This window comes from Pelodiscus sinensis, chromosome 27, assembly GCF_052426305.1.
Source record: "Pelodiscus sinensis isolate ZL-2025 chromosome 27, ASM5242630v1, whole genome shotgun sequence".
NCBI lineage: Eukaryota > Metazoa > Chordata > Testudines > Trionychidae > Pelodiscus > Pelodiscus sinensis.
Genome location: NC_143078.1, coordinates 7,348,472 through 7,562,367, shown reverse-complemented (window position 1 = coordinate 7,562,367; position 213,896 = coordinate 7,348,472). Strand labels below are relative to the sequence as shown.

The following is a 213,896-nucleotide window of genomic DNA, read 5'->3' as shown; positions in this document are numbered from 1 at the left end:
GATGCTCAAACATATTAAACGACCTAAGTCTCTTTTGAGGATCTAGCCCTAGTTCCCAGTTTAAATCGGAGATGTTAGATTCTGTTTATTTTCGTAATCATGAGCTGCAGCAATTTTTAACAATTACACGGTTACTAAAATGCTCTCTTGGGGTGGGGGGGCGGCAGCTGGAGTACTCCCAGCCCCGCTGCTGGGGAGACCCCCTGCCTCCCTGCACAGACCAGGTCCTGCCTGCCCCGTCTGCAGGAGGCAGCAGGGGGACGAGGCAGATGGCTCTGCAGGAACTGGCACATGTGGGGAGCCATCTTAAAAGCTGTCTCCCCACAGGCCTCCTACCTCCTCCCCCATTTGCTGCCTCTAATACAGAGGCAGCCAGGGGGGGGGTCATTATTCAGATTCACCAATAAGCCCAGACTTGTCAGTGAATCGTTTAAACGACTAAACGCCAATACCCCGAGTTTAAATCAAGACCCAGGCCCCGATTCTGCAGTCAGGTCTGCACAGCCTTCCAATCGGCAGGATTCCCCACCTGTTTAAGGCTCCAGCCACCTGGCACCAGCTATTGGATCCAGGCCCATGTGTGTAAGGCCTGAAAGATGTGGTGCTCAGAGAGTGGGTCACTGAAGGACCTTATCAGGAGTTGGCAGGGAAGAGGTTAACACTTTGGTGGACAAGGAGAGCTGAGGGCCAGGCCAGCTGAGGGCAATTGGTTCATTTTCCTGCACTGTGCTGCCTGGAGCGGAGGAGATCCATGGGAGCTCAGCAGAAAACCCAGGTGAGCCATTTTGCTGTCCAGTTTCTAGGTGATCATTGTTTTACTTTTGGGGTTTTCACACTGTGGGTTGGGGTCACCGCCTCGTTTTAATGGGGTCACCCTGGCTGCTGTTAAACTCGCTGGGGCCCAGCTTGGAAACCTGAGTCCACTGCCTGGGGGCTTCGGCCTTGAACTCTGGCCTTTCTCCTCAGCTCCGGGAGGAAAATCTTCCGATGATGAGCCCCCCCACTTAGGGCTGAAACCCTTTGTTTTCGGTGCCCACCCCCACCCCAGGCAGAGGGGCTCAGGCTTCAGCCTCAGGCCCTGCTCCCCCTGGGGTCCTGTTGTAATTTTGGGGGTCAGAAGAGGGTTGTGGTGCAAGAGGTTTGAGAACCAGTTTTACTTGTATGTGTTTGGTGTGTAGGGGGGCAGGGCAATTTATTTGCAGGAATTCTGCCCCACAATCTCATTTTCTAGGGTCTCCGGGCCTGGAATGAAGGATGGGAAAATGCGATTCTCTGGCTCATCGGACAGTCGATACTATTTGTATCGACTACACGATTAGTCGATAAGCGCCCCTGCCGCGCCGCAGCGGGGGTAGCTCCGGGAGCTGACTCGAGCCGGGACTGAGCAGTCCTGGCTCGTGCTGGCTCCAGAGCCACCCGCGCTGTGGTGCTGCATGTTACATTTAAACTGCAGAGGCGCAGCGATCCGGGACTGCTCGGTCCCAGCTCGTGCTGAGTCCCGCAGCCCCTGTTCGCGGCGGACAGCCCTGGCCATTGTGAACAGAGACTGCACCAGCCCCTGTTCATGGCAGCCAGGGCTGGCTGCAGACAGGGACTGCTGCCCTGGCTGCCACAAATGGGATGCTTGGCAGCAACAGCCCCTGTCCACAGGGAGTCCCAGCTCCCCGCAGGGACCCCTGTGAACAGGGGCTACTTGGCAGCAGTATCCCCTATTCCCCGCTCGCTGCCACTGAGAGAGGCAGCAGAGGGGCAGGCGGCTTTTAAGCCAGCTCCCCCCAGCACTGGCTTCTGCCCCCCCTTGCTGCCTCACACAGAGGCAACAAGGGTGTGCACTGCAGAGAGCATGGGGGGAGCAGGGACTGCTTCAGCCCCCACTTGCACCAGTTCCCACTGCGAGCGCTTCTGCTTTTGAAATGCACAAGACCCCTACTGCTCGGGCTGTTTCCCGCTGTGCCTCTGCCTCCCCTACCCCCCTGCAGAGATGGTGCTGGGGGGACCAGCTTTACTGGTTCCCGTCAACTATCTGATAACACCCCTGCCTGGAACCTTCTATTTTTTCAGCTTTCTCATGCTCCATAATCTTATGCCACTTGGCAATATCACATTTCTCTAGACTTCAAACTAAACCAGCAGGCATTGTGTCTGTTAGCTAGGCGCACCGGTTTCATCAGCAGAGAAATTGGCTGTTTGGTCAGGTTGCTAGACAGACTAGTGGAGTCCTGCTGCATGGATACAACATTTCGTATCCACATCTGCATTTGTGTCTGCAAAAATGAGCCACAGATCTCTACACTGGTGGATGAGGATACCCGCGGATATCTGCAGATTTGCAGGGCTCTCTCTGAGGTTCCCCAATCTTCTGCTCTACTCTGCACTAATTAGGCCTCATTTGGATGATAGTGTCCAGTTCTGGGCACCAAATTACAGGAAAGATGTGCAGAAATTGGAGACGGTCCAGAGAAGAGCAACAAAAATGGTTAAAGGTCTAGAGAACATGAACTATGAGGGAAGACTGAAAGAACTGAGCTTGTTAAGTCTGGAAAAGAGAGGGGATATGATGACAACTTTCAAGTACTGACAAGGGTGTTACAAGGAGTAGGGAAAAAATTATTCTCCTTGGCCTCTGACAATAGGACAAGAAGCAATGGGCTTAAACTGCAACAAGGTTTCAGTGGGACATTGAGAAAAACTTCCTACCTGTCAGGGTGGTGAAACACTGCAGTAAATTACCTAGGGAGGTTGTGGAATCTCCATCCCTGGAGATATTTAAGAGCAGGTTGGACAGACACCTGTCAGGGATGGTCTAGCTGGTGCTTGGTCCTGCCGTGAGTGCACCTCTTGAGGTCCCTTCCAGTTCTATATTCTATGATTCTGTCTGCAAATGGACACAATGATACATCATTGAGGGGTTGTGTGGAAATTAATGAGACCAAATGCTCCACCGGTGTAAATGGATGCAGCAATGCTAGTTCACGCCGTGGAGAATTTGGTCCCTTGTGTCTACAAAGCAGAGCTCCCCTGATTGGAGGTGCTGGAGCAGGGTCCCACTGTGCACATGCACGGATTTGGCACTAGCTCACACCCAGAGCAAAGCTGTCCTACCTGGAGGTGTGAGACCTTAATTAGCATCTAAGCCGTGGGCCTGGGCAGGCAGGTAGCGTGGTGCTTTCACTGCTGGTGTGTTCCTCGTCATCTCCGGATCGGACATTTGGAGAGCGCAGGTGATGCTGACTGGTTCGGCCAAGAGATTATCAAGCCCAGAACTTCCGCTGCCCCCAGACTGCTGCAAACCTCCTGCCCTTCACCTTGGAGCTGTCCCCTCGGGAGCCTCTGCTTTCTGTGTAGGGAAAGGGAGACAGAGGAGGGGCGCTGATGTCAAGGTGCCTCCTCTCCCACCTTTTATCCCATCTCCACAGAGCAGAGAGGGGACACAGCAGGACTTGGGATGGAGTTTGCTGGCTGGTTTAGAGAGTGGTGCAGGGTTAGGGCAGGGGTGAGCCTGCCTTAGCCCCGCTGCACCACCACCCAGGAGCCACCTGAGGTAAGCAGTGCCCAGCTGGAGCCCACATCCCAAACCCCTACCCCAGTCATGAACCCCCTCCTGCACCCTAAGCCCCTGCCCTACCCCTGAGCACCCCTACATCCAAACACCCTCCCAGAGCCTGCACCTAGAACCCCTTCCCACATCCCAACGGCCTGCCCCAAGCTCAGCTCAGAGCCCCTCTCACACTCCAGATCCCTTAATCCAAGACCAGAGCCTGCACCCCAACCCTCTGCCCCAGCCTGGTGAAAGTGAGGAAGGATGGAGGAGGGAGGGAGGATGGAGTGAGCAGGGGCGGGGCTTCAGAGAAGGGGCACAAAGGAGGCGGGACCAGGATATTTGGGTGTGAGGTAGATCTTGGATTGCACTTACATTCAAAAAGGGATCTCGTGCTTAAAAAGGTTGGAGACCACCGTTGTAGGGTGAGACTTCTGCTTCCTTTACCCAGCCTGGGCTGAGACACAAGGACAGAGGGACTTGCCCACAATAGAAATCAAAAGCAATTCCAGAGCCCCTGGTATCGGAGGATCTCAAGGCACTTTCCAGGCAGCCCAAAGGTGATTATTGGACAGGTCGTTTGACTGAGGCAAAACACTGACATGGCTCACCCATGGCTACCCCGCAAGTAAAGGGCAGGGCTGTGAATAGAGCCCGGGTATCCTGGGAGCCCTAACCACTAAGCAATGCTTCCTCCTGGATTGATTTGTGGCCAGTAGCATGCTGCTGAAAAGAAATCCCAGTCCACACTGCAGTGCTGAGGAATCCCATGCTGGACTCCAGCCAGCTTCACTCATGTTCAAACAAGGCGGCAGCTGACATGGGTGTGATGCCTAGGCTGGGTCGGATTGTGTAGGATGATGTGTGACTTGTCAAACTGGTTCCCTCCTCACTCCAGTCACACTGCTGGGGTTGGGCTGGGGCTGGCAGTGCATGTACTGCTGGAATGTGGTCCTGTACATGGATCATTCCCTAGGGAACTAAAGGCAGCTGTGATGTGCAAGTTACCCAAGCAACTCTGACCTCTTTTAATAAGCTGAACTTCATTAGCGGATCTATTTTTGTTTTCTTTTCTGACTGATCCCTTTTCCCTTGTGTGAGGTCTCCTGCTGCCCTCCCCCAGATAATGCACCAGTCAGACGCACTGGAATTTTTCTGACAAAAGAGGGGATTTAGTTTTCAAGGGGAAATGTTTAATTTTGACTCAATGCTCTGATTTTTTTTTCTCTCACTGGGAAAATTCCAGATAAAATGTTTAGTCTTGGTTGGAAAGCTTCACTTAGTTGTTTCTGAACTGGAATTTTCCCAAGCTTTTTATACCATGAAAAATCTGTGTTTTGGCAGTGGTGATGCAAACAAACGGTGAAACAGTGGACTTTCCTGTGGGATATAAATGCCATTTTCCAAGCAGCTCTGCCTGCCAGTGATTGCACGCAGCCCCACACGGAGCTGGAGCAAACCACTTCCTTCTCTGTGTCTCAGTTTATCCATCTGTAAAATGGGAATAATATTTACCTTCTGGAATGAAATAGTGAGACTATTTGCCACCCATTAAAATGCAGCCACCTTTGAGAAGGAATGTGGTAACCCTTTAACAACACAATGCAGTAATGCACAACAGTTACAAGATAGTAAGCGAGGAAGAACTTGGAGACCAGATGACATTGCAGAGGAGTTTAGATTGGAGGAATTATTCAATTTGAATGTCTGGGAGACAAGAGTCTTGGGATCTTTTATGCGCAGGCCAGAATTGCAGTGTTACATTTAACCTGGAAGATGCAATGTAGGGCTAGACATTAAAATACTCAACCCTCACCATCGGGGCTGGGTTTCTGTCGCATCTAGCACCCAATGTGCTGAGCTCTTCTGAAAATCTGGTTGCTAATGTCTCCAGAACACTGGAGCTGGTAACGTGCAGCAGGACAAGCTGCCCAGGACCATTCAGGCCGGAGACGCTGGTAACAGGACATGCTCTTTCTCTGGGTGCGTGCCTTCTGGCGTCACTCAGCCCATTGTTTGAGTTCCATTGTATCGTGGGTAAAGAAACACAAAGTCTTTCCTCATTAAGTTTCAATGACTCCGTTTCCGCACCCACTCCCTTAAAGGTTCTCCGCTTGGCCACCGCCGTTAAAAGGGCTTTGAAGTTTGCACCAAACCGGCCTGGTGCAAGCACACACGTCTCGGGCTGTGCCCGCTGTCTTGCTGGAGCTGGCGGCAGGCACGGTGCAGCCCTGGAGAAGTATTTGCAAGGCTATTGAGCCTGGATCGGTGGATCCCGGGAAAGGGCAAGAGAAGGGCAGTAGAGCTGGGGAGGGTGCATGCTGTACCTTGCTCGTGTGCCTGTGCAGAGGTGAAAGTAACTTACAATTTCTTTGGTCCTGTCCTATTGCAACCTGGGTCTCTGAGCTCTTGAAAGAGCCCCCTGCTGGCTTTTGCTGCAGCTCAGCCAGCTCTTGTGGGAGCTGCGCACCACGGCGCGCCCGCTTGCTGTCACCTGCGAATTCGTAAAGAGCGATTGCTCGGCCAGGAGCATCAAGTAGGGAGTGGAACGCCCAAGGGGTTAGCACCTTGGTCCTACTCCAAAGCCTTGCAACCCTCACCCCTAAAGGTATGTAGGCCCCTCGCTCCCATTGAGTTCAATAGCAATTCGGCCTCTAACTACCTTTTCTGAGCTGGGCTTTACCCCAGGCTGCCAAGCCAGCCCAGAAGCCGATAGGGACTCAGATGAACAAGCACCCTCCCTTGTAGACCCACCTATGTTACAGCTGGTCCTCTGGCTGGAGAGAGATGGGACCTGCTGCTTGGAGGGGCCAGAAAATTCAGAAGTGGCCAGCGACTCGGGCAGGTTCCAGTCTGGGTGCTGAGAAGCCACCACTCCAAGTGACAGTGAGTCACTCAGCAATTCGGGGGGGAAACCCATGAGCCAGGCATCCAGCACCACTGCCCATTTCAGAATGGTTTGGCCAGCAGAGCCTCTAATGCACTATGGGGACACTAGCCAGCCCTGCCGCTGGCCCCTGTGTCCTGTCCCACCAGCAGCATCCCTCCCTCCTCCCGTGCTCTGTCCCTACAGAGGCAGGCTGTCCTATCCCATTGCTGCTGGCTTTGTGAACAAGAGACCAACCAGTCCTGCCCCTGGGCCTGGGAGGAGAGTCCAGCCACCTCGGCTGTTGGTTTTCACTATTTGCCCTGGTGTCTTCCCAAAAGAAAAGCTAAACCAGACTGCCCCACTGGGACTCGCCTTAGTCAGCCTGTTACTTGGGCAATGATTCCCCACTCCTCCATGGGTCAGGCTGAGGGAAGCAGCACCCGCACCATAACAATGTGCCCTTGATTGGCTATGTCTACACTCGCAGCTTCTTGCACGAGAAATATGCAAATGAGGCTACGCGTGGAACATTTGCATACCTAATGAGCCGCCATTTTGGCAGAAGAGGCTCTTGCGCCAGAAGGAGCTGTCTACACTGCCCCTTCTTGCGCAAGAAAAACCCTCTTCTGCAATGCCGGTATTCCTGAAAATAATCAGTGTAGCAGCATTGTAGCTCCTTCTGGCGCAAGAGCCTCTTCTGCAAAATGGCGGCGCATTAGGTATGCAAATGAGGCTCAGCGATATTCCACATGAATCCTCATTTGCATATTTCTCACACAAGAAGCTGCGAATGTAGACCTAGAATGAGGCCAGCCACTTTCCTGCTTAGAGCGCTATTAAACCAGTCATCACAAACCCCGGCCCATTACATTAAGCAGGCAGCCCCTCCATCCGCCACAAAGGGGAACACGTCTTTAGAAGGGTAGCCGTGTGAGTCTGTAACTGAAAAAACTTAAAAACCAGCAAATGGTCCTGCAGCACCTTAGAGACTAGCCAAAGATGTAGATGGTATCACGAGCTTTCGTGGACACAGCCACGTCCATCCTAAGTGGGTTGTGCCCACGAAAGCTCATGATACCAGCTACGTTTTCTGTTGATCTCTAAGGTGCTGCAGGAGACCAAGTGTCTTTAGATCGTGGGAGACCGAAACGGGTTTTTCTGCTTCCCCAACAGGAGGGGCCCAGGGCAACAGGAGGGGAATAGAAGGTCTTGCTTAAATACTCGGATCTCTTTGATCCAGAACTCTGGTTATCTAAAGAAGTGGGCTGTGCCCATGAAAGCCCATGATACCATCTCCATGTTTTGTTAGTCTATAAAGTGCTACCAGAACATTTGTTGTTTTTTTCTGTACAAACTAACTCGGCTCCCCCCTGAAGCTTCAAATATTGTGCTTGACTTAGTTCAGCTGCTAATGAGCCTTCACTCTGGGTTTTACCTTGCCATTTGCAGCAGGCACAGAAATGTGGCTGGTCATTCACCGTGAGTCCAAAACAAATCCCAGGATTTGAAAATCAACTACGAGGTCACTTTGCAAAACTAGTTTGGCTGTTAGATGCAGGCCACACGGCTACCCTTCTATGTATTATTCGTTCCTCCATACGTGGGCTCAGCCCTCTGGGGACGCTAAAAGGTCTGTGTGTTCTTAGGCAGTCAACCCTTCTAAAATGTCAGCTTTTATTTACAAACATATCTTCTGTCACCTGCCTTATCAGTACTGCTAAAATGGTCTGAGATTCCCATAAGCAGATTTCAATCCTTACTTGCTAAGGCGAGGTCAGATGTAGCTGGAATATGAAATGCACTCACAGTTACAACAAGCTTAGATGTTGCTTTACATACATAGCGCCAAAGGATTGTTAACTCCATTTTTCATATGGGAAACTGAGGCACGGAGTTGCTTACGGCAGTTAGTTTTCAAACTAGGGGTCACGAACCAGTACTGAGTGGTGGAGTGTCAGGCACTGGGTCTCATTGCTGCAGGGGGATCAGGTGAGCAGTGGGGGTGCTAAGGCAGCTCCCCTTCTGTCCTGGACCACAGACTACGCTACACCCAAGAAGCAGCCAGCTGCAGGCCCAGCTCCTAGGTGTGCCAACTCTCCCAGGCCAGACCAACTGGATGCCATTCGCAGCAATGGCATCTGGTTCTTACAGGTCTGGGAGAGTTGGCAACCCTAGCCCCTTGCTGGAGCTGCAGCTGGAGGTAGGACCCCAGGCAGCAGCAGATCCTCCAGGGACGGTAGCCTGGACCCCAGAACTGGCAGGCTGTGGAGCCCACAGGGGCAGAGCCAGCGGGAACCCAAGGGTGGGCAGAGCCTACAAAGCGAGTGGATGGCGATGAAGCCAGTGGGATCTCGCGGGGGCCGCCCAGTGCTGGTGAAGTCAGCAGTGGGGCCAGCCCCCAGGCACAGGGAAGCTGAGTGCTGCAGCTCCTCCCCCCACCCCGCCATCCCAACTTCCTCTGGGCAAAGCGCAAAGAGGCTTGTTTGAACATGTAACCGATGGCGGGTGGCATCCTCGGCCAACCGGAGGCAGGAGTTGAGCTCCTGCTAATGGAGGAGAGAGGCTGGGCAGGGTGGAGACGGGCCGTGAAGGCCTGGAGGACAAGGAGCTTACGTCTGATGTCAGAGAAGGGGTGCTGTAGCCCCATGAGGCAGGCCAGAGACCAGCTGCTGAGCCAGGAGATAACGAGCGTCTCACTGTCCCTTCTGGCTTTACAGTCGGTAACTCTGCCATGGGGGAGCGGGCTGGGGGAGCTTCCCCAAACAGGCAGGTGTGGCCCCCTCATGGTGTTCCCAGGCCCCCTCCTGCTTCTCACTCTGCAGGCAGCCACCAGAGCTGGCTCCCTCGTGCCACCATGGCCCCCCGTGCTGCCTGGCCATGTGGTGTGCTGGGACCGTGCTGCCTGGCCTTCCAGCACCCAGGGGGAAGAGCAGGCTGGGGCTGCACTACCAGGCCTCACAGAGTGACATGCTGGAGCCGCACTGGCCTCCTGGCTCTCGGGGGAGAGAAGCTAGAGACAGAAGCCTGGGTAGGAGCCAGCAGCCACAGTGGTGGAGGGACTGGGGGGCTGGGCACGGGCCAGCAACTACAGCAGAAGCTGGGCTTCAGCAGGCATGGAAAGGGCAGGGCCTCAAGAGAAGGGGGTGGGGCTGGGGTGAGGCTCCCCGAGTCAAGAGTTCATGCACCGCCCATGTGCTCTTCTCAGCCTTTTTCAAACCAGGGTCTTGATGATTTCCCGCCATGCTGTCAGTAAGGTTCATTAGCCCCATTTTACAGATGGGGAAACTAAGCAAGAGAAAGGAACATTTTGACTAAAGTTATTGTATGGCTGAATCAAGACCTGAACCCAGAGTTTCTGATCACACCTCCTCTGCTGTCTTCTGTGTATTACCTGACCTGCCTAGTAAAAAACGTGGGTGCCGGCTAGATCATTAGGATGAGAATCCATCTCTGGCCCCAGCCCTGACTCACTGAGTAAACCTTGAGGAAGTAACCTTCACCGCTCTGAGCCCCAGTTTCTCCAGCTGTAAAATGGGTTGATAACATTGACCTATCTCTGAGGGAAGTTATGAGGTTTCCACTCACTTAACAAGGGAGTTCTCGCCGTGGCCCATGCCTGTTCATTAAAGTTTCCTTTCCTTAGCAGCTTTTGTTTATGAACTCAAAGCCTTTTGGAAACCAATTTGTCTGAGAAAGGAGATGGAAAACGAGGGCCTGATCCTGAATTTCTCAGTCAGGCCCAACTCCTATTGCTGCCGGGACGTACCACACACTAGCAAATGAGGAGCCAAGGGCAGGTGCTGTTTGGATACACCAAGCTCTAAAACAGTTGTCACCAACAGGTAGATCGGGATCTACTGGTAGATCTTGCAGCCTGTGACAAGTGATCCTGACCGGTTTGGCCAGGAGGCTGTCAAGTGCAGCACTTCATCTGCCCCTCTAAGCTCTGCCATGTGGCTCCTTCCCTTTGCCTTGGAGTTGCCCCCCTCCCTGCCCCGAGAGCCTCCTGCTTGCTGTACAGGGTGTGGGAGGGAGAAAGGGGGGCGCTGATGTCAGGATGTCCCCCCACTCCTGTACCCCATGTCCACTCAGAAGGGGAAGGATGGAGCTTGGCAATGCAAATATCTCTCTCTCTGTGTGTCACAAACACCAACTGTCCTGCCCTCTCAACCAGCACATACCTGGGGGGTGACTGTTACTTCTTTTACTGCTTACAAAGTGGGTTAGTTTTGGTTTTTGACTGTCCCAGCCCTGAACCTTCTCCTGCACCCAACCTCCTACCTCAGACATGAGTCCCCCTGTGCCCCTCCTGGACCCCAATTCCCCACCCTGGGCTATGCCTGGGGCCCTTCCAACACTCCAAGCCCCCTGGCTCAAAACCAGAGCCTGCACCCCAACCTCCTACTCCAGCTTGGTGCAAGTGAGTGAGGATGGGGGAGGAAAGGGGATGGAGTGAGCAGGGGGAGGCCTTGGGGTAGGGATGGAGCAGGGGCAGGGCCTCAAAGAAGGGGCAGGAAGTGGGGCAGGGGTATTTGGGTTTCAGGTAGATCTTACATTGCACTTCCATTGAAAAAGTGACCGTGTGGTTAAAAAGGTGGGAGGCCAGTGCTCTGAAATAACCACCCCGTGTGCAAAGAAGCACCTGCCGCAGCATTCCTAAGCCATGTTGTGATGCTCCCACATCCCACACTCGGTGTGAAGCCAGGTACCACTCAGAGCCAGAACTGCCCTAGCCAGCACAGCTCAGTTCTGGGGCACTGCTTCCCCCGGGCAGAGTGTGCTGAAAATTACTGGTGGCAAGTCTCAAGGGTCACCATGGTGTTTGTAACTGCAAAAACAACCAGGAGCCCTTTGGCACCTTAGAGACTCACCGGCTGATTTGGCCAAACGCTGATGCCCAAATCAATCGGTATCTCTAAGGTGCCACTGGACACCTGGTGGTTTCTGGAAATGACTGGTCAGTGCCTGGCCAGGAGCAGGGCTTCCCCCGCCTCCCCAGAGCCTTTTGAGCAGCACCCAGGGAAGAACTCATGACAAAAGTGGCTTTTGAAGGCCTCCGGGCAGGCCGTTTACAGGGCTCTGAGCAGAGCTGGAAGGGCCTAGAAACTAATCCCAGAACCAACACCTTCCCAGGCCATCCTCTTACACACTCCCGCAATCCAGAGTCCCTCCCATACAATCGGGAGTTGCTCCTGTGCAATCCGGAGTCACTCTGCTCCCTGGCAGCAGGATGTGCTGGGCCAGTGTGTGCAGGTGGCGATGCTGGGCTTGTGCACTGGCCCTGGGGAGCATCAGCCACTGCGTCCTGGCAGCCTCCCTTCTCAGCCTGAGCTCTGATCTCGGGGATCATGCTGCCTCCTTGCATCTACCTGCAGCCCGGCAGGGGGGGAGGCTGGTACAATTTGTACAGTGTATGGGGGGAGGCAGCTAGAATTGGGGGGGGGGGGCTGAGAGCCCCCGAACCGGCCTGTGAGCCCCGTGCACGGGGGGAAGCTGCGAGCCGGGGGCGCCGCCCTGTGCCTGGCTCCCGGCCGCTGTGCCTAGCCCGGCCCGATCCCCGCTCCCCGGGCTGCAGCGGGCACAGACCCAGCACAGACCCAGCGCCCGGCGGGGCCAGCCCTGCTCCCTCCCCCGCCCCCCAAGTCCTGGTCTCCGCCCCGGCCCGGCCGCTCACCTTGGCAGAGCCCGCCCCGAGCCCCGGGGCGGGGCCAGCGCCCAAGCCGCGGCCAGGCACATCCTGCTGCCCGGGGCGCGGAGCGACTCCGGATCGCGGGGCGCATGAGAGCCGGGCGCCGCCCAGCCGCGCGCAGCCGAGCCTGCCGGAGGCCGGGAGCCGCGCTCCGCACCGGGGATGGGGTGGGACGCGCGGGTGGCCGGGCTGTTCCGCAGGAACCTGCAGCCCACCCTCACCTACTGGAGCGTCTTCTTCAGCTTCGGCCTCTGCATCGCCTTCCTGGGGCCCACCCTGCTGGACCTGCGCTGCCAGACCCAGAGCTCGCTCTCGCACATCACCTGGGTCTTCTTCTCGCAGCAGTTCTGCCTCCTGCTCGGCAGCTGCCTCGGCGGAGCCTTCAAGCGAACGTAAGGCGGCCGGCGAGCTCCGGGCTCCCCGGCACCCAGCGCCGGCCGCTCCCGCTCCCGCTCCCGGGGACAGGGAACTTTCTCCACGTGGCTTGGCCAGCGCTGGAAAGGCGCCTGGTGGGGACCGCTTGGCTGGGAGCGAAGGTGGCGCTGGCGCTGGACCAGCCTCCCCCCCGTATCTTTCATTTTCCTCCAGCGCTTCCCCTGCTGCCTTGAAACGCTGCGCTGCCCCGTCCCGGTCTGGCTCCCCTTCCGTCTGGAATCGGGGCTTTTCATTCTCCTCCGGCCCCTCTCCCCCCTGCGTCTCTCCTCTGGTGCTCATGCTGCGCTCTGGGGCTCAAAGCGTAGAGCCCTAGGGCTGGAAGAGACCTCAGGAGGTCACCGAGTCCAGCCCCGTGCCCAAGGCAGGACCAATCCCAACTAAATCAACCCAGCCAGGGCTTTGTCAAGCCGGGACTTGAAACCCTCTAGGGATGGAGATTCTGGGAGACAGGCTGTCCGAAAAGTCCTGCGCCAACTAACAGCTTTGTAACCTGGACCGGCAGCCCCCATTCACATCCTTAGCTCTATTGAAATTCGCCGGAGAATAAAGGCTGCAGGTTTCATTCTGCAGGGTCCATCCAGCTAGTGCATTGCGCAGTGTGGCGGGCCATTGATTTTTACTAGGGCTCATTGCAGAGATGGGGCGTGCAGGGGGGAGATTGTAGATCTTACTCGGGACTCCCCAGTAAGTGTGTTTATTTAACCTGATCATTTAAAAACATTGTGGAGAGCCTGTTTTAATAACCCCAGGGCCAGCCAGCAAGCTGTTCGCTTACGCTCCGGGAGTTTGGGCAAACAAGATTCAACCTCAGATAATAATGCTCTAAACATGAAGTTGCTACGGGGTTGAAGAGAATAGAGTCTGTTTCACATAAGGCATGTGGGTGAGTGACCAGCAGTCACAAATCCGTGAGGCCGCCAAGTGCAGCCAGGCAGGGAGTTGTAGCAAATCTTGCGCTAAGATCTCTCCAAACTAGAAAATGTGCAGCAACACAGTTAAAGGTTTCCAAACAGGTGTCAGCTTAGAGTAGATGACAGCTATTGCATATGAAAATCAATTGCTTGTTGTCCTGTGGCACCTTAGAGACTCACAAAAATATATAAAGTATCATCAGCTTTCCTGGGTAAAACCCACTTCTGCAGATGAGTTGGAGGGGAAGTAACAGAAACCAAGAGAGAGAGAGATCAGCAAAAAAAAGTGCCTGTCAATTTGTAGGACCAGCGCTAATGAGGCTAAGTAAGTGGGTTGGAAGTGTCCCATTCTTAGCTTTGGTTGTAAAAATGCAGTTGTTAAAGGCAGGGGAGCCTGGCTTTATAATGCAACGTCCAATTAATGTCTTTGTTCAAGATCAGGGAAATAGTGTCAAATCAGTAGATGAATATCAATTCTGCACTCTCCCTCTCTCTCTCTCTCTCTCTCTCTGTCATTGGCTGATGACATTCCTTTGTAGAAGAATGGCTACATTAAAATCCATGACAGAGTGACCAGGCAGGTTAAAATGTTCCCTTACAGGTTTATGTGTGTCACCATAATCAATGGGTTATTTAAGAAGTTATTCATCCGTGTAGCTGAATTTTGTAGAAGTGGGGGTGTTCATGTGTGTGTCTCTGTCATTACTTGCATGATTCTCTTAGGAGTAGAAAGTGTTTATTAGAAAGTGGTTTAAAACTGTTCTCTTGACTTGTGAAGGAGGCATTCTGGGGAGAACTCTGATTAGTACCTGTCAAGGGACTTGGAATTGACTGGAGGTGAAATTGCCAGCCTCATTGAGCTGCACTGATATCATTTTGAGTAGAGGAGCCCCAGGCTGTGTGCTTGGAGGGGAAATAGCCCTAGAGGAGATCAGCAGAAGTATCTTGACCAGGAGGCTGCACTGCTTGTCAGGTCAGGGTGGGACATATTGGAATGGGACAGTGTATGGGAAGCTTGCCCTGCCTGTGAAATGGATAGTGGATTTCAGACTCAGCTCAGTATCTTTTGCCAGCACTACTTCTACTAGCCTGTGCATTCGAAGGTGAGATTAGGTAAATGCGGACCTATGATTACTCAGTCGGGAGTGCCATATTCATGTTGATTCTTCCTGGTGTCCAGCCTGTGCAACATGGACCTCTTAAGATTTCCCTAAGAATGGATTTTTGCTGTCTTGGATTTTTAATCCTGCGTGGAGCAAAATACTGCCTTAATAACCCAAGACACCTATGTGTGGCTCTTCACAGCCCAGGCAACATGCTTAAAACAGTTGCTGAAATTCCTAATGGGAAGTGGTGGGTATTTGGGGCAGGAGGGGTATTTCCCACATGTCCAGGGCACACTGAGCAGCATTACAGAGCTAACTTTGAAATGAGCAATGGCACTCCATTTTACATATATTAAACATTAGCTATTTAAATCCCACAGAGTCCTGATGCAGTTTGTATTATGCCCATTTTACAGATAGGAAAACTGACGCACATGGTGGTAAAATGACTCTAGAAGTCATGGTCTGCTAGAGTGGGGTAGGATTGTAAAGGCTAGAACTCAGGAACACCTGTCTCCCAGCCTGCTGGTCAGAGCACTAGGCCATACTGCCTAGACTGAAACAACTGACAGCTTCTGCTAAAGCTTGCTAAGGCCCCATTGACATGACTGTCACAATCAAGACAGGAGACCTGGTTCTAATTTGTAGTATAGATGGCATCTGTGCTTTGTTCTTATCTGGGCTAAATCTTTGGACGTGGATCTGGTTTTCCCTGCTCTACAGAATTGAATGCTATAATTAACTCAAGGCATAACTATGCTGTTAACTTGGCCACTGGCTGTAACTGCAGTGTAGATGGGGTTCCAGATGTCCTTTGGTTCCTCTAACCAGAGAGCTTAATAACATAGGGCCCAACTCTGCTGTTGTGTAAGCTCCTGAAATCTAGGAGTGTGCAGGCATGTAACGTGACCTAGATTGGTATGGAAGGATCCGTGTCTCGTACACCCTTGGAGTAATCTTACTGAACCTGGGAGCTGCTGGTTCAGCCAACTGCTGGCATCCTCTGTGCTGAAAATGTAGGAGGAGACATGCCTTATATAACTGCAAGGAACCAAATTCAGCTAAAAGTGTGAGCCTATTCATAGAGTTGGCATGTCCCTGTCTTATGATTCAGGGTGCTTATAGTTTTTGTAGGGCACCGTGGTTAGGGAGTGCAGAAGAAGATAGCTTTTTACAAGAGGAACAGGAATGCGTGGATGGTGACAGGTTTTGAGGATACCACATGGCCTGGATCGCACCTTAACACTCCCTTAGCTTAGTTAGATGCTAAATGCTGCCACATCCCTTAGGGCACATTAGGTTTAGGTGCCTCTTCCGCTTGGCTGCTTGGCTTTGTGTGAGCAGCCCTGGAAAAGCATTAAAGAAGCCCATTTTATTGTGTTCTCTGGGCCAGATTTTCAGATGAGCGGGTTCCCGCTGTGAACTGAGCATGTGCAAAAATCTGGCCAGAAGGGTAACCCTGGGAGCTGCAGAGTATGGAGCCTTCCTGCCAATCTGGCCCTGATCTAGATACTTCAATAAGACCTGTGCTCTTTGGAAAATCCGGCTCTGACAGTGGGTGGCGCGGGAGGCTAGGAAACCTGGCCCACAGCTCTTTTGAGAAGCTGTCGCCCTCCCTCTCTGCTTCCCCCACCTTCCTCGCTTGCTGTAACTTCTGATGGCTGGATTTTAAGACTCGGCCCTGCCACTGTGAAAACTGATTTTATTTTCTCCTCCACCTGGCACTCCTCTGCATGGCTCTTCTGGGGCTGTCTAGTCTCCGCTCTGCTGCCGCTCCCATTGTAGGGTATCCGGGCTCCTGCCCCTTGTTCGCTTTTTCAGGGGCTGCATCTGTCCTGAGTGTGGACCCAGCACCCAGCTAGCCCCACTGTCGCTACCAAAACTGGGGGGTGGGAATGTGGAGATTTGGTGCTGTGTTGTGTAACCCTTCCCAGGCTTCACCTAAAGGGACGCTCCCCAGGGTGGCCCTATGACGGGTGGAGAAAAGATTCTTCCCCTTTCCTCCTCATAAACTCTTTCCCCTCTTGGGGCCTGATCCTGCCTCGCCAAGGCCTGTGTCTGGCCACTAGGGAAGGCAACTAAGGTGCCACAGGACCACTCGTTTTTAAAGTCACAACCTAACGCAGCTCCCTCCTCTGAGACTGGCTTGAAGTTCCACATTCCTTCTCTCAGTTCCAGGGCAATGCAGCCTCCTCCTGTCTCAGTCTGTGTTAGTCTGAAGCAGCAAACGCAACCAGGAGTCCTGCCGCACGGTAGGGACTAATAGATTTCTGAGGGCATCAGCGTATGTGGGTAAAACCCACTTCATCAGAGGAGGCTAATCAAGGCAACCACTTCCACCCTCTTTCTTTGGTGGGCTTTATACACACCCCTGCCTCTGTCAACTCCACGCCTGTGGCGAGGGAGCTGGCAGGTATTTATGTCCAGCAGAGCCCCCCACCAGCTTAGCATAGGTCACCACTGTATCCCATTGCAGCCAGAGGTAGGCGAGCCAGCAGGAACTGCTGATGTTGCACTTTGGTTGTGATGCTCCAGACAGTCCCCTTTTAAAAAGCCCGCTGAGGCGTGCATGGATTTTTCATCCTCAAGGCCTATCTCTCCATCCCCCGTCTTGCAAAGATACAGGGAAAGAGCTGAGGTTTTCAAAGGAACTTGGTGGGTTAGACAACCCGCTCACGCTGCCTTTCAGTGGGAGGCCAAGTCCCACGATCCGTGGAGAGCTGTGTGCTCCTCACACATACCTGACAGCAAATGACTTCATTTGGAAGTCAGTGGCTGGAAGTGAGCAATTCCTCCATACTCACTAATGCCAGAGATAGCTAGGGTGGGGGAGAGGGCATGGGGAAGTCGGCGGGGCGGAATGCAAAGTGGATTTCCTCTGCTGGCCACAGGGGCTGTGTAAAGAAGCGATTGTACAATTAGTGATACATTGCTGGAGGCTATTTTTTCAAAAATAGAATCTATGTTTTAGCTCTTTTTAAGGACATGAAATAATTAGCGATTAATGTTTAACTCTGGTAATGAATGCACTCGCTAACCAAGTCCGGCAGCGGGAGTTGTTTTGCTAACACTGCAGAACATAAAAGACATTTCTGGGATCTCTTGATGCACGTTTCTACCATCTCATATTGACTGGCTGCTAATACTTACAGATCTTTTCCCCGGGGGGGTGTCATCCCATACCCTAGGGAGGGCTGCCTTGTTCCTCTGTGACGCCTTTCTCTTACTTGCCTCTTGTTTTATTCCATGACCATATGTCTTTGCGGTTTCTTGTTTGTGTCTTGTGAACTTGATTGTGGGGACCGGGGCTCTTAAAAGAACCAAACTGCATGAGAGGCTGGGTGAGCACCCTGTGAAATGTTGAACCCTCAAAAACAATTAATTTTTAAAATTTGAATGCTTGAGGCAAGACTCAAAATGGATCTGTGAGTCCGGCGGAGTAAGAATGTACATTTGCCCTTAGGCCTGCTTTGCCCCAGGGTATCAAAGTGCCTGGTGAGCTATGAAGCCTCTTGCGCTGTGAGGCTGGAGTTGCCCTCATTGTGCAGGTGGGGGAGCAGGGGCGCAGAGAGGGGTACGTTCAAGGCCAGCAAGCCAATAGCAGTCAGGACTCCACAGCAGATGCCCTGGCTCCGACATGGCTGCTCTGACCAGTAAGCCACCTGCTTTGGAGAATGGATTTTGCCATAAAACCCGTTTCAGACTCTCAACTTCCTTGGCGAAACAGGGAGATGGCTACAGACTCAGCGTGCCAACGAGCGTGGCAACTGGCCCCTGCCCAGCTGTGGCTCTTGCCTGTTGAGGGACAGGATGCAGCACGTTGGCTAGGACGCATGAGCTATTCCCGTCTCCCAAACACTCGCCGACCCCCCGAAATGGGCCACGGGTCCCTTGCACTCAAGTCTCCTCTCTGCAGCTGCGGCCTCTCCAATGGCTGCATGGCAGTGTCAACGCTGGGGGCCTGTAGAAGCTAGGGCTGCAAAGGGTTAACCGGTTACCAGGGTAACCAGTTAACCAGTGCCCAGGCCCGGTTGGAGCATCCCCTGCCTGTGGTATGCCAGGGTCAGGGGGCTGCTCCAGCCCAGGTGGGCCAGTGCTGCAGCAGGGGCCTAACTGATTAAACCGATCATGTAACCGGTTAACACATTACCCAGGATTTTGCATCCCTACTAGAAGCCAGGATTTGTGGGCTGAGGGCTGCTGCCTCCACGCCGCGCTGCTCCGTAATGAGATGCGGTAGTGGGTTTCCTCCATGCTGCGCCTCCTGCCGGCGCGAGGGGAATGGGTTCTGCCGGCAGAGGGTATCGTTTGCATGCTTGTGCTAGGGGGCTTTGCTGTTCCTGCTGATCCCTCTCTGTGTCTCCTGCCAGAACCGGTGTCTCTTGCATCACCCGGCACCGCCCCCCTCTGGTCGGCTAGGGAGTGATACTTGCGTGTCCCAAAGGGACCAGCCCTGCTCCATCAGAGAGCTGCAGATGCCTAAAGGCACTGCAAGGTGCTAACGGGGAAGCAGTCTCCCTGCGGGAGCTATCTGAGCAAGCCATTCTCTGCTGAGGCTCTACAGAGTCTCACGTTTTGCTAGTCTTGGTCTTTTCAGTGCTTTGCTGTCTGGTCTCTCTTTCCTTCCTTCCTTCCTGCCTTCAGACTTGGCAGCTTCGCAGCGGATCAGTGCCAAGCTGGGCTCGGTCCCCTTATGCGGCGAGCTGTTACAGCAGACTTATTACTCACTTGTTACAGACTTCTCCACCTTACGCTAGGGTCCTTTAAGTTTTTCTGAAGCACTTGCCTGTGAGCGTGGCTAGGTAGGTAGGAGCTCTGGGCCCTTGCAGCCGGATGCAGGGGAAAACTAAGCTGATTTCACTGTGGTACTGTAGAGGTTTTCCACACTGGGGATGTAGCTAGACAGTGACGGGAGAAGGGAGCCATTGGGAAAGCGGGAGCTTCTGGTACCTTGGGTGGGTTGCAGCTGGGGATTGTAGAAGAACCAAATATTTGTTGTGGTAGCACCCAGAGATCCCACTCTGTTAGGGCTATACAAGCAGAAAAAATAAGCGATGCCGACTTTTCCAGTCTAAACGGAGGTTAGGTGCATTGTATTCTGATGTTAAAATGAACAGCAATGGACACAGTTGTTTGTGAGTGTGGTATCAGTAGGTTTCAGAGTTAACATGTGTTGACCAGCATGCAGCAGCTCTCATTTCAGGCCGGTACAATTTGTACAGTGGGGTGGGAGGAGCTGATAGAGGCTGTCACTGCTGCACCATTTACCCTCAGGTTACATTTGTAAGGCTCGCTCTGCATGCATCAGGTCTGGACACTTTGCATTTTGAAAGAAACCTGAGAGTCTGCAGCAAATAATGGCTTCTCAGCGAGTCAGATACACCCAGGGCTGGGTATAGCGTGACTCCTTCTCACGGCCACAGTGTGCTGCCCCTCTCCGCTATAACGCAAAACCTTCCTGAACAGAGGGCACGTCCTACCTGGCTTGCAGCCTCTCCTCTAGCCAACACGTGCCTGAGTAAATTCCACCTGATTACAGAGGTCTCAGCCCTCAATTTGGTGATCAAGGTTATTGCTTCCCCCCCCCCTCCCTATGAGATCATGGGATGTGGGCATGGAGACCTTTGGCGTGCTGCCTGGGGCCGTGTGCTCAGGGCGCAGCTTGGAAGAAAGCCTTAGCCAGACTCCTCACTCTCTGGTGCTGCAGCCCGGGAAGAGGAGGAGGAAGGAGGGAGCTCCCAGAAGACAGGTCTGGCAGAGGCCCAGCGTGAGGGCGGGAGACAAGCCCAAAGGGCAGACGGCTAAAGCAATACATGTGCTCATGGTGGGCCCTCGTCAGGTCACACGTGTTCCTGCCCAGGCAGAAGCAAAGGGGTTTAAATAAAAACGGACGGGATTTCGCTTTTCCTACTGTGACAGCCGAGGTGGATGGACGGCCCTGGCAGGGGCAGGTGCCATATTCTCCTTGCCAGTGTGCCCCCCTGTGGCCTCTCCACGTCTCCAGGGGAGCCAGGTGTTAAGTGTCCAGGAGGCATTCAGTCCACAGCGCCCCTGAGAGCAGCAAGGGGCCATTGGGAAGTGACCTGCTACTCGTTGGTTCCCAAGCTGTCCTCAACCTGGCTGGGAGCCACACAGGTGCTTCCCGCCCGGTTCCACGGCCCCGACTCTGGCCCTCCTCCGTCCCGCTCCCCCACCACTGAGCCCATAACTAAGGGTCCCGTTTCGGTGGCCACTGTCGCACCGGCCTGACTAGGTGATCGTCGTGGTCCCGTCTGGGCTGGGAACCGTGCGAAGGGCCAGATCCTGCCTCCCTGCAGCGCAGCCGGAGCTAACGTCATCGTCTGATGTAGGAATATGCCCCGGGATCCTTTCCCCACCAGGAGCTGAATGGTAACATAGCCAGGGTGGTGCCTGCCTTGTGCGCTGCTCTGCCGTGCTCCAGGGGCTCTGAGTGCCGTGGGGACAGGACGGGCCTGTTACCAGACCAAGGACACTACTGCCAGGGGAGCTGCGGGCGTGTCCCTCGACAGCCGGTAGACGCCATGGTTGGGCAGGGCTCTCCTGGGGTAACGCTGTCCCTTTGTGTCCTCTCTCCCGCCTCAGGTTGGCTCAGTCCCTAGTGGCCCTCTTTGTGTCGTCCCTCGCTATCTCCGTGGTCTTCGCCTTCATCCCCCTCTGCCACAATGTGGTGGTGCTGGCGGTGGTCATGGCCGTGGCCGGGCTGGCCATGGGATGCATCGACACCATCTCCAACATGCAGCTGGTGAAGATCTACCAGAAGGACTCGGCTGTCTTCCTGCAGGTGAGGCAAAGGCGTTGGCTTGTCCCTGGGGGCAGTTCCGTTGAGCTGCGCTCTCTGTGCGTCTGGAGCCGGTCTTGTGCTGTCAGGAGGAGGCTCCGGCGGCTTCTCTGCAGACCAGAGCAGAAAATGAACCTCTCGGCCTTTGTCCTCCCTTCCAGGTCCTTCACTTCTTTGTGGGGTTTGGGGCCCTGCTCAGCCCGCTGATCGCTGACCCTTTCCTCTCGGACTCCAACTGCATCCAGTCAAATGCCACACTCAACGCCACCAGCAACCTCCCTCATCTCCGCAAGTCGCTGGTCCCCCACCACCCTGGCAACCTGTCGCAATACGAGCTGCCAATGAAAGGGATGGTGACGACGCGTGTGTCCTACGCCTTCTGGATCATGGCCCTGATCAATGTGAGTGTCGCGACTGGGTGCCCCAGTGGGAGCCTAGTGTCTCTTGCCTTGGCTCTTCCTCCGCATGGCACCCAGGGCCGGCCCACAACATTTTGGCATGTGAGACGGGGAGCTCAAATGACGCCCTCATGCCCCATCGCTGGGGCCAAAACTTTTGAACGGTCAACTCCACGCCTGTGGGGAGGGAGCTGGCAGGTATTTATGTCCAGCAGAGCCCCCCACCAGCTTAGCATAGGTCACCACTGTATCCCATTGCCGCCAGAGGTAGGCGAGCCAGCAGGAACTGCCTCGCTGCTGCATTTCAGCCCAGTTCCCAGCTCTCCCCTCCCTCCCCTCCGCAGACGGGGCCCCCCGGTTGGGGGTGGAGGTCGCTGCAAAGGTCGCCCTGGCAGCTCAGCCAGCCGGCACGGGTGACTGCGGCTGGTGAATATTCAGACAGGGACGTCAAATGGCTGCCGGGCCCCTCCACGCTTCCCAGGGTGCACCGGACCTTGGAACCGCAGCGCAAGGCCCCCCCCCACCCCGGTCACCCACCCCTCCCCCCTCCCTGCTCACACCGTGCAACCTTTGATTCGTCTGGGGCTTGGCGCGGGGATTCCCGGCAGCTCTCTGGGAACCCCGGGGAGGGGGAGGGGGATGCTGGGCCCTTCCATGCCCTCAACGCTCTTCTGAGGTGACCCTCCCACACGCCCAGGCTGGGCCTGTCCCCCCGGAGGCAGGCGGCGAGGACCGCGCTGTGAGCCCAGCACCACTTCTCTTGTGCGTGTTGCGGCTCCGGCCCTCGTGCGCCTGGCTTTCCCCTGCAGCCCATTCCCGGGGCTGCCCAGAGCACAGGCTGGTCAGCAGGCTCTGATGCATCCAGGCTTCCCATTAAGCATTGATGTGCTGCCAGGAGGAGGGAGCGGCGCTTTCGCCCAGAAGGCACGCATGGTGCGGAGGGTGAAACAAGGAACCCTGTGATTCCCACCTGATGCCAAGCCCCTGCCAGCACTTAGCAGGGCTAGGGAGGAGCAGGGTTTGGATGGATGACCTGGAAGGCACAGGGAGGGTGCAGTGGGAAGCGGCATTAATAGTTCCCTAGGTGGCATTTTTCCATCTTGCACCGTCTTCACGAGGAGAGGTGTTAGCCCCTTGGTAGCCGCGCTGCATTCCTGCACACGCCCCTTCTGGGTTTAACAATCGTCACTTCCTGTCCCCAGCTCTCCTGCGGCCTGGGGTTGGGGATAGTCACCCCCCAAACTGGTTCCAGGGGATGGTTGCTAGAGACCAGCGGAAAGATTAGCAGGTCTGGTGTCTTGCACAGGGAGGCCAGTGGTGTGAGTTGCAAAGGAGCTGAGAACCCAGCTCTCCATCAGGGTGTGTCACACAGGGATGTGAATGATTAACCAGTGGGGGCTGCTGTGGACAGGGGGCTGCTCCAGCTCTGCGGGGTCTGCCTCACACAGTGACTACTCTGGCTGTCTGGAACAGCCCCTGCCCACTGTGGGCCCAGCTTGTGGCTGGAGCAGCTTCCCTCTGCCAGCCCCAACTAGAACTGGTTAAGCATCACATTAACCAGTTATACAAGATTTTGCATCCCTAATGTTGCATTATTCTGGCCTTGACTAGGCGCATGATCTCTGACCTGGACTCGCGCTTTCTGCCTGCTGGAGAGCTTCCTCCCCTCCTGCAATCCTAGAATCCTAGCACACTAGAACTGGAAGGGACCTTGAGAGGTCAACGAGTCCAGTCCCCTGCCCCCACGGCAGGACCAAGCACGGTCTATATTGATTCTAATTGATAGTCAGGAGTCACATCTGGAGAAACAGAACAGTCAGTGTCCACTGCGCTCGGCTTGCCAGTGGCATAAAGCAGTCGTGTCCAGTTGGTTGATGATCAGCTGCTGAAAACAGCACTGGAACTGAAACAAGAGTGAGAAGAGGGGGTCTAGAAGGACTCAGCTTTGCCTTGTCACCTATTGGGGCGGGAAACAACCTGACATTCGGATTCTTTTATAGCAGCACCCCAGCCCCTTGCTGAGATCAGGCTGTGCCAGGTGCTGAGGTGAAAGTAACTTACATTTCTTACAGGTCCTGTCCTATCACCAACCTGCTCCCCTTGTGGGGGGGGGGGGGGTGCTCAGGGCAGAGTGTGAGGGTGTTGCAATACAACAGTACCTGTAAGAAATGTAAGTGGGAGTGAGAGTGCCGGGGGGGGGGGGGGTTGAGATGTGTGGGAGGGGTACAGGAGTCCGGGCAGGGGGTTGGGGTGTGTGGGAGGGTGCAGGAGTCAGGGTTGGGATGGGGGGGCTCAGGACTAGAGGTGTGTGGGATGGGGTGGGATGCAGGAGTCAGGGCAGGGGGCTGGGGTGTGTGTGTGGAGTGTGGGACAGGAGACTAACCCCTATTGGTGACCCTGCCCTGTGCTGCTCCTGTTCCCAGCCAAATGGGAGCTGTGGGGGCAGGGATCCAAGGCATGGGAAGGGAGCTAAGGGTGAGCGGGGTCCTGGCTGCCTGTGCCACGCACCCGGAACGCTTCTGACAGGCCTGTGTGTTGAGGTCCTGGCTGCTGGGGATGGAAGGGTAGGACAGAGGGCAGGATTAAGGCCCCATCCCCAGCTGGCCACTTTCTTACCAGTGCACCACCCAGGTGTGCCCCCGTTACTTGTGAATATGCATTCTGAGAGACTGTCCCTGCCTAGTAGCTCGCAGTCTATGTGGACAAGCACAGGTAAGAGATCGGGAGCTGTGGGATCCCTGTGTTCCAGAGGAAGAACTGAAATGCAGAGTGTTTAAGTGACTTGGCTGAGGTCCCACAGAGAGTCTGTGGCAGAGCTCAGACCCAGCGCTCCTGACTTGCAAGTCCAGTGCCTTGACTCCCTCCCCAGGCCACCTTTCAGTACGTCAGTATAAGGGGTCAGCATACTGTTTCCAAGTAGTAATCAGAGAGAGAATGTTGAGTAGCAGTGAACCTCAGCCACGAATCTGTCTGTTCTGTCTGGATCTTAGTCATTCTCGGGCAGTGAGCAGCACTAGAGCCACAGCTGAAACACACTTGCAGTGGTAGCTCTTGGTTTACTAATCCCATGTTGCAAGGAGCTTTTGCTGGTGGGGCAAAGGAGCATCTTGTACTCTTCTCAGCGGGCCCCCAGGGGCTACCTCTCCAGCGCAGTTGGCTCATGTTTCCCTCCACCCCACACTCTGTTCTGAGACCCCCTCTGAAGTTCCATCTTTTTGTAGATGACCAGCGCTGATGGCCTCATCCTCCCGCTGGAGGTGAGCGCCCTCCCTGGATGCTGATAAATCGAGTGAGCACTCCCTTTCTGCCTCTTCCGCCCCTGATGTCTGGAGTGTTACTCCCGGCACCCGTCTGAACTCAGCTGTCCATGGCAGGATCCTAACCCAGGTCTCCGAGTAGTGAGCAAGGCAGGCCATCCATAGGGCTGGGTGTCGGGGTGCCGAAAGAGGAGAGACCGTGTGGTTACAGCACTTGACTGGGACTCAGGTGGTCTGGGTTGATCCTGCGTGACCTCGGACGAGTTGTATCAGCCTCAGGTTCCCCCGTCTGAAACAAGGGAAACAGCCCCACCTGTGCGGAGATGTTGTGAGGATGTGTTAACTGATGGAGCTTGGATACCGCGGTGATGGGGGCTGAGAAGTCCCTGAAGAGAGAGAATGAGGCTAATTCTCTGCATCCCTCCAAAGATCTCAAAGTACAGTCACGAGTCCATTTTATTTATTGCTGTTCTTTCCATACGCTTGCCAGGGCAGCCCTGCCCTCCAGAGCCCTCTCCTTTATTCATGACAAAGAGAGAGTTGGGTTTGTTTAGTCTGCAGAAGAGAAGAGTGAGGGGGGATTTGATAGCAGCCTTCAACTTCCTGAAGGGAGGTTCCAAAGAGGATGAGAGAGGCTGTTCTCAGTAGTGACGGATGCAGAACAAGGAGCAATAGTCTTAAGTTACAGTGGGAGAGGTCTAGGTTGGATATTAGGAAAAACTATTTCCCTAGAAGGGTGGGGAAGCACTGGGCTGGGTTCCCTAGGGAGGGGGTGGAATCTCCATCCCTAGAGGTGTTTAAGTCTCAGCTTAACAGGTCTCTGGTTGGGTTGATCTAGTTGGGATTTGTCCTGCTTTGGGCAGGGTGCTGGACTTGATGACTCCTGAGGTCTCTTCCAGCTCTGTGGTTCTATGGTTCTCTCCCAACATGCAGCTGGGTAAAGTCAGAGGGTTGACTATGGTTGACCACATTGGCAGCTGCCTGGGCACAAGGAATATTCCTTGCCTGGGGGCCCTGCTCTGTCAAAGTTTGGGGCTGGGTTTCTGCCCTGGCCCCACCTGCCATCTCTCCCAGAGTCTGCACCCAAACTCCCTCCCAGAGCCTTTTGGCTCTGAGCACCAGCAAAATCCCTGCAAACCTGCGTTAAACAGCAGAGCTGAGGTGCCATGGCGAAGCTCGGCAGTAGAGTTTTTTGGTCGGGGTCCGATCCTGTTCTCAGTGACGTCAATGGGAGCTTTGCAGTTAATGCATTAGGAGCAGGATTGGGCCCCAAACGACAGCTCACTCCAGATGGTCAAAAATGGCCTCTAGAATGGTAATCCCTGTTTTCTTAGCATCCTGGCTTTTGTGGGTGCAGACTCAGGGAGTGTCCCCACTGCAACCCCAGTGTGTGACCGCTGCTCATAGACCTGCCAGAGCTGGCTCTAATCGATGTAACAAAGCTACAGCAGTGCACACTTCAGTGTAAGCTGTGTAAACCCCTCTGGAGTCCTGGGTAATTAATCCCAGGGCTAGCCCATGCCTCATTACTATGGTCCTAGCTAGGGATCTGACTATCTGGACTGTAGTCCTATCCGGTGAGTACAGTATTGGAATACCTGCAGAGACCACACTTGTGCATCCAGATGAAATAGTGCGGTGGGTTACTAGCTGTCTCGCAATCACCACTGAAGTTTGTACATCTATCAGGGCAGCGGGGGAGAAGCGGTTCAAATCTGCCAATTTGGGTTTGAAATATTGTGAATGCAAAAACAGAGCAAGGTAAACTGGAGGCTGGTTTAGTGCAGCCCTTTACGTGGCATGAGACATTGGTAACAAATGTAAAGGGAAGCCAGGAAGTAGAACACACCTTTGGTAAACTTCTTGGTGTGTTTGTCTCAGGCCAAAGTAACATCCCTGTTCTCTTTCCCAAGTTGCCTTCTGGCTCAGGGACTAAATTTGGCCTTCCTGCTGCATTATATAATCCAAACCAGTAATTCAAGTTTAACAAGAGCAGTGTGAGATTGGGATTGGCACCGTCTCTGCCACGTGTCAGAGACGATGCGGGCAAAACTAACCAAACATCTGGAAAGGTTCTGGTTTAATGGAAGGCAGAAGATGGGACAGAAGTTAGCCTTGATTAGGGAAAGTTTATAGTTTCCAATTTTCTCCCCCATGACGTTTTTATTCGTGACAAAGGGAGATAAATCCACATCTCAAATATCCAAGGAATGTTGCAAGCTGGGGTTCTCAAAGTGAGTTAATCTTTTATGCTTTCCCCACCCTTACCAGCTACACTGTTTAGATGGAAACAATCCAACTTTAACCAATATTAATATAAGTAGCTTGGAAGAGGGGTGAGTGCACCCTCCATGTCTGAAAGGTGTAAACATCAACAAGGCTGTGTCTAAACTACATCCTTTTTCTTGAAAAAGGGATGTAAATTAGACACTTCGAAATTGCAAATGAAGCTGGGATTTAAATTTCATTTGCATAATGGCAACCGCTGGGGTTTTTTCCGAAAAGGGGTTTTTTGAAAGAAAAATGGCTGTTGAGATGGGGATTGTTCAAAAAAAAAAACCAACCCCTTTTCCGAAAGATCCTGTACTTCTCATTTTTTCAGGAGTACAGGATCTTTTGAAAAAGGGTTTTATTTTCGAACGAACCCCATCTAAACAGCCGTTTTTCTTTTGAAAAGTCCCTTTTTGAAAAAAAAACTGCAGCTGCCATTATGCAAATGAAGTGCAGGAAATTTAAATCCCAGCTTCATTTGCAATTTCCAAGTGTCTAATTTTCATCCCTTTTTTGAAAAAGGGATGTAGTTTAGACACAGCCCAAGGAAAGAGAAGCTAATTAGTACAATGACGTTAGGAACAAAGGGGATGAAATGAAGTAGGTTGTAGTGTTTTTGGGAACGTGTCTAATTTGACACCATTGTTAACAGGAAAAAATCAAAATGTTGTGACTTTCTTGTTACAACTTCTGTATTATATTAAAACACTTAATATTGTTGTTTCTTCTCTTACCCAATCTTCTGTGTTATACCTTGAAACCAAAACAAAACCTTTGAATCTTATCAAAGCAAAATGATTTGGCATTACCAAAGTGTTTTGATGATTTTCAATCATGAATTTTCCAAACATTGACATTTCAGCTACTCGTTTTGATTAGGAACAAATGCAAGATTCCACGTGTCAGAGTTCTCCCGTGGAATGGACACTCCGTTCATGCTCTGGCAAGTTAGACATCCGTGTAAGTTCCTGAGAGTTGGATCTGTTTGTCTGTGGGGTAATTGTCCCCACAGGGACTGGTGGAAGTTGCTTTGCTTGGGTTCTTTAGAAGTAGGCTAGGGTAAACCCTGCCCCAGCAGGGAGATGGGCCAAAACAGAATCTAGAGATGGATGAGTGCTGTGGTTATAACTGTGTTTGTTGCCTTGATGCACCAGTGAATTGCATTTAGTGCCAAGGGCAATCTGGAGACCAACCGAGAGGACGCTGGTCTGATGATAGGAGTGCCCTGAAGGTTTGGCCCTGCTACAGTGTGGGGAGGCAGGCGCATTTCTAAATGTAGACAGGGCCTTGAAGAGGTTTATCTTTTGAATGGGTGTTGCCCAAACAAGGGGAGTACATCAGGTTTGGGGAACCTAAGGCCTGAGGGCTGGATACAGCCCCTGGCTTGCCTGGATCTGGCTCCTGAGGCTTGGGACTCCCCGCCTGTTGCTCCAGCCCCCTCTGCTGTCCCGCCAAGCACACAAAATCTACTAGCCTGGGCCCCCCTAGACCCTGGTGTGGGGATGTGGGGAGCGTCTTTCTGCTTCTCAGTCAGGGGCCATGTCAGTGAGGGCTTGGTTTTTTGTTTTTTGCTTCATTCTTGTGTGCGGCCCCGGACTGATATTTCTGTGGGTGAGCAGCCCCTGCTCCGAAAAAAGTTCCCCAGTGCTGGAATACATCTTCACCCCCATGTGTGGGGTAGGTCGCCGTGTCCCACCTGTGTCTGCTGTCTGTTCCTTTCTAGTTCTGTTTAGCATCCCCGGGGGCACGTGAATCCTTGTGCCAAGCGGCTCAGGTGCGGTCGGCGTGTTAGTCTAAGCACCCAGGCCTCTCCAAGGAGCCAGTTCCTATAATAAACACATCGGCCCTGCCCCGATATCTCTTGGCAAACAAACCACAGCCATGAGCCAACAGAGCTTGTTGCAGTTTGCCCTTTTCTGGTGGAAATATCAAAGGGGGACGGGGCAGCCGGCTCGGTAATACATGTGGCCACACTCAGGCAGCTAGTAACTCGTGAGAGATCGCAGGGGAAAGCCTCAGGGATCAATTTGTCCCCTGACTCCGCTAACATCAGCGTGCCGTGTGCCCGAGGTGAGTCTGGCTCCTTGCCTAAGGAAACCTTTCCCTGCAAAAAGCTAGTGCTGTGTTTGCTGATCTGTGAGCTGCTTTGACAGGCTGACTTCCCATCCCACGCACTCACCCCGTGCTGCTTTGAGTAACAACAGCCTCTCCCATAGCCGCTGTGGTCGTAAGGGGATGGGGCCCAGACTTTCATCCCGCCACAGGCTCAGAGTTAGCAGCTTTAAGATCAGAGCCACCTCTGGGGATTGGGAACCTGCTTTTTTGGTTTCCCCCTTGTCTGCACAGAGCCCTTTTCAGATTGCTCTTTCCACCCAGTCTCAGCCACGGCCATGGATACCAGTGTTGCCACTAATCTACTCCATCCATGTGCGGAATTTTCCATCTGTGTGCGGAACAATTTTTTATGTGCACCAAGACATGTGGGAATGTGCACCACCAGTAGAAACAAAACCGAGGCATGGGTGCTCTGCTAATCAGTTGGGTGGAATTTGAATCCCTCCTGACTGGCCGCCCAGGCGCTCAGCTTACAGGGAACACTAGTGGATACCAGTGTCCTCCCTTCCGGCACCAGGCTAGAATTCAATCTACACTTCAGCAGGGCCTTTCCCAGCAGTGGCTGGTTGCTGTGGTGGGAGTAATCCTGACCCCATTGAAGTGAATGGCAGAATTCCCATGGATTTCAGTGAGACCAGGATTTCACCCTGTTTCCTAATCTGTGGGAGGGAATAGTGCACCCAATGGCCACAGGGGGAGACTGAGAATCAAGACGTCTGGTTGCTATTCTTCTCCCAGGCACTGACTTGTTGTGTGATCTTGGATGAGTCACTTAGTCTCACTGTGCCTCAATTTCCCCTCCCATGTAAAACAAACATGATCTTTCCGTTCCTCATATAAGGGTCATAATAACAACCCTATAAGGCACTTAGGATGTGCTTTTCATCCGGAGAGCTCATGGTGCTTTGAGCTCAAGGCACAGAGAGAGGAAGTGACTTACCCAAGGTCAGCTGATTAGTCATTGGCCGAGCTGGGGCTGGAATCTGATTCCCAGGCCTGAGTCCTGTCCATTCATGTGGGAACAGTTCATGCCTGGAAAGCTCTTTGAGCAACTCGGGTCAAAGGTGCTACAGAAAGGCAAAGAATGAATACGTGCTGTGCATTAAACCAAGTATAGGTAGAGACTATGACCTTCTCTTAGAGGAATTAATCTCCTGATACTTCGCTGTGGGAACATTGGATTGCTTGACTGACAGAATGGGAAGGATGTATAACTATGTCCTTGGTCAACTCTAGAATTAGTCTAGTTCATTTCAGGATTTGCATCTCAGGACGATGGTTGCCTTCTAGGGAAGCAGCCGGTCTTGGCCACTGCTGGGATCACCATAGCAGGTTTGAATGGCCTGACAATCTGGCAACCCCTCTGTTCCATACAGAAATTCCATCCATCTTAATGAACACAACAGCTCACTGAGGAGCAGCTGGTGTGCCATTCCGATGCGCTTTGTTGCATGTATTTGGCTGCCACATTTCACTCCAGAGGTGGCCACGCTAGGTTGGTGGTTGAAAAGCTGACAGTGTGTGATTTCGGGGGAGGGGGTCTGGATGTTTGTTGCCCAGTTCTAGGGTTTGGTTCAGACCCATGGCTAATTCTGGAGTGGGAGAGTGAAGCACATTATCTATTATTTGTAGTAAGGCAATGCCCACAGGCCTTAAACAAGATCATTTTGCTAGGGGTGGACATACACACAATGAGACAGTCCCTGCTCTGAAAAGAGAGGAAGATTATTATTCCTGTTTCACAGACGGGACCTAAGTTATGGCCCATGGAGAGTTCCACACCTCAACCATGTTTTTGCGCAAATAAATTTACAGTAAACCAAAAGAACAGAGGGGTATTTGCAGTGTAGGTATTCCTCTTTCTACGAGGAATAACTCCTTTTTGCACAAGAGTTCTTGCGCAAAAAGGTGTGTGTGGATGGACAATAGGGTTTTTTTGCGCAAAAAGAGCCTATTGAAAAAAAGCACAGGTGCTCTGGTGGCTATTCTGTGAATAGCAATCAGGAGCTTTCTTTCACGAGAGCGTCCATGCAGTCTGGATGCTCTCCTGCGCAAGACGTTTTTGCAGAAGATCTCTTCCGCAAAAAGCTTCTTGCACAAGAAGCCTGCAGTGTAGACATAGCCTAATTCCTGGAGAAATCAAGTGACTTGGTCAAGCTCATTGGAGAAGATCACAAAGGCAGTCTTTGCATCCTGGATTCATGGGTCTGAGTCTAGTGTCTTATCCACAGTGGCCTCTCTTTTATTCATAATCCTCAGAGGGGTCACTGTGTTAGTCTGTATCTGCAAAAACAATGAGGAGTCCTGTGGCACCCAGCAGACTAACAGATTGATTTGGGCGTGAGTTCTCATGGGTAACAACCACTGCATCTGCATCTACTGACAGGTTTTTTACCCATGAAAGCTGGTGCCCGAATCAATCTGTTAGTCTTAAGGTGCCATAGGACTCCTTGTTTTATTCCTAGACACTTTGGGATCCTTTAGGATGAAAGGTGTTTGGGAGATGCATGGTGCAAGAGTCTGCAAGGGCTGCAAAGCTGGCGTTTTATTATTGTTGCAAATCCACAATTAAAACACGGTCCTGACCTCCGGAAGGATTAGAACTATCAATGAATACATTTTTCTTCCATGGGACCGAACTAATTGTTCCCATTCCCATTGTTCCCAGAACAATGGTGCCCTCGTAAATGAATTCAGTAGAGACAGGGGAAGGGGGGGAAAAATCCTCCATACTCTTAAATAATACCCCGAGCCAACAAAAACCAGGAAATTCAGGGCTAGCACTCACACTTGCTCGCAGATGTGTAGAAAACAAAACTAAGTGGCCAGCACTGGGGCAGAGCGTGAGCTGTAACTTATGGATTTCCTGGCTTTCTCCCTCCGTTTGTCACAGAATAAACAGGGCTTCAATTAAAGGGAGAGGGGGCGGATCGGACTTAATTCCCTTAATTTTCCCTTCAAACAAACAAACAAAAAGTAATAAATCCCTGTGGGTCTGAAGGCACCACTGAGTCGTGTGTGTGAGACGCCTGGCCTAACCTGTGTCCTTGGACTGGTGCAGCAGGGAAGCACCAGGAGGCATTGCCCTACTGTGCCCTACTGTGCCCTGAAGTCTCCTAGAGCAAATCAAGCAGAGCGTCCTGGCTACTTCACCAGTGAACTGCCACTCTGTCTGGGAAGGGCAAGAGCTCTCTGGAGCAGTGCCCTTCACCAGCCCTGGCACAAGGGAGACCCTGAGCTCACTGGCAGCCTCTAGGTGATATTGCAGTACAAATAGGCTGAGGTGGCCAAAGAGATGTCCAGTGCAAGCTTTTTGAGGCAGTGCCATGACCCTTGTGATGTAGTCATGATGGGGTGGAGACTCACAAATTCATCTAATGCCAGCTAGGGTTGCCAGGTGTCCGGCTTTGAACCGGGCAGTCCGGTATTTGAGCTTTCTGTTCGGGAAACAAATTAAGAAAATAGAAATGTCGGGTATTTTCTAATCAAGTAAGTTTTATTATTATCATGAGTATCAGTACGTAGTTGTGTACTGCCTGGCTTGTAGACACGTTCACGCTGCATGAGCATGTCTACCAGCCAGGCAGTACGCAACTACACAGTGAGGGGGAGGCAGGACCAGGGCAGGATGGAATCCCCGGGGCCAGAGTCGCCCGTGCGCCCCGCTGGGACCGTGCACGGGACAGGCAGCACTCCGGGATCTGTGTGCACCCGGGCCAGGCCCTCCCTCTCCCCCCCGGCCAGCCGCACTCCTCCCAACTCCCTCCTGGCCAGCCCTGCTTTCCGTCGGCCGGTTCCCCAACACATTTCTCCCAGCCAGCCCCGCTCCCCTCCTGGCTTGTCCCCCCCCGCCATCCTTTTCTGAGATCACATGAGTTCGGTATTTTTTTGAAACCCATCTGATTTCAAAAGCCAGACACTGGTTAGCCACTGAGCACTAACAATGAAGGCTGGCTGGAGAGGCCCCGTGCAAACTGGTTCTTGGACCATTTTTTGTGCCATGCAAACTGTCCGCGTTCCACAGGAAAACTGGGATATTTTTCACTGAAACGATAACTCCCAGGAATTAAAGCATTTCAGTTGGGAAATGCTGCCATGGTGCTTCATGGGATTTATAGTCCAAGAGCTTTCATGTTCTCATTCCCTTCTACGAGCTGGGCTCCTCAGCTGGACTACACCTCCCATAATGCACCACAGCCGCACCCCCCCCCCCACTAAGAAGTAAGACCATGGTGCCCCCTGGTAATGAAGTCCTCTCTAACCTGGACTCCCTGGGAGGAAAACGAGAGCGTGAGGCACCGCGGCAGCATTTTGGAACAGAATGACTTCAACTTTCTAATTGCTGTTGAAAATCTGTCACTTGTGAGCCAGTTCTGCATTCAGCCCCTCTGTGCCAAGCAGCAAGTGATGGCCTCTTTCTCTCACCGTCAGCCTCCCGAGCCCCCCAGCCCCCTTTCATTCCTCACTTGGTTGGGACAGAGGGAAGGCTGGGTGCATGATAGCCAAGGGTCTTTGCTCTGCTACCTGCAGCTTCATGGAGGCCTGCGCTCACTGGGATGGATTCAGACACACAAGCTCACGCCTGTTGGAAGTTGAGTCCAACGCTGTAACCACCCAGCCATTCCGGTGAGAATCCCCCTCAGCGGGAGCCACGCTTACCACTGCAGGAACAAATCTGGGGATTGGGCATTGGACGGAGGGAGAATAAATCCACACTGACTGACCTGCCTTTTCCCATGGCTCCCCAGCTCCCGGTCCCCATCGCCGTGTTCTTCCTGCTCTACAAGGAAAGGCTGGTGCCCTGCTTCACCCACGGGCGCCGCCCGCTGCTTTCCGCAGATGAACTGGCGATGGAAACACAGCCGGCGGACAAGGACAATCGTCCCAACACGTTGCAGTCGGCCCAGCCAGACGGAGGTGAGATGGGGACACAGGAGAGGCTCAAACAGAACCCCCGGGAGTGGGGAGGTGCCATGGAAGAGTCAAGCCAGGGTAACATCTGCAAAGGGGCACCCATCCCCCAAAGCTCCCGTTCATATCAGCTGGCATCCAGTGAGCAGTGATGGGCCCTGTTGCTGGGCTGTGCAGAACAGCTGGGCGCCCAGCCTACGGACGTTAACTCCACCAGTCGATAGGCATTTCCGCATTCCTCTTTTGAAGTGTACAAGAGCCCCAGCGGAGGAATGCGGAGCTCTGTGTGCAGCCCGGGGCCAGCGGGAAGTCCCGCTGACTCCGGGCTGCACGAGAGTGCTCGCTTTGAAATATGCAAGAGTCTTCAGTGGGGGCTTTTGTGCATTTCAAAGCGGCAGCATAGCATGGAGCCCAGGATCAGTGGGGATCTCAGAGTCCCCCGCTGACCCCAGGCACCATGCTGCGCTGCGGCTTTGAAATGCCACGCTGGAGCCCAGGGTCAGCAGGGGGCTGCGCTGCGGCTTTGAAATGCCATTCTGGAGCCGGGGTCAGCTGGGGACTCCCCAGCTGATCCTGGGCTCCAGCATGGCATTTCATCAGAACCTGGGAACGCACGACATCTCCCTAGAACCCGGGGTCAGCTGGAAACTCCACAGCTGAGCCCAGGTTCCATGGAAATGCCGTGCTGGAGCCTGGAATCGGCTGGGAAGTCCCCAGCTGACCCTGGGCTCCACGCACAGCCTGCTGCACAGCTGAGCGCAAGCTCAGCTGTGCAGTGTTGCCACTTTCAAGCACCCCCTCTTCCCGACCCTTAGTTGCCTCTATCTGATAGAGGCAGCGGGGGGGGGGGGGCGGGGAGGAATCAACTAGTTGACTAGTCTTTAACATCCTTAGCTCAGCCCTGTGAACCTTTGTGGATTTCTTTTGTGGTGTTCTATGCTGACAGCTTGCTCTGCTTTTTGGGTCACAGATCCAGAGTGCAGGGGATTGGGGTTCACTGGGGACTGACTGACTTTCCTTTTAAATTGTCTGGCTTGGCCAGCAGGTCCATCGGGCGTGGAATTACAGCAGGATGCGCCTCTTCCTGCAAATGTTAGCTTTGCTCAAAACAGGACTGGAGGGTTTATTATTGATTGTTTTATGGTATCACCTGAAAGCCCAACTGGGATCATCACCAGTCAGTGGCTGCCTGACACAGACGAGACAGACAGTGGGTGGGAGTGGAAGCCGAGGCACTGAAAAGGCCTGAGGTGACACAGACAGTCGGTGGCAGAGCTGTGAATAATTTCCTGGCTCCTCGGTTCACTGCCTGAGCCTGGGGAACGCACTGCCAGCTCTGAAGGCAGAGCACTGGACTAGTGGGTAAAATATCTGAGAGCCAAAGTACCTTAGGCCCGACACTGCGGCCTAGAAGTCAAGGCCATTGAATTGAAGGCAAGGGCCCTCGTGACTAAAGGCACAACTTCAGTAGCAACCGAGTGATTTTGGAGAACCAGCTATTTTCAATAAGACTGTTCTGCTGTCTAAGCTTTCATACCATGCCTAAATGATAGTACCTGTCATTAAGTGTCTCTCTCGCTTCTGGAAAGAGGACTTGGGCTGCTAAGTCACGTACATCCTTCTGGAAGTTGATAGAGATGCAGCCGTGTTAGTCTGGTCTAGCTGAAACAAAAGACAGGACTTTTGCATAGTCCTGTCTTTTGTTTCTTCTGAAAGTTGGACTCTGTTTCTTTTGTTGTTTGTTGAGTTTGAAACAAACTCCCGTCGGCTGGTTTCGGTTTCCTTCTGTGCCATCCTCACAAGGCAAAGGAATTTCACATGCTAGGTCCTAAATTCTGGCCTGCAGAAAGAAAGCTTGTACAAAACCCAAGACCCAAAGACACGATTCCCCTGGTTTTGTTTAAACTCAGCCGTTCTTAAAGGAATGAGGCTCCTTTGCATTGTGGGCTGTCCAAAGGCAGCTGTAGCAAACCACATTCATTGCCAGGCGGAGAGAAACAAATGCCAAGTGTATTTAACCACTGGAATAAATAGTGGTAAGTGAATGGAAATTTTAAAATGCTTTTAATTTCAGTATCTACGTTAAAGCTGGGCCATGTCTACGCTAGGTGCACTTTATGCTTTAGAAATACTGGTATGCTAAGCCAACAAAGCACTCCTGGTTGTGTGCGTAGCTTTACTGGCAAGCAGCCACTTATAGGTGCAGTAAAACCATCGTCTCCAAGTGGAATGGTGCGGTATCCATAAGAATCCAGCTTTGCCCATATAACTCCATTTATACTGGGGACTAGAGTTGCCATAGCTACATGGTCAGGGGTCATTACCAAACACACATTGACTGACAGCCTGACAGAGATCTACAGGGCAGACCTGCCCTGTGTATTGCAGGGAAAGACACTTCTTTTCTTTACAGTGAAGTAAAAGGCTTGAGGCAGAGAGAATTGAGGGCAGGGAGAGAGGAGGTACTGCAGGGAGTGGAGTAGATGCTTAACCCCATCTAGGCTACAGATATCTGCTGTCAGTTGCGGGTAACTCCTGACCAACAGAGCAGCCTTGGTCAAAACCCTAGTGTAGACTAATCAAGTACACTGGAAAAAGCTCAGTTGTTTGTATAATCTGTGTCCTGCTTTGCCAGTGTAGCATGTTGCTATCATTGCACCAGCAAAGCTCGTGCAAGGATCCAAAGCTGTGCACGCCTTAAACCTACTCTTTATACTAAGGAGCTCTGTGGTCGAAGCACAGGATGGATAGCCAGGGATGCCTAGAGGCTAATGACAGATGATTTTTGAGGCCACTGTTGGGAGCTGTTAATTTATTCAAAAGTAGAGACCTATATTGTCTTGTCCTCCCCAGTGTGATGGTCTGTGGGGCACGGACTGTCTTGGTGGCATTTTCTGTGCAGTTCTCAGCACAAAGGAGCCCTCCTCGTTGCCTAGGGTATTTAGACACAGTGGAAAGAATGGGCCTGGTTCTCTATTGCCCTGCAGCTGATCTTGCCATTGACACCAGCGCAAAAGCGCGCGTGAAGCATGACTTACCAGGGGTGGCTGAAATCTTGTGAAGCAAAAGGTTTTCTTGTTGAAAAATGTCCTATTTAAACATTTTTTTTTTTGCTTTGAAAATTATTATTTTGTTGTTGCAACGTGTAACCCCAAATGGCTGTCATTTAATATTCATGTAACCAACAGCTGGTTTTTGGCAACTCTCTGGTTAGGACATTTGCCAAAAACCTTCTTTTGAGCAACTCTGCCTCGGGCTTCCTGTAGTCAGCACTGGTCAGTTTCAGTCAGATTCCCCCCTCTGGTATTTTTTAAGGGAAGAGGGCAGAAAGCCTAAGACGTATGTCTTGAAATGAAAGCCGCATTGATCTTAATTATTGGTAAAACCAGGTTTTATTGTTCACCCTGCTCGTGTGCTGACTCAGCAATCACATATAACACACCTGCCCTCTAGGCAGAAGTAAATGACGCAGGGCAAGAGAGAATCGAGCCCCATAAATAATGATATTCCTTCTGTGGCCTCAGGCAGATCCGTCACTTCCTCCATCCTGCCATGCCCCTACGATAATGCAGGACGCTTACTACCTTGTAAAATGCATTGCAGACAAAAAGCAAACTCTGTGTGCCAAGCACTTTATTCACAACATATTGAAAGCTAGCAGGGGGTTTCACTCAACCCCCTGGCTTTTATTCTTGGTGCAACATTAGCCCCATCCAAGATCAGGGTCCCACTGTGCAGATACATGGGAAGAGGCAGATTCTGCCCCTAAAGAATTTATACTCTGCATTGACCAGGGGCAGGGGGGAGAAAGGGTTGTTATCCCTACTCCAGATCACATTCAGAAGCATCATGGAATGGGGTGCAGGGCTGTTCAGCTTTTGGGTACGTCTGCACTGCAGTCAGAGGGGCGATGGCAGACAAAGCAAAGCTTTCATCTCACAACAGCAGCGACGCTGCATCAGCATGGGCTGCACGAGCCAGCCAAGGCCCCTGGGTTTGTACTCCTACAGATTGCAGTGTGGACCCGCCCTGGGGCAGGGATCGTCTCTCACTGTGTGTGTGTGTACAGTGCCCCACCCCAAGGAGCCCTGATTTCTGGCAGGGCTTCCAGGAGCTACCTCAATGCAAATACCCATAAATCTGGGGCTGAGGCTGGAATGGAATGCAGATCTTGGAATCGTCATGCTCCACAGACGCCTCCTCTCCCTCTAACCGAAGGCATCTGGGAGCAAGGTGTTGACCCCACCTGCTTCCCCAGTCACCTGTTCCACACTAGGGAAAGATTTCCCACTGGCAGAGGCTCTCAGGGTTCCAGAACGGCGCTGTGGCTTTGCTTTCCATTTGTCCTGGGGCCGGTGACGACAAATCCCCATTGTGAGTAGTAGAGGGAGCAGTTAGCTGGAAGTTCCACTTTGCATTGTCTGTGTGGTGTTTTTTTTAACCCAGGCCATGACGACCTGTTTAGCTGCTGCCAAAGCAAAAACTTCAGAGGCGCGTCATACTCCTACTTCGCAGTGCACGTGGCCGGGGCGCTGGTCCTCTTCATGAGCGACGGGATCATTGTAAGTACAGCTACGTGGCACTCACTCCACCCTGACTCCAGCACACCCCAGCTAAGCCTCAGGCAAAATACACGCACGCTGTTCATGGCTGGATCTCCTGGCACCGGGCATTCCCTCCTCCGCCCTGACTGGTGGAATCACATTAGTTGTGTATGCATCTGGACTCCTTTTTATTTGTGAGGGAGGTGGGGAGGATTCCCCCAGCTCGCCCCCTACCCTCTTGGTGTAGCCAAGAACTGAGGTGGGGCTGCTATTCCTACCTTAGTCATTTTAGGCCTTATTGTGTGGGGACAAGTGCAAAACTCACCAAGTCTTCCCGGGGCGTGAAGTAGACCAGCAAGTGTGACTCGCTGTGCAAAGCAACTGCTGCTGGGACACATCTGACCCTCCATTTTCAGATGTGGCCGATGCACGGCTTGTGTCTGAGCTTCTAGGGTTAGTGCATCTTTGAGGGTATGTCTACACTGCATTCCTCTTTCGAGAGAGGAATGCAAATGCAGCTGAGCGAAATTGCAAATGAAGCACGGAGTTTAATTTCTCGTGCTTCATTCGCATAATCGCGTGTGGGCGCTATTTTGAAATACCCTATTTTGAAAAAAGAAACGCAGTCTAGAAATTACCCTTAAACTCATTTTATATTTCATTTGCCGTTTCGCTCAGCTGCATTTGCATTCCTCTCTCGAAAGAGGAATGCAGTGTAGACATACCCTTAGGAACTGCTAGCCCCCTTTGGCCAGCACTTGTTCCCAGCCCCTCTGCAGATGCAGGCCCCTTCCCTCCCCTCACCCGGGCACCATCCATCTTGCTAAGGCAGCAGCCTACTTGCCTGCTTTTGCAGTCCCTATAACTATGACAAATGACTATTCATATAGAGTCAGAAGAGATCTCAGGAGTCACCAAGTCCAACCCCTGCTAAAAGCAGAACCAATCAATCCCAACTGAATCATCCCAGGCAGGGCTTTGTCAAGCTAGGACTTAAAAACTTCTAGGGATGGAGATTCCACCCCCTCCCTAGGGAATGGGGTGCAGTGCTTCACCACTGTCATAGCATCCCCATGGTAATAAAGCAGTAAGGAGACAGGCTTGCATTGATTCCCTAAGTCCCAAGCAACTGCAATTCAGTAGCTAGAGAATGAAGGGCTAAGGTCTGCTCTGAGGTGTGAGCAACCATAACAAGGCCTAGGGCATATACAGCACGGCTCATTAGTAGCCATCAAAGTGCTTTCCAAAGGAGGCCAGAAGCATCATGCCTACTCCAGCGGAAGCGCTTCCCCTGTAAGTCATTACCAGTTGAGCCAGGACAAGGCTCAGACTTGCTCTCCAGGCCAGTAGCCAAGCTGCTGACCTCCAAGTGGGGAACCTGCGTCCAGCCCCTTCTACTGCCTGTTCAGAACAGGCTTGGCAAAGGGGGTTTCTTGCCACCTCAGGCTGTTGCACTTTAATTAAAAGGCCCAAATAAGAGGTGGACTGATGGTTCAGGCATGAGGTGTGGGTGTTGGAGAGCCTGGTTCAAGCCAGCTGTGTGGCAGGTGAAAGGTTTAGTGCAGCAAAGTGCTTTCTTGTTGGGAGTTGTTCTATTTTAACTACTATTAAATGGTCCAATGCAAGGCTTAGTCCTAAGCAGCCCTGTATGGCCTAGTGGTCAGGGCCCTCCCCTAGGGTGTTGGAGTGCTTGGTTCGAGTCCCCCTCCCGCCTACTTGAGCAGGTCATTGGCTTTGAAGCCTGTGGTGTTTTCCTCTTGATGCCGTGCCCTGTGACTTAACTGTGAACGGGGTGAGCTCGGGGGCTATGGTCACTCTATAGCCCAGCGGTCGGGCTGCTTGCCGTTGGAGGTGAGCGGCTCTGGTTCGAATCCTTCCTCTGCCCAGTTAAGAAGGATTTGGAGAAGGCTGTCCTGCCTCCCAGGGGGAAGTGGGAGGTTCCTGTTTAGGTCCCCATTCACAGGAGGCCATTGTCTTTCTGAAATGGAAGGGGCTCTGAACAGAGATCGCTCACTTCACAGGTAAGTGGTGGATGGGGGCAAGGTTGGAGTGGGTGGGGGGTGGGCCTGGGAGGGGGGAGGGGGGAGGGGTGGTGGCTAGGGGGCCAGGTTGGGGGTGGGGTGGGTGGATAGACGTGGGAGGAGGGAGGAGGGAGGACCCCTGGGAGGTAGGAGAGCCTTGGTCCAACCCCCCTGCAGAGGGGGGGTTGGACCTGGGGTCTCCTACCACCTAGGCGGTAGCCTGGCAGCAGGGGGCAAAAGAGAGACCTGTTTTATTAAACAGCCCAATGAATATTTTAATAAAATGGCCCCCCTGTAGCAGCCACCTGCTGTAAAGCACTTCCCCATAACAGGGATTGAACCAGGGTCCCCAGCATCTCAGGGGAGCACCCAACCCATTACACCACAGAGGGCATCTCTGTAGGCAGGCTCCGTTTGGCCCTATTCACAGTTAATTAATTAAAGTAGCAGCAACAGGAAAGGTAGGAGCCACTCCCTCATAAGAGGGCTAGTAGAGGGGAATAGATCCAGGGTCTTCAGCATCCCAGCACAGACCACTAACCACTGAGCTACAGCAGGCTGCTGGATAATAGCCCTTCCTTTGGCCCCATTCATAGTTAATTGAAGTAGCAGCAACAGGAAAGGTAGAAGCCACTCTCTGTTCGAAAGGGAACAGATCCAGGATCTTCAGCATCCCAGCACAGATAACTAACCTCTGAGCTACAGCAGGCTGCTTGGTAACAGGCCTTCCTTTGGCCCCATTCATAGTTAATTAATGTGGAACAGCTTAAACTGGCAAGGCTGAGGACGCTCTCCCTGCCCTTCACCAGCCAGTGAACATAACTGCACCAGTGTCTTCAGCATCTCACAAGGAAACCCCACACGCCCGCTGAGCTCCAGAGGGCTTCTGACTAGAATAGCTTGCTACAGGCCACTCCTAGTTAAAGTAGTTCAGAGGAAATGCTGGGGTAAGGGGCACCTCCAACTACCGTCTAGCCCAACAGGTGGGCACCAGAGTGCAGCTCGGGCTGTCAGTGGCCCCATTACTGAAGTGGGGCAGTTTCAGCCAGCGACAAAGAGCAGCCCACCTGGGAATCTCTCGGCGCCTAGGGCACTCACCTGAGATGGCAGATCCCTCTTCCTCATGACCTCTACTGGGGCGGGCGTGTGGACATAAAACAACATCTACTTGTGCCCTTTTCTCTGAGTCGCGGGGAAATCAGACGCACGGCTCCTGATTGCTCCCAACAATTGACTACCCTTCTGTTCTGAACCTGGCTGAGCATTAGGTTAGCCAGCCATGCTGCCCCAGAGGCATATCTCCCTGTGGCACATGAGCAAGTAATACAAGGTGAGGAGGACAGCTGCAGCTGCCGAAGGCTGAGGTTCAAAGCCCACCTAGCATTGGTTACAAGGGGAAAAGTGTGTATGCTCACCTGTGGGGGACAGCGCTCTAGAGGTGTGCTGTGGCTGCCTGCAGGCACTTTACCTGGTTGTGATCATCCCTCCCAGGCAGGGAATTTTGCCTCCTTTTTCACTAGGGCTGAGTCCTGCAAGCTCTCCTCCTCGGTGGTTGAGGGACGATTCCTTAGGCCACACTTATGGTGCTAGAGATTGATCTTCTGGCATTCCATTTAGCGGGTGTAGTGCAGGCCTGTTAAATCAAACACTGAGGGCAGCGCCGGCCAGCTGCAGTACTCCGGGCAGTCACGAGAGTTAAGGGAAGCCAATGCTGTGAAGATGGCGCTAAGCTCGGAGGTAGAGGATGTAGCTGGAGTTGCATAACTTAACCCAACCTTACAGGTCTAGTGTAGATCTGGCCTTAGACTGTAAGCTCTTCAAAGCACAGGGCATCTCTGCTCTGTGCCCAGCACCTGCCCCAATAGTGCTGACTCATGCCTGGACACGTGCAACATTCCCGGCGGAGAGCATGTTAGAGCAGCCCTAGACGGAGGAGATGTAAAATTAATGCAAAGGGCTGCTTGCTTTCCCTGCAGGGTGAGTACTCTGGCTTTGTCTACAGCTACGCCGTGGAGGAACCTCTTTCTGTGGGTCATAAGGTGGCTGGCTACCTGCCAAGCCTGTTCTGGGGGTTCATCACACTGGGCCGGCTCATCTCCATCCCTGTGTCCTACCGCATGAATCCTGCAACCATGGTGTCCATCAATGTGGTAAGTCGTCTATCCCCTGCCCCTGCTGCAGAGTGGGAGGGGAGTGCTTCTGAGTGGGAGGGGAAAGGGTTCCCCTCCCCACACACAGTGGACAGAGGTATCCTTGCATCAGTGTAGCTACAGCTCCCTTTTGGGGATATTCTGCACCAATGCAAGGAGTGATTTGCACCCCCTCCTCCATTTTGGGTAGCTAGCACAGGCACAAATAACCATACCCACTGTGGTTGCATTGAGGGAGCTACCCTAGCACAAAGAACCCAAAACTAGACAAAGGACTTGGCCTGAAAACATTTTTGTTTTATTTTTATTGCTTTGGTGGTTTCTCTCATAGGCTGAAATCTGACTCAGTGGAAGTGCTGAGAGATGTGGATGTCTTTTACTCTTATGGCTTCCGTGGCATAACAGTTAAGAGTCTGGGAAGATCATAGGCAAATGGGATTGGATGTTTATGGGTCTAAATTTTCTAAAAAACCAAGTGCTTGACATCTCTCAAATGGGGAATTCACACACTGAGGCACCAGGTCACAAATCACTTTAGAAATATTGGGTCGCAGAGAAACAGCTACATTAAATTGTTTTTAACGATTAAGAATAGCAGAAGCCTGAGGATGTCAGACCATAAAGGAGTCACTTACTGTGTGAATTAGGGAGAAACTGCCAGCGATCGCCAGGTTATTGTTTTTTTCCCCACAGTTAGGACACTGTTTGCGCTTTCCTCTGAAATGTGTCATCAGACTGCATGGATCCAGCATAACTAAAGATCAGAGGAACTTTGGGTTCTACCATTAGCTAGAACTAATTTGGGGGCTCCTTCTAGTCCTACCACATTTATTGGAAGTTTTGCCTTTTACTTCACAGGCAACAATTCTGCATTACACAAGTTTACCAACAGATGGAAAATTACCTGTTTTTAACTGTTTGAGATCACAGAATAAAATCTGCTCTAGAATTGCAATTAATACTTTTTATACACACTTTTGACCATCATTTAGGATTAAAATTTGACTTAATATTAAGTTAACTGTAAAAGGAACTGCCTTTAATTTCCAGATGGCTCTGTGCATCTGTATGCTTGCACACATTTTTTTAAATCCACCTATCACTCAATCCTGACTGAATTAAGGGGAAAAAACAGCGCCTTTATTTTTTGGCTGCGATTACATTTGGCAAGGGCTCCCCCTGCTGAGTTGTCACCAGCAATTCGGCAAAACAGCAGAGTTGTGACTTTAGTAACAATTGCAAGCAAAGGAGAGGGGAAAAAAACGCAAAAAACTGCACCTAAGGCTCAGTAGAAACACCAAAATGCAACATTTAGCTAGTTAGAAGGGGCTTGATTTCAATTCTTTGTCTAATGAAATTGGGATGGATGGTTTTCCTGGGCTTCTTAACCAAAATCAAATGCAGTTGGCCCTCTAGTGAGAATATTGAGCACTGCATTTAAAGGTAAATAGACTGATCTCTCTCTCTAGCTGCAAGTCACGTCAGTGACTAGGGTGATTACTGGGGAACATGCAGATCATGCCTGTAACTTGACACTCAAGAGACAAAACTTTCTTTTCCATTCCCTTACCTATTCTTTTTAAAGCCCACTAGTGCCCCGTACTCTCTCAGCATTTCTCTTCTTCCCCAAAAGTGACCCTGGGCTTGTGTGGTTGCAGGTTGGAGTGCTCCTAACGTTCCTCCTGCTCCTGATGTTCTCCTACAGCGTGGTCTTCCTGTTTGTGGGCACAGCCTGCCTAGGTCTGTTCCTCAGTAGCACCTTCCCCAGCATGCTGGCTTACACTGAAGACATCCTCCAGTACAAAGGTGAGCATCTCCACTCTCCCATCAGAGTCTGAGCAGAGAAAGGAAATACCAGCAGCAAGGAGCAAGCCCCTTTCACCTCTCCAAGGTCATGCTTTGCTGCTTACCCAGGAATAACTCTGTCTAAACTGGAATGTTGCTTCCCACTACCACTTACCACCCCGTGAACCATCCACATGCACCAAGCTGGTAGGGTAAAATGGGGGGACATGAATGAATGGCTAATAGGGGGGCACAGATGCTTCTGCACACAGTATTGAGTGGGAGGAACAAGAACTTTTGACTGGTACCCGAGCTGGCTGCAACCATTACTTTAAAATTCGGTGCTGTACATAAAGAAGTGGAGGGCTTAGTTATGGAGCAAGCCGGAGGGCAGCACAATAAACAAATCTTTGATGTATCAGAATGCCAAAGGGCCGTGCCAATGCAGGTTCACAACTGAAGAGCAGGTGTGGCTCAGTTCATAGACCCTCCATCCTGGGGATACTCTTAGCTCTCTAAAGCTTTTCACTTTAGCAGTTTCCAGAACATGTTCCCTTTGTTTTCAGGCTGTGCCACCACAGTGTTAGTGACTGGAGCTGGAATCGGAGAGATGGTGCTACAGTTACTGGTGGGGTCGGTAAGTGCAGAAAAAAAAAAGAGGAAAAAACCAGGATATGTTTGAATTGACTGGGGTTTTATTTCTAGCCCAGAGGTTTATTTGAGTGAATGGAAGTCCCAAAGCTTGCCAGCACAAGGTGGGGTGTAAGTCTTCCCTGCACCAGCCTGCCACCATGCACTAAAAGTCCCCTACTGCACTTCTGTCTACCCCACTTAGAAGTGGGAGTGGATTTAGGCACAAGAAGAGAGGTGTATTGCATGGCAACAGGGTTTATGTGGACACGTGGTGCTCGCCGACAGTTCTGAAAGCTAGAGAATCATTCTGCAAGGAAAGAGGGCTCAGGCTTCTGTAGAGAAAATGGGCAATACCTACCAGTGGAAGCTGCTAAGCTACCACCAGCCACTGAAGAATGCTAGAGATAATTATAGCTAGAAGTGCCCGCTGCTGTAGCAGTGCATCTACACACTAAAGCTGGAGGTGCAGTTTCCATCTTGGGTCAATCTAGCCAAAAGAGCAGCATAGCCGTGGTGGGATGTGCTAGCTGCCGCACTCCCTACCTTATCACCAAGCAATGCCACCGCAGCGAGAGGCTGTTTTGCATTACCGCTGCTGTTGGGAGTTAAGTTTGGAGAAGCGCAGAGGCAGCATATTCCCTGTGTGATGTTCCTTAGAGCAGAAATGCCCATAAACATCCATCTGCCTGGCTCTGGGGCTTGCAGAAGCTCCACTTCCCACTGCTCTTTGCCCCCCCCCCCAAAGTCATAGAAACTCCTGACAGAGATGGGGATAACTAGAGCTTGTCAGGTGATGAAAGGCATATTCTTTCACTGGGCATGTGATTCAGGTAGGTCTTGGTTAGGCCATTTAACGGGCAGAGTTTATTTGCAGAACACGTCTCTCATACATGTGCATAAAGCTGTCCGTCTGCACAGAGAGATCGCATGAGACTCCAGAGAACCAACACAACCTGGGAAAACAGATGGGGTTTGGCACTTAGCTCCCAGGTCAACAGATGAGCTTTGCTGGACCAGCAGGGGAAATGGATTCTCTGAGTTGAAGGTTCAAACAAAGGAACACTGCTGACCCCTGACAGGAGTTATGTAAACACCCTGCTGCTCCCTGGGGCTCGCCCTGATACGAAGCACCTCTCTCCCTGTACTTAAGACCCTTATTTTTCTTTACGGCAGATTATCCACGATCAGGGCAGCTACAATTTCCTGGTTTGTGGGACGATCTTTGGAGGTTTGGCCTTCACATTCTACGCTTTCCTCTTGTTTTTCCACAGGATGTACCCCAAGCCCTCGTCAGGTAAGAAAACGCCGGTAGCTCGGCCTACTTTAAAATGACAGGAAAAATGACATGTACCACGCCATGCAGCCAGCATGCAGCCTGTTCCAAGTAAAATGCAAGGAAATGTTTATTTTCCCACTGCTTCCTGTTCCCTCTTCCTGCTCCGACTTGCCCACAAAACCCTGGCAGACATAAGTCTGAGTCGGCTTTCTTTGCTGAAAACACTAAGCAGGTTTTTGGCACAGGGGAGGAGCCACAAATGGAGTGGGATGACTCCAGCAGAGCGATTGGGTTTCTCAGCTATGGAACTAGTAGAAGCAAGTCCTAACAGTTGCAGTCCCTGGCCTGCTTCCCGGCTGAGGCCAGGAATCATGCCGCCTTTCCCCTGGAAGACAAAAAGCCAGGGCTTGTAATGGCGCTGGTACAACGGCCTTAGATTTCTAGAGGTGCCACATGACGTTTTGCACAACAATCAGAGTGAAACAAGATTAAGATGGCACCCATCAAATGCAGGAACTGATTGGTCTCAAAATGTAATGGTAGACGGGGAATCGGCACTGATCAGGTGTTTCAGTGGAGTACTGCAGGGAGTGATTCCCAGCCCTCTGATATTTAACATTATCATCGGTGATCTGGCAGAACACACACACAAACTGCTTGCAGGTAGCACAAAAAATGGGGGGAGCAATAAATAAGAGGAAAGGTCACTCATTCAGAGCAGTCATGAGCAGCTGGTGAACTAGGTGCAATCAAAAATGTGTGTATTGTGCGATTCTGGAGTGCATAAAGAGGGGACTATCAAGTGGGACTGGGTGACTGCTGTCCCCAAAATTGTCTCCATAATTCAGAAAGGATGTTGGGATTGGCCCTGTCTGGGGCAGGGGACTGGACTTGATGACCTCCTGAGGTCTCTTCCAGCTCTGTGATTCTATGATGTTGATAACTTGGAATGAGTTCAAAGAGCCATGAGACAGAACACATGCCTTATAATGACAGATGCGAAGTGCTCAATCTATTTAGCGTAACAAACAGGAGAAAGGATGGCATGATTAAGTCTAAGCATCTATAATGGGGATAAATATTAATAAAGGGCTCTCCAGCCTGGCAGAGGAAGAAACAGAACACAATGAAATGGCTGGAAGCTAAGGTTAGCTAAATTCAGCCTAGAATAAAGTGTACATTTTTAGCAGGGGCTGTGTCTAGACTGGCCACTTTTTCTGGAAAAGCAGCCGCTTTTCCGGAAAAACTTGCCAGCTGTCTACACTGGCCGCTTGAATTTCCGCAAAAGCACTGATGATCTCATGTAAGATTGTCAGTGCTTTTGCGGAAATACAATGCTGCTCCTGTTCGGGTAAAAGTCTTTTTCCTAAAAACTTTTGTGCAAAAGGGCCAGTGTAGACAGCAGAGATTTGTTTTCCACAAAAAAGCCCCGATCGCGAAAATGGCGATCGGGGCTCTCTTGCGGAAAAGTGCGTCTAGATTGGCCACGGACACTTTTCCGCAAAAAGTGCTTTTGGCAGGACACTTTTCCTACCAATCTAGACGCGCTTTTCTGAAAATGCTTTTAACAGAAAACTTTTCCGTTAAAAGCATTTCCGGAAAATCATGCCAGTCTAGACGTAGCCAGGGAGAGTACTTAATCATCAGAACAATTTACCAAAGATTGTGGTGGGTTCTCCATCACTGACCATTTTAAAATCACAATTGTTTTTTGTTTTGTTTTTTTTAAGTTCTGTCTAGGAATTATTTCAGGAAATTCTATGGTTCTGCAAGAGGTCAGACTAGATAGATGGTCACAGTGGTCAGCCCTGGAATTCATGAAATGCCATAGCTGCAAACCCTACCTTCCAAAGAAAACAGCTGCCCATCTCTGTAGTAAAAGACAGCATTGACAAATTCTGTGTGTGAGAGGTGAGAGACAGGACATTTCCTATGTTGTTTCTGAGCAGTGGCTGTTTCAGCATCCTTTGCACCAAGATCACTGTTTCCCCTAAAGGAATAGGACAAGAAGCAACGGGCTTAAATTGCAGCAAGGGGAGGTTTAGGTTGGACATTAGGAAAAACTTCCGAACTGTCAGGATGATTAAGCACTGGAATAAATTGCCTAGAGAGGTTGTGGAATCTCCATCACTGGAGAGATTTAAGAGCAGGTTAGACAGACGCCTGTCAGGGAGGATCTAGACAATGCTTGCTCCTGCTGTGAAGGCAGGGAACTAGACTCGACCTCTTGAGTTCTATGATTCTATGAATTACGCTTCACAACAATCCTATGAAGTAAACCCACTTTGAAAACAAGTGAGGAGAGGTCCTGCAAAGTTAAGAACATAAGAATAGCCATCGTGAGACAGACCAAAGGTCAATCTAGCCCAGTGTCCTGTCTTCTGACAGCAGCCAGTACCAGGTGTCCTAGAGGGAATGAACAGAGCAGGCAATCATCAAGTGATCCACTACCCCACCCCCGTCGCCCATTCCCAGCTTCTGACAAACAGCCAGGATGGGCAGGAATGGAGTCCATAGCCTCTAATAGCCATTGGTGGGCCTAACCTCCATCAATTTATCTAGTTCTTTTTTGAACCTTGTTGAAGTCCTGGTCTTCACAACATCCTCTGGCAAGGAGTTCCACAGGTTGATTATGCACTGACCAAAATAAGTCAGGCAGTAACAATGTTGGAAACAGATTCAACTCCTGTCTAACCTTCCCCTTCACTTTTCATTGATTGGCATGAGGGATGCCTCCAAAAATTAGATGCCACTACTCTCTCACAGGCAGAGACAACCACCTCTGCATCAACAGCTTCAAGAAATACGGCAGGTAGGTATCCAACAGAGCAGAGCGACTCAGTTTATGCATTTTCTTGTATACCATGTTAGAATGAACACACATCGATTCTGCACAGTATGATACTGACAGGTGAACTAATCATATTTTGCAGAGGTGGATGCCTCCTCACCTGACAAGCCAGCAATGACGGGCGACTCTGGACTTTATCAGGGCTAGAAAGGCCTAGCCCTGGACAAGGAGTTGTATGTATTTACAATAAACACAAATCATCAAGTGTTCCTAGTAAGGATGATTTCACACTAATTATGTGGCTAAATTACTGGAGTTTTTTGCAATCAAAAGTGTTAAATTTGAGTAAGTCAGAACCAAACATCCTAAGTCACCTTGGGAGGCCAAGTACGTGAGCAGAAGTTGCTTGTGTCTGTTATTTCATTAAGAAGAATCTCAAACAATGCAGAATCCTGTATCCTGGACATCTGCAATTTATGGCAGCTTGGTGGGGAAAAATTCCTCTTGTAAGCAGCTTCCCTTCAGAGGATCGGCTGGAAGCTGCAAGTCTATTACCACGCCATGTGCCATATTTTAGGTATTGCCTGGTTTAGAGTTACTATAATCCATACGTTTTTCTGTGGGTATGTGAGCACAGGACCCGTTTGTAGCCACGGTCCTGACAACCTACAGCACCAATTCTAGCTTTTAATTAATACAGAGCAACCCTCTGCATAATGCTGTGCTGCAAGAGAGGTTCAGAATTAGTTTTCCAGCAGCTGTAGGTATAGCCAAGTTTCAAATGTGTTCCCAAAGGGGAAATCACAATATTTGCGGAGACTACCAGGTGCACATTGATAACAAGCTCCATCTATAGTACACAGCATCAGAGATGCTCATTGCAGCACAGCCGTAAATCAATGGATTCCAGCATAGGAAGTATTTCAAATTAGAGGACACAAAGGAAAGAATGAGTTTTCCTGGTTTATGTTTGCCTAAGTCACTGGTAAGCTGCAAAAGTGTCCGTTTCAAGTAGCAGTATTCTAGGGAGGTTTGCGGTCTAGCTTCTATCCGAAACCTTAAGCAGGTGCATCCAAGCACCGCCTCCACCCGTTTAATCTGTGCAATACCACCTACAAGAGGTGCCTTACATGAGATGAACTCTAGAGGTACTGAATACCCCAAGAAAGATCCGTTACAATCCTAGCAAATGCAATGATGCTAGCTTTCTGGAGATACCTTGGGAAAGTCTGAAGAGATGTAGGTTTTAGTGCAATTGTATGCGGATGTACATATGTATGTGTGTATATAAAGCAATGTTAATTAAAAGTGATTATGATATTCTCATTAGGCTCTGAGTGTAACTGTTGCAGGACTGGAATAATTTAAACCAAACCCCTCCTGGCCAGACATCTCCAAGACTGAGATTAGTACTGGCTCTCAAATGAAACAATTTCAAGTATTATCTAGAGCAATTTGACTGAAGCCCTTATTTATTCTGTACACTATGCAGCATTCACTTTCACATTTCAAACTGCAGTACCCTCCATAAATCCAGAAGGTGGTTGCACGAGCCTTTGGAATTAGTAACCCATCTACCATTTTTCCCATACTTAGCAATTAGGGCGGTCAAGCAATTAAAAAATTTAATCGTGATTGTGTGATTACTAAATTTAATCACGATTAATCGCATGTGCTTCCCCTTGGAAAGGCCACCCTGGGCTGATCCCCGGTTCTGCGTTCCGCTGCCCCTTTGAAGTGCCGCTCCAGGGCTTCAAAGGGGCAGTGCAGCATTAATGTCTGTGATTAACACGTTAATTTTTTTAATGTGTTAATCCTGCCCTGCGTTAATCGCAGGCGTTAACGCAGATAAACTGACAGCCCTAGTAGCAATTGAAAATCTCTTCCCAGAAAGTTCCCTTAGGAAGCATAGGTTGAACTTCTCTAGTCTGGCATGCTCTGATCCAACAACATGCGTAGTCCGGCATGACATTAGTCAAATGTTCACTTATCAAAGTTGCGGCCAAGTTTCCCACAGTCCCCTAAAGTTTGTTTACAGCCACTAGCCCTGGCTCTCAGTGTTCTGTGCTGTTATTTAGCTCTAATTTACCCCTAAACATCTTCTAAGAGCCCAGGAAGCAGTGGGAGTGTTGGTAATGCTGCCAGACAATGCTGACCTCCTGTGGTCCATCAAATTCTCTGGTTCAGCACCGGTCAGGTCCCCGAGGTGCCTGACTAGAGAGGTTCAACCTGTAATACTTTTGGAAACTAGCTCATGGTCATACAAAGGTCAGGCTGAGTACACACGAACCCTCACAAAAGAGAGGCAATGAAACTGAGGTGGTATGTTCAGTATGAAAGAAATAGTTACTCACAGTGTCCTCCGGAAGAACAGCTTTTAGTTAATGACTTATTCCTTCACGTGAAATTGGAAATGCACTGTAATTCCTTTGTATCCCCAGCTGACGCCACTGTGACGCTGCACTAGGGATGTAAGAAAGACTTTAACCACTTATCGGTTAGCCATTTAAACACCATCTTAACCGTCGCCACTATGCCAGCTCCCGGCCCTGCTCCCAGGTAGATGGCTGCTGCCCCACCAGCTCTGCAATATAAAGCTTATACTGCAGAGCCCGCAGAATGCGTAACCGGTAGGATTTTTAATGGTTATACAATTATTTTTAATCAATTTTTACATTCCTACCCTGCACATGGTTCAGTGAGGCAGGACAACAGGTCTTAGTACTATAACTGATTATTCAGCAAATGCTCCCTATTACATCCAGTAGCTAGTATTGCATTTCAAACTCCCTCTTAGGGAAAACCTTCCTTTAACAGAGGGGAAGAGTAAACCACCCATCTCTTCGGGTACAACTGGACTAATTTCGATTATGTGCCAACATAATCTAGGATTAAGATAGCAAACGACTGGATTTTTAATGTTCTCTTCAAAGGAATCTACTTCAAATAAGACATTCCCTATTCTAGAGATCATAGTATTTCATCCTTAAAAAACAGAGCTGGGTCTTTGCGGGGTGATGGCAGCAGGCTAAATACTGTAGCCAGGAAGCAATGTTTCCCATTCCCTGGCTCTATAAATCCAGCTTTTTGCCATCTCCAAACTCTGGAGAAGGGTACAGTCATAGGCAGAGATCTCACCAGGCGGAGAACAGCACTGAGCTCTCCCAAAAGGACTGTGCAACAAGCTCTTTACCTCTTCTAGACAAGATGCAAGTGAACCTGTAAATACTTGAAGGTAATGAATATTCTTCATTGACAGGGAGTTCATTACACCCCTACAGCAGCTGTGACTCTTTCCTCTAAAGGATAGAAGATCAAAGGCTTTGTTAAAAATATTTATTTAAAAAAATACAATTGTTTTCCATATCTGGCTGCACGTATCTATTAACATATAATTGACTTGAATAGTTTGCTACAATGCTTTTTTAAAAAGCCAGCTTGCATTATTATACAAAGCGAATCCCTCTGACAATTCTTACACAAAATAGTTTCCTCAACCATTCCCCACCCCTTTTTTATTTTATTTTTTTAATCGCCATACACTGGATTTTCTTCTACACAAAACATGAAGCAATAGACAAGTCACCCCATTCCTCAGGGAAGACCTTCATTATGTCTGAATGTTCTTAACCAATGCACCAACCTTTTAAAGCAAAGTTGTCGCAGTGCTGCAATCCCCTCAATGATTAGCACTGCACCTTCGAATTTTTGCCCCTATAATTTCTCTCAAAACTGAAACATGTTGAACCACAAATCAGCTGTAATCAGTAGCTCAAATTCCATCAGGTTAGCTTTGATCACACACATTAATATGCTGAAGGTCTCCCTAATCTCTTATGCAAGGAGGTTAAATAAAAGCAGATTTAGTAACACTGAACAGTTTTTCAGAACTTTGGCTATTTATGCACTTGCATTACATACCAGCAGTTTTTTTTAACAGCAACAATGGCATTAAGATACTGGATTTTATAAAGGTACAATTTTCAAAAGAACAAAGTTACACTGAAAGAAAGCTACTTTATTCCCAGTTAAGTTTCCCCTGGTAGAATCAGAACACCAGGACTGTCCAAGATTACAATATTTATCCAAAAATATGAGATCATTGGTAGAATACATAGGAGGGTAGCAGATGTATATAACTCTGCCCCAGAGCAGAAATGTGCTTTATCTGCCAGATTAAAGTACTGGCAGATACTAGATTAAAGTGCAATTCTACTCTGGAACGAGTAAGTGAGGATGCCATCTACTGCCCCCTGTGTAGTCAGGCAGAGCTGTTGGTTTTAGTGATTAAGGTTAGATTTGACCATTGTGGGCTCTGCAGAATCAGGATTGCAGGGAGGTAAGATGGGTTCTTTTCGGCTTAAAAAAAATACAGGGTGATAATTCCGTCCTCTGCTCCACGTGTCCACCTCAGTGAAAACAATGCGGTTGCATCCATGAAAATGACTGCAGAGTTCAGAGCCCCGGGTGATGATACACAAAGAGGAAAAGAACACAGTTCAACTTTCAGATCCTACTTTGAGTTTGCAGGTGTTTCCCCCCAACACCTCCCCCGCAACTTGTAAACAAAGCAAATTTAAATCTGAAGTTACTGACACACACTGAACCTTTAATATTTGATTCATGTTTTTAAAAAGTTTCCATGCCGTATTACCATAACTGACCGTGTGGCTTAAATTCTCCCCAAATTAATTCATGTCCCCGTGCTCTGAACCCTTCAGATAAGAAGCTACTGAGCCAGATTCTCGGCTGATGTACATCAGCTCACATCTATTGGAGTAAATTATTTCAAGTTACACCCGCTGTAGATCTGGCCCACAATTCAAACTTTCCACTAAGAAAGCATCAACTCGCACAAAATACCCCAACCCAGTTACCTGCTCATTAACTCCCTTTACAGTTTTCTATCAGTGTTTCCTGCTGTCTTAATACAATTCAAAGGAGATAACCAGAGCTCAGACCAGGCCTCCCACTTCAAGTTGAGAGTTTTCTTGTATGTTTATCTCAATCACCAAGACAATCACCAAGGCAGGGAAATATTAAATATGCAATTGTACCTATCACAAACACTGTGACATATATAAGGCCATCTGGTAATACTGCAATAAAAATACAAAATTTTGAAAGGGAACTTTAGAATATGACTTTTTTTTTTAAACTATAACAAATAACCACAACTCTGGTTACAAAGATTTAATAATAGAATTTAGCACATCATATAGAAAACTGTGCAACTGAACAATAGCAGAATAAAGTCAACACAATTGTATAAAGCCTATATTTAAGACATACTAGCCACACACACACACAAACCCACCACACGACCAAAAACAAAAACCCCACAACAGATCAAGGAAGCTACTAGCAAAACTGGGTATTCTAATCCTTTGTCTTACACACACACACACATACGAGCGTGCGCACGCACGCGCACACACCCCCAGTACAGGTTTTAGAAACCATGCAAAGGCCTTCCAGAAAGCCTTCTTGTGTGAAACTGTTGACAATAAGCGCTTCCAGTTATCAATATAGTGCTCCTTTAAGTATTGCTTAAGGACTGAATGGGGCTACAACAGAATTGCCAATTTTTTTTCTCCTCCATTAACACCATGCCACTTAAAGTCATGTGAGCAATGCGTATCTGCTAAAAGAACTGTGCTTTCAGGAGGTTTCGGAGTTCTGTTGTTAAGAAATGTTCTTTAAGATGACTTCTAATGCAAGGTCTCTATGGAGAAGCAAATATTTATCTCCGAGTTTTAAAAATCAAATCTGTGTCCAAATTTAAGTTCTATGAGCATAAAGCTAATCAAAGACCAATTTGAGACACTTTTTGGGATAAGTACATCATGTCAAAGACAGATTTACAAAAATAAAATTTGGCAAGCTATTAGCCCATAATATGGCACAATGGATTTAGTGCTTATTTCTATTTTAAAAAATAATTGAAATGTGCAAGACATTAAAAAGTGGCAACTGTCAAGTGCAGTATTTATTTTTAAACATCTTAAGCATTATTTGTATCATACAAGTCTGGAACGTAGGCCAGGTCTACATTAGGGGAGAAAGTCAATCTGAAGATATGCAACTCTCAGCTACGTGAGTAATGTAGCTGGAGTCAACATACCTTAGATCAAATTTCTGTGGCATCCCCACTGTGGGAGGTTGATGGGAGAAACTCTCCCATTGATTTCCCTTACTCATCGTGACCCGTTGGAATACCAGAGTCAACGGAGGTGCCCATCAGCAATTGATTTAGAAGGTCTTTGCTAGACCCGTTAAATCAAACCCTGGAAGATTGATCTCCACAGCATCAATACTGCTGTAAGCGGAGACAAGCCCTTAGACTAAAAAGTGAATATATGTCCCTCAAAAATATGTATAAATATGCATATTCATGACATTAGAGTTGTTCCAGTAAATTAAATAACATGTACAAAAACAAACCTTCAACTGTCAAAAAAAATGTGCATTTACGTAGGTGACTGGAATAACTTCAAAGTCAGTTAACGTGTTCTCCAGCATTCTTTTAGTTGGGGAGGAAGGAAATTAAGTTTAATATTAAATCTAGTTATGTGGGCTTTTGTAGACCCATCTAAATCAACAGTGACATAAAGAAAGAAGATGTACAATGTTGTGCATGTTCATGAATGAACGAACATCAGATTTTGCTTGGTTTTCTTAACTGATGTCGCTTCTTTAAAAACATCGTGATTGTCAGCATAGCTGTATTTCACACTGACTCTGTTCTCTTTTATCAATATATTCATTTCACAAACCAAAGCCATGTCATTTCTAACTTCAAGCTCCATCAGTAACCTGAAGATAAAATTCTGTTCTTTCCGCTTCATGAACTATCAGAGACAGAGCCAAAAAAATTAAACAGCAAACCTGCTGATGCACAAGACCTGATGCCAGGTTGCTTTCTTTCCTGCAATTGCTCAGTAGTGACAAAAGCATTACGTTCTTGATGCCGATAGCAGTGTAGGAGACAAGTGCACAAACAACATGCCATCTGGAAAGATCTTCCTCGGTCCTGAACCGCCTTTAAAAGAGGCCTATCAAGAATGACTAGCTCAAAGTATAGCCATTTTACTACCTAACAGAATTCTCTCACAAGGCAGCTCACTACCATGACCCAACAATTTCAATTAAGGGAAGAGACCTTTAAAAACAATAGCCTTGAAGAACTGCATAAAACACTAAAAGAATAAAAGCAACTGTCACTGCATTCCATCTCCACATCTTCATTTGGGCAGCATCTGTATTGAAAGGACCAAAATTTCGCATTTTACATACTAACCACCACATCAGTCATTGGCACTAGCCAAATGCTTCCACATTAAGTGAAAGTTTTGCTAATACTGTCCAGAATAAGCAGCAGTCACTGCTATCCACTATCATTAAGTTAAAATCAGTTTCTCAAGAGACTTCCTATTTAAGCAGCTCACTCTGTACCTTTTTTTATTTTTAGGGTACCTCAAATCAGCTAATTACCAGGATTGTAACAGCGATGGCATTTTCAACTTTGCTGGTGGATCCTGGATTTTCCTTACAATGGACATACTATAGTCTGTGCTCAATAGTCTTAAAACAGAGTACAAATATACATAGCTGTAGGTTTCAAAGACCAGAACTTAAAAAGTAAATTTCTTGGATATGAGAACTAAGATAAGATGCCGAGCAAAGTCCTTGCAGACACCCACAAACCCAAACATTGAGTTTTAATGTCTATCAATCTTGACAGTGTCCCTTAACTACTGAACAAGTTTATTTTCTGATTGACACATACCAAGATAGACTCTTGATTCAACATTGAGATGTGTCTTGTAAACACATAGGCATCAGTGGAAACATTTGTGAAATTGTGTAGCGAAATAGGATTACATATAAAAATACTATAAACGGGGTAGCAAAAAGGTAACTAAAAAGCAGTTATGATGATGATGATACAGATATACAATAAGACCTGAAGAAAAGCTCCACAGAGCTCTAAAGCTTAACTCTTTCACCAACAGAAGCTGATCCAATAAAAGACCAACCTTGCCTCTCTTCATACCCTGGGATCAACATGGATAAGAAAACACTGCAAATATACAACCAATTGTCAGAACTGTAGATTGTTCAGTGCAGCATTGGAAAACCATTCCATAGATCAGAATTACAAATCTGTGTTCACCTGGTGAGTAGAATGATACAAATAGTACAATCAAGTTCTCGTATGTATAATTTGGATTTGCTGTAGAAGAGCTTGGATGAAAGATGATTGCATGAAAGATTCTTCCCACGTTAAGTAATGGTTTTTATGCAACACATTAACTTTTCAAAGGAGGCTATACATACCACAGAACTGGATACAAATGGCCTTCATTGTGGTTCAACTCAACATGCACACACATGCAGGCGCACACACACAAAGAACATATTTGCTAGATAATTTGGAGGTTGTGAAATCATAGCAGAGATATAAATTCTCCCAAGCGAAGTCACTGAATGTCAAGGCTGTCCAGCCTGCACGGTTTAGGGTACAAACAAGAGTTTTTTAATTTAAGGAATCCGTCTTTCATTATTTCCTAAACTTTTGTAAAACATAACCTGAACTAACTGAAGATGACACACAGCAGCTGGGGCTGTCGGGATTGTGCCAACTGGAAAAGCTGGCAATTGTGTACTTGCTGGTAAATAGCAATTACAGGATACGGTATTTCCCTACAAAGCACCATATGCACATGGACACTTTTTTAAAGTGACCTGAAAAGTTATGAAGGGCCAAGACAAAAAGCTATGTAATCTCATAGCAAGTCTCTTCTGACCCATCTCAGCCTGCTTCCCTTCTTTGAATCACTGCTTTCCAAACATACCTCCTGACAGTATGTAACCCTAATTGGGAATTCCCCCCTCCCCTCTCACTGTCATTAAGGGACAACAATAATAGCACTCAACAGTATCTGTCATTAAGGGACAACAATAATAGCACTCAACAGTATTGTAGGCAGTTAAAGTCACACTGACATATGCACACATGCTGCGTTTGCAACATAGGTTGTCTGGTTAGCTACTAGGGATGTGAAAGGTTAACTGGTAAGCATCACCCATACTGCGTCCGGTTAATTGGTGGGGGCCAGAGCAGCTCTCCACCCACCACACGCAGGGGTTACCCACAATGCTGCAGGCAGGGAGGCTGCTCCAACCCAGCCATGATGGGCCTCACCCCCGTCCCTGGTTTAACTCGTTAACCAATAAAACAGGATTTTACATCCCTATCCGCTATCGCCACAGAAGGTATTCTTCTGTAAGGTGAGTTCAACTCCCCATCCATGTGCAGGTGAATGTATATTATTACAGGGGGTGCATGTTACTAGTCAACCTGCTATGGCAGTGCGTCCCTTTGAAGAAGCTGAGCTGGAGACATGAAACTGGACCAAGAGAAATGATGCCTGCCCGACATGCATGTTCACTTGGTTCTCTTGCATATGTGTCCTCAGAGATATGCCACACAAATATGAAACACACACACACACACACACAAAATGTGCAATCTTTACATAAAAAGAACCTGGCTTTTCTCCATGGGGGAAAGGGAAGCAATCAAATTGCAATTCTTTAGTGCTCAGGACATTTTTAAAAAATATAAATCCTCATTCTTCAATACTACCCTCCAGTCTGCACGCTTGCTGGGCACAAAGCTAGTTAGCCTAATACAACCATCACAAAGTGCTACTAAATATATATCGGTATACATATATATATTTTTTTAAGTAAGCAATAAGCCATCCTGCAAACCAAAGAATCCCAGATGCCTGCTCTTAATTACTACCTGCAGCTTTCTTGCTGCAGCACTGCCTTAAAAACTAGTAAATATTGCACATTGTCATTTTAAGAGCTAAGGTCAAGGGTATTCCTAACCATTATCTGCTGATGTTCCAAAAACTGAAGCAGTAACATGCCTTTGACTTGATCTGGCAAGGAGGCAGCAAATTCCCTTCTGCCAGATATTCGCTTTCTCTGAATTCACTTGGGGCAGGAGATTTTCTGGCTGAAAAGTGACTAACATCCATTTCTCCAGGGTGAAAAATTAAAAAGACGTGGGATATACTGAATTATATATTTCAGTGCTGGAACAGAACAGGCTACTTTCATCTCTACATTCAGTGTGGGGTGGTCTCAAACACATACGCTTTAAAGTGAATTTAGAGCTTGCAAAAATGGTCAGGACAGCTGCACTGAAAGGAACAGCACTGAAAGCCAATAAGACTCATCTCTGTTACGAAGGTACCGCCTCTCTAGGCTCATCCCATCTTTAGCATCTCTTCTGAAACAGCTAGTAAAGGTAAGGTGACCAGACAGCAAGAGTGAAAAAAATCAGGACGGGGGTAGAGGTTACGAGGCGCTTAAACAAGACAAAGCCCCAAATATCGGGACTGTCCCTTTAAAATCAGGACATCTGGTCGCCCTAAATAAGAGTGACCGAGTGAAGTGCAGTCTTGGTCCACTCTCTAGAGGACAGGTTATCCAAGTGCATCCTCACTGCATATACATTGGTAGCAAGAGGAAATTGTTGCCTGATTGACAGTGGATGACAGAAACCCAACTGCAAAAACCTGAGACATCTCCCTAGTCTTAGGTGCCTCTTTCATATCTCAGCTCTCCCACAAAAGACTGCTTGAGGTGCATGTCCTAGCTGCTGATCTTCCCTCAGCAGTGTGAAATGGCTTTCAAGAGCACTCGGATTAGCCCCCCAACGCACAGGTGTCTTTACCTGGAACATGCATGATTTTACCATACTGTGGATGCTACACGAGTCTCTGTTTTAGCCACACACATCAAACCCATATTTTCATGAATTCCAACACTTCCTCCACTTACAAAGCAATGTTTTTAAAGCAGAACTTGAGACAACAAGCGCTGGGAGGAGGGGCTCCTCCTCCTTGGATGCTTCATTTCTGGGAAAAGCAGAGAACGTGAGTGTTCTTTCCCCTTGAGCTGCAGACCGGAACGTCAAGCAGCACCAGCCCCAAATACACAGACAACTCTCAGTCTCATGGACACAGTCCAATTCCAGGGACAGAGGTGAGGAGACTCCTACGTTCACAAAATCTGTTAATCTTTTAGAGCCAATTTGCTGGCTTTACTCAGATACCAGGCATCAGAGGTGTGTGTGTATATAACCCTTGAGAAATACCAAAGAATTTGAAACAGTTCAAGAACCCCAAAAGGATTCACGCCATCATCCATTTGTCTCCAAGCCCTGCCTGTTCACAATATGACAAGTGGCTTCTAGGATCTGAGCAGCCCACTTGTCAAAGAGTGAATTACTGTACATAGGTGCAACCCCCTCCAAACAATGGTCTGCTTTTCACCTATGCCACCATAAGTATTCCTTGAAAATTTCTCGCTGCAAAAAGGTTAGATGTTTTTACAGCATGGAACATTTGCTGTTTTGTTGAGAAGAGATGTTATCATTAGCTCCACAGCAAAGCTGCACTCAAACCCTTCTCTTGGAACTCCAGTTTCAATCATGCTTCATTTTCTTCATGCCTAGCACAGGAAGCAGAAGAACGGAGGTGTCAGAGAGGAGAGACATCGTAAAGATTGTGTTGCTGCAATCAAAATCAGTCACAAATTCAGATACAAATTCAGTCACTGCATCCCACCAGGAACTCCCTTTTAAAAGACTCCTTACCCAAGGGGGCAAAGAAAAGATTGTGGAGCCTGGACTCCAATTAAGGCATTTCCATAGGCATTCCCAATTTAGTCTTCGAGAAAAGGGAATTTTGCCAAAAGGCATTTGAACTGGGAATGGCAAAAATTACAACTGTTCACGATCTGGGTGAAAGTATGGATTGCTCATTTTAAAATGGATCACATTTACTATTATCTCTTTCCGTTGTTTCCCGATTTGTCCTTTCCAGGAGTTTGCGTGCTATGTCTTCTGCAGGTCTGGGGAAAACGGCCCAGGGGTGGAGGGTCCATCCAGTCCAGACAAAGTAAATTGCCCATGGCTGTTCAGTACTGATGGAAACTAAGAAACAAAACAGAGTTTGGTTTGTTTGTATTTCTAATTATTATTATTTTAGATTCTTTGTTCTCATGTCTCAGAATCTCTCCACAAGAAATTCTACAAAGGGCCCAACAGACTTTGGAAAAACCCATGTGGCTCCCCCCCCACTATCCAGGGCTTTTACAGATCATCATCTGGCAATGGAAACTTTTAATTTCCAGTGCATCCAGGTCTCCCGGAAGCCAAGCATTGCTATTGGCATAGCTACAGCAGACACAGTGATCAACTTTGTAGGTTACACTCAGACTTTAAGGCCAGGAGGGACCATCATGATTATCTAGCTGACTTCCTACAAACTGCAGGCCACAAAACCTCACCCACCCATTCCCATGACAGACACAAAACTGCTAGCTGAAATACTGGGGTTCTCATATCAGAATTTAAAAACTTCAAGTTACAGTTTATCCACCCTTTATGAGGATTTAAATGTGCCAGTGACTCATGTCTCATGCTGCAGAGGAAGATGGAAAACCCCCAGCGTCTCTGCCAATCTGATCTGGGAGGAAATCCCTTCCCAACCCCAAACATGGCAAGACCTAGCAGCCAGACAACTCAGGCAGGATTTTCTGTAGCAACTCAGAGCTCTGGCTATCTATGGGCTCATCACCAGCTGCTGGAGAAATTTGCTGCTACCAGTCGCAGATCAGTTACAGGCCATTTCAGGTAGTCTCATCATACCCTTCATAAAGTTATCAACATCAGTCTAGGAGGTTTTTTTTTTTTTTTGCTGGACTACTCCCCTTAGAAGGCTGTCCCAGAACTTCCTCTCCTCCCATGGTTAGAAACCATCCAATGTCAATCCTGAACTTGTTGATGGCCAGTTTTTATCTAGAATGAACAGAGCCTTTATCCCGACTAACAAAATAATCACAGTTCTATGACTCTTTATTGCAAGTACCTGCACAGCAGAACACACACCCCATATTGTGCCTCAATATTTATCAATAGCAATTTAGGCCGTGGGGAGTCCAACTGTTCTGCAGACACACTAACTAAACAAAAAGGTACTTGGACCATGTCATGCAAGCTGCTCCCCTCATAGTTCAAACACACAAACATGGCCAATAAAATGTCATCATTCATTTTTTGCAGAATCAAGCAGCAGGCCCAGTGCCAAAATGTGAAGCAAAAAGGACCCACTGTATAATGTGTTTTCATATTCAGTTCATGATTTTTTTTTAAACACACTGATGTGGACAGAATTGCCAGCCCAATGCAATGAAGTGGTGCAGAACCAAGGGGGTCCACACAGAAAAATTCTGGTCCAAGTTGCCCTAAGATACACAGGTTTACCCAATAAAACACTCTCCCTCTCCCAATACTATGAAGATTGCATTAGCATATTTCAAGACAGAAAGAAGTAATAGTCAAAGTGTTCCATCATTGTTACTGACATTGTAACATTGTTACTTATACTGACATACAATTAGGGTTAGAGAGGAACAAACTGCCACTTCTGGGGACCTCTCAACCAATGAATCTACCAGTTTGATAGTCACTGGCTATTGATGATCTTTGGGCAATGTTAAGCATTAAGTTACATCCACATTTAAATAGCTGCAGTTAACTGCAGGTTGAACTTCTGCAGTTAATTAAATGGCAAATATTTTGACATTAACACCTTGCAATAAAAATGTTAGATCAATCCAGCCCCTTTCCCCCCCCCCCCCCCCCCCCACACACACATTTCCACACAAATTGGCTGAGCAGACTGTCATATGCGGAGCTCCACCGGACTAGCACTGCTTGCCTTGTTGGTGCTTACCTGAAAAAGAGTGTTAGCACCTTGCAATCTTGCTGGACTGAGAGGAGCGACTGGACTGAGCGTACTCCAGAAATGAATGCTCGAGAGCAAGGGGCTTGGGGTCAGCAATATGGGAGTCTGAGAGGGATACAAAACACAGTCATTTATCCTGGAGGTTATTACACATAGTAATATTTAGTCATTCTTAGCACTTGTACACTTTGGCCAAACCCTAGATGCCAGCAGTTAGAGGTCTAATTCCAGATGAAAGAAACAAACAAGGAAAGGCCCGATTTTCAAACGCGTTGAGCATTTGCATCTCCCATGGTCTTCAAATTTGGATTTGTGGATACACTACACCGCTGACAAATCAGGTCATTTATTTCAGTCCCTGCTTCTATACCTAAGTGTAGGCACCTCAGTCAGAAAACGTTCTTAGCGCGGAGCTCTCTGTGAAAAATCAAGTTGCTCATGGGAGGCAGGACTTATCCTCATTTTACGGGTGAAAAGAGCGGAGGTACAAAGGAAACATGACTGGTTCCCAGCTGCTGGCTCTACTTGGGATTCGGGGCACAGCATCTAAAGCTGCAATTTCCCAAGCCATCAAAAAGATGAAAGAGAATTTGGACATCCAAATGACCCAGGTTGCCCTGAAAACCTCAGCTGCAGACCAGAAATAACGAGCATCCTACTTAGCGGACATTCCACAACTACTGTGGCAAGTCCAAGCAAGAATGGCTAAGTAACACTGCAATGGTTTCTGTCCCACATCTTCAGCAATTTTGCTTCCAATACAGTGAATTTAGGGAAGCACCTAATTTCAATTTACTGATAGGAAAGAAATTAAAACCAACCAGAACAGTGCAAGAATCAAATTCAGAGCTCGTTGGATATTCTGAACCTTTTTCCTACGAGATGTTAAACTCTTGTCTTCCACAGCAGAGTAATACCCTTATTATGCTGCCTCCTTTTTGGCTTCCTACTGGCCAGCCTGAAAGAACAGTGAGGCTGCGGTTTCAACATTTCTCTGTTTAATCATCTAACACAAAAATGTTTTTCAGTCTGCTTGAAGGACACGTGCATGACATGGTCCTGGAGCAAGAACACTGGGTCACATCGACATATTTTTATCACACCTCCTATGGAAAGATTTAACAACAGAGGCAGCTGGGTCCCACAGTTTGTCTTCCTCCCGTATACCAATATTGTACATCCACAGTCAAAGAGCTGCTGGGCACTTTCCAAAGAGCATCCCAGTAACACTGGTCACGTGTGTTTCAGAACAGATTTTGGTTTTAAAGAGGCAGACACACCTCATTCCAGGAATTCAAACACAACCACTCCCACTTGCTACTGGTTTTGCAACCTGCCCTCCCTTATGATTCTCAAATACAACAGATGTTGTTCATAGAAACAAAAGAAGCGAATCAGGTTACCTGGGAAAAAAATGCTGGAGTAAGAGATGCAGTAGGGAGAGAAGGACTTAGTATCCCCAGGGGGCTCGGATCGCTGCCTGTAATGACCAAAGTAGGAGCTAGCTCCAGCCCTTTGGGTTTTTTAGCTCTGGAAAGGTGATTGGCAAGGTCCTTCTCCAGCACAGATGAATCATGCTCTCTTGGCTCTGGGGATAGGTGCTGAGGGTTCTGAGACTGCTCCAACTGCTGAGAAGCCACCGATTCAATGTCCGTATCAATGTCCAGGTCATGGTTAGAACTCAAGGGCGGCGAAGGGGGTGTGGAAGGAACCTCCAGAGCAGGCGACATGGAAGATACAGGTGGTGGCGGGGTAAAGGTGGCGGTTAAGTTTGGCAAAGAGGCAGGAGCTTCCGTGGGAGTTAATTTTGGAGGCACTAGAGTCTCCAAGGTTTGGAGAGCTTCTTCCGATTCCACAGGAAGAGTTGAGACAATGGAAGTGGCTGAGGCAGGGGCTGCCAGAGCAGGCCTTTTGGGGGAAATGGTCACAAACTTTATGACCGAGGGCGTCTTCTCCTGATCAGGCTTTTTCTCTGCCAGTTTCTCAGCTGGATTCTCTATCTTGACCGACCTGAAGAGCTTCACGTTGGAGGAGTTCAGAGAGTTCAGAGTAAAAGAAGAATACAGGCCCGAATGGATGTAGTCATTACGGCTGGATGATTTAACACAGGTCTGGGCCTTCTCTTTTACACAGCTTTCTAGATCCTTTGGTGCACTGCTGATTTCTGCCAAGCCAGCCATCATCGGGTCTCCCTCCACCCTGCTCATCACCAGTGGGGCAATATTCAAAACCTCCGGATAAGAAACAAACTTGTACACAAACTTCTGACCATTCACCTTTTTGATGATGTTCTGTGGGTAGAGAAAATAATTTTTCCATCATTTCCCCTGCTAACTTTCTTGCTACAGAGGCGCCCCAAAACTGACTGAAGTGTAGATGGCACCTTTTCTTCGGTAGGAAAAAAGTGTTCACTTCTATGAGCATTAGGATGCCAACAACCTAAAAAGTATTCAAAACTATTCTTTCTATAAAACAAGGTGCCCTATAGCACCTTAAAGACTAACAGATTTATCTGGGCATAAACTTTTGTGGGTCAAAACCATGTAGATACAACTGACAAAGTGGTTTTGACCCATGAAAGCTTTTGCCCAGATAAATCTGTTAGCCTTTAAGGTGCCATAGGATTCCTTGTTGTTTTTAGAGATTCAGATGAACACAGCAACCCCTCAGACTTATTTCTAAAACATCCCAACCACACCACAAAGATAACTTCACTTGAAATGCATTACTAGCAATGATCGTAAAGCTACTAGGCATTTTTTTTAGACTTATATTTTTAAAAAAACCCACAACCAGCAACAACAAATTGACGCTGATACTGTCACCAGCATCAAGGTCAAAAGCAATAAGCCAAGTACACAACAGGTAATCACTAACTCAGGCTCCAATCCTACAAATGTGCATCTTAACTGATGGCAGTAAACCTAGTCACATGCAGAAATGTTTGCAAGATCAAGGCCTGAGTATTCCAAACAGACCATGCTCATGTTAACAAGATGTTATAATAATAGGGGGGGAAAAAAAAGAGGCAAGATGAAGTATTCAGCAGCAAAACCATGCATCTAAGCAGCGCCTGTTAATGCTTATTTTTGTATGCACTGAGAAAAATATACAAACATTTTTGGTCTAAATTGATTCTTATTTATCATACAGCTACCTACTTAGATTTTGTTAATAGAAGAAAAGATTAAGGAAGTTGTACAGTTCTGACAACAATAAACTCTAAGGAACTAACAACTCAGAAACTATATGTCATTTTCTTATCTTCAACACCCACATAACAACAGTTGTGGGATAAACCACTTATTGAGAGGTTATTGAAATGAAGGTCACTGTCCCTGTTTCTGATTGTAATTGAGCTCCTTCAAGTCTTGTGATATGGGTGGCATCAAAGCATCTGCAACTTTCAAAAGGTAACAAATAAAATCACAAGTTAAACAAGAGACACTTCTCTGAATTTTACTCATTCTCCACGGTAGAGGTGCGGATTTATACTTTGAGTACAAGAAGAAGAAGAAGAAAAAAAAAAGATTTTGGGCTACTCTGGAAACCTGTTTTTCTACCAGCCACTCTATAGAAACAGTTGCAGGAAAGGTCTGAAGTAAATACAGGGACACGAAATTCTCACCGTTATTAGCAAGATTTAAATTTGTTTTGAAGAATTCAAGACTTTAAACCTTTGCAAAGTATACACCTGCTTTTGTGGACTCTGAATAAGGGAGTACGTGAGACGAGACAAGCCAGCTGAAGAGGTGACATTTTGCAGGAAGCTCTCTGGAATCTCTGAACAATTAAAACAGTAATACGGTTGGGGAAGGGGCATTATTTGTGTCTCTGGCATAGGTGAGGTGCGACAAACTGACATCTATCTCCTTGAAGAGAATGAAAAAGGAAACAAAGCTCATGGGGCAGAAGCTGAGTGCAAGACACATAAGATTGGAGGTGGATTCCTGGGTGTTGTTACCTTCACATAGTAGTATCTGAGAGCTCGACTGAGTTTGTCATAGTTCATGCTGGGCTTGTTCTTGCGGATTCCCCACAGCCGGGCCACCTCCTCTGCCTGCAGCAATTTGAACTCCCCGTCGTTGGAGGTCCAACAGATGATATTCTTGTTCTGGGGCTCCTGGAGAAGTTGAAGGAGGAACTGCCACAAGGTGATCGTACTGTCCATAGCAGTGAGCTGAAATGCAAAAGAGTAGAAATCCGATTGACAAGGGGCTGTGAATGGTACCATTTCCTGCATCTCACCAGGACAGAGAGAGGGTGGGATGTTATTTCCACAAGCAGCAGGAGTCAAAAATGATCAGTCACCAGATGTGGAAGACATTCCCTGCGGAAGGACAGCCTAGCAGCCATCTGCACTGTCTCCTCCCACAACCCAGCCTTTCCTACAAGATCTATATTTAGCCCTGTTTAACTAAATCAGCTCACTTTGGGAAAGTCACGCTGAGTCATTAGCAAAAACGGATTTCTCAGATACTCAGTGCTCACCCACTTCTGGCCTGGGTCACCTCATGAAAACCTGTGCGGGTGCAGCAGTACAAAGGAGCTCCTTCTCCCCTCTCCAGATCTTTCTTCCAAAGGAAAGAGATGGCTGACCAAGTCCCTCCAAAGCAATTAGGAATTAGACACACAATCACTATGGGGTAGTTCATGTTACCTTGAGCATTCAGAGCCTCTGTTACCTCCCATGCATGGAAAAGTCTCTCCATTAGGGATGTTAGGAGCATGTAATTTGGTAATCGTGTAGCTGACCGAAAAACTGTCGGTTACACGATTAACCGATAAACGACGCTGCATTTAAAGGAGCTTGAGAGCCGGCTGGCAGGCTTGTGCTGGGACTGGCAGCTACCTCTGCTGTGGCTTTGCATTTAAAGGATTTAAAGAATTTAAATGCAGAGCTGCAGCGGGGGTAGCTGCCGGGATCCGACGAGAGCCGGGACTAAGCCAGCGTGCCCATGCGTCATCTCCCAAAACACTTTAAACAAAGAGCCTTTGGGGAGAGGGGGCAGGGAGGGAAGGGTTGTGTGGGTCCAATAGCATTAGCAAGCTATGCTATTACATCCCTACTCTCCATGCCCATGCACTGGTCCCTATTCTCGCCTCACTCAAATCCCACAAATTAGCTCTTCCCCAACTTTTAGAGGGAGGAAGAAAACAGGGAAAAAATAAACATGCAACTAACACCTTCCTCAAGGCCCCCACTGCATCTGGTCCTATCTGTGCCTTTTACAGTGCAAACTCTTAGGACTAGAGTTGTCAGTTACGTCTAGTGTGGCTCTGAACAGATCACTTCAGCCATGATTGTAGAAGCATACGGTCAATAGATGATACAACAGCTATTTGACAGACACTTTCCTGGTATATTTGTTTATACAAGGTAATATAAATAGAGGTTGAATGTCTCTAGTCCGGCACTCCCTGGTCCGACAACATCTGTGGCCCAGCATGATTTTAGTTAGCCGGATGTTCACTTAGCATGATAAGGACAAGTTTCCCACAGTCCCATAAAGTTTGTTTACAGCCACCAATCCTGGCTCTCAGTGTTCTGTGCTGTTATTTAGCTCTAATTTACCCCTAAATGTCTTCTCAGGGCCCAGTAAGCAGTGGAAGTGTTGGTAATGCTGCTAGACAATATTGACCTCCCCGGTTCAGCAAATTCTCTGGTTCAGCACTGGTCAGATTCCGAGGGTGCCAGACTAGAGAGTTTCAACCTGTACAAGGTAATACAAGAGATGAGTTGCCCTGTAGCTGCAGTTAATCCATCTCCTTAGGAGGTGGTAGTTATCTCGATGGATGAATGCTTCCAAGCAATGTCTACACTGGGATTAGCTCACCTTAACTTCATTTCTCAGGGATGTGGTAAAATTAATCTTCCTTTTTTCTATGTATAGATGTGAATTTAAGCCGACACAGTTACAGAGGTATAACGCCCTGAGTAAAGTCTCTTATTCCAGCATAGGAGAGGATTTTTTTTCCTGCTTCTCACACGCTGCTTTGGAAGAAGTTTAAATAAACCAAAAAAAGATATGCCCTAATAAATCTGTTAGTCTCTAAAGTGCCAGAGGACTCATTGGTTTTTTGGCAGAGACGGACACAGCTATCTCTCTGCGACGTGTCAAAAAGATATTCTTATTCCAGAATAGAGAGTCATAGTTATACTGGGATATCAGGAGTAACTGCTAGTATTTTCCCATGTAGACAACCCATTGTACAGGCAAACTTAGGGGTACAGCTGTGTATCCAAGCAAATGAATCAGACAACTGATAAATTATCATTCATGTGTTGGCATTGTTTTCCAAGTGGTTTTCGAGCAAGGTGAAACTGTGCGTGGATTCTCCAAGGTGCAGGTTTATGAGCACTGATGGGTAAGTTTATTATTCGGTTGGGACTGCCAGTTGAATAAAAGGCTTTGGTAATGATTTATCACCTAGCACATGCCCACCAACAGGCCAGAAGACAGCTCCTTCCTACTGAAGAGAGCAGGCAGTCTACAAGTCAAGTCAGTCTTGTAACTGGATTACTGCTGACAGTTTACACAGGGCAAAACATTCCTACTTAAATTAGGTGCCTCAGGGCAGGTACTTCTTTGGGCAGGTCCTAATTCAGTTAATCTATTTTTGAAACGTACCTGCGGAAAGAAATACTTTCTCGTCCTCTCCCAGAATGACTAAAAGAGAGAGCGTGCAAATCGAGTACTGAGAAAAGAAAGTTAATTTCTAACACTCAAAGAAAAAAAATAATACAGGGAGACAAAACAGAAAGTGAGAAAGCACTGCAGAAATGAATGAAGATAAAGGAGATGTGTTAGCCAGATGTTGTACCCCTTTGGACAATACACTGGAAAGAGAAGCAGGAGTTACTGGCTTATCAACATGTAATTAGGTGAATCAGGCAGATATTTGATTTGCACAGTTCTTTAAAAATAATATCCAATTATCCCTAATCCTTACATATAAATACTTCAGGGAAATTGATTCTCCTTCATTACTGCTCTTCATGTTTTATCTCATGTACAAGTTTATTCATTTTATATAGAACAAAGGACAGACCCCGGTGCCTATTCTATGTGGGACTATCTCCATGCTAGTCCTTAAGGCCAGTGTCTAGCTACTCTCACCTCCGTCTCCATATTATTATAGTAGCTGAGCATCTCCAAATATCTATTATTATGATTCATTATTTGAATCACTAACATCTAGGAGTTCTAGTTGTAGACAAGGACCTCATTATGCCAGGTATTGTACAGATACAGAACAAAAAGACAGTCCCTTGCTCACTAGATTTACAACCTAAGTAAAGTATCAGAGGCGTAGCCGTGTTAGTCTGGATCTGCAAAAGCGGCAAGGAGTCCTGTGGCACCTTCTAGACTAACCAATATATTGGCGCATAAGCTTTCGTGGGCAAAGACCCACTTCGTCAGAAGCATGTAGTGGAAATATTTCCACTACATGCATCTGACAAAGTGGGTCTTTGCCCACGAAAGCTTATAACCTAAGTAAACTTTATTGAAATGCAAAATGTACCAGAGAAACAACTAGACTTCTTCTGCCCGCATCAGCTAAGTGCTCTGATGGCCAGCCACGACTCAACATTTTACATTTGCCAGTAAAAGCCTGTTTACAATAAAAAGTGAGGTAAGCAATTCACTGTAGATATTAACTTAAACTGGAGACCTGGATTCCCACACTCCCAATGAATACCCTGAACAAAACAAAACACCTTGTTAGTTCCCAGGGAAAAACCATCACGTAACTATTTCACTCCGTAAATGTTGAAATCCAGAAGCCAAAAAAAGAATTCAAAAATCCAGCCTTATTAGCTCTCCAGCTTCCACTGAACCCTGGGTTTCATACCAGACAGAACATCATGCCTGTTCTGACAGAGAAACTATGGCCAGCAAGGCCAGAAGCATCTCTGAAGGCACAGCTGGAAATCTTCTTATGATAAGAGCTTGCATATAAATTTCCACCTTTCATGTTTTATTATTTGACAATTACGTCTGCTTCAAATTCACATCGGTCATGTGCCTCCCAGTCCATGTCTCAAAATTAAGGTGCAATTTTACACCACAGGTTTTTAGAAGTAGAGGTGAAATATGCACACCCTCCCCAGGAGCTAGTACATTCGCAATCAGCTAAATAAATATTTTACTGCCTTTTATGCCTTATGTATGTCCATGGGAAAGTCTTTTGTTTCTTATCTGTAGGAACATGAGCCATTGGTAACAATTTCAAAAATGGGTTTGCCTAGCCACCCAGAAATTGAAAACTAAGAGGCTGCTACAGCAGATGGACCAACATTCTCTTAGTCACACTTCATGTAATGATGTTGGAAAAAAGATCTTCCATGCTTCTTGCAAGGTTGTGTCAAGCAGTTTTGTCCTGTCTACACTAGCATTTGAAACATTTCAGTTCTTGTTCAGAGGTCACAAGCAGGGAGGACTCCTGTGATCAAAAATCATTTTCCATGCATTTCCTCCAGTTGTTGCGATCATTATGATCAGCCAGTTTTCTTGGCTGGAGATGTCATCATTCCCCCATGAAATGAGTTGTGTGGTCATGGGACCCAACCTTCATAGCTTGTTTCACCATGATTGCAACCCTGAATTTCCATAATTACCCTCAGCCCCCAAGGATATGCTAGACTTAAAGGGAGACATCCCAGGAGTCATTCAAAGTAGAAAACATTAGGAACTAAATGCTTTTATCTGGTTTTCCTAATTTTTTTGTTTCCAGGATGCATTATAAAGCCTCTCAGTCTCAGGACACTCCGCTGTCAGTAAGCTATACTTGTTTTCTTCTGGTCTGCGGGCCCAAAGAGGGAAAAGTGTTTATTACCTGCATATGAAATGAGCTGTGATACACACATCTGTTGAAAATAAAAACATCCTTTGCATATGACTGAATGGGCAATTCTCTGTAGCATGCTGTTGAATAATCCCCAAACAAAAAAGTTAAATGTTTGTCTGTTGACCCTAACTTTATTATGAAAAAGAAGTCTCATTTAGGGTGGAAAAGGGTTCCTTTAATAATGATTATAGTACACTTAGCATGGTTGCTACGGCAACAGGACAACTATTCTCTACAAACAGGAGCTAAGACCCTAAAAATAAACAGGCTGACAAAAATCGTGAACTCACAGTTCAGTCAGGGAGTGTCAACTTGTTATATGGATCGCATTTGTTTTGAATGTATTAGAAAGATAAGTAACTTGTAATCACTAAAATCTGTACATAGTGAATGGGGCATTGTCTTATGATTCTATCCCTTGACTTTTCAAAAGCAGCCATTTAACACCAAGATCTTGTACCCACACTCCAGTAGGAAGAGACAGAAAATAAAATTCAGGGATTAGTTCATTGGACACCAAAAATGCAGACTGTGGATGTAGTATGTACACACATACTACACAAAAATAACCAATAGTTCACATGCTAATCAAACATATCATCTTGCACTTACAAAACGTTTTCATCCAGGGCCTTCAAACTAATTTATTAAGAAGGGTATCTGCTTCATTATACAGATGAAAAGAACTGGGAAGAGAAGCATTCAGAAAACTTGCCTATGATCAGAAACAGACCACGGGCAAACTTCAGAACAGAAACCATGGTCCTGTGTTAACTCACATCATCACACTGAGCCAAATAAGTAATAAGTACCAAATGGCAAGAGTGCAAAATAAAGAGGGCTTAGCTCTTTTAATTATAATACTTCATCAGAAAGGAAACAGTCCCAGTTTTAGAGGAAAGTGTTCCACTAAAAGTGCCACGATAAAAAAGCTGGAGGGAAGACTACCATACAGCTGTAAATCTGAGACTACGTGTTCAGACAGTCGCTACGGTATAAGTGTGTGTAAATTATGTATATTCTCATTTTCAATAACTGAAGACCCTAACAAAATATTATAAGCACTTCAAACAAGAAGAGAGAGAAAGGAAACTTCACGCCAGATAAAGGAAGAACTTCCACCAATAGTAGAACATCTGTGATAGTGTGACACAGATCAAAGTCCTGGGGGGGAGCTACACCATTTCAAAGCTTTTAACAGAGTTGCTTTCATTTTCCAACTTCCTGGCAAACACACAGATATCTCCCCCTCCCCCCACACACAATCAAACCCTAACCCAATGCAAACGCCCACTCACAAAGAACAGTAACTTACTTGCCATTTAAAATGTGGTTTGTTGTGTTTCAAGTGTGCTAAAATGAAGCGTGAGGGTGTTAAAAGACAAACACAGTGTATATGGATTTTGTTACTGTAAATCCTTAGGTTTCTTTTCAGAGTGACAAACAAAATAAGCCACTTAACTGCTTCCTTGTGTGAGAGGATTCAGACCAGTCCCCAAGATATCCTGTCCCCATACTTATTCAGTGGCACCAGCACCTACATTTGTTTATTTTTCCACCAATCTCTTCCAACTATAAAAACATCCTGTTATGTCTGGCTCCTTCCTCCTGCAGCCGCCCACTGCTGCTGCCCCATGTCACAGCCAGGGTGGAAAGCTGGCGGGGGACAGGCCAGGAGGAGGAAGAAAAGGGGGGGAATGAGCAGCAATAGGAGACAAAATGAGGGCAAATCAGGGGGGCCAAAACTGTTAGGAAAGGGGGCTGGGATGCACAGGATGACTGGTGGGGTAGGAGCAAGCAAGCACTGGGCCAGAAAAGGGGGCTAGAGAAGATCAAGGAGGGGCTAGAGTGACTTGGGGGAAGAGGGCCCATAGAAGAGGACAAATGGGGTCCAAGAAGGGCAGGATATGAAGGGACACTGTTGGGGCCATAGGGTGACTCAGGGAAAGGGACCACTGAGGGGAAGGCTAGAATCCGTGGGGTGACTTCAGAGGGGAGAAGGCAGAACTGGCAGAAACAAGGGGGTAGGGTGCACAGGGTGACAGAGGAGTGACAGGACTGGAGGGACACAGGACAACTCGGAGTAGGGGCAGGACTGCAGAGCATGTTCGGGGTGCACAGAAGTGACTAAGAGGAGGGGCAGAATTGAGGGTGCATAGAAAAAAGGGACTCTGGGTAAGGGGGCAGGACTGGGGAGACGCAATGGGCTCAGGGTGCAAAGGATAACTGGAGGAAGGGGCAGGAGGGGGGATCAAGGGGTGACTTGGGGGGGAAGAAGAGAAGACAGGACTGGAGGGATTCAGGCTGACAGGGAGGAACCAGGACTGGGGGTGGGGGTGGCCCCGGGAGGATCGGTGGGGCAGGACTAAGGGAGACACAGGGGAACTTAGGAGAAGAGAAAGGACTGGAGAGAATACGGGGGGTTGGGGTGATGGGGCAGGACTGGGGTAACTCAGCAGAGGAAGCAGGAATGGGGAGGACACGGGGGGGGGAAATCGGGTGACTGGGGAGAATACAAGGTGAGTGGGGTGACGGGGCAGGGGCGGAACACGAGGGAGGGACACGCAGGGATACGGGTGACAGGGCAGGACTGGGGAGAATATGGGAGGATCAGGGTGCTGGGGCAGGGACAGTGCTTGGAGGCATTGGGAGGGTCGGGCGATGGGGCAGGGCTGGGACAGGACTGAGGGGGACACAGCGGAACTAGGGGCCGGGGCAGCCCGTGGGACACGCGTGGGGGGTCCGGCGGGGCAGCCCCGGGGGGGACACGCGTGGGGGGTCCGGGGATTCCCGGGGGACACGCGTGGGGGGGTCCGGGGGGCAGCCCCGGGGGGACACGCGTGGGGGGGTCCGGGGGATTCCCGGGGGGGGACACGCGTGGGGGGGTCCGGGGGGCAGCCCCGGGGGGGGACACGCGTGGGGGGTCCGGGGGGCAGCCCCGGGGGGGGACACGCGTGGGGGGTCCGGGGGGCAGCCCCGGGGGGGGACACGCGTGGGGGGTCCGGGGGGCAGCCCCCAGCCCGCACTCACCGGGGCGGAGCCCGCGCTCCCCGAGCGGCGCGGTCGCTGGCAGCGGCAGGTCCCGGGCTCCCCTCATGGCCGGGGGCCCCCGCGCGGGGCCGGGACCCGGGCCCCCATCCCAGGCGCCGGAACCAACCAGAGCGGAGGCGGCGGCAGCGCGCTACATGGCGGGACCCAGGACACATTCGCGCACACGCGACACGGGCCCGCCCGGCCGCCGTAAGCCACACTTCCGCCCCGCAGGGCGGGGCAAGAGCCAGGCTTGGACTTGACCAATCAGGGCTCGCCGCTGGGAGAGTGACTGACCAATTAAAAGCCTCGCTCCGCCCAGTCGCTGCACAGCATGATGGGCGATGTAGTTTGGAAGTAGTTAGCTCCCGCAGAAGCCAGCCAGACCACGTGCCTAAGAGTGAAGACAGCGGGCTGATACTGAGGGCGCACTACTGGCTTTTCAGCCCAGCTGGGGGGTTGTACATAAGGCTCAGCCTCAGGAGTGCTGCATCCAAACTTGCCAGCTGTCTACACTGGCCACTTGAATTTCTGCAAGAACGCTGACTTCCTCTTGTCTGAAATCAGTGCTTCTTGTGGAAATGCTTTGCTGCTCCCGTTCGGGCAAAAGTCCTTTTGGGCAAAGCTTTGTGCAAGAGGGCACCTGTACACAGCTCAGATTTGTTTTGCGCAAAAAAGCCCCGATCGCGAAAATGGCGATCGGGGCCTTTTTACACAAAAGCGTGTCTAGGTCGGCACGGATGCTTTTCTGCAAAAAGTGCTTTTACGGAAAAGCATCTGTGCCAATCTAGACGCTCTTTTCCGCAAATGCTTTTAACTGAAAAGTTTTCCATTAAAAGCATTTGTGGAAAATCATGCCAGTCTAGATGTAGCCGAGGAGTCCTAGGCTCCCACCTTGCCCCACACATCAATGACTTGCAGGAGCCATAGCATCCATCCCTGGTATTGCCCCAGGATCCTTATGTAAGGGGTTGCTAAGACACCGCTTTGCTTACCCCCTACAGTTGCAACAGGAGCTGCACCCCCTTTCTGAAAGCCCAGCAGAAGGCCTGCGCTGTTTGGCTTCCAAGCATCTCTGGCATAAGAAAGTTGACTTTGAGCTGCCTGGACGCACTGTTACCATTTGCAAAATGCACAGAGTGACACTGATTAATATCAAAAGGAAAGAGGGTACAGCCCTCGCTTTGCTCATTAACAGGGGTAGGTGACTCGGCATCCTCCAGGGAAAGAGCAGAGCTTTGGTGGGTTCCAAAGTCGCCTACCCCTGCTGACGGCCACTGACCTCAGACTGATGGTGCAAATGTTTTAATACTGTCAAACTTACTTGACAGCAGCAAATACAGCATGCAGTGTAGTTGGATACCTCAAGGAAACTGCTACACAGCTAGAGAAAAACATAAGGAGAAAGGCAAGACTGGTACAGTCACCTTTGATCAAGAGAATTTTTGAGACAGAGGTATAGAGAAGCTAAGGGAGATGACACAGGCTGAACAAATGGTTCACCCCACATGGGGGGGAGGGAACAGAGGCAGGGAATGAAAGACCAATTGAGGAAAGGAAGAAGTGAAGGTCTGTGAAGTAGACATGAACTCCAATGAAAATATTTTAAATCCTCATTGACTTTTGAAGCACATCATTAAATGAGCATCAAGCAGAGCTCTTCAAAGAAAGGGATGATGAACAAATAGGAGGTTGTATTCTGCCCCTGCCAGAACAGAGAAATTCAAGGCCATAAAGGAGGCAAGCTCAATAAACAAGGTGAAAAGAGAGTCACACATGGATCTACCAGGGAGGGAGGGAGCAGGCCAGAATGTGTAAACAGAAGAGATCCAGGAGAAGCAGCATTCTGCAAGATGAACGCAACAGTCCCTGGACCAGAATGGAGGAACAAGCAAGGAGACCGCATGCTGTGATTGAGAATGAGGATCTTGCACAAGAGAATTGCTTCCACTACTGAGGCCTTTAATTTGAAGAAAGCAGAAGTGAAATCATAAGTCTGCCATCAAAAGAAATGGAAGAGGCAGAGAAAGAGAATCCTATCAAGGTGGCAATAAATTAGTGGCATATCAGCATGAAAACCTTAGTGACGTTGAAAAGATAAGAGCAATAGAAGAGATACAGCAAAGTGATTAAAAAACAGAAGGTCAGGCACTGAGCTGAAAGGAATCCACAGCACAGAGTCTTGCTAAAGCTAGGCACTCCCATCTGACCATCACTTTTCTCACCTGGCTGCTATTATCAACAGGGCACTCTGCTTTTGAAACTCACTGTGCTCCTGGGAGAGGTTTGTAAGCAAAACATTTCCTCAAGACACCACATTTCTTTTTGGTTTTTAGGGAACCCAATAGACCTCAGCCACTATATTACTTTTTTATATCCCCCCAGAAATGTATTCCTTATGCAAAACTATCAGGTTCCCATCCCTCTCTGGACCATTTTCTGTCCCTTTATATGGTTCAGGGCAGCCTATCGTGCTAGGACACACACGGCTGCTTTTAGCTACCCTGACACTATTTTTATTAGCAGACCCTGGCTTTAAAATGGAAGTTAGGAGACTCTGCTGTGTGGAGAGCCATAATTCATGGGAAAGCTCATTATAACAGCCCACCCACACAGTCGGGATGCAGAGCAATTGAGTTTCTCAGGTCAGGCATCGCAGAATTTGCTGCTGATTTGCCTTGGCTGAAACACCCCTCTCAATCAGCAGCCTGATACTTTACTACCCCTCCTCAGTGGGGTAGTCCCATTTGGACAACAAAGGCAGAAGCTATGAAGAGAGGGGTTTACACTCTTCCTTCCTCAGACAGCAACAACATCTGTCCCAGCCTTTCATTCTATTCCCACCCTTGCCCACCTGCACGGACAAGTTTGAGCATCACCTGCCATTGTTAAGAAAAGGACTAATACTATCTATGCCATAACGGGCAGCTTTCAATTTCCTGGATGCCATTGGACAGGGACTGTTGTGCCTCTTTCAGTTTTTAAATCCAATATTTCACCTTCATTGTGCCCATTTGCGACTCAATCCTCCAAACCCAACTGCATCTAGGGACAGTGTCAAGAGAGCTCAGCACCCAAAAGATACAAGATGTGGCCCAGGATTAGTTTCACTGAGGCATTATCTTCACATTGCCAATATGCTAAACGCCTTTGCCCTGCTCCTCATTAAAAAGGAACACTGGATTGTTTTTTCCCCACAGAGGTGAGCTATATGCCACTGTCAGGCCCCCTTCGTTGTTGGATCCATTTCATTTGTTGCAAGGGCTCTATAATCAAGGGCATGAAGACTCGTGTCTAGTTGACAGGTGAAAGAGGAGGAGAAATCACAATGCAAGCCAAATGATCTCTTTTGGCTCATGTAAAACAACAGCTGAGTAGGTGCAGTGCAGCCTAGCAGATGAGACATTTAGCTGTGAATCAACATACCTGGATTGGGGTTCCAGCTATGTCCCTTACTTCACCTCTCAGCGCTTCGGATTCTCCACCCTCCTTTGTTTTGTCTATTTTTTTTACTATGAACTCCTTGGAGCAGGAACTTAGTACAGCCCTTAGCACAATGGTGTCCTGCTCTGTGCTAGAGCCTTTATCCCAGTGTTTCTCAACTTTTTTTTTATAAAGTACCCCTTTAAAAAAATAAGAACCCCCCAGTACCTACAGTTTTCAGACAAATTTTTCTCTACCACTGCCACACATTTGTTTAAACAACTTAATCGTAGCCAGGCAGGCGATGACATTTTTGGGTGTAAAAAGTACAAAAATAATAAACCACTGTAAAACAAACAAAAAAATTCAGTTTTCTCCAAGTTTCAGTTGTGTCGACGTCTCCTTCCGCCCCAACTTCTCTCGAATACCCCTAAGGGTACTTGTATCACTGGTTGAGAAACACTGCTCTAGCCTTTCTTTCTATCCTCCTGGACTCAGTTCTGCAGTTTGTTCTTTACTTCCAGAACCATCCCAGCCATAAGATGGTTCAGGGCAACCACTCCACTCCCCCCGCTTTTGCAATGGCCATCTCAACCATCCTTTGGATGGGCCCATTGGGCTATCTGGCATGGAGTGGTAGCTAGGGTCATCCCTTCACACTCACTGTGGTGTCAAGAACTGGAGCGACCCACTGGCCGGCTCCGCTCCAACCCACTGCCCTCTCCCAGCCCGCTGCGCTTGGCTTCACCGTGCCTGGACACTGCTTACTTCAGTGGAGTTATTCTTGATTGATATCGATGAAATTGACACTGTCCTTAAGTCAGTGCATTAGTTTGTACTGCAGTAGCACCCTTATCAAGGATTGGAGATATGTCTGGCCCTGAACTCCCATGAACAAGACTGCACAGGAAAAAATCAAAACAGGACTGGTGCTCATTCCTCCCTAGTCTATGCAATTCAGTTGACTTCCCTCAAAGGTAACAGGATGAGGGTTCATTAGCAGAATCCACTTACTTAGAGAACCAATAATGTTAGAACCCTGGAGGAAGGTGCGTAAGTCACATTTAAAAGAAGTCACTGATAGTTCAGTGCCTGGTTTCTATTACTGGGTTAGTGTCTTCCTTACAAGAGACAGGGGGCAGGGGAGGAAGTGTGGGAGAAGGAAGACAAAATACAGAGGACCAGGGAACAAGGCAGAGCTTTATAAAATTACATGCAATGAAGCTTCAAAGGAGCAGGAAAAAAGTTTGTTAAAGACTTGTACTGGCGTATTACGCCTAAATGTCTATCAGGTTGGCTCCCCTTTGTGGAAGGCTTTGTATAGAGTAAATAGCCGTTCCTGTCCCACAGAGCAACTCTCAGGAGACAACAGCCCATAAAATCACTGCAAGATAAAATACTTGAAATAAAACCCTGACGGAGGAGAGGAAGCAGTTTCATGGCAAGTTCCTACCTTCACAAACTTGCCTGGGTGGATTGAGGGAGATTGTGAGAGGCTGGGGATGCCAACATTATGCAACAGCAGGTTTAGCCCCAGCCTGTTCCATAATTCAACAGTGCCCTTTTGAAAAACAGCTTTTAACCCAGCAGCTGACCCCGACAAGCAAGCTGAAAATCTGCCTAAGAGGGTTTCTTGCCTCACTAGCAAATGCCACATTCCCAAGCAAAGGGGAAAGAGTGGTCTCATTAACACAGTAAGGTTTTTTTTATTTTATGATGCATTTTACAATGCCCTGGTTTCTCTCAAAATAGTAGCACCCATTTAGGCCACCTTAACTTTAAGTACATGCTTAAGTTGCTCCCTTGGATCTAGGCCTTAAAGATTTTCTAAGGTACAAAGGCTACTCACTGAAGCACAGAGCCACAGACGCCATCTTCGCTATGCTGTACTTTGCAAGATATCGCAGCCTCCCTGGCTCACCTCTACCGTTCCCCTCCTGCACACGTGTTATTGCGGGTTAGTGAGCCGACGTGTTGAGTTCTGTGTAAATCTCTCAAGAGCGCCGAGAGCATGACATGGCACTTTCAGTTCCACCAGAGCAGAGGGGTGACTCTGCATAGGAAGTTTCAGTTGATTTGTGGGTTTCTTCTAAGGATCACAATGACAGGTGCTCATTTGTGCATCAGGACGAGAGCGTGCATCTCGGCAAGTTGCCCACATTTCTAGCAGGAAAACCAATCCTAGCTGGATTCAGATCATTTTCTACCCTGGCTTGCGCCACAAAGTGGCCAAGATGCCTTGCGACACTATTAACTACATTTAAGGATCAAAGTCCTACGGCAGGTGCACTTCAGACTTGGAGAGGCAGCCTTCATAAAACTCCATCCTCCCAGTTGCATGTGATAGCATCTTGCCCTCCCAGGGTGATGCAACAGGATATCATTTTGTAAACCTGCCCCCCAAAGGTATTTCAGGGTGTGTCTTAAGTGCCCCCGAAACCTCTGGACTGCAGGGCAGAGAACAGAAGAGTCAACTGCAGGTTACTCCCCTAAATATCTGAAGACATAGCAGCCTGACTCATTGCTGAAGAGATGACACCTGCAGCCCTGGCTATTTTCAGGACTTACAGTGGTTTTGCCATTTGGCCCCAAAATAACTTTTATTGAAAACTAAAACAACCCCCCCCCTTTTTTTTTTTAAACCAGAAGCCATTAGGATCACAACAAACAGCACCAAAGCAGACAAAGATTATCTCTGCAAGGATAGCTTAACGAGACCAAATTTTTACAGCTGTTAGCATAAAAAAGCTACTCTCCCAGGTGCCCATTTGTTGGCAGTTTCAGCAGAAGCTAATGAAGCGTCACTCTTCTCTCACTGACGTTATTGTATTACACTTGTGCCCAGAGACTTTGAAGAGATCAGGACCCCTCTGTGAAGGGTGCCGTATGTTCATGCAGCAAGAGACCTTTCCCCCAAAGATCTTACAGTCTAAGTAGAATGAGGGTTGAAGTGACTGACCCAAGATCACACAGCAAGTCAGTGGCAGAGTCAGGAATAGCACCCAAGTCTCTGCACTCTGCCTCTACAAAAGGCACCCAACCGGGGCAGGGTTGAGGCCTTTGAAACAGGGATATGGGGGGCAGGCAGGCAAACACATGAAGCTTACACTGCTGCTGCTATGTGGTTCCTGCTCTATGACTAGAGCATTTAGTGCTGCACTAAGATCATACCACATTTTCATGCAGAATTAATTCTACATATTAATAAAAATCACTCTCCCTGACAGGGTTAGATGGATCTCTCTTTTTCTAGGAGCACTAGATACTTGAGTCCCATCGAACCCCAGCCGGACCGTGCCATGTTAACTCAACCTACACATACACCCTCACTGTGAGCTCAGCTGGGAGATGGGAGAGCAAGTGCATGGAATGTCCCCGTCACCCATAGCAACAAAGGATGGAAAAAGGCACAAAAGCAAGACAGACTGAATTACTCCATAAAGGGCCACTGATACAGCCCCAGGACGTTGTTCAGACCTTTCTTGGGAGGAACTGGAAAATCAGCAAGCCCAAACTAGTGTCAAAGGAGGCCTACCTGGTGAATAAAGCAACCAAAGCAATAGGCCCTCCCACCCATCGTGCCCCTTGGAGGCTTGTGAACACTTGGGGGAGAAAAATTCGCTCCTGGAGTGAGTTTCCTCATCATGGCTGCAACCCCCTGCCATCTCCTCCGACCTCAGGCTCCCTCCCTCCTCATCTGGAGAAACATCCTGGCCAGACTGGCCCAGAGAAGGTGCCAGCTCCACTGAATATCCCCTGGGATGGGAACACCAAGCAGGTCCACACAACCAGCATAGAACAGCAGAGATGGGGCGCTGCCGCTATGCTGTTGTGGCATGGGCGGTGGGTGAGGCAACCCTCTTCCACTGGAGGACCTGCCCTCTGCAGGGTCCAAGCCTCCCCCATCGCAGGGGCATGGCTCTAGCTCCCTCCTCCCCCCACAAACTACCCCTCACTACAGAGGCAGGTCTCCAGCTCCCTTCCTGAGCCTCCCTAGTCCTAGGGCACAGGAAAGCTGCACGGTTCCAGCCTCGGAGCATGGGGAGGGTGAATGGCAGCCCTGTAGCCATTTTGAAGCAGGGGACAGAGAGTGGGTGGGTAGTGCCTCCTCCCCGCTTCGTACCCGCTGCCCACGTGATGCTACAGCGACGGCACACTGCTGTGGTAATACCACCTCCTTGAGAGGCAGTAGCTAGGCCAACAGAATTCTTCTGTCAACCTAGTGAGGCCTACACAAGGGCTCAGGTCAGCTTAGCTGTGTGTCTGAGAGGTGTTAATTTTTCACCCCCCTGAGCAACACAGCTAGATCAGCCTAAGTTTTAGGTGCAGAGCAGACCTGTATCTCTCTCCAGTCCAGACCTCCTTTTCCTTCCCTCCCTTATTTCTTCTCTTCCCACTTACTTCCAAAGCACAACCAGTTAGTTGGCCCCCATCTCAAGCTAGATTTACACTGGGATGCTTTGGCCACAAAAGTCGCCAAAAGTGAAAACTGGTCAAACCAGTTTTTCTGCCTCCCACGATCCACATTTCATGGCCACATTGCTAGCTCCCAGCCTTTGTTAACCCCTACTACACTCGATGGGTTGTTCTTTGCACACACACCACCTCAGTAGTGTTTTACCTACAAAAACACAGCATCACTCAGAGGTGATGCCTGGTAGCAGTCAAAGTGCACCGTCCCCTGGTACCCCTGCTAAAATTTTAATTGCTAAATGGGGTGCCCCTCATGTCCCCTCCTTGTTCCTCTGGGTGGTCCCCCCTGAACCTTCTCCCCTGCAGACACCAGTCACTTATGGTATCACTCAGGGAGGTCACAGATCCACATAAAATTCCTACTCTTGCTTCCGTCGTTGCTTCTACTCCTAGTTAAATGAAGCAGCGCTCTGGAGCTCACATCACTGCTTGAAGAGGAGACAAGACCAGCACTCAGAACTGGCCACTTGACACATACCAATGAACTTTCAGAGCCTCTGGGTGCATGAAACTCAGCACTTAAAATAGAAAGGGGGAAATCCACTGTGGTAGGGTCAGGTCTCCAGGACAGGAAGCCCTGAAGCTGCAGCTGGTGCAAATTCAGAGTGTATCTCCAGCTAGAGAGAAAGGCGAAGCTTTCAGAAATGAGGAGCGCCTTTGGATGGCCTACTCAGAATATTTTAAAAGTGGCCTGGTTTTCCATCCTGAGCATCTACCCTCCTGCAATTCAGGCCCCTTTAAGGTGTCACAATTCCCCCCTAAATCACCAGTTACTCCTGAAAGTCTTGAGAACGAAGGCAGAGCCCAGCTAGTCCATGTCCTGGCTACTGCACCATTACTTCCTACAGTCTGTTTCCCAGCCTTTTGCCTAGACTGGAGAGAGGGAGAGCACACGCATCTGTGAACAAGCCTGCCAACTGCCGGAGGACGGGACAGTCATGCAGACAACATGGTCCCTACACAACTGGGTGCACCAAGGCTCATGGTACTTTTGCAGCCAGTTGAACATTTGCTTTGGGGTCTTAGCAAGTGGCAACAGCCCAGGACAGTGGAGCAAATAATAGTCAGAGACGACCGCTCCCTGTGCTTCAGTAGATGGAACACTGCTCTGTCCCTTAAGGGAGTCCAATTCCGGGCGGACACACTTCTACCTGGGAATTGGTTCTGTTGAAGGAAGTCATCTCAGGACACTGCGACTGAGTGAGATCAAGCCAGATGTTTTAGTCCAGCTGTGTTCTCCCATCTTGCCCTGGGCTTCACCTCTCTCCAAGCAAAGGTTTCCTGGAGCTCCATTAGAAACCCACCAGCCCGCCACCAAGAGGCTGACAGTGACTGCAGTGGGATGGGAACAGGCCCATCAGCAGAGATGCCCCATGGGCTGCAGCGAGAGGCTACCATACCCCAGGATGCTTTAGGAAGCAACAGGGTTTAATACATTATGGGGTTGACTCACGTGGCCTGTTGCTACTGGGACACAGAGATCTTGGCTGCTACTGCAACATCAGCAACCCTGCTCAAGTGATCCTTGCCCTAGCTTGCTCCAACAAACAGCAGTGGAGCTGCTCAAGTGCATAGCCAGGGCCCTCAGCAGGCTTGTACTCCCCCAATCTAGCCTTAGTGCGTCCACACATGGGCTGCAGAGCTACAGCGATTGCAGTGTAGACACATTCCCCAGGCTCATAGGCCCCAGCAAGCGCGCTGAGGCACGGGAGGGTTCAAGTCTCGCAGAGATAGCTGGCAATGTTCTCTTCTGCCTGCTTCATGTTAACCCTTCTGTCCTCTCTCTCATGGGCTTCTCAGGGAGGCAGGGCAGAGAAAGGAGCTGGCCCAGGCGACTGCAAAACCTAAGAACACAGCTGCTAAGCTACCACAGCAACAGCGATTTCCTGTCTTCCAGCTGGGCCCAGTACACTAGGCCCTGTCAGCCCCATGTGTCCCTGCTCCCCTTCCAGAGCTCAGACGCCAGCTGGCTCGTAGTTGCAAGCTACCTCCAATTGCCTGCCCAGGACTGTAGATGGAGGAGCAAATAGGTGGGGAGCCCCCTGAATGACACAGGAGGGTGTTGATAGGACACAACAGACACATGCACTTTAATCAACAGGCAGGCGAACGAGCGTCTCATGGCTAGAGCCAGGATTTCTAGGGATCTAGTCCAACCAGTGGCACCTCAATGTATCCTTTAAGAGGAACATCGACTTTCCCACCTGATGCGGTCCTGTGAGGCGCACCAAATGCGAGTCCTTTCTAGGATCAAATGCACCATAGAAGAGGAATCTCCATTAAACACCCTGCTCCATCAATTGCCTACGACACCACCATCAACATCACCAGCAAGTTACATGGGCCCATGGTGCTCCGGAATCAGGAATATTCCTGGCCCAGGGCTGGGCACCAGAAAAACTCATCTGCTGGTGCCCCTTGCTCTCCCTGCCCACCTGCCACCTCTGAGTGACTTAAAATGCCCCGGGGTCCCACCACACCTGGTAGTGCAGCAGGGCTAGCACGGCTCCCTGCCACACGCACCCCTGTAGCCCAGCTGCTAGGAGCAGTGCACAGAGATGCCACTTGCCCCAGAGCCACAGGGACTTGTAGCAGCGGTGGGGAACAAGTGACAGGGAGCTACTCTAGCCCTGCTGGGTTACGGGGCAGAGGGAGGGGAGGAGGAGGCAGGGCATTTAAGTCTCCTGGGTGGCAAGCAAGGCCAAGGGGGCCTGCAGGGGCAGCAGGCTGTCAGCAGTGCCCAGAGACCCTGCCCCCTTGGAGCCACTGCCAGAGGGGGCTGCCCCAAGTATGACACCCACCACTCCCTCCCCTCACACCCTCTCATGCACCCCACTCCCTCCCAGAGCCTGCCCTCCCCACGTCAAATTCCCTCCCAGAGCCTTTGGCAGTTGAGAGAAGAGAGTTTGAGTGGGGGGAGGGTGTGGGCTCTGGGCACTGTGAACACCACAAATTTCTGCAAACCTGTTGCCTCTGTCAGGCCTGGATGCCAAAAACGTACCTGAGTCCACTTTTTCCATAAAGCCGGACTCACAATTCACACCCACAGAGGTTCGCTTCCTCTCAGATGGGGGGAGGGGAGGGGAAAGACGCAGCCACCCCCAGTCAACTCTCCGTGCACCACCAGCAAGGGCCATGTGGACCCCAGGAAAGCAGCTTCGTCGGTTGCCTGCAGAGTCAGGGCTTTGCACACAAACACTGCTGGGGCCATGAGCCAAGGCACAGCCTGAACAGCATTTCATAAAATTCTGCACATGTACACACACGCAATTATCCCAAGTCTCATTACCTGTGCCCTTGCGGCTCCCACAGCCGCTTCTTCGCCTAGAAAAATGCTTACCATTCTCATCTCCCCTGCACTATACTAATACAATCCCCACAATACAAACAGGGAAACTGAGGTACCGTTGTTCCCTCACTCGCCTAACAGAGATTAAGTCTCAATATCAGAGCCAGGACTGGAACCCAGGAATCTCAACTCCCAGAACCGTGCTTATACTGGGATAAAAAGAAACGATGCAAAGATAGGGCCTTTTTCCTGCAGCCGTGCCGGAAGGCCTAAAGCCTAATCCACAGCCAGATTGAAAGAGTGGTAGCCATTATGAAGTCACATCCTCACATGCCATCTACTCTGCATTAAAATAACGTGATAGCAGGCTGGTAAGGAGACCCTGTCCCACTGGCACACACTATCACCAGCGAAACAGGGGTAGGGAACTTAAGGCACAGGGGCTGGATTTGGCCCCTAGTTTGCCTGGATCCGGCCCCGAGGCTCAGGGCTCCCCCCACCATTGGGGAACCCACGCTGGTGCTCCACCCCTGCAGCAACCCTGTGGAGCTGGAGCCCACAAAATCAACTGGCCTGGGCCCCCCAGGCTCTGGTGCGTGAGGGGAATGTGGGGAGTGTCTTCCCTCCCTCTCAGTCAAGGGCCATGTCAGTCAGGGTTGTTTTTTTTTTTTATTGGCGGGGGCGGGGGGTTGCTTCTCACTTGTGTGCAGCCCCCAACTGATTTTTCTGTGGGTCAGCAGCCCCCCGACCCAAAAGAGGTTCTCCACCTCAAGAAACAGAGCAAGAGGATAACCTACGGTGTGTGAATGACAGAACTGCGTGGCTAACAAAGCTAGCTCTTGGGGACACCAGTATACTTCAACCAAGAGAAAGCAGAGACCCACCCCTCCTCCCCCACGGCGGCAGGGATACGCTTTGTTCACTGAGGCGCTCTGCAGCATGAAATTTAAACACATTCTAGGAGCAGCAAAGCAATCACAGAAGCTCCACCAAATCTTCAAAGCCACCCCTGAGGAGGCAGAGATGACAATCAATATTGCACAACAAATTTGCGCCCAAGGCATGCGATTAAATGAACTGCCTTCCCTTCCCACCCTATTCAAGTTCTCTTTGGGAGGAGCCACATGGCAGAGCAGTCCCTCTGAAAGTCACTGTTGCTTGCTCTTCCTAACCCCACCCCCTTCCCGGGGTACTCTGCAAATAAGAGACTGGAGAACTTGAATCATGGCCCAGAATAACCACCCAGCCACTACTGCCGACTAGCCTCTCTTAGCCCACAGTCCCAAAGCAAAAAAAACTGTTAGCTGGCCTTTGTATTCGAAAGGCTGAGGGGGGGAAACAGGGTGGGAGCAATTCAAAAGGAGCAGGCTGTGGTGTACAGTGGTTTGGGACTAACAGGTGGAACAGCACAGAGGAGGGAAAGAAAAAAAAAAGGCATGAGTCACACTGGCAAGCAGCCTGAAAAAAGGGCCCTGCAGTAAAGAAGGCATGAACAACCATCCTGCTGGCCAAAAAACCCCACAAGACCAAACAAAAATAGCTTCCCACATACCTGTGTCTGGCTGGGAATTAAAGCTTCGTTACGGCATGCTTTGAACTCGGGAGTGCTCACTAGCTTCGGGTCACAGCAGCCCAGGGCAGGGCGGAGGAGCACTGGGAAAGTTACACCAAGAAGAACACTCCCTTCCCCAAGCATATCATGAGGCACAGGCTTCTAGCCAAGCACTGCTGCACAGACAGCTTCCCCCAGGGGAGAACCCTCGTTAGAACCTGCATCAGATTGCAGCTTTACATTTTCCTCCTTAGGCACTCTGGACAGGAACCCACAGCTGAGGCAGAGTTTACTCCTTGATTATCCCACACCCCTCCCTACTATCCAGTTAACTAGGGATAAGCCTGAAGTAGAGCTACAAAACCAGATCTCCTGCAACTTTGAAGAAAGGATGGCTCCGGGTTCCAGTACTGCAGCTCTACCCCATTTCTGTCAGCATCCCCTCCCCCAATGAATTAAAAAAACAAAACAAGCAATGCAGGTGTTGCAAACTTTGTATGTTTCATGCACGTCAGCTCTCTGGAAAGCCACCTGAAGACCCATTAGCCTCCCACAGTTAGTTCAAGCTGCGGCCCTTGCATATACAAGTCCATTTGCCAGGAGGCATTCAGCTACCGAGAGTATAGACACACACACCCCGAGTCCTTGTTGAGTGATGTACCTTCTTTGGGGAAGCATTACCGCTCCTTCCAGTTGTCACACTTGAACACTTTTCTGCTTAAAGGAAACAACTCCCTCGTTATGTAATTACTTGTATTGCAAACTCTTCGGGGCCAGGACTGCCTCTTTGGGCTGTGTTGGGACAAGGTGGCCCTGGTGCAGGACAGGGGTTGCTAGCTGCTCTCGCAGCACAAGCCAGAGGTTGAAAGTAGTAAGTGACCATCACGGGACCCTTGAGAGTACAGAGGGCCATGTTGTTCGGGAATGCACCTCCAGCACTTACAACACATTTAGCCCCCTTAGCTGCACAAGCACCATAGGGATATAAAAAATATGGGCCCCCTCCCAACCAAGCCAGATCTTCCATCTTCTGTAGCTACCCTGGGTAATTCTAGCCATGAAGCTGGTCCCAACAGCAATCACTATCACCAGGAAGGAGTAACCTCCAACAGCAAAACATTCCTAAACTGAGGATCACCCCACCTCCCACTTGCTTTCAAGTGGCTCTATGAACACGTCTCACACCACGTGATCCTCATCCCCACTCCATTGATGCAACAGACGGAGGAGACTTAGCCCAAGGCCACTGAGCAAGCATGTCAGAGCCGTGATTAATTAGTTCCTCTGTGGTTCCAGACTCGCAGTCCAGAGCTCACTTCTCCCTGCACTACGCCACCTTGCCTTTCACAGGAACGTTGGTGTCTGCCTTGCAATGGCAAGGATGGGAGGACAAAACCTAGGAGGATGCAGAAGGGAATTTTCAGTGCCCATATTTTCCCGTCAAAAATATAGTCAAAGCAGCAGCATGTAGCAGAGGATGAGAAAGCATGTCACATTTCCCTATGGGTTTGGTATAGATGCCAATTTTCGCAGGAAATTGACAGCGAAAGAGGAAACCCACAAGTTCTCCCTATTTTTTGGAGGGGAACCAAAAAAATAAAAGTTTCAGTTTGAAATATTTACAAAAGAAACAACAACCACCACCAAAAAAGGGAGAGAGGTTTTTTGGTCCCATTCTATTTTGTGTTGGGGCAGGGAAGCAAAATCAGAACCTTTCAACCCAAAGAGAAGTTTTCTACAACAGCGCGGGTTTTCATTGAGAAACCATTTTTCATGGGGAGGGGGAGGGGGGGAGGAATTGAGAAAGAGAAGCAGCTTTTCCAGCTGTACTTGTGTGTTCTAATGACTGGAATACTCCAACAGGTCACACGGCCTTATAGCAGAGATGGGCAACCGAGGCTAGTGACTGGGCTACATAAAGGGCCCTTCATCTCAGGGGGCTGCAAGATTGTCCTAAACCAAAATGCTCTCTCGGGATAGGGCCATGTTGCTCACTGCGCTTGCGTACCCAGAATTTGCAGGGGGTGCCGATTGCACCATAGCAGCGCTGTGACTGGATGCAGAGGGAGCACACGGCTCTCAGTCAGCGTGTGTGTGCATTCAGCACACACCTCCCTCCCGGTGTCCTAATTTTAAGCACATTTCACTTTGGCAACCCTGGTAGGAAAAAAAACGACACTGGTGGACTATGGCAACCCTGCACATGGGCAATGGTAAACAAAACATCTTGTGGGCCACAGGCTGACCACCACTGCCTTATAGGGACAAGCTAATCGCGGGCCCCAAAACAATCCCCCAAAATCCACCTCAGTCAGGTAGCACCAGGTAAAGGTATTTTTCCTTTCTGTGGAACAGGCACACTCTCCTTCGCCTTCCCCTCTCCCCGCAGTACTGTTCACTTCCGAATTGGTTTCCCCTCCCACAGTTCTCCCTCTCCCGCCCATGACATGCTCAGTTTGCCCCTCATCTTCTCCTAGGCAATCTGATCTGCCCCACACTTCTCAACAGCTCTGCCACACTCTGCACAGTTTGTCACATCAGACTAGAGTGGCAGCGACATACTGAACACCAATAGGGTTGCCAGATGGTTTCTGAAAAAATACTTAAAAAAAAAAAGGACCCCGAAAATTGGGGTTTTTTTTTTTTTAAAAAAAATTTCCCTTAACAGCATGGCCCCTTTAAGAAACACTTTTGAGGCTTTTTGGACCTAACAGGCTGTCGGCGGTTGTCTGCCATCTTATCTTCCTGCTCCGGGACAGACAGCACCACTGCAGAACCCAATAAGCACCCTGGATTTTCACCTTCTGGCCCGGGAAGAAATCAGAAAATACTGGACAATTTTTTATTTTTTTAACTGGACAGGAGGCAAAAATACCAGACTGTCCAGTTCACTATCGGACACCTGGCAACCCTAAACACCAATATGGCAGTAGAGAGGCCTACTGCTTCCGTGACTACGGGATGATCCAACGGGATTCTACAGTCCCATGAACGTGCTAGTCCTGATGCTGACAGGTACTTTAATACAAAAAAGGGGCTATTGTAACAGATTCTGACAAAGGTCCTTGTGTTGCTTGGACAGCAGAGTTGTAGCCACACCACAGATTTTACCAACAAACAACAGACAAACCCTTCCGTTCAGGTGCTGTGCCCGAGTCAGCACAGACCTGATTTTGGACTCGGGGGCAGGCCACAGAGTGAAGGTGCCAGCATGCCATGCTCCAGCCCCACAGCAGAGCATAGGTGGGGGGTAGGTGGCGCTTTGGGACCCCACAAGCAGCTAGCCGGCTCCTTGCCTGTTTGTTAGTGGCCACCAACAAAGCAAGGGCAGGTGGTACCCAGCGAAGCATTTGCCACGTACAACCAAACACACAGCAAGAGCAACAGCGTCACCTCCCTAGCTCCGAACAGGATGAATGAAGAATATTGAGCAGAGAAGGGCGTCAGCCTGGTCAGTCCTGCGGATGTCAGTGAAGAGCAGCACACGTGGGAAGGCCGGAGGAGGAATCGGAAACAGAGACATGTCAATTGAAGCAGTCAGTTTCCACACCCACTGTACAATCTGTAAGGGAGGGCATCTCTCCCACCAAGACTCCTAGCACAGGTCCGCACTGGTTCAGCCAGGAAGAAGGATGCCTTTTGGCTCTCCCCAGTAGGACTGCTGCCCACAGGCAGCTGGGACTCTGGTCTGCCTTGTAGCCCCTGCCGCACAGAGAATATTCAAGCAGCAAGCTAGGAGGCTGGTTGAAAAAGTGCTATTAACCCCTTTGCCACTGCAGCTCATACTGGGCAGATATTACAGTGACAGGACCACAAGAACAGATACTACCCATCAACTCCACAAAGCCCTCTGATGAAGCCAATGTCTGTCCCATCCCTGCCCCTAATGAGGTCAGGTTCCCATCATACATATTCACAAATGGCACAGCAGCCTTAGAGAAAAGGCCTGGCCATAAGGCAGCCGTTGGTAGAGGTAGACTTTGGATTTTGCCCAGTCTGTACCACAAGAAAAGTATTTTCCACTCCTCTAATGAAAACAAACAAGAAGTCAGGGTTCCGTTTACTATCCGGCTCTGCTGGACAGGACCCCAGTTGTGCAAGGCAGGGAAGAAAGGGTTAACTGGTGCCACTGCCCGGAGCGGTCCGACTCCCTGTGCTGTGCTGGCCCCGGTGGATCTTCATGTGTTTGGATAAGTGGTCACTGCGGGCAAACCTCTTCTCGCAGGTCACACACGGGTAGGGCTTGACGCCAGAGTGGGAGCGCTTGTGGCGCGAGAGCTCGTCCGACCGGGAGAACCTGCCGGGAGAAGGGAACATAGGAATGATGACCACACGGGGCCAGACGGAAGGTCCATCTAACCCTGTATCCTGTCCAACGGTGGCCAATGCCAGATGCCCCAGAGGGAACGAACAGAACAGAGAATCATCAAGTGATCCATCCCGTCACCGAATCCCAGCTTCTGCCAAACAGAGATTAGGGACATCATCCCTGCCCATCCTGGCTGGTAGCCACTGCTGGACCTATCCTCCAGGAAACTAGCTCTTTTGGGGGGGGGGGGGGGGGGAAGAGCACGTTGGATTCTTTTGGCTGCACATTTACGGCCAGCGAACCTAGGAGAGGACTGTCATCCCCCGAGGCCACCACGGCCAAGCCAGGGAGGAGAGCAGAAGAGGATTGTGGGCACTAGGAAGGGATAAGAAGGAAGGCCTAGTAACTAGGGCACCAGACCCATGAGACCTTGGGGGGGGAGGCGGGTCAATTGCAACCGCTGCTAGACTCCCTCAGCTCCCTTGTGACATACAGCCCCCCCGAGGCAGAGAGGGGAGTGCAGTTTGCTTCAAGTCCATATGGAACCGGCCTCCCAGTTCCTCTTTCCACAACCACAGCAGAGATCCTGGCAGTTCCCCTTTTTGCTACAAACACACACCAGGCCACATTAATCCCTGGTGCAACTTCAATCCCCGATGTGGGCAGAGAGGAATTTATACAGTTGTTCCCAGCTGCAAAATGGCCACAAGGCCACAGCAGCAGCAAGGCTGTCCTAGTCAGGATGGGCTTGCTCCCGCCTCTGTTCTCTCCCCAGACCACTGGGGATAACCCCAGACTCTACACAGTTGCCTCCGAGTGCCCTATAAACCATGGCATGAGCTTGCTTTTTCAATTGATTAACAGCCAGCAGGAGCAGCAGCTTTCCCTGAGTATCAGCCTGTGCCATGTTCCAGCCCGAGGGCAGGGACCCCATCCTCAAACCAGTTTAAAGAGTGAACGCCAAGGGTGAAGACTGCATGCTACGTTTTGCAGTCCAACACTAAAATCTCCATCTGGAGGCATGTTAGTGAAAGAGCCACATATTCCCATGGCCCTCATCCACTGTGGTACCTGGATACATCCCTCAAGTCAGCTCCTCAATTCTACAGATCAAGTTGATCTTAACCTCTCAAAAAAAAAAAAAAAAAAAAAACTCTTTACTGCATTCAAATCCCCACCCAATTTCTCCTCTTTCCTCCGTGCTACACTGGGCACACAGAAATCCAAATCCTACAGGAAGGAATGCGCTGTGACTAGGCTGTCACACACTTGGGTTTGGCAGCATCCTCGTCACAAAGCCTCAGGACCGGTGGGCTATCCCCCCCCTGTGAGGCTTCACATTTGCAAACATAACCGGAGAACACCAAACAAGGAGTGGACTGACTCCGTGTTCCAGCCCTGCGAAGCTCACGCATATGGCAGAAGCATTAGACAGAAGGGTTTTTCCAGATGGCTGAAACATATGAAAAGAATGTGAAGCCAGACGTTTCAGTTACACACAAAGCTTGCTACGATAGTATTTCAGTTTGCACCTGGTACTGTAAAATGCTGTGCCTATGGGTCTGCTCACGAACAGCACTGCAGAAATTAATCGCATCCCAGGGCGGTCTCCAGACCTTCCATGAGCAGCACTGGTTTATTTTCTAGCTTGCCCCGAGCAGCAAATGACAACATCCCAGCTCTCTAGGATAAGCAGGTCTGGGAGGGGAAGATCCAATCAGCAGCAGCTCGGACTAGGTCTACACTGCTAAGTTTGAACACAGGAGCAAAGTTCTGTTCCCACAAGGAGACACTGGACAGCAAGGTAGATAGCAGATTGCAATGCCGCACATGGTAAAATACCAATACAGTTTCTTGCAGTGCACACCAAAGCACTGCATAAGATCAGGAATGCTATTAGCTCCCCCCTCAATAGCTCTGCTGAGGCAGTATTGCCTGCAGCCTGCGCCACATGAATCTGAAGAAGAGGTCAGCACACTGGAAGAGACTAAGAGAACAGCACAAACGGTTGAGAGGCTGGCTGGGCTGACTTACAGAGCAGAGGATTCTACATACAACCTGATCCCAAGAGAACGTGGAGATAAAACTGCCTACAAGCATCTGAAGGGTTTAAGTGTCCAGAGTGGGAACACAGACAGGGTGGTTCAGGAAGTTCTTAACCAGGAAGAAAGGGAGGATATAAAGCAAAGTAAAACTTAGGATAAACAGGAACAATGTAAGTGATTTGATTGACAAGTTCCTATGGGAAGCAATGGGAGATGCACTAGATGAAACATTCTTAAGTGGACAATGTACAGACAGAACCAATAAGAAACAGACAAGGGGCAACATTATCAAACACTCCTGAGTGACTACCTAAAAATCACTTCCAATGGGACTTAGGTGTGTTCCGGAAAATTTCATCTAAATGTCCTGTCAAAGCTTTGAGGAGGGCTGGGATGGAACGACATTTTCTCTAATTCACTGTAAAAAACTGAATCCCAGAACAAAGGCAGGTCACTTGGGCTATGTCTACACTGGCACGATCTTGCACCAGAAATATGCAAAAGAGGCTAAGCATGGAATATCCCTGAGCCTCATTTGCATATCTAATGAGCCGCCATTTTGCAGAAGAGGCTCTTGTGCAAGAAGGAGCATCTACACTGCCCCTTCTTGCGCAAGAAAAACCCTCTTGCTCAATGCCGTTACGCTGATTATTTTCAGGACTAATAGCATTGCGCAAGAGGGTTTTTCTTGCGCCAGATGGGGCAGTGTAGATGCTCCTTCTGGCGCAAGACCCTCTTCCGCAAAAATGGTGGCTCATTAGATATGCAAATGAGACTTGGCAATATTACACGCTTAACCTCATTTGCATATTTCAGGTGCAAGATCACGTCAGTGTAGAAAAAGCTTTGTAGCTAAAACTCCCCTCCTGCATTAAAAGTTACAATCTCAGCCAAACCAGTCAGCATAGGAGATAACCCAGGAATCAGATGACTTGGGGGAAGCCAAGGAGTGAAAATTAACCGTTGGGAGTCTAGGAGCTAAGATACATTTAGTCCAGGATTCAGTGCAAAAAATAGTAATTGCTAGACTGAAAGGACAGTGATAGCAGAGAATCAGCTCTCTCAAGAGCTTTAGGGTTAACAGAGGACGCTGCGTACCTTTGAAGAGCAGACAAAGCCAGCTAAGTAACAGGACAAGACAACCGCAGAGTCAAAAATCTTGCAGACAGGGAAGCAGCAAGGCAGGACCGTGGGATTTTAAAGAGGTCACAATCTGCAGGGCCAGGTTTCTAAGAGCTCAGCACCCCCTGCAAGCGCTCCTGAAAACCTGGCCCCCACTGCGGGGGACGAGCACTTGAGAAAAGCAGGACCTGCCAGGCGGCCGCTAGTTCTTTTAAGCGCAGGCAGGGGCCAGACCCTGCAGCAGGAGCCGCAAGCACCAGGCGGCTCCGTGCGCCCACCCACCTCCAGCCGCAGTCAGGCCAGCTGCAGGTGTACGGCTTCTCTCCAGTGTGGCGTCGGAAGTGGGCTTTGAGGTGGGAGCTCTTGGTGTACATCTTGCCGCAGCCAGGGTGCAAGCACTTGTGGAGGCGGACGATGGACGGGGAGACCTTCTGGAACTTGGGGACAGCCTCCAGCCCTTTAGCGCTGCCCAGCGCCCCGGGCCTCTGAGCAATGGGCAGGGGGGCTATTTTGACGTACTTCTGGTCCGAGAGAGTCATGGGGGGCTGGGCAATCTGAGGGACAAAGGTCAGGCTTTGGCCCTGCACGCTGACCACCAGCTGGGCCACCTTGATGCCATCCCCAGCACTTGGCGGCGGGGGACTCCCACTGTTCACTTGGACGGGCTGGATCTGGAGGAGAACAGGGATGCTCCCAATACCCAACGTCAGGCCCGCAGCACCGGCTATTCCCTCAACCTCGGTGGAGCTCAACGCCCCCCCTTCCAGACCCATCCTGGGCACAGGCGGCTCTCCGGGGTTGGCCAAGCTGATCTCCAGCTTCCCTCTGATGGGCTGTTTCTCACTCCGCTCATCCTTGAGGAGCTCCATCTTCTCTTTCAGGAACTCCTCGATCTCCTCCAGAGTGGGGATGAAGTCTCTAGAGAGGTCAGGGCAGAAGTCGGGCAGCTTCAGATGAGCTTCATAGAGGGTGGCCTGGGATTTCTCGCCTTCTTGCTTCCCCGTGGCCATTCGGAGGCAGGCACCTGGCGAAGGGCAGCTGCCACAGCGATGACTGGAGCCATCCAGAGGGTCTGACGTGTCTGTGCCACAGTCTTCCGGCAGAATGCAGGACGGCATCTTGGTCTTCTGAGCCAGAGCGTCACTGTCCAGCCAAGAGGCACCAGCTGGTGGGGTCACGGGGTCCAAAGCAGGGAGCTGCTCGCTGCAAATCACAGAGACCATTTGTTGACCAGCCTCCCTTCTGCGTGCAAGGATGTCCAAGGGTCCAGGCAGGATGCCTGTGCAACATACAGCAGGTAATCCTGATGTAGCAAAAGCATTAGCTCACCTGCAAAGAAGTGACACAGAGATTATTTACCAGTGCACACCTCTAGGAACAACTAGATGACACACAAGCCTCTGCTGAGGTTTTTAAATTGCTCTGGTACTCCCAAATAACTGGGAGGTGTAGTGGTCTGCAAAAATCCGCATTGTCATGGGATGGAAGCTTTCTTCCTTGCTTCCATTATTTGCATTAGCAGCTGCCTTGCCATGCATGAAATACTTTCCTGATACCGCTCTTCTGTTTCAACAATCACTGCAGCCATTGCCAGACAGACGGTGTGCAATTGTAAATGGGGGGGAGGGGGAGAGATTGGTTTTGCAAAGTCCTGACTAGTCGTGGGAGGGGATTCAGAAGATAAAATCGGAGATATCATTAAAAAGTAGCAAGGAGCAAGAGGAGAGAGAAAGGAAGCCCATATTAGAGCCACTTGTGAGCCGGTAACTTCCTGTGTGTAAGCAAATACATACATGGATTCCTTCAGAGCTGTGCAAACCAGTTGGGCCAGTCCTTGCTCGCACCATCTGCCCAGGTCCGCTACCATGGGGAAGGACAGAGTCTGAGGAGCATTCCAGTTTTAGCAAGCCCTGCCTTGAAAATAAAAAAACCCAACCACCTGACTTCGTTGATGATGTGCCAAGGGCAAAATGTAGGACAAAGACCCTAAAATTGCTCAAGGCCTTTCGCAACCGCGTCCGTAACATGCCTTTGCATCTCTCACCAAGGTACAACGAACAGGAGCCAACACTGAGTGTATGTGAGACAAGAGATGACCTGGGGGGAGGCTGAACTGGCCCAAACTTCAGATCCCAAGGCTGGGTTTCCAGCTTTAAGTCCAAATGCCTCATCGTTACCTTCAAGGCTCTCCACAGGCCAGGTCTATTCTTCTGCTCCCATTTCATTCTCCACTCCTGCTTCTCAATCCCGATACTTCCCTCTCCACCCTTCCGCAGAGCGACTCCTTTCAGGCTACGTTTACAACAGCTTCCCACCCTCTGCACACCATGCACCTTCCTTATCCTCCTCCAACTCCTCCCTTAGGAGTCAGTTCTTTTGTGAAACCTTCCAGCACGCCTCTCCTCCAGGAGGCTGCAGGGCCCAGGTTGCAAAGTCCAAGTGAGCTGACACCTCTTACAACAAGGAGGACAGCGGAAGAAGCATTCTCAGAGGACAGCAAGGGTTTTCCAGCAATTAGCACAATCATCTGGAATTCACGAGGCATGAGTTCAATTCCCTACTCTGCCAGTCCCTATGACATCTCAGGAAAGTCATTCCATCTCTCGGTGCCCATTTCCCCTTAGCAGGGCCCCACTTCACAAGGACATGGTGAGAACAATCATTAAAAAGATTGCATAAAATGCTCAGATCAATGAGGCCAACGACAAACACGCTCAGGTGTCACTGACAGCATCTCAGCCACCTGTTCTCTCACCAATAGACGCGATCCAGTAAAAGTCATTACCTATCCCACCTTGTCTCCTCTACAGCATCTTAAGCTATGGGAAGATCTAAAAGCACTTCAAGCCTCCCAAAGACCTTGCAAAGCAGGCCAATACACTGCAATCACAGATAGGCACAAAGTAGTAAGCGATTTGCCAGCGGTCACAATGGGCAAGAGCTGGAAACAGAACCCAAAGGCCCCTACTTCCAACTTCCTTAGCTAATCAGTGCGGTACGTTCCCTCCCCTTTTTAAAAACACCCCAAATGGCAAAATTACTATCAATCCTTTGGGGGCAGATTGATACAAGGCCTAGCACAATAGGACCTCTACATTAATGCAAAATAAGTAAATGATGATACACACATTTTAACATCTCTACTTAGTAACTGAATGTGTATAGCCGCTGAAAATGTCAGCGATTACACACATGGTGGCAGTCAGCTCCCCGGGAGCTGGTTTTTAAGCTGGCTCCCCATGCATACCAGCTCCTGGTACACACTGGTCCCCACCTGTAGCCCCACTCCCATGGAGCCGGCTGGCACCCCTACACTGCTGCCTCTGATACAGATGCAGCAGTGCATGGTGGCAGTGGGGTCCCCAGGAGCAGGGCAGGAGCCTGGGTGTAACTGAACGTTAACTGATAAGCCCAGGTTTATTGGTTAACTGTTTGCATGGTTCCACTTTCACATCACTAATTGTAAGGCACTGACAGCACTATCAGTGACCAGTGAAAACATACAGAAATGCCCACACTAGTCAAGGACTAGTGAGCACACATGGACATTAGTGCACAAACACTGCTCTGCAAAAATGAGAGCAAGGAGAGAGCTGCACCCCAGGTAAAATAGATCCACAAAACAGATTAGTTACTTGAGACAAACGAGAAGGATGCTCGAAATATGGGACCAGGAATCAAGTCTGGATTTTATCCCTGGCTCAGCCAGACACTTCCTGAGTTATCTTGCAAGTGACTTTTCCTCTCTGTGCAAATTATTTCTCTCTGTATCTCAGTCTGGCCATCTGCACAAAACCCGCTCTACCTCAGGAGAAGCAGCAAGGCAAAAGAGGGGTTTGTAGACCCTGGGACGAGAGAGACAGAGAATTAGCATTAAAGCACTAGCAAAGACAGAGCAACCCTGTGCCACATGGCTCTCTGGTGATTCCGGTTAGTAAAAGCCACAGTTGCAAGCGACCATAGGCATTCGGTCCGCCTGGGGAAGGGACCGCAAATGAAGCGTGCACCAGCTTAAGCTGCCTTGCCTACCATGCAACTTCCCTGCTCACTCCGGCCACCTCCATTCATGGCTAGGGGCGGGCCACCCTCCGGCCACCGCTGAACGGCCAGATCTAGTGTCAACCATGCGGTCTGGGAGTTTGCGAGAGGCCTGCTAGACCCGACTGAGTTTCACTCCGGAGTGACTCCCCACGGGACGGCAAGTCGCCCTCCCCACACAGATCCCGAGTTTGGCTGAAGCCGGTCGAGCCTGGGGGGGGGGCCCTTTAAACGCCGGGGGGAGGGGGGAGAGTGTGCACCAAAGCCCCCCCGCACTGCATTCCGGCCCCTCTGCGCGCTGCCCCCCCCCCCCACCGCGGGAAGCGCCCCTCTGCAGATCTTCACCCACACACGTGGCGACTGCGTCCCCCCCCCCGCACAGCTGACGGCGCCGCTGCTGCTTTTCCCCCCTGCACGGGGAAGGGGGGGTGCAGCTCTGGCCATAGGGGCCAAGGGCCGCCCCCTGCAGCGCAGAACCAGCCCCCCCCCCCCCCCCCCCCCCCGACCCAGCGCGGCCCCGCTCCCCTTACCAGCCGGCTGCGCCCTTCCATGCGGGCCCGCTCGCTCACATGACCCGCGGGACGCTCCAGCCCGGGCCGCCCCGCCCCGCGGAGGGCTCGGCTGGCTCCCCGCAGCCCCATTGGTGCGCGGCCGCCGGGGCTCGCCTGAGCCGGGAGGAGCCGGGACCTGCCTCTCGCCGGAGCCGCACTCCCGAGAACTGGGGGAGGAGGGAGCATGCTGCTACTCGGGGGTAATTCATCAGATAGGGTCATTAAGGGCTCCCCGTGGGAATTAATGAGGGGCTAATAACTAAATCCGCCTGGTTTAACTAGCCCAGCAACCCATGCCGATTAATTAACAACAATTAATTAATTAAGCGATCCGAGTGAACACCTAGCCGCTGGTTGTAATTAGAGGCCGAAGCAATGCCGCTGTAACTCAAGGACAATAAGGAAGTGGTCCATGAAGGCATACTGGATAATTCAGGGTCCAGGATAACACTGACGCACTTTATCGGCCACTAGGGACCAGGGGGAATAGCAAAAGACCAGCTTTGCCAAGGCGTGTAGGCACCTAAAGGTGCTGGTCAGCAGGTGGTGCGATTTTCTAAAGCATCTATGGTGCCTAACCCCCACTTCAAATGCTACTCCGCCCTTTTTAAGCATTTTTAGGCAACTGAAATACCTTTACAAATCTGGCCCCAAGTGCATGGGACAGAGGCTGTTCCAGGGAGTCACAATCCCTTAGTACCCTGGTCCACTCCATAACCCCCGTAGCATGGTTGTTTTATTGTCTGAACACAGGTAAGGATGGGCTGTAGCTCTAGGAACACTGGGATCCAGGCCCCACCAGGCCAGAATAATGATAAAATACAATACTGGGTTAATACATTCTTTATGCAGGGGGGGTTCACAGATTTCACCATAGCTGACATTTCTATAACATCTTCCCTTCAAAGCACTGACCATAGGGTGCTCTGCACAGGATCAGTTTTGTACACCTGCTTGACTTGTGTGAGAAATTTCTCCTGACTCACATGCCAAAGAGGCCTTAAATCAGAGACATTGGTGCTGGGCAAAGCCAGGAAGTTAAGCTAAGGAGGAAAAATACTAGGGCCCAATTTTGGGCGAACTATTCAAAGGTCCAAGGTGCTGTGACTTTCCATGCCAGCATGGCACTTAACTACCATGTGCGCCCAGGAGTGAAGCCACTTCTTAAAGTAACAGAATGAATTAGACACAGACTAGGGCATAGGCCAAATCTGGGCAATAATTTTGGATTGGGGGGAGCTATTCCAATATTTTAGCAAGTGCTCAAGGGCCACCCTTTTCTATGCGGGGCAGGGTTTGGGACAGGGATTGGGTGCAGAAAGGAGCTCGGGGTAGGGGACTGAGATGCAGGAGAGGGTGTGGTGTCTGAGAGAAAGTTTGGGTGAAGAGATTGTGATCTGGGGCAGGGAATTAGGGTGCAGGGTCTGGGACAGGTATAGGTGCAGGAGAGGATTATGACCTGGGAAGGGGGTGCAGGGTCTGGGAGGGAGTTGTGACCCGAGGGAAATGGGGAGGGGGATGCATCAGGTTTTGGTAGTGACCTGGGGCTGGGAGTTGGGGTACAGGGAGGTGGTGGGTTGCTAGGGGCATACTTTGGCTGGGAAGTGCTTACCTAGGCAGCTCCTGGCCAGCAGCCCTTCAGAACCCTGAGGCAGGCCCCCTGCCTGTCAACAGCTCCACACCGCTCAAAGCGGCGGCTGCTCTCTGCTCTGGGATGGGAGGCGGCTTCATGCAGTGGTCCCACCTCCAATACAATTTCTCAGCTCTGTTGGCCAGAAACCCACCAATGGGAGCTAAGAGATTTTGCTGGGGATGGGAACTGCACACAAAGCCTTCCCTCACCTCATGCCTAGAGTGGAGAGCAACAGGGAGCAGACAGCTGCTTAAAAGGGTGTGGGGCTGCTCTGTGTTTGAGGGTCCCAGCAGGGCAGCCCATGGGCCAGATCCTGTGGCTTGCTCACCCCAGCATAGACCCAAGTAGTCCAGATTGCTCCTCCCTTCTAGTTACATTGCCTGTAGACTGCATGGCTGGGCTTCTTTCATAGGCTAATGTTTCCCTCAGTCCCTTCTCATAGGACTCCTTGTATTGTCACTTATTTTCATTGGGTGAGACACTCTCAGGCCCAGATCCGCAAAGATCATTGATTTTGATGGAAGTTAAGAATGTAAATACCTTTGGTGCTGTGGACGTTTCTTCTAAAACATCTGCATATGACACAATGCCATTCCCCATGTCTACAAAGCTGGCACGGTGGACTTCTGACTGGTCTCCTGCTAGTGTTTTCTGTGCCATCCAAAAGCATGTTTCTCAGCTCAACCTTGTGTAACCTTTATCATTTCTTCTCCCAGTGGCATGACCCCACATGTTCTTTCCTGGAAGCTTAAGCCCTGTATTGGCATGGATCCTGGTTTATCCACATGGTCTGCCTGCAATTTACCAAATTCCATTTCCTCCTTAATTTATGCTGGGAACAGCCCAGATGTCTCCAAAAGTGAAAGATCATGTTCTAGCAGGTAGAAACAATTAATTGGTTCTGATGATATGGATTTTGAAACAGCTTTTCATTTCAATAGGACTTTGCTGGCAGGACAAGCTGCACAAAGGCTGTCAGTGTGTAAAAGAGACAGATTCTGCAGGTCTCTGGCAGAGGTAGGTATGGTTTTCTCAAAAACGGTGTTTTGAATTTGAGCCTGTGCCCATTCCAGCCACTGGGAAGCACTTTTCTGCCTCACCACATGAATTCCACACCTGCTTTTCTCCTAGGTTCCTTCCGCGTGCTTTGTGCTTCCTGTTTTCCACAGTTAGTTTATGGCAATTGGTTCTGGATTTGTTGAAGACTTAGTACATTTCACCGTAGTGAGATAACTTACTAGCATGATCGGTCTGTGCTAGGAACTATAGTCATCTAGATTGTTACTTCAGATTTGTGGTTCCCAGTGGCCTGTACCATTGTGTTGTAAATGTTATTCTAATTCTGAGCTTTGCTTGCTTGCTTGCTCTGCCACTCGTGCTGTGAGATTTGTCAACACATGGGGGCGATCATATACATGAAAATAAAGTTTTCATTTTGATTTAGGGTTTTTTTTCCCTTTGGTGTTTTGATTTTGGCTGAATCATTGTGACTGTTTCCTGACAGATCCAGGCCCTGTACTTCACTTATTCGCAATGATATTGTCAGATGATTTAATTAGATAGTTGTATCCATCTAAATTGAGGGTTTCAAAAGAGCCCAAAGATAGGCTCCTCCTATTTGATTTTAAATGACCTTCAGCGCCTTTGAAAATGAAGTCGTTTCTTTACAGCACCAAGGTCACAGAGCTGTTTCTTGTAATAGATTATGCTGGTGCCAGTCAGACATTGCAATATTATTGTACTGAGGATGCTACAGAATAGTTGCTGATGTTGTTTTGAGGTCATCACCACTTCTGTGTATTGGCCTCATGCGTCCAGCTAGTCATACTCCAGCAAAGCAGCCAGTAGGTTAAGCTAAATAATTTCAGAAGGGCTTTCTGCATGTGTTCAGTGCTGCTTTTCAGCCCTGAAGTGGTGCCCAACCAGGGATACGTATTCCCCTGGAGGTATGCAGCGGTTTTCCAGGGCGTAAATCAACTCATCTAGATACTTGCTTACTTTACAACTTAAAAAGCACCAGCAAAGTCGATACAAGCTAAAATGTCATACATTTCTACTGCTGTAGCTACTATACACTGAAATGTAAGTGCAACATATTCCAAATTGGTTTAGTTTATAATTCTATAGTAAAAATGAGAAAGGATGCATTTTTTCAGGAACAGTGAGCTGTGACACTTTTGTATTTGTGGGTCTGATTTTGTAAGGAAGTAGTTTTTAAGTGAGGTGAAACTTGGGGGTACACAAGGCAAATCAAGCTCCTGAGAAGGGTACAGTAGTCTACAAAAAGACTAAGAGCTGCTGGTTTAATATATTATCTGGGCTCCATGTTTCCCTGGTCATTTTTAAAGTGTCTTCTAGTCTCATTGATTTTTAAGAGTCTGTCTTGTTCTTGAGTGAATTCCCCATGGTAATAGATTCCTTTGTCTATGCTTCAGAAATGTTTTATTCTATCATTGGGGGTGGTTTGGCTAACAAAGCCAATCTTTGTATTGGTTTTGAATGTTGCCCTGAGGCGCTACAAGGAACTGCACAAGAGCCTGCCTTCAGTCTGTGCTAATTTCTGCTTCCTCTCCAGCTCTTTTCTGAGGCTGGAGGTGGGGAGGGATGGAGGGAGATGGGTGCTTGGATGGGGGTGTGTGTGTGTTTCTCTGCCCATGTACCAGAAGGTGCCACAAGATTCCATCAATAGCCAGGCTGCTAAGCCAATCATTCAAGGATAGCCCAAGGTTTCATTACACTTTATGAATCCATCTTCACAGCACAAAGGGAGCAAAACAATTCTGTCAGCTCTGGAGGAGAAAATCCCATCCCTACCCCCTCCAGAAAGCACTCCACTGTCCCGTGCTCCCCCGGATGTCAGCACCCTGGCAGGGCTGTCCTTAGGATTTAAGCAATACAGATTGAAACACATTCAGGACTCTCTGGTCTGGCAGCATCCGTGGTCCAGCCCTGGACCAGACAGCCCTAGGAGACCAGTGGCCGGAACAGAGCCAGGAGACCAGCTATCTGAGGCAGCAACTGAGAAGTGGAGCCATTGAAGGCTGCCACAAGCTGCCTCCTTACATCCTATACACCCTAGGTTGGCAGGTTCAAGCCCTGTGTTTAGGGGCCTGCCAAATTCCCCATCCATTGTGGTCATTTTCATGGATATGGGATTTTTAAAATGGTAAATGTCGTGATTTCAGCTATTTAAATCGGAAACTTTGGGTGGTGATAACTACTGAAGGAGTCCCAACCCAAAAAGGAATTGTGGGGGAGTCAAAAAGTTGGGGGGGGGGGGGAGTTACAGTACTGCTACCCTTACTTCTGTACTGCTGCTGGCAGTGGCGGTGCCTTCAGAGCTGGGTGGGGGTTGCTGGTGGGCATCCCAGTTCCCAGCTCAGAAGGCAGACCCACGCCAGCAGCAGCGCAGGAATCAGGATGGCATGCTGGGATTTTGCCACCCTTACGTCTGTGCTGCTGCCTGCAGAGCTGAGCCCTCCATCAGCAGCTGCCACTCCCCAGCCTCCCAGCTCTGAAGGCAACAGCACAGAAGTAGGAATGGCATGGTATGGTATTGCCACCCTTACTACTGTGCTGCGGGCAGACTGCTGCTGTCAGAGCTGAGCACTTGGCCAACAGCTCCCTCTGGCCACCCAGCCCTGAAGGTAATGCAGATATTAGGGTGGCAATAGCGTGACCTGTCCCCCACCCCTGCAACTCCATTTTGGGTCAGAACCCTCAATTTCAGAAACACCGGTCTCCCTTATGAAATCTGTAAGAGTATAGACTAAAAGCACCTAACAGACCCAATTTCATGGTGACTTTTGCAGATACAAATTTTGTATCAGTGCAGGGCTCTAGTGACCTGATCACTTATCAGCAAGGGATGGAGGTTGCAGATGAGAAAAGAGTCAGGAGCCGGGCTGCAGCTAGAGGGAAATATTCTTGCACTAGAACTCAGAGCACCATCTGCTGGTGCAGATAGAGAGTGCACACAAGCCAACGCTCCGCAATTCTAACCGCCTCATTGCACACGGGTATCGCTAGCACAGAGAGCAACGTGGGAACCAGAGCCAGTGTTTCCAAGGCAGGGAGCAGGACAGGCCCCTGTGAGGTGGGAGGCAAAGACCAGAAATTATTAGAGGGTCTGATAAATTTCCAAGCGTGGGCCAGCTTGAATGAACTCTGCCCCAAAGCCAGGGAAAAGTCTGCCAGGAAGGGAGGCGGTGGGGACACGGATTGATGGCAGCCTCCTCTGTTGGAAACACCGGGGGTGGAACCCAGCTTGGAAACGCAGCCCTCCAAGTCGTGGGTGGCCGAGGAATCGTCAGCTTGTCCTGCCTGGAGTTTTGAACACTATCAGTGCTGCTGTATGATTATTAACAGTCGTCTAGTTTGCTCCACCGGAGAGAGGATGCTCGCTTTGCCAGTGCGCTGTTGTGAGATTGGCTTGTGGTACATGCCACATTCCCAGCCACCACAGATAGATGGGCAGTAGGTCCGGAGCTCCTCCTCCTGAAATGAACTTACCCTTTGCACTGTCTTCCTGGGGCTGGTGGATCCTCTTGATAATTCAGCACAGAGGAAAAGAGGGACTTTTGCATGGGAGGGTAGGAAAGTGCAGTCTTCCTTTGTCTGATCTCCTCCTTCCCTGCCAGTTCCCCCCACTGTCCCACGCAATCAGGCCACTCCCAGAAGGACAGAAATAGGTTCGGAGTGAGATGTGGGTTCCTGTTTTATCCAGTCCCTCAGTGTTCAGGGCGGGGAATGGGAGGCAAGTTTCTGGCCCGTTTCTCACGCAAAACTGTTTACAGCAGAGCAGTTCACTTGAGTGACACACAGTGATCTAACTTAAAAGCTTTTTATTTCCCTCCTTAATAAACTTTATCATACCCTGCCCGTACATCATACAAAATATTTACTCCACTAAAATAAATAAGACAGGAACACACTGCATATCGTGGGTCTTCCTGAAAGAAAACAGCAATGTAATATCCTTCCCTAGACAAGCGATTCACCATGATGCATTCTTATGCATTAGAAAAGAAAGTCCCGCCCCATCCTTTACTCCCTGGACCCAAGAGCATTTGAGTGTTGCCTTTAAACACCGTTGGGGAAACCAGGGAGAGGCAGAATATGATTTCTCAATGGAGCGGGGGTGGCCCTACCTCCCAAACCTAGAAACAACCTGCCCTGTTCTTTAAGGGCCTTGCGCCAGTGACTGAGTTGTGTGGTTTTGGTCCTAGAGAGATTTACACACGTTCCTTCAGCAGCAGGTAGAAGCCCCAAGAGTTCCGGCTCCATTCTGAATCTGTTTTTATCCCTGTGTAGACGTACAGCATTTGTGCCGATTTCCCAGGCAACGCCGTGGCCTCTCCATTCCCTCAGAATCAGCAGGTTTTCCTAGCGGAGATGGGCCTCGACTCACAGAAGGGCCAGGAACCTCATGGTTTCAGCTCCAAACTAGCTCCTTCTCTCCTCCCTCCGCACACAGCTCAGCAGGGAAAGTGAGAAAAGGGGAGCTGCTCAGCTCAGTGCTCCACAGGGGGAGATCTGGAGTGTCTTGCTGGCAAGCTGGGCATGAAATAGCTTCTCCCTCTCCGATCCCCACTGGGCTGGAGAGGGAGAGGGCAATTTCTTAGCTTGTGTACTACCAACTGCCCCCCCTGTAGTGCCACTCCCAGCATCCCTCCTTTGCCACTAGTGGTGGGAAAGCCTCCATCCAGCGGAGACAGATAACACCCCCGCCAATGCCGGCAAGTCTCTGAGCCTGCTGCATCTCCCCACAGACAGCTGAGGAAATCAGGGTCTGCAACTGCTCAGGGCAGAACTGGGGCAAGTGGAGCCCCCTTCTAGAACCTGGTGGGGCAGATACAAGTGAAAGTGAACCGGGGATTCGGAAGTTCAGCTGCTCGACTGTCTCTTTGCAAACTCAAAGGAGGAAACGCAGCCACCGCCCCGGACAGCAAGTCTTGGCTAGAAGCAAACCTGTTCCTTTTGCCTACAGGATCTGCCCGTCACTGGGACTGGCCAGATCAGGGCAGGACAGCAGAACAAAGGCTAGGATTTAAACGGGTATTTGGGTGTTTACCAGGGTTTTAGGGAGGCACTGGTCTAAGATCTGCCAGGTTGATTGTTTTAGGCGGTGCCTGCCTGAGACCCGGACACATTACAAGCCTTCCCTGATCCTCCACCCATTGCTTTGCCAGGCATCTTTCAGATGAGTACTCAAGAGGTCCCCAGTGCTCACAGCCTGCTATTTTCGAACCTGTGCTCCACATTTAGCATTGAAATTCATACTTAGTATTCAAGTAAGTGGTTTGCAGAAGTGCTGATCCCCCAGTGACTTTACAGGGCATTTAGCACTTTCCAAAAAAAAAAAAAACAAAAAACAAAACCCAGGCCACTTTTGTAGGTACCCAAGAGAGGAAACGTTTGTTAGTGGTTATTACAGAGTTTGGTCATTTGGCCCAGCATCCTGAACCAAAGTCACCTTAGGTAATACATTGTGCCTCCTTAAGATTTGCCCCATCCCTTCGGTTACATAGTGTAAAGGGGTTTTCCTTCCATAGTAAATAGCTTCCCATCTGCTACCCACATGCTCATTAGAAGGGCGGGTTGCTTCAGTCTCTAATATGGGATAAAAAAAAAAAAACACGTTATTTTTAGCATGATGACAGACCAGTCTGACTGGGACTGGACACGGCACCTACGTCCATCTGAAAAATGGTGGCTAGGATTTTGCATTGGGTGGGGACAGAAGGAAATTAAAAGGCTGCTTTGCAGCCTCTTTCCCTGCCCCCCAAAAATTCTATCTATGGAATCAGAAGCCGCAGCCCTTTGGACCCAGATCACATTTCGACTCAGCGAGCTGGAGATTTACTTCCAGGAGCCTGGCCAGGGAGGGGTGCTCTGACACACACATCTGGAGCGGTTTGTTCCAGACACGTGCATGGGCGGAGACTCCAAACTGCCTACGGGCTCCTTGGGAGGGTCCTCCCTAGAGCTGGAAAACAGAGTAGCTTGGTACAGGGCCAAGGCAGCAAAGGCTCTAGGTTAGAGAGATTGGGAGTACTGGAAGCTAAAATCCTCCACTGGCACACGAGAACCCATCTCCCACCCCATTACCCACGGGGTTCTGCTGTGATAGGTCCAAGTTCCACACTAGGTCTGGCCTGGCTGCTGGACCCTGTGACTGCCCTTCCCTTTTCTCCCCTTCCTTTGGGACAGGGGGGCATGGACCCCTTGCTTGGCAGGTGGCTTATTGGGATGACTCTTTGGGCCAGGGTTAGAGAATCCAGCTTGAATCCCATTTAAAAGTTAGGGAGTGGGGCATTTGTATGGGGCTCCCCGCAGTAAGAAAGATCCGCAGGGGCAGGGGAAAAGAGCCACACTGTCAACAAAGAAGCAGAAGAACCAAGGATTTTAAAAACAAACAATGAGGGAGATTCTCAGAGGCCCAGATAGTTTGGTTTTCAATAGAGATTAGGCCCAAACTGGCATTTCTGGGCAGGATCCTTTCCCCGAGGACTCGTGACGTTAACATGGCAAGGAGCAGCAGGTGCAGTTTAACCAACGGAAGACTTTGTTGGCATGTCTACCATGCGGTGTAAGCCCGGGGTTTGAACTCAGGCTCAAACCTAACTAGGGATGTTAAGGTGAAGTGGTTAACTAGTTACCCGGGAAGCATTAGCCTTACCAGCTTGCTTACCAGGTCACCAGAGGGGCCAGCCAGCAGGAGTAGCACACTCCAGCCCCCACGGCTGGACCCTGAGCAGGGCCAGAGCAGCCCCCGCCATGCTATGGCCTGAGGTTAGCCGGCCATATTGTTCCCATTCGTAAGGGTTATTTACATGAGGGATGTAATAGGGTTGTCGATTAACCGATAAGCAAAAGCGTATCGCTTAATGCTATAGCCGACGCATTTCCCCCTCCCCTCCAGTAGATTTTTTGGCAGGCTGGCCAGCAGCCTGGCTCAGTCTTGCCTCGTGCCAGGTTTTACCCCGGGTAGCCTGTCTCAGTTCCGGGTCTGGGAGCTCAGCTCCTCCCCACCACAGACAGGGGTTGCTGCCACCCCGCACTGCTGCCTCGCGGGGAGCCGGTTTTTAAACTGGCTCCCCTCGCAGATCAGCTCCTGCCTGGCACCCCGCGCTGCTGCCTCTGATACAGAGTGGCAGGAGGGGGTCCTCTGCCCCCATCCTGGGGGACTACAGAATAGTCGAGTAACCGAGAAGAAATCATGAGGTTAATCGACTATTCAATTAACCGATATTTAACATCCCTAATTTACATCCCTAACTAAGAGCACTCCGCCTTCAGGATGTCACCGCCTCTCGCCCTTCCTCCCTCGAGGGGACCGCGCAGAAATTTAACTTTGGGGTTGAAGGGAAACTCTTCTCTTTTCACCTCATTGGTCCTCTTTGATACTCTCCTTGTCTAAGAGCAGTGTTGCACAGGCAGGCAGGAAGACCTGAGGGTGGGAGATACGGCAGCCCGGAGCCCTTTGCAATACACCCACGCTGAGCCCAACAGCCTTTCCACAGGCACAACAGGAGACACAGGAAAGGAGGTGTGTCCCACGTGCAGCCTGCTGTAGGACACAGGGGCAGCACACGCGTGCGTACCGGGTGGCCGCGCACCCCGTGCGCACGTACCTCATGTTACACCGAATACTTGGCCATGTCACTTTTATCAAAGACGACTTTGGTTGCAAAGTAAATCGCCACCACGCCCAGGCCGGTGGCGAATACCATGTAGGCTGTCACCGACTGGGTCAGCTGGACAATTGACCCCATGATGAGAGACGGGACAACCTGAGAAAGGAGGAAGGCGCTGTCTAAAATGGCCAGGTCCAGGCAGATCCCTCGGCCGGGCGCTGCTGGGTCCGAGTCTCCCGCCCTCATCAGGAGCGAGACCTCGCAGGGGGAGCCCACGCACAGGGCCGAGCTGGCGGCTGCAGGGGAAGAGGAGAAGAGGCCCCCAGCATGGCCGTTCTGGTAGGTTGGCTTCTGGCTGGAGAGGGGGCCTTTGGGGAAACCTGATTTCTTGTCCTGCTGAGCAGCATCTTCCTCCTCTTTGCTTTTGTACTTATGCAAAAATACCTGAGAGACAAAACAGAGAGAGAGAAGCTAAGAAACTGCAGGGGGTGGTGAAGCCCTAAGAAACCAGAGAAGGTGCCATTAGCTAGGGCGGGGAGAGCTGGAGCAATGCTTTCCTAGGCTGGGCAAAACTTCCCCTGGCTTCATATTGTTCCAGTCCAATGAAAATTCCCAGGCCAGGTGTGGCTCCTGACCAGGGACCTTTGCAGCACGTGGTGGATGGTTTCCAGCAACTGGCAGGAACTTCTTTGTTAGACTTCAGATTCAAGGTGGACCTGACCTGCCACAGTAGCTGGGCTCCAAGTGGCACCTTTGTGTGTTCACGTCACGCATCACCAGTGCCTGGGAGTGTTTCAGACCAAGGCCAAACCGGGTTCTGCCATTCGGGTCTGAGCTTCCAGAGTTGCTGGACTCCCCGAGAAGCAGGTGGGGCAAACCAAACAGCACGACGGGCCCGATTCTGCTCTCACGCACAGCAGCACAGCTCTGTGGACGTCACTGGCCCAATTTCCAGCATACACTACTGGGGGAGGAGAACCCAGTCCCAAATACCTCCCCCTGAATCCTGCTGAACAGGAAGTGCTCTGTTACTAAGGGAGAATGGCCCAAAACTCTCCCCACACTCATGTCAATCCAGCCAAGCCTAGTGTGAGCTTGGTCCCGCAAGTGACTGACACCATCGCCCAGGGCTACAGGGATCCCATATCTGAAAAGCGCCTGGGGTGGGTGGAGTGTGTTAAAAATACAAGGAGCAATGCTGCAGAAGCCGCTGTTCTAAGGGACTCACCACCCTCCTGCTGCAAGAAGGCAACTGGTGAGAATGTGAGTTGCTCACAGCCAATCCTTGCCATGCTCCCGTGGACTGACAGGCATGTGTCGGACGACGGATTGGGCACTATATTCTTTTTCCCAAAGCAGCTATATAGTCTCAAGACTGGCGCACAGGCCGACAAACAGAGAACTGTGCGTTCAAAGGTGCACTGCTGCCAGTAAGAGTAGCTGCACAATTGAAATGCTCAGATTTTCAAGCAAGGGCCATTGAAGCTGCTCTACACATGCAGAGATTCAGGACTAGCTCCTGCACTTCAGATTCACACTTGATCATAATCTGAATTAACGTTGCTTGTCTGCGCTACAAAATTAGGCCAACTTAAGGTAGGTCAACTTACAGCCACTTACAGCAATTAAACTGGCTGCTGGTATCTACACTGCCCTCCTTCTGCTGGTTCGTGTCATGACCACTCGCACTGATTGAAGTGGAACCCCCTACCACAGGACTGAGAGCCAGAGATACAATATGAAATCATAGCAGCCATGGAACTGACAAGAATGTCAATTTCACTGCTAGTAGATTCCCGGCTGTGAAACTGAACACCTGCTGGGTTCCAGTTGTCAACCCTGGCAGTAGGAGGGGGGGACTCCAGCGGTGAGCCCAGCACCCAGCTGACAGCTCAGGCTGACAGGGTGGAGGGCCAGGATGTGGGAGGCAGCTGTCAGCACTGCGCAAGGCTAACAGCCTAAAGGTGATGCAATAGCGCAGTATCGACCTGGATACTGCATTGCCCTTACTACACTAACCTAAGCAGAGGTAGCTTTATTAGGTTAGTATAGGATAGAATTACATCATCAGGAGCAATGCTGTAGTGTAGACACTAAGGCCAGGTCTAAGCTGAGGGGGGAAGGTCAGCTTAAGATACGCAACTCCAGCTCTGTAAGTAATGTAGTTGGAGTTGATGGACCTTAAACCGAGCTTGGCACCATCTCCACAGTGGAAGGTTTATGGGAGAAATGTTCCTGTCAACTACCCTTATAAGGAGTACCGGCGCACTTAGCATTTGATTTAGTGGGTCTTTACTAGACCCGCTAAATCAAACCCCAGAGTATTGAGTGCCAGAGCATCAGTCCTCTGGTCAGTGGAGACGTGGCCTGACAGAGTTACCTGGTAGTATACTATTGCAACTTCAATTTCTGAGACACTATCCAGGGTTAACTGCTTGTGACATCGCTCTGTGCAGGCTAAGGTGACAGAGGTTCTTATGCAACTGGGCAGTGGAGCCGTCTCCCAAGACGGTCGGCCAAGGCTCCTATGCTAGAGAAATTTCCGCAGCTGCTTAGTTAAGCTCTTAGTGAGAGTTACACAGGGAGTAAAATGCAAGAGAGTCACCACTCTGAGAAACCAAAGCAGCCTCTTTCAGCCAAGTTCCTTCCACCGCTGCCTAGAATTTTACCTAGCTAGGTTAAAGCACTGCCCCAAGACTTAGGGACTGGGGCTCAGTTCCTAGCCCTGCCACAGACACTCTGAATCACCCTGGGCAAGTCATTTAGTCTCTCTGTGCCTCACATCTCTATTTCTAAGATGGGGGAGAATAATCCTGCCTTTTGTCCCACCCTTAGTCCACCTGTCTGTCTTTGGGGCAGGGCGTGTCTCTTGCAGAATGCATGTACAGCACCCAGCTGTGACCTCAGCTGGAACGGCTACAGGCTACTGTAATAAAAAAAAAAATCACTTTTACATGCAGCAAGTGACACTGCTGTGAAAGTCCTGTCTTGAAATTTAAGGATTTCTGTGCTTAGGCATTGTAGCTAGCCAAGGATAAATTAACCCATTCTCCATGTGATGGGATAAAACCAGAGGAGAAGAGAGTGCGGAGGGTCAGAGTTGCATTATCCCAGGTACCAAGAATCCCGTCCTTCTACTCACAAAGGAAAGAAGGGGAGACACTGGAGAATTATACAAGCACGCTCCAGGTTTGTAGGCATCTCTGCTGCTTCTGAGCCTGAGCCACATCACAGCAATTAGGAGCATCTGGACACACAGATCCTCTTATGATACAGCATCACTGCCTATTTGTTGCTCCAGCTCTGCTGTGCACGCATTTCATATTCAAGCAAAAAGTCACAGGAGATTTTTGGTCTCCAAGAACCTTTTGTTAAGACTCAAAAGCGAGCAGCTTTACATGGACTCTGCCTAGCCAAGAGTTTTCTCAAGACAGAGTTTTGTAATAAAGTTTGTCGCTTGACTAGTTTTATGAATATAAGCCAAGCCACCTGAATCCCACATACAATGGCCAGAGCATAAGGAAACTCTCCATGTACACCTACCACATCAAGGTTAGAGGGACTCCGAACGGAAGCAGTGGAAAACCCAGCACAGAAGAGAATCGGGTCAAAAACTGAGAGCCCCAAACATGGCCAACTCCTCAGAGCTACAGATCCATCATACTTGAGGCAGGATGGTCCAAGAGGCCTTCCCACATACCTGATGGTACATGCTACATTTTAGGTGCATCTAGACTGCAGGAGGTTTTTTTGAAAAATGGCTGTTTTTAAAAAAAAACTTCACTTACATCCACACTGCTATTGCGTTCTTTTGAAAGAAAAAGCGAAAGAATGAAGGTTAACATTGGTTAACCTCATTCTATGAGGAAGACCATCTTTTCCGAAAGAGCTCTTTCAGGAAAAGGCGTGTATGGACTGGGAAGAGGGAGTTTTTTCAAAAGAAGAGGCCTCCAGGAAAAAGCACAGGTGCCCTGGTGGCCATACCGCCCATAGTAATCGCAGCTTAAATGCAAGATAGCATCCATTCAGTGTGCATCACTTTTTCGATGCACTTTGGCAGTGTGGATCCTCTCTTTCGGAAGAGGTTTTTTCAGAAGATCTCTTCCGAAAAAGCTTATTTCGAAAGAAGCCTGCAGTCTAGACATACCCTTTCTTCCATTCTCTGACCTGGTCTAACTTAGAACTGTAAAGGGTTACTTGTTCTAACACACACACAAAACCTAGTTTAGGCTTATACAAAAGCTACACTACAAAATTAGGCCAACTTATGTTTGGTCAACCTAGAGCCGCTGTAGTCATTATATTAGTTCTTTGTGTCCGCACCACGCGCCTTCTCTCGACAGTGAGCACTTTCACCAGAAGCACTTGCACGGAGGTAAGCAAAGCATTTTGGGGCACGACAGCCAAACCCCCCACTCCGCAGAGGGCGGACAGCCGGCCCTGTCGCAATGCAAGTTAGTGGAGTTGAAGGTAGTTTAGGTTTTAACTCGACTAACTTAGTACGTGTTAAATGCATTCGGCCTCATCCAGGACAGACAGTCAAAGGCATTCCTTAGAATATTTTATCCTACTCTAGACAAGGCCTCTGTGGTCTCATGAGCACAGAGAGAATTGAGGGCATGCACAAAAAGAGACCAACTTACACTGTCCGTGTGAGCGGCATCAGATGGGGTTAGTCTTGCGGGCGCTCACTAAGATTCCGCCTGAGGCTGGAGGGGCAGCTGTTACGCAGCACCCTTTCACTGACTCACTTCAGGAGGAGAGGGAGAGAAAGAGGAAAAAAGGAAGCAGGAGAAAAGGAACGACAAAAGGCAACAAAGAAAAAGAATTAAAACAGTAAAAAAGAAAACACAAAAAGGAAATGGATCCAAGAAGACTGATACTTTTCTACAGAAGGGTTTTTAGGGACCTGTCTTCTCTAGGGTCTCACTGTAACCCATTAGGAAGACAACAGAACCAGGAAGATGGGATCTCACAGCTGGACACAGATGGCTTTAAGTCTAGCACCCATCTCTTTGTCACCAGTAGTGTTTCCCCATCAGCCCTGTGAGGAAACAGACGCCTCCCTTCAGTGATCCCTGCTTGACAAGAAAACATCCTGGTGGGTTTCATGTTTTGCTGGTGGTAGTAGACCCCAAGACTAGGACTTTGAAAGAAACAATAGTGGAATAGGCCCTCCACACACATCCCTAGTTTGATGGGCATCCCAGTGCCTAGTGGGATGGACTGCCTGGAAATGATAGTTCAATGCGAGCACCTGCCCATGTATCATTCTTGTATGTGAAGTTAGAAATAGGAAGTGGAAACCTGTTTATTGACCTAGGTGTGCTAGGGAAAGCCATTAGTGGTACTTATGGGACTTAATGGCCTGGTAATCAAGACAATGATCTGTGAGTAGTCTGGTTTTTCCTGTAAGCTTGGACTATGGTTGATCCTGTCAGGACATGTGGCCAGATCACCTGACACTAGAACCCATTTTGCATGTGAGTACTTTTCAATGGAGGTGTGAAAGGATTGAAGCTGAACACAAAGAATTCCCATCTTGGGTGATATCTATTTATCCTGCTTACCACCAAGATACCTGAACAGAGAGAAGGATCGAGCCCAAGTTAGGAGGCTGCCTAGCTTGTGAGAAAAGATCATTAAAATTACTGTTGGGGTAAGAAATTGCATGTAACAAGTTTCACAGAGTAATCAGCTTAGCTGACATGTTTTGCTTTATTTTAGCTTAGTAACTAATATGTCTGTCATCACTTGCAACCAACTAAGTCCTACTTTTTTATACTTAATAAAATCACTTGTGTTTATTATTAAACCTAGTGTAAATTGTTACAGGGAGTGGAGCAGACAACAGCTGTGCCCCTCTCTCTTTTATTGATAAAGGGGAGAACCTATGAGCTTTCTCTGTGTACAATTCTTAGACAGGGTCAGATGGATTTATTTGGAGTTTTGATCACATTGGAGCTGTGCTTCTGGGTGTTGTCAAGTGCCTGTAACCGAACACTCCCAGAGCTGAGCTGTTCTTAGTGTCTGTGTTGCTCTGCTGGAGGCTGTTACCCAAACTCTGTGCCTTTCATGGGGCAGATCAGAACTTCTGGCCCAGCAGGGCAGGGTGGAGTGACACCTGAAAAGACAGGTTCAATGGTATGATCCAACCATCAGGTGACAGTCTCAAGGGGATCTCTGTGACCTAACCTGTCTCTTCAAGCCATGCTCTGTTTTCGTTTCAGACCCCCTTGTGGTTGTGGACCAACACTTGAAAGTGTGACTCCTAAACACTCAACAACCAGAAGGCAAACAGAGAACTCAACATCTGTAATGTATTACTCGCTATCTCATGGCTTTTGCTGGGACCTGACTCATGATTTTTGGTGCTGCAAAGGAAATTGGGGGCAAGAAGCCCAGAGACCTCTTGGGAACCTGGAATGATTTCCACTCCAGCATTCAGAACGTGGAGAATATGGAGTGCTGCCTGGCTCCCCCTTTCGTTCAAAACATGTTGGATAGCCAGGGGCTGGCTGTGGCAAGCAGGGAGGGACGAGGGAATTGGATTTTTGGTTTTTCAAAACCAGTACTGGCTCAGATCCAGATCCTGGTTTCATTCAAGTCCTCCAAAATCAAGGGGGTTTGGGTGAGAGGCCCCATTTGTGTTGTGAGGCTCATGTACTTGCATGTGTGTGTTTCTTTCCAGCCACTGGCCAAGCTGTGCTACGACCCCATGGCATGATCTCAACCATATTGTGCATCATTCTCCCTGTTTTCCTCCCTTTCCCTTCCCCGGAAGCAGCCCCCACCTGCTTGTCATGGTGGTACAGCGACGCCAGCGTGTACGGCAGGATCTGGAGCGCAGAGAAAGTGAAGCCCGTCAGGGCGGCCGAGATGGTGACAATGAGGACACTCTGGGAGAAGCACATGACAAAGGCAGCCAGGGGGAAGAAGGCCACGCTGGCCAGGTAGACTGCCCGGGTCCCAAACTGCTTCACCAGCCGGTCCATGACTGTCGAGAAGAAGATGGAGATGACGCATTGTAGGAATAGGCCCAGGCTGCCCATGCGAACGCCTGGGGAAAAAAGAAAACAAACAAAAAAACCAGACACACTGGTGGTGCGCAGAATACCCTCTGCTTTCCAAAAGGCAAGCAACTCTGGGGACTTGGTAGGGTCATTCTGCATTACTCCACAGATATCAGCACAGCTCGACATAAGCCTTGCTCAGAGAAAAGGTACAGGGTGGGCACCCCCACCCTGTCCATCTCCAAAACCTATTAATTCCTGGGATCCTCTGCTGAGCCCCCAGACCGTGCTGGTGAGGCCACCACCCACACGTAGGGGAAGAACCAAAGAGACCATTTTCCAGGGCACAAAGGATTGTTGGGCATCTGTGCAGCCCCACCCCGACGCCCTCCGCAGAGCCCATCTCTTCTCTGCCCACCAGTCAGGGTGCGCGATCAGATGCCAAAGCACCAACATGACAAAACGGTACAAAGCAGCTTTTAGCTGCTCTAGGGTTTGGCTTAGAGTGAAAGATCCATGGCAGGACCATCTAGACCATCCCTGACAGGTGTCTGTCTAATCTGTACTTAAATATCTGCAGTGATGGAGAGTCCACGATCTCCCGAGGCAAATTATTCCAGTGCTTAACCACCCTGACAGTGAGGAAGTTTTTTCTAATGTCCAACCTAAACCTCCCTTGCTGCAATTTAAGCCCATTGTTTCTTGTCCTATCCTCAGAGGTCTAGGAGAACAATTCCCCTCCCCCACTTCCTTGTAACACCCTTTTAGGTACTTGAAAGCTGCTCTCATGTCTCCTCTCAGTCTTCTCTTTATCACTTACCCATGCCTCGGTTTTCCCATCTGTAAAATGGAGCAAGTTCCATTTACCCAGCTTTCAGATTTGGGGGTGGAATATGATCAATAGTCATTGAGAATAGGAAGGGTCAGGCAAGTGGATCTGGTGCTGGCAGATTCTCATCCCAGCCTATGAGCAAAGCCACACAGAACCCAGGTAGAACCCCGCATGCTGCCAGACAAGTGTACCTGCCAGCTAGAGAGGTTACCCAGCACAGATACATTTACACTTCCCAGCTATGCTGGAGGGCCTCACACGGGCGTGTGGACATTGTGCGCCCACTGAGACCCAATCTACGCACCTGAGCTCAGACCCTGGGGGGAGAGCTGACCCCTAGAGGGACAGCCCATCTCTCATCCCATCTCAGCCTTTCTAACCCCCTGCAACCGGAGGCACATTCTGCTCATTTGTTACCTTCATCGTAGTGACGTCGGGCTTCTGTGCCCGGCTCGGCCCTGGGAACCCCCTGGTACAGCCCCTCGCCCACAAAGTCCGTGTAGAACAGCATGAAAGTCATGAGGGCCATCCAACTGCACAACTCGGCCACGAAGAGCCGCCGGATCACCTTGGGGATGCGGCAGCAGAGGCCGTGGAGCCGCGGGAGCAAGGCGCAGAGGTTCCTCAAGGCCTGGATCATGTGCCTGGCTCGCCAGAGGCTCCTGGAGATGGGGCACAGGCAGCAGGTGGGGGGCGAGGGCTTGGGGGAAGAGTCCTTCAGCGCAGGGCCCGCCAGCGCATCCGCCTGCGCCACGGCTTCCTCCGTCACAAAGAGGGTGGCCAGGACGCAGCCCAGGAAGATGACGGCGAGGAGGCTGAAAAGGCACTTCTCCTGCCCGCCCAGGTAAGGGGCCAGGAAGCTGCTGGCCCAGTCGATGGCGGGGAGCAGGTAGCCGATGCAGCCGCCCAGGCTGATCATGAAGGCGTACATGGAGAAAGCCTGCCGGCAGCTGTCGGGCTCCTGGAAGAGGTCCGAGAGCAAGGCCTCCAGGGGCGTGAAGCAGACCTGGCCGCAGAAGTCCAGCAAGCCGATGCCCAGGATGAGGAAGGCGATCTCCAGGGGGTGGGTGCTGAGGGCGAAGAGGCCGGCCAGCCGGCCGGCATGGGGGATGATGAAAAGGCTCAGCAGGACGCCCAGGCACAAAAGCCAGATGAAGGGCCGCCGGCGGCCATAGCTGCTGTGCCAGTGGTCGCTGGCGGAGCCGATCAGCGGTACAAAGACCAGGCCCAGGACGGGCCCGATCCCTGGAATGGAGACAGAGATGCAGCGTTAGGGGCGGCATCCTAGCACGGCAGGTGATCTCTGTGCCCAGCAATAAGGGTTAGGGCCACGGCTTTCACAAGTGACTAGTGGGTGCCCATCTGAGCCTCAGGGCTGAGCACCCCCGCGCCCCGACAATTGGACCCCTTTAAGCATCGCAGGTTGGACACCATTATCCTTGTGAACACCTCGGCTTTGCTCATCCCAGAAAAAGACAGACCCCCCCCCCCCCATCACCTATCCCCTTGCCACTTGGAGCTTTGAGGCTTCTGGGCAACTTGGTAAGAGCACCCTGAAGCAGCCCTCCACCCTGCAGGTCAGAGTCCTGGATTGGCATTAAACCCTCACTGAAGTAGCCCTATCTTAGAGAAGGGGAAACTGAGGCAGGGACCGGCCAGAGCCACACAGGCAATTCAGTGGCAGAAACAGAACCCAGGAGCCCCTGCTCTAAGCCAATTGGCTGCACATTCTCTCTGGAATAGAGTCGTCACAGCTGATCAGGTGCTGGAACTTCGGGTGCTGCAGCATCCCCTGGCTGAAAGTGATTTCCATTCTATCCAGTTGGGTCCAGTGCCCCCACTCTAAAAACTCTTCCCAGCCCCCTGCTCAGAGGCCGGGGATACAAATCTGCCTGCCCCAATTCCCCGCTGCTCTCTAAGCCCCCAGAGGGGGTAAGCCTCTCAATCCGAGAAAGAAAGAAGCCACCTACCCAAAACCATGGTCATGAACTTCTCTTCCACCCCCACTTCCAGCAGGAGCGGTGGCACGTACGTGATCCCCGCAGCCAGGCAGACTTCCAGGCCAAACGTCAGGGAGTTGACCAGCAGGAGCTGGGCGCGGCGATTGTGGAAGAGCATGCTGACCCACACTTTCGGAGCCATGCTGCCCGCGCGCCGCTTTCACATTAGATGGTTGCGCCCCCCAGACAGCCGAAGTCCAGGGCGCCCACGAGCCAGACGCTCTGAAGTCTCCTCTCACGGTCCAACGGAGAAGTGCTGGCTGCCATTTTTAATCGGCGGCGCACGCCTTGTCCCCACGTGGCGAGGCGAAGTCACTGAGATGCAGAATCCATGCACAGGGCAACCGGCTCCATGCTCCAGGGCTCTCCCCCCGCTTCACGTGCCCTACTATGGAGGAGGGAGCTCATTAGAAAGGAGACATCCACACACCAGGGGAAGTCCTTCTTAAAAGGACTCCTCTGTTACATCAAAGCCAACGGCATCTGGAGTGGGAGGCAAAGTTACGGCCACGAGGTTCCCCAACATAAACCGTGGGTCAGAGAGGCTTGGCTCTCGCGCTGTCCGTCACCCCAGACCCTCGTCCCTTTCTTATTGGCATCACAGTCGTGCTAGGCCGTCGATGTGATCAAGGCCCTGCTGTGCTAGATCAGGGAGTGGGGACAATACAGTCGTTTGATCCGGCCCACAACCCGCCCTGCCACTCCTCTGCCTCCAGGCCAATCGAGATGTGGGAGTGGGAGAATGCGCAAAGTCATTCGCTGTTCAAAGCGGCTTGTGGCTCTCCCCTCCCCAGTCAGGAGCACATGGTGCCTAGAGGGAACCGCCCCTTTTTATCTCAGGCCATGCCCCTTCCTCCTGAGGCCCCGCCCCTTCCAGGCAGAGCTGGCCTGGGACCACGAACCAAAATTCGTAAAGTTGCCCCCTGCAAAAATTATTGCCCACCCCATGCTAGATGCCATGCAAACACAATGCAAGAAAAGGACCCGTGTCCAGAACTTACAAGCTAACCAGACCAAACAGGAAAAAGGAAGAATGATCTTCGTTTTACGGATGGGCAACGGAGACAGAGGGAGATTAAATGACTTGTCCAAGTCACTTATGTAATTTGGGGCAGGACCAGGAGTCAAGGCCTCAGCTCACAAGGCCAGCTGTCACACACTGTTCCTCCCCACCGCCTGGATGCGTAAAGCTTTCAGGTCAGTATTTTTTACCTGGACTCTGTACCCATCAGCTTGGCGGGAACGTGAAATTCAGCTGCACAGATGGTGCCTTGCAAATAAACCTGACCTAGTTCAGTCTCCTCTGCCAGTGAATGGCAATCATTGGAAGCATTCGTCTGTCATCAGAGCTAGCTGTGCCAGCGGAGTCATCTGTTCTCCTTGCAACGTCTGCCATCTCCCGCCTCGCTCATGCGGCTCCTCACAGGCACCGCATGAGGCTGGGCCCAGAGCAAGGGGGAGGGAGTTTACCAGGAGTCCTCTTCCATGAGTCTGTAGAGCAGTGAGGGGCAACCTAGGCGTGTGAGGGGGTCACAGGAGTGCTCTCTCATCTCAGTGGGCTGCAAGATTGTCGTCACCAAACTGCTCTCCCGGTACAGGGTAGTTTCGCTCATTTCGCTTGTGTACCTAGAATTTGTGGGCTGTGCCGATTGCACCGTAGCAGTGCCGGGATTGGCTGCAGAGGGAGCGCACGGCTCTCTCAGTCAGTGTTGTGTGCAATCAGCACGCACCTCCCTTCCCATGCCCTGGCTTTACGTGCGGGTCAGTAGGAAAAATACTCTGCAGAGGGAAACCAGTGGAATCTGGCAACCCGGCACGTGGGCAACAGGAAATAAAAATGTCTCGTGGGCCACACATAGAACCCCGACGGGCCACATGTGGCCCTCAGGCTGCAGATTGCCCACCACTGCTGTGGAAATACCAATTCCATTGCGGACTCTGTATGCAAGCAGCAGGAGTGAGCTTGGCCGGTCATAGGATGGGAGAGTGAACGGCAGGTCCAGGCAGTTGCACTTCAGTAGATGAGAATCGTAGGCCAGGGCCATACTGAACCAGTGCCTTTTGAGGGGGATGGGAGAGGGAGAAATCAGATCACTTTTGCTCCTTGACGACCTTGGGGCAGGTTTTCCATCTAGGTTGCTTATTGCGACCCACATTTCACATCAGGGGAGCATCTGCCCACGTACTGATGGGGTCATCACAACACCCTGGGGAAGTCAGCCTCATTGCTCCCCACATCATAGATGGAGCTCTGAGGGCAACTGGGAAATAGATTGGGATTAAGATAGGGTGTGGGAAAGTGGATATCCTGAATCATTCCATATGTGGCTGTTTCTTTTCCAGAATAAGAGTGCCTTACTCTGAATTTGCTTTAATCCAGATTGGAAGTGGATGACGGTAATTCAGAATAAAGACAGCCAATGCATGGAGTTATTCAGAGATAAGTAATCAGGACTAGTTGTGCTGGAAAAACTCCCCATGTCCACAACAAACCCTGAAGCCTAGAGAGATTAAGGGTTTGCCCCATAGACTACAGAGGGGTGAAGTACAGTAACTAAGTGTATGCTGTGAGGATGAACTATAGGACACCTTAGGTGAGATCTACGCTAGACCCAGCAGCTCGGCTTAAGGTATGCAACTCCAGTGACATGTAATATGTCACTGGAGTCAGTATACTGTAAACCAAACTTGGCAGCGTCCCCCACAGTGGAAGGGCAATGGGAACAAACCCTCCCCTCAGCTTCCCTTACTCTTTGCATGAGCAGGAGTACCAGATGCCAATGGGGGCGCCCACTGAGTTCAATTTAGCGAGTCTTAACTAGACTCTCTAAATCAAACTCTGGAAGATCAATCTCCCCCGCAGAACGAAGACAAGGCCTTAATTTGAATTAACACTGCTATCTTTAGAGGATTCATTTAACACCACTGAGGTACCTTTTAGTTTGTGCCTGTAGCATCCACATGGGGCAGTTAAAGTACAGCACACTGGCTGCAGATCACACCCCCATCCTCTGAACTGGGGAAGGCCATGTAGACGTAGCCTAAAGCATGGTCTGCACTTCTAAATGTAAAGCACAGTGCTTCAAAGCAGCAGTGTGGTCACAGCACTAGCACTGGGAGATCTCCCTGCACTGTGGGCAAACCACCCTGCTGGGAGCTTGCTTACACTGGCGCTTTACAGCACTAGAACTTGCTGAGCTTGGGGTGTGTTTTTTTCACACCCCTGAGGGAGAAAGTTACAGTGTAGACAGGCCCTAAGTGACCTGTCCCGGGTCACACCTGCCCTGTGTTTGGCTTGGTTTGGCTGCATACTGACACTCAAGCAAGTTAGGATAAACGTATTTAAAGAGGGAAGTTAAAGCACATTAACCCCCCCACACACACCCACCCACGGACAGTCTCATTCAGAAGTGAAGTAGCCTAAAGGCTTGTCTACATGAACAATTAGTTTGCAGCAAGGTGAAGCGAGAATCTAGCCTACCAGGGACTGTTACGTGTCCCCTGCTGACATGCACATCAACAGTTTGTTACAGTGCTTTGAGTCAGTCCATGTGAGGACTAGATCAAAGTGCTCTAACAAACCAATAGGAGAAATTTTTGCAGGAACAATTAATCCGTGGCAGGCTTCACTATGGGGTAGATTCACACCCAAGCTTGTCACCAAGTAGATTAATCCTCACTAAAGCAAACTAAGGCCCCTTTACTTCTGAATACACTTTACTTCTGAGGCCTGGGAAGATCTGCTAAGCCCCCAGAGCGAGGCCCGGGATTACATTTAGCCAAATTTGGATTCCTGCTGCGGCCCTGGACCAGAGACCAATCTGCTTTTTACCTCTGGGACAGAACTGCCATGAGATTGCAAGTTTGCTAACTCAACAGGGCAAACATGATCTATCTAGGGCAGGGATGGGCAATAATTTTCACAGGGGAGCCACTTAATGAATTTTGGTATGTGGGCAGAAGGGGCAGGGCTGGAGCACTAATATCCTCCCAGAGTTATATGGGGCCAGAAGCTTTGAAGTAAAAAACACAGCAAAGGGCTCGCGGATCCCAGCCCTGCCATTACCACGTTGCCTGGCAGCTGTCCAGGATTGCTGCGGCTATTTATAAAGGCTTGTGGTTCCAGCCCCTGCCAGGGTAGAGACGCGATCATGAGCCATCTAAATAGGATCCTACTGCCTGAGCCACCGCCTGGAAATCTGGTGGCACAGCAGCAGGATATAAATAGAAAGCGGCCAGATGCAGCCTTGCGGGCCAGATGAAAGCATTAGGCAGGCTGGATCCGGCTCCCGGGCCACATCTTGTCCAGCCCTGAGCACATAGGGAAGAGTTGGGGATTTTTCCACCAGCCAACCAGCCCAGCCCGGACTTGGAGCAATCCGTCTTTGGCTTCCCACAGCCTCATTCCCAACCTTTCCCTCCAGTTGCAATCTTGATCATTGAAAGAGGAGCCTCTCCGCAGAGTTGAGGAGTTTACAGGCAGTCATTAACTTATTACATATAATTACTGCCCATGGATTCACGCCTAATGTTTCTCCCCCTCCCACTCAATTCTTCGTGAGTCATTCTCTTGCCCGCAACTTCCCAAGGGTTAAGGATTTCATGGTGCATCATTTTTGGCTTCATCTTCTTTGGAAGATTAAGTGAGAGAGAGAGAGAGAGAGAGAGAGAGCGCTGCAGGGTGGCATGGGGAAAAGGATAGAAAGATCCATCTCAGGAGATGTAAGCAGATCAATTGTGGATGCATGCAGCCGCTTCTGGGATGGAGTGGAAAGCATCAATTTTGCAAGCTCAGCCCCATGGGTGGACCCCAGTGTCCAAGTGACTAAATGGGACTCCCAAATATTTGCAACCATGTAGGGCCAACTGCAGTAACTGAGAATTGCTCTGGGAGTTTTCATACAGCAAGCTGCTCGAAAAACAAGATGAAACCTCATCCAGATCCACAGGCCCTCTCACGGAGCAGAAACACCACAGGTATTTTGCACCCCCAAACCAGCCAGGCTGTACTAGCCAGGAAGACTCCCCGCCCCTCCCTTGGAAGGTTTATCCTCCTTTCCCAGCAGGAGAAAGAGAAACATCCCGTGAGGTTTTCAACAACTTACCCCATGTCAAATAGCAAGTTAGTGGCAGAGATGGGGATGGACTCCAGGAGTTCTGTCCCCTAAGATAATCGGGGAAATTTGAAGGCCGCTCTGGGATTGGCCCAGATATTGGGAATCCATGAAATACACTAACATCTACTGGGAAATGGCTGAGGGGCAGAAATACCCCTTTGTAGGCTAGACCCCGAACAGTGCAACTAGGCCACACATCATGTAGGTGACAGCCACCATCCCGGCCAGCACACAAGAGACTGAAGCAGGGCCCTCGTAGACAGCACGAGCTTTGATACTCTGAGCCAGAGAGCCACACCGAGAGCGTAACAACCCTGACCCTGTGCTCATCAGGCACAGAACGGACAACAGAACACCCACCCACCAGCTGACTCCCAGATGCCTGGGTGGTTTTTGGCAGCAGTGGGCAACTTGCGGCCCGAGGGCCACTCGCGGCCTATTGGGGTTCTGTGTGTGACCCTCCAGACAGTCTGGTTACTGTTGCTCCTGCAGGGTTGCTAGGTACCATTGGTTTCTGTCCATGATGGCTTTTTCCTAGGGCTATTGCTAAAGTGACACACACATATAGCCAGGGCACGTGAAGTGCAGTGCATGCTGACTGTTCAGCCAAAGCGCAGTCGGCACACCCCTCAAATTCTAGGTAGGCCCCCACAGTGAGCAAAATACCCTCTCCCGGGAGACTGTCTTGGAAACAACGCTTTTGCAGCCCACTGAGAGGAAAGAGGCCACTCCTGTGGCCACTCACTAGCCTCGGTTGCCCATCGCTGGTTCATGGACAGGGGCTCAAAAACCTCAGATGTAAAACCCCGATCCCACTTCATCACATAGTGGAATTTCTAGCATTAATTAAGAAATAGGGGGAGCAGGCGGCTGCCCAAAAATTTCAGACAAAGGCCGAAGCGCTCAGTGGCTCTTATATCAGGACACAAGGCCGAGGTGTCTCTCTGCCGCACAGCCAGCCCCTGCTACATTTTAATCAGAAGGTTAATCCCATTGTACTGATCAGCAACAGCAGGTGTATAGTACGGATCAAGCCGATTGCAAGAGATATTGCAGCTGCCACAAACCCTTTCGGTATAAATTGCACCTGGCTCAAAAAATCCCTTTTCTTCCTCTCACAGCATAAGCACGTACTAGTTCAATGCCAGTTTGGAGAGACAAGATGGGAGAGGTCATCTCTTTTACTGGACCTCCTTCTTTAAGGGGAGAGACAAGGTTTCCAGTTTACAGGGACCTCGTCTTTCTGACCAAATAGGTCCACTATATACACATCACCTCTCCCACCATATCTCCCTCACATCCCAAGACCGAGCTGGCTACAAGAACACTGTGTCCCATGCTGTTTGGGTCCCACAACTGGGGCTGGGTGGATGAACCACAAGAGGAAGACTCGCTTAACTGGACAGGGGTTTCCTCTAAGACTGGTAAAGACACGGAGCAAATAAAGTGTCCGGATCAAGCCACCGAGTTGGCCAGAGAGCGACTAAAAAGCCTCAGAGAGCCAGTGCCTCTTGAAACTGAAGCCGGTAATACCAGACTCACCTCCCTCCCTGCAGAGCCAACAGAGGATTCAGGTCAACTCCCATCTTTGCCCTGCAGGAACCACAGTGAATAAAGCCACCCTGGCAGGGATGCAGAGAGCTCCAGGCTCCTGGCACAGATAAGTAGTTTGCAGAAAGGGGGAGGTGGAGCTACGCTGCTCCTCCCCCCCCCCCCCACCTGCCTAGCACATTTACGGGGTTTGGTTGCAGGGCCCGCTCTGCCTCGGATCTTTTTAAACACGGCAGCACAGTGTATTAATATTACAGCATCGCAGCACCTAGGGGCATCGCCATGACGGGCCAGGTGTGGTGCAAAGACACAGTCCAGGCCCCAAAGAGCTTACAGCCCTCACGTTACCAAGGAGACTGCTCTGCTCCACGTTCTACCCAGAAGGGTCTGAAAGCAGGTGGGAATCCCCCAGTTCTGATCCAGATCCGTACTGTCTGGCTCAAGCCCCGTCCCCACACAACACTGCTACAACTGCTGCTTCTTAAGCCCTGCTCTCAAATGAGGTGCTGCCCAAACGTCCCAATCCTGCATATTTTTCTATGCCAGCAGATTGCTGCGTCTCCATGGGGCACCACTGGGCTTTGTCCCGAAGGGCTTGCAGGACGGGGACTACTGCCTATGCCCCCCCCCCCACCCCGGACTCCTTCCTTGTGGCAGGGAAGACTTCCATAGACTTAGCTCAGATCTGCAAACCTCGCCCACAAGTGGGCTTTTAATGTAGCAGGGAAGCATGGGGAGAGTGGAGGGCCATGTGCATTTCGTTTTTAATGGATCTTCCCTGCCTACCCTCCCCGTGCCCTCCACAATTTGAATCCGAGATTTCTGTACAATGATTTGTATGCCCTACTGACTGATCTGGGAATCGCTGCTCACTCAGAGAAACAGCAGATCAACTTGTAAAGACTTCCTCACCTGGCAACCAGGTAAGGAGGGCGGGACTTGATGTGATTTGCAAGGAGCAAGCCAGAAGGAAAGGCATGTGCTGACCAGACAAAGGGAAGTTAAACTCCCAGGCACAGAAGTGGACAGGGGGATCCATTTCAACAACAAAAGGCTAACTCTGGATGCCTGACATTTTTGCTGTTCCAGCCTCTCCAATAAAGCAAGAGGGGCCTTTAAGCATTCTGGGACAGAAGGGTTGACTGAGTCCAGCTAAATATAACTGACCAAAAAAACAGGTCATTTATTATTCAAACAGCCAGAGCAAGGGGATCAGTTAAAAGAAACCACGATAGCTGGGGAACACAATGTTCCCTCTAACTTTTTCCATCCATGTGCGGAATAAATTTTGTTATGTGCACCAAGGCATGTGCAGATGTGCACCCCCAATAGAAACACATGCTGCCAGCTACAGGCACTCTGCTAATCAACTGGGCAGCATTTGAATCTCTTCTGACTGGCTTACAGGGAACACTGGATATAGTCCCTGAAAGCTAACTCATGTTAGCTAACAGCCCTGGGGCTTCTTTAGATTCTTGCAATTCCTTTGTTAATGTTCCTTCCCAGACCAAAGGCTGCCAAGCACCAAGGAACCGGGCTGTGGAGCAGGACCCCACAGTGGTAGGCGCAGTATAAACCGAAAAGAAAGGCACTCCCTGCCTCAAAGAGCTCACACTTGAAACACAAAGCCCAGAGGTCTAACACAGCAGTTTTCAAATGTTGGGCACCGGGTCTCGTTGCTGCAGTGGGGGTGCTAAGGCAGCTCCCTGCCTGTCCTAGCACTGCAGACTGAGCTGCGCCTCAGAAGCGGCCGGCAACAAGCCCAGCTCCTAGGTGTGTGTGCAGAGGGGGAAGAAGAGCGCCCAGGGCTCTGTGCATTGCCCCTGCCCTCAGCACTAGCTCCGCACTCCCAGTGGCTGAGAACCCGTTGCTGGCTGCTTCTGGGGGCAGCATGGTCTGCAGTACCAGGAGAGGCAGGAAGCTGCCTTAGCCCCCACGTTGCACCTCTGTCTGGGAGCTGCTCAAGATAAGCCCCTCCTGCCCCAGCCCTGACGCTCCCCAAAGCCAGAGCCCCCTCCTACAGCCCGAAGCTCTCATCTTCAGCCCCACCCCGGAGCCCACACTCCAGTCAAACGATGTGGGGTTGCGGTGTCAACCATTTTCTTCCACTGGGTCATGAGAAAAATAAAAGTGTGAAACCCACTGCTCTAACAGACCCAGGGGAACACAAGGGAAAAATACAGCGTTTAAAACGGGTGAAAGACACTAGCAAGTCAGCCATGGAGACTAGAGTTGACAGGGCTGTACCGGATAGAAGTGAGCTCTATGCCCCCCTCTGTCAGCTAATATGTTCGAATAGGATTTGCCCCAGCTACACTCGGGTATATTAGAGCATTTTAGCCAACAGACTCTAAGGAACAGCTTTTATTTTAGTCTCAGCGAAGCCTCCCCACAGACACAGGGAAACGGCCTAGGCACACCATGCTGTGGCCAAACCAGCTGAAGAAAGGATTCTCTTTTTACCCTGATCTCTTCAACGCCAGGTTGCTGCGCGTAACAACACCGCTGCCCAGAGGGGAGACGATTTTTAACATGGAGTGGAGAGCTTTCAAAGTCTGGCTTGAGCTATGTGATCCACTGGCTGAGAAAATTCCTACCTTTGGGATGAATTCTTACAGTGGTAGTTTTCTTAGGCGGGGGGGGGGCAGGGGGGAATATCACAATTGCTGATGATTTTTTCTAAAAACTAAGTCATTGGAGAATAGTGATAGAGATGTAGCCGTGTTAGTCTGGTGTAGCTGAAACAAAATACAGGTCTATGTAGCACTTTAAAGACTAACAAGATGGTTTATTAGATGATGAGCTTTCGTGGGCCAGACCCACTTCCTCGAAAGCTCATCATCTAATAAACCATTTTGTTAGTCTTTAAAGTGCTACATAGACCTGTATTTTGTTTAAGTCATTGGAGTTAGCTACCCTGACTAGCACCTCCATACTCTCTAGCTTGTCTGAATTGCAAGATTACATAGCGTTTCCTCTATCAAGAAATCTGAGTCCTTTCAGGAATGAGTCACCATCAGAGACAAGAGGTTGAGGTGTTTGCCCTGCCTCAGTCTGTCACTTCTTTACCTCTCTCCCTGTTACAATACACATTTCCCATGGACCCAGAGCCTGATTCTCCCCAGCTTTGCACCTCCCCCAGTCAGCACCACAGAATCAAAGACCTTTCCAAATCAAAATGGCAGCCACTCAGGTCTGTCCATCCTTTCACCTGCATTGCAATGGGAGCCACCGACTATCCCAACTGCAGGGCAACAGGGAATCAGGCCCAGCGAATGGCTGTGATTGCTACCAAGGGTATGTATGAATGGCTAAGAATCATCTTAAAGGGGAAATAGCAGGGCAACAGGACAGAGCTTCTCCTGAGATCCTGAATATTCACTGCCAGTGCAGAACAGTTTTACTGTGCAAACAAACCAAATCAGTACTCCCAGGGGGAGCAGACAGCGCGAACCCAGTGTCCAGCTCAGCCTAGCACACTCAGCCTCATCAGCTCTGTCTTTTCAAGCCCACATGCCCTCTTTTTAAGCTCAGCCGAGATCAGGTGACCAGTCACCAATTCACTGGCCCCGCCCTCTTAAAGGGCTAGGGCAGTAGTTCCCAACCTTTTTCAAATGGGGACCCATTCTGACAATTCAGGAAGACTTGCTGACCCAGGGCAATTAAAAAAATGTGTGACTGGCTTCTTAAGAGCCACCTGGGGAGACACCTGGTGTCCCTTTTGAAATGTAATGGCGACCCATATTTGGGTCCTGACCCATAGGATGGGAAACCCTGGGCTAGGGTCACCCTGTACCAGGGGGCATTACTCGGGTTTTGTAATGGATACGCTCTGGGTATTGCACTTTATCTCCAAGCACATTGCAGAATAGGTCAGTGGGATCATTTCACATTGAGGAAAACTGAGGCACCAGATTCCCAAGCCTTGCCTAAGGTCGAGCAGTGAGTCAGCCGTGCAGCTGTCAGTACATTGCCAGTCTCGAGTCGGGGACTTCGGCGCGGTGACACGGAGTGTTGTGAAGTTTCACTTTTAGGCACCTAGAAGAAGAAGAAGAAGAAGAAGAAGAAGAAGAAGAAAAATTATCACAGGAATAACAGTGCAAGCCATGAAACCTGAGCGGGCTGTCTAGGCTCCCCTTCGGATGGGTGGCGGGGAGAGAGGACAGGAATCTTGGGTCATGATCCGTAAAGCCAGCCCAGGGGAGCCAATGACTGGAGGCCAGAGGGGTGCCGAGCCCTGCTCTTCTTGCCTAAGTCAGGGCTGCAGGGAACTCTGCTGTTGATCCTCAAACTAGAAGACAGGTGCTCATAGGAGCCGTGCGGGCTCAGGAGGAAAGCAGCTGGGGGGAGGAGGAGAGGGAACAAGCCCTCCCTTCCCATTGTTAGCCTAGTGGGCAGGATGTCAGAGACCACCCCTGGTTCCAGTTCCCCACCTAGAGAGGGAGAAGGGATTCGAACACACAGCAGCTGAGTCCCCTAACCACGAGGCTAGGGCAGGCCATGGGGGGGCGGGTGGGGGGTGGGCAATGCTAAAGACTGCCTAGACCAGCCCCATCCTTTCTGGGGGTGCAGAGCAGGGTCTCCCGCCTTGCCCAGGGGCCCAATGAGGCTGTCTGCCCCACTGTTTACCCTGGTGATCCCTTCCAACTTTCCATGATTAGGGTCAGAGCCTCAGGGAAGGGGGGGGACGGAATACTCCACACCTCCCTGCTGCATGGTTCCTGCACCTTTCTCGGAGACAGCTAGAAACTCAGGTCTAATCCAGCAGGTATAGGAACGCTTCAGCCAGCATAATTCTGCCTGCTGCTTTGCCTCCCCACAAACGTGACAGAGAAAGTCCTTCCCAGCAGGAGGCAGAGAGAGGGGAGCGTACGCTGCTGCGTTGACAGCAATGGGCTTTCCATTTACAAGGACAAAAATGACATTTCTGATCTTCGAGGGACACCGCTAGGATGAGCATTAATTCCCCGTTTTCTCGAAGCCCTCTGGAATAAAGGCGGTGTGGGAGAGAGGGGGGGACGTTTAAGGAGGGCCGTTCATACAGTGCCAGATCCCTTCACAGCTATCAGAGTCTATTCACTGCTGCTGAATATGAAAGACCCCATGGAGAATAGCGCTGTCAGGCTTGTGTGGAATGAAATGGAAAACTCACCTGACCTTCTCTGGCTCCCCCCCTCAATCTCCTTGACCCCTCTTCAAGCCGGGGAAGAGGGAGTGCACGTTAAAGAGGGGATGTAGAGCAGTGTCATTTATTTAGTCTCTCTGAATTAACACTGTTTCCTTTCAACCCAGGACTCCATTATCTCAATCTCACTGGTTCAGCCACTACATCAGGGAAAGACTCGAAACCAAAGGCTGGAAATCCCTTCCCTTCCGTACCAAACATGGGAGGCTGCAAGTTCCTAAAGCCACCTGCAATTCCATTGCTTTTCCGAATTCTTCCAAGGGCAAAGCGTGGCACAAAGACTGTTGTGTACAATTTGGGCATCACATCTGTGCTGCAGGTTGGGGGGACCAATTCCCTTTGATTTGTAGGGAGACCATAAAATCATAGAACACTAAAACTGGAAGGGACCTCAGGAGGCCAGCAAGTCCAGCCCCCTGCCCTCACGGCAGGACCAAGCCCCATCTAGAGCAATGTTTCTTAAACTGTGTTCTATGGCTCAATAACTCAATAGCTTTCTCCCGACGTTTTTCCCCCCCGCCCGTCAACAAAAAAATCCTTGGTATGCCGCATTAAAAAAAAATATTGTTTGGTGTTCCTCGGTCTTAAAAAGTTTAAGACACACTGATCCAGATCATCCCTGATCGATGTCTATCCAACCTGCTCTTAGAATCTCCATCATTGGAGATATCGACAACCTCCCTAGGCAATTTATTCCAGTGTTTAACCACCCTCACCTTCAGGAATTTTTTCCTAATGTTCAAACTAAAGCTCCCCCTTGCTGCAATTTAAGCCCGTTGCTTCTTGTCCTAACATCAGAGGCCAAGGAGAACAATTCCCCCCGCCCCCGTGACACCCTTTTAGATATCTGAAAACCACTATCATGTCCCCTCTCAGTCTTCTCTTTTCCAATCTAAACAAGCCCAGTTCTTTCAGTCTTCCCTCACAGATCTCGTCTTCTATTCCTTTAATCAATTTTATGACTCTTCTCTGGACCCTCTCCAATTTCTCCACATCTTTCTTGAAATGTGGTGCCCAGAACTGGACACAATACTCCAACTGAGGCCTAATCAGCGCAGAGTAGAGCGGAAGAATGATTTCTCCTGTCTTGCAACACTCCTGTTAATGCATCCCAGAATCATGTTTGCTTTTTTTGCAACAGTGTCACACTAGTGACTCATCTTTAGCTTGTGGTCCACTATGACCCCTAGATCCCTTTCTGCAGAACTCTTTCCTGGATAGTCACTTCCTGTTCTGTATGTGTGAAACCGATTGTTCCTTCCTACATGGAACGCTTTGCATTTGTCCTTGTTAGACTTCATCCTATTTACCTCAGATCATTTCTCCAGATCATTTTGAATTTTGCCTTATTCTCCAAATGTTAGACCATCAAGAGGACATTTAATATCATATATATAGTAGCCCAATGTCTGTGAGTCTGTAATGCTGATGTACACGGCCACACCCCCGGCCATGTATGTCAGCGCCCCGTCTCCCCTTCCCCTCCCGCCGTGGCGCTCCGCTGAGTGCTGCGCAGCTCAGCTGGGTCACCGCGGGCGAGCAAGCAGCAGCAAGCAGCCCTTTGGGGTCGGCGCTCCCCATGCATTTCGGCTCCCCTGCGGCGGCCCGGCTGAGCAGGCAGCACTCAGCCGAGCGCCACGGCGGGAATGGAAGGGGAGGGAGAGGCAGGAGGAGGAGGAGAAGAGAAAGGGAGAATGAGAGGCAGGAGGGGGAGAAGAGAAAGAAAGAGACAGACAGAGAGGCAGAAGGCAGAGGAGAGCTGGGGGGGGGGGGGGAGGCAGTAGGAGGAGAGAGAGAGACTGGAGGCTCAGGAGAGAAGACCAAGGTGGAGGAGAGACCTGAAAATCCTGTCTTATGACGGGCTAATTGGCTAGTTAGTCAATAAAAGGCCTTGGTTTCCTCTTGCAGTGACAATTGTTACTTCCTTGCCAGTCCAGGTCTTATTATTTGTCTTGCAATAACATCTAGCCTACATCAGGGCCCCAAAGAGCATATGATCTGAACACACAAGAGAGACAGAGGATGGATGACACTTCCTTCTCCCCCCCCCCCCCCCCCCCGCCCGCCTCCATCATTGGAGAATAGAGGCCCAGAGAGAGATGAGGGGCCATACTTTCAACTGCTCAATGCCCACAATGAAGAGCAGATTTTCAAGGCAGCTCAGCACCTCACAGGTCCCCCTCATGCAGAACTCTTTTGATATTCCGGGTCTAGGTGAGCTGCCCAAGAGCCTTCAGGGAATCTGTGACAGACCCAGGACCCAGCTGTCCAGTTCCTTAACCACCAGGCAGTCCTTCTCAGCAGCACAGCGCAGTACAGTAGCTTTCCCATCCTTTCCCCTTGGTAGTATCCCCTTTCCCTAGCCCCTTTGCGCTAACAAGTTCTGCCCTCTCACGCTTACCTTTCCATCAGCTCTTCCCTGCCCAGCTGCTCTATACTCCACCTGTTATTACAGCTTGGATGTGCCATTTGTGCTTTAAAAAAAAAAAAAATCACAAGAAGCTACCTCCTCCCCATTAGCTGGAACCTACCTTGCTAGCTTGGTCTCAGGTGTTTCCTTGGAATCCCATATCAAGCCCCATTATTCCATCTTCTCTCTGCTCCTTGCTCCAATAGTTCCATCTAAGCACTCTCAACTAATACAGAACCAGCTCCATGCATAGTTTGGGCATTATACCAATGGGAATGCTGGATTTCAAAATAGCCCCCTGGTTATTATAGAACACCAGAACTGGAAGGGACCTCAAGAGATCATCGAGTCCAGTCCCCTGCCCTCACAGCAGGATCCAGTATCATCTAGACCATCCTTGACAGGTGTCTGTCTAACCTGCTCTTAAATATCTCCAGAGATGGAGATTCCACAACCTCCCTAAACAATTTATTCCAGTGTTAACCACTGTGACAGGAAGTTTTTCCTAATGTCCAACCTAAACCTCCCTTGCTGCAGTTTAAGCCCATTGCCTCTTCTCCTATCCTCAGAGGCCAAGGAAAACAATTTTTCTCCCTCCTCCTTGTGACATCCCTTTAGATACCTGAAAACCACTATCATGTCCCCTCTCAGTCTTCTCCTTTCCAGACTAAGCAAGCCCAATTCTTTCACTTTTCCCTCATAGCTCATGTTCTCTAGGCCTTTAATCATTCTTGTTGCTCTTCTCTGAACTTTCTCCAATTTCTCCACATTTTTCCTGAAATGTGGTGCCCAGAACTGGACACAATACTCCAAGTGAGGCCTAATCACTGCAGAATAGAGTGGAAGAATGACTTCTTGTGTCTTGTATTATAGCAGATAACTACAACATAGACACGCGTGACATTTTAATGCAAGCTCTTTGGGACAGTCACATTATGCAGCAATACATAATAAGGCACTGATGTCACCTGAAGCCTCTTATTAATTTAGGTGAATTAATAAGAAACAAGCACCATTAGATTAGTCTATCGTTGCGGCCAGTGCCTCCACCACAAGAATTTAATACCCTTCCACTGGGGCTAAAAAAAAACTGGGCATGTTTAGTCTTGAGGAGAAGACGACAGAGGGAGGACCCACTAACAGCCTTCCACTATGTTAAGGGCCATTAGAAAAAGAGGACTGTGACCAGTTGTTCTCAATGTCTAGAAGTAATGGGATTATGCCATATCAAGAGAGATTTAGGTTAGATTCAGACCTCCCTGGTCTGGCACCCGTGGGAGCCATGGTCCTGAATGAGGGAGTTTGCCGGACCCTGGGGAGGTCAATTCTGCCCTTCCCCCTCCCCGCTGGGCTACCTGTTTCATCTGGGCTCCTAACCAGGCGAGGGCCACGGACCGACTACTGCTGCTGGCCCAGCTGGACAACCGGTCCGGCTGGGCCACTGGCAGGTCCCAGTGCAGACATTTCTGGCAGGGCTGCTGGCCCCACCCAGACTCCTGGCCCCAGCAGGGGTCCCGGCCGCAGGCATCAAAAGGAAGCCGTGGAATCCCCATCCCTGGAGGATCTTTTCAGAACAGGTTAGGCAAACACCTGTCCACAATGGTCTAAGCTTACTTGGTTCTGCCTTCACGCAGGGGGCTGGACTTGATGCCCTCCAAAAGTCCCTCCCAGCTCTGAATTTCTTGGATTCTCATCACCCTTCTGGGAAACCCTTCCAGCTCTGCCGTTCCCTTTTCCGAGACGGGATGGCTGGGCCTGTGATGGATACTCAATAACTAACTCGACTGAGTTTCACCCCAATGTCTCTACAAGCAGGTCTCACTGTACCAGGCTTTATTTGAAGAGATGGGCCCATACTGAGTCAGGAACTGAACATCCCCAGGGATCAAGGAAGACTTGGTTCCGCTTTTTATTTCTGTTTGCCTACGGTGCCCATCACCGTGACATCTGACCTAGCTTGCCCCTCCCCTCCCTCCACTTCTCTCGTTTTTATTATGAGCAGAAGAATAAAAATGTAAATTGAATTGGAGGACCGGGGAGAAAATAATAAGCTCCAGCCAGGTTCCCTCCCCTCCTCCGTGGCGAGGTAACTGGCACAGATTATATTCAAGAAGTCCACATGACCAGGGCCCCGTACTTCTGTGTCCGTGTGTAAAACACACCCCGCTGAGCCGCCTTTTCTCTGCCAGAGGCTGGGGGCTTCTGCTGTGCGTCTGGTTGAACCGACGCACAAAGGGGATTAGGGAGAGCTCCTCAGCCTCGCAGCGTAATCCATCAAATTATCCCCTTGTTGGCGTTGCCGTCCTCTTTAAGAAAATAAAAAATAAATGGGGAAAGCCTCAGAAGGGTTTTTCAAGGGACCGAAGTTACACTCGAGCCTGAAAGACTCCACCCAGCTGCTCTAATCCGGCCGCACAATGGACTGGTTGTGAGCTGAATGCTGGGGAGTAGGGAGCAAGGAGAAAGAGGCTGTTAAAAAGGACAGCAGCCTCCACAAGTGTGGAAATCCAACAGGTGGCTTCGGGACCTCCCCCCCTCGCCCTTTCTGTATTGAGGAACAGAAACGGCAGCGCTCAAAAGAGACGATCATAATAAAATAGAAAGTGTGACAACCCCCTACACACACACACACACACACACACACACACACACTCACACACACACACACACACACTCTCTCCCCCTCTCTCTCCCCGCTCTTTTGCAAAAGGAGCCTGTCTGGTTTTCTGCGAGCGATTTGATGCGCTAGCCATGCCGCAGGCGGCTGCTTCCTCCCAGCTTTGCCAAGTTCAAGGATTTGCCTTTTCCTCTCTCCAAACAAGAGTGGGACCCACCCTGGGGGAGTTCGGAGCAGGTGTCATAACCTCTGGTCAGTGGGCATTCCCGGGTGTGACCTCCTGGGGGTTATGTAACTAAAGGCCAGATTTGCCACCACAGCAGATACTCTGCGCCACCCACCCGGCCTCTAAATTCCCAGCTCTTGGTATGAAGGGGTTAATCCATTACGGACAGAAATAGGTGCCTTGAGCTCCCCAATACCAACCTCTTCACCCTTCTTCCTACACAAGGTGGAGCCTCTCTAGAACTGGCACAGAAGATTTGTGGAGATCTTGACTCAGTGGGTGCAAGGAAGGGCTGGTGGTTTCAATTTTTCCTTTCCTTTCCCATTACCTTGCACAGCTATTTACACCCAGGGCCAGATTAAGGGGGGAGCTAGCTGGGCAACTGCCTGGGGTGCCAATCTATGGGGGGGCGCATGATGGCAGCTGTAAGGGGCGCCGCGCACCCGATTGCAGGGGTAAGGGACACTGTGCGCCTGGCTGTGCACCCAATCGCAGCTGTAAGGTGCACAGCGCGCCGGGGGGACGGGGCCGCGCATGCGCCATGCACCCAGGGGCGGAGCCGCACATGCATCACGCGCCCGCTGCCCAGGGCGCAGGAATGGCTCAGGCCAGCCCTGTTTACACCAGCACCGAGTGGGTGGGAAGTGCTCTTTCAACTAGCACAAGTGGCTTTGCAAGGTGCCGAGCAATGGTGAGCCAAGCCAGCGGGGCCTCATTTCCGGTACCACCCAGCTTTCAGGAGTCAATTTGAACCCGAGCCAGATGAATCACGCTGAGACTCTGGATAGGTTCCCTGGCTTATTGCTGCACCAGGGGTGGGGAACCTTTTTGGGGTTGGGGGCTGCTGACTCACAGAAAAATCAGTCGGGGGCCGCACACAAGTGAGAAGCAAACCCCTTTCCCAAAAAAACCCCCAAAATCCCAACATCTCCTCACTGACATGGCCCCGACTGAGGGGAAAGACACTCCCCACATTCCCCTCACAGACCAGAGCCTAGGGGGGCCCAGGCTAGTAAATTGTGTGCTCCAGCGCCGCGGTGGGGTTGCAGGGCAGCTGCAGCACCAGGATGGACTCCCCAATGCTGGGGTAGGGGGGGAAGAGGACTCAGCCTCGGGGGTCAGATCCAGGCAAGGCCAGATCCCAGGCCTTAGGTTCCCCACAAATGGTTTATGCTCAGAGCAGGCCAAGTGTGCCCCAAGCCTCTTTTTCTGGAAATTGAGAAACACTCTTATTTCCCAAAAGCCTTAAAGAGAGGGAGCTGGGGACTTTTGTGGAGGAAGAAGAGGGTTCTAGGAGTCAGCCCTGATATGACACACACCTACACAGGCACAGAGCAAAGAAAGGAAATTTAAAAAAATAGACACCTAAAACACCAAGCCACAGATAGGAAAATGGCTCATCATTCCATTCCACAATTAGAAACATTCTGACTAACAGCTGCAAGAAAGAAGCACATGCTCCAGGGATTCCACACAGACCGTCCTCTCCTCCTCCCCAGACAGATATCTCCCCAGCTTAACATCTCTCCCTGGTGTCAAGAATCTGAAAAATGCAAGAGGCTTAGAAATGCAAGACTAGAATGGCCACAGACATCCCCCCCCCACCCCCGCCATTACAGAATGTGAGAGCAACCATCATTGGTCAATACCCAATCCACAGGTGATCTTGCCACCTGCCAGACTTTCATTTAAAAAACAGGCCATTTTTGCATCACCCTCCCACGAGCAAGTGAAGGGCTCAAAACAACTAAATTTCAAGGACAGTCGTACCTTATGGTTTAGGTTGGCTAAAGCTACACCACTCACATCCCTACTTGGGAGCCATGGCCAAGACCTCCCCCTGCGCACCTCTCAGCAATTTCACATCCTGGCAGAAGATGAGATGGTCCCAGAGCTGTTTCCGGGTGCAGGGGGGGCTTCAGTGTAACTCAGACCCGCCCGGGGAAGCGGAGAAGGTTTGACTGTTTGTTTGGTTTTTTTATGATGACCCACCACACTGACCACAAAAAGGGGTTGGAGAAGAGAACAAAGAAGAAGGAAACGTATAAAGAGCCCGTCCCTCTAGTTTCCATGATTGGAAACATACTAGGAAGGAGAGCGAGTTCCGATGGAACGAAACTCAGCCTGCCCTTCCCATATGAGCAAGATGTGCTGAAGTCACACTGAGCGCAAGTTACACTTCTGGAGAGCCAGCCCAGGCTCCTGGGGCATCCGCATTATAGTTGCTTTGCTCATTTATGATGATGGGATGGGGCGGAGGGGGGGGAAGGGAGTCTTCTCCACTGCAGCAGCTGTGGGGGGGATTAGCCGTTACTTTGTCTTGAGGCCACATTGCCCGTGCACAGAGCTGGGAGATTAGGAAGTGAAACCCAAACTTCTTGTTTACGACAGGAGGATGGATATTGCACTGCGGGCGATTTCAGAGCATAGGGACAGCCATCCGGGGCCAGGCCAAGAGTCTGTCTAGCCTGTCTTTGGACAGTGGCCAGATGGGTCACACTAAACTCACTGCTGAGCCAGTATTAGGCCTGGACCTCCCAGCACCAGCTTTGGGGAACATTTGCAATGCTAGAAAGCTGTGTGCTTGAGACTTCTCACCTGATATAGTTAATGGCCAGCACAATGACACTGACCTGCACTGACTTCCCAGCTGGATGAGTGAGGTTATTTGTGGTTCTCTGGGCCAGCGGGGATTGGGAACACAGCAGAGACAGAATGCTCCAACCCTGCAAGTGGCAGCAGAAGGAATGAGGGTATGGTTAATGTAGGCATTCGAAGTTGCAAATGAAGCCCAGGATTTAAATATCCCGGGCTTTATTGCATCTTGCCAGGTGCCGCCATTTTTAAATCCCCCTTAGTGCAGACTCCGTGCCCGCGGCTACACGCGGCACGGAGTAGGTAGTTCGAATTAGGCTCTCTGTTTTGAACTACCAGTACACCTCGTTCCACGAATTAGAGAGCCTAATTCGAACTACCTACTCCGTGCTGCGTGTAGCTGCAGGCACGGAGTCCGCACTAAGGGGGATTTAAAAATGGCGGCGCCCAGCAAGATGCAAATGAAGCCCGGGATATTTAAATCCCAGGCTTCATTTGCAACTTCGAATGCCTGCATTAGCCACCCTAGTTCGAACTAGAGTGGCAGTGTAGACATACCCTGACTCATTAGCTTTAATAGTACAGGTTGAACCTCTCTAGTCCAGCATTCTCTAGTCCAGCAACATCCGGGGTCCAGCACGAGTTTAGTGAGCCAGATGTCCACTTATCATGAGTGTGGGCAAGTTTCCCACGGTCCCATAAATTTTGTTTACAGCCTCCAGTCCTGGCTTTCACTATTCTGTGCTGTTCTTTAGCTCTGATTTACCCCTAAATATTTTCTAAGAGCTCAGTAAGCAGTGGAAGTGTTGGTGATGCTGCTAGATAATATTGACCTCCCATAGTCCAGCAAATTCTCTGGTTCAGCACTGCTCAGGTCCCGAGGGTGCCAGACTAGACAGGTTGCACCTGTACCTGGAGTTCTCCAGTAACACTCCCTCCACATGGAACTCCACTGCCAGGCTGGGAACGTTCCCTTTGCAAGTATGGTCTTGAGGATATTGTGGGGAAATCTCTTCTTTGCTAGACACTGAGGACCATCACTGAGGGGTGAGGGTACGACAACGGTCCAAAAATCATTCCCAGAAACCCCAGGAGAGAGTCAAACAATGGGCTCAAAGTTACCCAGACTTTGCAAGAGCGTGATGTGCTCTCACGTTGTTGCTTGGAGGACACTTTTTGAATCCCAGGTGCACCCAGAACAAATAGGCTCTTTCGCAATCATGCGGCTGTTAGTAATTTTTTTTTCTTGGAAATTTTCTGGTTTGCAATTCCAGTTATTTGTGTTCCTGCTGAAGGAGCCTGATGCCAACATATCTTTTGGCACGTCCTTTGACCTCCACCAGCAGGTTGGTGGGTTTCTCCCTCTCTTTCTTCAGCTGCCAAAACAAAGTCGTGTTTTTGAAATAAACAAAAGGCCTTGCCGTTTAAGGGACAGACTCAAGGCAGCTGGGAGCTAACATCTGCACGGCTCCCTCATTCTCCTCCTCAGCTCTCCTAGGTTGTGATGCCCCCCCCCCCAAAAAAAAATTGGACAACAGTTAGGATGCTGTTGTGCCAATCACACTGACCAACAGCATTCCCTGAAAGTAGAGGGCTTGGGTGGTCACCCAGGAGAGATTCAAATGCCACCCAGATGATTAGCAGAGCACCCACAGCTGGCAGCATATGTTTCTACTGGTGGTGCACATCCACACATGCCTTGGTGCACATACAAATTTATTCCACACATGGATGGAAAAAATTAGAAGGAACACTGCTATTCAATACAGTCTCATTGTTTCCTTGTCCTTCCCCATGGGCCTGTCTGTATTCACTTGTTGTCTCATCTTATGCTTATATAGTAAGCTCTCTGAGGCAGAGACTTTTTTTTCTACGTTTGTACAGCACCTAACGCAATGCTGGGATTCCCAGGTTTTACAGTAATATAAATAAGATATGTAAATAGATACTCGAAAAAGCATTCAGGAATATATAGGCTAAAGGCTCAGAAAGCAAGAGGCAAATTTTAAAAATGGTTTAAATCATGTATTAAAAACGCCAGACAATCTTTGGGACCACTTTTTTAACTCATGGGACTGGCAGCCCTGGGATTCTGGTTCTAAACAGCTGGAAATCAGTGCCACGTTTCATTTCCGTGGTACTTCCCCCACACAACCCCTGAATAAGGTCTTGAGACCCAGATTGGGGACCACGATTTCACAATATGGGCATTTAGAGGAAAAGAAAAATGTTTATTCAATGCCTGCGGATCAAACACCTGCTTATTGCAGAACATGTTCCAACCTCTCTCTGCCACCAGGACAAAGAAGCCATTCGGGCTACGTTCCTCTATTACATTTCTGATTTTGCCCGACAATATTCACCGGGTCTGCTTTTTCTCTTATGCAGATTGGCAAAGGACGTTAAACAAATATTTTCAAACTAAACCAGGAACTGACATTTTAGGATACGAAAACAAAAGGGGCCACAAGTTTCGAGACCTCCACGGAGTAGCACAAAAATAATAAAGGGGCCTTTTAGTGTTCCAAATAGTTCTGTTTCACGAGCAAGCCCCTGGGTGGCTTAGATGAGAAACATACACGCACCTCTCTCTCTGCCACACTTATTGCAGTGGACGATGGCGTACTGCACAAGCCAGGCTGTGATTCAACAAATGTCGGAGTCTAGCGAATTAAAACAGATACGTGACGTTTGATTGTGAGACACAAACTGAATGGCGAGGTGCCGCAAAGAACAACTTTGTCCTGCTCTTTTCCTGTCTGCTGGATGTTCCATGTTTAGGATATGGAAGCAAAATCTCCATGCGGTGAAATTCACACGAATGCTTCCAGGCAATGTTTTCCCAGTGAAACACCAATGATTTCATGCTAAAACAAAAAGAAAAACTATGTAGCACTTTAAAGATTGTTTAATAGGTGATGAGTTTTCGTGGGCCAGACCCAGATCAGACCAACACGGCTACCTCTCTACCATTATTTTATGGACGTCTTAAAAAAAAAACCTCTTGGCGTGTTTCCCTGCTATTCTTAAGACAAAGATCCTCTTATGGGCACCTCCCCTGCTTGTCTCCCCTCCCATTCTTGCAGGAATGACAAGGCTTGGCTATATGAAAGTGAGAGTGGGACTCAGGGTATGTCTACACTACAGAGTTTTGTCGGAAAAATTGTGGTTTTTCTGAAAAAAACTTAAGTTACGTCCACACTGCAATTGCGTTCTTTCGAAAGAAAATTGGAAGAACTGAGGGGTTTTTCTGATACTGCTAATCCTCATTCTACGAGGAAGAAGCCTTTTTCCGAAAGAGTTCTTTCAGAAAAAGGCGTGTGTGGCCGGGGAAGAGGGAGTTCTTTTGAGAGAAGAGAAAAAAGGAAAAAGCACAGGTGCCCTGGTGGCCACACCATCTGTAGCAATCACTGCTTAAATGTGAGATAGCGTCCATTCAGTGTGGATGCTATCTGTTGAATAAGCAGATCGCTTTTCCAATGCACTTTGGCAGTATGGACACTCTCTTTCAGAAGACTTTTTTCGGAAGAACTCTTCTGGAAAAGCTTCTTCCGAAAGAAGCCTGCAGTCTAGACATAGTCCCAGAGATGAAAAGAAGCCAAGTGAGGCTTTTTTATACCATTTCCCTTCCCTCATCTTAATTCTATGCTCCTTATTTCGCCTACTTACGTGCAGGGGGCCAAGAGGGGCTCATGATTTTGTGGTAGTCAAAACCGCTTCTAGAAACACTACACACAGAGTCCAAAATTGGGCTACAGCTAGGAAGAGATGACGTGGCGTGGCAGAGGCTGCAGCACAGAGGATCACCAGAATATATGGTTTGAGCATTTAACACAAAATGAAACAGAAAGGTAATAGGTTTAAAACTGATCAAAAAGGAGAAACGTTACACGGTTAACCTGGAGAACTCACTGCCACAGGGTATTATAAGGGCCAGACAAGAGTTTAGCAAGAGTCAAAGAATGGATTAGACATACAGATAATACAAACATCCTCTGTTTCATAAGCTAGGATACAAATTGAAGGGGCATGAATTCCTATGCTCAAGGAATGGACCAGCCATTAACGGACTGGAAGGAATTTGCTCCTAGACACAAGTTATTCTGCATTGTCCATTAAACAGGCTTTTTGGGGGAGGGGGTTTTACTTTTCTAGAAAGCATCTGGCACCAGCCATGGTGGAGGCCAGGATCCTGAGCTACTTGTATGATCCAGATTGGCAATTGCTAGTAACATATATTGAGAAAATAAAACATTACGAAGTACAAACAGGATGACAAACAGGATGAGATTTCCAGAGAATGACTTTATAAAGAGCTGCACTCCCATGTCAGATTTGCATTGCCAACTTAATCTGCCACAGCCACGAGTATCATTTTTTAAAACACACCCACCTACGCCCAGTTGTAGAGCCTGTTTTTCTGGTCCTTACTTTAGAAAAGCTTAAACAACAACAGAGTGGTAGCACTTTACAGACTAACAAAACATGGCATCATGCGCTTTCCACCTACTTCTTCAGATGACTGGAGTATTAGAAGTCCAGATCCAAGAAACCTAGGAAAGCTGATATCCAAGTCCTCATTGCAGGACTGGAACCATGAAAGGATTCCTTTTGAGAACACACTAGCAGTTACTCTGGTTGACTTGCATGACACTGGCACAGTACGGATGTAAGCGACCAGTCAACTAGCCGATAAGCGTATACTTACGCTTATCGGGTACTTGAGTAGTGATTCAACTAGTTACTTCCCCCCACCCTCCTGCTGCCTCTATCAGAGAGAGCTGAGGAGAGGGGGGGAAAGGGGGCGGAGGAGGGGAGCTGGTGCTGGAGGGAGGCAGCTTAAAAGCTGGTTCTCCCCAGCACCCACTCTGCAGGGGGACAGGGAAAGCAGAGGCATAATGGGGGGACCGGGCACGAGCTGGGAAAGCAGATTCCTGGCTCATAGCCTGGTCCCCCTCGTGGCTCTTAATACATTAAAAAGGCAGAGCCGCAGTGGCGTTAGTTCCCGGGGCCAGGAGCTAACTCGAATGCAGCTCTGCAGTTTCCCCCCTTATCAACTAATGACTGGAAATTCCATCAATGACTCGATTAGCTGATTAAATGCAATTTAACATCTCTATGGCACAGGATAGTAGGTTTCACCCACAGTGAACTTCAACAGAGACATGGAGAGGTATAACCAAGGGAAAACTTTGATCCTTTGAGTGCTTCAAAGAAAATTATGTCATTAGACAAAATGACTAAGAATCTATGTTCACCATCCATGTTTTGTAGATAGACTATCAAAATAAGAAAGCCCCAGCCTTTATGGAAGGTTGCAGTTTTATCTCAGGACTCAGTCTGGTGATATGAGCTTCTCTCATGATTTATGTAGCGAGTATTTCTGGTTGCCAGCATCAGCCACAAACGCAGCAATGCCCCCCCGCCTCCAACCTAGAAGATCTTGCAGATGGAATTTCTTGGTGCGTTTGTCTGTAATGCATTGCACAGAATTGTATATATTTTTGAATCGTAGGATTCTTTCAGAATCTCCATAGAATCATAGAAGAGGATATCAAGTCCAGTCTCCTGCCGTCACGACAAGACCAAGCATCATTTAGGTCTTCCCTGATAGATGTTTATTGAACTTGCTCTTAAATTTCTCCCATGATGAAGATTCCACAACCTCCCTAGGCAATTTAACCACCATGACCATTAGGAAGCTTTTCCTATTGTCCAACCTAAACCTCCATTGCTGCAATTTAAGCCCATTGCTTCTTGGCCTATCATCAGAGGTCAATGAGAACAATTTTTCTCCTTCTTCCTTGTAACACTCCCTTAGGTACTGGAAAGCTGCTCTCATGTCTCCTCTCAGTCTTCCCTTTTCCAAACTAAACAAGCCCAATTATTTCTGTCTTCCCTCACAGCTCATGTTTTTTAGACCTTTAATAATTTTTGCCCCTCTTCTCTGGACCCACTCCAATTTCTCCACATCTTTCTTGAAATGTGGTGCCCAGAACTGTGTGTCCAGATCATTTTGAATTATGACCCTATTCTCCAACGTACTTGCAACCCCTCCAAGCTTGGTATTATCTACAAACTTTGTAAGTGTACTCTCTACCCCAAAATCTAAATTGTTGATAAAGATATTGAACAGAATTGGTCCCAAAACTGACCCCTGCCGAACCCCACTTGTTGTGCCAGCATGATTGAGAACCATTAATAACTACTCCCTGAGTATGGTTATCCAGCCAGTTATGCATCCATCCTATAGCAGCCCCATCTAAGTTGTATTTCTGTAGTTTATTGATAAGAGGGTCATGCAAGACCGTATGAAATGCTTTACTAAAGTCTAGGTATACCACGTCCACCATTTCTCCCGTATCCGCAAGACTTGCTATCCTATCAAAGAAAGCTATCAGGTTGGTCTGACATGATTTGTTCTTATTCAGCTGTAGGTATGGAGGATGTCTTTCCTTGGCTCTGGACACCTCCAACACAAACCAATTAGGCTTGGGTTTAGGGTATCCATAAAGCATCCCAAGAAGTTTTTTCCCTGCTGTCTTGCATTTTAAAGAGCAGACCCACCTGAGTAGCAACACATGACTGTAGGAATTGCCATAGAAGATCAGAGCTCAGGTTTATCTACTCCAGTATCTCCTCTACAACCCTGGCCTAGCGTCAGCTGCTTTAGACTCTTATGGGAAACCCTCCCTCAGGGAAACGTTTCCTCCTATGTAGGGCCGGATTAAGAGGGGGGCTAGCTGGGCAGCTGCTTGGGGCGCCAACCTATGGGAGGCATCTGATGGCAGCTGTAAGAAGTACCGTGTGCCCAGCTGTGCAGCACCTCTTACAGCTGCCATCAGGTGCCACATGCTCGGGGGCCATGCAGTGCCTGGTGACAGCTCTAAGGGGCGCAGCGCGCCGGGGGTGGGGCCATGCACGCGCCGTGCGCCCAGGGCAGAGCCATGCATGCATCATGTGCCTGCTGCCGGGGGTGCAGGAATGGCTTGAGCCGGCCCTGTTCCTATGCTCTGGAGTGTAATGTTTAACACATCAATCTCTGTCTTGCCAAACTTGCATTTCTTTCTTTCATCGGGTTATTTATTAACAAAGCTGGATTTCTTCTTAGCTATATTATATCAAATCCTTTTTAAAATCCTCTTAAGTCCTTGGGCTCAACAATCTCTTATAGCAATGTGTTCCCGAGTCTAACCAGGCAATCTTAGCTCAAGACTAGGAGCCAGGAATCCCTGATATCTAACCTTGGTTCTTTCACTACTAGCATCTTGTCACCACCTCCCTTAAGGATGGGGAAGCTACCAAAGAACAACTGGAAGATGCAAGAAGGGACCTGGAGGCATGAACTGATTCTTTGTGAGAGGTATAGTGAGTAACTTAGAAGCTGGTTAGCAGGTCACATGTTCAGAAGTGTCTGGGTGACTCAAGAGACAAAGTGCCATTTTCAAAAGTGACTTATACACTCATGTTATTGAGGCACTCTGAGAAGTAGGTTCTGGCTAAAATTAAAACACACACACACACACACACACAAACAACCCCTCCCAGTTTAAGTTCTGATCCAGTGTCACATACACATCTCCCTGAGCCTTTTCATTAGGGATGTAAAATAAATGGTTAAAAGAGTAACTATGGAGGAGGTGAAGAAATTCCAGGGGGGAGTGCGAGGTGACCCAGCCCCCAATCAAATTTTGCTGCCGCACTCAGTTCCTTTTCCCCCCCCCCCCCAACAAGTTTTGCTGCTATTTTGGGAGGGGAGGCGTGAGGGCAGGAGACTGGACTTGATCTCTCGAGGTCCCTAGGATTCTTGCTGACTTCAGCTGGTTCTATATTTTTATGCAAAAAGGACCTCCCTGTCTCCAGTAGCCTCATTGTTATTATTAATGTTACTTAAAAAGGCATCATATTTGACTGCCTTGTCAAACACCTCAAGAGACCACGTTTATCCACAGCCCTCAGAATCTCTTCTCTCCTTCAGAAAGAGCCAGTTTCTCTGGTCTCCCTCCCCCTTGACAGATGAGGAGGGTGTTAAAAGCATTTTGTTTATTCTATGCAGGAGGGAGAAAGGCTGGAGTATGTCAAAACTGAATACATATGGATGTATATTTACAGCTGTGCTAGATGACTGACAAACTTCAACACTCACAGGGTTGTTTCACACAGTTCATATTCCTGATTTGTCTTTTAAACAAGGAGATACAGCACAGCACAAACCTGGGGAAGGGAAAGCACCCAGCATGCAATTATTTAACATTTCCCAGCCACAAGTATCCTCTGAATTTACTGTGTTAGCTGACAGGACCTTAGGTTAAAATCCGCTTTCAAAATAGTTCATTATGGTGTTGCTGAAGATTATGAAATCACATCTCTAGAAAATCATCCCCCTCTCCATCCGGCATAGGCGCACCACTTTACTACACTGTGTCGGCTCCATAAATCCTAAGGAGGACCCTTGATAATCAACACTTGAGAGCCAGGGAGGATGTTAATTCATTGCCCAGTAAGAAAAGCAACAATTTTAATAAAAAAGCCAAATCAAGGCTGTCACTTGTGCTCCCCTGGCAGTGCCAGGACATACTGGCGTGTCCCCAACCTGCCCAAGGAAAGAGATGCAAGGACTAAAACCAAGTGGAGCACACGGAAGGGGACTAGGCGACAGATGGGTGCCCAGGGCGCTGGAGCAAAGTTGAACCAAACTGTAAAGCCTGGAGATGATGGAAACCGCTTCAAGTCAGGGGGTGCGACACCCCCGCCCAGCACCTCAAACTTCACCCTCGGGGAGTGTCCGCCCAAATCACCCCCTCTCGCCCCGGGAGCAGGGATGAAGCCCGGCTCGGACCCCGCTCTGGCCGGAGAGGGGTAACCCCCAGTTGCCCCAAAGCTGCGCCAGGCGGCTGAGCAGCGCCCGGCTCCGCTCCCAGGAAAGCCCCGGACGCGTCCCTGCGCCACGCAGCGGCCACCCCCCACGCAGCGGCCGGGACACGCGGGGGAGAGCGGCAGGCGCCAGCCCCGGACCCAGCGCCCCACCCGGGCAGCTGCGCTCGGCCCCCCGCGCCCGCTGCCAGCCCGGGGCGCAGGGAGCGGCGCTCGCCCTACCTTGGAGAGGGGCAGGGGCTGGGCTCAGCCCGGCTCCCGGCGGCTGCTCCGCTCGCTGCGCTGCTCGGCTGCCTTTAAATCGCCGGGCTGGGCGCGCCCAGCGAGCATGCGCCGCCCGGCGCTGGGGGGCACCCGCAGCCCCGGGGGGAGCGCCCTGGGTTTGGCACCGGCGCGGAGAGCGGGGAGCCGCCTGCTGCGTGCGGAGCCCTGGCGTCCCGTGCCCGCTGCGGATGCACGTGGAAAGAGCAGCAGCCCCCCAGCCACTCCGCAGTGACACCCCGGGGGCGGCCCCTCCCCCGTCACCCCCCAGTAACACCAGGAGGTGCAGCCCCCCCAGCCACCCCCCAGTAACACACCAGGGGGCGCAGCCCCCCCAGCCACCCCCCAGTAACACACCAGGGGATGCAGCCCCCCCAGCCACCCTCCAGTAACACCAGGAGGTGTAGCCCCCCAGCCACCCCCCAGTAACACACCAGGGGGCGCAGCCCCCCCAGCCACCCTCCAGTAACACCAGGAGGTGTAGCCCCCCAGCCACCCCCCAGTAACACACCAGGGGGCGCAGCCCCCCCAGCCACCCCCCAGTAACACACCAGGGGGCGCAGCCCCCCCAGCCACCCTCCAGTAACACCAGGAGGTGTAGCCCCCCAGCCACCCCCCAGTAACACACCAGGGGGCGCAGCCCCCCCAGCCACCCCCCAGTAACACACCAGGGGGCGCAGCCCCCCCAGCCACCCTCCAGTAACACCAGGAGGTGTAGCCCCCCAGCCACCCCCCAGTAACACAGCAGGAGGTGTAGCCCCCCCAGCCACCCCCCAGTAACACAGCAGGAGGCACAGCCCCCCCAGCCACCCCTCAGTAACACAGCAGGAGGTGTAGCCCCCCCAGCCACCCCCCAGTAACACAGCAGGAGGTGTAGCCCCCCAGCCACCCCTCAGTAACACACCAGGGGGCACAGCCCCGGGTCACCCACTAGTAACACACCAGGGGGCACAGCCCCCCAGCCACCTCCCAGTAACACACCAGGGGATGCAGCCCCGGGCCACCCCTCAGTAACACACCAAGGGGCACAGCCCCCCAGCCATCCCCCAGTAACACCAGGAGACGCAACCCTCCAGCCACCCCTCAGTATCACACCAGGGAGTGCAGCAGTACTTCAATTGGGCTATGTCTACACTTGTGGCTTCTTGCACGAGAAATATGCAAATGAGGCTAAGGTGGAATATAACCAAGCCTCATTTGCATACCTAGTGAGCCGCCATTTTGGCAGAAGAGGCTCTTGCACCAGAAGGAGCTGTCTACACTGCCCCTTCTTGCACAAGAAGAACCCTTTTGCGCAATGCCGGTATGCTGATTATTTTCAGGAATAACATATTTCTCAGCAAGAGAGTATAGACATAACTCAACAGTAGTACAACAGATAACCTAGCCGAAGGGCTCAGGAGATAAGGAAGTTCTACTCAGGACCCTAACCTAATTGTGTCAGGAGAAACTCCGGGGGAAGGAATTGCCGCCATGGGCTCTCCTGACGACCTGGGCATTGGTGACCCCTGAACAAGTGGTTTAGCCAAGCAAATGTGTTGGATCTTTGCCATCAAATGATGTAGCTTAGGTGGGTCCCAGACTCCTAAATCACTTGTCTTGGGTACAAATTCAACCTTCAGCAGAGTTGGCTCCAGTGCCAGCGACACTGGGCTACAACCACCTCTCTTCAAGCAAACAGATCACCAGAGCTGCATGTGTGGGATCCTCAGCACTAGATTCAGTCAGCCCAGAAGGCTCCTGAGACCTACCCCACCTGTGCTGTTGCTGGATCATGTCAGGCACGTGGTACACTGGCTAACTGTGCCAGAACCTAAGCACCATACATAGCAGACCCAGGAACATTAGTGCCCTATATAATGGGCACTTAGTCACTTCATCAAATGGGCCACTAGGGTCTGTAAAGCTGGCTTCTAGGCACTAGACTTCATTTAAACAGAGATGAAATATCTTGCCCACTGAGCAAACCCACAATAACAAACAGCTCACCATGCCCCTGTGCAACACTACAATAACAATCCAAGGCATGCAGTTGCAATACCTATGAGAAGTCCTGCTATAACAAATAAGAGCCACACAGCCCTTGAACAAACTATATAACAACAGCCCAGGCCATCAGCAACCCTACCATAACAAACCAATGTGTGTCATTAGTCATTTGGAATAATTTAGCTCAAAAATTCTTTTGATCCTGATTGTGAATTATCCATAGGACTCCTCCATGGTTTTGCAGCTACCTTCCTTCCCCTCTGATCAGTTCATAATGTGTACTTGTTTCAATTGAATGCAAACACATGTCACACTACGGACAGTTTGTGACCTATCCCCTATTCATGGCATGTGATGTGTTGCTTGTCACACAGTATACATATTTTTTGCTCTTTGACTGGATGCCTGAATGGAATGATTTAAGGAATAATGAATTCTCTTGTTCATCCACGAAGCCCCTCATCCACATGTGAAGACGGGCGCCCGTATGAAGAACAGCCATTCCCCAAACATCTGTCTGAACAAATATCTGTTTGTGTGAATGGCCATGAACAGAGGATGAAAAAGAGGCAGGAATGTGGCCGACATGAACAGCTGCTCTTAATTCAAACGCGTGTTTGCAAACAGTCGCTAGGACCAATGCTTCAGCTGATGTCAAACTGGCATAAGGTCAGTTGAGCTACATCAACTCAGGATCAGGCCCACTGTTTTGCAATATATTCTCTCGGCTCTATAAGTTGTAGAGACAAGGGTGCTTATTACAGCGTCCCTTAGCTGACTATTACTGAGTCTCTGCTTGGGTCTCCGCTTTCTAGTTTGGATCAGTTGCGTATGAACAGTCTTGTTTTCCCTTTGAGCAGCTGTTCCTGCCTGAACAGTTTGCTGAAGGCAACCCTCGCACTGCCTGGGAAAAGCAGAGAAACACCTGCACGGGTTGTCACTTGAACCGATGGGAACTGACTCATTGGCACGGCTCAATGGGACGGCTGATGGGTGGAAACACTGCTGCTGTTTCCTGCAAAACCTCCTGCCCGTCCAGATTCGGCTGGAAGCTCATTTTAAAAGAATCGCATGCTGTTTATGCTAGTAAATCTGCGTGGGCCGAGCTGTGTTTGTTTCTTAGTTGGGGAAACCTTGCTTATTTATAATTAGAGAAGGGTAATTAGGTAAGTGTGTTATTTCAGCATAACCTGCATGGTGTACTGTCAGCTGGAACATATGCCTGACTCCCAGCACAGCATGCCTCCAGTGTATACTGCTTAGTGCTGCGGAGAGCTAGTGGTTACAGCAGTAGGGTGGTAGTTAGAACTCCTGGATTCTAGTCTCAGTTCTTTCTGCGTCTCTCTTGGTGTCTTTGGGCGAGTACAAGCAGCCAGATTTTCAAAGGTGGCTCGTAATTGTGGGGGCTTCGTTTTTGAGGAGCCCACTTTAGGATTTGTCAGTATGGAATTTTTCAGGTGCCAAACATCTGCCGCATTCTGTTGATTTCAACTGGCGTGATGGGCAAGGATGGAATGGGGGCAGAGGGAAAAGTAGCGATTCTTCTCCAAGCACCACCAGGAAAATCAGCGCTGCCCACTGAATCATCAAAATGAGGCGTAATGCACAGTAAAGACAGTGCAGATGTTCAACAGTGGACTGGGCACATATGCAGAAATGGGTCTTTGCCCACAAAAACTTATGCCCCAATAAATCTGTTTAAGGTGCCCCGAGATGCCACCTTGTTTTTGCAGCAACAGACTAACACGGTTACCCCTCTAATATTTGTAAGTTATGGTCATAGGTGCTCACAGGGCTTGTCCAACATGCAGCGGCATTTGAATATTCCCATGAGCTCTTCTAGGCACCTTGGACTTGGCTCTGTTTTCACCGGAGCAGAAAAAAAACCATGACGGAATCTCCCAAAGGCCACCCAGTCATGGTGCCAAAATGGAAGGTCACCGAGAGCGTCTCTCCTTTCTTGCATGCTGCCACAACAATAAAATAATGGTTCATGATGTTGACATTCACATGACTACCATGGAAGTGCCTGGGATAGGTCACACCTCTCCAAGCATCCAGGCTCAGAGAGACAGCCCTGCATCAGTTCCATGCAGATCGTATTTTCAAGGGTTTCTTCCCAGCTCTAACAATTAGAAGTTTGATATGAACACTGAGATTCTCAGCGGCGGAATCAGTGGGGAGACCCCACCACCATGGACTGACTCCCCCGGGAGCGCTCACAAACCAAGGTGCTCCTAATGAGTTGTCACTTTTGACCTGTGTGAGCCTTAACTCTTCTCTTTTCATTCACCCCCCAGTAAAAAGAGGCTAATGAAATTTACTCCCTTTTGTAGAGCATTTGGTGGTTGACAGATGAAACACAACCATGCATGAGACAAGTATCTTTATTAATAACCATTGCTAGCATTTACATTGTACATTTCATCTTTCTGTACAAGGTGGCTGCAAGCCAGATGGTTTAAAAAAAAATACCCGACAAAAATTTGTCGAGCAAAAAAAAAAAGCGGGGTGGGCAGGGAGTAACTGGGGAAACCTCGGAGGAGGATTTGAGAGATCGACCCTAAGACCGGCTCTGTCGGCAGCCCCTTAAAAATGGTGGTCTGGGCAACCGCCCGGTTCACCCATCCCTAAGACGGGCTCTGCCTTCAACAAAACACGTAAGCACATACAGGTTGAACCTCTCTAATCCAGCACCTTCAGGACCTGACCAGTGCCAGACTAGAGAATTTGCAGGACCACAGGTCAATATTGTCTAGCCGCATGACCAACACTTCCACTGCTTCCTGGGCTGCTAGAGGACATTTAGGGGTAAATTAGAGCTAAATAACAGCACAAAACACTGAGAGCCAGCACTGGTGGCTGTAAACAAACTTTAGAGGACTGCAGGAAACTTGGTCACGCCCCTGATAAGTGGACACCAAGCGAACTGCACTCATGCTGGACCACAGATGTGGCCAGACCAGAGTGCTGGACTAGAGAGATTCAACTTGTATTTAACTTGTACCTAGATCGCACTGTCTCCAAGTGAAGCAAGGGAGTGGATTCTGTGCTAAAATGCTTTGCAGAACCAAGGCCAGAGGATGTATCTGTTTGAAACAAGACCTGCTCACATAAATAGCCACATGATCTTGTTTTTGTAACCCTTGTCCTCCAGTTTTACCCCTTCCTTCCCCCGCCAATTGCTATCATTCACTGCATCTTATTTAACATTTTCAGTGATAAGCTTTTTCAGGCAGGGACTGTCCTTTGTAGCTGCCAGCAAAACCCTCAGCGCTGGGTAAGTAATAAATAATATTCAGAAGTCAGACTGACACCTGGGTGGGGCGGGTCTGCCGGGGAAAGGAATAGCTGTGAATGGACCAGCAGGCTAGATCCACCTCACCTGCATTGCTTGTATGGCTGCTGCTCAGGTGCAGCTGTGAGCACAATACAGCAGGAATGTCCATGTGATTGTCTCCAGGGAGACTGGTTTTTTTAACGTGCAGGTGAAAGGGGCTGGACTGGCAGCCCTGGGAGCCTGAATTCTCCTTAGCCACAGGATGGGCAGTGGCAGTGAAACCTTCGTCCACGCTGCCTCCCAGCATTAGAGGGGTATTGATGCTTGTCCACAGAGGCTGGGCCAAGACCTGCCAAACTCATCACAGGGCAGCCTTTGATCCATTGCACAGTAGCAATGCCCAGTCGTGGGGCTGTATTTGAGCCGGTCACTTGGAGGCAAAGAACCTCACATTTCCTGTATTTTACAGTGGCACTGAGCACTCTGGTCCAGCTTTCAGTACAGCCCTAGTCCCAGTGAAACACCCGTTGCACCTCTTGGGAGGAGGGGGAAGTGCTGGGCTAACTGCCACTAACTGCCGCTTTCAGAGGCTTGTGCCTGATTAGATCACATTGCCGATTTGCCCACATCTTATCCAAATCTCATGTTCCGGGGGACGTGCGGTGCCTCTATTATCTGCCAGAATCTTGACAGGGGCCGGGTGTCACCAGCCCATGTGGCAAACACAGTCTGGGGCAAGGGAAGAGAGATCTGAGCCTGCCCCAACTTGGGCAATTCGGTTCTGGGTGTAAGGAGCGTGGCAGGGTACCAGGAGGGTAATAGCAGCTAGGAGACATGATGGGCTGGAAAGGCCTCTGGGGGAAGTCTCCTCTGGGAGAGAACGCCCATCTATCGCAGCCTCTAGCGGAGGGTCTGCTGGCACCAGTCTTGCTCTGACTCAGTCATTCCATGCATAACCTACTGGCAGGAACAAGGAAATTGCCTTAAACTTCAGAATCTGGATGGGGCAAAGCCCATCTCCTTCCTGAGCTGGGCAGCTGTAAAGGTGCAGCATAAAAGCCGACCCCGTCTATTGCAGACTTGCTACTGACCTGCAGCATAACCATAGTCAACTCCCCTAATCTTCTGTGCCTCTCTGTAAAGAGAGAAAATAAGCTCCCCTCTGCACACCTTGCCTATGGTGCTAGGCGGCTCAGTTCTTTATAATGCCCTTGGAGGTCCTCGGAAGGGAAAGTGGGCTACGAATGCCAAGAGGCATCCTATTTATTTAGTGCTCACTGCTGTGTCCTCAGGAATTAAGGTAGGAATTTTTGCCGGACACCTGTGTGTGAGGGAAGCTTTTCTCCTTCTGTGTGCTCCCTGGCTTCCCAGGATTCTAATGCCAGCTCAGAGCGATGCTTCTGGGAGATGGAGTGTGTATAATTGTGCCTAATGCGTCTTTAAAGGTGGGGGGGGGAGGCAGCAGAGCTAACAAAAGGAGCAGAGAGCTATGCTGGCTGTTTGCACAGAGGGTGGCCAGAGCAGACAGCTGCATGGTAGGGCTTATCTTCTCATTCTCCCTAAACAGGAAATGTATTTTTCTCTCATGCATTTTTCTCTCTTAGGAGAAGAAACCAGGGGCCTGGATTTTTCAGAGCTGGGGGCTAAAACACGGCTGCGAACGCCATACGTCGGCAGCTGGATCCGTGGTTGGGTTTCCCCAGCTGTAGCTGCCAAATCAGATAATAGATGTTGGGTGCTCAGCAGGTTTGAAGATCAAACAACTGATTTCAGTGCCTGGATAGGGACTTCAGAGCCTTTTATTATTTGGATTCCAGTAGACACCAGAGAGCAGGGACTCGCTGTGCTGCGAGCTGCACATTCAGATGCAATGAGAGCCTGTCCCCACTCTGGAGAGTTTGCAGTCGAAGCAGACAACCCCCAGAGTGCAGGGAAAAGGGGAAGAGACTTGTCCAAAGACACGCAGCAGGTGGGGGGCAGAACTGGGAAGACATCTCCTGAATCCTCGTCCAGCGTCCAGTGCTGCTTCCCCAAGCCACATCATGTTCGTTCTCTAGCGTGAGGGGAGCGGAGGCAGGCTTGGAGGATTTTCTCAGGGCATCCCAAGGAAAGTTGCCAGCAAAACTGAAGAGGACGAATTGGGCTTTTCTGTTTCTGTCCACTGTGAGGGGCGGGGGCAGGAGGCTGAAGCATCCCCTGCTGCTGCTGAGGGCCCTCGCTAACCTAGAGGCAGGGAGGAGCCTGCCTCAGGAAATAATCCTTGTGTCCTGTCTCAGCGTGACAGCCAGACAGTGCTGTGATCTAATGAGCTTTGCCCCCCCTCCACTCCAGCGGGGGAAGGTTTCAGGGGGCTTGGAAAATAATTTGTGCACATGACAGTCCTGCAAGTGCATGCCTTCTGCAGCACTTTGCAAGCACAAGAGAGGTTCACCCAGCTCTTCTCATAGGGAAGGAGACTGTGAGTGGGCTTTTCAAAAGTGCTCAAGGGCACATCTACACTGCGGCACTATTTCGGAATACTTCCGGTATAGCTATTCCGCGTCTTTTACACAAGCCCGTTATTTCGAAGTAGCTTTCGAAATCCCGGGCGTGCTATTCTGACGCCCCTGCAAACCTCATGCCATGAGGATCAGCGCTCTTTCGAAATACACTTGAGGTAAGCGACGCAACGTGCGTTGCTCAAATTGCATCGTTTATTTCGAGCGACGGGTGCAGCGTCGACGCACCCCAAGCGGCGGATGCCCCCAGGTTAGCCCAGGAACCCGCAGAACAAAGCCACTCGCCGCTCTGGGAAGCAGGGGAGGGGACTGGAAGGTCCGTTCCAGCTTGCATGCTTTGAGATGCTGCAAGCACGCTGAGGCGGCGGAACAGGGGTGAAGGGAGAAACTCCAAAGACATGACATTTTCCTCCACTCCCAGTGTTTGCTGCCAGGGAGAGGCATGAGGTCAGAGGGACGTTAACTGCAGCTGGATTGTTGCCAGGCTACACAGTGTCTGGGCCTGAAGGTTTGAAAAAACATGTTACTATTTCCTTTTCTCATGTGTCACAGCAAATTACAGTGGCCACCCACGGCAGGCTTATTCCGGGGCCCAGACTAATGGAACAGCTTCCTCTCTGGGCTGCCTCCCCAGCCCCACACAGAGAGAGTAGCGCACTCGGCCGGGTAGAAAGAGCGGCCAACTCTGGGGATTTCACCAGGAGTCTTGTGCTATTTGGGTCTTTCTACCAAGGGGCTAGTTCTAGGAGTCATGCGATCAGGTGAGACTCAGCTTTCATTAAAAAAACAAACACACACAGTCTTGGCTGCAGAGCTTGAAAAGAGACCAGAAGGCGAGTGAAAAGAACCTACATTTATTTCTAACAGGGTTCACAGAAGAGCTGGATAAATTCATGGAGGTTAGGTCCATCAGTGGCTGTTAGGCAGGATGGGCAGGGATGGTGTCCCTAGCTTGTCAGAAGCTGGGAATAGACAATAGGGATGGATCGCTTGATGATTCCTTGGTCTGTTCAGTCCCCCTGGGGCATCTGGCATTGGCCACTGTCAGCAGACAGAACCCTGGGCTAGATGCACCTTTGCTCTCTGATCCAGTATGGCCACTCTTATTGGAAATCGGATGATTTCCCTATAGATTCTAAGGCAGAAGGGACCTTTGTGATCCTCTAATCGGATCTCCTTGTGTGACCCAAAGCCATAGACCTTCCCCCAAATAATTCCTCTTCTTTGTTAGGCCAAACAGACGGCGCTTCTTGCGTCTCTCCCTAGGAGACACGGGTTCTGATCTTTGAATCGTCCCTGGGGCTCTTCTCTGAAACTTCTCCAATGTATCGCCCTCCTTCCTCAGCACCAACACTGGACACAACAGTTGCACCAGCATCAAGTAGAGAGGTAACGTAACCTCTCTGCTCCTACTTGAGATTCCTCCATTGCTGCTTTCCGGTACAAAGAGTATTAAACTCTTCTGGCCACAACTTCACACGGAGAGCCTCTCACGACTCCCAAATCTTTTTCAGAGGCCCTGCTTCTCACAGTCTGCCAGTATTATATTCTTCGTGCCTTCTCCATTCCCCATTCCCCACGGTTCCTGATTTCAGATTTACATGCATTGCTATCAATTTCCCCTTTCTTCCATTACCTACATATTATTAGGTCTCAGAGGGTTAGTCTGTAACTTTAAAAACAAGTAATCCTGTAGCACCTTCGAGACTAACAGAAATACATTATAGACTCATGAGCTTTTGTGGGTAAAACCCACTTCCTCAGCTGAGTATTATTTAGGATTGGCAGTATTGGAGTCTGGGGGATGCATCTCTCACTGCTGCATCAGATGGTCGAGGTTCTCAAGCCACTGCATGTGAGTTCTTGCGATTACTCATGCCGAGCTATAGATACGCACAGTGCTTTACATACGCACACTCCACCCCCAGGTCTTCCTGCTCCCATAAGCTGAGAAGGCCAGATCTTCATCCTATCCTTCACATGATCTCACAAGATGCTCATCGAGGCAGGAGCGAAGCGGTGGGGTGGAGCTAAACTGAAAGTGAGTGAATTTAGATCAATGGGGCTATGCTCGTAAAGGGTCACACTAGAGCAGTGGTTCCCAAATTTTTCGGCATCATGCCCCCTTTTTGATTTTTGAGAAACCCTCATGCCCCTCCCCCACCAAAAATAGCAGCAAAACTAGAGCAAAAAAAGAACAAGGAGTTGACTGGGGCCAAAAAACAAAAATAGCAGCTAAACTAGTTGAGCAAAAAGAAATAAATAAATAAAATAGCAGAGCAGGCATTGCCCTTTTAAGGTGGCCATTTTGAAGTAATTTCACATAGTATTTTCTGCATTTTTTGTACAGGACAGACTGGGCTCTTTCTGGGAGGGTTAACAGGGGAGGGCTGGGTTGCCTCGTGCCCCCCTGGAATTTCTTCACGCCCCTCCAGCAAGGCATGCCCGCCCAGTTTGGGAACCTATGCACCAGAGGATCAGCACCTCAATCCACACGGGGCACTCAGAATGGCCACACAAGAGGCTTATGCCGACATCGCTCAACGGTGCAGGCATTGTGCCTAGGCAAGGCGAAATGGAATAGCTCAGGCAAGGGAAGTTTAATGAGCAAGGGGAAGGTGTGAAGAGATGGGATCTGAAATAGGCCTGTGGAGACTCCTCAGGGAGGAAAATAGGGACGGTGGGTCTAGGCAAAGGAGGCAGCAAGTAATGGAGGTGAAGCCACAGGAGGAGCGAGGCCAAGGATAATATCAGATAGGACCTGCCAGATGAGCATGAAGGGAGCCATGGAGGGGGAGCTGCTGCTGCAGGAGGCAGGGATGCGTGTTGCATTTGGGGCAGGGAATGGGGATTTTCCAAAGGGCTCAGCGCCCACACCTGGGGGCACTCTGCACCTGAGTATGGTGGGTTGGCAAGTGCAGCGTGGTTCTTGCCCTGGGAAATGTCAGCTACTCATGAAAAAAGCAAAACAATTCAACAGAAAGGTTACCGGTTGTCTGGGGGGGGGAGCGGGGTTTTGGTGCAGAGTTGGAATTTTCTGCCGAAGGCTTGAACAACCAGTGGGGTTAGCTGAAATCCCAAGGGTCTGTCCAAAAGCACTTTCGACAGAACATATTCATGCCAGCCCAGAGCCCTTTTGGAAATTCTCCACCAGCCTCCCAGAGGGAGCTGTCCGCTTCGGAGAAACCCGGCCCTGGTTGTGGGCGCTGATCACTTGGAAATACAGCCCTGAGCAGTGACCACGAAGGCTGCAGCAGCTGATTATCCCTCTGGCATCTCACTCGCTTCCTTCGAGGCCCTGCTCCTCAAGATCTTCCCAGAGCCCTTTTGCAACCTCAGCCACTGAGGTGAAACCCTTATTGAATTGCCAGGGCTTGGCCAGCCAAGCAAATAAACTCACTCCCCAGGTTAAGTTCCTTATTGATCCTGGAACGGTTCCCAGTGTTTGAAGCCCAGTGTCATTGTGGCTGTAGCAGGGGATGCAAAAAGTTTCCCATAAAGCTTTCCCCCCCACATTTTTGCTAAGCAGTGTTTGAAATTCAGGTGTATCCCCCCTGGTGTGAGACAAACACTCAGCTGCTCTCCAACCTGCATTCTTCCCCTCTATTCCCTTCTACCCTCAACGTCCTCCAAGCAGCCTGGTGGGTTTCCTTCTCTCCCTGCAGGGGAGCAGCTGGAAGTTTGAATGGGGGCTACCGTACCCCAGCCGCTCTGCCCTTTGCCCCATGCCCTGCCCAGCGGCTGCAACAAACCAGGAATCCCTGCTGGAGACATCATGATGACAGATGCATGAGGGACATACCCTCCCCGAAGTGCTGTGTAAAACACAAAACAAACATTTTAAAGGAAAGCAATGACCCTCCTGTTAATAACAAGTGGTCCTGTGGCACCTTAGAGACTAACCAAATATATAGGATCACGAGCTTTCTCGGGCAAAACCCACTTCATCAGATGAACTGGAGTGAAAATAACAGAATCCAAGTGATATATATATAATAGCATAAGCACCTGTCAATTGTAGGACCTGTGTTAATGTGGCTAATTAAATGAGCTGGGTGTGTCCCATACATAGCTTGTGATGTGAAAATGCAGATGTTAATGGCAGGGGAAATTGGCTTTGTAATGCAATGACGAGTTAATGTCTTTGCTCAGGCCCAGAGCAGCAGTGTCAAATCTGTAGATGAATCCCAGTTCTGCAGACTCTCTGTAATTAGTGAAATTCCTTTGTAGAAGAATGGCTACTTTTAAATCCATGACTGAATGACCAGGCAGGTTAAAATGTTCCCTACAGGTATTTGTGTGTTGTTATTTCTCATGTTTGATTTGTGTCCATTTATCCTTTGTCACAGAGACTGTCCGGTTGGGCCAGTATCCATGGCAGAGGGGCATTGCTGGCACTTGATGGCATAGATCACATGAGAGGATGTGCAGCTGTATGAGCCTCTGATGTGGTGGCTTATGTGGTGAGGTCCTGTGATGGTGTTGCTTGTATAGGTGCGTGGACAGAGTTGGCAATGGGATTTGTTGCAGGGGTGGGTTCCTGGGTGAGTGTTTGAGTTGTGATGTGTGGCTGCTGGAAAGGATTTACTTCAGGTTGAAGACTTATCTGTAGGTGAGGATTGGCCTGTCTCCCAAGGCCTGTGAGAGTGAGGGGTCGTTTTCCAGGATAGGTTGTAGATTGTCAATGACTGTCAAATATTTTTCTTCCTGCTAATATTTTCTTCCCATACCTGTGCATTGTTGTTGGGAACCCTGATTTTCCATCACCTCTTAGTCACACCCGCATAAGTGGGAAGTAACCCCACTGAAGGCAATGGCTTGACACCAGTATGAAACAGGTGTAAGCGAGAGAGGAACCGTGTGCACGAAGTCGGGAGCACCAGGAATCTGGTGTTTCGCAGCCTCTGCAGACCCACACGGCGCAGGCTGAACCTCTGTGGAATTTTTGGGTTGCTTCTCTGAACCTTACCGCAGGCCCTTTGCCAGGTGGCCTGTCCCTGCTCCTTACACGCACTCTGATGGATGGCTGACACCTGGCTTCCTGCAGCTGGAGCGCGCCTGCGGGTTAACCCTTCACACCTCCTTGACTTTCAGAGATGGCAGTGATGACAAGCATTATCTCAGTCTGGTCACTTTGCCCCACTCTAACCCAGAACCCACGGGTATCCACCACCACCACCCCGCATCACACCCACTTCCCTCCCTTCCCTCTCTTGAGAATAGATCACCTCTCTCCATTACCACTTCTCAGCCTTGATAGAGGCCCCCCCATGCACGGGCACGGGGCAGGGAGCCTCAAATTCCTCTCCCACCCTGGGTGGAGGCTTGGTCCAAGAGGGCCCTGGCAGAAATTTCATCTCGGTGTGGGAAATGAGACCTGCTATAGAACGGCCAGGACTGCCCTGTAAGCAGAGTAATGTGAAATGCCCAGGGCCTGCTGGACAGACAGTTTGGGAGGCCGAGGCTCCTTGTGATGGCGTGTCCTCCTCCCTCTCCGTGTTTATGCCTCTTCCGTTCTGTGGACCCGACCGGAGTGATGTGCCACGCCGCTGGGGGCTGCAGGCCAAAGGAAGTGTGCTCCATCCCTCGCTGCCCTCCTGGCACCAGCTCCGGGCCACAGTGGCCCCATGCTCCTGCTCCCACTAGGTTATTTTACTTCTGCACTGTCAGGGTGCTAATGAAGCATGGGCAGTAGGTGAACCTAGGGCTGGGGGAGGCAACCCCCCCTAACCCCAACCCTACTGCCCAAGACCCTGCCCCGCTGCCCATGGCCGACATGGGAGCTAAGCCCCCCCACTATAGGGGCAATCCCCCCCCCCACCAAGCAAGGGTAGCCTTGTGCTTTCTGCGGCCTCCCCTTTGAGCGGGGCAGCCCAACCCCCTCCGAGTACCAGTGGCCCCACAGCCTTCCTGCTCCCCACCCCTGAGCACTTGGGGCCCACTGTGGAGCACAGGCAGCCCATGGTCCCGGCCTTCCCCAGCCCTCACCCCTGAACACGGGGAGTATGGGCAGCCACCTGCCCAGCCCCACATGCAACATCCGGCCCCAGACTTGCAGGACTGGCAGCGCATGGCCCCAGCCTTGGCAGGGCTGAAGTCCTGGCAACACCAAGAGACTGGGGGAGCCGCACTGAATGGGGGAGGGCTGGGGGCCAGGCAGTTTGCGATGGCATTGCCTTCCCCTGCCTCTGATACCCGTCGGCCATGCAATCCAGCTGCACCGTCACCTGTCTGTGTGGAAGCTCTTATTCTGGAACGAGAGTGACTTAATGTGAACAAGTTCAATCCGCTTCTCAAAGGGAAAGGGCAAAGCCGCAGGAGTATTAAAGCATTTGCAGAACCTCTTGCTCTTTGTATTACTGCAGCTCCTGCCAACACCAGTCCTGGCCCAGGACCCCTACGGTGCAAGGCGCTGTACAAGCACAGAGTCCAAAGGCAGTCTCTGGTCCAAAGAGCTTGCAGTGTAAGTATCTGATAAAAGACACGGGTGGAGGCAAAACGCAGACGGGGAGAGGTGCCCAGCCCTGTGTCTCTGTGCGGCATAGATTGCAGCAGACTCTCACTTTCCAAACTTGCCCTTTTATTTGCAGTTCAGTCCTGTGCACACATTCCCCACCCTCAGAACCCAGAAGCAGGTTTTCCCTCCCTGCCCCAAGAGCCTTCCAGGATGTGCATGGGCCATGTTTTATTTCTAGCTAGCTGCATTTTCATCAAACACCGTTTAGAAGCTGAATTCAAGCGGGGTGGGGGACACGAAAGGAGAGAACGAGGACATGCTGCTGCAGCAACTGTTAATTTCAGGGAGACTCAATTAAACCAACGCCAGGAAAGATCACGTGGCCAAGACTCGGGAACACAGAGCGAACCCGCTTAAGAACATACCCCTTAGCATCATGGTCAACGTCGCTGGGACAACCCATAGCACTAGACCTGTTGCGGGCATCACCGGCCGACTGTCAGGGTCAGATGGCACCCGCTCACTCTGGCAGGAGCGGGAAGAGATGCCAGACGTCTACCTGCACGGGCAGTGGCGACGGAGGCTGGAAGAAGCAGCCCCACCTCTTCCACCGGAGGCCCTAACTTCTTCAGGAGCCAAGCTCTCCCCCTACAAGCCACCCCCCACCACAGGGGAAGTCTCCAGCTCCTCACAGGAGCCTCCCCCGCCCCGAAGCATGGGGAGGGAGGGTGGCAGGTGTGACGTGGCCCCAGCCTCAGGGCAGCCCAGGAGTCCCACAGAAGCAGGGGATGGACTGTGAGCAGGGCCACGCCTGGCAGCCTCTTGTACCCGCCACCCATGTGTAACAGGGCAGGCCCCAGTGGCTGGCAGCACCACTCCTCTGTGTCCCCACCACAATTCTAACTCCTAAATGGGGTGCTCCCTCCCTGTGGCTGTAGGTGGCTCTCCATGCACCCCCCTCCCTCCACAGGCACCAGTCGCCTAAGCCCTGCTGTAGAGGGGCAGCGAGGAGGAACACAAGGCTCTGTGGGACAGCAGGGACCTCCAGCTGCTTTGCCCCGGTCTGGGCTACTGGCCAATCCCACAGCAGAGCTTGTATTGGCTGGCCCTGCCTTCCTGAGCAGACAATGCTCTCCCACCGCAGCTGTGCGCAGCAGGCGCCGTATACCGGAGCTGGATGACTGCAGAGCTGTGCCACGGTCTGCACCCCGCAGCTTCTTTACGGCTCGCGGCAGTGGCGATGGCAGGAGACGAAGCGCAGCAGGAAGAGACCACACAAAAGGGGAGGGGGGCGGCCTGCAGGCGGAGGATGACATTTGCTTTGAATGAAAAGCACCACAAAAGGACGCCCCCCCCCCCTACAATGGAACCCCTCTGCTAGCACCACTGGTCCGAGAAACCAGGCTGGAGCCCTGCTCTCTTACAATACAGCTGCATTGAAAGCAGAGCCAAGAAGCTTGCAACACAGCTCTCTGCTTTGGGGAGGTTTAAGCATGATTTCTGCTTAGTGCTGTGTTAATTGCTTGGGAAGAGGCCTTTAACAATGCACAGTCATTGCCGGATTGAATGAACAGCTTTGCTTTTTCCTTACTTGTGCTAGTTCTCAGTGCCACACGGCAGTAAGCCTGGCCTACCCCAGAAACGTGCATTTGAACATGCAGAGACTGTCCCTACACAGGTGTAAACAGATCCCTGTATGTTCACGAGTATGCAGACCTCCACGCACCTACATGCATCTGTAGCCATGTGTACCTAATACTGTCATGCTAGAAAGCACTGGGGCCAGAGTTACACGTGATCTTCGGTCCTGTTTACACAATGCAGTAATGTTTAACAGGGGGTTGAGAAGTCGAATGTGTATCAACTAGCTTGTGTAGATCTTGTTGGTGTGCTCTAGCAATTTCCTAGTGTCCATTAGCGTAGCACAAGCTCGCTGCCACAAGTACACATTCCCGTACGACACAGAGAAGCCTTTTATTAGTTCTGTTTATTCACTCATGGATGTTATTCAGTCCTTGGAGATAGGCCGTTATCTAGGTGGCAATTTTTTATGGAAAAGCTTTTGAAAAAACAGAGTTTGCTTTTCTGCCTTAATCTTTCCAATGGGAAACTGACCTGCAAGATTCCAAAAGCTGCTACCATGGCAGCAACACACAGATATCCACATACACCTCCAGCCTACCACATCCCTACATACAGACTTGTGCACATGTGTGCCCCTTTAAACTCATTCCCCAAAACATGAACAACTCTCAGTTTGCCAATCTAAGCATTGCCCCATCCCCAGTCTGAACTGGCATGATTTATTTCACAGCCTCCATTAAGATCAAGCAGGTAAACACAACCTATGGGCCTGTAGGATAAAGTACTATGTTGTGTATAAGCAATTTGACATGGAGATTATCAGACCCAGGATTGCAAGGAGAATTTCCATAGGGATTTCCTTCAGCAACCCAGCTGCAGGGATGGCAGGAGCAGCAAAGAAGTCAACAACCGAGCCCAGAGTCAACAATGACGAGATGAAGCAGGAAACTTGGAACATTGACTCAGCTAAGAAATATTTGTAGAAACCACCTCGGTCATTTCTCTGCAGAAATTAGTAGTCAAACCAGCTGATCTGGAATCGTGCTATTTTTTTTTAATTCCCTCCCCTCTCCTCTTATAAAAGCATCTGATGGCCTGATAAGAAATTTGCTTCAGGTAAACACAATAGTCCCTATTTACAGAACACTGTGCAAATAGTTCCTGGTGGTGTTTATTCTGAAAAAATAAAGTACCATGTGAGAAGGAAGTGATCCCAGGAGGAAGGAGTCCCAGCTATGTTCATTCACAAAGCACTGCCTGGAGGCAGCTGTTAGGTCCAATCCTTGACTCATGACATGGATGGTTGTTTGGGTTCCTCGGTCTCACAGCTGGGATGGAGAAAACTATCCCTTCCCCCTGCACACAGCAATCAACAAGGAGGCAGGGGGCCCTTTAAAAACTAACACATTTATGAGGGTATTAGGGGCATAAGCTTTTCTGAGCTATAACTCACTTCCTCAGATATTGAAGAGAAAGAGACAGAGAAAAAAGATACAGAGATGAGAGTGCACTGCTCACCAAATCGGAAACGATGTGGCTCATCTCCAACAATGGTGAGAAGGGAAGAGCGTCCGAATGGTGAAATTACCTCTTGTGATGGAAGACCCACTCCCCGTGGCAAGGACTCTCCCTTTCTTTTTCTCTTTAGGAAGGTCACAAAAGCTTATACTCGAATACTCTTATAAATCGGTTAGTCTTTAAAGTGGCACCGGACTCCGATGTTTTTGCTGAAACTGATCCTTGGGGAAAGTTTACTGAACCGAAATGATAGGAGGGTCAGGATAAGAACGCTGCCCCGTGAATGAAGGAAATCGGAATATATGGCAAATAGAGGTCAACTTGGGAGGCTCTATGCTGCACCTGGTGCCTGCCCATGACACCAGAACTTAACTCCATCCAATGTACTCTCTCTCTCTATTCGCGTGCTGCGTCTTGTCCCTGTCCTCCCCACGCCCCTTTCTAAGAGCCAGGAACTCTGGGGTTCTAACACCAGCTCTGACTCTGATTACCATTGCTTGCTCTACTAATCCTGATCCACCTCACTCAGGAGCTTGTTTGGAAGATCTAGAAAAAGAAAAGGATACTCATCTCTCACTCAGCTCCATAAACTCATGGTCCAGCCCCAGTAGCTGAGAACATTTCGCCCAGGGTCACTGACATTTTGCAAGGCACTTCTTTATTATCCAGGGAAGACAGGGGGCACAACCCCAGGCTGAAGCAGGGGAACATCTCAGGAAACCCCCGAGCGAGGAGCCTGGACGTTGCCGGTGTCTGAATGTGCACTCCATCGCTGGAACAGGCACTGTCAGATCAGTTGTCTCCACACCTCCACTCGACAATATACATAATTCTTATAATCACCTTTTGTAAGCACACGTCTCATCTGGACATGGATTCAGCTGCCCATAATTTGGAGTATTGTCAGGGAACTTAACTGTCACTGCACAGATGATAGTGCTGGAAACTCAGCTAGGCCCAGTAAGTCCCTAGCACATTATCTTCTCATGGTTAACCCAGTCTTTTTAAGAGGTGAGAAAAATGAAACATGGAGTAACTACCCCACACGGAGGAGGAAAGTCTTCAGCAGTACACCTCTTGCTTCTATGATTAATAGCTAAAGAAAAGTTTTTAGCTAATCTGAACCCTAAACTAGTGTTTCTCAACCTTTTTTTTAAAAAAAATTATAAGTACCTCCAGTTTTCATTTTCTACCATTGCAACACATTTGTTTAAACAACTTAATTGTAGCCAGGCAGATGATTACAATTTTGGGTGTAAAAAGTACTAAAATAATAAAGCGCTGTAAAACTTAACACAAAAATTGAGTTCTCCAAATTTCAGTTGTGTTGACGTACCCCCGAGACTTCTCTCGCGTACCCCTAAGGGTATACGTACGTCTGGCTGAGAAACACTACCCTAAACTCTTTGCATATAAACTAAAGTTTTTGAAAATTCAGAACTCAAGACTATTCTATCAACAGACAAATTGTAAGAGGGTCAAACCAGTGAGAGGGGTTAAGCTTTTATGTTACTACAACTCAACATAGATTTTATGGACAGTTAGAATTGGCTGCCTGTGTGGATTATTAACTCATGTCAGGCCAGGCTTCAGCTATATTCTGGTGGGGGAGCGGAGGGGAGAGCAAAAATGCAGTCATGTATGTCAGAGAGGAGACAAAACGCTTTGACTAGGCCTTGTTGTGCCACTTAATTCACTGTGTAACTTTGGCCAAGTGATTTCAACTCTTGCCTAAGTTGCGCCATTTGTAAACTGCAGCTAACAAAAACAAAACAAAACAAAAATACATCCTAGCTTTGCAGGGATGAGAAAAAGCTTAAATGATCTCTCACTATAAAGCACTTTGAAATCTTTGGCTGAAAGAGCCAAGTGTTGCAATCAGGATGAACTTCGTCTCACCAAAAGGGACAGGATAGTTCTCATGACCCCAAACTTCTCCTATTCATTACAACCGTTTGAAATGGAAAATGTGTGCCATGTACAAAGTTAACAGACTCCAGTGCTAAGAGAAACCATCAATTGATAATACCAACTAAAAACTCCCACCAAGGCCTAATATCTACTTAGAACTGCTTGAGACAAAGATAGCGTGACTACAGGAAATTCACTGCTGGTAGGACCAGCTTTTTATCTATCAAAACAAATGATATTATTCAAAGACAAAGTGATTATTAAAACAGAATTGCAGCCTGCTTTGTAATGAGACACTTTGAAATGAATTGAAATCAAACTGAATTAAAGCACAATTTATAACTATGGAATGTTAAGGGTGTGTCTAGAGACTAGCGCTATTTTGGAATACTTCTGGTATCCCAAAATAGCTATTCCGCATCTTTTAAATAATGGGCTCACTATTCCAACGCCCCTGCAAGTCTCGTTCTGTGAAGATTGAGGGACGTTTCGGAACAGCGCTCTATTTTGAAATTTGACACTGTGTAGACAGTGCCAAATTTAGAAATAAGCTATTTCGAAATACACTAAAAATAATCTACGCAATGTGCATAGCTCAAATTGTATAGCTTATTCCAAGTGACGGGTGCAGCATCGGTGCACCGTAAGTGAAATGCCACTGAAAATCCCTTTCTAAAATGGCTTCTAGTCCTGGACATCCTTCATTGGTCATCAAAAAGCCTGTGCAGAGGATCAAAGTGAAGTTAGTGGGAATTACAGGAGTTATATATTTAGTTAGAAAGCCAGCTACTGGTGTTCATAGTGGAGAAGAATCCAGTGCCTAACCCCAAGGGGGTATAACACAAAAGGAACAGTGATCTACATCTCTGGAAAGAAAGCCAATGTCCACCACAGGAGCAGGGAACCTTTTTAGAGTCAGGGGCTGCTGACCCACAGAAAAATCATTCAAAGGCTGCACGAGTGAAGCAAAAAAACCCAAAACACCCCCCCCCCCCCAAAAACAAAAAACCTCCTCTCTGATGTGGCCTGACTGAGAAGCAGAAAGACACTCCTACATTCCCCTTGCACACCAGAGCTTCGGGGGCCCAAGCTAATCGATTGTGTGTGCTCCAGCTCTGCAGGAGGAAGGCAGGGGTGCTGGAGTATCAGCCTGGGCTCCCCAAGGCTGGCAGGAGGGGACCCTTAAGCCTCAGGGGGTCAGATCCAGGCAACCTGGGCCTTAGATTCCCCAGCCCGGTCCAGCATTTCCTGATCTACAAAAACTCCAGAGTGGGATGTTTGTTAGCCCACATTACCAAGTTAGTGAGAAACACATTTAGATCATCTCTCATGTTTTGTACATACAGTGCTCTTAATGGCTGAGGTGTAGAGGAAACATACCTTTTTCAGAAATACACCTTTTTCTTGCGTATTTGCTAGGGCAGCCTTTCCCCATGTTACAGGGGATCCCAGGTATCTCTACTAGTGTCTTTCTATGCCCAACTCACTATGACTGCTTGCCACATGGCCCCTAGACTTTAGTGAAATAGGATTCAATGTTCTTTTTGCCACGTCCCATGGAAACCATACTGAAAACTTTCGGCCACAGAGAGATCCTGGTTTGCTCAGCCCTCTCTCAATTTCTGAAGCCATCTCAGCTCTCCAATTCCAGGGATAAAAGACAGTTTCATCCCTGTGAGATAGTTCCATAAGAACAGAAGGATGGGTGTTGAAATGGTTCCCTCCATTGTGTCCTATACCAAACTCATAACTTTCAATGGCCTTTGCTAACAAATCACCAGCTACTGCCTTATTAAGGGAGTTCTAACTCTTGTTCACTCTGGCTACATCTACACTGCAGGATTCTTGCGCAAGAACTTGTGGAGTGGCTACACTGCACGCACGTTCTTGCACAAGTAAATTTACAGTAAAGCATCGGAAAAGAGGGCTTCTTGCGCAATCGTTATTCCACTCACCACGAGGAATAAGAGCTCTTGCACAAGAAGGCAGTGTGGATGGGCAACAGGGGTTTCTTGCGCAAGAAACCCCTATGGTTAAAATGGCCATCAGAGCTTTGTTGCGCAAGAGAGCATCCACTGCCATGGATGCTTTCGCGCAAAAGCACATGGCAGTGTGGACGCTCTTGCGCAAGAACTCTTGTGCAAAACAGTTCTTGCACAAGAAGCCTGCAGTGTAGATGTAGCCTAATCGTTACCAGCCTGTTACCACATATATGAAATGTTTGAATTGGGATGCTTTGGAAGCCGACTTTCATTACAAGAGATACACTTTGTACTGGACAGTGCCCAGGGGATCTGTTCATTCAGAGACAGCAGGCTTCTGTAGGCTAGCATTGGGTACTGCGGCCATGGCATCGCCTGCAAGAGTACTTGGCATATTGCTTCCCCACCCACATCCTTCTCTAATGGTACTCACACTATATATAAATAGTACCTTCTCCCCATCCCACTTATTTTATAGCCCCTTATAGCATAGTGTCTGCAAAAATAAGATAGCAGGAAGGGAGAAACTCAGCCCATGTTGCATCTGAAAGATGCAGTACAAGGGAGGAAGATTGTTAAAGGCAAAGTTGAGCTATTCAAATTGCTGAACAGCAAGTAGGGCAGAAAGCAGGTGGGTAGGCATGGTGGACAAGGTCCTTACAAATATCTTCCCACTCATTTAACAGAGGTCCTGAGCCCCTGTTAGAGGCCATGCATTGTGCAAGAGTAGAGGAACAAGTTTGTTGCAGATATTTATATTAGGCTGAGCTACCAAACTTCGTCCTTTCCACTAGATGCAACAACCCTGATTTATTGTTCCACACAGGAGTTGGGAACGTAGCCAGGCTCAACTGAAAACATCTCACAACGAGATTCTAATGCTGCAAGATAGAGCCCCACATCACTGTGCAAAAGGGCCTTGCCAGAAGGCAATCCTGCACTTCAATCTCTATGGGAAGACACGGTGAGCCAGCCCCTGCTCCACACATTGTGCCCCGTAACACAGTATGTGCTTGTCAGGCCAAAATATGAATCGGTTAAACAATGTTTAAGGTTAATACTACCACCACGGCTGCATTCAAAAAGAGACCCATTTAAAGAGCACTAAGAAATGAATTCATATGCCGGCCAAGGGCAGGAAAGGGGGGTGTTTAGAGGGGGAGAGAGCTGACGTGATTTCAGTTTGAAACTTATTGAAACTGGAGATACAATACCCAAACCACCCTAGTGTTTGAAAGCAGACATGCCATTTCCTGTATGTGAATCAGGTCCACACTACAATTTGGAAGATCATTTCCATGCCAGCTCTAGCCACTGATTTGGTTCTCTCCGTCATGTCTGATCATAGGGGTAGCGCCCTCTCCACCCGGTTACCTTCTTTAATGCCAAGCTGCTTACAGATTTTGACAGAGGTCTGGGTGTATTCTCTTTATTTTCCCCTTATGAATTCATTTGGTGGTGCCTCCACCCCCCTCACTCCTTCCTGGCAGGGTCACCAGGGCAGCATGGGAGGAAAATTCTCACCTCAGGGTAATCCCCACTTACTTGCCAGCTCGTTGGAGACTTCCAAGAAATAACAAAATAATTATATTAAACAGGAGAGGAATATAACAGGGTAAAACTATTTTTAGGTTCACTGATGCCCACATGGCTAATACCTGTGACTTGCCCCAGTCACATGCCTTGATGTAGCAAAAGTAAAATTAAGGGTCCCTTTGGCACGTGAACTTTGTTGGGGCCCTTGATGACCTACGACCACAAAATTATTCTCTGCAGTGGTTTAGCAGTGTGACTGACTGGGTTCAGTACTCACAAGTGGGATAAGGTGGCAAATCCCTCCACAGGTTTAATATGCAGCAGGTTATACAATCCCCAAATCCTTACTCCCTGGCTTGAGGACACAGTTCAGGGAGTAGGGGGGTCCCCAAAACAAATTCCCTAAGAGATGGTGCACTCACAAACTCCATGAATGATCCTGTGGTTCAGAGAGGACTCTGGACTCCACGGTGACTGCAGAGGGGTTGATTTCTGCTAGCAAGGATCCTCTTTAGGCAGGAATCATGCTGCTTCTGGCCCAGGATTTCCTCTCAGCACAAAGGGGTGCAGGGCTCAAGGTGCAGATTACACAACTGTACTAAAATCCAAACTGTAGTCTCCTAGCTCAGCATCCAGACACACACACACAGCAGACAGCAGCCCTGAACTAGCAGACAGAGCAGAGCTGACCACGTGGCGACTGGTCTCACCTAGGGAGCTGGAGGGCTAACTCAGCCTGGCTGGGGAAGTTTCCCAGCAAACTCTACAAACTGGGAATCAGCAGAGAAAGGAAAAGCCCAGCTGAGGGACCTTGCTTTCAGGTCCCTAGAGGCCAGGTCTCAGGGGAAACCCTGCATGCAGGCCTGGGGCTTACCAGCTCCCCACACAGCCAGCCCTACCAGCTCCGGACCCACACCAAAAATCACCTCTTCCCTCTTCTGAACTCCCCAGGAGGGGGCATCTCACTCCCTACTGGTTGCCAGGCAGGCTGAGTTTGCCTTGGTTCCCCCTCCCTACCAGAGACCGTGTGCCTCTCCGTGAATTGCCAGCAAAGGGAGCCCCAGAAATCTAGGTAATCTCCTTTGGGGTTAGATAGGTAGCACCAGGTATTTCAGGGGAGGATGCAAGGCCCCTTACATAGGCTGCAATTCAGCAACACTACAGGATGCACTCATGTGCGTTGCTGAATAAGGATGCATGCAACCGCTTAACTGTCCGCTTGGAACCGGATAGTTTTGCAAGAGTAAATGGGAAGTTTGTCCGAAGACCAGAGAGGAAGTAGGTAGCTTGTCTTGAAGAATGAGGACAGATATTCTTGATCAGAAATGACAAGATACCACAAAGCTTAACTGATGATCTAAAGTACTTCCAGTTTCCACTGGCCTTGTAACAAGTGCCAGAGCAACTGCCAGCTCATCACTGACCAATAGAGAAAAAAACGCTTTATTACAATACAATGCATTGTGACACACAACTCACAAGATATTTGTGTCAGGTGGGAGGGGGAAAAATGGTGATCCAAGGACAAGCTACGCCCTCTGCTGCATGGAAGGAATATTTGCACTGTAGGTGCTGCAAGGCCACCTTGGTGACAACTTTCAGAATTTGACACAGGAACTACAAGCCCAGGAACTCTTCAAAAGCGGAGGATGAAGTTTAAAAATGCCCAAAGTAAAATTAGGCAACAACTTCTTGGCTTCAGCTTTCTCATAGCTAGAGACAAAACATCTAAATTTCTCGTAGGATGAGAGATGGAATTCATCTTTATCCTATGTGACTAGCTGTACCTACACATCCTGTTTAGGTGCCTACCTAGAAATACTGAACACAATGTGTCACATGCTTGCTTTCATCTAAAAAAAAAAAAATCACATTTCAGAAACCACACACACTGCACACATGCCACTTCAATTCTTCTGGGTTCGCCCCGTGACAAGCACAAATGAAATATTTATGTATAGTATGTGGAGTTACGGCTAGGATACATCATGACAGCCAGGAAAGGCTAGCAATTGCTGGAAGAATCCCAAAGTTATGGAACACACCAACTGAAATAGTTTTGCCTCTTGTGGCCACTGATTTCCATTGTTTTGAACTCATTTCTAATCCTCAGAGCATGACCCATGTCCTCATCTTGCAGAGGAACAGCTGCGTGGGAGCAGGAGATGTGCTCTGCTCAAAGGCAGGAAGGGAATTAGATTCTTTCAGTTGCTCCCCTACGGCGGTCTACGCTATGGGGTTTTTCCAGGATACGGGAGAGTTCCCGGAAACACACTGCTAGGTCTAGGGAACGCATGTGCTCTTCTGCCTTTTTGGGGGGGAGGGGCGGCGGAGGGGCAGGCAGAAGAGCAGATGCGCTCCTTTGGCAGCACTGTCTTCCTCCTTCCATGAGGAAGAAGGGCTCTTCCAAAAGAGGAGGCTTTTCCAAAATTTGGCCCTGTGTAGATGGGCCAAATTTCGGAAAAGCTTCCCCCCAAAAATCAGAAAAAGGTATGCAAATCGTGGAGCGCAATTTGCGTACCTTTTTCCAATAGATCAGTGTAGTCTAAACTCAACCTGACTGGCAGGCACTGAGCGCGCAAAACTGCTCTGGCCAAAGGACCCACTTAGCAGCAGCAAATAGAAAATAAAGCATAAATCTTGCAAAGGATATAGATGAATAGATTTACAACGAATGGTCCTGCAGCATCTTAGAGAACAAAAAATGCAGCTGGCATTATGAGCTTTTGTTGGCACAACCCACTTCTGAAAGCTACCATCTTCATTTTTTATTTGTTTCTAAGGTGCTGCAGGACCATTCACTGTTTTAAGTTTTTTCAGTTACAGACTAACATGGCTACAGTCCTGAGTGTTTCAGATATCACTGTTCATCACAATACAAAAAATCACATGCAGGAGAGCTACTAGACACTGGAAAAAATAGCTACTGCCTTTGAACAGCAGAAAAATTACACAAGGCATATTTATGGGTTATAAAAGCCCTTTTATAAAGCCATTTTTAAACAAAACCAAAAAGTTTACAAAAGAAAATAAAAGATACAGAAGAATAAGTTGCTTAATATATTCCAAAAAGAGAAAAATAAGAGGGGACACAATTCCAACATGCTGAACGATAAAGGATTCTTTTTCTTGTTTGTTTTTGTTTTTAATACAAAATACAAGCGAAGGATACACATACTTAAACAGAGCTCGGGAGCAGGTACGCAGTCCTGGGAACCCCTCAATAAAAGCAAAGCAGGGTTTTGTTACTTTTTTCTTCTTTGCAGGTACATACAGAGACTGGAATATGTAAAATTAAGTAGCACAAAAGACCATCACACAATTCTACCAATGCAGTTGCATCTATAATTCACGAACATGGTCAACGAAGTCATGTTCACTTCAACCCCTTAAAAAATTTTAAATAAAGCATTAATGTTACATTCAAACTTAACTCCTAGTACCATGCTGCAGATCTCATATTGTCAAGCAAGGACTGCCAACCCTTATAGGGGGTTTATGCCCAGCAATGACAGTGTCATGTTTAGCAACACTCTCAGGTAACGGACCAGTAGAAAAAGTCCTTTATTTGCAGCCCCCCCCCCCCCCCAACCCTTTCCTTTTTCTGGTCACTAATAGGCAAGAGGCGCAGAACCTGATGAGGGCTTACTTTAACAAAAGCCCAATGGTGTTGTGAACACTGAAGATAATTATTCATTGCATACCACTGAGTGGTGCCTTGCTGAAATTATGGGCTCAATGCCCAACTTGGAGTCTCTTCTGCATTTATTTCAGGGTAGTTATGTAGGGCTTTTATGACATGTTCATGGTGAAACAAGTTATGTAGCTCTTATTTACAATTTCTGTAACAATTGCTTCTGCAGGAAAAAGTAAAACTCACAAATTTCCAGAAGAGAGGGATAAAATTATCAGACACTCCCATGCGCGCGCACACACACTTGTGCACTCACACACAAAATACTCCAGGGGCATTCACACACATGGGTGTGGCTTACGCTGATTATTTCTTCATCCCACCCTGCCCCTCCCAATATATATAAATATATATGTAACCCTGACCCCGACATACAAAGCATATGCACAATGGTGTCTTGCAGTCACACTGAGCATGCTCAGACTGATGGAACCATTCAATTCCCTGAAGTGGTCCGGGGCAGGCAGCTAACAGAGATCTTTCCAATAGTGGTTGATACATTGAGTCAGCATATAGTGAGAACTTGACTAGGCTTAGAAAGAGAAACATTTGCATTTTTATAAAGATTTTAATGAAAGAGAATGTTCAAATGCCAGGCATCAACGGACATGGGAAATGTAAAAGGAGGACATGGTAGATTCTGGGAGATGCTTTCCAAAGACACTATCACTGTTTGTAATTGGTGTCAGATGCACTAACATCCACTTTGCAGTAGTGAAAGTCAGAAATTTGTTTTTGAAAAACCATGTTCATCAATAGGATTTGTTATAAAAATAAACCTTCTACAGACAAGTTACATGAAGCAAAGCACCAATTCTACAGCTTAAAAGCTTCCAGCATGTTGGTTTCTCCTTAGCCGAATGGTCCACTGTACATGTGGGTTAGCAGCTGTTGCCAAATACCTTCTGTTCCCACCCCTGGACAAACAGTTTTGCTTCCTGTGCAGCTACCTGGTGGTGCAGAAACTGAGCATGCTTTTAGAACAAATTACCTACCCTTCCATTCACCCCAGGTCAGCAGTGGATATACTAGAGGAAGTAAACCATTTGCCCTCCCCAACACACTTCTCTGCTTCAATATGATAGTTTGATCTTACTTATTAAAAGCCTCCTAAGCGGCCCATACATTTAAATTCTGCTTTCACCCTCCACTCTAAACCCTAACCCCATCTAATTTTAACTTAAATTCCTCTGTTGAAAGGAATTGACACGTATGTTGAATTTATATAATCAATTTGAACAGAAATTCGATAAAGCTATATTTGATATTAAGATTTAGTGCACCCATTTCCAAACATCAATGAAATCTTGCTTGTACACCTTTGTTGGCCACACGTAATGGCCTGTTAAAGACATTACTATTTGTATACAAATGCAAACTCAAATCTCATGGGGTCCCAAAGCAGAAAGCTCAAAAGGTACCTGGCAGAAGTTAATGGATAAGCTGCCATTTTAGGATGGGGACCAGGACAGGTGCTAGATTATTTGCAACTCTGGAGTAAGTCCATTCATTTCAGTGGAGATGCTCCAAAGGTACACCTAGGCAACAGATCATAATTCATTCAAGGTACTTAACCCTTTACTGATCTGGGGAGATGGGCAGGAGAGAACAGCAATCTGTTTTGTTCATTAGAAAACTATTCTGAAGTAGAAACCCAGTCCTATCCTCCCCATAAAAAGAGGTGCCTTGCTACTTTTCTTCACTGAATTAATATGCTTGGAAACAAAACATTTAAAATTACATGCTTAAAAAGTTAGTCTACTGCTAATGAGAAATGCTCAGCCCATCTTAAAAATACCAGCAACTTTGTCTTCACAATTTTCTTCAACCCACAGAAAAAATGAACTGCTCTACTTCCAATTGAGAACGTAACCTGGAGACAAGTGGATCTAGACCACTAGGATTTAGTGTTTGTACGTACTATCGAAACACTAGCCTACTGAGAAACAGTTACAAAAATCCAAACAAAAATGTAGCATTTACATAGTGTTCAGATTGTGACAGATTCAAAATTAAGAACCCTACGATCCTGACATGTCCGCCATTAGTCAAGAATACACAAGCAGAACAACTGAAAGATTCAGGGCCATAATTGCCAGTTATGAGAGAATCCATAGTCCACAGACTTGAGTTTATCAACAGAGGTCAAATATGAACACTTAATTTCCAGGTTTCAGGTACATATATCTCACAGCCTGGACATTAGTTTAACTTTCATTAAAAAAAGGAAAATATGCTTTCATGGAAATAAAACTTGCACCCTTCAGAACAAATTCTGGTCTAAGGGTGAAATGTATTTAGACAATTAAAAAGACATTTAGCTGATTGACCAGATCTACTACTGGAGGCATTCTATTCTTAGGTAAATCTTGTACATTTAAAAACAAAACAAAACAGGTGTGAACCAACAACCCAATAGACAAGAAAGGCTTAAGTGTGTATATTTGTAGTTTGTATTGAGAGGGACCATCTGCATGGACCAGAAAGACAGTCATGGAAGAGCAGGTTACCCAAAAATGTGAATTTATATGCACAGTAGCCACATAGCTGACTGTTTAGAAGTTGGTCATTTAATCTTTTTGTACATTACTAAAGAATTACAGGACTATGAGCTGTAAAGTTTCACTTAAAGATTGCAAGAGACTTTGCTCTCCTAATATTCGGATGGGAAAGTTATACATTCACTTCTTGCTCAAGACAGTCATATCACAGTCCAGCCTGAAGTTGTACTGCCAAAAAAGTTAAACCCCTAAGAATAGAGATTTATTATGAAAACACTGGTAGCCTTTATGACAGTGGCAAAGATAGTCTCAATTAGAGAACTTAAAATGCATACGCCAAGGTAAAATACAGCCTCCCAATTAAGTTAACAGCTATGAATCAGGTAAAAACAACTTGGCTGCAAGCTGTCTTTTTAGCTCAGTGACATTAGGCTCCGTGGGATACTCTGCCAGTTCTCCTCCCAGATCATAGTAGTGCGTCCCGTCTGAAAGCTTTCAGAAATCCAACAAGCTTAAAAATCCAGTAACACGTACCCCAGAAATCCAACTCTGTCTTGTTACCTTGAAGAGGCTGGTTTAAGAACACATACAATTCACCTCATTGACTGAAAAGATTATGACTGTCAAGCTTGCCAGCTAGGAGAGAACGTGCAAGGTAGATAGAAAGCATAAAGGGTTAAAAAGGTGTCAAGTCTAGTTTCTTATATTTCCACCAACAAATACTGTAGTCCCCGTATCAAGACTTCAAGGAAAAATCCTGTGTACTTTTATTCATAAGGGTTAAAGGAGATATGGCTGCTTTGAAAGAAACACATTAAAATGCCACTGCACTGACATCAAGTGTATTGAATTTGGTGGGACAGTCTGCTTTTGTTATGCACCACAGTCCTGCTACTACCCTGCCATCAACACAGTTCCCTCCTAGTTTTATCCTGTTAGTGCGCCAATTCCTACTCAGCCAGTGTTTTGGCTTAGGTAGCAGAATGCTGACTACTTTAGGCGCAGACATCGGGGTGTGAGAACAGCATAAAAAGCAGTCCACACTGCAGGAAGGAGAAGAAATGGAACTGATGATGGGATAAAGTTATGTTCTATACTGGTGGGAGTCTGCCATCCAAACACTACAGCTGAAGAGGGTTGAGAGGTATGACTACATAGCCTTTCTGAGGACAGATGGAAAGAGAGGAGAGAAACACTTAAGCATGACTCATGGGATCTGAGACTGTGGCCTTACAGGAATCCATCACTTCAAATTTATAAAATGACCACCCTCCCTCCCCCCAAAACTAGAGTTTAGTCTGAGATTAAGTCAATTTTTTTGCATAAAATGATTTTAAGGAATAAAAGCCTCCCGTGATACCATAAGTAAACTAAGCTTTAAAATTGTTTTACACTCTCCCTCCCATGCTCTGCCTAACTATATCCAGCCATGAAGTGACAGGGATAACGGGTTTGAGCAGCTGGTGGGTTGCAGGTCTGAAGCCTAAGGAACGCAGTTTGCCAAGAGCAGAATGCAATTCTACCCAGTCAAAAGCAAATGGTATCCTGTCCTTATTGGATGAGTCCTTTCTGAAGGATGAAACACAAAAGTAAGACTCCAGAATATTCCCTATTAAAATAGTTGCATGAACCCAACAAGCTCAGATATGGGTAATTATGGTCTTATTTAGAATTCATTAATCTCCTTTTTTTGTGAGGGAAGTTGTCAACTGAAAACACGTGCTAAAAGGTGAATTTGTTGAGTGTTCCAATAAGGAACAGTAGTTTTGAAGGACCCTTTCCAGCTTTGGGAAATCTGTTACTTGATTTGCAAATATAATTCCAAGCAGCAGCCTCATATGTTATTGCTTCAAAACTGCAACATCCCTTCAAAATATGTATTTTTAGTAAGTGATCCATTTATTACTTTTAAATGGTTTTCAGATTTGGTGGGAGACAAGAATGGATTGGCCAATGGAGAACAGTGATAAAAAAAATTACTGTATAAGGGTTCTCTCTTTATAAAAGGACACTGTATTAAACAATTCAAAATAAAGACAGCATTCAAAGCCCATGAGTCAAGCCACAGCCAAAACCGTGTTCTACCCCTAAGTAAGTTTTCTTTTCCTCTTTTTATTTTATTTTTTTAAAAAAACAAAACAATCTCCCCAAACTGCCATTTAATCTTCACCAGAGGCTGCTTCATCATCAGACCCTTCATCCCCTGATTTCTCTGGAGGAGGGCTAGATGATTTTTTCTTTTCTGGTGGGCTTTCAGGCTCTTCATCTTCTTCTTTGGGGGATGGGGTCTTCTCTTTCGATGCCTTTGAGGCTGTAGGGCGGCCTGCCTTCCCTTTGCCTTTCACCGGACTGGGTGTCACTGTAGAAAACAAAACACTAGTTTCATGAGATTGGCTACAATTACCTAAGAATTCATACAACCTCTACTTGGAAAATGTATTATCCAAACCAAATCCAGGTTTTTTTTGGTAAGACGATACTTGTAAAGATGAGTTCTACATTAGTGCTTTTGGAGCAACAAACTGCATTCATGTGAATAATGATGCCATAGCCGAAGTAACAGATGATCTAATCAATGAGAAAGCAGCAGAAGGAAAGCAATTGAAAAGAAAAAAAGCCATAATTTTCATAAGGTTTGTCAATATCACAGATAGGTTTCATTAACAGAAAGCAAGCTTCTGCAGAATACCCCAAATGTTCCTCAAAATGAGGGACTTCACTCACTGTAATGACAATGTTACCAGTACTATGAAGGAAGGATATCCTTGATTTCATAGGTGAGGTTATTCACATCCGAAAAATAGTTTTGTGAAGCACTAGTTACACAAGCATTACCTACACAAAAGAAACAAAATCTTACAACACTACAGCTTTCTGTTATTAATTTTACTTTAGGTTTCACCTTGAGTTTGTCACTTACGTCAGCCCGCTCTGGAGCTGGGTTTGAAAACTAAGAGGCACCATCTTTGGTGCAAGTGAATGTCAAACCTACTTATGGTTAACTTCATCCTGGGAGATCTGAGAGAATTATTTCAGGAGCAGGCTACCATTTTATTATGAATCCATTTGACACTTTGTAGGCATTTGGAGGAAAACAAAGGTGCCTGATAGTAAAATGTCCTTTTTAAATCTGTTATGCAAAGTTACTGAAGAGTCTTATGAACTCAAAGGAAAGTGTTTTGAAGAGAGGTGTTTCTAAGAGAGGCTTAAAAACCATTCAATTGCAAGATTTAATAACCTGCTGAATGGCAGCACTGTGGTATGAGCCAAGCAGCTACCTGCAGTACAAAAGCTGATGGTACGGCTAGACTGCAGGAGTTTTTCAGGATTCCGGAGATATCCCAGAAAAACTCTTCTGCATCTAGGGATGCGTTTGTTCTTCCGCTTCCTTTACTGGAAGAGCAACCATGATCTTTCGGTCACCCCTATTTTCCTCTTTCCACGAGGAATAAGGGGGCTTCCAAAAGAAGCAGGTTTTCTGACATTTGGTCTGGTCTAGACAAGTCAAATGTTGGAAAAACCTCTTCCTACAGAAGAATTGGGGGGAAAAAAGCAGCAGTATAAGAGTTGGGGATAGCAAGTGATGGAGGAGGAGAATAGAGAGGGCAGGGCTTCAAGTAAGCGGCAGGACTGTAAATCTTGGCTTGTTCTGTCATTTAAGAAGTGATCTTGGGTGTAAAAAGGTTGGAGACCACTGTTTTAGGCTAACTTTTCTCATGCTTATGGTCAGCTAGAAAAGTGGAATAAAAATGCATTCAGTAATATGAATATCTATGCACCTCTATATACCTATGTCTACATTCAGAGGTCATTTAGGCCCAAGTATCAACTACTTTAAGTCACCACAGGACAAGTGGTCTGGCTGGACAAAGAACTCAGGGAGTTCTCATCCCCACACTGCCACTTGCATAATCTTTTGGGTCTCAAATTCCATACCAATAAAATTGATTTAATGTCATCTACTTCACAAGGCAGTTGATCAATTTTGGAATGCTAAATATTTAAAATAATCTAATTATTCCTTACTAGTCTCCAGAAATATTATGAAAATCATTAGGAAAAAAGTAACATTTACACACTCAGACACTTGCCAACTGATCCTTACAATTTCAGAAATGAGTATTTTTGCAGCAAGTGGCTTCCCAAACAATAAGCTCACCTGTAGCTTTTAGCCTGGGCTTAGGCATTTTCTTTTCTTTCCTCTCTGGCTTTGATTTCTTGGCCACCTTTTTTTTGTTCTTTTTTGAACTGCCATAATCACTGTCATCATCATCTTCCACGAGGAAGTCTTCATCACTGCCAGAATCTTCTGTATGGATAGAGGAAGGAAGTGTGTATTTCTGAAGAATACTTTAATCTCTTACGCGCAAAGAAAGGAAGTGGTCTAGCAATTAGACTGGGAGTAGGTGAACAGGAGAGCAGTAATTCAAGACTTTAGTGTAGAAATCATTTTACCACTTTTCCAGAGTTTATCTGTAAATATTTCATAGCACAAGACTTAAAGTTGTAAAGAAACAGAGCTTCAAGTCAAGCCCTGAGCAAAGAAGTGCACAAGAGAAAAATAGGACTCATGTTACAATACAGTAATTGTGTTCTGGGGAAATTATGCACCATTGCTTGTGCACAGAATTCATGTCACCTGCATATTTGTTTCCCACAGAAAAATGATTGACAGGGAAGCAAAGTGAAGCTGGCAAGAGCAGTCACACACCACTCACATTTCAAGTACCCAGAGCAGCTGGCAGAGAGGTAAGTCACAGGGATGTTCGCGTGTAACTGTTTAACCGATAAGCTAATGCTTATCCATTAATGATGTTGGTTACACTCAGCCGGCTCCCAGGTAGGCAGCTTTGTTGCAGCAGGGCACCAAAGCCTCCTCCCCAGGAGCCTTCCCGTAGACCAGCAGGAGCTGGCCACCTAGTTCCCAGGGAAACTTTGTGGGCTCTGCAGTATAAAGCTTATTTATGCTTTATACTGCAGTTTGCAGCGTGTAACCACTGAGATTGTCAGTGACTCCTACCCTAAGCCAGGATCAAATACTAGTTCTGGCTGGGCTAGATAGAGGCAAGAGAAGACAGACTCCTCTTTCCCTGCACAGAGTGGCTGAGCCTCCCAGAAACCTCGCCCAGCAGCAGAAAGTTCAGCACACACCATCCCTATTTTCTGCCATTGGATGGGGAGAGTGGATCCCCAACTGCAGGGGCCACTGTATGAGGGGAGCTGTTACCCATTCACCTGAGTCCCATGCATTGGGGCCTCTCATACACAGAGAAAAGAACGGTTACTTACCTGTAACTGTTGTTCTTCGAGATGTGTTGCTCATGTCCATTCAAAGTAGGTGTGCGCGCCGCGTGCGCCACGTCTTCCGGAGCGTTTTCCCTAGTGGTACCCGTAGCGCCGGCGGGGCGCCCCCTGGAGTGGCGCCATGGCGGGGCATAAGTACCCCTTGCCAGCGCTGCCCCACCTCAGTTCCTTCTTGCCCGATACTCCGATGAAGGGGAGGTAGGGTGGGAATCGAATGGACATGAGCAACACATCTCGAAGAACAACAGTTACAGGTAAGTAACCGTTCTTTTCTTCGAGTGGTTGCTCATGTCCATTCGAAGTAGGTGACTACCAAGCTAACCCCAAGGAGGAGAGGTCGGAACAGTCATAGCGCCAGAGTCATAAAGGAAGGTGAACAATAAAGACATTTATTTGAACAAATAAACCATGACAAGTCACCAACCCAGAACAAAGACAACCAGATCTATATATTTACATCACAGATTCGAGGACTGCAGAGCCCACCCTTGCATTCTCCCTGGCCTGTTGAGGTAGCGCATAATGTGTTGCAAACGTATGGCGGGAAGACCAGGTGGCTGCCCTGCAAATTTCTGTGATAGGTACTTTGGCACCAAAGGCTACCGAGGACGCCTGCGCCCTGGTAGAGTGTGCCTTCACCCTGGGTGGGGTTTTACCAGCCAGTTGATAACACTCTGCTACACACTGCACCACCCATCATGATAACCTTTGCGTGGAAATAGGTGAACCTTTCCCCTTTATCCCCAGATGCAACAAACAATTGTTGGGATTTACAGAAGGGCTTGGTTCGGTCAATACAAAAGGCCAGCGCTCGCTTGGCATCCAGAGAGTGTAGGACACGCTCTTTAGGGGACGCGTGAGGTTTAGGGAAGAACACCGGTAAATAAATCTCCTGAGATAGGTGAAAGGGAGAAACCACCTTCGGGAGGAAGGTTGGATGAGGTTGTAGCCTTACGTTATCATGTGAAAAAACAAGGTAGGGCGGCTCTACAGTCAGCACCCTTAACTCTGATACCCTTCTAGCAGACGTAATGGCTACTATGAAAGCAACCTTCAATGAAAGGTGCTTCAGTGAACATGTAGCCAAAGGCTTGAAAGGAGGGAACATCAGCCTGTGAAGGACCAGGTTGAGGTTCCATTCAGTGTATGGAGCCCTCACCGAGGGGTAAAATTTCTCCAAACCAGTAAGAAACCTTTTAACCACCTGGTTAGAAAAGAGAGAGGTTCCTGCCGTACCAACATGGAAGGCAGAGAGAGACGCCACATGGACTTTAATAGAAGAAAAGGACAGGCCAGAAGAACGGAGTTGAAAGAGATAGTCGAGAATAGTTGGAATGGGGCCGAGGACAGTTGTACTCCTCTCCAGGAAGCCCAAGACGAGAAGCGCCACCACTTGGCAGCGTACTACCGTCTAGTAGAGGGCTTCCTGCTGCTAAGGAGCACCATCTGTACATGTGGGGAACATTCCCTCTCTGGTTGGTTCAACCACGGATAAACCAGGCCGTTAGGTGAAGAGACCGGAGATCCGGGTGAACCATTACCCCCTCGTCCCAAGGTTGGGTTAGCAGATCCTGAACTGGAGGGAGTGCTATAGGGTCTTGGGTCAGCATGCCCACCAGGATAGGGAACCAGAACTGCCTGGGCCACCTGGGGGCTATGAGGATGATCGAGGACCTGAAAGTTCTCGCTCTGGTCAATACCCTGGAAACTAGTGGAAATGGGGGAAAAGCAAAGAGAATGCCCTTTGGCCACATGGTCGTCAGGGCATCCCCCAGGGAATATTTCCCCAGCCCCAGCAGGGAACAGTAGTTCCTGCATTTCGCATTGCATGCCGAGGCAAACAGGTCTAGGTGGGGATAGCCCCACCTGTGGAAAACTTGGCTGAGGACAGAGTCCTTGAGTGACCACTCGTGGGCTCCAAAGGATCTGCTCAGTGTGTCTGCAAGTAGATTTTTGCACCCGGGGAGGTACTCTGCCTGAGGCGTGATATTGTGGGTGACACACAGGTGCCATAGACGCAGGGCCTCCTTGCACAGGGGTGGCGAACGCGCCCCACCCTGCTGCAGTGTTGTCCATACGTACCAGGATGGAGCGGTGGGAGAGCCTCGGCAGGAATGCTTCGCAAGCGCTCCTCGCCGCCCGCAGTTCCCGGACGTTGATGTGCAGCGACCGTTCGGAAGGGGACCAGAAGCCCTGAGTTCTGTGGCACCCGAGGTGTGCACCCCATCCCAGGTCGGACGCATCGGTGACCAACGTCAGCGAGGGGGGAGGGGCGTTGAAGGGAACCCCGCTGCGCACCACAGATTCCTGGGTCCACCAGAGTAGGGAGTCCAGAATGTCCGGGGGCACTGATACTATGGAGTCCCATAGACCCTTGGACTGGCAGAAGGCCTTCACCAACCACGCCTGCAGAGGTCTCATCCTCATCCTGGCATGTCGCACCGTGTAAGTGCATGCCGCCATATGTCCCAGGAGCTTGGAGCAGACCCAAGAAGTGGTAATGGGGGAAATTAGTTCTGAAATCAGCTCCACTATGGAGAGGAACCTGCTGTGGGGCAGGAACGCTCTTGCCACCGTCGCATCGAGGAGGGCTCCCAGAAACTCTATGCTCTGGGAGGGGGTCAGGGATGACTTCTCGACATTTATCATGAGCCCTAACCTTAGCAAGAGAGCTCTTATGAGTGATACGTGAGCTTCCACCTGCTCGTACAAGCGACCTCGGATTAACCAGTCATCGAGGTACGGGAACACGTGTACCCCTCGATTGCGCAGAAAAGCGGCAACCACAGCCATACATTTTGTGAATACCTTTGGTGCAGTACATAACCCAAAGGGGAGTACCGTGAACTGAAAATGATAACGGCCCACCATAAACCGGAGGAACCTCCTGTGGCCGGGCCTGATAGCCACATGGAAGTAGGCATCGTTTAGATCGAGAGTCGCGTACCAGTCGCCCATTTGTAGCACTGGGATGACCGAGGCTAAAGTCACCATTCTGAACTTGTGTTTTACCACCGCCTTGTTTAAGTATCGAAGGTCCAGGATAGGACGAACCCCCCCTTTTGGTTTTGGGACGACAAAATAACCGGAGTAGAACCCCTTGCCCCGCAGATGCTGGGGAACCCTTTCTATTGCTCCTTTTTCGAGGAGTGCCCCCACTTCCTGAAATAGGATGCGTTTGTAAGGGGTGTCCCTTATTAGGGACAGGGTAGGGGGTTTTGAAGGCGGTGGGCCCAGGAACGGGATAGAATAGCCCGAATGTACAATGTTCAGGACCCAGGCATCTGATGTTATTTGGGCCCATGCCTGGGCAAAACAGGAAAGCCGGGCCCCAAACGGATTAACAGGGGAGCGGTTGTGACCAACTGCGGAGCCGGTTGGACGTTCTGAGCTTCCGGAGGACCTGTCTCCGGTACCGGTGGCTGCGGTGCCGCAGGATCCTGTTGCGGCACTCGAAGGGAGGAGGTGGGTGCCCTAGACAGGGATGCAGAGGGGCAGGAATGGTGCCCTGAAGCCTCCGACCCCCTAGATGGTGGTGGCTATTTCTGCCACTGATGATAGGCCCAGAGGGTCCAAAAGGGCCACTGCGGACGAGGGGGCCACATCTGCTGTTTGTGGTCCCTCCGGTGCCTGGATCTGGACCTGTGGGTTGAGGAAGCTCCCGAAGACCCTGACCGCACCGACACCACGTCCGAATTTGAAGAGCAATCTGATTCAGGCCAAGGGGGAGCCAACGAGGAGTGAGGTGCAAACTTGGCCATCGACTCCGGCTTGCCCGCGTGGGCGCGGCGACGACATGCCATCTGAGGTACCGGGGGACTCATGTCTGGTGCCGTAAGGGCCGCTGATGACTGTGGCACGGGGGACCGAGACCCGGTGCGGCGAACTCCGCTGAAGCAGACAACTGTGGCACTGGGGTGCTCAAGCCCAGTGCTGTTTGCGTCGTCATTTGCGGCACCAAGGTGCTCAGGCTCGGTGTCGGTTGCGATGCCTGGAGTTGCGGCACCGGGGTGCCTAGGACTAGTGCCAAATGCACCGCATGCAGCTGCGGCACCGGGGTGCCCAGGCCCGGTGCCGGTTGCACCGACTGAAGCTGCGGCACCGGGGTGCCGATTGTGTGGCCAGCAGGTATGGCACCGAGGTGCTCAGGCTCGATGCCGACTGAGTCATGCCCGACTGGAACGGTACCAGGGTGCCCAAGCCCGGTACCAGGGTAGACCACTGGGTCGATGCTGGTGCCAATGACAGCACAGAGACGGACGCCGACTCCTGGGAGGCCACATGGCCATGGGGGTATGGCACCGGTACGGCCAAGCGGGGCTCTGACAACTTGGAGAGCAATGACCTGCCATGGCTCAAAGCTCCCTGAGAATGACGATTCGGCGTCGTGAAGGGTGCCGTAGTAGTAGCAGGAGCCTACTCCACCGGGGTTGGTCCCGACGCATAAGCCACTGTAGCATGCCGACCCTGGCCATGCAAGGGCGACGGCGGTGCCCTCCGAGCTTGCATCGTGGGCGACCTCGACCCGTCCGAGTCAACCGACAACGGTGGGGAGGTCATAAGGCTTATTGGGTCCTGCGTCGCTTTAACCGTGTCCAGCGTAGACGGGCGATGAGAGGGCAGGCAACCAGGGCTCACTAGACCCCCTCAGTGCCGACGGTGCCCCGGAGGCGAAACACGTACCGGTGAACTGCCGGTGCGGTTTACAGCCGACATCAGCTTCTTAGACGGAGACCTGCCCTGGGACTTCTTCACCCTCTTAGATGGTGGAGAGTGAGACCGGTGCTGGGATCATGACGTCGATGCCCAGTGCCTGTGTGCGGCCTCGCGCGTGGAGGCCGGTGCGCTGTGCACTGCAGGCTGATCCAGCGGTGCCCGTTGAAGCGCCGTCTCCATGAGGAGAAGCTTCAAGCGGGAAACTCTTTCTTTCCTCGTACGAGGCTTGAAAGACTTGCAGATTTTGCAGGCAATTGCCAAATGAGCCTCACCCAGACACTTAGGGGGAAGAGGAACTAAAAACAAAAAACCTAGCTATCTAACTACACAACTATTTACAATGTGAGAAACAGGAACCATTAACCATCTAAGCCTAACAGCTATAGAGAGAGAGAGATGCTCCAACGACTGACACAGCGGTAAGAAGGAACTGAGGTGGGGCAGCGCCACCCAGGGGACGCCCCGCCGGCGCTACGGATACCGCTAGGGAAAACGCTCCAGAAGACGTGGTGCACGCAGCGCGCACACCTACTTCGAATGGACATGAGCAACCACTCGAAGAACCCTGTCAATCACCACTCAGTAAATCCACAACCTCCATACCTGAATGCCGCCCCACTGCACCTCAACCCCTACATTCAGAGCTCCTGCCTCCATTTCTGCACCCAGACCACCCCCAACTAAGCTTTCTGTGCTTAAACGTCACACCAGCCCCATACCCTGTATCCACCCCGAATCCCCAAGCCATTGACCCAACTAGCTGAACCCAGGCCCCTCCTCCCCACTGCAGCCCCTCACAAGCAGACCCCTCTGCTGAGCTCAAACCACCATCACCTAGAAGCCCCTGCACCCACAATAAGCCTCCCTCCACATCTAGATCCACTCCATTGAGCTGCCTGCACCCACCACACAGAATCCTCTAACCACACACCTGGATCCCCCCCCACTCTTGGATCCTGCCAGGCTGAACCTGCCTGCCATACACCTGGCATGCCTGGTGCATAGGAGCAAGCCCAGGCCTTGTGCTGTGTCAGGGTCGGATGCAGTCTTATTGCTGAGTGTCCCCCGTGGGGTGGGACCTGGAAAGGCTGAAGGGCTATCTCCCATCTTCGTGCAGCCAGTGACCTGTGCTGTCCACTGCCATGCTGGAGCCTTTCCATTTATTCATCAACAAACATTTATAGAATTTTTTAAAAACTGTGCAGGATTTGTGAGCGCACAGAATCGATGATGGATTGGCGCAAGATGCGCTCAGGAAAAGGACTACAGCTAAACTTAATTCCTTCTTTGAGCAGATATGCCTCAACACTGAAGGCATCACTGAGCCTGTCCGCATCCAATGCCCAAGTAGTAAACTACACTTGGGTCACACTATTCCTTAGTATGTTTTTCATATCACCTCCCACCACACACACACACACACACACACACACACACACTTACTCTCCTGGAATGGTGCCTCCTCCTCCTCCTGCTCTTCTTCCTCACTGCCCACATCGTCCATAAGCATCTCTCGTTGCTTGGAAGCTGCTTTGGATGCTGCCTGCCGTTGCTGGCGCACGTTTTTGTGGTCTTCTTTCTCATCCTCACTGTCCTCTGAAATGTAAAATTCACCATGTTGCAACAAAGACTTATGACATACCATGTATTCCTGGCTTGCAATGGGGGATAACAGCAAATTAAAGGCCAAATCATTCCTGATAAAGCAGTACAACTGAGAAGCTTAATGGATAACTCAAAGCTGGTTAGGTGAGTGTGGTCAAGCACTCCCCATATTAAGTGCATCTTTTGATAGGGCTTAAACGCAAGATCCTAACCATTAACTATGAACCTAAGAACTAGGACACTTTTTCATAACAGAAACACTGCCCCAGGAACCTGCACCCACCCACTCCTAATACAGAACAGAGCGCTGCTGAGTGACATGTTCCTGAGATCCTTTGCAACGAAAGGTGCTCTATAAAATGTCAGATAGAAACATAAAAACAAATGTTAACAGCAAATGCTGTTGTATAGATTTCTTTGTACAATATGACCATTATGGTTCTCAAAATAATCAATGACCACTGACTCAAATTGTTCCACATAAGTGTGGCGCTCATAAGATATTTCTCGGATCTAGAACAGAATCTACTGGGAAATACTGTAGTAAGTTATTTTTAACGCTACTTGTTTCCCTCCAGCTGACACATTTAGGCTGTGGAAAAAAACAAGTCTTCACTCTAAGTTTGTAAGCAAAAAGTCAGAGGCAGTTTATTCGAGCAATTGCAAGGGAAGACTGCAGTTGGACAGGGGTCCCTCCTTCCTTAGGCAGATCGTCAAAGAACAAGCAGTAAAGTATATATATCTTCCCGTTACATACATCAACGGCTAACGGTTATCTGTTTGTTTATACAAACTCCTTCCAGATCTCAAGGTTCCTGCCCAAGTCAGCATTCCATTCTTATCTCCTAAGAGATGGAAGCAGCATCTCTCCTGTGGTTAGGGCTAGGGCTAGCTTGAAACAAACCTGAGATGGCTATGCACAAATCCCCTTTTTCCTTTTCCCTGCTTCTACAAAGCTATAATAAAAATGTGGAAAAACAGAAGAATTGCAACACTAGTGGGGGGTGGGGGGAAATCAGGTCAGGGAACAGCTTCACGCAACAATCCTTGAGCTTCCCCCCTCCTCCCATGTAAGATGCACTTTCACAAAGCTTAGACATGAAAAACTGGGGGCATAGGACAGCAGGGGTTTACATACTTCTCATCTAGAAGTGGTATGCAGGGAAGAAAGCATACATAACTTGCAAGAGAGATGGAGCAGCAAAGAATGTATTTAGTTTCTAACTTCTGATTTTGCTTTCTGGATCTTTGGCAGTCAGTCACATTTAGGCCAAGTTGACACGAATTTCAAGGCAACAATCAAAACAGTTGTTGAACAGTGAGAAAGATCTTTGTTTTTGTCCTCTTTACCTGCAGCCCTTTTCCTGGATTTGGAGGCTCTCTTGTTCTTATCAGGTTTGGCTTTTTTTCCTTTTTTGCTTTTTTGAGAGCTCTCATAGTCACTGTCAGCTTTGCCATCGTCTGCTCCTAAGTCATCATCCTCGCTGCCGAAGTCTTCATCTAGGACAAAATGGTGACAAAATGAAGTCTCAAATTACCTCTGAAAAGGAATCATAAGATGCAGTGGACTAATACTCTTGGTCTCCCTGGCTGAAATTATATTATCCTTCTCACTATCTATGCACCAGAAAAGAAGAAAACCTGATAAGTCCAGGACTAGAAAGAGCAGGAAAATCAAAGCTAGCACCCATATTAAGGTGCAATGGCAGAGCTATGTATTATGAACATTACAATGAAGACATTAAAAGTGAAGGACTAGTGATGCTGACAGAAATAATGTTCCTAATACAAGGATAGTATTCCTAGAACAAGCCTACTTGGCTATGTTAGCAGCTGGGTTTACTACCTGGTGAGTGTGAATCGTCTTTCTTCGTCTTCACATCTTTTTCTTCTGAGTCCTCGCTGCAAAGAAGAGGAGGAGAGTGTTACCACTATTTTAGAGGTTGGATCTGCAGAACTGAGTTAGCCTGTGGTAGGTAGGTGAACCAGTACTTTTTTTTTTTAATTATTTTTAAAAGGCTGACACCTGATGCTTCAGAATCTAAGCTCTCATTTAGAAAAAAAACATCTAGTCATTATGGCTGTAAAAATAACCACCTTCAAATTGTGAACCAAGTGTAAAATGGCCGAAACAGCTCTGAGAAATGAGCTGCACAGTTCAGCTCAATTAATCGTTAACTCTGAAATCTAAAGCTACTACTACTGTAATTAGCTAGAAGCAACAGCAGCATGGAGTGAAGTGATTTTCCTTCCTGTGACTTGCTTGTCTCTGTAAGGCAATAGTGGACAGTCTGAAGCCCATTGGGGTACTGTGTGTGGCCTGTGAGACATTTTGTTTACGTTGCCCACATGCAGCGTTGCTAGATTCCACTGGTTTTCATCCTTACTTTAGTAATACTGATTTGAAAAAAACTAACAGGCACATAAAGCAAGCTACGTGCACATTGTAAGAGCCATGTGTTCCCCCTGCATCCAAAGTGCTGTTATGATTCAATCAGCACAGCTTGCAAATTCTAGGTACACAAGCACTATTAGCAAAACTACCCTATCCCAGGAGACCATCTTGGTTATGACAATCTTGCGGCCCACTGTGATGGAGAGCCACTCATGTAGTACACTCACTTATCTAGGTTGCCAGTTACTGGTGTAAAGCTAAGACAGCCATCCCAGCCTAGAAGTAAAGAGTTATGGACTGATGAAAACACAAGTTAATGCCAGCCATGGTGAAAAATACACTCCAGACTATAGAAGGGCCTTCTTGCCAATGGAAAGAGTGGATAAAAAATTGCAGAACTAACTCCAGATAAGAAATCTGAAGCATGTTTTGATTTGAATAAGCTAGTTTGTTTACAAGTTCAAATCTTGTAGGAATAATGATTAATTTTATTTGCCACTCACTGACAAGGAACACAACTAATGGCTCTTATAATCATTTAGGTACTTTCAGATCTGCTTCTCTCAAATCATATCATCTGAAAGTGGCTGTAAATATCTAGATCCAGGGAACATTTGGGAGTAATTCCTAGAAAGCAATCTTGGCCTCCAATATTTCTGAGTTACTGGAACATGTAAGTAGCACACACACAGCAGCATAACTATACTGCATCCCCCAAGCAAAGCATAAAATGAAAACCACCCAAACCAAGACTGCATGTGGACACACACCACTATCCACTAAATTCCTACAACTGATGGCAGCTTTCCTTCTCACGGCCACAAAATGTAAAAGGACCCCACTGAAAACACGACCTGCATCCTACCTAAGACAAAAAAGACAATAGGCCTAGGTTACACATTTAAAGCTAGATCAATTGAGCTACATGGCTCAGGCTGTGAAAAATGTTTGCACCTTCCTTGTGCAGCTTAACTTAACCTCACAGGGACTGGAGATGTAACTAGGTAAATATAAGAATGTCTCCATTTATCTAGCTACCACTTCTAGGAGAGTGGAATTTGAAAAAACCTTTTGTTGACATAGGAAGCACCTACACTACATCACTGCAGCTGCACCACTACAGCAGAGACATGGCACGAGTCTCTACAATAAACCCAAGGCAGTCTTCACCAAGAAGCATCTGATAAACCTGTGATTTCCAAGACGAATCTTCAGTTTGAAAATAGTCAATGGACATTTAAAAAAATATCATATAACCAGTCATGGTAAGCCAACTGATGTCTTTGTGATGGCTCCTTTCGGTTTATGGCAGATGTGAAGAAAATTTTTTGTCCTGTCTTGACAGGTGCAGGCAATTTTTCGATAGATCTTCACTTAAAGAGGTGTCTCCCTTTACATTTGTGAGCAACATCAGTAATCAAAGTAAGGCATTTTGTTTTAGAAATGGACTGAATGTCAGACAAACTATGAAAGTGGAGAATTAGTAAGTCATGCCTACTGCTAATGCTTCTTGTCCTGCTAAGAATAATTTAAGGGCTTTTTCCATCAGATCCAACAACTAATGTAAAGCACTATAAAACTATGGAGACACTGAAATATATCACGCTGATAATCCACCTGCTTTTGTGCTATGCCAAATTTCTTAGGTCATACTATCCTACTTGCTCCTGTTCTAGTTGCCTAGCTCCAGAAAGTGATTTTAATGCTGAAGCACTAGTGACATGTGTCTTATGCCTGGCTTCACTACCTGTTTGAATGAGGAAAAAGCATCTCAGTATCCAATCTCATTATGCAGGCTTGGTCAGCAACAGTCCTGTCATTTTAGAAAGCTTACAGAGACTATGCATCCTACCCGCAATTATGTGTGTAATGACCTGGCTCCTTCAATGCTTTTAAATGTTTCAACTCAGCACAGATTCAGTACCTAGAGTGCTCTCCACAGACCCTAGATTTCTGTGAACTCCACAGACCCTAGATATCTAAAGCGAACTATTTGCCATAACTAGAGTTCAGTGGATGACTCTTTTGCTCTGAAGTAGATGAGCTTCTCCAATGCTCATTTGGTTAGCTCCATCTATTGGCCCAAGAGATGTAAGAACTCTATGCCTACAATAAGATATGCTGTTATACAACATGGAGTCTGCCAGCATGTAGCAAAGATACGACATGTTTTTCTTGTGGGACATGTCTGCCCTTTTTACTTTCAGCAAGGAGACTACAGTATCTATCAAGCCTTCAGGATTTAGAAGTAAAAGTCCCCAAATCCACATTAATACCATTCCTTAGAGAGCAGACTACATTCAGTCAGTCACGTGAAAGGGCCAATTTACATACAACACAGTGACAAATTACACGTGAAGGGTAGAAAAATGTCAAATAAGAGGAGGGGGGAGCAAAAGTACTACACTTATAGATCAAGCCACATAAATAAAATCTGTAAGACTGGCAGCTGAAGTCATGGCTCCTATCTAGTCTAGGGATGTACATTGTGGTTAATTGACTACTTGATTAGTGGATAAGGGGGGGAACCACAGAGCCACAGCAGGGTTAGCTCCCAAACTTGGAGCTAAATCTGCTTCGGCTCAGCCTTTTAAAGGTATTTAAAAAGAGGTTTAAAAAGTAGGGCTGTCAAGCAATTAAAAAAGTGAATTACGATTAGTCTTGTTGTAAAACAATAAGAGGACTCCAGTGACCCCAGGCTCCGTGTTGCGCTGCCCCTCTGAAACACTGCCACTGCATTTCAAAGGGACAGCGCAACGGCTCAGTGCAGCATTGCACCTTTGAAATGCCCTGGCAGCGTTTCAAAGGGGGCAGTGCCACAGAAACATCTGTGATTAACATGTTAAAAAAAATTAACGTGTTAATTGTGCTCTGCATTAACATGCATCAATTGACAGCCCTATTAAAAAGCAAAGGCACAGCATCTGGGACCAGGCACGAACCAGGAATCAGCTCATTCCCCGCTCCCATCAGGTTCCCTGCTGCACCTCTACCTCTTTTGTGCTCCCCACCCCCGCTGGAGACCGTGCTGGGGAGGGCGGGGGGGAGAAGGAGGAAGGAGAGAGGGACGACTGGCTTTTAAGCCAGCTCCCCCCAGCACTGGCCCCTGCTCTGGCCTCTTGCTGTACGGGGGGAACTAATCAAGTCATATGCTTATCGGGTAGTCAACTAGTCACTTACATCCATAATCTAGACACTCAAATGCAAAAGTTTAGAAGTCTTGACCCCCATATAAGAGACCAGAGAAAACAGAATGAGGCCACATGTATGGTTAACAAGTACTGGAAGGTTTGTAATCCTTCTACTAGGATACTATTTAACTGGAGTTGCCTATATACCCTAAGCTTAAAATAAATGAGCTTTAGATGTAAGGTTAGGGGACTGTTCCAGGACTAGCATTTCTTCACTCTTTCCAGAACCACTTCAAACGCCTCACCATACCAGCTAGTGTTGAAGGCTTCAGTGAAATAAAGTATACAAGACTTACAATCATTGTGAATTACATGGTACATCTAGTGTTGGGCTATCAGAAGTAACAGAAACAACTTCTTACCTGTCCTCCTGAGAATTCTTCCCAGGCCGCCTCTTATTTTTAGCCTCTCGGGGAGATGAACGCATTTTTTTAGCTGGAGGGGCCGAATCTCTTCCATAATCTTCATCTGGACAGTACAGTGGAGGAAATGGTTTTGAAAAGAAGTAAACTATTTGCTGTAACTTCCAACAATCTAAATAGCCAAGAGTACTACCTCTTCAAGTAGGCCATAAAGTTACCAATTCACACCATTTTAAAAGAGAACAGATCAGCACCCTGTCAAAAACCCAAATCTTCGAAACTTCAATCCAACTTCACTGAAGCATTATATTCAACCTGTATATCTGCGAAATGCATAATAAGCTACACAAATTTAAGATGCAGAAATCATAGTAAATACAATTAATCAGAATTTTATGAAGAATCAGAGCCATACCGTTTTATATTCAGAATTATATATAAATCCATTAAAATTTGCACCTATTTCTTATATTAGGTGTTCTTTTATTCCAAAAAATCCTCCCACTCTGTAGATAGTTAAGAACCCTGTGTTCTTGTGATGACAAAATTAAGTGTAAGGTCTTTCACAAAATCATTTTAAGTACCAATTTATGCACAACATTTAAAGAATACTATCAATAGTACTGCAGTTAAGAACTGGACAAACTTTAATAACAGTTTCTACTAAGCATCAATATAACTAGGCATGCTAGCGTATAGTAATTTAAACGATCAATCGATAAGTCTAGGCTTATCAGTTAATCCAAATGACTACACACAATGCCCTCCTCCCCTCCACTGTATCAGAGGCAGCAGTGCGGGGGGGAAGGAGGAGGGAAGAGAAGGACGCTCCACCCAGGAGCTTATACATGCTCTCAGCATGTGCTGGTTCCCACAGAGCTCCCTGCCCCGCTCTGCTGCCTCCCACAGAAGAAGCATTATGGAGGGCAGGTAGGAGCCAACTTGTGGGGGAGAGCCAGCTTAGAAGCCAGCTCCCCACAAGTGCCAGATCCCAGTGCCTCACCTGCTCCTCCCTCACGCTGGTGCTTGCCTCTGATAGAAAGGCAGCAGCACAAAGTATGAGGACAGGCAGGAGCCAGTACATGCAGGAAGCCAGCTTGCTATGCCTATTGGCTCACATAGAGCTGCCTCCCTCACCCTTAGCTGCACTGAAGCCTCTCTATCTGTGGGTACATCTACACTACAGCGCTAATTCGAACTAAGCTAATTCAAACTAACGCGTCTAGAACTAAAAACTAGTTCAAATTAGCGTTTTGCTAATTCGAACTAGCATGTCCACATTAAGTGGACCCTGAACCGGGCTTAAGGATGGCCGAAAGCAGTGCCGGCAGGGCATCACAGGAGGACTTAGAGCGTGGAGATGCTGTCTCAGGCTAGCCGAGGGCTGCACTTAAAGGGACCCGACCCCCACCCCGGACAGACAGTTCTCAGGGGTGCCCTGCTTGCAAACCAGTCCTGGCTTGGAGTGCCCGGAGTACCCACACTGGGCACATCACAGCACTCGGCCATCAGACCGGCTGCACTTGCCGCAGGAGAGCTTCCACACCCAGACGCCCGCAGAGCCAGCCCAGTCCTCCCCATCGGGGGCTCGTGCCCCATTCCTCCCTCACCTCCTTCCACTTACCCTTCCCTAGCCCCTTTTCTTGATGTACAATATAAAGGACAATTGTGTTCAAAAATGGAATCTGTCTTGATTGAACAAAACTGGGGGAGACTGGGAAAAGGATGTGGGAGAGGGGAAGAGAGAGGGTGGGAGAGGGGAGGGCAACTACAATGATCAGGGGTTGGGAACAGGTCCCATATGAAGAGAGGCCAAAGAGACTGGGACCTTTCAGCTTAGAAAAGAGGAGACGGAGGGGGGACAGGATAGAGGTCTCTAAAAGCAGGAGTTGGGTGGAGAGGGTGCATACAGAAAAGTTCTTCATTAGTTCCCATAAAGAAGGACTAGAGGACACCAAAGGAAAGGAATGGGTAGCAGGCTTCAAACTAGTAACAGAAAGTTGTTCTTCACAAAGCAAAGAGTCAACCTGTGGAACTCCTTGCTGCAGGAGGCTGTGAAGGCTAGAACTAGAACAGAGTTTAAAGGGATGTGAGATCAAGTGATGGAGGTTGGGTCCATGGAGTGCTATTAGCCAGGGGGTAGGAGTGGTGTCCCTGCCCAAGGTTTGTGGAAGGCTGGAGAGGGATGGCACGAGACAAATGGCTTGGTCACTGTCTTCGGTCCATCCCCTCCAGGGTCCCTAGGGTTGGCCGCTGTTGGCAGACAGGCTACTGGGCTAGATGGACCTTTGGTCTGACCCAGGACAGCCATTGTAAGCTCAGGGCTCAGGGTCAGGGGTCTCAGTGGACCCCCCTTGATTTTCATGCACACCTGCTCCTGGGTGGCCAGGCTGGCAGCTCTCCTGCTCTAGATGGCCACTTTCCTGTGCCTAGTGCGGAGATCGTGGACGAGGTCCACGATGTCCGCACTAGCCCAGGCGGGTGCCCGCCTCTTGCGGTCCCGGGCAAGCTCCCGGGAGCCGCCAGCCTGGTCCCAGGAAGAGGGGGAGGGCTGGGGGGCATCGTGCCAGGTGCAGGGTCTGCTGGCTGGGTGCTGGCAGGCTTGCACGTGGCACGGGCACTGTAGCCAGCCCGTGCCCCTTTAAGGGGTCCGGGGCCGGGAGGGGGGCAATAGAGTTTCCCTGGTGTTGGCCAGAGTGGCCACCAGGGAAACCTGGGGAGGGCTAGCCTCCCACTAGTTCAAATTAAGGGGCTACACACCCCTTAATTCGAACTAGCTAGTTCGGACTAGGCTTAATCCTCGTAAAATGAGGTTTTCCTAGTTCGAACTAAGCGCTCCGCTAGTTCGAATTAAGTTCGAACTAGCGGAGCGCTAGTGTAGCGCCTATGAAAGTTAGTTCGAACTAACATCCGTTAGTTCGAACTAACTCTGTAGTGTAGACATACCCGGAGGCAGTAGCGTGGAGTGGAGAGGAGGGGGGAGCCAGGAGCTTGCAGCTCTCTGTATATGCTGGCTCTGCAGAGCTGTCTGCCTTCCTTGCAGCAAGGGGAAGAACGGGCAGGTAGGCGATACCTGGTGCTCAACGGGGGCCTGCTTAAAAAGCTGATTCCCCCACCAGCACTGATGGAGAGGGGAAGAGGAATACTAGGAGCAGCCTCTGACTGCTGGGAGCTTGGGCCCCTTCGGACAAGGACTGCTGCCTCTATAAGAGGCAGCAGTGCAGGCTGGCAGCCAGTTTGTGCAGGGAGCCTATTTTTAAAACTGCACCCCTCACGGACCAGCTCTGCCTATTGCCCCACACTGCTGCCTCTGATGCAGAGGCCACAGATTGGAGTGGCAGGCACCTCCTCGGGAGAGGGCTGGGAGCACACTAGCTGCTGACCTCATCTCCGGGGAAGTATTTTAGTAACCGTATAACTGCTAAAAATTGTTGCGACTACATGATTACTAAAATACACTATATCTAACATCCCTAAATATAACCAAAATTAGCAGACAGCAGCAGCAGGTCTACTTTCCAAGAAAATAAAACATTATCCATATGGCTTCCAAAAATATCAAATTAACATGAATATGCAAATAACTAAAAAAAGATGATTCACAGAAAAAACCCGTTTGCTAGGATCAATTATATAAACTAATAAATTGACTGAGGTAAAGTACATGGCAGTAATTTCAGGAATATTCTGCCAACTACAAACCAAGAAAAGCTTTTAGGAGTTATAGTACAAGCATTAAAATAAGATTTTTTTTACTACATTAAAAATATTGAGCTACACATTTACATTTTCAAACCCATAAAAATTCATAGCCATGTTGAAGTAAAATTTCATAATTTTTTTCTGATAAGACCAAAATAAGTTTACCAGCATCATCTGATTCCTGAAACTGTGAATAATCGACCACCTTTCTGTTCCTGTTAAAAAAAAAAAAAAAAAGTGTAAAGTTTAACTAACTTATATTCTTGGAAAGACACGGTCTTCAAACTGAAAAGAAAAAAAAAGCATCACTCTTGTTTTCTGCTGTAGAATTCAAAGTCATTATCCATCAACACCTCCAAAGCGCAACAATTCCAAACACTCAGACATCTGTATTTTAACGTCCAGAAATGAACACAGGATCAATGCTCCAGCAACTTCCTGTGGAGCCATTAGGATTTAAGACTAAACAGATTTTCATTTAAACACACACACACACACACACACACACACACACACACACACACGCCGAAAGTCCCAGTTCCTACTAGAGACTGTGAACAGATGTCCATCACTTGGCTTTTTAAAGCACTACTGAATTTCTGAACAGTATTCTCAGTGCAGTTATACAAAGCCACCTTTATCTACGCACATATAGACCTTCGATAAAATATCTAGTGTTGTGTTGATGTAGTATATTCAGCTACAGTTCTTGAGAATCATCTTTAAAGCATGGGTAAATCTTTTTTTAAAAAGTAATGACACAAAATGATTGCTTAGAAATAGTATCAAAATCAGATTGACTTCAGGTGCAGATTGAGCAGGTGAACTGATATTTATGTCATACACATGCCGTTAATACAGGAGTCATTCAAGACCAGGAGAACTGCTTGTACAAGTTTTTCATAGGCAATTAGCTGCTCTTTACACAAAATTCAGTGACCTTCAACAAGACGAGGGAAAATTATTTTTTTAAACGAAGATAACAGTGACAATGCCTGTCATTTCACAATACTTTGACCTTTAAATTTGAAGCTTCTTCACAGAATAACCCTATAATCAAAATATTTGAATATACCAAGCAATCATATATAGCATTTTCGAGATTAAGAAGAGACTGAAATGGGAAAGACGACTACTTCCCAATTGTTCATTTCTTCTGGGATACATAAGAATGCCAGAAAGGTTAAAAAAAAAAAAAACACAGATCCCACCTATCCTTTACAGCTTCATAATGACTTAGAGAACGAGACAAGAATGAAAGCTGACCAGTTAAGAGTGAAAGTTGAGGAGTGTTGGGAAGCTGAGTCATGTTTAACATTCTGGATTCTCATGGTTAATATCAATTTCATTTCAGGGACTTGGAGCTGCAGCTCATGGAACCGTGGTAGCCTCCTCTGCCCCGGAGCCAGCAGCAGGCTAGATTAAGAAAAGGGCTTTAGAGGTTGCTGCCTGGGACACTTGTCTGAAGCCCCTGTGCTCTGGGCCAGCCCTTCCTGTGGGGTGGGGGTTAAAGGCAGCTATGCATGCCGCTGTTCCTCCTCCCCACACCAGGCTGCAGTCCTGTCACTGCAAATGCAGGGAGGTTCTGTCCTAGTGCTGCCCTCACCTGGAGGCTTTGCCCCAAAGCTTCCATTGGCCAGGAAATTCAGGGGAGCAGTGGGTAGCACAGGACTGCCTGCTCCTCCCCCAGCTAAGCACTCCATGTACCAAACCCTAAGCCCCCTCACAACCTAACACTCCTAGGCTCTGCACCCCAATCCAGAGCCTACTCAACCACCTTATCTCCCCCCCCTAAATCCCATAGCCCAACTTTGGGTCCCACCCACACCCTAACTCCCACCCACTGTTTAGCCCCACCCTGAAGCCCACTCCTGCACCTAACATGCCCCATCCCAGTCCCGCCCCCCCCGCCCAAGGCCAGAGCCCTCATCTCCTCCAATCCCCTTCTACACTCTGAAGCCCTCAGCCCCATCCCTACCACAGATCTTTCATATGCAGAATGAATTTTATGCTCACTAATATGAAAATTCTGTGTCCCATATCATCTCTATACTGGTGCATATAAAATTTGTTCCACGCATGAACATAAACAAAGAATCAAAGCGAACACGGCATCCAACCGATTTTCATTCTTGATGAGGTATTACTAGAGTCCTGTTAGCCCTATAAAACCTACACAGCTATGCAAATGCTCACTGGAATCTATTCAGGCTCATAAAAATAATATTGTTAATAAAGTTACAATTGCAGGGCCAGAATCTGACTTTGCTATCTAATACCAGTGATTAACTGAGATCATAGGTTAAGCAGCACCCATGGAAGTCCTCCTTTTAAATCTAAAAAAGCATAGGCTTTTCTATAACAATCACTGCAGTATCAGAAATCCAAAAGCTGTGAGGAACTTATCCTCAAATGCATTTATCATGTGGGTAGTTATCTCACTTTTAGAAATGGGAAAGTGAAGTACAAGACATTAAGTGACTTGCCCAATATTATATGGATTAGAAGAGTGCTGTGATCAGACTCAACCCTGCACCTGAACCCCAAACTCCCTCCCCCTCCTAAATTTGACAGAGCCACTAAATCAAACAGAACCACACAATGCCATTCACTTTCCAGAATGGAGTGACACTGAGATTAATACAATGCATTCTTGGTATGTCTTTTTGCTAGAAGGAAATCCTACTTTGACAACAGCTGTCAACTCCTTTAAATTCCTTCCAAGCTTTCTCAATTCATGGCTATTAAGAATAGCATAGAGAAAGAGGAAGTACCATAATTCAACTTCAACCCTACATTAACGTTCTCAAAAAAATACAATTCAAGAAGTGAGCAGTGAGACTTGTGCAAAGTTGAATCCAAAGCAACCAATAAGAGAATTTAAGTACAGATTCAATAAATGACACTGTTCACTCATCTGTAATCTGAAAGTTGTAAACATTTTAGAAGTGTGTATCTGTCCAAGAACTCCTCTTAAATGGTAAGAGGTAGGACCACCAAATTTGGGAAGCAGTTTCCTCTTGTCCTAACTGAAAACAAGGACAAGGTTTGGTTGTGCCACAAAAACTGGAAGTGCCGGGAACTGAACTGTTTTCCATAACATGGAAAGGGAGTGGCTGTTCAGACGGACACAATACTGAGAGTGGCCATTGGGGACAGTGAACCTGCAGGGGAGAGCTATATGCAAACTGATGACTGGGGGAAGCTGTACTACCAAGAGAGTGGCTAGCAGGGATGGGGCCACACTTTCTTGCCTGCCATTGGATCAATCCCTCCACCTTGGGAGGGCCTATGGGGAAGGAGAGAGCACCCCAGGTGGAGGGAAGGAGGGAGAAGAGCCTCCACTGTCTTGTGCCAGCAGCTACTCCCACCCCTTCCCTGAACCCCACTAGACCCCAAGACCCATGTCCTGAGCCCCTCACCCTCCCATCCTGATCCCTGTTCCCCCTCGCCCCCCATGTCCCTAGCCTCCCCTTATACCATCCCCCTGCCCTGAAGGACCCAGGCATTGCCAGGTAAGTCTTCCAGTGTGAATGTAACCATTGGCAGGATTCACTGAGGTCACACCACAAAAAACCTCAACTTCTAATTTCTGCTTCAATTATTAGCCTTCCTGGAGCCTAACTCAGCTTTTCTGCTGTGAAGTGGGAGAAGGAATTATATTTTTGAAGTACTTAAAGAGAAGCATGAGCACCAAATGAGACAAAGTTTCATCTGGAGTACATCCACTCATGCACACAAAATAAACACTTCCTCCTTAAAACAAAAACCGAGGGTAATTTTGCTGCACAGTCCATTAATTTCACAAGACAATTGTTTTCATGTCAGTGACCTACTGAACACAATGTAAATGGCCAGATAAGCACCTTGCAAGAAACAGGTAGTCATAAAGGGTTTCACCTGATTTAGTCACAATATTAAAATAATGTAATATACAGATTTAAAATGCAAATTACGTCAATTTCAAATAATGAAAACATTCTAAGCTTCTTTACTACTTCCAAGCATTATGCCCTACAGGTAGGGCTAGCAAGATGGTCCCTACTGTGCTCTCTCATTACTTAGTCTACAGCAATATTGATTTTTAGAGCAAGTGCGATAAAAATTGCTAGACAACTGTATAACATAGGCTGTTCTTTTCCGCCTTGCAGGACAAAAGAAAGAACAACTACAGAGACATAGGAAGACAGATACAGAAAGACAAGAAATTTCTGGAAAGAAGTTCTCAACATAAACATGTGCAAAAGGAGAAGCACACTCAAATATTCAACTATACTTGTTGTTTCTACAAGTTGAAGTTAAGCACAAACTGTTCAAGCCAGGTCTACACTAGGAATGTAAGCGAGTAGTGTAGTAGCCGACTATGAAATAAACCTAGGCTTACCAGGTAGTCAAGTCAACTTATCACATTCCACCCTTTGCTGCCTCTGTGTCAGAGGCAGAAAGGGGGATGGGAAACAGGAGCTGGGGGAGGGGAAGTGCAAACTGGTTTCTCCCCAGCACTGTGTCCGTGGTGCTGCTGGCGCCATCTTCCCCCCCTCCCCCCCCCCAATCCCCACTGCTGCCTATCAGAGACAACAGCACAGCACAGCACAGTTCAGTCCAGGCTTGTGCCAGGTCCAGGACCTACCCCCATTGCAGCTCTGCATTTTAAATGTAGTTGCTCTTACTACCTTTAAGCTGCAGCAGAGGTAGCTCCTGGACCTGGCACAAGCCAGGACTGAGCACCTTCCCTGATTGACTCATTGTATAGTTTATACAATAAGTCAGTTACCTAATCTCTTAAAATCCTTAGTCTACATTAGATAGGTCAACGTGTACACGACTACACGATCATCAGTTAATCCTGTCGTCTACACACATTTCCCTCCCCCTTGCTGCCGCTGTACCAGTATAGTATATTTTTAAGTATTGCTTGAGTAGTTGTATGCCATCTTCAGCAAAAAAGACACTCCCAAACTTAATATTAGTACATAAAAGCCACCATATTAGCAGATAAAAGCTCAAGATTGTGGCACACAGATAGCTTTCGAAGGAATGTTACAATTTTTTATCCCTGCTTTATATGAGGTGCTTAACCTCAAGGTCTCTGCCTAGCACTACAGTGACATATGAATTTGAAATTCAAATTTAAAGGAAAAAAATAAGCTTGGCTCCTGTCTGCTCAGCAAGTGCAGCGTGGGAGGAAGAGTAAATCCTGAAAAGCCAGCAACTGGCTACATTGCCTAGCAAACTGGTTAAATGAGTGCTGGTACAAACACTCTACTACCTCTCAGGTAATGCTTAACAGTGAGACTAATAAGGCAAATAATTAAAAAATATTACTTAATGTTCAACGAATACCATTATAAACAACAAAATAGTTCTAAAACCACAGGTAGCTTTTCACCATTTTATGCTACTGCCTTTTTGGATTCCATTCAGCTTGGACTGCTGAACAGAAGTGCGCTCAGTTTCACTTTCTGGTTCTCATCCAGTTGACAGGGAAGCTGTAGTTTGGTTTCAACACAGCACAGGGAAGCATTCCCATTTAAATCACCATTTTGTCATTTTAGGTCTAGAAATATTTCTAGACCTATCTGCTTGCCACATTCATATATAATGCTATATTTCTGGCCTTAACTAAACAGACTACATTAAATTTCTTGATTTTCAATGCTTATGCCTAACAAGTTATTTGCCTAAGACAACTCACTATTTGTGTAAGGGCTAGTCTATACTAGAATCGCTAGAGCAGTGCAGCTTTATTGGTGCAGCTGCACCACTTTGGCAATTCTAATGTAGACAGCCAATGGCCATCTGGCATAACTGCACTGCTGAGAGAGACAGTAGCTTTGTCAGCAGAAGCAGCTTTCTTGTCTACATGGCATTGTCCACACTGGCACCCAGATCTGCAATCCATGCCACCTGGAGCATGCGCGGCTTTTCACATGTTCCTAAGCAATTTAAGTTATTAAGGATGTAAAAACCAGCAAAATGGGGCTGCCGGTCACCCATTCACATCCCTATAAGTTATACTAATGTAAGTGCTAGTGCAAACAAGCCCTGAGTCTCTTTAAAAACTATTCTCTAACCAGACTGACAGCCTAGAGGTCTCCAGCTACAGAAGATGATCATTTAGGCCTTGACTTGGTGAAACAAGCCATCTAAGACTGGGCACTAATGGTAGTAACTGCAATTTTAGAGAAATGTCTGCCTTGCAGCTCCAAAAAAAAAAAAAAAAAAAACATTTAAGTGATTAATACAGCAACAGTTTAACCCAGTGATTCCCAATTTTATTTGGCCACAGAACCCTTTTAAACCTGAAAGAATTTTGCGGAACCCCTAATAAGTTTTCTATATGAAGCTGAAAAAATAGACGACAAATAAGTAAGGATAATAATAAACAAATGCTAAACAAGATCATGATATGTAGATTAATCTACAATCAGTCAATTTATGTGTGTCACGGTTAAATTTTTAAATACAAGAAATCACACGATTATACTGAAGTAAAGTATTAGCAAGAGCACTGCCTGCATACTCCCATAGCAACTGGTTTGACAGCTGAAGCTTCGACTTTGTCCGACGCAGCGCTAGTATATTCGTATTCGGTCACCCACATGATCCACGCTCCCTGAGAGTGAGTACAGGGATTTACAGTGGTATATAATAGGCAACTGCACCACTGACTGATTGCTTGTGCAGTGCTGAGTAGTGGCATCATCAGCCCCACTCTCTTGCTAAGCTGGCATTACACAGTTTTCAATAAAATTCATAAATGCTTAAATATTTTTTAAATCAAAATGTCATTGTAATGGAATTTTCTCATGGAACCCGTATTTTCACTTTTGGGAATATACACACCATTTGGGAAACACAGGTTTAAACAGTTGTGTGCACATCCTCCATTAAAGCCAGCTACCAACAAAAACTTTTTAGAAAACACTAGAAATATGATGAAGACACTAGGGGGATGCACCCACTGCTTGCTACACTCACCAACCCCCCCCCCCCTTCTGTGTGGCAGGAAAATTTTTATATAGAGAGAAAAGTACAATAAAGATAGCAGGTGGCTGAAAGTCAATTGTATTTGTCTGTTATTTTATGTATGTTGAAGTGACAATTCCAAGGAAAAAGGGAACAGGAAAGCTATAAATTCAAGCTTTCAAGAAGCACTCTTCCTTAATTTTCTTAAATTGCCCAGGTACAGAATTGGAGTTGCATAGTCACGCGTAAGCTTTGACATTAACACCTCTAACCAAGAGAATACTTCCCCTACCACTCTGGCAGGAGCATCACGGCACCACTCTAACAGTAAACATCTAAACCTGAGGGAGGGAAGAGAGGAGAACATCTACAGAGGGTGGCTTGCCTTGATACACCTCACAGGGCTCATCCTCTGATCACAGCAACAGGAGCCAGCACTAATGTTCCAGCCACACAGCCAATGGGAGTGATTGGGTGTGCCTGCAGGGGTGCTTCCCTGCAGCTTGCAGAGCTGTGATGAGACACCTGTGCTGCATAAGCACCCCCCACCCCACTCCTGCAGCCTCCCTCCCTCATCATCCCTCCCACTCCCATCTCTGCACTCTCCCTCCCATCAAGACCTTGTGCCCACAACCTGCTTCTGCACCCTCCCTTGTAGACCAGACCCAACTCCCACAACCTACACCTCCCATCCAGACTCTGCACCCCTATCCTCAGCAGATCCTTCCTGCACACTGAACCCTTCATTTTTGGCCTCACCCCAGAGCCTGGGACCCCCCCACACAAAATCCACTAGCTTTGGGTCCCCAGAAGAGTTAATTTAGTCCTGGGCCTCTGTACTCCCCAGCCTCACTCCTGTGGTGCTGGAGCTTGAGTCTCTTTCCTGTTTCTAAGTTCGGGGCCACATCAGTGAGGGTTTGGGGTTTCTTTGTTTTTGTTTCTCACTTGTCTGAGGTCCGATTGATTCTTCTGTGGATCTGCAGACCCTGAGCCCAAAAATGGTTTCCCTTCCCTGATCAGTAAAAGCCTTAGAGTAATATTCACCACTGAAGGTACTTGAAACTCAGATATAGGTCTAAAAATTAATGTTTTGTAAAATTCAAAGCTTTAGAGAATTTTTAATCAATGCATGTTTCTCTTTTAAAAGATCCTAGTTAAAACACTGGATTTAGAAACCTGCCTGCATAATTTTGTTCTACAAGATTTTTGATTGGTACAAAAGCACTGTAAGAGTGACAAGAAAAGTGAAACTGACAACTGAAAAGCAGAAGTGCAGTGAATTAAACTTTAACAAATTAGATTTTAAATACCCAAATGCATATAAGATTTAATACAAAGAAATACAAAAACTGTAATTTAAGAGTGCCTAAGATTTATACATTTTTATTTCAATTTACACATCAGAATAGATGATGACTAACAGAGAGGATGGTAATGGTTAACTGGTAAGCCTCACCCTGAGTCTCATCAATTACCGTTAGCCTGTGGCAGCCAGAAAAAGCTGCCATGGGCAGGAGGTTGCTCCAGCCCCACAGGGTCCAGTATGGGCAGAGAGGCAGATGGGGTGCGTGATTTAATTGGTTAGCTAATTAAACTGGATTTTACATCCCTAAGTTCAAACTTCCTCCACTATCCCCACACTGGTTATCCCCATATTGCATTTAGGTTGGTATTTTTTTAAACGGATACTTGTTCAACCAGAAATGAACAGAGACCATGCATTCATTTCATACAGGCCACTGAACATGTTCGTATTCCCATCATGGAGTTGACTTATCTCATGTCAGCAGTGATGGAAGCCTTTCCCCGTATCTCGCATTAATAATATCAGAAGAAGAGCTTTGCCCAAACTTGAATGCTTGTCTTTCACCAACAGAAGCCGATCCCTTAATAGGTATTACTTAATCCCCACACCATCTCATTAACAGTACAGTAACACTCGTATCCTCATGTAAACCATATTTTGAAACCAATGGCTTTAAAATTATATGCAGAGTTTTCCAATTAACTAATACCAGAGGAGGATGTGTTGAATATATTTGCAGTTGAAAATTTCTTCCATTTTTCAAATACATGTTATAACCAACCAGACTGTGGACTGCTGGCTCCAATTTTGGAATACTCTATTATCACACAACTCTACTGAAGATCAGTGCTAAAGCAAGTTCCATCTTTTACTACTGTGTATGGTTTCTTTTTTTGGGGGGGGGGTTATAGTTATAATAAAGAATTATGAATTATAAAAACTTTAGAAGCCATACTTCAAAAATACGCACGTACCCTACCTGTAGTAAGGTTCCAAGTCGTTATCTGAATGTATACTAAAAATCACACTGAGCAGCAAAGTAGCATCAACACTGTATTCCAGAATGGAGGCACTGTCATTCAAGTTCAGACCACTATCCATCTAGTTACAGCAGTCTGCCTTGCAAAAGGTAGAAGTGGATGCTTCAAACATTATTAATGTAGCTGGGCCACTAAATGTTTCATAGAAAAAGAGAAAAAACCATCTGAACCCCTGAGCAATTATTTTCAGACCTGACCTATGAGATATAATCATCCTTATGTACAAATTATTGGTCAAAATACACTGGAGACCAGAAAGCTAAGATTAGTTTTCAACTACCAGTGTACTAAATGCCTCCCCACCTGGGGACATTTAGCAAAGTAGTCCAATTTTCTAAAAATATTTGCCAAATTTGAACCCCAACTTTAAAACACATAATGAACGTCTACCATTCATATTATGTTATTCTAAAATAAAAGTCAAGCTAATTAATATTACAACCTTCTTCTGAAAACAAATTGTCCATGTTTTAAGCTTAAAAAGACAACCTGTAATTTCAAGTTCTCTCTCACTCTGTATTTATAGGCAGGCTACAATCATGCACATTAGAAAATTTTACAGCATTTCACATTTGCAACCTTATCACAATCCAGCATTGTAGTTCATACTCCCTAGAAACTCTTGGCTATCAGAACCCAGGTCCAACACCATTAAAATAGGTGGAGGCATCACCACCTACCTTCTTTTGAAGTGGGAAGAAAGAATAACTAGAGCCCAACTTCACTGTTCCCTCATCCCCGACCTACCATTTAATGACTAGTCTCTCAGCAATTGAGAACGATATAGAATAAACGGAGTGCGTTTAAATTCCGCTCTCCGCCCCTCCCAAGTAGGCAGCTCCTCCTAACTCCTCCCCCAAATGCGGGGCAAATTGGCGGCAGCACTGCCTAGCGAAACTGAGTCGGAGCCCATCAAAACCTCCCCGTGCCGTGGTCATTACGGTATATCACATGCCTGTCCCTCGCCCCAGAAAAACGTAGAGCATCGCCTCTCACTTTTCCAGGAGAGCTGCAGCATGGCACGCTGCATGCCTCTCCCCGAAAGTATTACATATATCACCGTACACCCATGCGCTCGGATTGCTTCCCCATAAAGTGGGTCACGGCAATGCCGCCAACGTTCACCCTTCACCCCCTTCCCCCCGCCCCCAACGACATGGGGGGCAGCTTGCTGCACGCCCGCTCTCCCGCCCAGTAAGCGCATTGCCCTGCCCTCCTCCGCCCAATAAGCTTGCAGCAAGGCGCGTTCTCCCCCCCCCCCGGCGTGCAAGGAGGCCTGATCCACGCCGCCGCCCCCTCCACTACAAGCACGCTGTCGGCACGCAACTACCCCCGTCCTGTGCAAAAGCGCGCTCGAGGCGCACACACCCACGAGGAGCGCTGCAGCTGCAGCCTTCCCCCCCCCCCGGGGGGCAGAAGGGCAGGCCCACGCTCCTCCCCCCGAGCCAGCAGGCCCCTCCCCGTCCCCGCACAGGGCGCACAAGAGCACCACGCTGCAAGCGAGCTCGTAGCCCTTCCCCTCCCACGAGGGAGCAGCCTCCCCCCCCAGCCCCCCTCCCCGGCCTTCCAGGGTGCACAAGGGCACGCGGCAGAGATGGAACCCGCCCCCCTCCCCCACAGTGCGCAGCAACGCGCGTTACCTCCACACCCGGCTCCCCTGGCACGGCCCGCAGCAGGCCTGCCCGCCCCCGGCGCGGGCACAGGGGCAGGAGGCCTTGCCCCCCTCCCCCCGTCTCGCGCTCTCCCCGCACGTTGGAGGAGGCCCCCCCTCTCCCCCTCGCGCGCGCTAGCGCCCCGAGACTCACCTGACCGGCCTGGACATTTTCTCCGACCGGATCGGGGCCCGCGCCGGGCGCTGTCAGCCAAGAGGGAGGAACTAAAAACCGACGAGCCTCGCTCGGGTGACGGACCCGTCCCCTCCCCCCAGCCCGGGAGCGAGCGGGATCCCTGGGCCCAGAGCCGCGGGCCGCGCCGCCGGAGCCGCCTTTCCCTCAGCCGCCGGCAGCCTCGTTCCCGTCCCGGCCGGAAGGCGCTCCCCGTGCGCGCGCCCCTCTCTCTCCACCCCGTGTGGGTCCCCGCCACTCGCCGCGTTCTTCTCCCCCCCCCTCCCTGCAAAATGGTCGCGTTCGCCCAGCGGAGGATATGCGCCGAACGGAGAGGCGGCACAACCTAGCCTGCTGGCACCGCCTCCTTCGCTCATGGGGCGACGGCGCAGCCCGCCCCACGCTATTGGTCTGTTCGAACCATCACGGCGGGCTGGGCTCCACCCCTTCCTCCCCGCGGGGCAGAGGGGGGTGGAGAGGAGGACGCCCCACACTCAAGTTGCTATGAGAGAGAGCAGCCGATAACAGCCCGCGAGCCCAAGCCCGCATTGGTGGCGGTAGATTCGCCACGGGTCGCCCTGTCAGTGGAGCAGCCCAGCGGCGCGGCCTGGCCTCTCAGACCCACCCCCATCCCCATCGGGTGTATTCGGCCCCGGTTTTATTATTGGGGTGAGAGCTGAGACGGACCGGGAGATGGAGCCGGATCAGCAGATTCGCCACTCGGCCTGGCGTGGGTAGATTTTGGAGGGAAAATGCAGGCAGGGGCTGAGCCCCTCCCCACCCCTGCTATTCCCGTAGGTTAACCCCGCCAGCCCCCTACAGCTGCACGGTGCAAGCCCCTCAGCATTGCACAAGCCTTGAGCCCCCCTCAACCCCTGCCTCCTGCTCCCCAGAGCTACCCCTGGCTGCCCCATCACCAGCATCTCTCCCTGGCGGGTGGTAACACCACCGTCTAGTTCTCACGTAGCAGCCCGGTGACATGAAGCCATCGTGCCCGTTTTACCAGCCGGGGAAACTGAGGCACCAAGCAGGGCTGGGACTTGCACAGGCTCACTCAGCAATCCAGGGGCAGAGCTAGGAAGAAAACCTAGCACTCTGCTCAAGTCCCAGTGCTGCTTTTCTACCGCCTCGTCCCTTTCCTTCTGCCCGTGCCTTCGTACTACAACTTGCAGAGACATCAGTTTGTGTTGGAGGGGCTGGTGCATGCTACCATTGTTTTACATATTTAATAATATCAGGGTAACGGAGGCCCTACTAACTCACTGTAACTTGCTGTATATCTCCCATTCGCTGATCTCATCCCTGTGCTTCAGCTCTCTTTTCTCCTCACCTCTCCACCAACAGCACTGCTCCTGTTAGTGCCTGGCTATCTTTACATACCTCCTGTTGCATCCTATACCTATATCTCCTCCCAAGAGTAAGGAGTATGGAATGGTTGGAGCAATTGTCTAGGATGCCACAGATCCCAGTTCATTTCCTTTCTGTGCCATGGACTCCATGTGTGACTTTTAACAAGTCCCTTAGTCTCTCTGCATTTAAAATGCCAATAATAGTACTCCCGTATTTGTATGAGAATAAATAATTTTGGGAGGCGTTCACATGCTCCAGTACCTGGAGGGCTCTGACTGGCAGAAACTTTGGGTCTAGTAACACTGCCAGTGCAAAAATCTAGTTTACCAAAATCCATAAAAAGACCCCATCTTCCTAATTGTAAATTGACTATTTGATAATGAAATTATTTTAAGGAGTATGGAAATTCATGGTGGTTAACTTTTTTTCGCTACCAACTTCAAAACCATGCAACTTTTTAAGTTGACAGCATTCCTTTATACCTTCATCTCCCTCCACCCCTTCAAGCGACGCTCTTTAAATCAAAATGTCTACTGGATGGCCACATGAAATATAGCCAGGAGAATTTTTTCTCAGCACCTCACATTGCTGATTTGTATCCACAGTTTCATTCAAAATCAAAAGCCTCGGGCTACGTTTACACTGGCGTGATCTTGCGCAAAAACTCTAGTGCAAGAGTTCTTGTGTTAAAGTAGTTGCGCAAGAGAGCGCCTACATTGGCATGTGCTTTTTGCACAAGAGCATCCTTGCCAGTGTAGATGCTCTCTTGCGCAAGAAAGGTCTGATGGCCATTTTAACCATAGGGCTTTCTTGCGCAAGAAATTCACGTTGCCTTTCTACACTGGCCTCTTGCGCAAGAACAGTTGTGCAAAAGGGCTTATTCCTGAGCGGGAGCGTCACAGTTCTGGCGCAAGAAGCCCTGATTTCATACATTAGAACGTCAGTTTACTTGCGCAAGAACACGCGGCCAGTGTAGACAGGCAGCAAGTTTTTGTGCAAGAACAGCCGCTTTTGTGCAAGATCACGCCAGTGTAGATACAGCCTACGTGTATAACATTTTCCACTTGGAAAGCTGCAATTATATGAATTATGGTTTATTAAGGTCTCAGTGTTGCCCTCGTGGTCGGTAATATTTTCCTGAGAATAAGTGCAATGAAAATTAGGCAAAACACAGGAGTCCAGGCTGTATTTCAGTTGCAGGTGCTTGGTCATTTGAATCCAAAATAACTGGTGAAATTCAACAGCTGTAAATACTGTTCTGTTCAAAAGAGTATTGATGTAATCTAGTATCATGACTGTGTCATATCCACAGGTACTGCTGTCCAAGGATAAAATGGCTATGGGCCCCAAATGCAAACGGGGATGAAAAATGCTGTTTTCACTCTTGAGCTGTGGGTATATCAGCCAACTCATCTCCACCTATTTTGGTTCCGCTAAATACTACAATTTCCACTATAAGCTACTATCACCGCCTGTGAAGTATATAAGAAAACTATAGGTGAAGTTGCAAACTCCATGGACACAGCAGAGTCTGAGAGACTCAGGCTATGTCTACACTCACGGCTTCTTGCGAAAGTATGGCGGTTCTTGCACAAGAATCTGCAGAGCATCCACACTGCCCGCCCACTCTTGAACAAGGAAATCTACAGTACGGCATAGTAAGAGAGGGTTTCTTGTGCAAGAGCTATGCTCTTTTTTAACAGGTGTAAGCCCTCTTGCGCAGGAGCTTTTGCGCAAGAGGGCAGTGCGGAGGCATGCCAGGGATTTCTTGCGCAAGAAAGCCCTATGGCTAAAATGGCCATCAGAGCTTTCTTGCGCAAGAGAGCGTCCACACTGCCATAGGCACTCTTGCGCAAAAGCACAGCTCGCACATGGCAGTGTGAATGTTCTCTTGCGCAAGATGTTCTTGCACAAGAAGCCGTGAGTGTAGACATAGCCATAGGGTCTATAGCACAAATTACTTCTATATATCTTACCTTGCCCACAGTTTATGAAAAAGACACCTCCCTTGTGTCACGTAAGTTATAATCAACCTGAGGGACAGTGCAGATAATACTATATCAACAGGATAGCTTCTCCTGCCAGCATAGCTATGGATCTCTCACAGGGGCACAAGTTATTAGGAAGATATATGAGCTCTCTCTTGTTGGCTTAGAGCAGGGTTTCCCATCCTATGGGTCGGGACCCAAATATGGGTTGCCTTTACATTTC

The 213,896-nt window shown here is 49.0% G+C and overlaps 5 protein-coding genes and 1 long non-coding RNA gene across 13 annotated transcripts; 2 read left to right on the top strand and 4 right to left on the bottom strand.

Moving 5' to 3' along the window:
- Positions 1 to 12,118: 12,118 nt before the first annotated feature.
- SLC60A1 (solute carrier family 60 member 1) lies at positions 12,119 to 63,445 on the top strand. Of its 2 annotated transcripts, XM_075910088.2 has the most exons (11): positions 12,119 to 12,488; positions 21,152 to 21,350; positions 21,509 to 21,748; positions 34,137 to 34,305; positions 38,746 to 38,861; positions 42,841 to 43,014; positions 44,673 to 44,820; positions 45,366 to 45,436; positions 46,606 to 46,726; positions 49,642 to 49,732; positions 57,515 to 63,445. In XM_075910088.2, the coding sequence occupies exons 1-10, from the start codon at positions 12,259 to 12,261 to the stop codon at positions 49,704 to 49,706; spliced, it is 1,533 nt and encodes a 510-aa protein (XP_075766203.2). In that variant the 5' UTR covers positions 12,119 to 12,258; the 3' UTR covers positions 49,707 to 49,732; positions 57,515 to 63,445. The 2 variants fall into 2 exon arrangements, with proteins under 2 accessions (XP_075766203.2, XP_006139253.3); XM_006139191.5 differs by lacking the exon at positions 57,515 to 63,445 and having other exon boundaries at positions 49,642 to 50,825.
- On the bottom strand, positions 52,822 to 75,440 carry ELK4 (ETS transcription factor ELK4). 2 transcript variants are annotated; one of them, XR_016347969.1, is made up of 6 exons: positions 75,218 to 75,440; positions 67,299 to 67,514; positions 64,738 to 65,625; positions 63,323 to 63,439; positions 61,369 to 61,518; positions 52,822 to 61,034 (listed from the first exon to the last, which is right to left on the bottom strand). XR_016347969.1 is itself a non-coding variant. In XM_075910089.2 (5 exons), the coding sequence occupies exons 2-5, from the start codon at positions 67,503 to 67,505 to the stop codon at positions 61,420 to 61,422; spliced, it is 1,311 nt and encodes a 436-aa protein (XP_075766204.1). In that variant the 5' UTR covers positions 67,506 to 67,514; positions 75,218 to 75,439; the 3' UTR covers positions 52,822 to 61,419. The 2 variants fall into 2 exon arrangements, 1 of the variants encoding a protein (XP_075766204.1); XM_075910089.2 differs by having other exon boundaries at positions 52,822 to 61,518; positions 75,218 to 75,439.
- A 16,255-nt stretch (positions 75,441 to 91,695) lies between these two features.
- On the bottom strand, positions 91,696 to 100,225 carry LOC102456189 (Krueppel-like factor 15). Of its 2 annotated transcripts, none has more exons than XM_006139194.5 (3): positions 99,999 to 100,225; positions 95,713 to 96,759; positions 91,696 to 92,251 (listed from the first exon to the last, which is right to left on the bottom strand). In XM_006139194.5, exons 2-3 carry the CDS (start codon positions 96,651 to 96,653, stop codon positions 92,071 to 92,073), a joined length of 1,122 nt encoding a protein of 373 aa, XP_006139256.2. In that variant the 5' UTR covers positions 96,654 to 96,759; positions 99,999 to 100,225; the 3' UTR covers positions 91,696 to 92,070. The 2 variants fall into 2 exon arrangements, with proteins under 2 accessions (XP_006139256.2, XP_014437092.2); XM_014581606.4 differs by lacking the exon at positions 99,999 to 100,225 and adding an exon at positions 97,224 to 97,761.
- Positions 100,226 to 102,532: 2,307 nt separating this feature from the next.
- Positions 102,533 to 117,113, top strand: LOC142820912 (uncharacterized). The gene is made up of 3 exons (XR_012897923.2): positions 102,533 to 102,669; positions 116,522 to 116,606; positions 116,983 to 117,113. It is a non-coding gene; the product is annotated as an uncharacterized LOC142820912 (long non-coding RNA).
- On the bottom strand, positions 106,480 to 149,088 carry SLC45A3 (solute carrier family 45 member 3). 5 transcript variants are annotated; one of them, XM_075910547.2, is made up of 7 exons: positions 148,934 to 149,088; positions 142,423 to 142,704; positions 130,734 to 130,842; positions 120,107 to 120,524; positions 118,554 to 119,381; positions 117,086 to 117,351; positions 106,480 to 110,735 (listed from the first exon to the last, which is right to left on the bottom strand). In XM_075910547.2, the coding sequence occupies exons 4-7, from the start codon at positions 120,276 to 120,278 to the stop codon at positions 110,295 to 110,297; spliced, it is 1,707 nt and encodes a 568-aa protein (XP_075766662.2). In that variant the 5' UTR covers positions 120,279 to 120,524; positions 130,734 to 130,842; positions 142,423 to 142,704; positions 148,934 to 149,088; the 3' UTR covers positions 106,480 to 110,294. The 5 variants fall into 5 exon arrangements, with proteins under 5 accessions (XP_075766662.2, XP_075766661.2, XP_075766666.2 ...); XM_075910546.2 differs by lacking the exon at positions 142,423 to 142,704; XM_075910551.2 differs by lacking the exons at positions 130,734 to 130,842; positions 142,423 to 142,704.
- A 25,601-nt stretch (positions 149,089 to 174,689) lies between these two features.
- On the bottom strand, positions 174,690 to 210,651 carry NUCKS1 (nuclear casein kinase and cyclin dependent kinase substrate 1). The gene is made up of 8 exons (XM_075909925.2): positions 210,318 to 210,651; positions 199,363 to 199,412; positions 195,496 to 195,601; positions 191,394 to 191,449; positions 190,898 to 191,047; positions 189,386 to 189,538; positions 182,082 to 182,231; positions 174,690 to 180,281 (listed from the first exon to the last, which is right to left on the bottom strand). The coding sequence occupies exons 1-8, from the start codon at positions 210,332 to 210,334 to the stop codon at positions 180,082 to 180,084; spliced, it is 882 nt and encodes a 293-aa protein (XP_075766040.1). The 5' UTR covers positions 210,335 to 210,651; the 3' UTR covers positions 174,690 to 180,081.
- Positions 210,652 to 213,896: the final 3,245 nt, after the last annotated feature.

Coding starts and splice junctions, on each gene's coding strand:
- LOC102456189 (XM_006139194.5), bottom strand. CDS start 96,653: ATGGTCTCTGTGATTTGCAGCGAGCAGCTCCCTGCTTTGGACCCCGTG. Junction 92,252..95,712: donor TGGCCTGACTGCGGCTGGAG/GTGGGTGGGCGC, acceptor TTCTCCCGGCAG/GTTCTCCCGGTCGGACGAGC.
- NUCKS1 (XM_075909925.2), bottom strand. Junction 191,048..191,393: donor AGACGATTCACACTCACCAG/GTAGTAAACCCA, acceptor ATTTTGTCCTAG/ATGAAGACTTCGGCAGCGAG. Junction 180,282..182,081: donor GCCCAGGCTAAAAGCTACAG/GTGAGCTTATTG, acceptor TGTTTTCTACAG/TGACACCCAGTCCGGTGAAA.
- SLC45A3 (XM_075910547.2), bottom strand. CDS start 120,278: ATGGCTCCGAAAGTGTGGGTCAGCATGCTCTTCCACAATCGCCGCGCC. Junction 119,382..120,106: donor GTTCATGACCATGGTTTTGG/GTAGGTGGCTTC, acceptor TCTCCATTCCAG/GGATCGGGCCCGTCCTGGGC. Junction 117,352..118,553: donor CCGACGTCACTACGATGAAG/GTAACAAATGAG, acceptor TTTTTTCCCCAG/GCGTTCGCATGGGCAGCCTG.
- ELK4 (XM_075910089.2), bottom strand. CDS start 67,505: ATGGACAGTACGATCACCTTGTGGCAGTTCCTCCTTCAACTTCTCCAG. Junction 63,440..64,737: donor CTCCAGCATTTTTTTCCCAG/GTAACCTGATTC, acceptor TATCCCTCTCAG/ACTCCCATATTGCTGACCCC. Junction 61,519..63,322: donor GTGCTAACACTCTTTTTCAG/GTAAGCACCAAC, acceptor TTTGTTTCTTAG/TTTCCATCAGTACTGAACAG.
- SLC60A1 (XM_075910088.2), top strand. CDS start 12,259: ATGGGGTGGGACGCGCGGGTGGCCGGGCTGTTCCGCAGGAACCTGCAG. Junction 21,351..21,508: donor ACTCGGCTGTCTTCCTGCAG/GTGAGGCAAAGG, acceptor CCTCCCTTCCAG/GTCCTTCACTTCTTTGTGGG. Junction 46,727..49,641: donor GTACCCCAAGCCCTCGTCAG/GTAAGAAAACGC, acceptor CATATTTTGCAG/AGGTGGATGCCTCCTCACCT.